We start from the raw sequence: 288,358 nt of genomic DNA on the forward strand, positions 1-288,358 counted from the left end.
GGATACAGATTCCTCTGCTGTGTGACTCTGCGGTCCAGGACAAGGACCGCTGCATAAGATCTGTAACTGCCCTCCCCCGCTACAAAGTCACGTACCCCCCCCACCCACACAGAACCTGGAAACCACCTCCCATACCGACCAGGGTGCCTACTGACTGCACTGTGTGTGTGACCTGCTGCTGATCCTGCCCCCGTGTCTGTACCCTGGTAAAGGTGACCGTCCTATGCAATTACCAACCCCCTTCCCCACCCCCCCTTCAAACACAGTCTTCTGTACAAAAACATGATGGAAACAGTAATTAACAGCAAAGTATTTTTAATAATTAACTAGACAGGGGATGAAACTGGGATTGGGGCTTGGGTGAGTCAGGAAGGGAAGGACTTCTCAAAATTTAGGGTATGACAGCTTTTGGATACTTGAGCACTCTGCTGGGGTGCAGTGACAGTTTTCACGGCCCCTGGTGCCCCTCCTTCTGGTTATTTTGGGTGGGGGGGTATGGGACTTTGTGGCAGGGGAGGGCGGTTGCAGATACACTGCAGGGGGGCTCTGTCCTCCTGCCTGCGGTCCTGCAGAACATCCACAAGGCGCCGGAGCGTGTCCGTTTGCTCCCTCATTAGTCCAAGCAGCGTTTGAGTCGCCTGCTTGTCTTCCTCACGCCACCTCTCCTCCCGTTCGCTGTGTGAGCGCTGGTACAGAGAGAGGGTCTCCCTCCACTGGCTCTGCTGGTCCGCCTCATCTCGGGAGCAGCCCATAAGTTCAGCGAACATCTTGTCCCGTGTCTTTTTCTTTCGCCGCCTAATCTTTGCCAGCCTCTGTGAGGGGGATGCTGTGGCAGGTCTGGAGACAGTCGAAGCTGTGTGATGGGAAAAAGGGAGTGAATTCCTTGCAAAGATACATTTTTGCGAACAATGAACACAGTCTAGTCTGTGTCTGTGAACAAGAGCATGCACAGCACCTATCTCGTGCGCACTCCTGCTGCAGGCAATCTGGAAAGCATAAACTCTGCCCCTGTCCCACCCCATCGCAGTGTCCCCCAACCCTTTGAATTCTGGGTTGAGATCCCAGTGCCTGATGGGGCAAATTTCATTGTCGCGGGTGGTTCTGGGTAAATGTAGTCACTCATTCCTTCCTCCGGAAAAGCAACAGCAGACAATCATTTCAAGCCCGTTTTCCCTGGATTACCCTGGCAGACGCCATAGCGTGGCAACCATGGAGCCTGTTTTGCCTTTTGTCACTGTCACCGTATGTGTACTAGATGCCGCGGACAGAGGCGATTCAGCAGCGCTACACAGCAGCATTAATTTGCTTTTGCATGACAGCAGAGATGGTTACCAGCCATATTGTACCATCTACCATGCCATTGTAAATTGGCAATGTGATGACGGTTACCAGTCGTATTGCATTATACCTTCTGCTGCTGTCATAGGTGCCCATGGCCGAGATCAGCCGGGAGCGCAAAAGACAAAACTGGGAATGACTCCCCGAGTAAATCCCTCCTTTACGGTATGTAAAAATAGAATAATTCCTGCATAGAATATGGGGCAAGTGTAGTAGAGATCCAGTGTATCAGAGAACCAGAGAGCACAGCCGCTCCGTGTCAGATTATGCAGGAATGATGAGCTGCATGGTATTCACAGGGGGTGCTTCTGCAACAACCCCACCTGTTGCTTCCCTCCTCCCCCAGCCTTCCCGGGCTACCATTGCAGTGTCCCCTGATTTGTGTGCTGAGGTAATAAAGAATGCAGGAATAAGAAACAGTGACTTGTTAGTGAAATGAAATGAGGGGAAGGCAGCCTTCAGCTGCTATGATTGTCCAGACAGGACATTAAGCAGTGTGGGGGAGAGGAGAACAGCATCCTGCTGCTATGACAGTCCAGGCAGTACAGAATCTTTTCTTTACACATGAAGGGCGGGGGCTGATGGAGCTCAGCCCCCTGTTGCTATGATGAAGACGGTTAGCAGGCCGTCTACTTATGGGCTGATGACGAGAATGGGTACCAGTCGTATTGCACTACACCATCTACCGCAAGGCTGATGATGACGACGGATATCAGTCATATTGCACCGTCAGCCACCCATGAGGCGGCGGGGGAGGATGCTACAGTACAGTGCCGCAGCATCGCGTCTACCAGCAGCATTCAGTACACATAGGGTGACATTTAAAAGAGTCAAGAGACAATTTTTTTTCCTTTTCCTTCTGGGGGTGGGGGAGGGGGTACATTGACGAGCTATGCCCTGAACCGCCGCGGACAATGTGTTTGACCGTACAGGTATTGGGAGCTCAGCCAAGAATGCAAATGCTTTTCGGAGACTGCAGGAACTGTGAGATAGCTTGCGTCCTCAGTCCCCCCTCCCTCCATGAGCATCCATTTGATTCTTTGGCTTTCCGTTACGCTTGTCACGCAGCAGCGTGCTGAGTCTCTGCTACGCCGTCTGTCTGGAGATTTTTTAAAAATACTTTGGACCAGGCGTAACATTACAGTAATTCCCCTAATTAGATGCAGGAGTGTCTGAGCGAGATCACCCTGAGGACGGTCACTGAAGGAGATAGAGAGCGCATGCTGCATGAAAGCCAGCACAAACCAGGGGCCTATGCAGCCATGCTCGGGGAGGCAATGCTCCCTGAGTACCTCATGAAAGCCTGGCGTGGAAAAGTGTGCTACCACGGAGCACCCAATAAGGCAGCTCTCCCCAGGAACCTCCTATGGAGGCTTTTCGATTACCTCCAGGAGAGCTTCGTGGAGATCTCCCAGGAGGATTTCTGTTCTATCCCCATATATATAGACCTCCTTTTCACATAGTTCAGATTCCTGTTCCATTAATAGTAAAAGTTTACATGTTTAAAGCACTTACCGACTGATCCTTCCCCTGAATCAGGGTCCGGGTTAACGCCCGGGGAGGATTGGTAGGGGATCTCCGTGAGGGTGATGAAGAGATCCTGGCTGTCGGGGAAACCAGCGTTGTAAGCGCTGTCGCCTGCCTCGTCCTCCACAAACCCTTCCTCATCTTCCCCGTCCGCGAACATCGCCGAGGAACTGGCCGTCGACACTATCCCATCGTCAGAGTCCACGGTCACTGGTGGGGCAGTGGTGGCAGGCTCCGGAGCGTCCGTTTGCCGCTTTGGTCTTGTGGTAGCCTTGTCTCAGGTCCTTGATTTTCACGTGGCACTGCGTTGCATCCCGGCTGTATCCTCTGTTTCTCATGGCTTTGGAGACCTTCTCGTAGGTCTTTGCATTCCGTTTTTTGGAGCACAGCTCCGAAAGCACAGACTCCTCGCCCCACACACCGATCAGATCCAAGACTTCCCAGTCAGTCCATGCTGGGGCCCTCTTTCTATTCTGAGATCGCATGAACTCCTCTGCTGGAGAGCTCTGCATCGTTGCCGGTGCTGCTGAGCTCGCCCCGATGTCCAACCAGGAAATGAGATTCAAACTGGCCAGGCAGGAAAAGGAATTCAAATTTTCCCGGGGCTTTTCCTGTGTGCCTCATCAGAACATCCAAGCTCGGACTGCTGTCCAGAGCGTCAACAGAGTGGTTCAGTGTGGGATAGCTCCCGGAGCTACTAAGGTCGATTTCCGTCCACACCTAGCCTAATTCGACATGGCCATGTCGAATTTAGCGCTACTCCCCTCGTCGGGGAGGAGTAAAGAAGTCGAACTAAAGAGCCCTCTATGTCGAATTAAATGGCTTCCTGGTGTGGACGGGTGCACGGTTAATTCGAGTTAACGCTGCTAAATTCGAATTAAAGTCCTAGTGTGGACCAGGCCTAAAACTCCACAACTTCAGAGGATTAGAGTCTGACTCTAGATCTACATACAAGCTTCGTGGCTTGAATCTCTCTCTAGCTTCCAGGAGACAGCTGGACTGGCAACTGGTTTAATTCTAATTTAGGGTCATGTCCTGTCATCACTTTTTGCACAAAATTCACTGTGACGTCAATGTCAAGTTATGACACATTGACACATTCAAGAATGTGCTCAATATCCATGTTAATTTATTATTTTTAAGACCTACAAGGATAGGTTGTCAAAGATGTATGTGTGACAAATTTATGCACAAAAATATCCAGTCTCTCTCTCTCCCACACCCACAAAGCATTGGGGTATTTTAAAGACAGAGCTGGCCAGATGTTTTCTAATAAAAGACTTTCTCTTAAAAAAAAAAAAGCAAAAAAAATGTGCATTTTCTGCTTTTCCATTTTTTAATTTGAAAAACATCAAAATGGAACCAAAATTTGTAGTTTACTCAAAAAATGAGGATTTAGTATGTGGAAATTTAAAAAGAAACCCCCCAAAGGTCCATTTTAAACACTTCAGAATAAAAACAATGGTGTGGGGGAAGAGGGGTTGTCCTGCTGTTGGGTTTTCTGGTAAAGATATGAGTGCACATCTTTGAAAAGCCAACCCACATCTTTTAAAGGTTGTGCTTATTTTCAGCATGGACATGTAGGGATTTTTCCAGTAACTTTTTAATAAACCCAGGCTTCCTAGCACAAGATTGTCATGGGCCTCCTGCTGATTTGTCATCAGTGCATTTATTTTAAAACAGTTTTTCAATTAACATTTTTCATTGGTCAGTTAGAAAAATTGGTTGCAGGAAAACTGGTTGCAGTCTTTAGCAAATGTTCTTAAAATATGGCATTAAAATTCCTCCAATTATGTCCTTATCAACTTAAAAAGAACCAAAGAAAACGGGTACTAAAACAAGGAGACGTTGTGTCATGAATAAAAGCTGGTAAACCGATTCCTTTTTAGACAAAGCTGAAAAGCATCTCTCTAGTTGTGGCAAGCAGCACAACAGAACCTGCTATAATCATATACAGATGATGGGAATTTGTCTAACGTTTTATGGTGAATCGTTGATGAGGCCTGCAGAAGGAAAATTTGTAGAAATAAAATCACCTTGACAGTAAAGCACTAGGGTCAAAAAGCAAAGTAAAGTCAGTGTTCTTAGCTTTAATAAAAACAGTATGATCTGTCATCAACACAGCATTTTTACACTCTTGGACAATGCACTCTGTGAGCTCCTGCTGGGTTTCATTTGATTTTCACCAAAACCAACAAAGGACAGCTTATAGCTGGTAATTCATTATGACAGCAGAAACGTTATAAAAATACACATGTTTAGACCCCTGTAAATAAATAGCCTGCACCGTGATTTGCAGTGCAATAGATCTTGGCCAGGCTAGGGAAAACATCAGTAAACTACCATGGTTTTTTTCAAACTATGAACATAAAAAGATTTTAAAATCCAATTATCTCTATTTCCTTGCACTAAATCTGCTTGCTGTTCTGTGGGATGACTGAAGGCACTGTCTCTGGGTAACAAAGTAGGCAAAAAATAAAGATCTGTTGAAAAATAGCTAACAGAACTGTATGTACATTTCAATGCAGTCTAAATACCAGTAGTGCAGGATCACAAAGTAAAACAGTATAATTAATAACTGAAAATATGGATTAAATTAGATCATCATTGATGTGGTACATTAGACAGAGTGATATACAACTCTCTCTCCAGTCCCTGATTTTGCTATGGTGTTAACGTGGTCAGGGTTAGAGACAAGCAGAAAAAGAACAAAGAAAAATAGAGACATGGGTATAAAACAAATGACATTTGAAATAAAGCATTCATTTTTAAGACTGGTGGACAACAGAGACTCTCAAGGAAAGGAAACTCATTTCCTACAAAGCTGCTGTGGCAGCTAGGCAAAAATAAGTTTCTTAAAATATATAATAACTTTACTAAAACCTTGTATGTTATGAAAGCTGTAGTTAGCTGCAAAATGATGAAAAAAGTATTAGAAGCTTTTGACCAGGTAAAGAGTTAGTTTAACTGAACACAGTAGAATACAAGTTACAGGCACTTGTGTACTTTCCTGTTGCCATTTACTTCCCAAATCAATTCTGACATATATAAAGATGAACATATAGAAATAGGGGTGAGGAAGCATGGTCAATTGGTTAGAGTACAGGGCTAGGAACACATTGGGATCTTCTCAGCTCTGCCACGGACATGCTGTTTGACTGCTGATAAGTCACTTAGCAAAGAATTTTCAGAAACACTAATTACTTAGGAGCAATGACTTTCAATGGAACGTGTGCTGAAATTACTTAAATATGCTGGAAAATCCTACCTTCAGTGTGTGAGAGCCTGAGCTCTCCCACTTGTACAATGGAGATAAAAAAAAATTTTTAACATCACAGGAGTGAGGAGACTTAATAGCCTATATTTTCCAAAGTGACTAGTGAGTTCAAGTACATTGATTTTTGAGTGCGCCAACCAAAGACACCTTATTGGGGCCTGATTTTCAGAAAGTGCTGAACACCCACCCTCTGAAAACTAGGCCCTTTTAAATTTAAATCACCAAATCGCTCTTGAAGATGAAAGTCAAGTTTTTAAAGGATCTCACACACACAAAAGATACTACAGTAATATGGTCCATGTAAATATTGAAAAGCATGCAGATCCTTATCTATACAACACGCCTGTAAGCTAGAAAAGAACTTGTTACCAATGGAGGAGTGGTATTGAGGCACAGAGACACCAAAAGACTTTGCCCAAAGTCAGACAAAAGATGTATGGTGGAACAGAGAACTGAACTCAAATCCCAGCCAGAACCTTAATCAATGGACCATAACTCCCCCCAACAGTGCAAATGTAAAATATTCTCAGATTGCATAGCAGAACAAAGTGTCATGAAAGTTTGTTTTATATCAACATCAAGAAAATCTCAAATATTCACTGCTCTACAGCAGTTACACACTGATGTATGCAGTATTATCCTCCAAAACATTTTTATTCAGATTAAACTGAAATATCCAAATTCACAGACATTGAAATGAGAGAGAGAGAGCGCATTCAGCTGTGTGTGGAACCATAAAGAGATGCCAGAGCTTTGGCAGGGAATTGGTGGGGGGGGGTAGTGTGTGAACCAGAACTATATGTCCTCATAACATGAGTTATGTTTTGGTCTCCTGAGAAAGCAGTTCTTCCTCATCAAGTTTCAAGTGCATGAGCTTCCATCCCCCTCTTGTGCATTTGCAGAAACAGACCTACCCTACAGTTTTCCTGTGGATAGTAATAGGTTTAATAATTACATAGACTGTGACACTATGAACAGGTCAACTGCCTCCCAAGCACCCACTCATGGCCTGAGGTCAGACACCCTCCCTCAGTTTCCCTCTTCAACTCACAGACTCTTAAATCAAACTACCAAATAAGCTCTTCTCTAGCTCAGCACACCCCACCCTTGGGGCTGGATTTATTAACATAAAAGTCATTCCCAAAATAAAGTTCTCAAATCTTCAGTAAGTCCATACTCCGCATCTTTCTTGACCTGCAACCCTTTTCCCTTGAAGACTCAGGGTTCCTTGATAGAACCTATAAAAGCAACAAAGAATCCTGTGGCACCTTATAGACTAACAGACGTTTTGCAGCATGAGCTTTCGTGGGTGAATACCCACTTCTTCAGATGCAAGAAGTGGGTATTCACCCATCTGAAGAAGTGGGTATTCACCCACGAAAGCTCATGCTGCAAAACGTCTGTTAGTCTATAAGGTGCCACAGGATTCTTTGTTGCTTTTACAGATCCAGACTAACACGGCTACCCCTCTGATACTTGATAGAACCTATTCACTCCCAGCAGTCTCTAAGGTTGCCTCTTGCCCTGAGCATTCCCCCTTCTGTATCTTCTTGTTGCTCTTTATAGGAGAATCATCTCCTCCATACTTAGCTCACACCTTATCCCAAGTGTGGCAGGCAGGGCCCACTGTATAGTGTTAGTGAGCTACAGGCCCCTGGCCCTTAAAGAAGTAGGCCTCTCTGTTACACCCACACTGTGAATTAACAGTGCAATTTTTCAGTAAATTTAAATATGTAATACTTGGGTAATTTCTTGGTGACTATTTTCAGTGGTATTTTGAAATCAAACTGACATTTCCAGCCTAGTGAGAATCTGAAGCCTAGTTGTATCTTCCACTCAACAAAGCTTGTTAAGCAGGAGAGGGGAAAAATGGGAAATTGTAACATAAAACCAGTTTATAAAAAGAGCGACATTCAGACTAATGTAATACACATTTGTGAAATGTGCACCTACACTGCACACACACTAAATGCATCAAGTACTGTAGCAGCAGAAAGCCCCAAAGCTAACACAGCAGCCATGTTACATTTTCATTTAGTCAAGGGTCGGGAAGTGGGGGAAGACATGAATGTGGACATCACAGGACCCTACACACTCCTGGGCCAAACTCTGATGCAAATTTCTGAACCCAAACATAGGGTAGGGTAGGGGTTGGCAATGGGCAACGCCAGCAGAGGCACCACCACAGGATCCACTGCACAGCACCACAGACCCAAAATGGCAAGAAGGGAGATAAGACTGACTGCTGATAGACATGCATCCTGTGCAGCAGCTGCACAAATTAATCTACTGGTTAGGCTGAAGATTCTGTTCTTTAGCCCGGTGCCTTTCAAACACAGCCCAAAGCCCTTTTACACGGACTTAACCCCATGCCCGGGATTCATTTCCCTTTGTAGTTTCTCATCATTTAATTTGCAACTGTAGGCTTGATAGTTTCCACTAACGTACTCTTATTTTTTAAAGTGTCTGAATTATATCTGAGATAATGTAACATTTTGCAGAAGGATTTCAAAATACAGTATCAGCTGAGAGAAGACAGAACAGTATATTACTTTGGGGGTTTTTTTTTTACGTATTCAAACAATATTCCCTTCCTCCTGCTAGAATATATAAAACATAGATCATATTTTTAAATAACTGGAGAACAAAAGGTAGAGAAAGCAGATGTCTCCTGCTCCAGTCATTTACAATGACATACTACATATTCTCTCATCTCAAGTATACGTTTAGTCTAAGATTGTGGAGAATGCACTGTCTGAAGACAGCTGCATGAAAAAACTGCTGCTATTTTTCCTTCTCTTATCTAGGCCCCCATTCTGGAGGTCTGGCTTTTCTGGGGCTTTTGCATATGTCATGAATGCAGGATTGGGCTCTTGTGCAATAGCAAAAATAAGGACCATCTAGCTACTAAAATATGCTGCTTTACTGAATTAGCAAAGAAAGTAACTCTGAAAATAAAAAAAAATCCAGGGTGAAATCCTGGCCCTGAAAAAATCAGTGGTAATTTTGCCATTTACTTCAGTGAGATCAAGATTTCACCAACTATATATAAATGCAGAAGCAAAACATGCGGGAAGAGATCTTAAATAAATCATCTCACAAATAGGAACAACTGCTTTTCTTTCAGTCCTCCTGAAAAGAAAAATGATTATGCTTTTTAGCTGTCAGAACAGAACTCAGAGGTAATTCATTAACACATATAAAACAAAATGAAAAACAGCTCCAGAGTATGACCTTTCACTTCAGCAAAAGCTGCAGCAAGTGTACTGCAGGCCAAATTAATACCCATTTTACTAGGCAAATAAATTCAAAAGAGGGAGTCAGTCAGCAGGCTCTTTATTCAGTGTGTGAGGAAACAAGACTTTTCAGTTACAAGCCGATATCATTTCTGAACAGAACCAGGAACTCAAAAGTAGCGACATATAGAAACTATAGAAATTTATTTCAAAACACTTCTTTGAAAATAAAACTTATGCTGATCATGTCACAAAGCCATTCAGTGGGGCTTTTTAACATTTATTCTATATTAGCACAACACAGTCTATGATTTTGGAATCAAGTCTCTGATTTTACTATCATCTTCCTGGTCTTTATATGCCATTGTCTTCATAGACAGTAATCCTAAAAATCAAACATATCTATAAGTACAGACAAACATGGTTAAAAAATGGTATGGTATCTTTAACTGTTGCTCAGAGAAATAACATGAGAAACTGGAAAGATACATCATAGAATCATAGAATATTAGGGTTGGAAGAAACCTCAGGAGGTCATCTAGTCCAACCCCCTGCTCAAAGTAGGACCAACACCAACTAAATCATCCCAGCCAGGGCCGTGTCAAGCCAGGCCTTAAAATCACAATCATCATTTATTCTAATTGCTTAAAAAACTAATAAAATTCCATGACAATAAAAATAACCCAACCCAGTAAGCTAAATAGGGCTCAAGTGACAGAGTATGGAGGATTTTAATTTCTACAAAACATATAATTTAATGTAATATAGTTTATTTTACCTATATGTGTTTTAAGTACAGTACATTGAACAATATCATACACAAAGAGGAAGTATATTTACTATAGAGGAGACAGTCTGCTGTAGCTCTTCAAAAGCAGATATTTTAAAGTTTACTTTCACATGGGTTTTCACTTTTTGACCTGCTCTTGACCTGGGTAATACTTGCAGACCAGTGAGTTTAAGAAGGCCTGGGATCTATTAAAAGAGTAGTAGCTTGACTTTTACTGAGTAGCATGCTGATGGTTTAAAGTAAATGTTATGGTTTGTCACAGGAACCAATTTGGTTACCGTTTGTTCTTCCTGCCCCTGCCTGCTGATATTTTCTCAAGTGTTTTTCATTCTTTAAATTCTATAAAGAAATCTGCATGCTGTTATTTTAAACTTCTGCATCTCTCTTTTTAGTAGTTCATATTTAAACACTGGGCAGTGCACGCAAAGTTTAATCTGAGTGTCATGTGGTAGAACTTGAACCCAAAGTGCACTAACATTGAGGTCATCTTTTCTGAACATTCAGTAATTATTGTGAGAAGTCAGACTTACCTGCATTTTGAAATCTGAACCAGCTACAATTCATGGAACTCATCTGCCTAAAGTAAGCAGATGACTAGTACAATACTGGATGCAAACATTTTATGCAGTAAAGATTAGTTTTAACACCTGTCTCAATTTGCACATCAATTGTTTTTGACTTATTATAGTACACACGGTATGGGTTTGTTAGAGATATGTCAATACAGTGCAAAACTGTGAAGGGCTTGCATAGATGAGAGCCAGATCCAAACCCTTGGTTTTGTCCTTCTTTAGTTTGTTGACATACTGATGGTTCTAATTAACTTAACAAGATTGTTTTTATTTATGCTATTTACTCGAAAAATACAAGCTCTAGAAGTCTTTGGGCCAAATACAGCAGGTCACATTTTAAATCCCCAAGTTAATATTCTCAGGAGGTTTTGTATATGAGAGAAGTATGGGTAAAAACAGAGGAGTGAATCAGCTTTCACCAAAGAACATAAGCTAGTGCTTGACATGTATGTAGGGAGAGATTAAAGCAAGCATTGGTTTGAGCCTCATTCTTTCCTGTAAAACATTAGGTTCAAAGATTCTCTGAGTTGTGTAAATCCTCCAACTTGTGTTTCTTTAGATGTCTCATTTTTATTTGCCTCAAAACAAAGAGCTTGTGTACCAACAATGACTTATGCCCCAAAGTGATATCGGTACTATAAGTTTATGTTCACAAAACTAATCACCTGTGTTCCCCAAACTCAGCAAAGAAGGGAATGGAGTGTCAGCTGTCAAGTGTCTTTCCTTCGGCAGCAAGAAGTTTATTGGCTTGATTCTTCAAAGAATTATGTCTTGTATTATATAAAGGGGATTTTCTATGGACTTTACTCCAATATTATTGAATCTGTCAAACAAAAGAAAAGTCTCCAGGTTTATAAAGTTTTCATATCTATATCGCACCCCTCAACTGCTGGGAAGCCAAACTGGAGAGAGTTCACTTAAGGCAGAACTACTGGATAACTAGAAGAGCTGAAAAATTTAATTATGGAAACATTAAAAATGCTGAAATGTATCGATGAAAACAGGCAATGGAGATGAGTTATATTCTGCAAATTTTTCAAAAAGAGAAGGGGATGGAATACAAAGCTGAATGAGTTAAACAATTTGGGAGCTAAAACAATGAAACAGGAAGAAGAGTGGGATTACATGCAATACAAGAGAACATAGCAGAGACATTTCTAAAGATGGTCAATGTTTTACAAGAGACAGCTACCTGAAAGCAAGTTCCTCAGAGGTACATAAATTAGCACTAGCCTCCTAATCCTTCAACCCTTCAAGGCAGTGAAGTCAATGGGAGTTTACGTATAAGACTCTGGGTCTGAGTGTAACGTTTATTCATTTCCAAGTGGTCAGGTTATTGATCAAATAATTAAAGACAGCGAGATCATCCCCTTCTGTGGCAATAATAATTTAAAAAACAACAGGGAATCCTCAAAGGGAGGAAGTCTTCATGTGGAGATTCTCCAACATCATTACATCTAGAGAGGGGCAGGGTTTGTCCCAAACCCTGAAATATGACAGAGCTGCCCCCAACTCTAACCTGATACCCCGCCCAACTAGTCCCATGCAGTTCTACACCAGTGGATTACTCCAGACTCTCCTCAGATTTGGGGGGGGAAAAGGGGGTAGAGAGGGTAACCATACAGAAAAGATAAATACAGCCCAAGGCTGTACCTGAAAAGGACTGTATTTTCTGTAAAAAGAGAGCTCCACCCACAGCTGACCCAATCCTGTCTCCAACATGCAAAGTATCCATCTCTTCCTGCAGCACAGTCTCTGGATACACAGTTGTTAGAGTCAGGAAACTAACCAATCTAGCCATTCTTACCTATGACGCTGAAACACTCAGTTGAAGTCAGCACAAAGAGGCTACAGTCAGCTTGATGGGCAAGGGAATAATTTACTGGGAGAGGTGGTCTCTAAGATTTCAGAAAAAGATATTTCTGTGAGCTGAGACTGATCCTGCAATGGAGATAGAAAAAATATATATAAAAATAGGTTGCCTTACTAGGTATCGTCCCCTGATTTCAAAGGAGTTACCCAGACATAAGACTGGAGCAATGCACTGGTCACTGAGTCCCAGTGCATTTGTATATTGGTTGTGAACCTAGGGCATGAAAACAAGTTCTTGTTCAATGCATAAAAAAGGGTCTTTTGCATAGAGATAGAGAAGTAGAAGCTGAGTAACTCCCAGTGAAACACAACCATGTTCTTTAGCTCTTGGGATTCCTGATACTCAAATTTCAAACTTAAAACTGCTAAAAGAGTGATCAATTTGTTAATAAGAGATCAGGTGGGATTATGCAGTTGTGGAAGGAGTATAATGGAAGAACAGTATTTCTTATTTTCAATAAATCAAAGCATTAACAGAGGAATGGGATAGGATTCTGCAGGTGGGAAAGGATGGAAAAGAAGATTGGAATGGGATGCTTGTTAGTTGCAGTGGGATGTTGCAGAGAGGGGAAATTAGAAATGGACTTGAGTCACAAAAGTTGGGTTTCGATCCAGATGTGCATTTCAGGCTCCCAACAGTTTGGTGGTGTTCAACATGGGGTTTGGGATCAGAACACTCTAATGCCAGGGGCCAGTCACATTGTTTGGATCTAGTTTTAAAGCATCTCTCAAGTTTAAAGGTTTTGGGGAGTTGTATTAAGCTCATCTGTATGTAAAATATTGAAGCAGCAGCAAGTCAATATAGATAAATTAAGAACTCACTCAAACCAAACATCTGTTGGAATTCTGAAAGATCTCAATACATTCATTTTATTTGTATTTTTTAGCTGGATTTGGAAATGAAAATCCTGCAAAAGAAAGTCTGCTCTCCCCTATTTCCAGACAGGACTAGAAAAAAAAATCCCAGAAATCTGGCAATAAAACTTTTCTCACAAGATATGCAGCCCAGTTATGCTGTCAAGCAGCCTGATATTGTCTGGTCCCAATGAAGTCAAGGGGAGTTTTGACATTCACTTCACTGGAGCCATATTTCACCCCAAATATTTCACTGGGGAAAATAGTATCTAGCACTTCAAGCCTACTCTCAGATGCCTGCTTCTCGATTGCATGACAGGAGTGAGACAGGACAAACCCTCAGTAGCAGGAATCGTATTAAGTTTTCCATAAGGGATGTGAGCTTGGGAAGATTTTTAAGGGAAAAGAGAGACAATTTTAAGCTCTGAATTTTAAGCTCCAGGAAAGTCCAAGTGCTAAAGAACATGGTTGAGTTTCATGGGAATTTTCCCAGTTTTTAAATCTTTATAAGCATTCAAGGGCCTTTTCTGCTTGTGGAAAAGACAACAAAACCATTTTCATGAAGGATAAGTTTTATATAGAGCTAATGCAGGGAAAACTGCCTACCCAGCAAGACTATTTTCCATAAACAATCTCAGATATAGTCAGTAGCTCATTAAAGTGGGAGCTGGTGAAGAATGAAATTAGAACAGCAGGAAATTAAAGCAAGAAAACAAAACAAAAAAACTCAGCCTTTTAAAATGAACTCAAGGAATAGGATATTTAGAGGGTAGGGAAAGCAAAGGACTTGATAGATCAAGACATTGCTAGTGGGATACAGACTGATTAACCTTTAAGTATTCATTTCAAATCCAGACAAAGTCAGTAGTGACCTCAAAGGTGTGTGTGAAATTAAAAAGTTTGTTAAGTTTCTAGTGACCAGGAGCGAAATCCTGGCTCCATTGAAATCAGTAGCAAAACTCCCAATAACTTCAATGGGGCCAGGATTTGTGGTGTGTATATATACAATCACCACAGTTAAACACAAAATCAGAGGTAGGTCTGAACGTAAGAACAGCCATACTAGGTCAGACCAATGGCCCATCTAGCCCAATATCCTGTCTTCCAACAGTGGCCAATGCCAGGTGTTTCAGAGGGAATGAACAGAACAGGCAATTGAATGATCCATACCCTGTCCTTCACTCCCAGATTCTGGCAGTCAGAGGTTTAAGGACACCCAAAGTATGGGGTTGCATCCTTGACCATTGTGGCTAATAGCCACTGATGGACCTATCCTCCATGAACTTATCTAGTTCTTTTTTGAACCCTGTTATAGTCTTGGCCTTCACAACATCCTCTGGCAAAGAGTTCCCAAGGTCAACTGTGTGCAGAAATACTTCCTTTTGTTTGTTTTAAACCTGCTGCCTATTAATTTCATTGGGTGACCCCTAGTTCTTGTGTTATGTGAAGGACTGAATAACACTTCCTTATTCACTTTCTCCACATCATTCATGATTTTACAGACTCTATCATATCCCCCCTTAGTCATCTCTTTTCCAAGCTGAACAGTCCCAGTCTTTTCAGTCTCTCCTCATATATACACTGTTCTGTACCTTTAATCATTTTTGTTGCCCTTCTCTGTACCTTTTCCAATAACTTTTTTTGAGATGTGGCAACTGCATGAAGTATTCAAGGTGTGGGTGTATCATCAGGGATTTATATAGTGGCATTATATTTTCTGTCTTACCATCTCTCTTTCATAGAATCATAGGGTTGGAAGGGACCTCAGGAGGTCATCCAGTCCAATCCCCTGCTCAAAGCAGGACCAATCCCCAGACAGATTTTTACCCCAGTTCCCTAAATGGCTCCCTCAAGGATTGAACTCACCACCCTAGGTTTAGCAGGCCAACACTCAAACCACTGAGCTATACCTTTCCTAATGGTTCCTAACATTGTTAGCTTTTTTGACTGCCGCTGCACATTGAGTGGATGTTTTCAGAGAACTATTCACAATGACTCCCACATTTCAAAAGAACCATGATCAGAACGCTTCAAGCTTTGGGACAGTTTGGATTTGGATATGAATTTCAGAGTTTAAGATGGTCTTTGAATAAAATTAGTTCCCTTGCAGGTAAGCCCAGAAAACAGGCCAAAGACTGAAAGAACATGGAGACCAAACTACCTTACTAAACTGAGAATTGGTCCCTCCAGCATAAAGATGAAGTACATTGGGAGGACAATGAAGAGAAGCTTGAATTGCTATGGGGCCATCACTTCTCCACAGCTCCAAAGCATGCACTACCATGCCCAGTCAAGGTTTATTTTTATAACAGAGGTTAACAAACAAAACACAGTGTTAACTCAGTCCTTGGTGACAGGCTTCAGGCCACCCTCCCGGGGGTCTCTGGCACTCCAGCTCCTGGCAACCTCCCAGCCTCAATCAGCTCTGCTTCCCTGAGCCCCTTACACCAGGACCCTAACACAGGTGCTAGCTCTACTCCAGTGCAGCTTCCTCCCTAGGACTTTTCCTGTTTCAGTCCTTCCTCCCAGCTGCCTACTAGCAGCCCTTTATAGGCCAGGTGTAGCCCAGCCCTCTTTAATTAGCTGGATTGGGCTCACCTGCTCCAGACCAGGGGCTCTGGGCTCAATCTATTCACAGGGACCAGCTATCCTGTGACATGCTACTACTCATGTTGCATCAGGTCTTCAGGATGGTAGGGTTTCTCTCTTTCATGAACATAACATCTTTCAGAACAAAAGATGTACGTTATTCCAGAATGCTCAGACAAGAACAGAGCAAACTATTCATAATTATATCAATGTATTTTTTACACTTTAAAGGTAGTGACAGTTTGTAAACATGACTAGAACAATGACATATAATATTATTGTAATTTTTGATACTATAAGAAATAAAAAGAATTGGATTTAAAAATGATATGCAGTGGCAGCAGGGCTATGAGTGTGCCTTAGTTGTTTACAGTAATGTCTAGAGGCCTAGGCCCCATTGTGCTAATAAGGAGACAATTCCTGCCCCAAAGAGTCTAAGAGCTAGATCCTGAAGAATCCTCCAGATGCTGGATGGTAGGCCAGTGTCAGACTGAAATAGAACTGGAGTCTCTGACTCCCAGCCAGCCCAGTGCACTAGCCATGGGCCAACACTACCTTCTATCACTTGGTACAGAATTCTTTTTTTAAAAGCTTTAGGAAAAGTAACAAAAACATTATCAGAAAACAATAGACGTTGGCTGGTATTCTGATGATGTATTTAGAAAAAGAATTTTCCCAGGAGCCTGAGAGAATCAGGCCTGCATCTCCCATTGAAATTCAATATGAGTTGAGTGCCTAATTCTCCTAGGCTCCTTCAAAAATACCAGATGTTTTTCATTGCATTATCCTTCCTCCAAAAAGTTTCTGTTGACAAAAAGGCATTTTCCAATGGAAAAACACTGTCAAAAAGTTTTTGACCAGCTCTATCCTTAAGCCCGCTGGTGGCCATGATTGTTATTTGAAACCCCGAAAATATGAAAATGGAAAGAAAAAATTCTTCTCTTTTTATGTACAGAAGTTAAAAGCTGAAGTGCTTGTTGTCATTTATATGGTGCCTTGTTTACAGCACTTGTCTTTCCTGAGAAATTAAAGACCAGTACAGAAACCAATAGGGAAAGCCAGAAAACAGAACTTCATTCCCAGCATTCCATTAAATTTGCCAGAGGAGATAACCCAGAGCCATTTGTGTGTTTCACTGCAAGATCTCACCAGTGTTCGATTGTTTCCTAGGGAAATGACAGCTTGTGGTGACTTGGTGATCAGACATAAGATCTGAGTATTAATATTTCCTTTACAATGGATGCAATAGCAGCAAGCTCTGTATCTTGAGACTTCTTAAGAGCTGTTGTACCTGCAGAGCCTGTGGGCAGTTGCTGCAGCCAGTTTTCTTCACTGTAGTTATTAGTTGTGAACATTGTTTACTGTTCTGAGCATGGTACTAGAACCACAAATTCCTGAGTTCAGCTCCCACCTCTGACACTGGCTTCCCCTATCTGGTGAAGTCACTTAATCTTTCCACCTCAGTTTCCCTTTCTGTAAAATGCATCTCTGGGGCCAGGAATTAATAATTAGTCAACAATAATGAAGTGCTTTGAAGATTAAAATTTTATACTTTTTTTAATATGAAGGAATCCTGAACCATCACTGAGCTTTGGTCGCTATTCATAATCAAGCCTCTCCTGTTGTCTTTCGGACTGATCTCAGTCAGATCATTTATCAAACTAATTGCCTCAAAGACAAGCATTCTTAGGCAATCTGTTCCCTCTCCATATTTCCCATTACAGTCAATGAAAGTTATGTGTGCAGATGAAGATAACAGATCTCTCGCTCTCTCCATTTTTTAAAAAAAAAGGACACTGAAAACACAAATATTAACATGTAGCTCAGCTTGGTTTGATTTATAAATTTGACAATATTGTGAGTAGGGAAAATAATAGAAATGTGAATGTCAAACGAATGATCATATTGTATCTTTTACATGAAAAGTTTCAGTGATGAGAAAACCCATCATCTCTACAACCAGAAACCCCTTTAGCCATGGTACCCACAAAAATACTGCTCTTGCCTCAGAGACCTCAATATAAGTATCTAGCTATCTTCTTCATCCAACTACCTAGTAAGAATAAACCTGACAATCACGATTTGAGTTGCTGGTGAACTCAACCAACAAGCAATTTCTATACATCTATCTCAAAAGAAAAAGGAAGCAGAAATATATTATTCTTGTGTGAATTTTCAAAAGAATGTAAACTTATATGCAAATTAAGCACAGCCTTTGAGCTTCTTGTAAACTACCAGCATAGCCCTCTGTCTCACTAAGTGCCATTTGAAATTGAATAGACTTGTTTGTCTGAACTTTCTGCCATGGCAGCTTACTATTCCTCAGATGTTATAATAATGAACTGGCAAGTATGTCCATATTCTACTGCCTTTTCTGGATAGAATCAAAGCTGCTTGCCTGCATTATGGAGCTGTTACATATCCACTTTATTTTTCTCAGCAAGTGTTTAGTCCTGGAAATCATGCTTGTATAACTAAACATTAACAATACAAGGTTCTGGGTTCAGGAAGCTGTGTGAGCACCTGGAGAGTTTGCTCCTTACCCTGGGCTCTGATTAGAATCAATTCTTGAGGCAAAGTTGCTCCCTAGGAACCAAGAGTTAGTGTTGGGCTGAAATTTCTGAAAGAAGGGATTGCACTTCATGCTATTTGATCACCTCTGTTCCAGGACTCATGTATATATATGTAAATAAAACAAGTTACATTTAGAATATGCCTAGACCCTACACTGATTTCTCCTTCACTGGAAAGCTGCCCTGCAAGACTCTATAGTCTGCTATATCTCTTCAGAGGAGCAGTGTTGGTATATGAAAAGGGCCGTTAGTGTCAGAAGGGTCAACAACAGTGTGTCACAGAACCTGTGCTGCTAACAGAGATTTACCTTATGCTCTCAAATTTGACCCACCACCTAAACCACAACTTTCACAAATTGTGGCCATCACTTTTGACTCCAAAACCCACAACTTTCTTACAGCCTTCTTTATACTGTAGTAAAATATTAACTAGAATGTACAAGTCAAAACTAAATGAGTCCAAATGACTAGATGGTCCTGAATTGAATTTTTTCAGAATTTTCATTTTGTGGGGAATTTTGGCTTTTTGTTCCATTTCAGAACAAAAAAATGTTGGAATTTCCCATGGAACAGAAATTCCAGTGCCCAGCCAGCTGTAGTGATAACCAGGTAGTTCTGGACAGCTACACTTCTGTTACAGTATTCCCACTGGGACAGATCACCATCTGTTGCAGTACTAAACTCAAAATAAGGTAACCGAGGGCTGTAAAGAAAGAACAACAAACACAAATTCCGCCCTCAGTTACACCTATGTAGCCCCACCACCCATCAGTGGTGTTATGCCAGAATAACAGAAGGAGGAGAATCTGGTTCCCTGTGCTTGATTCTGCTCTTATGCCTGTTTTACACTAGTGTAAATTCAGTGACTTAATGGAGTTACTAATGAACTACAATGGCATAAGTGAGAGCAGAGTCAGGTCTTCATTGTTAAATGTAAACATTAAGGGCCCGCTCCAACACTCAGTGATGTCAGTGGAAGGACTTCCATTGACTTCAGTGGGCATTACTTCAGAGCCTACATATATAGGTAAAATAAACCTTCAAAATAATACAGTATCTGCTACTAGAAGCAACTGTTTATGCTCCAAAAGAACTCAAATATTCCATTTATCAAGGTCAGTTAGCAACATTATGTCTATAATGACTATAATTAAAGAGCCGTGGTAAAGGCTAATTGGTACAAATGTGTGGTCATTCTCGTAGGAGAAACTATAGGGAGTCTCAAGTAGATCAGAACTAGCTTGTTCATTTGTTTGATGAAAAAAATCAATGTTCTGCTGCCGTGAATTAGGTGGGTTTTTTTGGTTATACTCCATCTTGCGCATGCATTTATTTCTATTGACCTGTTGCAATTATCGCTTGCAATTTAAGCCACAAATCAGAAAGACATCATGCTGATAGATTATTGTGTCTTCTCTGACCTCTCCACTATTGATAATCCTTTTAGGTGATTTTGGAATGGTGGAGCTTCTCAGATAGAAGAACTTAACTCATCTTGATATAGCTATATCATTTTGATTATGTGAAAAAGGCAGGTGGATAACATGCTTGACTTAGGGAGCTTCTTTACCTTCAGTATAGATTCAGTTTTGGATCTACCGATGAAAGACTCACTTTTGCTGCAAGAATGGAACTAATTACCATATTAATTAGAATGTAAAAAAGAAACTTTACAGAGAAGTGTATATTTATTAATGGCCTTTCTGCATGATCTTATTTATACCATGTCCAAAACCATCCAATCTCCTTCTTGTTTGTCCTCACTTTTAGTTCTTTTTTCACCCCTAAATATATTTAAGACTTACAGCTCTTTCAAGGCAGGTCCTTTATAGTTACTATCAGAGGTACTGACCATACCCTGACCAAACCAGTCCCTGGCTTTGGCAAGCTGATTAAAGTTCCATAAATGTGGGAGAGATTAAATTCTGAATTGCCGCCGAAGAATGAATGAAGTGGCGGCAGCAATTCAGAGGCAGGTCCTTCCCTCCGACAGGGACTCAGGGACCCGCCGCCGAATTGCCACCGAAGAGCCTTGAGCCGGCCCTTGCCTCAGGCGCAAAAATTCCTTGTTATGGCTCTGCACACACGGTGTGTGTCTCTGTCTACCATGCTGTCTCCCCTCCCTGCCTTGTAGAGTGTGAGGCTACATTAACAACAATAAGTTAACCCTTGAGGGCTCAGCCAACTGCTAGTTCATCATTTAGCAGTAAGACATTCCCTGGAAATATCCCACCCTCTGACTTCACCTCCTCAACCAAGCTTCACAATCATCATCTCTGTGTACCAGTATTAAATTGTTTGTTTAAAACTTATATTATGTGTGTATGTATATATATAGACTATATATAGTCTTTTGTCTGGTGAAAAATTTTTCCCTGGAACCTAACCCCCCCAATTTACATTAATTCTTATGGGGAAATTGGATTTGCTTAACATCGTTTCACTTAAAGTCACATTTTTCAGGAACATAACTACAAAGTTAAGTGAAGAGTTAAGCAGGAGCTCCATCAGCTTGCTCACAGAATCAGCCTATAAATATTCCAAGACCCTTTGATGCGTCAGCAATGGGAGCAGAGAAAGTTGTCTTCACTGGCCCTGTGCATTATAAGACCAGCTGACCACAACTGAAAAACATCTGACACTCAAAATTCACCCAAATCAGAAACCTCAACATCTTCATCTACACAGCACTTTGGTATTCTGCAGGGGAGAGTTGATAAGGTGTGGGTGATATCTGTTGAAGGGACTGAGGAGGGAGGATAAGGGATACCCACCAAAAGGACAAATCTGGCCTAAAACTGGGAGGGGATAAAGAAGGTTGTTCTGCTACAGAGGGAAATAATGGCCATACAAAAATATATGTCTAAAATAGTTAACAAGCAAGAATTGGAGAAATTATAAAAAATAGAAAAATATTGAGGGTTAACAATAATTTAGAAAGAAAATAGGCAAAGAAAATGGGAGGGTTAAGGAATCAAAATAGAAAACAAACTTTAAAAATAAAAACATCATACACAAGACTTATAAGTAAATAATACAAAATAAAATATGGGAAATAAATCAAAGGTTAAAATACCAAAAAATAAAGAACACATTAGGCAAAGGAAGAAAACAAGAAACAGTGAAAAATGTTAGTTATCCATGGGATAAAATAATGCAAAAAATGGAAATTAATTTCAGGTCAAATAATCAAATGTTGGATAGTATCCTTTTTCCCCTACACCTTTTATCTGTAAATTGTCTGAAAAGGCCCTGTGTTTTGGCATGTATGAAACACCCAGAACACTTCTGGGTCCTATGTACAGAATAGATAAGAATAATTTTCATCCCACAGCAGTGACATTGCACCAAATCAATAATTTCACAGCAGAAGATTTAAATATTGTACTATTTTTACTTACCTGTTTTGCAGCTATGATTGAAAATGGGGATATATGTAAATCATTGCCGATGTAGTGATGCATCAATAATGCCACAGAGAGACTGCTTCAACCTAATTGTAGATAGTAGGGCTGAACTAATGCAACTGAGAGAAGAATATGGCCCATTGTACTTACACTAAATAGTTATGTAACAGATCAGATGATGCAAGATCGAGCTTCAAAGTGGGAGTTGGGCTTCCTCTTCCAGTCCTGAGAGATGCAGAGCATTGCAAAGGTTTCTGGTGAATCTCCAGGGATAAGGTTCAAGCCTTGTCACTACAAATCACCCTCTGCCAAGTAATTTGTGCAGCAGCTTATAACAGCAGTTAAACAAAGGAGTCACGGGGCTATCCTCTGGGCTGAAGGCAGTCGCTACTGGGGAGAGGAGACTGGGAGATAAAAGCAAAACAAACATGCCAAAATTGAGAGGAGAAGAAAAACTCACCCTCCTTCCAATCCAGGCATAGTGGCAGAAAAAGTCCTAGGTTAGGAGCTGGTGGGTAAATACAAGAAAAGGTCCAGTGACATGTCCAGGGGACATGAGCCAGTCATGCAGATATCTATCTTCTTATTACAGTGCTTCGCAGAACAGGTGGGTTTTCAGATGTTCTTTGAAGGCAGAAGGCTAGAATTCATAGCTCTGGTACTATGTATGGGAGCAGTTTTACAAAGTTGATTTAATAGGGCAACTGCACATTGATTTACACAGGGAAGGCTATAGTCACAATGGAAATAGTAAGCACTCATCACAGATCAAATTGCTTTCACTTATAATGATATAACTCCCATTGATTTACCTGGAAGCACAGTTTGTGCCCAGATGTTTAAAATGAAAGACTGGATGCTACAGAAGGCACCAAAAACTATGGAAAGATCCTAAAATTTAGGGGAACCCACAATTATTGCACCTCTGATTTTAGATTGCTCTGCATCTTTTTCCATGTTGTAAGTAAATGATGCAGCACGTGTGACACAATATTTTAATAAATTTGGACAACTAGAGTAAAACTGTGCCCAAGTTCTGCACCCATTGCTCAGAAAAATAAAGGATTTGGCTGTGACAGACTCGCAGTGTTAAATGAGGCTGCATAGCATCATGCTCCAGATGCATTTGTCTTGTGTCCTATCCCTCCACTAAAATGGGGTTGGGATATATATTGTGCTCATCAACATTACTGCTGGAGAGTTCTGCCACAGGTACTGGGTACTACATCTCATAGCTTGCCAAAAGTACATGGATTAAGTCAGATGTTTACATACATTGTAAGCTACCACCTTAAGCATGTGAATACTAAGTGACTTCAACAGGGCCAGCTGGTCATTAGGGCCTCCTGGGCCTAAACCTCTCAAACAGTGTCACAGCAACCAGACATGTTACAGATACCATGCAGTGTGGCTAACTCTCTCTTGCCACTGAGGAACTCCTATGATGCTAGAGCTGCCTCAGTCCCAGGAAGCTGCAGTCTCGCTGGCTACCTCCCAGTGATTCCCAGCCCAACAAGCACACAGACTGTAGGTAGCAGAGGAAGGAGGCACAGAGGGAATATAGCTTTATATGGGGCTAATTCAGATTAATCCTCCAGAGCAGAGCATGGAGCTCCCTGTAGATGCTCCATGAAACCACAATCCTTTCCTGATGTGTCAGTTCCTGCTTCTCCATGGCCAACAACAAGTAGGGACAGGTAAGTTCTGAGCCTGATAGATGTCAGGTAGGAGGGGGATTGAGGCCTGAGTTCTAAGCGTACAGGATTTGCATGCGTGCTTTGGGCAGAGGGTTTTCTGAGCCTGGGGTGTCAATTACATGAGATGTCAGATCTTAGAGGAGTGATTCTGAGCTGTGGGGAAGTTATGTAGGACGAGTGGGGGTTCTCAGCTCAGGCATGGGTGGGGAGAGGGATAATGGAGTTTCTAAGCAGTTGGAGGGAGCTGAGGGGGCTTCAGGGTATTCTCAACCAGGAGGTTGGGGGTTAGGTTGACAGGGGTGAATGGCAGGGAATTGAGTCAATAGGCAAATAAGAGTGTGTGGGTGAACTGGTTGTGGGAAGGACTGGTGTTGGAGATTATAGAGGAAGACAGTAGGGTAAGACTGCAAAGGGACAGATTGGGATCGGGAGAGAATAGTGAAGGGATCACAGTGGGGTAAATACTGTTCTTTCCCACCCCACCTGTTACTTTAAATTGTCCCATTTTTCATTATGAAAGGGGAACTTGCCCAGCAACCTCCTTTTTTCCCCACCAAATCCTTCCCTATGATACTCCCTACCACCAAACCATCCCAGTGTTTCACTTTGTATATGATCCAACTGCACGTGGAGGACAGAATGTGAAAAAGTTAGAGGGGGACACCTTGCTAGCTGCAGCTCCATCACTTCTTTTTCAGCAGACCTTTGCTGGCCAATACTTAGTTATTCAACCTGAAGCTAATTTCCATTTTTTGCATTATTTTATCCCATGGATAACTAACATTTTTCATTGTTCTTGTTTTCTACCTTTGCCTAGTGTGTTTTTATTTTTTGGTATTTTAACCTTTCATTTATTTTCCATATTTTATTTTCTATTATTTACTTATAAGTCTTGTGTATGATAATTTTTATTTTTAAAGCTTGTTTTCTATTTTGATCCCTTAACCCTCCTGTTTTCTTTGCCTATTTTCTTTCTAAATTATTAACACTTGATATTTTTCTATTTTTTATAATTTCTCCAATTCTTGCTTGTCAACTATTTTAGACATATATTTTTGTGTGAGTGTGGATTGCTGCAAGTCCTCATTAGCATGATCCTATTGAAACTCCTCCACTGTTCAGGCAATAGGAAACTTTCCAGTTACTTCTGTCTTGAAAAACATTTTTGAAGCTGCCTCCAGGATACACATTCAAAGTTGAGCATCCAGGGACATCCTATGGAGTTTTGACACATCTTGGAGAACTTGTAGACCATAAAATAATGAATTACTTGACCCATGAAGTAAGCGCCTTTTCATTTGTAATGGATATAATCTTGAGTCAGCATTCTTCATGTTACCTGTTTCAGACAACAAAGTGTGAGAGAGCATCCTGGAATGGAAACAGCTCTTATTCACTCAGGTAGTTTAATTGCATGAGCAAGAGCTCACTAGTGTAATTGAGGGTTCTATAGTCTGGCCCACCAAATATCACACTAAAATATTAGCTAGGTATATTGCAATGCTAGAGGCACTGATTTGAAAACGTAAAGTCACTTGGAAAAAAATGCATTATACATAGTGCTTTTCCTGTTCATATGTATGTTTAATTTGCTGCTTGGACCCTGCATTTTTACATGAACATTGCTCATTCCTCACAAAATGCCAATCACAGTTATTTAAATCACCTTTGTTATATCAAGTAGTGAAACCTGTGTCTGATGACTAATCAAAACACATGCCAGGCATAAACATATGGTCAAATTATATGTTAACAAGCTATCTGCCAAATTAGCAGTTTTTCCTGATTGGTTTCTGTATAATTGCCGGCCAGGAATAAATGTGTTCATTATTCAAAATTGCACAGATACTATGTATGAACAGATTGCAGCCTATGGATAGTTCAGACTGTTTACTATGAACATTCATTTGCATGTTCGATATTTTTAATTTGCTATTTGAGACAGACAATTGTAAGTCACATGACATTGCTTTTGTTTCTTCATTGGATGAGCTTATTTTAACAGACGCATTCCCTTAATAATTCATTGGGGCCTGGATTCTCTAAGGAAGATGTTGGAGACCACTTTAGGAAAAGAGATAGTAGGAGACATGCAAGACTAGGAACTTTTTCCTTTCTTCTCCACAAGAAGCAGCACTATATTTGGCTATGTACATAGGCTCCCTTGTGATGGGTGAGACAGTCATGAGCCACATATAATATCTGCTAAGCAGACTTTACATTGAACTGTCTCCTGTCACTCACAAAAAATGCCTGTGTTTTATAGTCCCATTGATGAAGGGCGTATTCACCTACTTTTGATGCACTCATTTGTCTAATTGCCTTGGTGCCTGGATAAACTAGCAGCAGTGGCTTGCAAAAGGTTTTCACATGAATGGTCATTTCTACCAAGTGGTAACAGAAACTGAATCCTGCAGTATTTTCTTCCATGATTTTGAATGAGCTTATAAAATTCTACGGTCCAAATTTGGCTCCTATATGCAGCTACAGTTGTCTTTAGTTGAAGTTCTGTGCAAATATTTGTGGCCACATCTTGACTACAAAGTCCCAGAAGCTTTTTTCAAGCTAACTTGCTGTATATTAAAGACTGATTCTAGGATGCAAACTACAGACTCAATCCTGCACAAATGAAGTCAATAGAAGTTTTGCCATTGATTTTAGTGAGATTAGCATCAGGCTGTATCAATCAAACTCCCCTTTTAGTGGAACCTTTGCAATGTTACACTTGACAAGGATTTTGCAGGATACAAAGCAAAAAGCAGCAACTATCCCTTCAAAAGAAGAAACAAACATGTTAAATTCTTTTTCTGTGCTGATACATATAGTTTTATCCTAATTTAATTAACATGTTACCTTGGGGCAATGGAGCAGTTTGGAAAAAAGGTGGAAGGAAATTAAAAGGGCACCAGAGCAATCTTGGTGAATATTTCTCCAAAGGGAAAATATTAGTGACTGACAAAGGCTTATCCTCTGAGGAGAAACAAATGAATTCATTCAAGCTGGCTAAATATTTTAAAAAATTCCCATATGATAAGTAAAAAAGCTATTTTGAGGGAGAAATGAAGACAAACTCGGAGTGTTTATCACAGAGTGTTCAAACTATGGATTATTAACAAAGTGAAATGCTATTGCTCCTTTTATTTTTCATTTTTTTAATTAATGATTTTGGACACTAAATTATTTTCTCTTTAAAAGGGAGTAGAATGTGGTTTCAAAGGCATTGCATTGAAATATCACTTCAAAGTATCACTCTCTAGCTATATAGTGCAATTTATTTTTGTAGCATGTAAAAGTATCTCCGACCCATCACTGTCCATTTCACTCTATGCTGTTGATGCAAATATTAGTGTTGTGCACTGGGCCTCAGTCCAAACAGGGCAGTTTCAGATACAGATCAGGATTTCAAATTCCCACGTTCTGACCCAAAGATGTGCTTCTGTTCACTATAGAGATATAAAATTCAGAGGCAGGGTTTTGATTTGAGCTCATCCATTTATCCATAGTGGGACAGACCAACAGAAAATCTTGAGGAAGAAATTAACCCTTCTAAACAAACCCAGGCACACTGATATTTACTTAATCTCCCATCAGTACTATTGCCATGGTCATACTGTGCCATTGGCTCAACTGGTAGTGTGAGCTGTACTGACAGGTATGCTTTACTATTGCTGCTCTTGCTATCACCAATTTGGTTATCTCCTTATCCCCTAGCCTTGTTCTGTGAATGGGGGAGCAGCCCCAAATTCCAGAATGGCTCCTGTACCTTCCAGGAGAATGCTCTCAAGCAGATTCTTCTGTTCCTGATCAGCTTGGGGAGGAGAAGAAACATTTTATAATGCAGAGATTGCTTTATAAAAAAGTGCATTTGAATGATAGCTTTAAGGTTGTCTTATCTTGCCTTCTGTGCCTAGGGCTAATAGAGTTCTCCACATTTATCACACAGTGAGGAAACAGCAGTCATGGTAGGACCACAGTGCTAGCTAGCACTGACAACTGACTTCATGGTCCTTCCATGAGCGGAGTTATTTTTGTTTATTAATCTCTCTCAGCTGGCTACCTATATACACAGGGGTGGGGTGGGGGTTAACTCCATGTAAGGAACCACAAAAGACAATAGCAGGAACACTGAGATACCCCATAGAGATGGCAGAAGGGTTGGCTGAGCTGTTGGGTATGTCTACACTGCCATTAAAAACCTGCGGCTGGCCCATACCAGCTGACTTGGGCTCGCAGGGCTTGGGCTAAGGGGCTGTTTAACTGTGGTGTCGATGTTCAGGCTTGGGTTGGAGCTCAGGCTCTCGGACCCTGGGAGGTGGAAGGTCCCAGCACTCCAGCTGCAGCCCAAGCCCAAACGTCTGCATGCAATTAAACTGCCCCTTAGCACGAGTGTGAGCCCAAGTCATCTGGCATGGGCCAGCCAGGGGGGGTTTAATTGCAGTGTTGACATACAGGAACTTTCTTCCCTAATGGTAAGTGGAAGTTAACACACATGAGAGAGTCACACCCTTTCCTTAAAGGGGAGTGAGGTCGAGATAGGGAAGCAAAGTTCTCAGGGAAAGTATGCAGTATGCAAACATTATGCATTGGGAAGCTTCTATCAAGCTGGTGGAGGGTCAGGCCAATAACAGGATCTCTCTTTAGTGCTCAGGAGAGACATCCATGTTGGCAATTGGATCTGTGGTGTCTCAGAGATGTCTCTTCCCCAGACAGTTATTAGGTGCAGCACTCAAAAGCATGTGCCGCTCCTTTTCAGAGCATCAGTAAAGTGTACCCTTGCCACAGGTGTCCCCATCCACAGTGAAATTCTAGCCTGATTAGTAGGATTCCTATTACCTGGTGCTTTCTCTGCCACATCCACATTCCTCCTCACTATGCAGGGCAGGGTTTGGTCCAAACGTAAGTTACAGATCAAATCCTGAGCAGCTAGACTTAAGGATACTTCTTCCAACCCCAGTCATTGTATGCATCTTCAAATGGCTTTAATATGTCTATTTTAGTTCTACTACAGTGGGGTAAAAAGAGGACAATTACATATCTAAAATATCAATAAAAATTATAAATGGTTAAAAAGTTAAGCTAACATTGCCTTTCCCCAGGCAAAAATACATTTGGTCAGCTAAGTTATGCCTAATTTATGCATTATATGTACTTACTAGAGCTTTCTACACTCATACATATAGACTCACTAAGTCTGAGTAACAAACCAAGGCTTAATATTTTACAAAGGGAGATAAGGAATTAAATAACAGAATAATAAAGTATAGAAATTTACAAATACAATATATAACTGACAAATTGCCATGCTGCTAGTGTAATACCTATAGCTGTCAAAATATATAGTTTTTTTTTAGATTTATCTTCACTCATAGTGATTGTTAGTGCTTTTTCTTAGTTTTCAGGCTTTCTTTGTTAACAGCTAGGCTTTGAAGACTTTCACCATAAATAATTGTTACAGTTGGTAAGTGGTGATAGAAATTGTCACCAATGCCCCTTGCTAACCAAAGACAACTTAACAGGACAACTCAGTCATATTACTCCAAACTTTCTAAAATTCAAAAAGCCAGCCAAGGATAATTATACAACCAAGGAAAAATGAAACACAATACATAGTATTTTTACCACAATTGTAAGTGCTCTGTCTGATATCACTACAGCATTCAGGGGCAAATTTATAGTAGGACTTTCCTTTTTCAGACAGAGACCACAGTACTTGCATCTCTAACTACTTGCATTGTGACTGCAGCCAGGCAGTTAGAAACACAAGCACCTGGATCTGCACCCAAAATTCAATTGTGAAATGTTGGCCTTTTGTGGGGTTGGGGTGTCTCACAAGCCTTGTTGAATGAGATTGTTTTTAACTTTTGCATGTGTTATCCCAACACATGTTGATGTCACTCACTGTACTTAATTTCCACAGCATTATATTTGGACTAGAGATGGTCCAAAATATTCCCATCAACTTTTTTAATGAAACATTCATTTAATAAAAATTTCTTGTAAAAAACAGTCTACTTTTGTCCAAAAACATTAGGTTTACAGTGCAGAAATGAGCATTTTTACTTTTAGACTTGAAAACAAAACAAAACTAAAACCCTCAATTTTGTTATGAAAAAAAATGTTTCTCAACCATTTTAGGAACCCTGGTTGTGATATCCAACACCTTTGTTCTTATTTTTCTGTGTGATACTAATAGTATAGTATTAAATAGTATATTTAAGCAGAAATCCTCATTCATCTAATCTATTTATATATCTACATTCTTATATCTCTCCCTTCAACATGGTAGCTGCATAACCTATTGAAATCAATGTAACCTTCATCTTTAAAATGGATGGCAAGATAGGGACCAATGTATGGAATTAGCAGTGGGTTAGCATGATCAGATCCATGCTTTGCCAAACATAGGGTAATATGCTGCCCTTTGCTGTAAAGTGCAAAACTGATCTAAGTTAATCCATATCAAGCCATCCATTCATGGGGGGAGGGAGGAGACAATAGCAACCAACAGCATACATAACTGGAAACACCCACTGAAGATATTAATAAACTGTGGAAATTGAATTGGAGAAGATATAGAACACTCCACTACTATAAATAAAGCAGAATCTGTATGGCACATGAAAGAGTACAAGCACAATTTTCTGAGCCCATTGTGGCCTACCAGAAATCCAACACACTCCACTATGTGCAGATAGTCTTTATATGTTTAGGAATTGACACTGACCTTGCTGTTTTCCACAAAAAAAGTGCAGATCTCTCCTGACCCCAGATTAATGCTGCTCCACCTATTCTCTGCAGTAACTTATGTTTGCCCGCAGTAGCACATGTAGTATTTTGGCTTTTCTCTGACTTTGCCCACATCCTTCCTATCCACCCTCTTTAAGTTTGTGACAATTTGTGGGTGTATGAGAATGAATTGTGGCATAGCGAGTAAGTATGGCAGGTGTCTGCGTAGCATGTGGAGACAGGTTTTGTAGTAAGTTGATACTTATTTTGGTGTCAAGCTATGGGAGCATATGGCCTGTACTCATTGCTTAGTTCGTGCCAAGATCAAAATAAGGGAGGCTATGTTTTTAATGTATTGAAATAGAAATCTGCTTTGATAATGAATTGGAGCTGAATATTCCCCTCCACTTGTGTAAATGGAAGAAAAGCACAGCGAACCAGTCCAGTGAGTGCGGAAATGGGAGGAGCAATGGCTCCATGACCCGCTACCCCCAAGTCCAGGAATCACGTCGGTATACATAATGCATGACAGGGACCCTGCATTTTAGACAAAGAGGAAGCCAGGAAGCAGCTACTCCACCCAGCATGTTCCCCTCTTAACCTGGAGATGCCCATTAGCAACAGCAGTCACAGCATTAAATCCCACCCACACTAAGAGGACAGAAAGGTGGCATAGGCACAAGGACTAAAGACAAAGAACCGGTGGGAGTGCAGGTACTAACATGAGCCTGTTAACAAAAGCATGACTGAACGTGTGTTACCAGTTCATGGCACTCGTCTGATACAGTTGATGCAAAGACGGTTGAGTTTCGGCCACACTGCAGCTTGTTTTAACAACATGACAGTGTATCATCTGACTTGTGTGTGCACATCTCCCACACTGCCTACTCATGTTTGCATCCATGCATTCTGGGACAATCTAGGCAGATAGTTCTTAATGCCTTAGCAAAATACAGAGGGCCAAATTTTAAAGGCATTTAGGCACCTAACTTCCATTGATTTCAATGGGCTTTATGCACTTAGGTGCTTTTGAAAATCCCAGTTGGCTCATATCTGAATATTTAAGTGCCTAAATATTTTTTAAAATCTGGCTCAGAATTCCCAGAGCACTAGCAGTACTGGTGGCAGTGAACTCTGAGATTCATACTGCACAGAGAGATGGTAAGGAGGAGGACTGATTTCACTGGCTACACGCCCAGGCTTAGTTAGGAAGTCTTGGCTGCACAGCAGTGCCAGAAACTCATTGTGGAAGCCATGTGTCAGCCTGGCTCTCTGCAAGGAAGAACCATTGTTAGAGATCATGGTTACTGAGTATTAACTCTCTTGTGTGGGGGCATAAAACCATGTCACCAAAACCTTGGTTTACAATAGGAAACTTTGTACTAGAAATCCACACCAGTGCAACTCCATTGCTGGTGGCAATGTTGGAAGTTATAATACAAACAGGACTCAGATGTTTTTACCACTACATTGTCTAATCCTACTCTGACATTTGCTGGGGAGGACACAACCTAATGGTTATAATCAGATAACAGCTGTAGCATAGAAAGAAACTTAGGGAGCTGCATTGCAAGGGGTAGCATAACTCTGGAGAACTGAGTGTATGAGCATTGTTACCTAATGTAAATGCCCTATGATCAGCAGGATCCTTGAGCTAAGTGAGATTTCCATGTCGCTTACTTGTGTGGGAGGATTGAAAGGAAAATGGAGTTGCAAACTTACTTCCTCTGCCTCCCCACACAGGTTTAAACACAGGAGAAATATCTGGCTATTCTCTTTAAAATCCCTATTATATTCTTGCCATTCAGTCTGGTGCAAAAAATAGGACCAAATCCTCAGCTGTTGTAAATCAGTGTTGTTCCATTTAAGTCTATAATTTACACCAGCTAAGGACCTGGCTCATAATATTTCTAAGGATATATAATGTATGATTTCAGCTGTTATAAGTTCATACATAGATATTGTCCAATATTGCATCAAAAGCACAGTGGCTACTGTTAAATTACAGTAGCTCACCCCCTTTTGCAGCTTACTCCACTTGAAAATACTGACCTGAATCTTAACATACTTCATTTTAGCATAGAAAAGTTACATCTCATAAAAGAATATCAGACTTTATAAACCTGCTCAAATCCTTTGACTGAAGAGGGAATTCTCTGTTTCTGAGAAATTGATAGATTTAATGAATATATTCCTGTTATATTATGACATCTCATTTTTCTCTCTCATAAATACTTGTCAGGTTTATGATTTTCCACTCATTGGCCAGGAATTGTGTTGCACAAGCTCAGATTGTAGGTGCTCATACCAAGTTTAATTTCACTCACAAGTAGAGTTGACAAAAGATCACAGCCACTAAGCCCTGGAATTACCCTAGATATTGCCCTCTGTGCTCTGCAAATGAAATCCTACAGAAGACCCTTTGGAAAAGAAGAACATGATGGTTAACACTCAGAAATCCATTTTGCACAGGGCAGCGTTAGTACACAGAGAAGAACTGAATGACAGGCAGCTCTGCCAGTTCCTGGATGAGAAAAGTCAGATGCTTAGCATTACACACTCTCTCTTCTGTCCCTCCCTTCCATTCTCTCTCACACACTCTCTCCCCTCTCTCATGCCCTTGATTGACTACCAGGTCAGATAAGAAATTAAGGCCAGTGAAATCAGAACCAAACCGCACCTGTCCCCACTGCAGTCAGAAGAGAACTGAAATAAAGCACTTATGAAACTGCTGTGATCATAACCTTCAAAACACTGAACTCTCCCAGCTGTCTGCTTTCCCAAACCATGACTCTACAATGGGAGCATTGGCACCAGGGCCTAATAATCTATTTCTAATAGAATGTTGTCATTTTGGGAAAGGGTAAAGCAACTTCAAGTGTAAAGATCCCTATTTAGCAACAAAGTGTCTGAAAATAGACATGACGTTACTGATGTAGTTCATCAGATTAGGACTTGCTAATATAGTAATCGCTTTCCTTCTGTTTAATTTGACATAGTTGCTTTAAGGCAAAATAAATCACCAGTAAGAATTGATGAATGCCTAAATACCCAGGCAATTGACATCTCATGTGTTTACTCCAGAAACACAAGTTCTTCTTATTCATTAAGATTTATAAGTGAACTTCAGTGGGACTCCGCTCAATAAGATTTTGCTTGCACAAATTCCATTGCAGGACCAGCACCCTAAGTCTGTGCATGTTTAGACACAGAAATAATAATCAGTACTGACATATATATTTCATGGTTGTCTGTTTTCTAATTACTCGTTTTGTTACAATTTTAACATATAGTGTCTTCCTGTTAGATGTGCTGTTTTCTTTTTATTCAGAGACAGTAGATTGATGACACAGTTCTACAGATATTGTCTATTTTAAAAATCTTTTCTCCCTTGTGTTTCAGAATGTAATATGGGCTGTAGGCTTGATCCAGTGCAACTGAAATCAACAGGGCCAGGATAAGGCCGTATGTAAGAACGAAAGTGCACTATGTGAGAGTCAGTTTGCTGACATGGATAACAAATAAGCAATAGAAATTAGCATTTGGAAAGGATGAGAAAGAAATTACTAAAAGGGAAGAGTTTAAAAAGGATCATCTGAAATAAGCATCAAGGTAGCATTTGAAATACTGGGTGATCGAATGAAATTATAAATAGTGGGAGAAGTGTTCCCACCTAAGAGATCTTTATAAAGCCATATTCATGTGAAAACTTTGCTTGGAGTAGAGGAGCATGCAGACAGCTTTCATTAGTGGTGCAGATCAAGTGGCTGGTTTTATATCTCAGAAAAGGAAAACCGTCTGAGTACAATTACACTGCCATATCAGATGTTCAAAAAGTTGTTTCTGCATTCACAGTTTTTGTTGTCAGAAAGGGATGTGTCACACTTCCGCACTTTCTTGGCAATAGAAAGAGAGTCTTTCAATGCCCCAAAAGATGGAACTGCTAGCATAGAAAGTGGTTGACCATTATGAGATCTATTCCTGTCTTCATAAGAACATGTAGCTCTCACTGATATCAATAGGTATAGACATACATGGAGATTCTTGATCCCTTCATGTTGCTCTATAGTACTGATGTGTAAAAGCATAATCTTACCCCCAAAAAATCAGTTTAGATCTCCACCAGCATGATACTATAAGCAAAAAACTAGAAGTAATTCTTCCACTCTACTCCACGCTGATAAGGCCTCAGGAATTTTATGTCAAGTTCGGGGTGCCACGTTTCAGCAAAGATGTGGACAAATTGGAGCATGTCCAGAGAAGAGCAACAAAAATGATTAAAGATCTAGAAAACATGACTTATGAGGAAAGATTGAGAAAAATTGGTTTGTTTAATCTGGAAAAGAGAAGACTGAGGGGGGACATGATAAGAGTTTTGAAGTACATAAAAGGTTTTTACAAAGAGGAGGGTGAAAATTGTTCTCTTTAACCTCTGAGGATAGGACAAGAAGCAATATGCTTAAATTGCAGCAAGGAGGTTTAGATAGGACATTAGGAGAAACTTCCTAACTGTCAGGGTAATTAAGCACTGGAACAAATTGCCTAGGGAGGTTGTGGAATATCTGTCATTGGAGGTTTTTAAGAATAGGTTAGATAAACACCTGTCAGGAATGGTCTAATAATTACTTAGTCCTGCCTTGAATGCAGGGAACTGGCTTAGATGACCTACTGAGGTCCCTTCTAGTCCTAGTCATCTATGATTCTATGAAGGAAAGCTACTCATCTAGAAGAGAAACAACAAAAACAGAACTGCATATTTAGTCTTGTCCCAATGTATTTAGTATAACTACTGAACATATTACAATAAAAGGTGTCTTAGCCCACATTCTAGTGGGAAAGACTGACTATAAGGAGATCATCTTAGTGGATCATCTGTTACTATTTACATTTAATGATTATGATTTATCTTTGTATGAAGTTTTTTTTCTGTTGGTCTAGACCAGGGGTTCTCAAACTGGGGGTCGCAACCCCTCAGGGGGTCGCGAGGTTATGACATGGAGGGGGTCGTGAGCTGTCAGCCTCCACCCCAAACCCTGCTTTGTATCCAGCATTTATAATGGTGTAAATGTGTTTTTATTTATAAGGGGAGGGGTCACACTCAGAGATCTGCAATATGAAAGGAGTCACCAGTACAAAAGTTTGAGAACTACTGGTCTAGACTATAGGCTATACTGACTCAGTGCTATGTAATAATATATATTACCTGCTTAACTTCATCTGTTATAATGCCATGATTCAGAAGGAGCATGGCACTGGGATGCCTCTGTTCCGTTCCAGCCCTTGCTCTGCAACTGACTTACTGTGTGGCCTTGAGCAAATCGCTTCACCACTCAGTCTCTTAGAATAAAATCAGGATGATAATACTTCCCTTACTGGGATCCTGTGAAGATTAACTAGCAAATAGGCATTTGCTGTCCTGACGATATAAAGTACACTATAAATGCAAAGTGTTTTAACAAATCCATGGCTACCTATGATTTCATGGACGGAGCCTTGGCTGCAGAACCACAGGTCCCTATCAATTGAGCTAAAGGAGAAATCCAGTAGTTAGGAGCAAAGGACTATGACAGAAACCTGAGCCATTCAAATTCCATCCAGTAGAGGACAGTGGTACCTGTACAGATATTAGTGCATGCAACAGTATGGGCTGATCATCTGCTTCTGTGAGAAAATCTGCAGGAAGAGGTTAAAATGTAGGGAATCTTTGTGAGGTTTCTTTGTGAAATGTGAAGCTATGTAAATCCTACGAAACAGACTGTGGAATCAGCCTCCAAGTCCCCTGGGTTCAGCAGGAGGCCTGAGCTCTGCCTACATCACCCTGGAAAGGGAGGTCTATGGAAATGTAATACAGCGTCTGACTATGCTTCATTTCTGCCTAAAAACTGTCGTGGGCTGAGCGAGTAGAAGAAAGAAGGGGAAAAAGAGATGTGATGCGCATCTCCTAACTCCACCTCCAGCCCATCCACTGCATGCTTGGCTCATCCATTGCCCATTCCCTCCTCAGATGCACAGAGAGCCCTTCACAAGGTCCCAGGAAAGGGTGAAAGCTGCCACCAACATGAATTATTTCTTATTCCACACAGTAAGGAGAGATCCACGCACAGAATGCTCTCCTCCACACAGAGAACTCAAGGGCAAAACTGTGGCCATTATTATTATTATTGAGGGAACGGTTAATGGTATACTTAAAAGTATGTTTAGGGTTTGGCTCTGCCCTGTTGAACATTATGCAACTCAGATGATAACAACACTTACCCCCAGTGAGATTGGTTGATGTAACAATTTCAATCAGCATTGCGGGGATGGTGCTTAGCCAATCCAAAAATATAATCTCCCCTTTGGCGTGTGTAAATAATGACAGAGAGTTTACCCAAGTCCTTACAGAGAAATTACTACGAAGTTTGGAATACACTGTGGCTTTACTGTGATTTTTTTTAAAGTGTGGAAAAACGAAAAACAAGGAATTTGTATAAGTGTAATGCATGAGCTACTTTTGGTGGAACAGATTCCACTTTGCAAGACAAGCAATTGTACAAAATGACATGTGCAATTAAATTCAATTTCAGTGGGGTTGCTTAGCATAGCAGCTCAAACTAGGTTTGACTAAACTATATACCAAAAGCCATACTTGCTAATTAGTATGAAGAACTAGTGACGCAATCATCCAAAATGTTAGATCTTCCTTCCTTTGATGCTTAAAGAAAGGCACAGAATGAAGAAAAGCCAGATAGGGAAACAGCAAATAGTTCATTGAAGCAATGGGGAAATACATCTTATTTATTTTGCCAAGTGTCCAATTGAAATTTATCAAACCTATAGTGAGTACTGTACTCAACACAGAAAGTCATCATGTTGAAAGCACAGGATACCTATACTTTGCTTTTCATTTCAGTGAAAGTGGAATAATTAAAATAAAATATATCAGGCCAGCAAAAATATGTTAGCTAATAACTTGGTAACTAGTAGTTACTAAACAACATAACTGGGCATTTTAAAAAGCACTAAGGGCCAATGCTGCTCTCATTAGGGCCTTATTTCTACAAAAAACAACTTTATGCACAGCCACATTTACTACACAGTGAGTAAAATCAAGCATGTTCTTAATCTTCGCAGGACCAGGGCCCAAGAGAGTAGGAGTTTTCTCCCCACCTTCAGTAGGAGCAGTGCAAAATTCATAAGAAAAGCATTTCTTTTGACCCTAACTGTACACAGAATTGTATTTTTCTTTAAATCTGTCAAGTAATTTTAAACATCTCCATAACTTTATTGTCATGCAGTTAACCATAAGGTCTGTTTTGAATTTTGAATCAGAAGCAGAACAAGAAGAAGAACAAGAAGCAGGGCGGGAGATAAATCCTGAGTTTTTTCTTTATATTTTACAAATTTTATTGCATCAGTCAAAAAATGTGACTGAAACAATAAAATGTTACTCTTGCTCGTGTAATGGTATGTGTTTGAAATACAACCCATTTGCTCTTTATTCACTTCACCATCGCATTTGGCAACGCTGAAAGAAGTTTTATTTGGGAGAGGCTGTTGTAAAATATTCTTTGTTGTCTTATCGTTTATAATATTTTTTTACATTTAATCTTTCATGATAAAATATTTTTCAACTGGTGTCTGCTTCTTGGCACTTTACTACTTATTGCCACATGCCTGCCTCTGTTTCAGAACATTTTATGAAGTTGCTTGATTTGTAAAGAGCATTTTAACGGGTCTGTAATAATGGCATCTCCTGCAAGTAGGATGAAGAGAGTTCATAGCTGTAGTAATTATTCTTAATCCATTAATAATGTAAAAATATGGGAAGCCTCTATATTTAATATATTCCCAACTAGGATTGATATTTGGGGAGTTCCCAGTCTCGATGAGGCAAGTTGATATTTAAATTACCTGTTTATCCTAGTTTTGTCTTCCTCACATTTATCTAGTTGTTAATGGACACCTAAAATCTCCAAAATCTGTTTTCTTTGGCTGTGAACAATGGTCTATAAAATGCTGCTCAGTAAGGCCTTGGCTACACTTGCAAGTTATAACACATTAAATCAGCCCCAGGCACCCTAACTCCTGAGGTGTCCACACTGGCAAGACACATAGAGTGCCAGGATTCTGCGGCTGGAGCGCCCCTGGTAATCCACCTCCACGAGAAGCATAAAGCTTGCTGCACCCCAGCTGGAGTGCCGTGGTGCCAGTATGGATGCCCTGGTCTATTAATGTGCTCTGATCAGCCTCCAGAAGTGTCCCACAATGCCTGTTCTAGCCACTCTGGTCATCACTTTGAACTCTACTGCCCTGCTCTCAGGTGACCAACCATCAGACCCGCCCTTTAAATTCTCTGGGAATTTTGAAAGTCTCCTTCCTGTTTGCTCAGCAAGGCATGGAGTGCTCTCAGCGCATCTTTCCAGGTGACCATGCCTCCATACGCCAGGCGATCCCCAGTATGGAGCAATGGAGAGGTGCTGGACCTCATCAATGTTTGGGGGGAGGAAGCTGTCCAGTCCCAGATGCTCTCCAGTCATAGGAATTACGATACCTATGGGCAAATATCAAGGGCCATGATGGAAAGAGGCCATGACCGGGACGCAGTGCAGTGCAAGGTTAAAGTGAAGGACCTGCAGAATGCCTACCACAAAGCACGGGAGGCAAACCACCACTCCGGTGCTGCCCCCATGACCTGCCATTTCTACTTAGAGCTGGACGTGATGCTTGCGGGGGGGAACCCCACTTCCACTCCAAGCACCACCCTGGACACTTCAGAGTCCATAGCAGCCCAGAGTTCAACAAGGCAGGAGAAGGAAAGCAGGAGCGAGGGTGCTGAGGAGGAGGGGGGCCCAGAGCCAGAGGATGGCCCGGCATCCCTAGATGCATGCAGCCAGGAGCTGTTTTCAAGCCAGGCAGGGCCACCGGGGTGGGGGGCAAGTGGGGCAATTTGGGGCCCTCACAGGGGCCCCCACGAGAATATAGTATTCTATAGTATTGCAACTTTTTTTTATGGAAGGAGCCCCTGAAATTGCTTTGCCCCAGGCCCCCTGAATCCGCTGGGTGGCCCTGAAGCCAGGAGGAAGGTAACCAGTCACAGCAGACGGTGCTTGGGGAAGAACAAACAGCAGAGGAGGTGCCCTGTAGGTGGCTGTTATTTTGGGAAGGTAGTTGTTTGGTGTGGGCTCTCGGGGCGAGGAGGGTTGCAGAAAGAAGGCTTAGGGCTGCGTGCATGCCTAGATGAGGAATAGGGCATTGATGTGCTCTCTCACATCGCAGTAATCGGCCTCAGTGATCTCATCGAAGGTCTCATGCAGAAGCTGGGCAATCCACTTGCGCAGGTTCCTTGGCAGAGCTACTGTGCTCCTTGTCCCAGTAAGGCTAATATGTCCACGCCACTGTGCCATGAGGGGCGGAGAGACCATTGCTGCACACAGGCAAGTGGCAAAAGAGCCAGGGCAGAAGCCACATTGTAGTAGAAGACCCTCCCTTGCTTCCCAGATTACCCTCAGCAGCGAGATATCTTCCAGGATGAACTCATCCTGTGGAAAATGTGGGGACAGTGTTCAGTATAGGGGCCCTCTGCAGCTGTTGGCTTTTCCCAAGGCACAGAACTCCAGAGGACAGTATGGCCCTGAAACAATCAGTCCCTCTTGCCCCTGTGCTTACTCACCATTTTGGGGCTCCTGTGGGTTATGTGCGCTCGCTTTGGGACGAGCACTTTCTGCTATTGTGTTCACTGTACTTGTCTTTAAGTATGGCTGAATCATTGCTTTGTCTAGTGTTAACTATGCTGCCTCTGTTAAATGTTGCATTTTGGCTTTACAGATGAAACCTTGAGATCCCAGCTATCCTTGTTATCAATGGTTGAAAGACTGCAAAGAATCAGGAAACGTCCTCAAAGAACCAAAGAGAACCTGCTGCATGAAGTCATGCAGCAGTCTCTTACTGAAAACCAAAAAGTATAGAAGTGGCGGGAGACTGAAAGGAGGTTCAACCAGCAGAATGCGGCTCACTGGCACCAAAGTATGGAGTGGCTCCTAAGCATTATGGAGCAGTTAGCGGACTCGATGCAGGTGCTTATAGCACACAAGACGGAGCAGATCCATGCCCCCTCCTCCAGCCCTTGTCCCAAAACTCTTTCCCTTGTGCCCACATGTCATCGCCAACCCACTTCCTCCAACATCCAGTTTCTTATCACCACCAGCTGCCTCCAACACCTGTAGCTTCACCACCCAGCCCTCCAAACTCTGACCCTTACCCACTTCACTCAACCCCCATCATCATGCATTTTAGCCAGCCTAAAGTGCAGCACTCATTGTATGGCACTCCGCAGTTAGGGAAACCCATTTGTTCAAAGCCAGCCACAATGTCCCACATGTTGCCCAGAGTCATGTTTCTTCTGAGCAGGATGTGATTAATGGCCCTGCACACTTGCATCAACACGATTCCAATGGTCGACTTTTCCACTCCAAACTGGTTAGCAACCAATTGGTAGCTGTCTGGAGTTGCCAGCTTCCAGAGTGCAGTAGCCACCCACTTCTCCACCAGCAGGGCAGATCTCAATCTCGTGTCCTTGCGCCGCAGGGTGGGGGCGAACTCAGCACACAGCCCCATGAAAGTGGCTTTCCTCATTCCTCATCTGGCAGCTGACCATGTGAACACATGGCAGTGCTTTCCCTGCTGCAGTCTCCGAGGGCTGGTTTAACTCCCGGCGCTCTACATCTGCAAGTGTAGCCATGCCCTAAGAGTATTATATCTGTGCCCTTTAAAACCCAGCCAGGTGCTCTTCTGTGCTGATAGCAGTGCCTCTACTAATAGCTTTGGCAGTATTTTATGGCTTTTCCTTTACAATTTCATTACAGTAAATTGGCTGTTACTACTTTGCTTCACACATGCCATTAGACTATAAGACATTTACCGAAGCTGAAAATGTGCAATTCTCCCAAGCAGTATTCCCTTGCTGTTAAAAAGCAGGAAGTAAACTATTCCCGTGTAATTCAAACAAATGGATTTTTTTCCAATTCATTAATTAGTTTCCTCACCTTAATGAGAAGAGTACCATGAATCATTAAAGCTTGGAATGTTACGTCAGTAACACTGTCAAAATAAGCTTGGTAAACAGATATCTGTAGAATAATCCTGCAGAAATGTTGCTGGGTACCATAAACAATGTTGCTCTGCAATCTAGTATGTATTTATACTTAGCCCATCACCATCTTATAGGAATGCCTTGCAATCTAGACTTAAGGTTGCCAAATCTTATTTTTTTGTATGGGAAATGCCAAAAAATGGGTGTCTGGCTGCTGAGTCTTGCCCACATGCTCAGGGTTTAGCTGATCGCCATATTTGGAGTCAGGAAGGAATTTTCCCCCAGGACAGATTGGCAGAGGCCCTGGGGGTTTTTTGCCTTCCTCTGTAGCGTGGGGCATGGGTCTCTTGCTGGAGGATTCTCTGTATCTTGAAGTCTTTAAACCATGATTTGAAGACTTCAGTGGCTCAGACATAGGTTAGGGGTTTGTTACAGGAGTGAGTGGGTGAGATTCTGTGGCCTGCATTGTGCAGGAGGTTGGACTAGACGATCATAATGGTCCCTTCTGACCTTAAAGTCTATGATTCTAACAAACCACATCAGGACAGCCAGTCATAGGTCAGAATCTGTCTCACTAAAGGTTAATATAGGAAGGGATTCAGGATTGAGTCAATGGAACTATGTCAATCACCATGTTACATCAGCAAATTTCCTGTCCACTGACACAGAACCTGGCGGGGACTGTGATGGGTTGTCCACCCTATACTTGCCCTGAGGGGGATAATGGAGGCCAGATGGGCAATTACCCTGTTAAGCAGCAAACCAAGGAGATATAGGCTGGGTGGTGAGCCTTGATTAGAAAGAAGCTCACCTGAGCAGAGGTGGACTGGGCTACTGTAAACCCAGTTAGCTAGCAGCAGCAAGGGTGGCTGGGGGAAAGTTTGTGGTCACCCTCTGCTTAGTAGACAGGGAAGGGGAGAATCCAAGGAATGAGTAGGACCTGGGGGGCCTTGCCCAGAGGCAGGACATACCCCAGAACTCAGCAGGGTGGAGAAGAGAGCCTGCCTGTGGTATGCAAGGTAGGAAGCAACCAAGGGAGTAAACAGCAAGGCTGGGAACTGAACAGACGCTTGCTGCTTGTTGTAGGGTCCCTGGGCTGGAAGGTGATTTTGGTACATGGTCATATTCTGTTAAGAATGTTGCTGCAATTCAAAATGGAGCTTAGAAATTCAAGATGGCGCATCTGAAAGAAAGGGTTTGAACCCTTTCTTCATGGCATTTTCCCGCCAAAACTCTGTTTTCCTCACGGAACCTGAGGGACAGAGAATTGTCTGGAACTGGTTGGGAGCAGTGCCCGTCAGAGTGTGCCTCAGGAATGCACGCCTCAGAGCATATAAGGGACTGTTAGTGGTGACGCAGGTGCTGTCCACCATCGAGGCAGCCACGTCCAGGTTCTTTGTGCGCCATTAGATCAAGACTTTGGCTACTAACATCTGTCAAGGACTCTGATACGTACCTGACTCCTGCAATCCACCGAAGGATCCAGTGAAGACTGTGCTAGCCACTCTTTGGCAGTAGAGAGCCAGGAATCCTCCGATGTTCCAGAGATCCTGAGATGGACCATCCGTTGCCGGTGTCCTCCATCTGCAGCTAGAAGAGAGAGATTATCAAGAATTGCCTTGCAGTCTGAAAGCAAAACAGAGTAATATCTAGAGGATAAGGCTCTTCCAGCTGTATGACCACAGAGAGCATGAAGACAGTGCCTCACTTCAGATACAAGAATGGGCCAAGGATCAGACACAATTGGTCATTAAGTGGCTGAGAAAGCCTAAGAACCCTGATGAACAGAATGTCTCAGAGAGGGACGAATCCTTTTGCTGAGTAGTGTGATTTTACACTAGGATGCAGGAGCTGCTGTAAATGAACTTTAGGGGTTCGGCTGACTGCTGAAGAGAAAAACATCAGGTTGGCTTTAGTGAGAATGCTTCCCTGCCCATTCCTTTTCTGCAAGGGTTGTTGTTGTTGAATAAATATGCAGCCTTTATTCTCCAGTCAGGCACACCCATTATTTCATTATTGGTATGCCATTCAGAAAGTACATATGGGATCATGGCTGTGCACCTCTGACAGGACACAACAGATAATTTATATCAACGTCAAACTACACTCAAGCTGAAGTGACAATTTTTCTGCAAAATATGGGAATCATGGCTGATCTCCACAAACTGAACTAAAACAGTTTTTCTTTTACCCCCTAGATAAGGACCCATTCTGCAAAGATTTCTTACAGCTGGAAAAAGTAGCTTGGACTTAATTTATAAATTTAAAAAAAAATTAATGGCATACTCATTTGTTCACTGATCATCTCCATAGTGGACTAAATTTGGGCTTGCGCTTTTAGTTACACTGATGCAACCCAAAAGTCGGGTCACTAAATCCAGTATATTGAGGGGGAGGATGCTAGGGGAGGAAACAGTGCAGCACTTTCAGTTTATCATAGGAAAATCAGAATTTATTTTCTATGTGTAAAAAAAAACAGGAGTACTTGTGGCACCTTAAAGACTAACAAATTTATTTTAGCATGAGCTTTCGTGAGCTAAAGCTCACTTCTTCGGATGCATAGAATGGAACACACAGACAGGAGATATTTATACATACCATGTGTGTATACATATACATATACATATACATATATGTATACATATACATATACATATACATACTATGTGTGCGTGTCTATTTGTGTGCGTGTATGGCCACGATATCTACATAGAAAGAGTAGGTAATTTGCATAACATACGTATGTGCCTCAGTTCTCATTGGTTTTGGCAATATTTCAGAGGGAAGCCTTCAAGGCTTAACTGTTCAATCAATCAAATTTTATGATACATGCCAACTGGCTTTGCAAACAAACATACACAAACAAGTTGCAAGAATAAAATAAAAAATAAGTAAAACCTCTGATTAGACCCAAGTCAAAATACACACTGAAAAATGGTAAACTTGGCAGAAATGATCCCCAGGATATAGATGCTCATTACATGCCTAGGGTCTAATTTAAGGACAGGTTATGAATGTATCTTGCATGGATGTTTGGAGGGAGAGTCCATAAGGACCCTCAGCCCCTGTGCACTCTGCACAAGGTCCAAAGCCATTTGTGTTCTCTGTAGTCAGGAAAAGAAAGGAACTCCTCCCTCTATGCCCCCCGTGGGTATGTCTTCCCAGAGGGCTCCACTCTCCTTTGCCACAGCCAAAGAGCAGGCTGGATGTATGGCGGGGGCGGGGGGTCGTATGGAGGGATAAGTCCCTTTCTTTCCCCTGACTACAGAAAACACAATTGTGTTTGGTCTTTGTGCAGCCAACGGATGATACAGCCTGCACATACACCTTGCTCAGTGCAGAGCTTAGGGGAAGAGAGCGTAATTGGCACTAGTTGTACTGCTACAGAACCCTGTCAACTCCAATCAGAGCCTAAAGTGCTAGGCATCACACACATTTCCTGCCCCACAGATTTTAAAATCTAAATATATGGGAGGCAAAAAGCGGATACAAAAAACACAGTTGGAGGACACCAGGATAAAAGCATGGGCCACTGATCTAGGAATGTGGGCTTCTTGGAAGACAAATATTATTTCGAAGAAAAGACACATGAAACTGGAAAAAAAGCTGGCCTCCTCCAAACCAACTAAGTATCTCCACCGTATGGGCAGATTCCATCATTCATGGGAATTGCCCTTCCATCTATCCACTAAGGCCCTGATCCAGCAATGCATTTACTCATTCACTTAACTTTAAGCATGTGAATAACCCCATTGACATCAGTGGGACTAGTCACGTGCTTACAATTAAGTATATGCTTAAGAGCTTTGCTGAATCGGGGCCTAAAACTGCACCCGTCATTGCCTGACATCTGAGTCTGACACTGGGTCAGATGGAGAGACCCTTACTCAGACTGAGTAGTATCTTGCATCACAGGCTAGCTCAATAAAGTCAATGGTAAGGATTTTTCAGTCTGGCCAATAAGCTTTTCTGAATTTCTTCTTCTTTGTTTCTTTTTTTTTTTTTTAAACTAACTAAAATAAACAAGGAATGTTTTTTTCCAGTTTGAAAAAAAGAGAAAATAAGGGTCAGACTGCAATGTTCTGACCCTAGGCTGATCTTCCTGTATGTCAGTCTCTAACCCTTTCAGTTCATGATTTACCATAGTTATCAGGACTCATAAAAGAAGAGCAATCTTCCCACATTTGTCTAAAAATCATGCTGGAACAGGGAGTTCTTCATATATATTAACCCCTTAGAAACTGACATTAACAAATATATAAATTGTCCCCCAACCACATTTTACTGGAAGTATACCTTGAAAAATATCAATCTTCATAACAGTACTTCATATTGAATATCTTGATGGCAATGGATTAGTCAAAAGTTGATATTTCTGTCTCATGTGCTTCCCATTCTAGTAATGCTTCAGTTGTAAGAGGCAGGGTCAGGATTCTAGCCAGAAAACTATTTTGAACTGAACTGAATGGCAAGCAATCATTCACGGCCCATAACTCGTCCTCATCTGACAGTTGTGAAGTCACCTTGTCCTAAAAACTGACCAGTCTAGTTCAACACCTTTCCCTTATAGTTGTAAGAAAATCTCAAACATCCTTCTATGGGCTGCACAACCTCAGTTTTCCCACAGCTTCCAAGGGGTTTTCCCAAGGAGGATTGAGTTTAACAAGCCAATCTCCTTTCAACAACAGCTAATATTTTCAAATGCATTAGTCAAAGAAGCAACAGGAGTTCAGAGATAGTAACAAAAGAAGTAGGTTAATTATAATTAATATATATATATACACACATATTGTATAACTTATGCAATTTACAGCACAAAGTCTGAAGTCATTTCAAACACCTCAGAAGGGACTGTGACTGAAACATCAGAACATACTGAGGTATTCTTAAATTGCAAGTTTGAAGAGTGAGTTTGTGTTTATTCTCTTTGTTTTTAGGGAACAACATTAATGAAATAAGTAAAAAGAAATGAAGCTGACCGTCCATGCCCCAAATGGCTTACAGTTGATGTACTTTAGCCAAATGTAAATGAAGCCTCTGGAAGCTCTGATTCTTTCCTTTATTTTCAAAAGTAGGGAACAACTAACAGAGCCACACTCAGAGTTCAGATTAGGAGCGGAGCAACATTTTTCAACAGAATCTTTTTTCAAGCATTAAAAATACAGGTTCAGCAACACCAGATTTTGCCAAAAATTGTTCATTTTAAAAAAAAAATTTTAATTCAATATTTTAGAAGCAAAATAGCTCGGTGTTTCAGTTCAGAACAACTTTCTGTTTGCAAATTTCCTTCCATTTTATTTTTTTTAAAAATCAAAATATTTAAATATGCTTGAAATCTAAACAAATTATTTCATTACAGGATGAATTAAGTACTTTGTTGGCCATGAAATGAATATTTTTACACTTCAGTTTGCCAAAAATTTTGAAACTTTTCAGTTTTGGTCCAACCCAAAATTAATTTTTTATCTTTTCAAAATTGTCAGATAACTGAAACATCTGTTATTTTGCATAGCATTAGTTCAATTCAATAGCTGTCACGAATGAACATTATCTCTGTATGAGATGAACATCATCTCTGTATGGACATCATCTCATTTCCTCATCTCTGTATGTTTTCAGCTAAATAAGCTTCAATATTAGAATGGCATCCCATAGATCGATTTGATCAAAACCTGGCCTGCATGACAGTATAAAAACATAAAATCAATCAGCCAAATTAATTCATTTTTTAATTCTAGTGAGTTTCCATTCTCCACAGCCCAAACACTAAGAAAACCAAGAATATTCAAAGCATATATTCTGGCAAAAAAACTACAGTGGATCAAACTGATAAGCTTGCCGGCTGCTGTGTAATGTTTATCACAGTTTTTAAAGAATGGAACCATTCAGTACCTGTACTTCTCATCCAAATAGTGAGGAGAAATACCCAATTCTATACTATGACTCAACATTAAAAGTGAGGACCACTGCTCTGAATTGACCAGTGTACATTTGTGTTGTGATAATATCAGATCTAATAGCTTCATTACTGGATAGTAAATTGATTACATGACTTGACTTTGTAGATCATCACCTTCCCTTAGACATATGCTGGGGTGAACATCAGTATAACTATGCTGAGTTGTTATAGAGTGACTGGTAATAATATTCATACTAGGATTCAGTAACACTTTTCTCCAGTTACACCGATGTCTTGTGTGATCGACTGTCAGCAACCTTTCTTCTCTATTCTTTCTTTTTCCCCCCCCACCTATACTATATGTATGAATGTAATAATGCGTACATAATAAACAGCACTACCACATTGCATTTCTATAGTGCAGTAGAAGAGTTCAAACATTAAAAAATGGCCATATCATATATGGGAAGTATTACTAGCTTTTTCTTGCAAAGATGCAAGATTCTTGCAAAATTTCAAAGCTCCCTGTGAAATGAAATTTAAGAAAAAACTGCTTTGAGTTTATCAAAATGTTTTGTTTCAATAAAATCATATTTCACTGTGATTTTGACTTACATTTTTAATTTTCAAATTAGTGTCTAATTTTTTGTTAAAATATAAGATACAATTAAAAATATTTCAAAAAAAGTCAGATTAAAATATTCCAATAAAATCAACTTTATCAGAACACTTTGTTTCAATTTTTTTTCCCAAACAAAATTTTGATTAAATTGACACATTCTGGCAGAACATTTAGATTGCAACGAATCAATGTTTTCTGAAGCATTTAACCTTCTCTTCTTTGGACAAGACTCCAAAATGAAGGACAGATCATTTCTAGAATAAGTCCTTCCCATAGGCAGGTTACACTGACAAGGGCAGAGCTAGCTAAAAACACTGTCTCAGATGGAAGTTGGTCTGGGTAAAACCCTGGAGGAAAGAGACACTTGAGAACCCCAGGCTGTTTTCCTTACATCGGTGAAAAGTATTTGTACTCAGTAACTACATTTTGCACTAAAAGCACAGAATTCCTATGTTATATGCATCCGATGAAGTGAGCTGTAGCCCACGAAAGCTTATGCTACAATAAATTTGTTAGTCTCTAAGGTGCCACAAGTACTCCTGTTCTTTTTATGTTACATCACAAACCTGGATAGTGGATGGTCATTTACTCCTCTCTCAGCACAAGGCAGCATGACAGAGTCCTGGCACTCCTGAACAAAAACGGGGAATGGTGCTTCTGAAGTTGGGGGTAGGGAAGAGAGCAACAAACACATTTTCACTTTTGACCTAACAAGATTTTGCCATTACCGCATAAGGGCAACATTGTGTTTTAAGATCCTGTTAGTTAGCGTGCATTCTAACATGATGCATTTCCCCTGCATAGACGATCCTCAAGGAAACATTAGAATCCAGGTTTCCAGGGCTAAAAAGACTACCGGTAGTTTATGTATCAAACAATCTAGGCTTCCTTAAGACTTTTACTAGTTCAAGTCCTCTGATACAGAATTGTATTTCCCTCTCCACTTACTGTCCTATCACCTATATATGCCAAATAAAATACAGTATCTTAAGCTGCCTTCAAAAAACCCATGTCAAAACACCACGCAATAGGTGAATTTTCCTTATTTTGGCATGTGCAAATCCAAAGTGAGTCCCACAAGCCATTTAACAATAGAATACAGGGGCACCAATGGCAGAGGATGTGGAAGGAGCAGTTTGAAAGGCATCAGACATAGCAGTATCAAATTAAGCAGCTCAGAGTGGTAATATTCTTGTATTACGTTAAAAACTATTCAATTCCTACACACTCCTTACAGACAATCATTTAGTTGGTGAGCATCATCTAAAATGTTTAGCCTGGGTAGAGATTTTTCTTATATGATCAATAAAAGGAGAATCCTTCCACTCACTTGTTATTTGCAAACCACGCTCAGTTATTCAAACACAAGTTACTGGCCTCCATGCACAAATCACTCAGTGAAATTCTATGTTCTTTGTTATCTAGTTGCAGACTAATGTTTTTTTTCTGGCCTTAACAACCTAAGAGCCTCTGAATCTATGCGATGAACAAATTAACCAGATGTCAGTTCTGAGGCAGATTTTATGAAATTAAGATGGAGATAAGGAAGTCAATTTTAATAGTTTCTCACAGGAAACAAAAATCACTGAATAGAATACTGTACTATAGTGAGCTTTTGTTTGTTTTTTAAACAAAACTTAGAATGCTCAGAAATTCAAAGTTAACATTACACTGAACATCAAGAAGCATAAAAACACATAGGCCTTGGCTACACTTGAGAGTTACAGCGCAGTTGGTGGCTTTATAGCGCTGTAACTCACTCCCTGTTCACACAGGCAAAGCACATACAGTGCTGAATCTCCGTGGCTACAGCGCTGCTTGTACTCCACCTCCCTGAGAGGAATAAAGAGTATAGCGCTGCTGCTGCAGCGCTGGGGCGCCAGTGTAAACAGGGAATAATCTTAGTACGCTGTAACTGACCTCTGGAAGCTTCCCATAATCCTTTTAAGTGAAGGTCCCGCTCTCTGTTTTGTTGTGAACTCCGGGATCCTGGAGCTGCTTATCAAAAAAACAAAAACAGCTCCTGTTTGCTGTGAATGAGCAGAGGCAGGGGGGCTCCTTTTGGAACACCCACAGCTAGTGTTTGATTGAGGAGAGGGAGAGGGAGGGGGCTTGAGGATAGAAGCAGCGCGGTGGGCAGGGGTGGGGTCCGTTTCGGCACGGCTGCTTATCTGGTCTGTGGGGAAAAAAATAGCCGCTGTTTGCTTTCAGTGAGTGAGAGAAGGGTAGGGGAGAGGGTCGGAATTTGCAAGGCAGGGTGCTGACACAGTGTCGGCTCCAAAAATCCACTCTCTCTCCCCCACGCTCCCTGTCACACTCCACCCCACCCCTTTTTGAAAAGCATGTTGCAGCCACTTGAACGCTGGGATAGCTGCCCATAATGCACCGCTCCCAATGCCGCTGCAGATGCTGCAAATGTGGCCCTGACAGTGCACTGGTAGCTGTCAGTGTGGACAGACTGCAGCGCTTTCCCTACTCAGCTGTACGAAGACAGTTTAACTCCCAGCGCTGTACAGCTGCAAGTGTAGCCATACCCATAGTTGAGACAATCAAAAAGGTGGGAAAGAGATAGCCAGCTTCCCGACCCCTTCCAGACCAGCCAAGCTGTAGGAGAACCACAGCATAAAATGTAACTCCTCTGGAGGTATAGTAGGGTGTATGCTCCCCTTGCACAATGAGGAGCTCTCAGAAGTATCCTGCACCGTCATGACTGAGGGACAGAGACAAGTCACTTGGAACTGCCAGTGCTCTGCATGAGGTGACATTTGAAGACCACTCAAAAAATAGTGCAGAACAAGGCAGCCCATTTATTCAGCAGTGCTGCTTCTCTCATACCTGGTGTATATTATGTCCATGCTCTGAAATATTCTAGCTCTGGTCTGGAATAGAGCTGGGAAAATTCAACAGTAAAGCATTTGTGAATATTCTTGCACATAAAGCATGCCAATTTGTTTTGTTACTACTTGCCTGTCTCTGAAAGTATCTGTGAGTCAGCCCCTTTCCTAACCTACTCTACAAGCACCATCTATACAGTATCTAAGATCCAAAGTCACTTTTCTGAGGTTGGGCTTTTCTAACAAAGAAAGCAAATAGTCAGGTTGATCTGCCTAGGGAAGAGTTTTATAGCCTAAAGATCATCTCAAGCCTTCTGCCCAGGCTTGGCTGCCCCTACAGTTCCCCTGTGAGGGCTACTCAGCTCAAACCCTAGATCCTGTCTCCCAGACAGCCATCCCTCTCTTATATCTAGGTTTGGTCAACAAATTATCTATTTCAATAAGGCAGCAGAATGCACTTAGCTCTTTCCCAGCAGGATCAACACCTTGTAACAGGGTGAGAGGTGTTTTATGCAAATACTCCTAGCCAGTCACAAGGTCATTTTGGTTGAACAGAGAAGTGTTTACTTTGTATTAGCTAAAATTAATTGGCTGATGTAATGTACTTTTTTCACTTTAATGTTGGGTATTTGACTAGAGTTATATATTATAAATGGAAAATAATACAATACAATGAAAAAACACCTCCCAGTGAAGATCCTCCAGAATCAATATGCACCAGAATCCTCACAGTTTGTCATAAGTGAAATCGAATCTTCAACTTCAGCAGGAGGAAAAGCTCCACTTCAGAGAGCAAATGATGGTTTGCTGTGAATGTTTTTTAAATGTCATGAGAATATTTAAATTATCAGGTTTTAAAAAAAATCTTCAAATAAAATCTAAATTTTAGGCAAAAAAATACCTGAGAGGTATTGTTCATTAATAAATTATGTTATGTATAATATAATAATGATATTAATTATACTGTTCATTAATGAACAGTTACCGTTCCACATGTAATGATTTATTTTAATTTTATTTTTAGTTTAAAATAATATTCAACTTGTTTAAGCAAGTATATCCACCCAGTGTTTATCAAAATATTCAATATTTATTGTTGGTATATTTGGCTTTTCTTGTGTGGAAACAACATGTGCAAAATGATGAGGGTATAAAATGCAGTAATAGCAAATCATTACTATGGTGATAAGCATTTATTTCTTTGGCAGTATGAAGAGCTTACACTGGTATGATATGGCAAAATGATTCGGGTCACTGTTTCCTTACAATTGTAATAACATGCAGAGCTTTTCCCATGATAATTACTTTATGTTATTGCACAATAAACAAGGAATACAACATTCATCCCAACTAAGACTGGTATAGATTTAATTTATTTCTTCTTAAATTTTATTCTTCTCCCTGAAAAGTGTATTTGTTATTTCAACAATGTGATAATTTTGACACCATCCTCTGGTACTCAGGCTTAGTGGCACTCAACCTTTAATACATGGAGAGCCACTTCATTGTCAATTGACATCACAAAGAACCAGAAAAATCACAGTCTGATGTCCTGACATTTTGCACTGTAACACTTGCATTGTGGTGCATTAATACACAATGTTGCATTTAAACAACTCAAGGTCAACATGCAATGATGCAACATCAGCAGTAATATTTCCCCCTTCCTCTTCGCTGTCCTTTGACTGCAGAGATAGTTTCCTTAATGGCAACCTCAAATTCAATTAGGTAGACATCTGAGCTCTCCACAACACTCCACAAAAACTACAGTCAGTATAGAAACTCCAGCATTCCAAAAACTGCAGCCTTTGGTGCAATAAAAAAAAACCTAATAGTTTACACAATGTAACCAGGTCCCAAAAAACCCAACCCCCAATGCAAAGAGACAAGCACTTAAAAATACTCACAAGGATCTCAGTGCTGATGAAATATTGCCAGTCTGTGTAATACCTCTGAGACTGATTCTCTATTCTGTATGCAGCTTTGACACTGAGTTACTCCACTGAGTTTGGTACGATAATGTAGAACCAGAGTAACAGAGTGGAATCAGGCTCTGTCTCCATCAAGCTGCCTTTAGCTAATTACGCCTCTATCCTCCCTGTGCTTCTTTATTAGAAAACCTAAACTCAACTCAAAAGCCAGCATTTGGTCCCAGTGGCTCTTCCCACCTCCTCCTCCATTATACAGAGCCCTCACTCCTCCAACCTGTCTGCTAATGTTTTCCTTCCCATCCCAGATGCCTCCCCTCAAGCACACCCTCACACCCCAAAGGAAGAAGGTTAAAGGCACAGACCACCTTAAAAGTGCTGTCATCGTGAGATTTTGCCCTAATCCTCTTCTCCCACGGATGTTCATATTTTTGAAAGCCTTTATTTGTTAACTCCACATCTATTCCTTTTTGTTGTTGAGTTTTTAACTCAAATGTACTCCTTTAATTTTAGATCTGGCTTGCTCTTAAATGACCCCCTGCTCTCCCTTCTGGATTATGGGCTTGATCCAATTTAATTGGGAAGCTATAAATTTGCCTGAACTCTTATTCTGTTTGTAACTGCTATTGGTACAACATTTTCATGAAACCTCAAAGAGTAAATTTTATTATTATTAAAATTCTGCCAACACACATGTTGATACTAGGCAAGAAAAAAAAAAGAATATTCCTCTAATATATCTTTTCCCTCAAGCTAATAAGGAATTTGGGGCTAATCTTTAAGGGGAAAGAGACACTGTTACTATGTATGGAGGGGGATAAGGTTAGGGTGACCAGATGTCCTGATAAAATCGGGACCGTCCCGATATTTAGGTGTTTGTCCCGCGTCCCAACCGATCTTTGGTCAGGACACAATTTGTCCTGAGATTTCGTTCCGCCAGCAGCACTCACCTTATTTATTGCTGCTCCGCCAGCAGCACTCACCTTCCCCACCCCCACCCCCACCACCCCCACCACTCGCTGCTCCACCGGCAGCACTCACCTTTTGTTTTTTTTTGCTCTGCTGGTGGCCCCCCCCCATGTGTCCTGATATTTTCTCCCTCTCATCTGGTCACCCTAGATGAGGTGTGAATGCTAAGCTACCTGGTCTTCCTGGGTGAGGGAGGGAGGAAGGGCTGCCAGGACCTTGTGCTTGTGTGTGGGTCTTTTGTAACAACATTTTAGGAATCTAGGTCCTTACAGGTCTATGCAGCTATGGGAGGACCTATGCCATCGTTTGTAAGAGCAAGGGCTTCTCCTGGTGTCCTTGCACCAACTTTGCCACCCCGCCCTAGCACTGTTTTATAGTATGCTGCACACTGATTGGTTTGTTGGCTGACATTCTACCCAGAGCTAGCTGCATTTCAGTGATAGTGAATTCTCCACTTTATACTGCACTTGAGGATTTTTCCAGCTGTATTTTATTTAAAACAATAGTTTTGTGTTTTTTATGTCAAATTAACCTATAAACAAAAGCATATTTGTGGGGGAGGGGTTATTGCCCATCAATTATTTTATTCTTCCTTTGTGTGTCACTTTTACTTCTCTTTAATCCCTTCTGTCTAGCTGCCAGACAACACTTCACATTTATAAGGTGCTTTACATCTTTAAATTGCTATGCAAACATACATACATCCCGCCTTCATTCCTTCCCACAACATCTCTGTGTATTTTTGTAAAATAGGGCATTTTTCCTGGGTGGTCGGGTCACCATTATTTCAGATGCTGATATCAATACCTTTTCACAGATCAGTTATTTTGAGGTTCAATAAAAGAACAGTACAGCCTGCACCTTTTTGCCTATCAGGTTTATACCATAAACCAAATTCAAATTAGTGACAAGGTACCAATTTTTAACAGTGCGGAAGATTAATCACTGGAACAAACTACCAAGGGAAGTGATGCATTCTCCATCTCTTGATGTCTTTAAAACAAGACTAATGTCCTTATGAAAGAGATTCTTTAGCCAACCACAAGTTATGGTTTAGTCATACTCTAGTTATTGGACTTGGTACATGGGTAACTGGATGAAATGTAATGGCTTGTGATATACAAGAGGTCAGCCTAGATGGTCTAATGATCCCTTCTGCATTTAAACTATGGATATTTCTGTCAAGTTTGAAGGGAAAAAATAGAAAACATTTTAAGGGTTGACTTGAATATTTTACCTTCTCCATGCTTGCATCCCAAAATTTAATTGGTCACTTTATTTTCTTTTGTACTTACCATATATTTCCTAGATGTTCAGTCTGTTAGATCACTTGGCCATCAACATCATAGTTCCATGAAAGAAAAAAAAGAGCACTGGAAAAAGAAAAGAAAAACTCTACACTAAAGGAAACCCAAGTTCACTTAGTTCTTTTTATTACATTTCTTTTCTTATTTATGCTCTATTCTTAATATAGTAATATTCTATAGATCTTTTTCTGTGTCAGAGCATTCAATAAATGCAGTATATTCTTATATTTTAGGTGCATGGCATCAATAAACTATGCAGCATATTTAACCTTCTGACTTCTAACTAATGTTTGCAAATGACTGTCTAGCATTTCACTGAACAGGTGAGAAATACAAACTGATATGCAAGTAATGCAGGAATCTGACATTCCAATTTAGATTTTGAGACTAAAACTATGGACCAAACATGTGAAAGAAGCTATTATAGCGAATTAAAATAATCCAGGTAAGATTACCAACATTTTAAACTGTACAGCTGAAACCAGTTGTATTTTAATACCAGTTGTGTGTAGGTTTTGCTCCAGACCCTCGGTTTTTCATTCATGTAAAGATAATACAAGTAGATATATTTCCCCATTATTTTTTTTTACCAATTTCAATTTTTAAATGCTGAAATCTAATAAGATCATCTTCTCAACTCTGTTGGTATCAATAATTATATCTATTGTAGCAATGTCTGGGTTTAAGTTTCTACTTTGTCAAATACTACAGCTCAACTGCACACAGCTCTCCACATTATAAACATGTAGAGTTTTCATTATAAAGCAATATTCTGCTGTAGTGTCTCAGAATAGCAAAGTAATATTTAAGGGCCATACCCTTCCCCCAAAATATGCATGAAATTGCCATTGACATCAGCTGGAATTCAGTGTGCAGTATGGAGCCATATGAAGTTAACAGTTTCATTGTTTCTCATAAACAATGTTCTCTGTGAGGGTCAAATCCTGCCATTCTTATTCATGCAGAACTCCCATTGGCTGGGTAAGAGCTACAGGAGTTTACAGACTTACTGAGGTCTACACCATTCAAAGTTGGATTACTTTAAAACAAATTCAATCTTAGACTTTACATTAAAATTGAAGATGCCGTTATTTAAATAAAACATTAAAATGTTATGGTATTGTGCTGTGGTCCCTTATTCTTTTATACTGTTTTTATTAAAGACAGAGAAATATGAACCTAACCATATCCTTTCACTTAAAGCTAAAAAAATCTGGATTCTTTCTCTATCAGCAAATAAAGATAAGAGCAGCATGCTGAAAATGCCAATTTTACTGCATGTTTTCAGAGGTGATAATACATTTTCCACAGCAAATTCTCAAACCAAAAGAATCAATAGTAATGTAGCTTGCTTTTTCAAGGCAAAAAATATAAATTCTTTGAAAAATATTTATTACTAAGCCTGCTATGGTAATACTTGAAACTACACCACACCATTCACAACACTAACACATTTTAATTACTGCACAGTGAGAAATGAATATAAGTAGTTTACTATTGCTGTGAAAGAGCTTTGAGAAATAACATACTTGCTACTCAAAAATGCACATGAAAATGCTGAACACAAGTTGGGTAAAATGAAACAAGTATGCTTTTGTACCTATGTGGAGCTTCATATTCACCCATGAATTCCACTCGAAGGATGGAACCTAAAACTGATTGAATTCATGACATTTACAAACAAAAGCAGCTGGCTATAAGAAGTCCCTTAAAACTAATCAATTTTCCAATACATTTTATTATGGTTGTCAAGAAACCATTGATGCAGGTTTGTAGCAAGTAGATATATATATATAAAAAAAAGAAAAAAGAAAAAACCCACGATGGTAGATTCATAATCTATGCGTATTTGAAAGTCTGACCATTTCCCTTGATTAAAATAGGCATACTTCATTATGAGTATTAAGCATTGCTTTATGAGTTATGTAAAGTTTGTGATTTTTCATTTATGCTTTAGAATCTTAACCACATTGTCTCACTTATGTATAATCCATCAACCCAGGTGACAAATAGTCTTCTATATTTACACTCTAGGAATATACAAGGAGCATACTGTATTAGCAGCTGAAACTACAAACGCCACTGTCAATCAAACCAGCTGGCATAAGACCATATTTCTTGTCACCAAGAGGCTTAAAGCAAAGAATCTGTGCCTAATTCTCTTAAACCTTGCAGGTCAAAAGGTTTTAAAATTATTTTTGACACCATTTCTTTGCTTTGTCAACAGGCCTGAGTACTTTTTAGCATGTAAAGGATATCAAAAAGCTGCTCATTGGAACAATCTAATATTAGCAATTTATGGGTTTTAAGTATTCTATCCACTGTAATGCAGTTGGTATTGCTGCATACCATTTGGTAATAAAAGGCCATAACTTTTTATTACTACAACATCTCCACAGCTATAACCAGAACTCCGGAAGCCAGTCCTTACTGAGCCAAAGCTACCTCCTGTGGTAAATTTGCACCACACTGCCCTGCCAGGCCATCTTGTAGACCTTCCTGTGTTTCCTCCCACCTCATAGGTGCTGGAATTAGGGGAGCAGGGGGCGCTGCAGCACCCCCTGGCTTGAAGTGGTTTCCATTATATACAGTTTGGTTCAATGGCTCTCAGCATCCCTACTATAAAAATTGTTCCAGCACCCCTGCCCCATTTTGGCTTTTAAGGTCCCCTCAACAGGCTTCAAACCACCAAAAGCCCTTCCCCTGCATGACTGGGTAACACATGCCCTATCTGCGGTGGAAATTGCAGTACTAAACACCTCTGAAAACCAGGCCACTTTTACTGAGAAGCCTAACTGTAGGCATCCATGTTTGAAAGTTTTGGTCATTGTTATTAATATTTGTATTGCAGTAGCACCCAGATGCCCTGACCAGAAGCAGGGCCCCACTCTGCTAGGAAGTTAGAGGAAGACTCTGTCCCTCCCCAACAGAGCTAACAGTTGAAATGGGGAGGAGACAGCATGATGCAGGCAAAGAAAGAGAAGGGGTGAGAGAGAAGAGGAAAAGAAACTGAAAAAGTTGGAGGAAAAGACCAGAGCGTGAAGCAAAGACCACAGAAAGAAGAACAAAAGTAAGTGAAATACACTATAGTTATATATTTAAAAGATCATCAGAAAAAGGTTTAATTCCCAATTGTTGCACTCATACTCCAAATAAAAGCGAGGAAGCATTATCATGCAGCTAACTCACAGAAGTCAGGCCTGGAGTCTATTTCCAGCTCTGCAACAGACTCATTAATTTCCTTCAGCTCTAAAATGGGGGATAATATCTACCTAACAGGGCTGTTTGAGATTTAATTCATTCATATTCAGTGTTAGGTACTTTGAGATCTCTAATGGACGGGGCCGCAGACATGCAAAACACAGCATAATATATGAAATCACAAACAGAGGCCGATATTCTGGCACCATTGAAGTCAGTGGGACTTTTGCCATTGACTTCAATGGAGCTAGGATTTCAGACATGGCCTTTAATACTGAGGAAGGGGTGGGGTGAATCCCCTTTATCCACTGGAATTTACCCTCCTATGGAAACTACAATGCCATCCTGCCAAGAATGACATTCTCACCTGCTCTGTAAAACACTTTGACAGAGCACAGGCTTTTTGCCATTTTGTTTCACTAGATTTCCCCAAACAACAAGCATTTTAAATTTTTTTAATGGGGATGGTACCTCCAGACTCTCCACTTACAAGTTTCTTCTCCTATTTGGGATGGATCACTTGATAAATTGCCCTGTTCTGTTCATTTCCTCTGAACATCTGGTACTAGCCACTGTTGGAAGACAGGATACTGGGCTAGATGGACCATTAGTCTGCCCCAGTATGGCATTCTTTTGTGTGCAGATTGCACAAGATCACAAGCCAGGATGATAGCTATGACTAATGCAGCTCCCAGCAGTGCCCCAGGATTGGATTTTGGCCCCCATCCAAAAGTTAGTGAGTACCACTGGCTTAGACTGTATTTGATGGAATATTATCATAAGGTTATATCTATTTCCCTACCCATACTGTCTAGTGTTGTCTGCTTTTTATTTTGGTTAAGGACAAGAATACTGTGTTCAGCAACCCAAACCAAAAGTTCCTGATTAAAACAGCATATTCCATCACAACATATGCACAGGGACATAAATATGTAAATAAACATGGATTTGATAAAGATAGTCTTTTGTGTATTTCTATTCATGACAATGAACTACAAACCGTATTCATTGCAAAAGTCATAGGAGTGAACTGACATGACTTGGCCTTCCTTAACTTTACCCTAGTTAGCTCTTGCATTGGGAATACAATTATTTTAATACTGTTAGAGTCTGAATTCCTTTGACCCACTTCTTTTTTAATAGATTGATTTGTTGCAGTAAAACACAGACCACTGCATGAAGAGGAACTTCTTAGGCCTCACCATATGAGATAGGATGGTGTTAGATAAAGATGGGCCTGAACCAAATCCCTGGATCTAAGCAGCCCTGAACTTTGCAAATTTTGCAGCTTGGACCCATCTGCCAATATGGTATAAGGATAACTACTGACCCATCTCAACACCTTGCCGTCTGAGAAAAATGAATGAGGGGGTGAGGAAAGGAGAAAAACATCTCCCAAAGGGTGGGGTGGGAGGACAAAGAAGGGTAAGGGAGCGAGCGATCCCCCAATAATTACCCCACAAACAAGATCCCAAATGTTGTGAAAATGGGGACAGAGACCCTCAGTGGGAAGAGACACTGATATCCCCAGACTTGGTGAAAAGAGAACAGGAGAGGTAGAGATGGTGAGGGTGGGGAGCATTACATTATGTTGAAGCTGCAGCTTCAACAAGGCAGAGCTGAAATCTCTGGTGCACAAAAATATGCATATGCTTGCCTGGTATCTACCACATTATTAGGGATAATGGATTTGGAAATCCAATTCAGATCAGATAATTTCTGACAAATCTGAGGCTTATCCAATTTTTTTTCTAAAGCCACTGAAGTGTCCATTTTCTTCTCCGTTTCTCATCCTTCTCCGAACCAAACTAGAATTTCTCTTCCTCCTGATTTCATTCTTCTATTCAAGTGAGCCTTATCTCCCTTTCTCTGAAACTCGAAAGATCACCTGAACACTTTACTCTCTCTCTCTCCTCCACCACCTTTAGTAATGTGACAGAATGATTGTGAATGCACAGGAAATTGGGTTCTAATGTGTTCCTCTCATCATCATCATCACCACCACCAGATGACACTAAGATAGTTCTGCTTTAATAGAAGTAGCCTTTTGTAATGATTTATTGCTATTCTGTTTATGAGCCTACCGTTCTGAACAGAGAATTAAGCCAATCTAATCTAAAAGGATAACTGAACTAGAGAACATTTTCTATGCCATTTGGACGAAGGAGAAACAACATGAACCAAAAAAGAGGACAATTAAGAAGACAATGAGAATCATGCAGTTGACAATCCCTTTATTTAAGAGGGGAAGAGTGTTCAGGGCTGAGATTAAACTGAGGAAACTCCTAAACTGTTTGGAATTTGAAGAAGCAGGATTGTGTAGTGACCTGATTTGGATTCAGGGAATTAAGAGTTCCTCCTTTCTTCAGGTTCATACTACAATGGAATACATATCAGGGAAGGGAGTTTAATGTATCTGGTACATTCCAACAAAGAATATGTTGATGTGGAACTTCTAATTCTTGTTAGAGCAGGAGTGTAAGATGCATCATTCCTTGGGAACATTTGCCTTTGCTAACTAAGGATACCAAAAAGTCTTAAGCTTAAGAGAAACAGGTTACATATTGGTAACAGTAGGTTGCCATAATCATCATTCTGATCCAACACTTTCTTTGCAGGGCTCTAACTAAATATTCTTTTAAAGTCTAAGGCACTTAGCAGCTTGATGAGGCCCGAGCTATTTCAAAATGCACAGCTGCCCTTTCCCCCAGAGAAGTAGCTCCAAAACTCTCAAAGATTTGAAGGTAGCAGGCAGCACAGCAAGATTACCAGACTTGCTTAGACTCTGAGATGGATTCCAGCATAGATCGGATGTATGCTATAAGGCAGGCCTGAGAGTGGGCATTCATCCAAGCCTTTTGATTTCTGATTCATTCTGATGTTTGGTCTGAGGTTTAGACTTTTTCTTATATTTCAGAATTGATTCCTCCAGCCCCTTAAATTACCCTGGGAAAAATGTGGGATTAAATTAATGCTAGATGTTAGGATATAAAAGGCAATGAAAACAGAGTGTATTTTATACCAGGCCTGAAAAGTGGTGGAAATCTGGAGTCACAGAAGTCAGAGATATATAAGATCTATTATCTTAGATAATCTAGGTCAGTGTGTCTCAAGTGATGGGGTGGGTCACTAGGTACTAGGTTGCACACCACTGACTGAGAAATAAAGTTACCCAGAGTCCTTCAGGGCACAGAGCAGTACAGCTAGGAGTGGAAAAACACCCCAAACTCTCACTTATGCCCTGGCACATTCCCCCCAGCCTGCAACATCCCACTCCAAAGAACAGTCACAGTTTCTTGCTATGACCCAGGATTGTAGAATTTGAGTCTTGGGGGGGGAGTCTCAACATATAGCCCACAGCTGGCTTTAGGGTCGGGGTTGGGAGCGGGGGTTGAGAACCACTGAACTCCACTCCTCAATAGAAGATGGACTTTAGATTTTGGAAAAAGATTCCTGACAGCACTGGAAAGATTAAAGCACTGATGATAAAAAATAAGTTTCAGAGATGGAGAACGGTCTGTCAAAAGAATTGCCATATCTGTGTATCTAATCTGCTTTTTGCTCAACTGTTTGACCAATTGTTGATCCATTTTCACATGCACTTTAGACTCTTGTTAGCATAATCATAAATAAGAGTGTGGTGCCAAAACATTTATTTCCATAGTGAAAGAAACATTAATTGTTGCAAAAATCATCAGTTCTGTTGATGTTTACATTGTGAATAGCTGAGTTGTGGTAGAATCACTGATCATTTTTGTTATGAAAAACATTGACAGGACATTTGTATTTTGAAAGCATTTGAATTCCTCCATCTATCATTTTTAGTGTATTTGTGGTCTTTCCCTAAAGCACACTGTGTGTGTTTGCTATGAATGTGTGTGTGTAGCTTAATCACTCCTGTCAGCCAGATCATGTGCTGCGAATAAGGTTGTCTCATTAGTTTTTATTCAGGGATGATCCTCTGTGTCCATAAAGGGCGCCCTTATCTCCCCAATTCAGTCCCACCAACCTCAGAACCCTGTATCATTAACCAAATTCCTCCCAGCCAAGGACTCTAGGGAACTCCTTTTGAAGCCAATTAACACAGGTTCTTAATCATCTGGAGGTGTTGTCACTGATAAGTGTTATAAAACACTCTCTCCACTCCTTCCTCTGAAGCCTTCCCTAAAACCTGCCTGAATGTATCATCCTTAAAGCACTCCCAACTGCTGCTGCCTCAGGAGTATTTTTAAAATTACAGCAAGAGGTGCCTATGACAAATATTTAAAATCCAATAAGTCAATATCAGACAAACCCATACCATACGATATTAGATGACCACACACACACCAAATTTCCTACTTTCCTCATACATAATCCTAATATTTGCTTCTTCAATAGTTCTCCTAAAAGGGCAAAAGCCTCTGACTAGAATTAGAACCAGTCTTGCACATGGCAAAGAAAGTTACTTTCATACCGATAATCAGTGCCTGAAAAAGTCTGCAACTATGCTTTGCTGCAATATAGGGTGACCAGACACCCTATATTAAAGGGACAGTCCCATATTTAAGCCCTCCTGCAACTGTCCCGACTTTTTCTTAAAAATGGGCAAGTTATCTGGTATTTTCTGTCTCCCCCATCAGTACTGGTGGGTCCACCCCTGCTGCTGGCTGGATCCCTGCTCACCAGCCACCCGCCCTCCAGCAGTGAGTGAGAGGGTCCAATGGCCAACAATGGGGGTGGGTGTGCAAGGTGAAGATGTAACATGCAAGGCTGGCCAATTCCCTGCTGGTCCATCAGCACAACCCATGTGTCCCCTCCCCACAACATGTTGCCTCGGGAAGATGTGGCACCGGGTACCAAAAGAGGTGGGTCAGTCCCGGGGGCCCAACCAGGCATGGAGGGCAGAGAGCACTGGGCAGTGAGGGTTGGGTCAGTTGGTCACCCGCCCTGTGTGAGAGAGGTGTACGAGTGTGTGTGCGTGTGTTTCACCCCTCCCCATGTGTGGGGATGGGAGTGGGGGGGTGTCACTCCTCCCTGCGTGAACGCTAAAGCCTTAAAGATAAGACGGTAAATAAAAAGACTCCAACTACGCAGTATTTCTTTTTAACAGGGGCTTCGTCAACTTGATGTTAATTTGAATGTTTGTACTGCAGAGTTCTGATTGATTGCCATTGAACTCACTTGAATTCAAGTAATTTTACCAGGTGTTCCGTATTCAGCATAGGGAAATATGATCACTGAAAATCAGACATGGCTGTTTTATTGTCCCACATGATTTTTTCAGTCAATATATTTATTGTTTTTATAACCGGGTAAATCTTGCACCGACTATCCATGGCTGACCGAGTTTCCCTTGTCCCTCTCAAAGAATCCCAAAGTTCTCTGCTGATTGAATACAAAACGTATATAGGGATCCCACCAAACAACTGCGATGTAACCATCTTTGAGTGGAAAATGATCCATCTATGACAGCGTTTCTCAACCTTTTTGATACCAGGGACCAGCTTGACAGCTTTCTAAACTGTGTCAGGGAGATCTCAGAGACTGGCACCTGTCCACGGACCAGTAGTTGAGAAACAATGATCTAAGACACTTATTGCTGTAATAAATGCAAGCAGCTGAGAAACAAAACTATTTTATTCAAATATACCCAGACATTTTCATTTTAAAGACGTTTGACTTTTTCACCCACATAAAGCATAATTTCACCTGATTTTTTTAAAAGCTGATTAAAATAATCTGTTACTTTACATATATTGCACATATAGCTGACACACATAAAGGCCCTAACTGGGGAATTTAGCTGTGACAACTGACTGAATAGGAATCTGTGCAGAACTGCACTACCCCATGGAAGCTCAGGGAAGGATTCTACTTTGCAAAGGCACAATCCATCCAGAGCAGTCAGGTTCACAGGGAGACTATTCAGTCTGCTGCCCTCATGAGCCAGAGCAGAGAGGAGAAGAGCTATGACCTCACCACCTCCTCCTCATGGTTTATGGGGCATAGGGACTACCATTCTAAGAAGAGACTTGTGTGGGCAACACAGAAGAGAGTCATCTAAGTTATGCACCCTTGTCCCCATATACTCACATAAGAGCCTGTCACAGTCTGACCCATGTGATCCCACGTACATATGTGGTTATTCACTTAATGTACCATTTGACTTATGCACATGTAATGTAACATATTACACTATGTATGAAATATATAGTGCACAGTAAGGGACAGATTCAGATCACAGTTATACAATTGCCACAGTTTTGTATGGTATCATAATGTCATTCGAGAGGGAGGAGTGATTTTTCTACTGCTATAGTTATACTGGTACTACCCTCACTGTGGATGCAGCTCAGGGCGCCTCATATTGATATAACTTATTCCCCTTTCTGTACCATAATAAGCCATAGAGCTATAAAGCATATTGCTGCTGGTGCATTATATGATCAAGACAAGGAATTGCTGTTCCCATATTTGAAATCCACATTCAAATACATCATCAGCCAAAACCTGTCCAGAGGCCAGTTCTCAGTCACATACTTTGAATGTTCACTCCAAATTGGGCAGAGCAAGCGCATTCAGAACATAGTGGTTCTCCACATCTGTTCCCTCATCTCAAACATACGACAGTGCAGGTACTTTCCTGCTTTCATGTCTGTGTGCTTTAGAAGGGTCATTTATGACCAGAGTGTCCAACTTGTTAACAACAAGGATTAGTCCAATTTTCTTTATAAGCTTATGTTAACGTTATGCCTAGCCCAGAGTTCTCTACAGTCTCACCCATTATAGATAGCCATGGAAGCAGTAGTAGAAGCAGCTTTTATATCACCCAACAAAATTCTTTAACATCCTATCTGTTTGATGTGCAATTGATGAATTTGTGGGGTAGGGGGAAGAGAGAAGCTAAAATTCTATGTTAGAAAAGGTCTGAGAAATAGCAAAAATGAAGGGAGGAGAGAGGGAGAATGAAAGCAGCCTGGAAAATAGACACCCAATTTCCATTATCTGTACAAATGGCAGAATACGAGAGAAGGTCTGATAAACTGACATCCCTTTTATGGAAGGGTAGTAAATGAAGTTCAGCAGGGACTTGAATTTACTATAATATGCCACTTTACAGTTCGTTGACATTATAGACAGGCTCAAGCCACAATACTTGTATCCTGATCTAAACTACCTTCAAGTCAAAGTGTTCAGATGCAGGATTTTGATTCAGAAACCATCTTAAATTGTAAACTCTTTGGAGCAGGGACCATCTTTTTGTTATGTATATGTACTGTGTGTACATAGCACAATGGAGTCTTGATTTTTCACTGGCCCTTTTAAGTGCTACTGAAATACAAATCATAATTAATTATCTCTTGTAACAGTGTAATTTACCAGACATTATCGGAGTCATTCAATCCATGTACAGCAATCCATCCAGGGCCTCCCAGAGGATACAGAGGGCCTGGGGTCTTCGGCGGCGGGAGACCCCCGCTTCGGCAGTAATTCGGTGGCGGGGGATCCTTCCACTCCGGGACCCAACGCCGAAGTGCCCCGAAGACCCGCGGTGGGGGCCCCCCGCCGCCGAATTACCGCCAAAGACCTGGCTGCACTTCGGCGGCGGGTCCCGCTCCGGCGGTAATTTGCCGGCGGGGGGTCCTTCCACCCCAGAGTGGAAGGACCCCCTGCCACCAAAGACCCGGAGCAGAAGAAGCTCCAGGGGCCCAGGCCCCGCGAGAGTTTTCCGGGCCCCCTGGAATGAGTGAAGGACCCCGCTCCGCGGGCCCCAAAAAACTTTTGTGGGGGCCCCTGTGGGGCCCGGGGCCTCGGGCAAATTGCCCCACTTGCCCCCCCCCACCCCCGGGGCAGCCCTGAATCTATCTCCCACTTACATCAAATGATAGTTGCTAAACCCAAAGATTCACAGCCTCTAACCACAGAAACCAAGAACTTCGAGAACATTCTTATTTGCTCAAGCCCTTTAAATTCCTAGGCAATTTAGTAGAGCCAAGCAAAATGTTTTGGGGTGAAAGATTTTTTTTTTCTGTCAGAAAAGGCAGTTTCAGGTTGACTGAAACATTTCACAAATTTGGCAAAATATTTCAGCTGAAAGAAAAAAAGAAAAGATTTCTGAAGCATCAGAATGAACCATTTAGACATTTCCAAAATGTTTTGATTTTTCAGGCTAGACTCACAAGAGGATTTGGGTGCCATTCACAAGATAATGGTGACTGTACCCAATAACCTTTAGCCCAGTGGTTGGGACACTGAGATGAGATGTACCCTAACCACTTCAAAACCCCACTCTGGAGCAGGGACTTTAAGTCAGGTCTTCCACATCCCAGGTGAGTCCGTACTCCCCAGACCATTGAGAGCCCTCCAATCCAGACTACTCTGTCTCCTCTGTTTAGTTTATGCAAAATGGAATAACTAACTATTCATTGGAGTAAAGAGTGGATCCTTGGTGCCCTCCAGGAAAGTGTCCTTACCACTGGGCAACAGAGTCACACTCATTCTCTCCCTTTCTAGCCCAGCTTTGTACAAAGTGGAACATGGGAGATTGAGAACCCCTCCCTAAAGGATATCCTGTAGTCTGATAGGTAGGGCACTCACCTGGGAGGCGGGAAAAACACCTTCAAATCCTCTCCCTGGAGCTAGGACCTGGCCCCAAGTCTGTCACATCCCTAACCCCTGAGCTGAAGGCTGTAAGGGGGCACATCGCCACTTTCTCCTTCTCTTTTTTGTGAACTTAGCCCCTCATTTTCTTTTTGTTTTAAAATGTTCAAACAAAAATGTTTCATTTGACCAGAAATAAAACTCCGTCTTCTGATTTGCCAAAAATTTAGAAAATTCTCAGTTTTGGCTGAACCAAAAAAAAAAGAGTTTGTTGTTGGGTTCTTTTGGAGGAGGTTGTTTTGATTTTTAAATTAACAGCAAAGTGAAAAATCAATTATTCACACAGCATCTTTCAGAGAGACAGACACTATGGGTGCATGTGTTCACAATTGAGAAGTACACATACATATAAATAGTACTCTTAAGATGCTAGGGCATGAAAAATAAATTTGCAGGTGTTTGCACATGTCAAGCTATGCACACACAGAAAAGAAGCTATGTTGCAAATCAGGTCTTCATGTGATGTAAGTTGGGAAGAATTGAGAAACAAGTTTATTTCCTCTGGGCGTGTGTGTGTATGTTCATTCCTGCAGTTCTTATATTGGGGTTAAATTGATGTTACATTTTAAAACCCTCAACAAAACAGAATCAAAAGAGGACTGTGAGCAACTTCCAAAAGACTTTAAACAAGCAAGGTGAATGGGCAACCCGATGACAAATAAAGTTCAGTTTTTATAGATGTAAAGTAATATTCACTGGATGGAAAAATTAAATTACCCCTACTCCTTACAAAGTTCTAAATAAATTGTACCAACTGAGGAAAGGGACCCGGACATCATTAGTCTTTAAACCATGATTTGAGGACTTCAGTAAGGTTTGAGGTTAGGGGTCTATTTCAGGAGCAGGTGAGGTTTTGTAGCCTTCAGGAGGTCAGACTAGATTATCACAATGGTCCCTGCTGACCTTAAAGTCTATGAGTCTATAATGCATAGATTTCCTGTGCTGGTGAGTTCCACAGGATGCCATTGAGACCAAGGCTTTAGAAAGATTCAGAGGAGGATTAGACATTTACATAGATAAAGAATATCAAAAGTTATCATAATTTATTATTAGTTTTGGAAGGGATATTGAACCTCATGCTTCAGGAGTCAATCTAATCTCTAACTACTAGAGACCAGGAGGAGACCTTCATAGGAGACACATCTGCCTACTTTAGTGTTCTTGCCCCTTCCCCTGAGGCATCTGGAAAGGGTCACTGTTAGAGATGGGGTACTGGACTAGCTAGACATCAGGTCTGATCCACTGTGGCAATTATATGGTCCTAAATATATTCCCTAAACTTTTTACCTTATTTTCAACTGGTCGCCTTGAACTGTGTGGCTACTGCCACTTTCCTGTGTCCACCAAGTATATGTAGGTCCTTGTTTTATTATGTAAATGATGCTACTGGATTTTTTTACATCTTTTTCCCCTTGTTTCATAGATGATGAAGTAGAGAAATTAATAATATTTTCATTTCATCCTGCACCTATGGTCTGTTGCATTTGGGGAATTTAAAGGAGTATTAAATAGCCTAATGTTGATCTGTTCTTGAAATTACTCTATTAAATCTATACATAGAGGCAGATCCTTAATTGATGTAAATTGGCATAGCTCCATGGAGTTGGATCTGGCCCATAAGGATGAGTGGGATGTTTCCTACTCTGCCCTGAACAATTTCAACCCTAAAGAAGTGGATGGCAGCAGTGTAAACTATTACAATAACCCTCTTAGGAACCACTTTGCTACATATGGATTCTACTACCAAGGAGTCACTTGGGACAATATATAGTAATGTTTGTGGTGTGAATCCCTTGGCTTCTTATAATACTGGTATTTGCATATGATAGTACTGCATTGCCAAGCTTGGCGTATTAGTATGTGCCCTTCATTCAATGACTTCAATATTCCCAGTGTCTTCATATTTTAGTTACCACTCCAAAACAGCAACTTTTTTTAATTATTTTGTTTATATGGAGTAACATTTCAGTTACACTGATTGATGGTTGCTCAGTTGAACACTGCAGAAAACAGCTATTCACATCAATGCTAATTCATTAGCATTTAATGGAAATGTCATGCCAGTCAAATAAAAGTTGTGTCTTAAAAAGGGTTATTTTTGTTATTAGTTGAAAAGGTTTAACTAGGATCAGCATGACAATTCTGCTATATACTGACGTTGCTCTTGTTTTCCTTATAAATATGTTTCCTCATGCTTTGTGGATACTACTGCAGTGTTTGCACATTTCTTTTTCAGCCAGGTTTGATTTTTGCACCCACAAAATGAACTTCCAGTACAAATATTAATACTATTGCTTCTAACTAATATAATATTGCTATCAGCCTTTGCAGTCAGGCACTTACAGGTTCAAGTACTCAGCTTTGTACCCACAACTGAATTGAGGATGCAAATTTTGAGGGCACAAGTTGCATCCATAAAGTGAAGCACCATTTAAAAATGTACCCCATGTTGTGGAAAGAGAATCCCTTATATCCCACAATCCTACCACATGTCCCAAGCCACTGTAATATACAGAACTACAACAGGATAGCAAAGTCTATGACATACATCAAAAGGGATATACAAATGTCCTTCACAGGATTTACATTGTATATATTAAGAAGCTATGAGGATTTAACAAAATTGCTGTACTGACAACCTTAAAGCCAACTGCATATGTACTGACATTATATATGGTATGGCAAGATACCACCACAGCGAGGTTAGTTACAGAACATGCATGCCAGTGTTTTGAATAAGACATTATAAAATATGATTTATATTTACTTTTGTTGTGTATTTTACTAGGGAATAAATAACATGTCACATTTTGTTTATTCTTTTTGGCCTTCCCAGCCAAACATGCCTTTAGTCTGCAAACATTTAACATTTTTAACATCAGCATTTCACCACAGACAACATCTGAAGGTTATCCTCTTCCCTTTTCTCTAATAAATTATATAACTCAAAGCCTGATCAAAGCACTCTCTCAACTTGAACAATGTAAAGAAAGAAAATTTTAAACTGAAGTCATTTAAAATTCCTCAGTAGTGAAATGGGTTTTTCTTTCTTTTTTTTTTTAAACAGACAAAACCAAATCTTCTTTAAAGTTGCAATTAATTCTTAGTTGGGGGAGAGGGGAGAACCCATATGGAATGAAATTCTCTTGAAAAATCATGTGTTTGCATTCCAGCTGTATGATTATTCTTACCACACCAGAAACTTCTTAATTGCAATCTGCATTGCAGTGCTGAAACAGATGTAAATAAGTGCTTTTTGTAGCTATCATACTTTCGCAATAGACTACTTTGCTGTGAGCGTATGGTCAAATTAAAAAGGAAGGCTTTGAGCACCTACAGGTTAAATTGTGTTCATTACTTCCTGTTGAACATGTACAATTTGTTCAAGTTCAGTGAAAGATGGAGGTAGGATTTTCAAAAGGACTCAACACTGCCCTAATTTTGCTCCTATTGTGGTCGATGGTAAAAACAAGCACTTTTGAAAATCCCACCCTAAGTGACAGACATCTGATATAAAATGGTTCAAAGAAAAGAAATGCAAAACATGCCAACGCAATAAAGATTTTTTTTTTAAAATAGAGACTCACTGTGTTGCGCTTTTGAGTGCAATAAATATAATTAGAGTCCTGAGAGTTTGAGAAAACCCTCCTAGGAAGCAAACTTGGTTTTAAATAGAAAAAGTCTGCCAAGATTGTAAGACCATTGAGAGTTTAAGTCACTGGAGAATTTGAAAAGTTAAAGCAGCGAGAACTAATAAAAAACAAAATTTGAGCTTGAAATAAGACCGGGGAAGCAAGTGTGGCCTCATGCCATTCGTCATGGACTTGAAGGATGAGACTTATTAAGCATAGAGAATGTAATTTATTACTGGTACTATCATGGAGAATGGTGGTGGAATTGAAGAGAAGACAGCCTAGCTGCACATATCAGTCGTATATATAATGTAAAGTAGGCTTGATAACATGATGCTCAATAGGTCTGTAAGGAATAGCTAAGATGTGACCCCATCCCATCCAGTTATGTCATATGGTATCTCATTATCCATCCTCTGGTCTGTAATTCACTAATATAAAGGCTATTCCTATTTGGATTGGTTCTGTTTTGGCATGGTTCTGTTTTAAAGTAAAAGACTGTAAAGAAAAAATAAGTAGTTCTTTTCTGGATCAACCATAAATAGACATTTATAGTACCGTAAGTTTACACAACATGATACAAAAAGTGAATTGTGCCTTGCAAGATCAAAGCCTTAATATGGATCAGCCCAAAACTAAACTAAAAAACACAAAAGCAATTGCTACCGGCCATAAGGAAGTCCATAAAAAACATTAGGTTAGGAAAGTTCAGTCAATTCAGCATCATAACTGGTATGAATATTTGATTTTTAAATCTCTTCAGGCACTGGACTAGGGCTCAGGAAATCTACCTCAGGATTCCTGTCTCTGCACAGAATTTCAGTCTGACCCTGGGCAAATCATTTAATGTCTCACTTTTGGTTGCATGCCAGGACCGTCTCTTGCTATGCATCTGTACAGTACCTAGCCCAATGGTGCCCCAATCTCCATTAGAACTTCTAGGAATTACCACAATACAAATAAATTATAATCTGAAATTGAATATCTATAATCATAATGTCAAAGCATCATTTTTGAAAGAGAGATAATGTGTGCTATGGACAATTCCATTGTTAAACAAAACAAAACTCCTTTCTTTTAAGACTGTTTAACATGTAATTAATTTAGAATACTAGCCTTTTAAAATTCCCTCAATGTTTTAGGAAGGGGGTGTCTTATAGTAACTTAACTTTATTCAGTAGAACCTTGTCTCCAACAACAAACTGGAGAAGTTGGAATGTGTCTCTCTTTCCCTTTTTTAGAGATCAGAACCACTCAGCTGTGCCTTGCTTTTTCACTCTGTCCAAAACTACTCATGTGGCAACACTCTAATAAAGGGACGTGAGAGAGTGAGGTACTGTTGGTTGAAATGAATACAATACTGTATTCCCTCTACCAAAATGAGATCTAAATATAAATGGATAGAATCACAAAGAATTCATCTTTTAATAGTTTTTCCAGTTGAATCATTTCTTGTCTGGCCTTTTATTCAGTTATCACCCTCCCACTCAGTACAGTTGGGGCTGTTAAGTGCTGCTCTGATGCCCTGGGATTCGTGTTCAAGAAGAATCCTTTTCTCAATGTGATAGATAGCCTCTCAGCTTCAACTGCCAACACACCACACTCATCACTAAGTGCCAAAGGCTACATCAACATCCCCAACAACAGCGTCTTTGAGGGAGAAAAAATCGTCATCGTGTTTATGATTAAGAACATCCAGCTGTTCCACCTGGGCACTTCATTCAGGTGGACTGAAAACTGTGTTCTGAATAAGTGATGGAAATAGGTCAGTGTAAATACCTGGCATCAGTAACAGACATGGCAAGCCCTATGTTTTATTTTAAAAACCAGCACATAATATAAGCGGCAGAAAATCCTCCAAAGATGAGATAGTTTGATTTAGATAAGCATTCAGAAGTTTGAAGCTTATCCCTAGAGATCCTTCATTATGTAAAAATTCTTCCCTTGAAGTAGCTGAACTTCATTTTGCATTTGTATCTCCTCACTGATGTGCTGATGGATAATGGCCAGTTTATTAATATGTTCAATTGCAATTAAAATCATTAACATTTTGGGCTGCTACCACTGAAGTTAGGCATGTTAATAGGGCTGTAATTCTCTCTACATCTTCAATGTTATCTTCTTTGACTTCAGCGTGTTTACACCGGAGATTAATTTGGCCCCATTTTCACCTATAGAATTTACTTGATTTGTTTGAGCTCTAAGAAAAGGGAAAAGGGGAAAAAACAGAGAAATGTATTCTGTTTTTGGAAGCAGTCTTCCAGCAATGTATGACTGCCTGGTAGTAAGGGGATATGGTTTTAATTCTAACCTGGATCAGACCCTAAATATTCTGACAAGAATCAAGCAGAATTGCCAACACATTTCTTCTCTTTCAAAATATTCCACTGACTCTGTACTGGTTAGACGGTTTAGTATATTTTTTAAATGGATTTTATGTTAAAGTAAGCTAAAGTTGAAACACTTAAAAAATGTTAAAGTTATACACAAAGCTTTAACTCCTCTCCCTGTGTGTGTTTACTGTACAATACCTCCTACAACAACATGATAACATACTGTTTTTTCATTTTACTTTCCTCTCCCCATAAAAGGTACTTTGAGTGCTATCCTTAATTGTTACACGATGCATAGATGGGATGGGTGAAATCTTGGTCACACTGAAGTCAATAGAAGTTTTGTCATTGACCTCAGTGAGGTCAGGATTTCACCCCATGGTGCTAGAGGCCACAGGAAAACCTAATACATTTACCTATAATGATATACTCACAATAATAAACCCAATGCACTAGATATATTTTTCCTACATCTTCACATACACACAAGTAGCATCTTCTGCTGTGCTGTTTTGCTCTGAGCATGCCAAACTGAGCACATGAAAGCCATTTATTTAGAAGATTCACAACAAGGATGAGATGTTATCCTGCAGAGCTAGGTAACACTTGGTGCCCATTGCTACCCTCATTAAGCCAATGGCAAATCTTCCATTACCTCACTAGGAGTAGGCCCTTACTGCACATCTTACTAACTAAAAGAGACTTGAGTTGTCTGACTTACACAGGCATAAATGGCTAAACAAGATGCAAACTGTTATTCTGATGGATTAATGTTTTACACCTGCTTTGCAAAGATACGAATGACTATACTAGGTGCCAAGCAGTGGAGAATTAGGCCCAAAAGATACAGTTGATGAGGCAAGTTAGGTGAATCTGGGTGCTGTCATCGCAGAAGAATTACTTTCTATGTGCTACTGCTGTCACCACCACTGGTGGACAGCCGCACAGTAGCCCAGGACCCAAACACACAGATCTGTGATCAATATGCTCTGTAAAATGCAGTGACTAGCACTCTTATCAGAAACTAATTTAAGTTTTAATAGGCACAGGGAACAAAATACTTTCTTGCCCATTATGTTAACTGGAATGTCTTCACGGAACATTTTGCAAATTGCAATGATAAGCTTGAAGGATTTTAGTATTTAAATCTTCCCCTGAAGTGTTTGTAACCCAAACATTTCAGCATGTTGCTAGCATGTGAGAGGATGGAATTGAAATCAGCAACAGCATAAACAAGAGTCATCTAGTTAGATTTCTCCAAGCTCAATATGTACAGAGTAATCCAATTGTATAAAAATGGGGGGAGGGGGAGTAAAATAATTTTAAATTCTCACCCTTTTTATACTCTTAGATGCTACTAACACAGGTAACAAAACAATTAATTTTAAATGTGTTTTCCAAGACATTATCCTGTAAGTGCCTACCCCACCATATTAAATATTGCTACAGTTACCTAGGCCAACAGCCCCAGTCCATCTAGTGAAATGAGACCAAGGTACGCTGTTCATGGCCAGTAAGAAAGAGTAGCATGCTAATGTTATTCTAAGGGTAGCATTGTTAAATAGGCCCAATATATCTCTGGAATCAAGCTGAACCCATAATGCCAACCCATGCCCATCAATTAGCTCGACACACAGATCACTAGGAATATAACAATCTGTAACCACCATCAGTCCCTTGGATCCCACCCACCATCCTGGACTTGCATCTCCTCCATCAGGATCCATCAACCTGCTTTATGTGTTACCTTTATACCCCCTCATACCCTTTGAGGTTGGAACCACATTTCCTGTGTGTTTATACAGCACAAAGCACAGTATGGTCTTGATCCCAGTTGATGTCTTTTAAGTGTTACTATAGCAAATACAATAATAATCCCTTTCCCTAGATTATAGACTGGTTAGTTGAAGTCTTTATCTTTACAGTCTGCAAGTAGGAGACAGACCCTAGGCAAGCATCACTTTGAGCAAAGAGAGGCATGATGGTATGTCTGCCCTTGGCAGAGGTTCAGAGTGATCCAGTTGAATGAACTGAGGAAGAAAATGTGTTTATTTTGATTTATAAAACAATGGGCACTTCAACATCATTTCAAACATATGGTCTGAAAACACAATTTAAAATATCATCTCTGAACTGACTCTTAAAGAGAAAAGTTCTGGAAGCAAACTACAAATTAATAGACATCTTGTGATCAGTATTCACAGCAGAATGCCAAGCATCAGAAAGTGCATGTTTAGCTTCTGAAACAATGTTGAAACACCTGGAACAAACATTCCAGGACTGTGCAAAGTGTAATGGAGATTCTGTCTCCAGTAGGAGACACAACATGATGAGTACCATAACCTAAGATGAATGAGACATCTTCTCTGAAAAGAGACAAGTATGAGAAGAGGGAGAATGATCCTGTAAATAAACAGCGTGGGAAATCCCAACACAGGGAGACAGCTGACTGGTTAATCACCTAAAGAGCATCCATCACATCTATTAACTGACCATAGATTAAATTCATAGCCAATAGTCAGTCTCCTATGATTTGACCAGTTTCAAGTGTATTAGGTATGGTGAATTAGAGTCATGACCAGATCCGGGATGCCTTCATGCTACATCCATTGGTACATTCAGCATCACAGTCAGTCAATCTACATAAGAAGGGAATCAAATGACCTGCGGTTACCATAGTCTGACTGATTTAGATCTGGTAGTCTGACGGGAATATGGGTGCAACTGACAACACAGATTTTAGATAGAAAATGAGCAATGTTATAAAAAACCCTCATGATTTGCTGTGGGTGCTATACTTCTCTTGGCAAATTAATACACTGACTTGTTCGCCTGAGAATAAGAAAGAAAACAGATCTAAAAATGAGAGGCAGCTGACTGGTGATATGGAAGAAATCCCATTCTTGTTCCTGTGAATCCCAGGGTCACTGTGCCTTTGACAACCACAGGTAATAAATGACTATGATGCGTTTGATTCTTCAAATCCCATTTCAACTCTTACAGAGACTGAGCATAGTTGTCAAGCCTGTATCTATGGCATCTATATCTTCTGTTCCTTTGACAGGATGAGAAGACTACCATCCACCTATATACTCTTATTTGCAGAGCAGAAACAATATTGATCTGGTCTCTCTTGCACATACATGAAGCAATAGAAGACAATATTCTCCTTTTCTACACTCACAAACCAAGCAAGCCCTCAGGAGACTGCTCCCTGAGGCCTGGTCTACACTAGGACTTTAATTCGAATTTAGCAGCGTTAATTTGAAATAACCGTGCACCCATCCACACCAGGAAGCCATTTAATTCGACATAGAGGGCTCTTTAGTTCGAATTCTGTACTCCTCCTCGACGAGGGGAGTAGCGCTAAATTCGACATGGCCATGTCGAATTAGGCTAGGTGTGGACGGAAATCGACCTTAGTAGCTCCGGGAGCTATCCCACACTGCACCACTCTGTTGACACTCTGGACAGCAGTCCGAGCTCGGATGCTCTGACCAGCCACACAGGAAATGCCCCGGGAAAATTTGAATTCCTTTTCCTGTCTGGCCAGTTTGAATCTCATTTCCTGGTTGGACATCGGGGCGAGTTCAGCAGCACTGGCAGCGATGCAGAGCTCTCCAGCAGAGGAGTCCAGGCAATCTCAGAATAGAAAGAAGGCCCCAGCATGGACTGACCGGGAAGTCTTGGATCTGATTGCTGTGTGGGGCAATGAGTCTGTGCTTTCGGAGCTGCGCTCCAACAAATGGAATGAAAAGACCTACGAGAAGGTCTCCAAAGCCATGGCACTCAGAGGATACAGCCGGGATGCAATGCAGTGCCACGTGAAAGTCAAGGACCTGAGACAAGGCTACCAAAAAATCAAAGCGGCAAACGGACGCTCCGGAGCCCAGCCCCAGACATGCCGCTTCTACGAGGCACTGCATGCCATTCTCGGTGGGTCTGCCACAACCGCCCCACCAGTGTCCATGGACTCTGACGATGGGATAGTGTCGACAGCCAGTTCCTCGGGGATGTTCGCGGACGGGGAAGATGAGGAAGGGTTTGAAGAGGACGAGGCAGGCGACAGCGCTTACAATGCTGATTTCCCCGACAGCCAGGATCTCTTCATCACCCTCACGGAGATCCCCTACCAACCGTCCCCGGCCATTAACCCGGACCCTGATTCAGGAGAAGGATCAGTCGGTAAGTGATTTAAACATGTTAACATTTATTTTTTAACAAAACAGGAATACAAGCTAGGCGAAAAGAAGGTCTATATATAGGGGGACGGAACAGGCATCTTCTTCGGAGATCTCCAGGAAGCTGTCCTGGAGGTAATCGAAAAGCCTCCGCAGGAGGTTCCTGGGGAGAGCTGGCTTATTGGGTGCTCCGTGGTAGCACACTTTTCCGCGCCAGGCTCTCATCTGGTACTCCGGGACCATTGCCTTCACGAGCATGGCAGCAAAGGCCCCTGGTTTGTGCTGGCTTTCATGCAGCATGCGCTTTCTGTCTGCCTCACTGACCCTCCTCAGGGTGATCTTGCGCGCAGACTCCTGCATTTAAGTAGAGTGATTTGTGTACTATTAGTACTGGTAGTGCTTCACTGTTCCTTTGCACAACAAGAAGCATCACTTTACAGCCACGTGGTGGAGGCTGCAGAGTGGCAGCATACAGGGATCTTTCCCAGGGAAGAGCCGCGAGGGGGTGGAACAGGGGCAGAGTTTATGCTTTCAGGATTGCCTGCAGCAAGAGGACAGAGCTATACATTTACTTTTAAGCAGCCAAAAGTCTTTGGCTTACCATGCTGGCTGCTCCACGGATTCTGCTGTCCTGCCCCGCTTCTCTGATCTGCAGTGCAATACCCCAGGCAATGAAAGCGAATTCAGAAAAATCAAACTTTCCCTGAGTGAGTTCGCATGAGATAGGTGCTGTGCATGGTCTTGTTAACAGACACTGATTAGACTATGTTCCTTGTTCGCAAACATGTATCTTTGTAAGGAATTCACTCCCTTTTTCCCCATCACACAGCTGCAACTGTATCCCGACCTGCTCCAGCATGCCCCTCACAGAGGCTGGCGCAGATTAGGCGGTGCAAGAAAAGGACATGGGACGAGATGTTTGCTGAACTTATGGGCTGCTCCCGAGCCGAGGCGGACCAGCAGAGCCAGTGGAGGGAGAACCTCACTCAGCAGCAGCGCTCACACAGCGAACGGGAGGACAGATGGCGTCAGGAGGACCAGCAGGCAACTCAAACGCTGCTTGGACTAATGAGGGAGCAAACGGACACGCTCAGGCGCCTTGTCGATGTTCTGCAGGACCGCAGGCAGGAGGACATAGCCCCCCTGCACTGTATCTGCAACCGCCCTCCCCCGCCACAAAGTCCAATACCCCCCTTACCCAAAATAACCAGAAGGAGGGGCGCGAGGGGCCGTGAAAACTGTCACTGCACCCCAGCAGAGAGCTCAATTACCCAAAAGCTCTCAGTCCATACATTTTGAAAAGTCCCTACCTTTCTGGTCACCCAAGCCCAAATCCCAGTTTCATCCCCCAATTGTGTTGTTGAGTATTAAAAGTAGTTTGCTGTTAATTACTGTTTCCGCGATGTTTCTTTGCAGAAGACTTTGTGTGAAGGGGGGGGTTGTAATTGCGTAGGACATTCACCATTACCAGGGTACAGACATGGGGGCAGGATCAACAGCAGGTCACACACAGAGTGCAGTCACTAGGCACCCTGGTCAGTCTGTGAGGTGTTTTTAATGTTCTGTTCATAGGCGGCAGGTGCCCTATTTGGAGGTGGGTCTCTGTCTGCTGCCCCAGGGTCCTAGCGCCTGCCATCCACAAATGGCAAGGCAGGCTGCCCTTACCCTGCCCTTCCACCACAGCCCTGAGCCTCTACAATGCCCCAAACCCTCAGCCCCAGCCAGAGTCCTCATCCCCCTACACCTCCTCCCCCTTCCCACACACCCCTCACCCCTTACTACGCCCCCACCCCCAGCCCAGAGCCTGCACCCAAACTCCGTCCCAAACCCTGCACCCCTCACCCCTTCCTGCACACCCACCTGTAACCGTCCTCCCCCCAGAGATCGCTGTAGGAGCAGTAGCCTATCATTCCTGGAGTCTAGAAGCTGTCTCTACATCACTGCACACCCTACCCACCACAGTCTGCGTCCCTGTTTCAACCCTTTAACGCGAAGTCATTAGTAAAGACAAGGTTGTTAATTAAAAATGCTCCATTACCTTTATTTTTACACGGGTGTTGGAAGGGGGGAAAACGTGGTGAACGGGGTATGTAAGCACAGAAAAAAGTCAACAGTAAGTGAAACAGGGGCAGGTTCAGCTTCTCTGTAAAGAAACAGAACTGTCACAGGTTACCCTGCTCGCTGAGGAACCTAGCTTTCAAAGCCTCCCGGATGCACACCGCTTCCCGATGGGCTCTTCTAATTGCACGGGTGTCTGGCTGAGCATAATCAGCAGCCAGGCGATTTGCCTCAACCTCCCATCCCACCATAAAGGTCTCCCCCTTGCTCTCACAGAGATTGTGGAGTACACAGCAAGCTGCAATAGCAATGGGGATATTGGTTTCGCTGAGATCCGAGCGAGTCAGTAAGCTCCTCCATCTCCCCTTCAGACGTCCGAAAGCACACTCCACTACCATTCTGCACTTGCTCAGCCGGTAGTTGAAGAGCTCCTTGTCAGTGTCCAAGGCGCCAGTAAAGGGCTTCATGAGCCAGGGCATTAGCGGGTAGGCTGGGTCCCCGAGGATCACTGTAGGCATCTGCACATCCCCAACATTTATTTTGTAGTCCGGGAAGAAACTACCTTCCTGCAGGCGTTTAAACAGACCAGAGTTCCTGAACACACGCGCGTCATGAACCTTGCCCGGCCACCCGACGTTGATGTGGTCCACCAGTGCTTGCAGCACCATTGAAAAGTAGCCCTTTCGGTTAATATACTTGCTGGCCTGGTGGGCCGGTCCCAGGATAGGGATGTGAGTCCCATCTATAGCCCCACCGCAGTTTGGGAATCCCATCGCGGCGAAGCCATGTATGACGACCTGGACGTTTCCCAGGGTCACTACCTTTGAGAGCAGGAGCTCCACGATTGCGTTGGCAACTTGCATCACAGCTACCCCCACGGTAGATTTGCTCACGCCAAAGTGGTTCCCTACTGACTGGTAGCTGTCTGGCGTTGCAAGTTTCCACAGGGCTATGGCCACTCGCTTCTGCATAGTCAGGGCTGCTCGCATCCTGGTGTCCTTGCGCTTCAGGGCAGGGAACAGCAAGTCACACAGTTCAAGGAAAGTGCCCTTACGCATCCTGAAGTTTCGTAGCCACTGTGATTCATCCCAGACCTGCAGCACTATGCGGTCCCACCAGTCCATGCTTGTTTCCCGGGCCCAGAATCGCCGTCCCATAGCATGAACATGACCCATTGCCACCATGATCTCCACAGTGCGGCGTACCGTGCTTTGTGAGAGGTCTGAGCCACTCTCTGACTTCATGTCCTCACCGCGCTGCCGGAGCCTCCTCGCTCGATTTCTCAGCATCTGACTGTGGAAGAGGTGTTCGATAAGGTGCGAGGAGTTGACAACGGCCATAAGTGCAGCAATGATCGCAGCGGACTCCATGGTCGCACTGCAGTGCTGTGGCGTCCGCGCTGTCACTGACCAGAAAAAGTGCGTGAACTGATTTCCCGCTGGCGGGAGGGACTGTTGAATTCTGACAGTTACCCAAGACCACCCTCGACACAGTTTTCCCCCCAACATGCATTGGGGGGAAATCCTAGAATTCAAATGGGCAGCGGGGAGTGCGGGAACTGTGGGATAGCTTCCCACAGTGCACCGCTTCCAAAGTCGACGCTGGCCCCGTTAGTGTGGACTCACAAAGTCGAATTAGTGTCCTTAGTGTGGATACACAAATTCGACTTCGTAAGGTCGATTTCAAAAATTCGATTTAACTTAAATCAAACTAATCTGGTAGAGTAGACATACCCTGAGAAGCATGTGGTTCAGAGAAGCTAGCTTCAGTGTTGCTGCTTTACTTACAATGGGTGTTCTAGGGCTGTGTGTAAACAATATCACCTCTGCTCCATAAACATTCATGGATTGTGAGTGATGGTTGTGGATAAGAACAGAGCCTGAACCCCCTTGATTTTGGTGGATTTTTGGTTCTAGATAAATATGACCCAGGAAATTCTTTAGTGCCAACTGGCAGGAGGCACTAGAGAGGGTGCATAGGAGTTACAGGAATTTTCTGAGCCAGTTATGTGCATTCTAGTTCCCCAAATAATGTCACGTTAGGTATCAAATAAAAGCTGGTGTCACACTGGTCATCAATATCATTGTGAAATGCATGTATGGGCATTGTGTAAGGAGTTATGTATATACACTGAAAATTATACAGTCTGGGTCTAGGGACCAACAAAGGAGAAAAACAAGTTTCCTGTCAGACAAATGTTTATCTAGTTGGCTGTTTAATACATGTAAATTAAGTATAGTATAGTTCACAGTGGATCTCCTGTATCAGAGGGGTAGCCGTGTTAGTCTGGTTCTGTAGAAGCAGCAAAGAATCCTGTGGCACCTTATAGACTAACAGACGTTTTGCAGCATGAGCTTTCGTGGGTGAATACCCACTTCTTCGGATGCAAAACACTTGCATCCGAAGAAGTGGGTATTCACCCACGAAAGCTCATGCTGCAAAACGTCTGTTAGTCTATAAGGTGCCACAGGATTCTTTGCTGCTTCAGTGGATCTCCTATCACTAGTCTAAACTGAATGTTAATGAAAGACTGAGAATGGCAAAGCAAAATTAACAAGAAGAGAAAAACGTGCGGGGGGGGGAGAGAATCCCACTTTGAGGTGCGTAGAGGTTTGCTCTACTATAGTTAGGGGGAAAAAGAAGACATTTGAGCACCCTTCACCAAGGAAGTAAAAGGACAGCGACTTTGATTCATGAAAAAGGGGTCTCAACCAGGTTTGGCTGAAAATGCTCAAGAGAACTTTGGGTGAGTTAAACTTCTTTAGATAGGATATTAACCTCTTAATTAAGTTTAGTCTCTAGGAAGCATGTAATTATTTTGGTTTAGAAGTAACCATTTGTTTCAATATTCTTATTCACTATCACTTGAATCTCTCTTCTGGGGTAATAAACTTTTTCTTGTTTCGTTATAAAGGTGTCTAAGTGCTGTGCTGTCATGCAAAGTGGTGATCCTGAGCTGAATCCTGCAAGCTGGTGTGTACTGTTTCTTTGGGAACACTGGATTTAGTAGTTCTGTGAGTGTTCAGTGAATAAGGGGCTGGATGCCGCATAGAATTGTCCAAGGAGTCGGCGGTTAGAGTAGGCCTGTCGCTACCTATACAGGCAGCACGAGGGCCGTAGAGGCCTGGAAGACAGTACTTGTGCTGCCAGAGGCTGGTGGTATCAGGGAGCTGATCCACAATTGGCACAGACAAGACTGCTTCACGCTAAGTACATGTAGCAGTGAGATGTCTCACAACCCCAGGTACCCCAAGGACACATCACAGTGAACATTGCTGTCAGCTCGTAAAATCAAATATTTACATTTTCTCTCATTCCTCTTTGTGCTTCTCTTGAAGGACTGCTGGTGCACTTCTAAATGTACTTGATGGTACCCACATATTATTATGAGTACCACCTTAGGTCTGCATATTATAATAATTAACAATACTCACCGAGTGATAATGCATAACATTTTTAGCTGTTGAAGAATCTGCATATTAAGCATTATTCTGTCATCAAATTCTATTCAATATCCATACTTGGTTTTAAAATGTAAATATCATTTCACAAGTGACCACTGTGTAGTTCCTATGGCCAATATACTTAAGAGTATATTTATGGTGAGAAAAGCAACAGTACAGATATTTTGGTATTGCACATATCTATTCCCTCTGTCGCCTCCAAATCATAGCTACTTATTTTACTAACAAAATCAGGTTTTTAACTATGTGAGCCTTGTGCAACCACTGTATCTCTGGAAGAACAAGCTAAATTCTATAAAGCTTGATGAATTGAGAGAATTACCAACTAAAACTCTGATACCATAATCTTTAAGACTGATAACAATTAAGAATGTAGTGTGTAAAGTAGAAAAGACAGAGCGTAGTTTTCAGATACCAAAATAAATGCAAAGTACTAGCAGTTAAAAATACTTGGTTTTGCTTAATTGAAAATAATTCCTTTCAAAATATTTAAGAATGAACTTGAAATACTAAGATTCCACATTAATAGTCACTTTTCTAATTATAACCACAGTTTTTAAGGAAGAATTTGAATAAATATGGTGTTTGTCAAAGATTTTTACAATTCTGATTACCAATATCATTTTAAGTAATTTTATCATGCTATAATTATTACATTTAATATTGCGGGTTTTTAAAACTCAGCTGAGTATAAACTATTAAATATAAAAAATGTTTAATAGAAATAAATCTTCATAATCCAAACTACCCTTCTCTCTCTCTCTCATTATAGAGCCTTCCATTTCTCTGTTTGGGTAAAATTCAGTACCAGAGAGATAGTGGGCTAATCAGATTGCCTTTTCCTTTACTGAGGGCTTGATTCTGTGCTCATCTTGACTTCAGTGAGCACAAAATTGACTTCAGTGGTGCAAAATCAACCCTTAAGATAGTAATACAGTTTGTTTAGCTCACATCCCAGACATTTCTGGAAAGCATTTTTTTTCTTGGCAAATAATAATATTCTGTAGAAACAGTGTGCTCCTTTACTATAGGAGCAGAAAATCCACAAACTGATTTTGAATATTGCAACCTAAAAAGAAATAAATTTCACACTAGGAAATTAAGACAAGTGTGATAAGTAACATTTTATATCATTGTAAATTGTAATTTTATTTCATTGCAAAAGTTAGTTTTATCTAAATGGATGTTTTCACTGCATTTAAAGTGCTAAACCTTGTATGTAAACCTTTCATAAGAAAATAATATTGGTGTATGAACATTTTCAAATAGTAACTATCAAAGTGTACTATCTTGTGCTGTGAACCTTCCTATCTCACAAGCTGAAATATTAATTGTTCAGATGGGAAATCTGATACATTAAATGGTACTATGAATTAGTAGGTGGTACTCTCCTCTGTCTATATCAAATAAGTGCCCCAACATGATCAGGGGATTATTCTGGAAATGTGCTATTTTCTGAATTAAACATAAAAAAGAGATCCTGATTAGAGCTGGGCCAAGATTTTTGGACACAACACTTTTACACACAAACTGCTCATTTGTGCTGACCAAAACATTTCCGAAATTTGCTGAATTGCTTCAGTCAAAATATAATTCTGAAAAAGATGAAGCAGTTTGCTTTGACATTTTGTAAATGAAATGTTTTGCTTTGAAAACAATTTGTTTTGAATTTTACTTCAATTTTATTTTTAAAAAGAAAAAAACTCATACGAAATGTTTTGTTCAACCCAAAATGAAAATTTCAGCTTTTTTAGTTTACCAAGAAAATTGATTTTTTTTTTAATTTTGGCTGGACAGAAAATGAATTGGTTTGGTTCTGAACCTAAAAAAAAAAAAAGTAGTTATTCACACAACTCTAATCCTGATCACTTGGGTCAGTAAACTTCCTAGAGCACCTTTCACCGGACTAGGTTATTAGCGTCCCATGTCCTGACTGAAATTCAAAATATGATTAATCAAATTGTAATGTGAGGTATGGAAGCCTCTAACCAACTAGGTACATACAATTTGTGGGGGGTATAAAGGTTTGGGTTAAATGTTGTGCCCAATGGATTTCTTGAGATCAAGGGTAGACATTTATCTGAGAGGAAAAGCAAACCATTGTCACTTTGACAGTGTTGTGGGCGTGAGGGGTTTTAGTTTGCAGCTGTCTTTGGCTAACCAGAAGATTCATCTTTGGTTTTGGTGCATCATGAAGTAATTGTGTTCAAAACGTCACTTTGTAGCAGGGAGTCTATTGAATGGTTTTTAAAGGATGTTTTAAAGGATTTTTAGATTTAAGACTATTCGGAGGGCTTGATCTTGTGCCTATTCAAGTCAATGGAAAAGTTTCCAGTGACCTAAATGGTGCAGGATCAAGCCATAGCATTTAGAAAGAGTGGTTTGTTCTCGTTAGGGAAGAGAAAATAGGAGACTGAATACATTCTAATGTTATTCTACTCACAGAGGAATGGTGTACTAAGCAGTGATTTATGTATTGGTAAAGTTAACTTATCTTATTTGTTAATATTGGATGTGGTTGTGAAACAGTATAGCACTTCAGCAGTAACTACAGACAGCTACCACTTACTTAGGGTCCCTTTTGCCACCTGGACCTCCCTGTATCGGAGCTATGGGTTCTTATGTTTGGGATAATAGTGTGGGCCGTTGTCATCAGGACTGTGGCCCACTGGGAAGTGAAGTTGGGTAAAAAGGGAAGTGCTTTTTGTTGCAGGCATTATTGTTTATAATTGGTTTTATTTTAAAGGGATTTTTTATTATTGTTAAGGGTAGCAATGAGTTGGCTAATCTGTTTGAAGTGCATGTGAGTTAACTGGAGTGCGGGTGGAATAAAAAAGGAAGAGAAAGAATTTAATTCTTCTAGATAGGGGATTATGACAAACTTGTCCTATAAAGAGGGCTAATCTCAACAGGCCATGGTAACTTTTTCTAACAGAGTTTAAATACTACCAGAGATTCTAGGACAGCACCCAAAACACCTGGCTCCAGATGTAAGCTTTAGGGTAAGAGTTTCAGAACCTGATCCAACTCCTCGTGAGGCAGTTAGAACTGACCCTTCATGTTATTCTGTATAAATAAGACACCATCCTCCATCCCTCGGGCTGAGCAGTTGTTACTGCTGAGTTCAGTGGAACTGAATAGTTAATTGCTGCTCAGCATGAGAAAGAGTGGCTCTAAATCAACAGGTAACTCTTTAAACTATGTCTTAGTATTTTGGTTTTGTATTATGGCTATATTTTCTCTCTCAATTTCTCGCAATGAAGTTATGCCACGTTTAAAGCCTGCATTCCATTCCTGCTGTATAGCACTGTTGAACAGTTGCTATACTTCACCCTAAAGGTGGCTGCATTCCAGCACCAGGGGAAAAGATTCCATTACATTTGCATATCAAAACTGTGGGTTCCTTTGAGATGAAAGGCCTTACGTAAATGTAAGATATTTATCGTCCATTATTCTTTTCTCCTTCATGGGACTTGCTCAAGGGGAAGATTTATGCCAGCTGTTCCAGAGTTTGATCAATATGTTTAGGTCTTCTCCCCCACCAATCCTGTGTTGAAAGTCTCTAGTCCGCATACCATGCTTTATGCTGGCCTCTGCAAAAGCTAAAGCCAGCCAGTCTTTGATGGTTGTTTTTCTGTATATTCAGATATTGTCAGCTGTGAGTACACTGTGTGAAAAAGAGAATTTGCTTGATACAATACAAATGTTTTTTATATGAATGTATTTGTTGGTTTAATTTTACAGCTTTAGATGGTTTCTGCAAATCGTTTTTGATAATTACTTAATGTTATTTCATATGAGAGTTATTACTGCTAGAATCTGCAATACCCCCAAAACCACAGGGAAAAAATGTTTAAGCCATGAATATAGCCCATCTATTGTCCTTGCTTCAAAAGGGGTTGAGAAGGGGGAGGCCGTTTTGTCATTTTTAAGTGTTGGGAGACTCCTATAGTTTTTTAAATTACATGGTATGGTTCTTGGTTTTTTATAGTCTTGAGAATATTCTTGCTCCTAGTTTATTTTTTTTAAAAAGGGGGCACATTTTAAGGAACTAAGTAGCATGATACACATCTGACTAAGAAATAGGAAACTATGCACCAATAGCTGCTTCGACAGTCACACAGAACGATCTCTAACTTGAGGAGCACTGTGGCGTTACATATGACAAACCATGTTCTGCTAGGTTCCTAGCACTTTCAGTAGCCCTTTTAGGAGTGTTTTTGTCCTGCCCTCACTAGAAGTTAGTTTTTCAATGCCAGTGGAAGACCCGTTCCTGACAACCACTGCCAGTCAAGAATAGACAGACCTTTCCATTGGAAACTTAGTATGAACCCTTTCATTTTGTGCAGGCTAACTTGAATGAATGAAATCAGATAAGTCCTTAGGGGTATTGTACTATGGAAGAAAACCACCTGAGAGCATAGAGTTTGCACAGGGCCCTACGCCCAACTTAAACTTCACTGTAGGGGGGTCAGGAGAGCAGCCATGCAGAGATGTCCTCACACCCTCAGTGCTTGATGGCTATGCCAGCCCTACATAAGGGAGCATGGCAGGTAGCAGTGCAGATGGGATCACAAGCTCTGTTGATTCTGCATAATCACAAACACATCCAAAAGTGGCACAAAGCCTGCAGCTGCCATTCCATAGGCTAGAATAATGGTCAATTTTGCCTTTCTAGCTCCCTGCACTTCGTACCGTTAAATCCAACCATGTGCAGATGAAGCGAGCATAACTTGAAACATGAAAGCATCTAGAAAATGTGTTGCCAACTCATGATTTTATTGTGAAAAAAAATCCAATATTTGATTTTTTTCCTGAAAGACTCAGAGCTCCTGGAGTATTTACATGAGAATCTAAGCTTTCATTTTTAAAATAGTAAATTTCTAGCCCTCATACTGGTGGAGAAAAGCATGAAAATATGACCAGAGTATAACCTAAAAGCTCAAAAATCAGAAGGCAAGTAAGAAGGACCCAAAACTTACAAATATTTTTGATAATCTTGTGTTTTTGGAGGATCTGGCTCATGATTTTTGAACACGATTACATAATAAACTTGAGTTTTTGAAATCTTCCTAGGAGATTAGATTAGAAACCAGTGGGAATTTTGCCTGTGCAAGAATTGTTTTGCCTTTGCCAGGTGAACCTCATGATAGGTTCAGAAATTCTTTACAACACATCACACAAGTGTCAGACACAGATGTAACATTTTTTGTCTTTGCAATGGATGGGAGTCTGTGGAATAAGAAGTTAGATAGTCAAATGTCATGCTTTGCCTGTTATGATAAAGATTGAGTAATCCATAAATATGATAATTTAAATAAAGAGTAACAAATGTCCCTCTAAAAACTAGTATTCTCTATATATAAAATAAAGTGATGTTTTCTTACCTCAAATGGGTGCCTGGGAAGCTTAAATAAATAATGTTTGTAAATCCTTGATATCCTGCAATTTCTGAGATCCTTGTATGCAAGGATAATTTACAATTAGGGAATTCCTGGCTCCCAGTCCTGTGCTCAAACCTGATACCACTTTCTCTCTCTGGTCTGGTCTCCAGGAGCAAGTTGCACTGGTTGAGTTGGAGGTGCGATTTTAAGGCGATTTTAGTTGAACCAGTGCAATAGGCTGTGTGGACACACTTCGGTTTGACCTGAACCAAAACAGAGCTGGTCAATTAGGAATCAGTTCAAGCTAAAGTGAAAGAAAAAGACTGTCCACAAAAGGCCTTTATCCTAATTAAACTAAATTGGTTTAAAAGTTGATTTAAGTTAAACCAGTGCAACTTTCTTGTGTAGACCAGGATTAAGACACACATTTACTTTTAGTTTAGGCTGAACATATTTTCAAATAAAAGTAGCATTTAAATTTTTCACAGGCTTCAGTGTAGAAAGTTTCCTATTTCCTGAAATAGATACCTTGAAAATGTTGTGGCTGTGAAACCACACAAAACTAATTGCTGAAAAACTTGGCATGAATTTGCACACAAATGTTTTCAGTAACTTTGCCCGACTCAAGAGATTTTTATTTTAATGCTATTCCCTTAAATATGAACTTACAAAATATTTCTCAAAATAATATTTACTAAAAGGGAAAGATTGTTTAGGTTGTGCACTTGGGTTTAAAGGTTTATATACAACCAAATATTAATACAATTGCTTTCTTGAAGTTACAAAAAAATGTAAAACAGTTTGTCTGGTTTTTTAAATTTATTAGCAGTGTTTGCAGCTCAAGCATGGCGGTTTTGTGGCAGTGCATGAGAAATGGCAAGTGATATCAATTAGAAAGTTAGTCTTTGGAGAGACAAGGTGCATGAGGAAATATTTTATTGGACCAGCTTTTGGTGAAAGAGACAAGCTTTTGAGCTTACACAGAGCCCTTTTTCAGGTCTTCTTCACTGTCCAAGTGAAGTAAATAAACATGAAAAATTAGAATTTGAAAATTCTGTTTTCCTATTCTAGGGTGCTATTGGTAACATAAATAGTTACATTATTTCCTAACCAGCGTCAAAGCTACCTCATTGTCCTTCTTCACATCTCTCTTGCAATGATGCCCATAAAATATTTAATAGTTAAGCAGCTGGGGCACAGAGACCATTGGCTATCATTCTGACCAGTATTGTCTCATGGTTCCTTTGTACTCCCCATCTGTCTATGTCCATCTGTTGTCTTGCCTTACACTGTAAGCGCTTTGTGGCAGGAACAGTCTTTTTGTTCTTTCTTTGTACAGCACCTAGCACAATAGGATCCTGGTCCAGGACTGGGGTTCCTAGGAGCTATCACATTACAAATAAGGAACACCAGTAGCTTAAAAAATATTTAATGCTGAAACAGACTAAATGAAGTTTGGAAAAAAATGGATATAAAATCAGAACTGGATAGTTTTCTAAAAAGGCTGGTTGCGTTCCATGAATTTGTTCATGGAGACTTTTTTGTAAGAGCATTTTAGTTCTAAAGTCATTAAAAAGCTGTATCTTAATAAGTATCCATTTCTTAGATGGTGGCGAGACATTTCCTGTTCTTGAAATTAATAGATTCAGTCCATTTTAATACTTACAATACAAAAGTATTCCATTTAACTGGTGGATAAAGAATGTGATTTTTAATTATGTACAGAGAGAGAGCCTGGATTTAACAAAAAAATAAAATATAATCCAGTAACTGGAAATGGTAGGTGACTCGAATAGCACTTACACTTTCAATAAGCACGGTCAAATTTTCTTTGTGTAGAAATATAGGATAATTACAGTAATCATCTCTTGAGTTTAAGGAATTTACAGATCTCTTTTTTTTACAGAAACCATGAGCTGTTTGGTGGAGATTTGAAGTCTGTTAAATAAAGATGTCTACACTGCAATTAGACACCCATGGCTGACCTGTGCCAGCTGACTTGGGCTTGTGGAGTTTAGGCTGTGGGGCTGTTTCATTCCAGTGCAGAGTTCTGGGCTCAGGTTGGAGCCTGGGCTCTAGAACCTTGCGAGGTTGGAGGGTCCCAGAACTTGGGTTCCACCCCATGCCCTGAAGTCTACACAGCAATGAAACAACCCCGCAGCCCACTGGAATGGGCCAGCCACAGATGTCTAATTGCAGTGTAGACATACCCTGAGTTCTCCCAGCTCGCAACCATTAGCCCATCAGGCTCACATCCAGTAAAAACTGCTGATGCTGCTGAGATCCAGTGCCCTATCCAAGTGAAATGCAACCTTTACTGCAGTGGACACACATGTTTTCTGGGCATCCTGGGCTCTACAGTCATGGGCGTAAGAGGTTTCCTGATTGTAAAGAGGAATTTACATCTCGTGTAAGTCTAGAGTAACTGCATTAACATCAGAAGAGATACTCCAGATTTACGCAAGTGCAACTGAAATCTGACTCTCTGGCTTCACTCTTCTTAGAGGAAAAGTTACAGACTCTCATCCAGCTTGTTCAGGCTTAGATGGATATCAATGGGTATATTCCAAACATACAAGGACAAGTTATTTCTATTCCTCTTTTATCCCCACCCCACCCCCCAAAAAAGTGTTAAGGTGACTGTGCAAGCCTGAGCAGTACAAGATCTTCCTGACTGACAGCTAAATTCCAGATTTCAGCTGAGGTTGGGGGGAAGGGAGGTGACTCAGTGGTCTAGATTCCTAAAATCTATTCTCCTGTACCAATATTACAGGTTTGGATACTCTTCCAGACATGGTGCAATCAATCAATTCCTATGCTGAGCTGATTCATTACCCAGGAGACAGCAGAGAACACTAATCCTAGCCTAGACCAACTCCATTGGGCTACTGGGTCCTGCAACGAGATGAAGAGGTGAAATAAGAATCAACAACAGTCAAAAGTGGGAAGTGGAGACAGGGGTGGCTCCAGGCACCAGCGCAGCAAGTGCGTGCCTGGGGTGGCAAGCCGTGGGGCAGTGTGCCAGTCGCCATGAAGGCGGCAGTCACGCAGCCTTCGGTGGCGTTTCTTTGGGAGATCCGCCGGTCCCGTGGCTTCGGCAGCAGGCATGCCGAAGGCTCAGGCCTGGCAGATCACCCACAGAGCCACCGCTGAATCCGCCCGCAGAAACGCCACCGAAGGCTGCCTGACTGCCGTGCTTGGGGTGGCAAAAAACATAGAGCCACCCCTGAGTGGAGAGCTCTGGCACTGTGACCTCCAATGCTCAATTTTCCAAAGCACAGGGTCACAATTTGGTTTTCATCTTCTTTGGCCATCCAGCCTTTCATCTAGACTGGTCAGCCTATTGTAGAGTTGATATTGATGGCCTACTACACCTTACAAAGCTCAAAATGGAAGTAAGTAATCTAGAAATAGAAAGCTGTCACCACAGAACAGGGGTGGAAAGTACTGATTTTTAGTGGTGCTGAACACTCAAAGCTCCCATTGACTTCATGGGTAATTGTGGGTGTTCAACACTTATCAAAAGTCAAGCTTATGGGCCAAGATTTTCAAAACTACTAATGATTTTTAGTGCCTAATTTGAGAGTCCTTGAAGGGGCCGGATTTCAGCAATCGTTGCTCAGCATATCCTGAAAAATCAGACCCATTTAAGGTGTCTCAAGTTGAGCATCAAAAACAGAGGCATCTGTAGTTTCTAGTTCGTCCGGACAATCACATTCAGGTCTGATCTGGTATGGCAATTTCTACGTGCTTGTTCCGTCTGATCCCATGGTGAAACGGTCCCTTTGGTATTTCTGTGAAAGCACAGTTCTGGAAGAAGCACCAGGTGAGGCTGGCCTTTAAGGTTTCACATGGGCAAAAGAAAGAAGGAATGTTTGGGTGCCTGACAGCTCATGCATCAAATATTATTATTTGGTTCACTAAAAGATACGAAATTATCTGCCTGGGCCATTTTTTAACCCACTGATCCCTGGTGCCTCAAACATTTTTCAGTTTTTATTTGAAATATTTCTATAAACTGTAGTGAAAATGAGGCTCATGACAGGATTGTGCAGAGGGCCAAAGTTCACGTTTAAAAAATAAAATAAAATCAATGTGATCTTCTAGGTAGGATTTTGCTGCTCAGTGAGGGAGGTCAAAAGGACAACAATGATTTTTTTTAAATATCTTTTCTGCCAGCTGTAAAATGTGCCTGCCTGCCTTCTTCAGTGTGATAGCAGAATAAGAGCCTTTTAAAATAGCATGAGAACAGGAGCAGGAATATTTGAATACAAAAGCAATTAACGTAAATGAAGTTCTACTTAGCCTAACAGGTTTGAGTTGTTTTCTTGATGTTTTTAACCCAAAAGGGAGTGAGGAGGGTTCCTTTGAGCATTTAGATCTCTCCTTTACTTAAGGAAGCTTGGGTGGGAGAGAGTAAATGCTGCTTCTTTTCTATTTAGACTAGACACGATAAATCGATCCCTGCTGGATAGATTGCTGCCCACCGATCCAGCGGGTAGTGTAGACATACCCTAAGCAATGGGACTAGCGTTTGCCATGTGCTATTTTCTTCTTTCACTCTTCCTCTTCCCAGAAGAAAAATGGTGTTATATGCCTTGAAATGGAAAGTAATGAGCTTTAAGGTAATTCTTAGATCCTGCAGGAATTAATCCACAGTCTTGGATCAACCCCCCAAGAAAACTCCATCTCTTGTCTAAATGCACTTTGCCCTTACTTTAGGCCACTCCTGTGCCACAGTGGACCTGGAATGTCAATGATGTTCCTCATCTCAGAGCTTTAGATCTTTTAGGTGTCCCAGACTCAGATCACTAAGTACTTTGAAGATAAAAAGTGAGATCTTGAATTTCACATTCTATTCTACCTAGCTACCACAGTAAGCCAACGAGGGCCAAGTTTTCAAAGATGGCCTCAAAACCCATACATGGCACTTCTCACCTGCAATTATTTCTGCACACACAAGAAAAGTGTTTCTTTTTCAAACACAAGTTATTGGGATAATGCAGGAGTAACTGGATGAAATGCTATGGCCTGTACTATACAGGAGGTCAGACTAGATGATCTCATGGTCCCTTCTGTCCTTAAAATGTCTGAGTCTATGAAAGAACAAATTTGTAGGTGAAGTGACATGCAGACACCATAATGATATACCTATTTAGCTAGAAAAGTTATTTGCAGACTTAAAATTGGATAGCCTAATTAATATACATGAAAAGTTAATCCTATATTTGTGTAAAGTTATAGATGCAAAATTATAATTTTTATTTACAGTCTTCCCCCGATGAGCTCGGAGCAATGAAAAGAAATACAAGAAAGATTCTAAAGCCTAATGGAAAATGTTTTTTTAAAAAGTTATCCTCTTAGGAATTCAAAGAAAAATGATGGAGGAAGGAGGAGTAGCAGCAGCATTTAAAGAAATCAGAGGGAGGGGAAGAGAAGAAGGAACAGGTCATGAAAAAGGAACTAACATTAATGTATTTTTAGATAGTGTTGGCCAGTGGATAGGACCAGAGACTCGTTGCAAAGAGACCAGATATTCTATTCCGAGCTCTACATGGAGCCTTGGGCAAGTCACTTCCCTCTTACACGTCAACTTTCTTCTCTCTAAAATGGAGATAGTGACACCCACCTTTGGAAAGTTCTCTGAGATCTACAGATGAAAAGTATTACAGAAAAGAAATACTTTTAGATGTCATTTACAAGCAGGGAGGGAAATGCTAAGACAGATGTCAAGGAGGAAACAAGATCCACAGTGTGAGGCTCATCCCAGCAGACATGATTGCCCCCAACTTCTGATATTATGGCAAGACCACAAAAATAGGTGGGATCCAAGGACAAGATTCAAACAGGAAGTCTCAAATGCAGGCAGGGCCTACAGTACAGTGGTGAAACCAAAGTCAGCTTGCCCCTGGAGGCAGCCAATGTAAAGAATGCAAGGAAAACATAACCAGGGGAATGCCTTCCTGCACTGTTGCTAGGGCTAGTGCAGGAATGTGGGGAGATGGTTTGTCTCTCCCTATTCATGAGCTGCCAGGTGCTAGTTTGATACCTCCCTCACCCCACCATAGCCTCTATGGCACTTGCAGCATCAGGAATCATTGTGGAGGCCAGATTGCTCCAACCACTCCTGTTCCTACCCCACCTGATCAACACTCTCCCTTTTCCAGACCACCTCCAATATGCCCTGGAAAAGCCCTATGCAATGGCAACAGCAGCTCTGGCCCAATGGGATCATGCTGGCTCACCCTGACTATTGGGATTTTTTTTTTGGAGAACTGGACTCTTGTTGACATGATCCAATATTGTTCAACATTGTATTGTTTATGCGTTAAGATTTTTTTTTTTAAATCCAAGCCGTACAGGAAAGGATTCTTGTGAGTAGTCTGGGGTGGTCTAAAAAGTTATAAAAACCTAAAACTCCAAATGAGTGCAGTTTTTGTTCACTTTGTTTTGTTGGTGTCTATCCTGCTTCTTTCCTTCTGTTTTGTCTCTCTAAATTATGGCTCTAATAGCTGTTTATATTTTGCCTGCTCATCTTATACCCTCTCTTTTTTTGCCCCAAGGCAAAGAGAAGAAAACATGTCCAGTCAATGGATCTGACTTCCATCCCAGCATGCTCTGACCTTTGGTGGACTAGGTCTCCGCTTGCTGATGAGAGATGCCGGTTGAGGATTTCTCTGGTTTAACATACCCCTGACCCATATTGCTTTTGGTCTTCACCTGCTCATCTGCCACTGTCCGTTACATAGTAAAAAGGCTACTAAAAATTATGTTGTGGATAGGCAGCTGGAATGCTGTGACCATTGTTTATCATGCTGGTCATAATTGTCTCATTGTTACTTAAGTTATGTCTTATACTTGGAGCTAGGAGTGTGATTCCCAGCTCAAGGAGGCATACCTGCCCTAGCTCTGGTTGAGCGAACTTGCTAAACAAAGTGTAGCTGATGCAGCACAAACTGCTTGCTACCCCAAGTCTATACCTGGGGTCTCTACAGGTTTACATTTGTAGGTTTGCAGGGTGGCTAGCCCTCCTACCACTCACGCTGTAGTGGCTACACTATACTTCTAGTAACCTAGCTTGATCACAGCCAGGGACGGTTCCAGGCACCAGCGCAGCAAGCGCGTGCCTGGGGCGGCAAGCCGGTGGGGCGGTGTGCCGGTCGCCATGAGGGCATCAGTCAGGCAACCTTCGGTGGCATTTCTGCAGGAGGTCTGCTGGTCCCACAGCTTCAGCAGCAATTCGGCAGCGGATACACCGAAGGCACGGGACTGGCAGATCACCCGCAGAGCTGCTACAGAATCCACATAACCAGGGTGGACCTCCCACAGAAACGCCACTGAAGGCTGCCTGACTGCGGTGCTTGGAGCGGCAAAAAACATAGAGCCGCCCCTGATCACAGCTCAGTTCGGTTTAGTTTAATTCACTTTGGAAGTAAATTAAGTAAACAAAAATTAAGTCCACTTTAATTCTGAATGAGAATATCTAGACAGGGATTTAATTCACTCCTTTAATTAATTTGGATTAAATTTTATGGAGTGTCCCCATGTAGACAAGCCCAAAGTTATAGCACAGAGCAGGGGAGCACAAAGGGCAGTTTCTATTGAATGATGCTGTTTATTCCCTTGGGCATTGAGCAAAACCAGGAAGGTATGTAACTTAAAGATAGGTAGGCATGTAACACAGTGCATTGAAGAAATATAAAGTAGAAACTAGAGCCTCTTTGCCAATCAATAGGCCAATTCCTGCTGTATCACTGTACTTTTATGTGCATATTCTATGATAAATCGCCTAAACCTTTAATGTAACATCATTTTTACAAACCTAAAATGTAATTCATGTTTTTATCTAAGATGATCCATAGGAAAGAAAGTGATGGCTAATGCCATTATTTCTGATATCCATAAAATAGTTCAACTGCAAGAAGAGAAGAAATTTTGTTCCCACTAAGCTGATGGGGATCTCACTGCATAATATGAAATTATGCAGATGTAGACTTCAAGAGCAGTTTTCATGAATCATGCACACCCGTGTGAATGAATGGTCAGTCAATGGTTTGATAGGCTTCACTGCAAGTACTGTCTACTTAAGAATAATGCCATGGTATACAAGGACCTGTCAAATCACCATTAGCTACAGAAGTGATAGAAATCTATAGCTAACTATAAAATAGATAATTACACCTCTTACATGGTTTATAGATAAATTGTGAGAAAAATGGCCAGGGCTTGAGGTAGGAAATACTGTGTGCCCGTGTGTCTTAGCAAACGGCTTTCTGTCTTGTAATTAACACTGAGTTTTCCAGTTCAATGTATGTCTTTGAAAAAAGCATTCTTAAAGCCAGAAAAGTGACACCTTCTTACTCAACAGTTCTGCTCCTTGTGTTTATCCAGAGTCAGACAAGCTAATTGACAAAAGTAAAGTTCTTGCTACTTTAATTCTTATTGTTATGGTGCAGCTCTCCAGTGATCAAGATTCCTTTACAAACGAAACACACAAATTTCCAGGTGGACCAATATTGATGATCCTTTCCTACCTACCAACCTGTTATGGGCTGGGATGCAGGCAGTCTGACCTAGTAGTCAGAACAGCAGTCAGATCTAGTGGGTGGGCAGGCATCCAAGTTGGGGAACAAAACGGAGAGTTAGCACCAGAGTCAACTGCCCATTACCAGAGCCATGGGTCAAGCCAGAGTTAGAAATCAGAGGCCAGGGTTGGACCCAGGACTGGCAACTGATGGTCAGAAGTGAGACAAAAGGGCAGGAACTGGAGGAGAGGCAAGAATCAAGCATGGAGCCAGAGCCTGGTGGGAACAGGAGTAAAGGCAGAGGCAAGGCAGGAAGCAGGCAAAAGCAGAGTCCAATGCAGACACAAGAAGAAATCACCTCGGGTATGTCTACATTGCACTTAGAAACCCACAGCTGGCCCATGTCAGCTGATTCGGGCTCACAGGGCTGTTTAATTGCGATGTAGACATTCCGGCTCAGACTGCAGAAATGAATGCATATGCATAAGAAAATATAACAAAATTTAGAAATAGTTAGATTAACAAAGGGAAGCTGAAGCTGTGTAGTGTCCGGTGAGGGAGGTGACAGTGGTCAGAGCATCCTGATGAGCTGCCCACTTGTGATCATTGCTTGCTAGTGTTTTAGCTTAATAAAGCTTTGTTACCCCAATCTGCTGAGTGGTGAATTTCAGTGCAACAGACACCATGATGTTTCAGGTGGGCACCTTTGCTGATTCTGTTTTGAGCTGTGTTTCCATTTTCAGCATTTACTATACACTTTCTTTTTGGCCATGGCAGTAAAATTAAGTTTATAACCAATTTTTGTCAAAACTAGCCAATCCACTAGTTCACATGGAGTATTTGAAAAAAAATCTTTCATTATAAGAGATAGAGAAGTTCAGCAATTTAGGGTATAATGTGATGTGTCTTTTGGTATATTTTCCCCTCCCCCATTGCCCAAGCCCTGTAACTCAAAAATTGTTTGCCTCCCCACCCTTCCAAATTTTCCAAGAGACTTCCCTTCTAGCCTGAGCATCAGCACTAGGCTTTTCAGGCATAACAGATTTATTTTATACATTTCTAAACACCACCGTTTAGAAAGTATTGAAACATAGGGATTAGAATGGAACAGGTCTAAGCATGGCAACTGTCACAACTCCAAAATGGGAAACTTAACATGACAAGTGATACAGGGCTTTCCCTCATTTCCCATTGTACCCTCAGTGGTGAAGTAGCCATCTTACAGTCATCAACATATTGCAATGCTGCACGTCTCCCCCATCTATATTGCTCACTGGACCTAAAGTAATGTGATCCTTCGAATTTACCCCTTTATAGAAGGACAAGATTTTATTAAAAATATAGTCTCATTATGATGTATGTTCAGGATTGTGAAAGGCACAAATGATTAAGCAGGCTATTTGGACAATACATTGTTGAAATTACTATTCATAGGCTGTGTCCTGGATATATATACTAAACTCAAACACACATAGTCCCTTTGAAACTACTCACATGCATATAGTTACCCATATGCATAAGTTTTTCCAGGATCAGGGCCCAATTTACATGGTTCTCTCAATGTGTTAAACTCATTACAGTATGATTCTTGTCTGCGATTACACCCTGCTCTCCTGTCTTGAAGGTTTAATTTCAGTTATTATATTCAACTTCCTATTTTGCTGTATTTTGACTTTTTCCTTTGAGAAGATACTGAAGCTTAAGCTATATTTATTAGGAATTATAGTCTTGAGTTCCCTCAGCTGAGCCTGGGGCTAGCTGTCTCAGCCCTCAAGCCAGTTAATGAGCCCAGCTGGACTGCAGCAAAATCACCTGATTGGAGCCAACAGGTCTACAATTAAATTTAGCAGCAGCTGCCATCTATCCTGCTCCAGCCTCATTCCCAGCCTTGCTCCAGACCTGTCCCTGTCCCACTCCAGTTTACTCCAGCCCTGTTCCCTTGTCCAGCTTCTGCTCTGGCTCTTGGTTCCTCTTCCTGGCTCTAAGGACTAGGTGTTGACCTGTGACCCCGACCTAATCTTAGGGAAGGTTATGCAAAATTAAATTATAACTCATGTGCTAAGGAATGCTAAAATGTTTCAGAAAGTAATAAATCAAAACGATTAACACTGTAATGATGAAAGTAGGGGAAATAAAGATAATTTTTATTACAGGCTTTGCAAAAGTACAAGATCTAGATCATTAGCCTGAAGAGCTTGATGTAGGGTAATAACATCTAGCAATATGCATTTCGTAAGAAACCACAAAAGAAAAGTTTGAGCTTAAAATAATGGATTTCTAAGGGGTTTGGGGTACGTGGAACAAGGAAGCCAAACCACATTTACCTATCCAAACCACTGTGAAATGTAGCAGTTGGAACCCTTTATTATGGTCCCCCAGAATGAAAAACATGGGCTGGGGCTGAGCCCTAAATCAAAAATGGTCCCGGATGCATGGGCGATGTAAGAAAAAAGGGCATAAATAGATGGTGAGACCAACCCCTAGTGGGGACATTGGGATAGCAGAAGCCTGGATCATTGTGCCCACTTACGGTGTTTCCTTCACTTACTGTTTTTCACCTTCCTTTCTGATGGTCTCCATAAGGTTATAAAGTATGCACAATTCAGGAAACTCTTTTACTCTACTTGTCTTATTCTTACACTGATTTTTCTATTATTGCAATTATATTTGCTTGCATTTAAGTATCAAATAAAGTGTTCATATTTCTACATGTGATTCTTTAATCTCATCTCTTATAATAAATGTACATAGCTGCCTGAGAAAAAGAATCTGTTGTTAATGACTTGTGCATTTTGCACCCAAATTGATTAAAAGGCTAAAACATTCAGACCATCCATCTTGCAGCCCCTGTTAAAGTCCATGTGTGGGCCAACATGTCAAAAAAACAACCACAGGTTTACACAAGCAGCTGGCACTGCACTGCTAGCCTCATCTCTTCAGGAACATGTCCTCTAGAACATTGCTGAAGAATTAGCACCAAGAGTCAATATTTTAAAAGGGCTCTAGAGGAGATCCCGGCAATTACAGACCAGTAAGTCTAACATCAGTACCGGGCATATTAGTTGAAACAATAGTAAAGAATAAAATTGTCAGACACATAGAAGAACATAAATTGTTGGGCAAAAGTCAACATGGTTTCTGTAAAGGGAAACCATGTCTTACTAATCTATTAGAGTTCTTTGAAGGGGTCAACAAACATATGGACAAGGGGGCTCCGGTGAACATAGTGTACTTAGTTTTCCAGAAAGCCTTTGACAAGGTCCCTCTTCAAAGGCTCTTATGTAAATTAAGTTGTCATGGGATAAGACAGAAGATCCCTTCATGGATTGGTAACTGGTTAAAAGACAGGGAACAAAGGGTAGGAATAAATGGTAAATTTTCAGAATGGAGAGGGGTAACTAGTGGTGTCCCCAAGGGTCAGTCCTAGGACCAATCCTATTCAACTTATTCATAAATGATCTGGAGAAAGGGGTAAACAGTGAGGTGGCAAAGTCTGCAGATGATACTAAACTGCTCAAGACAGTTAAGACCAAAGCAGACTGTGAAGAACTTCAAAAAGATCTCACAAAATTAAGTGATTGGGCAACAAAATGGCAAATGAAATTTAATGTGGATGAATGTAAAGTAATGCCAATTGGAAAAAATAACCCAACTATACATACAATATGATAGGGGCTAATTTAGCTACAACTAATCAGGAAAGAGATCTTGGAGTCATCGTGGATAGTTCTCTGAAGACGTCCATGCAGTGTGCAGCGGCAGTCAAAAAAGCAAACAGGATGTTAGTAATCATTAAAAAAGGGAAAGAGAATAAGATGGAGAATATCTTATTGCCCTTATATAAATCCATGGTACGCCCACATCTTGAATACTGCATACAAATGTCGTCTCCTCATCTCAAAAAAGATATACTGGCATTAGAAAAGGTTAAAGAGAAGGGCAACTAAAATTATTAGGGGTTTGGAACAGGTCCCATATGAGGAAAGATTAAAGAGGCTATGACTTTTCAGCTTGGAAAAGAGAAGACTAAGGGGGGATATGATAGAGGTATATAAAATCATGAGTGGTGTGGAGAAAATGAATAAGGAGAAGTTATATACTTGTTCCCATAGTATAAGAACTAGGGGCCACCAAATGAAATTAATGGGCAGCAGGTTAAAACAAATACAAGGAAGTTCTTCAAACAGCGCACAATCAACCAACCTGTGGAACTCCTTGCCTGAGGAAGTTGTGAAGGCTAGGACTATAACAGGGTTTAAAAGAGAACTAGATAAATTCCTGGAGGTTAAGTCCAGTAATGGCTATTAGCCAGGATGGGTAAGGAATGGTGTCCCTAGCTTCCTTTTGTCAGAGGGTGGAGATGGATGGCAGAAGAGAGATCACTTGATCATTACCTGGAAGGTTCACTCCCTCTGGGGCACCTGGCATGTGCCACTGTCGGTAGACAGGATACCAGGCTGGATGGACCTTTGGTCTGACCCAGTATGGCCATTCTTATGTTCTTATGAGTCTCCTTGCACTTGATCCAACTTGTTGGCACACTGAAATACTTGAAAGGTGAAGAAAAGATACTAACATTTCTGTTCAGAAGTCAGCTGGTAATTAAACAGGTGCCATAGTAGTGGTAATCGTGTGGAAGGCTAAGTAAGTTTCCTGCAGGCTTGGTGGAAGGTGATGTGCATAGAACACTAGTCCCTCAGCTTTCCCATCCCAACGTGCAATTCTTTGCAAAACGCTCTCTGTGAACTCTGGAGGCTAGGAGGACTGCGGAGGCAGCCCCTCTCCCCGCACCCTGCTATTCTTCATGGAGGGCAAGAGAGATGTGCTGAGGGGACTAATGACCTATGGATATTTGCCTTCATTGCCTGCCAATGGGGAGTAAAGCTGGAGGTGGAGGAGGAAGGAAGAAAAAACAAAACTTCCACTGCTTCTAGGAATGGGTGGATTATTACAGATAAAATAATTGAGCCAGACTTTCACATAACATTTTAAATTAACCTTAACCAAAGCTCTATATTATTTTTGATAAAGTACTATTGTTAATTTTTAATCAGTTTCACACACTTCTTCACTCCCTGCTCTCAGAACAGATGAAACACAGGAGTGGGTGGGGGGAGGAAGGTGCCTGGGACCAAACTGGATGCAGGAAAACACTTGATCAGAAAAGCCTCTCAATATTTCCAGCCCAATTTGTTCACTCAAGGAGGCACACCTAGTTCAGATAGCTAGGACAAATACCCATGCTTTGGCTTGTTTATCTCAGTCTGAGTTTTGCCAACAATCATCACTGCCTCAGTAATATCCCACTCGTAGATAAAGTGAAACAAACACTAGGACAGAAGGTAAGCACTCTCCCAGGACTCCTGTTATAAATGATATTCATTGTTTAGGTTCAGCAGAAACTTGGGAGCCTTTATAATATGCAAGCGGACAGAGGTCATAAAAATAAACATTAATATATGCAGTTAAGATATTCAAATCCTTAAAATCACATTTACATGAACTATCACATCAGTTTTATGTTGGTATATTTGAGGGTTGATTGTGTGACTGGGCCATTTAATGCTTGGAGTTTCACTTTTTCATTAGTGTTCAGAGTTGAAAAAAAAGTTAATGTTTTATATATGAAATTCTTACCAGTTTTGCTCTCCGTAATTATATGAATATATAGCAGTCTCTGAATATACTTTCAAATAACTTTCCTACCTGTGTCAAAAGTCTTACAAGAACAAAGTTCATTATAGCAAAAAAAGAAATCAAGGAGGTTTAGATCCATCGTTTGTTTCATATTCATTTTCCATCTGGGTGTGATAATGCACTATTTTATAACCAGTCTATATTACCTTTGTTGTATCATATAGTTTAGATCATACAATTAAAATATGAACACATGGCCAGGGCACGGCTGGCACTTCATGGCTGTGCAAGGAGCCTTCTCCCCGGTATGCACCTCTACAGGGGTCAGCCACCATCCTAGTCCTCACAGTTTAGGATCATAGGGACCAAGGAATGTTAGCATTGTCAGAGGCGCCCCCACGAATCTTTCACATGGTACACACAATTGAACTGCTCTCACTTTAACTAAGTATGGCACCACTCAGGTTTGGCCTGCCAAGCCCCTCCATCGTGACACAGGGACCATCAGACCAAATTTCACTGAGTGCCATTATGACCTGGTGCTCCCAGTCACACCACCACTCACTTGGGGGTCCTCTGAAATGTGGGACCTGGGGCAAATGCTCCTCCTCAGGTGGCCCTGCCCCTGCCAATGGTGTGCACTGTGCATAACACACATGTGGGCTATGGGAGCAACTAAGCACTAATCACCCCTTGATTTTATATTTGAGGGGTATAATATGGGGCACTGCAAACACAAATTATCTCAAGTCCTCTTAAAAATAAGACTTTGTAACTACCCTTCTAGCAGCAGATTGAAACAAACAGGAGCCTGAATCCACCAACATTTTTACTCAGTTGTGACCAAAATTTTATGGTTCCCTAGAAAATAACTTCCTCCCACCTCATTTAGCAGCTTTCTGTTCCTCTTCAATCTCAAGTTTCTCCTGTTTCTCCTTTTCCCCCCTTCACGTTTCCCAAGTTTACTCCTTTTTCCTTACTCTCATGCTTTCCATCATGCACACAAATATTGGGTTCTGGCACTAATCGTAAACACACACACAGAATTATAGACTTTCAAAAAAAAGAAAGTCACACTGAAAGAATAGATGGGGAAATTTGGGGCTCACTAATCTTAGGCCCAGTCCAGTTTCCCCGACATAGTCACCACTTCCATAGATTCCAGTCTGACAGCAAAGCCAATGGGCCTATTGCCTGAATGTGAATTAAAGAATCAGAGCTCTTGACACAGTCTCAGTGAAAAAAAATCTAAGGCCTGATTCTTCTTCCACTTACACCAAGAAAATTAATGGCTTACTCCACTGAAGTCACTGGAGTTACACTGGTGTGAATCTGAGGTAGGAAAAGAATCAGAAGTCCAAATTCTACCTTCATACTTGTGTGAGAGACCACAAAGGAATCTGAGAGTGTATTTTAATTCAAATGATTTGAAAATGTATTTTAAATAAAATTATTTGAACATGTATATGTAAATGTTTGAAATAGTTCATATTCTAAGACATTAAAAATTAAATGAACAAATAAAATACTTGCAAAGAAATAAGACTTTTTATAAATGCAAGGTTAAGGCCTTTCTCTCTCTTCATAGAGTACGGGTGGGCTTTTCAAAGGTGCCCAAGGGAAACAGGCACCCAAATCCTATTTAAATTCAGTGGAATTTTGGCACCTAAATCTTTGAAAATCCCATCCTAAGCTAACTATTATAAATTATGGACCTCCAGGAACATTTATTTCACTAACTAGATATTCCTAATATGCTTGCTCTTCAACAATACACATTCACTTCTAAGCAAGTGCAAATGAATGTATCTACACCCCTATATTTATATATAAATCCATCAAGATATGTTCTCAGGTATTTAAATGCATTTTCTGTGTGCCCAGTAGGGTTGCAGAATATCAAAATTAATTCCAACTGCCCTGTTGGAAATTGAAGAACATTGTTTTATCGACATCTTTATTTAATATAAAAACGCTCTGAGAAATGTGTTTGGCAAATGATATTGCTCTTGTAGATCACACCGCTTCAGAAGCAGGACTTCTGAGGAAACACTAGATCTTGTAACAGAAATATCTTTAAATCTTCTAGATAGCCAGTCCACAGGGAAAGGTTTAAGAAAGGATCAAAGCTTGTCCTTTCAGCTTGAATTATTCCATTACAGCTGAATGTGACATAATTACAAAAGATGTTGGATGTGGAATCTCATCAGGATTATCTGACACTCATCTTTGTTGAAAAAGTCTCCCCAGCTGTTGCTCTGATAGCACAAATGTGACAGGAGTGCAGAGCACAAAAGTACTTGTAAGTGACCAATGCTTTGGGGCTAGCTTAGATTCCCTAGGCCATTTTGTGACTTTCAGTTACCACAAATATCCGTGCTGTGTAAAACAGAGTTATGGGTGGGAGAGGGAGGAGGACATATTAGATAAAGTTTTGCCATCTCTTATGAATAAGAAGTAGTTTTGTAACAAGTCCGAAAGCTCAGATGACTATTTTTAATTAGACATATATTATTAAATTAGGAGCACATATACAACTATTTGTTCCCTTTCCCTACAATGTCAACCTAATTTTGTGCCCATTTTTGGTATTTACCTGCAGTGGAATCAACAGTTTCACTTGCTGAGTTTGTTCTCATTAGGAAGGTTGAGGAGATTTACATTTCTCATAGCATTTGGCAAGTTCTGGCGATCGGTACATCTAACTTACAATTGCAAGAGATTTCTTTTTTTCCTACTGTGTTATAATTTTGTATGACAATTTTTACTTCTACAGAGGGAATTCAGTGGTAAAATATAACATCAAACATAAAATGTTGAATAATTAACCATTCTGGAGGATTTGGTAGCTGTAAAAAATACTTTTCTTTCCTTCCTTGTCATGGATTACATTTTCTTCATACATTATTAATGAAGTTAAACTACTAGTAACATGCCAAATGTGCTGCATAGGAGATTTGTGCTTAATCCAGCACAAAACAGGCCCAGTCACATAATGATAGAAAAAAAGAACAAATGTCAACAGTTTCACACTGGGACTAGATTAAGCAGACCATACTTACTGATTTCTTACACAGGGATTATCTCACTTTTAGTGCTATGAGAAGGAAGGCCACACTTCTCCTACATTATTAACACAGAACTGCACCTGAAAAAATGACAGCAGTCTCCCAGAATCTGCTTCCAGACCCAGGCCAGCTGCATTGCCATTTATTAGATACAGTCTTAAACGATCATCTGGGTATCAAACTGTATAAAAATGTTTAATAGTGACATACAAGCTATTAATGCTTTACAGCCCAACCCGGCACCCATTGATTTTAATGGGATTTGGGTCCAGACCTTATGATATTGTTTCCATGTGAACTCCAGTTTAGATCATGCTCAAATAACTGGGGTTTGCTGTTTGCCCTTCTACCAGTAAGGTCTGAAGACTTCCAGTGGCTTAGTGCTTGATCCTGCAAATAATTAAAGCATCTTCTTACGTACCCACTGAAGTCAGAACTACTTATGGAAATGAGAGATACACACCCACTACCGAGTATACAGGATTAGGTACATAGTTGGCAGGCAATTTTGTCACAACTAATATTGGTGTTCAAACAAGGATTTTTAAAATCTCCCATTTATCCATGCTATTCACTAGAGCCCCATGAGAGATAAGCATGTACTTAAGTGTATTCCTATTCAGGAGAGCTATTTATGTGTTGTCCGGAATTGGGGTTCAGATTGGTAGATTTGAGATCCTCTGTGATTCAGAATGGGTTTACATGTTCATGTGACAGAATTAGTTTACCCTATTAAATCCAAATAAAAGTGATATATATTTGTAATTTAATTGTAATTTCCCTGCTAAAACCTTGGAGCATTTACTCCCTTACCAAGGCAAAATTCACTGAAGTACAGAATAAGAATCAGAACCTTAAAAAATTAAAAGGTTCGTTCCAACAACTTCGGTAGAAAATATGAAGTGAACTAAGTCAGTGTGTAGGCCCCGCCCCTCTCCATACCCACCCCTGGCCCCAGCCATGGTGGAGGCACTCTGGGAGGAGGAACACTCTGTACACTGTCCAGAAAGGAAAAGTGGGATTTGCCATTCCCCAGGGAACAAACAAATTCACAGATCCAATGCCCAGTCCTTCAGGAAATCTATATGGAAGCCCTATGCCTCCGTACCAACTTTGGGCTTCTTGCTCCCTGCAGTGGAACCCAGTCAGCGTTACTCCATTGGAGCAGCTCTGCTCCACCTTCCTGTGAGTGTTGTATGAACCCATGTCGAAATATGGTGTCTGAGCACGGACGGGAGCCACAGAAAGTGACAGACAGGATTAATTTAGGATTCTTTGTACGGCCTCAGGATATTTTTTAATCCAGCCCTCCTCCTTCCCGGTCATGGATGTCAGACTTCCCAGAGAGGTGTCAGTGGGGTCTAGGACAGGAAGAGAAAGTACTGAGCTCCCCGGGACATTTCCTTCCACAAAGATTAGGGAATGTCCATTAAGAGAAGGGCCTTTCCTTTCAAGGCTAACAGTGCTACACTCCACCTTGGTCTTTTTAAGATTAGCAGTATAAATATAGCCAGGTATGTATGGCTTGACTTGTGTTGACACTAGGGGCTTTTGCCAGCACAGCTACATCAGTCTGGGATCCCATCTTTTCACACTCCTGACCAGCAGAAGTCTGTAGTGTAGATATGGTTTTAGACCCTAAAGCTTTCAGGGCAGGGATTGTATCTTTTCTGTGTTTGTAAAGCATCCAGCACAATGGGCTCCAATCCAAATGCAGTTCAGGGGCACTACCAAACTATAAATATTTACCAATAATAATTTGAGAACAAATTTGAGGAATATTTTTTAGGTCCTGGGAAAGGTGGCAGACCAATGGCCCTCAGCAATGGATTTCTCTATTTGCAAAAGAGGAACAACAAGGATGACTGCTGGGCAAGCTTCTACTACTCCTCCACCAACCCACCTGGAGGGATCAACCCAAAGCTTGGGAGATCAACCAATCTCCCACCATAGGCACTTCTTGCTTTCTGACTTTCTATACCACTTCCCCTCAAAAAGGCACCTATAGCCACCAGTGTTTTCAGCACCAGGTCATCTAGACCTATTCTGAGCAGGGTGTGACAACCTGGTGATTAGATGTAAGCCAGTCTACATTAGTGTGCCAGCCACTGGCAGTAGCAAAGATGGGAAATGTTAAGCGAAGAGATTTAGTATAGGCACAGCCTGTGTTGATACTGAGAACAGGATTGCCAGTTACTGGTAAATATGGGCCAAATCAGTCTTCAGACATGGTGGGCAGCCATAACCCCCAAGTCAATCAGGAGTAGTGGGAGTTTAGCGGCTCACCGAATTTTTGGCCATTGTTAGTAAGGTTGCAATGCTTACATAGCAGACCAGGTTGTTGACAATTCACACACGTTAATATAGTTGCAAAAATCTTAGCGAGAGCTCATTATCGAAGTGCAATAGGAAGATCATACTCCTGCAGCAAAAGCACTCCATATTGCCAGACCAGATTGTGCCTTTAAAAGCATAGGCCAGGCACTGGGACAGTGCAAAGCTTCAATGCCCTGGGAAAAGTTCTGGAGACTGTGCCACAGAAGTTCCTTGGCCGTACTAACCAATTGCTCCCCTCTCTGCTCAGCCCATTCTGCAGACCACTTGGAAAGGACAGAGGAAAAAGTTCCTGTGCTTCCCTGAATGCAGAGAGTGTGATGGTCCGCCATCATTTGTGCAAGATGTAAGTGGGAGAAGGCTCCTTGCCCCAGAAAAAAAACTAAAATTCTAAGAAGGCAACCCAGGAGAGTCTTTGGGCTGAGAGAGAAAACCCTGTTAATTTATACTGCAGGTAATACTTCCATACAAGTTATGGAGGCAATCCACTCCCCACTGGAGTCAATAAAAGGACACTCATTGATTCCAGTGGGCACTGGATTGGGCCCTATAAGCCCTTTTGTATTATTTTAGTCCCACTATCCAGTTAATGTATTTGTTTACATGCATCACTTAGGTTGTGTTTCTCTTTATTTTCTCTCCTGTCCCAACAAACTTTGCTTTCATTAGAGATAATGGAACTGGATGTGGTGACTTAAATTAGGATCACAGGCTGCTGAGTTGCCTTTGGGAAAAGGAGACTGAAGCCTGGATAGGGAGTAAACAGTAACACTCTGAGCCTCCAGTCAAGATTAAGAAAATTGAAATTCTTCTCCACAAACAGTGCTGAAAAGGGCATGGTCCATGCCAGTGTGGGCAGAGGGAAAGTCAGTGACTTCAGGCATGCCAAGTTTAGTTACATGGTTTCCGTTTGCATTATACAAGAATCACATACTTCTAGAATTGATGGGAGTTGCATCTAGTCCTACTGCCACCAGGCTTGACACATTTAGGTTTTCTGTTTTCTTGGAATTTGGTAAAGTTACTATCCTCTGTAGCCAGGTAAACTGAACAAGAAGATTTGAAACAGAAGAACAGGTACAGTATTTCATGAATTCTGTTTTGCTTTGTGGCACAATAAACTAATAATAAGTGAATTAGTTTTACAAATGTATGCGATGTTAGTATTCGGTAAGAGATATTTCTCCATTAGAAAACCTTGATACTCAAAATGGGTTCAAAAGGGATTAATAAATTGCTCCAGCAGGTGCTAATCAATATTGTGAATGAATAACTAATAAAAACTGTCACAAGTATGCCAAAGGGGAAATCATCCAAGAATGAAATTGGCGTAATAACACAAGTGCATTGTATCCTTCAACAAACACATGTAAAACATATTAAATAGATATCAGTTTCCAGTGCAGAAGTGTATACTCTTTCAACTGTATTAATATACTTAATTTTACAAGGCTAATACATTTTTCTAATTTTAAATGCTAAAATGTTGAATTCCAGATGCATAAACAATGTGCTTATGTGATATTTTTATCTAATGTGCACTGGATATTTGGGTTTCTTTTTTTAAAAAAAATAATGCACGCTAGATTTTAATTACTATTGTAGACAGCTTTTTGCCAGAGCTTTGAACTCTGGCAGAAAATCCCTGTAGATTTGCATAAAAAGCTGGCATCCCCTCCTATTTGCCCATTGAACTCTCATACAGTGACAGATTGGATAAGCATTGCCCATCCTGACAATTTTAATGTCTGAGAAACACGGGTTGACCAAAGCAATATTCACTTTTACAGAGCTACAATTTTAACAATAATTGTAACAATGTTATAAACTGGAATTTTTCTATGGCTATAGAAACTATATACAGTACCAATTGCCTTCGGTCTCTCCACACTTGCAAAGCTACTGATCTTCTGCAACTCTAACTTCTCTGCCAGCCTCAGCTTCTAGCTCCCGAAACGCATGATCCTTCCTTTGGCTGCCTAGTTTAGGATTCCTGAAGAAAAAGTTTGTGCCAGGCTGAGGAGCTGTTCAGGTTTCTCTATTTGAGATTAAATAGGGCCCCATCATTCCAGATTTAGGGCCTAATCTGACCCATATTGGATAGTAGAAAGACTCCCCTTGACTTCAATGGGAGTAGGATTGGACCCTTAGTTCTTTCTAAAAATAAATGGAACAAACATTTAAATAAAGTGGAGCAGGCTACCTGGACAGTATATTTCCTTTGTTCTTATACCTTCATTTATTTGACCAGCCACTCCTTGGATTGTTTGTTTTACCAACCAAAAATATGAAGTTTACTGGGGAAACTCGTTGGTGGATAATTTATCCTAGAAACCAAGGAACTAAACTGACAGCTTGTTAAAAATTTAAACCAGTTTGTGTGCGTCTCTGACACTGCAGGAAAAAGTACCCTTGCTCCTCAAACCAGCACTCATAAATGTCGCAGCATGAAGACAAATATTATAGCCAATGTTAACGTCTCAGAAAGGAAATAAAGGAGACATTGACTATCATTCAGTTGTTTACAGACCAAACACTAGGTATGATGGAATTCTAAGCACTGTCAGACATCAAAAACTTCCTAACTGTCAGGGTGGTTAAGCACTGGAATAAATTGCCTAGGGAGGTTCTGGAGTCTCCATCACTGGAGATTTTTAAGAGCAGGTTAGACAAACACCTGTCAGGGATCATCTAGATAATACTTAGCCCTGCCACAATGCATATAATGCATATGGAGTTAAAAGTTTGTTCTTCATCCCAGGCTTGATGTTACTGATTATTAAAAACAGTATTACTTTGCTTATTAGAAGGACTGATCAAAATTGCTGAAGATCCACTAGAATTTTGTAAACTTTTTTTGGCCTGTTCATTTTGCATCATTTGCAAGTGTCCTGGCCACACCAGAAGACAGACAGGAAACAATGGATGTGGTTTTATTAGGTTACAATTTCATTCATTTATAATATCTGGGAATACCTGGCAATAAATTGTACCATGCGGGGCATCTTTATTCCCTTAATCATTTCCATGTAGTAGGGAGGGCTGCCATCAGCTCCCAACTTCCCAACCTGGTCCCAGCCAGCCTGTTGCAGGGACCCTGCCATCATCCAGGGTTAAGAAAACTAGAAAAGAAAGGGGAAGTGTCAGCTCCCTGCTTTACCAGATGTTAGGAGCTCTGAATGCCTTCCCCTCGCCTTCCTTTAAGTCCCCTTCCAATCCATTTTATCCAATAACCATATCCCTTTCATAACAAGCACCTCCACTGGACCTCTGACCATTTTTTCTTTTAAACTTAGAAAGTTGCATCATTCTATCCTAACCTCCACAAACCTGCTCTGGGGAAGGCAGGAAAAAAAGAACTTCCTCAGCCAATTTGGTGGCAAGGGAACAATTCCTTCCAAGTTCCCAAGAAAAAAAGGCAAGTAGCATAATGCCCACATCAGATCATGAAGAAACCCAATCCTGTTCCAATTCCATTCATTCAAGGGTGGGTGTTGCCAATTTAATCCCAGTGAGAGAGGGTTTCTCCTGAATGCTGCAGAACATAAATACCCCTCCTCCAGTCAACTGGAAGGGCAGTGCCCCGCCATGACACACCTGGACTAGCCACTTCCTTCTCCTCCCTGCTATGCCCAGGTAAATGTTCCCTCTTCCTCCCCAGCTGCCATCAATTGCAGAGGGAGCCCTTAAAGAAGCAGCAACCCATTTTCTTCCCATCAACTGGACGAGGACCTACTGAAAACAGTTGCAGAAAGAGCACTCCTTGGAGTTCTGTCTTAAACACAGTTTCAAAAGTCATTTCTTCCTCAGATTGTCTTACTAGTAGAAGACTTCACGGCCTAAGAATTCACATAGAAGTACCAGGGCAACTACTGTGGTCGAACCCGGCACATGTCTCTGGAAAAGTCCTGCCAGAGGAAGCAGCTTTGGTTGTGTCCCTTTGGGGATAAAGCGTGGGGTATGCAGCCAGGAAATCCCATAGCCTAGTCCCTACCTGTGTCACAGATCTGCTCTGTTTCACTTCGCTCAGCTTCGCCACGTGCCTTGCCCTATGTGACTAAGCAAATCAGTGTCAAAAAGGTAAATATAAATCATATTATCAGGCTCACAGGCTGATGCCTAATAATCCTACCACAATGCCTTAACCTTTCTGTTTCTTGGGCAAAGGCAGGATTGTTTTGTTTTGTTTTTTTCAACTGTGATTTGGAGCTTTACAGGATCTAAGAGGCCTGCACCAACAGGTAGGTAGGTTATCATTGTAACAATACCCATTTTATTAATTCTGAGACAGAGGCTTAAAGCAAAGAAAGCAATTTGCCTGGGAGGTATGTGATCCAGTGGATTTAGCATTGGCCCTGTGACCCGTGTCCTGCATATGATTCCAGTACCGAGTGACCAAAAGTGAGAGTCATTTAATCTCTGGAGTTTAAATAGAGAGAATATGAAACCACATCACATGCTTAATCTATCAAACCCTGTGGCTTAGGGGGAAGCCTCTCTCCTCCAGACAGGTTTGTCACATTGTACAAGAAAATGTTTTTGACTGGGAGTGGCTTCCTCAGTCATTACAACCATCCTAATAGTGAAATATTTTGTTTGAATTTGAATAAAAATTAAATTAAAAAATAGGCAAATTTAATGAGTTATATGCGTGGAATAACTTGCCCTGCTCTAATTATAAGATTTAGGCCATGTGTTGCCCTTTTATTGTTATTCCCATTTTAGCTTCATACACTAAGGACTGGCTCTTAAAGCGAACCAGGAATGCTGGTTGCAGTGATCCAGAACTGGATAGTCCTGCACTGTTACAGTGGGTGCGTGTTTTGGGATCTTCTTTAGTCTGTCTACTGAGATAATCTATCATGCCCCGTGTATCAGACCATTTCTTTTAATGGTATGTAAAGTGAAGTGTTCCACAGAGCCCTTTGTGCCAGGCAGGATGATAATCTGTCTAGACTCAGAGAGGAAGGGAACGTATAGAGCAAAAGGAGACAACAATTACCATAAACATTGTTTGTAATTCAACCATTATAGTTGCTGTGCACATGCCTCAACTAGTCCCATAATCTTGTTGCTGTAAACATCATTCTTTGTCCTAGCCACTCCCTATGGGATCTCATGGTTATCCCCACTCATCTCACTGTGGCTAAAGTTAGCTGGCAAGCTCCTTGGTGTAGGCACTCTGGCCCCACTCCTAGGCTGACTCATGGTGTTCATGCTGGAGGACAGGGGGAAAGACTGTAAATATGGCATAAAAAACACCCTCCCTTCCCTCAGTTCTTGGCTGGCTGAGGATTGGGCTGGTTCCTGGCATAGTAATTTATACCCAGCTGTATATGGGCCCAAGGGACCATTCTGGCAGCCAGAGTAACCAGGGCATCAACATGCTCTGACCAAGCCCCCTTCACTCAGAGAATGTCCCCTACACTGGATGGGAAGCAGAGTGTTCATTTAGATATTTTAGAGCTATTCTGGTGGCCTTATGCCACCTGGAGATTCAGTCAGAAAGGAGGAATCCTCCACCAATGGGCTAAGCCAACATTACAGCTATTTCGTGCTACAGGAGCAGCACAAGGTGGCCACAGTGGGCGATCTGTCTCCTTGTCTCTCTATTAACCTTCTAAAGTGCCCTACATACTGAAAATAATAAATATGAGGCTTTTCAACCCACCAAAACATGGTATGTTTTTATCAGCAACACATGCTACAGCAAATCTAACCACAGATATGATATGTTGACACAGATATAATAACTTGCAGCAGGAGTGCAAATCTGCCTAGCCCTCCCACAGGTATCCTACAAGCTTTTCACAGCCAGATCTGCAGTCACTGGACACATATGGCAGGTGCAGGAGGATTTAGGATTTCTCCTGCATCCCTGCTGCTGCACAGAGATTTACTGGCTTTACTTCAGGCATTTAACAATCGCTACATGCTCTTTCTGGACTGGAAAAGGATAGCTGTTGGATCTTAAGCAATAAGTGTGATGCTCATTGGATCTGATTTCAAATGGGAGCTGTTTGTGCACAGCATTTTGAAAATCTGCTATTCTGGTGTCTACATTTGGATTTAAGAACCTATTTTAGACACCCTTTTTTTGCCAGTGTTGGTCATTTTACACTGATCTCAGATATATATGATGATTATACATTATGGCAACTGAAATGGTGCATTATTGTACAACTGCTGTAAATGATGGACAAAATATTTTGTTCAAGTTAAAAGTGTATAGATAGATAGATAGCAATGGAATTATGGACTTTAAAAAATTAGATATTTGCACTCTGGTTTCCCACAATAGAGTAGAACAAGATTTCCCATGAATCGCAATTTTATATAAACTGATTGACAATATCTTTTAAACTAGTCAGAATTGACACAATATGCCATAAAAGGCATAAAGAAAAATATTAAAGCATTCTTAATGCATTTATGTTTATCCAATAGACAAATAGCTCTGAATGTGAAATTCAGACAGACTAGTAAATATTACATATTACCATCGCACTTTGATTGGAACATCTCATATTGTTAAAAAACAAATCAAAAGAATATAATGGATCCAAAGCATATCTTCAGTTTTCTTAGGATAATTATTTTTCTTTTTAAACACAATGAAACAAACAAATATGTACACAAATATAATGAGCATTTTGCTCAAACAGTTACAAGTCTGGATCAATAGATTTAGTTCCCAAATTGAGATAGACTGATTCTCAGCTCAGCATCATTATGGAGAGAATTCCAGTACAGAATTATCACAGTTTTTCCTTCAGGAGTTATCACAATGAAATTTACCCAAGAACCTGCAGGCTCAGCTGGAGAGAATGTGAGCAGATTGACCTCCCTACAAATATTTTCTGCCTTAGATCCAAATATTTTGCCCACCCATACATAGTGTCTTAGAAAAAACTTTCGTATTCAGCTTAATTAGTGCCAATTTTTTTGTATTCTGGGAGATACCCACTAAAACCTTTGGGACACCAGAGAATGACACTTATTCAAAATATTGCAGCTGCTACTAGACCTTGCATTGCAATATTATGTCTTGCAAAATAATTTCCTGCATAGATGGCATACCTAAATAAATGGCAAGAAATCATCAATTTGTATCAGTCAGGAAATTAAACAAACAAAGCTAGAGTCAGACAGTTGCAGGATTACTTCAAGGACAGCTGGTGGGCTCTAGCATACCTATTACTCACTACTTGAGAAAACAGTAGGCAAATAACTTAGGCCATGAACTAAACCATCTTCACAATTCAACCACAACCTTCACAGGACCCACTCATAGATGAAAATTACATTCCATACTCTGGATAGGTAGCTTTCCTGTGCTAACACAACCCACTCTTTATCAACTGATAATTAACGACTTTGCAATGATGGTAAGTCTGTACCACTTGGCCTAGCTATTCCAAATGTGTTCTATATATTAACATTAATAACTCAGTACTTTAAATCTACATAACTACTTGAATATAATATTCATGAATAACTACCTGAACATACCTATTTACATATCCACTTATATTTCCAGTTGTAGACTTGATCTTGTCCCCATCTACATGTAAGTAATCCTCAGGGGCAGCTTTTTTCTTTGACACTTGCAGATCAAATTATTCTGAAATTTAACCACCCCCAAAATGGATCACTTACAAACAGGTGGATTTTGGACAATATCCAAAATCTAAATGGCACTGCAGTGGGAAGAAAGATGGTTTTGTGGCTAGGGGACTAAATTAGGACTCAAGAGATTTGGATTAAATTCCTATCCCAGAGACTTCCTTTGAGATCTTAGACAAATCACTTAATTGGTTTGCCTTTATTATCTATAAAATAGGGATGTTAGGATCATAAATTCAGCAGTTTGTGAGGCACTCATAATACAGTGATCGGAGCCATAGATCAATAGTTCTGATTGGTCACATACATCACATGGTATCTTTTCCGCTCAAATATAGGATTAGTGTATCTCTAATAGGGACTGATCCTGCAAACACATAAGAATGTGTGTATTTTACCCACTTGAACATTCTTCAAGTAAGATCAGGGTGAAATTCTGGCCCCACTGGTCAATGAGAGCATTGTGCCATTGACTTCAGTGAGACCAACACTTTACCCCAACTGTTTGAAGGATGATGTCCATAGTCAGGAGGAGAGTTTGAGGAAATCAGTGGAGCTCTGAGACAGAGGCTAAGCAAGAATTTTAAGAAAGTGTCCATCTTTTTACTGTCTCTCCCACACAGTCCTTCTTAGAACAGTTAGGCTGCTGTGATTTATTGACTGAGTAAGGAGTTTAGATTTAATCATTTACAAAGAGTAATTGAGAATGTACATCACAGGAAACATACCACATTTGTCAATTCAATAGATACACACACACAGAGTCAATATTAAGTGGACAATTTTTATTTACTCATGAATTTACTCTAACCACCCCCTTACAACATGTTATGTTTAATGAAAGAGCAAAAGTGCAGAGAAAGGCAAAGCAAAAGAAGGAGGGGCTAGGTGGTCTTTCATTCCTTTCTTCTCTAACTGCGGAGAAGAAATTACACAGCCTATTAAGAGTCACTGATTTCCTCCCTTCCTTATACTCCCAAGCTAACCTTTTACAAAAGGAAGATAACTCCTTCAGTCTTTGCATATCTGCTCTGCTGTTAAAAGTGGTGATCTAACCGCACTTGTTGCAATCTCCTTCCTAATTTGGCAAATGATTAATTGCTAGTGAGAACTGATGGTAATGCTGTCTTTTCAGGAGATTATGTTATCACTGCCATATTTTACACATTTTATACTGCTAAAGTCATGTGCGGTTCAACTTGTGCTTCTCTTAAATAAACAGTTAATTAATGTTCCCCACCCCCAAAATATCCTACTTACTGTACCAGTGGCCTTTCCGAACTCGCTGAGGCCACTATGACTGGCTATCCAGCAAAGCACTATTCTTAGCATGTGGTACTTTTAACATTACACATTTTAGCAGTTATTTTTTGATGTTGTGAGACTCTACTATCATGAAAGTGCTTACAATTAAGGCCCATTACTCTCTTGATCGCTCAGCCTTCTGAATACTACTCTTCTTTGATATGAAGTAGCTATACCGCAGACACACATTCCAAAGCTGTAAGTATTGTTGAATATTCAGTGCAGCTGAAACACAAGGTGGTAATGCCATTGTTCATGTGCAGGAACATCTGTATGATCAGTGCACAGCAAGCTAAGCTATATCCAGTGACAGATGTTAGCCATGTAGTTTAATGCCCTATTGGAAGGTGCTCGGACACTATGCTGATGGCATAAGCATAAGAACATATAAAAAGAGAGTAAAATCCATGTGTCCTAGGGTGGTTGCAATCCAGCAGCATGTGGAACTGCAAAGTTATACCTGATGGGCAGTCTTTGTCATCTTATTGCCCTCTGAGGATGCAACTCAGGTGGAGAGCCATGATAATGTAGGCATCATTCAAATGGGATCATACATTCATCTGCAGAGAACTACTCCAACATTACAAGCAGGCAGAGGACCTTTATCACTACAAGACATCCTAGCAACATAGATTGGATCACTAGAAGCCAGCACAACATGTAGGAGGAGACATTATTCTTCATCGGATGGAATGCTCATCCCTTAACAACTAACTGCTATCACTCGCTTCAGATGAAACATACAGACCAGCTGGCCAAGGAGTTGGATGTACTCCTCTTTCACTGGAACAGAGCCTCACTTGGGGTTTTGTAGACACTCCACCATGGCAGGTGAGCATCTCCCACTAAACACTAGTACTGTGAGGGTGTTCTTCCTGGCTGATCATGTGGAAGGATATTTCCTATGTCCTTTTCTCCATATGCACCAGCATGCAGGGTTTAGTCCATAAGGCTATTTAAAGAGATACCACATACGTATGAAAATACAATTCAAGATAATTGATTACATTTTGCTGCAGCTAATAGAAAAAGAAAAACTTTTTTTCTTTAAATTTTTTTCTTTATTTACTTTAAACACATATAGTCTACTGAGGACCATTGTGGTAGCCAGAGTGACCATGGTTGGTTGTATCACACTAGGCATGCAATGCAACTTTTGAATATAATGAGCAATTGAAGGAAGGCCAGGTCTCTGAGATTATGATATTCCATACACACAGGGCCGGTGCAAGGAAGTTTCGCGCCCTAGGCGAAACTTCCACCTTACGCCATTCCCCCACCCAGCTAACCCCGCCCCGCCGCGGCAGCTAACCCAGCCCCCCACCCAGGGAGCCCACCAGTCCCCCCGCCTGGGGAGCCCCCCCCGCACAGCAGCTACCCCCTCTCTGCAGCTAACCCCACCCGGGGAGACCCCCCACCACCACGGCAGCTAACCCCACCTGGGGAGACACCCCCACCCAAGGAAGCTAACCCTGCCCGGGCAGCCCGCCTCCATGGCAGCTAGCCCTGCCTGGGGCGACTCCCCCCCGCCCCCCGTGTCAGCTAGCCCCGCCCAGGGAGCCCGCCCCAGCTCACCTCCACTCCACCTCCTCTGCTGAGCATGCCGGCGCCGCTCTAAGTCTCCTCCCCTCCCAGACTTGCGGCGCCGATTAGAGGAGACTTAGAACGGGGGCTCTGTGCTCAGCGGAGGAGGCAGAGTGGAGATGATCTGGGGTGGGGAGCGGTTCCCCTGTGTGCCCCCCCATTACTGCAGGTGGCCCTCCCCCCACCCCCCCACCCCAGCTCACTTCCACTACACCTCCGCGCCTGAGCGGGCTTTTAGGCGCCCCCAACCACTAGGCAGCTGCCTAGTTTGCCTAAATGGTTGCACCAGCCCTGCATACACAGTCAAACCACTTAATGCTCAGGATTGGTGCTGACAGTGCATATGGAATATCTCTAGTATGGAATCCCTCTGCCTGTAAGATGGTCTATGTTGTTATGATCCTTGGCCTGGTCTACACTAGGACTTTAATTCGAATTTAGCAGCGTTAATTCGAATTAACCGTGCACCCGTCCACACCAGGAAGCCATTTAGTTCGACCTAGATGGCTCTTTAGTTCGAATTCGGTACTCCACCCCGACGAGGGGAGTAGTGCTAAATTCGACATGGCTATGTCGAATTAGGCTAGGTGTGGATGCAAATCGAACTTACTAGCTCCGGGAGCTATCCCACAGTGCACCACTGTGTTGACGCTCTGGACAGCAGTCCAAGCTTGGATTCTCTGACCAGCCACACAGGAAACGACCCGGGAAAATTTGAATTCCTTTTCCTGTCTGGGCACTTTGAATCTCATGTCCTGGTTGGACATCGGGGCGAGCTCAGCAGCACCTGCAACGATGCAGAGCTCTCCAGCAGAGGAGTCCATGCAATCCTAGAATAGAAAGAGGTCCCCAGCATGGACAGACCGGGAAGTCCTGGATCTGATCGCTGTGTGGGGCGATGAGTCTGTGCTTTCGGAGCTGTGCTCCAACAAACGGAATGCAAAGACCTACGAGAAGGTCTCCAAAGCCATGGCACTCTGAGGATACAGCCGGGATACAACGCAGTGCCGCGTGAAAATCAAGGACCTGAGACAAGGCTACCAAAAAGTCAGAGCGGCAAACGGACGCTCCGGAGCACAGCCCCAGACCTGCCGCTTCTACGAGGCACTGCATGCCATTCTCGGTGGGTCTGCCACCACTGCCCCACCAGTGACCGTGGACTCTGAGTATGGGATAGTGTCGAGGGGCAGTTCCTCGGCGATGTTCGCCGATGGGGAAGATGAGGAAGGGTTTGTGGAGGACGATGCAGGCGACAGCGCTTACAATACCGCTTTCCCCGACAGCCAGGATCTCTTCATCACCCTCACAGAGATCCCCTACCAACCCTCCCCGGCCGTTAACCCGGACTCAGAATCAGGGGAAGGATCAGTCGGTAAGTGCTATAAACATGGAAACATTTATTTTTTAAAAAACAGGAATAAAAAATATGTAAAAACTATATGAAACCTTTTGCTTAAAAAACTATATAAAGAGAAGGTCCACACAGATAGGGATGGAACAGAAATCTTCCTGGGACAGTTCCACGAAGCTCTCGGAGAGCAGCTCGAAAAGTCTCTGCAGGAGGTTCCTGGGGAGAGGTGCCTTATTTGGTGCTCCGTGGAAGCACACTCTTCCGCGCCAGGCCATCCTAATGTACAGCGGAATCATTGCCTCCACCAGCATTGCAGCGTACGGTCCTGGTCTGTGCAGGGATTCGAGCAGCATCCGCTCGCTCTCTCTCCGAGTGACCCGCCTCAGGCTAATCTCGTTCGGCGACTGCTGCATCTAATTAGGGCAATTAGTGTACTGTTACTATTGTGAATGCTTGACTTTTACTTTGCATAGCAATGACCTTCGCTTAACAGCCACGTGTTGGAGGCCGCAGAGGAAAAGCATACAGTGATCTTTCCCGGGCACAGCCGCGAGGGGCTGGAACAGGGTCAGACTTTATGCTTTACAGATTGCCTTCAGCGGGAGGGCACAGCTATCCATTAACTGTTAAGCAGCCTATAGTGTAGTGCTTACCAGGCCTGGCTGCTACACGGATTCAGCTGTACCGCCCCGCTTGTCCGATCTCCTGTGCAAGACCGCAGCCAATGAAAGTGTATTCCGAAATCTCGAACTTGTCCTGAGAGCTCATGAGACTAGGTGCCCTGTATGGTCTTGTTCACAGAAACTGACTAGACTGTGTTCAGTGTTCGCAAACATGTATCTTTTCAAGGAAATCACTTCCTTTTTCCCCATCACGCAGCTGCGGCTCTTTCACGAATTGCCCCGGCATCCCCCTCACAGAGGCTGGCGCAGATTAGGCGGTGAAAGAAAAAGACTAGGGACGACATGTTCTCGGAACTGATGGCTTGCTCCAGAGCCGAGGCGGCCAAGCAGAGACAGTGGAGGGAGACTCTATGTCAGCAGCAGCGCTCACACAGCGAACGGGAGGACAGGTGGCGGCAGGAAGACCAGCAGGCGACTCAAACGCTGCTTGGGCTAATGAGGGAACAAACGGACATGCTCCGGCGCCTTGTAGATGTTCTGCAGGACCGCAGGCAGGAGCAGAGAGCCCCCCTGAACTGTATCTGCAACCGCCTTCCCCCGCCACAAAGTCCTGTCCCCCCCTCACCCAAAATCACAAGAAGGAGGGGCGCTAGGGGCCGTGAAAACTGTCACTCCACCCCAGCAGAGCGCTCATGTACCAAACAGCTCTCATTCCCTAAAGTGTGAGAAGTGCTTCCCTTCCAGGATCACCCAGTCCCAAATCCAAGTTTCATCCCCCCACTATGTAGTTGAGTATTAAAAGTAGTTTGTTGTTATTCACTGTTTCCGTCACGTTTTCCTTGTCAGAAGACTGTGTGTGAAGGGGGGGGGAGGGGTTTTTTAATTGCATAGGACAGCCTCCATTACCAGGGTACAGACTTGGGGGCAGGATCAACAGCAGGACACACACAGACTGCAGTCACTAGGCACTAGGGTCATTCTGGGAGGTGAATGCTGCCCCGGGTCAGTATGTGAGGTGTATGCTGCCCCAGGGTCCTAGCGCCTGACATCCACAAATGGCAAGGCAGGCTGCCCTTACCATGCCCTTCCCCCCTAGCCACGAGCCTCTCCGATGCCCTGAGCCCCAGCAAGAGCCCTCATCCACGGACACATACTCACCCTTCCCACACACCCCTCACCCCTTCCTACGCCCAACCCCCAGTCCAGAGCCTGCATCCAAACTCCGTCCCAAAGATGGCACCCCTCACCCCTTCCTGCAAACCCACCCCTTCCTGCACACCCACCTGCAACCGTCCTCCCCCCAGAGACCGCTGTAGGAGCAGGAGCCTGTCATTCCTCTAGTGTAGAAGCGGTCTGGACATGAGTGCACACCGTACCCACCACAGTTCGCGTCCATGTTTCAACCCTTGAACAGGAATTCATAATTAAAGAAAACTTTATTAATAATCAGTGTTCCATTAAAGTTATTTTAAAACGTGTGTTGGAAGGGGGGAAACCCGGAGAACGGGGTATGTAACCGCAGATCGAAGTCAACAGTCACTGAAACAGGCTCAGGTTCAGCTTCTCTGTAAATCAACTGGAGAGTCATAGGTTACCCTGCTCTCCGAGGAACCTATCTTTCAAAGCCTCCCGGATGCACAGCACTTCCCGCTGGGATCTTCTATCGGCACGGGTGTCTGGCTGAGCGTAATCAGCAGCCAGGCGATTGGCCTCAACCTCCCATCCAGCCATAAAGGTCTCACCCTTGCTCTCACAGAGATTGTGGAGCACACAGCAAGCAGCAATAACAACGGGGGTATTTTTTTCGCTGAGGTCCGAGCGAGTCAGTAAGCTCCGCCATCTCCCCTTGAGACGTCCGAAAGCACACTCCACCACCATTCTGCACTTGCTCAGCCGGTAGTTGAAGAGTTCCTTCTCACTGTCCAAGGCGCCTGTATAGGGCTTCATGAGCCAGGGCATTAGCGGGTAGGCTGGGTCCCCGAGGATCACTGTAGGCATCTGCACATCCCCAAACGTTATTTTGTGGTCCGGGAAGAAACTACCTGCCTGGAGGCGTTTAAACAGACCAGAGTTCCTGAACACACGCGCGTCATGAACCTTGCCCGGCCACCCCACGTAGATGTTGGTAAAACGTCCCCTATGGTCCACCAGTGCTTGCAGCACCATAGAAAAGTAGCCCTTTCGGTTAATGTACTCGCTGGCCTGGTGGGCCGGTCCCAGGATAGGGATGTGAGTCCCATCTATAGCCCCACCGCAGTTTGGGAATCCCATCGCGCCGAAGCCATCTATGATGACCTGGACGTTTCCCCAGGGTCACTACCTTTGAGAACAGTTGCTCAACGATTGCGTGGGCTACTTGAATCACAGCAACCCCCACGGTAGATTTGCCCACGCCAAAGTGGTTCGCTACTGACCGGTAGCTGTCTGGCGTTGCAAGTTTCCAGAGGGCTATGGCGACTCGCTTCTGCACAGTCAGGGCTGCTCGCATCCGGGTGTCCTGGCGCTTCAGGGCAGGGGACAGCAAGTCACAGAGTTCAAGGAAAGTGCCCTTACGCATCCTGAAGTTTCGCAGCCACTGTGATTCATCCCAGACCTGCAGCACTATGCGGTCCCACCAGTCCGTGCTTGTTTCCCGGGCCCAGAATCGCCGTTCCACATCATGAACTTGACCCATTGCCACCATGATCTCCACTGCGCAGCGTACCCTGCTTTGTGAGAGGTCTGCGCCACTCTGTGACTTCCTGTCCTCACCGCGCTGACGGAGCCTCCTCGCCCGATTTCTCAGCAGCTGACTGTGGAAGAGGTGGACGATAAGGTGCGAGGAGTTGACAACGGCCATAAGTGCAGCGATGATCGCAGCGGGCTCCATGCTCGCAGTGCTGTGGCGTCCGAGCTGTAACCGACCAGAGAAGGGCGCGAACAGATTTCCCGCCGGCGCTTTCACGGAGAGAGGGCGGGAGTGACGGTTCAATGATGACAGTTACCCAAAACCACCCTCGACACATTTTTCCCCCCAGCATGCATTGGGGGGAAATCCCAGGATTCCAATGGGCAGCGGGGAGTGCGGGAACTGTCGGATAGCTTCCCACAGTGCACCGCTTCCAAAGTCGACACTGGCCCCGTTACTGTGGACTCACACAGTCGAACTAGTGTATTTAGTGTGGATACACAACTTCGACTTCATAAGGTCGATTCCACAAATTCAAATTAAGTTGATTCGAAATAGTCTTGTAGTGTAGACGTACCCCTTGTTACAAGACTCAGTTTTAAGCTGTCCCAAATGCATGGCTTGAATACTTTCCATCTTAAATATTTAGAATTGTTATTCCACATACCATTTTTATATAAAAATTTAGTTTGAGATATTTTTAAATATATAGCTTTTGACAACTCTATTGTAAGAGTAAAAAGAGCATTTTAGTAATAGTGTTTTTGAATATTGGAATGTAAATCTCTCAGCTTCTTGTCTTATGAAATAAGTCTTTTTGTGTGCATAAAATACAGTTCAACGTTAAGTATTTTCTACAAAACTGAGGACAAATCCCAGTGTAATCTTTATACAAAGTTATTTTAGATGTCTAATGCCTGTAAAATTATAGCTGTGCTTTGTCCTAAAGTTGAGAGTCTTTCAACATTTCCATTATAAACCCAGTTTTTCATGAGTTTATAACTCAGCCATAAAAATTTGATTTAGTATGAATCTTGGTGTAAAAACTTCAGTCTGAAATATATCTATAAACTGTGCCTATAGAGACAAGTATATTTTCAGCTGGGATGAGGCTCAGCCTCCGGTTTGTGGGTGCAAGTTTCACCCACAGAATTTGCACTTGTATTTTTACACTAGTAAACTGAATTGTACATGAAAATCTGATCAGTTGCACCTTTAGCTATGTGATTTGCAAGTCCAAGTCAAGCAGTTAGGGGTGTGCCCATTTAGATTTTGTCTTCAATTTAACTGGTGGCACAAAAACGCAGTCATCTTTTTTTTTTTTAAAACAATGGAAAAATCAGCACCCTCAAAAGAGTGCCAACCTTTCTGAAGATTTATTCAATTGAAATTTCAGAGATCTCGAGAGTTATTTTAAGGTAAAAATAATAGCAATGGTTTGAACACTTTACTAGGTTCTTCTAATTAAAAAAACCTGATTTTAAAAATTAAAATCCGATATGGGAGGTGAATGGCTTGGGAGATCAATAAATATATATAGATCTTTTCACCACTCTCTCCCCTCCAGTCCAGGTGTCAGTAGCAAGTAAAAGTTGCAATGATTTGAAAGGAGTAGACAGTTTCAAGAACTAAAGATGGAAAGTTCATAGCCTTATCAGGGTCTCTGCTGCTCTGTGTTGCTCCCAAGGAAGGATTAATTGATGAGCAGCCACCCTTGTGAGGGCTTCATGCTGCTCTCAGGCAAAGGAATATGGTAAATTGTTGCATGGCCAGATCTGATCCTAGAACTCTACTGAATGCCATGTGACTCTGGCATGAGCCAAGGGACAGGCTGGATTGTTATTTTAGCCAACTATGCACGTGTGCTACTGCTTGCAGCTCACAGCTGCTGAATTAGGCAGTGGGCAGAGGGAACAGGCAGACAAATGGGCAGGCATCTTTAAAGTAAAGGGTACAAGCTGCAGCCACTGGATTCAAATTTCAAACACCTCAAAACTCAGGTGTAGTCAAATTCAGGATTTTGGTTTAGGCACATCTCTGCTTTCATTGCTCCCTGCAATCAATCAATCAATAAAATAGCCCTTCTTAGTGGTGCAACACCTTTCCAGCATGGCAGCCTTTAACTTGGTTGCCATTAGGCATTGATGAAGGCTGCCACTCTCTCTGTAAGTTCACTGGGAGAGAGATGTATGGGATGTGATAGTGCACGGGTAGGCAACCTATGGCACGCGTGCCGAAGGTGACACGTGAGCTGATTTTCAGTGGCACTCACACTGCCTGGCCCCTGGCCACTGGTCCCGGCGGGCTCTGCATTTTAATTTGATTTTAAATGAAGCTTCTTAATCATTTTAAAAACCTTATTTACTTTACATACAACAATAGTTTAGTTATATACTATAGACTTATAGAAAGAGACCTTCTAAAAACATTAAAATGTATTACTAGCACACAAAACCTTAAATTAGAGTGAATAAATGAAGACTCAGCACAGCACTTCCAAAAGGCTGCCAACCCCTGTGATAGAGCCTGCTATCTAGAGAACTGGTTTCAGACAAATTCAGCTTTCTGGTCTCTTCTGATGTCTGTGAAACACAGTACAAGTTGCCAGCTAGAGTTTTTGTATTGCAAGAAGTTACCATCACCATTGTGCTTAGGTTCTATACAAACACTGTCTGTCACTTACAGTCTAATTTAAAGAGACAAGAGGCAACAAATAAGTGTAAAGTCCAGTAGGAGGAGAGGAGGCAGGACAAGGGCAATAGTCATAAGATTACACAGGCACAGCATGACGGGCTGCACAACTTGAACAGTCAAATCATATTAAAACAAACAACAATCTTTGTTGCCAGAAAACTGCTCCTTTCTATTTAACTTCTGCCACATTTTTGTCCTTTTTTAGACCCCCACCTATTTCTGTATTTTTAAGAACCCATTTCTATTATTTTCATGGGTTTTGTTTGGGGGGAAGGAGGGAAAAGGGGGTTTGATGGGGAGAGAAACACGGATCAAAATTCTTTTCTATGTGCCAAATGCAAGTCACTAGCAAGGTATTCTTTCCATTATCTTCAGGGCCAGGCCCTTGTCAGCAACATTTCCCCCAAGCAATCAGATGTGATGCTATTCTTCCTCCCCTGCTGTGCCTGCTGGGAGTCTTCCATACACTGGGGTGTACTGGGGACATTGCCATTTGGCTCATGTCCTACTCTTTGTGACTTGCAAAGGCATTTTAATAAAATGTACAGACTCTCTACCACTCACATCTGACATTTGGATCTCTACCTTGTTCGTAACAATAGACAGGCACCTACCAAGCCAGGAATTCTTAATCCCTTTCTGAATTTGGGATTCTGTCAAACAAGTTATCAAAGGGAGGAGGGGATCAATATTTTAACAGGTCAGTACAGATTTTGGCAGATCCAAACCAAACCCAGATGATGGGTGGCTTGGGGATTGTCTAAAGTCAGTCAAAGAACCAAGTTTGATTTTGTTCTTTAAAAACTAACTTGTACTTAGCATCAGATTGTAACCTGATGATTAATGCATTGGTTTCCTCTAGATTTCTTTTGCGGTTTTCCCCTTCATGCCATTGCTTTTTTAAATTCCTTTATTCGTTATGTTATTTATATCGCTTACTTAATGTCATTTCTCATGTTGCAGTGAGAAAGAAATGGCCAAGACCTCTGTAGCATCACCTAAATTTCATGTTAATTATTAGTCGCTTTAAAAATATAAGATGAATTGATAGTCTACATTTCTGATATTTTGTACAATGTTTTTAAAATTATAATACCTTCACACTGAATGTTGCGATGATACATTGCGAGATAGTGTCAGTTAACCTGCCAGGTGATCTTGGGAGTGAAGGATCCATACGTTTAAAGGATATGTTTTAATCACATATTGTAATTGTGAATATGAATGCATATTCACATTTTATCTATATTACAGTCTCATTAAAATCTAGTAATAAAGGGTTTCTGAAGCCATTGTTATCTAATAAATCAAAGACCTAGTTATAAGATACACTTACAGAGACGCTATAGGGTGTTCTTATCAGATAGAGAAAATCATTAGTATAACACCTAGAGATCTCAGCAGGGATCAGAGTGTCAACATTCTATGCATTAGATAAATAGTAAGAAACTGTAAGCTCTCTGGGGCAGGGACTATCTGTATAAACAGATAGAAACTTACAATCTATAAGACAAAGGATAAAGGGTATTTAGTCCATACAGAGAGTATTTTAAAGGGTTCATAAAGAGGATGCCAAATATGGAATTGTTTGGAAATTCTGTTATCATATTTACAGGTTGAATTGTAATGGTATTGTTTTCAGCAGGAAAATAATGCAGACTTTACAGAGCATCTACATACATATATCTGTATATTTATATGATTAATCATAGCAGTCTAATGTGTCTAATCATAAGGCTAAATTCTTCATTCTGATTCAGCACTTATTCTAAGCACAGAACTTTTATTGATGTCAGTGGATGTTGCACACATGGTACAAGAACAAAATACATAACAGAGATCTGCTGTGTGGATTAGAGAAGAATTTTAACCATGATCTTTCATGAGTGAGGTGTGGAGGTTTTTGTTTTTTCTTTTTTTAAAATAGCATAATACAATAGATAACACTGGGGTGGAAGGAAAGAGGAAATACATATTCAGATAGGGCTGGATTGTGCAACTCTCACCTTGCACTGACTTACTCAAGCAAGTAGTCCCGTTGTGTCACACAAATAAGTGCTATTCATTTGGGAGCAACAGTTTCACAACAGTGCCCATAACGCTTCTGACTTAAAACTCATGAACATAAGGAACATCAGTTAAGAAACTTCAGACATTAACTTTTGTAGAGCAATGGCTAAACACACAATTCTATACAGCGCGTGATCCATTGACTTCAATGGGAGTTTTGCCCAAATAAGGACAAAAAAGTTTGGGTCCTGTGTATGCTGCTGTGCAAAAGCACAGTAGGGTGAAGTAAGGATACAAACGGAGTCTTAAGCAGGGCTAGAGTCATGCTGGAACATTCTGGAGCGCCATTTTGGCACTTCTTTTGGGAGCTAAAATGGCGTTCTGGTGCTATCACTCACCTGAAATACCTCAGAAGCATGTTCCGGCACTTCTTTATTTAGGGCTGGCACGCTGTTCTTCAGTTATATTCAAAAAAGCAAAGAATTGAATCTGAGACCCCTGCCTTTATGAAGAGGCAGTAGCTTTTCCATAGTTAAAGGTTGTCACTGCCTTTCAATTATAAAAGGAAACCACGATAAGTGTCTTTAGGCCTCGTCTGTTCAGAACATGTCTAATCAATATAGTGCTTTAAATGATTTTGGGAAATGGTAGACTATCTAAACTATGGTTCCCAATCTCAATACAGGAGTCACTGGGTGAAATTCTGTGGCCTCTGATTTGCAGGAGGTCAGACTTGATGATCTAATTATCCCTTCTGGCCTTAAATGCTATTAATCTAATTGTGCTAACACCAATTCAAGTGAAGGGAAGTTAACATCCTATGGGGATGACAAAATAGAAGAGAAGAAAAGAAGGAAAAAGAGGGAGAAGAAGAAGTTCGAAAAGAGGAGAAAAAATTAAATTGAGGAAAGAGAGGGAGATGAGAACAAATGAGGATATGAGAAATGGTAAATAAGATATTCACTTATAGATACCATGAAGATAGAGGTCTTAAAAATATTGAAACTATACAATTTTATGGTATCTGCCTTGGAGGCTGGTATATGTGGGTATGCCAGCTCTGAGTCTAATGACCTGCAGAATATGCAGCTTTTGGTTGCAACTCTTGAGGGTCTTATTTTACTTAAATAACTTCTTTAAAAAAAAAATTAACTCATTTCAGCCAATGGGAGCTTGATCTGAGTGAGGAATAAGTGAGTAGGGAGCTCAGGACTTGGCCTACAGTGAGCAGGTAGAATGATTGCCTTTGTTATACCATTTTTCAGTTCATTCATTGGTAGACTAAGTCTTTCAGTAGCCAATTGTCATTTACCATATGTTTGTACAGAATTTACAATGGGACTCAGACCCAGTTGCCTCTAGGAGCTGCTGCTATATAAATGCATAAAAATAATTATAGGGAAAAAGTAGCCTTCACAATCAGTGTCTAAGAGTAAGATATTCTTACTGAAGAGCAATGAGTGACATATGTACGGATTTATAAAACTATCCATTTGGATAACACTATTCCCCCAACAGTGTTTCTGGCTGTACGTAGGGTAGTGCAATGGGGTAGAGTTAAGATTGTTTGGAGTATCTTAATTGTGTATTCCCACACTCTACTAACTGAAACATACATTTAAGTGGGTTTGTTTTTTGGGGATATTGTTTTATTTTTTGGTCTGGGTGAGAGGTTTTTTGAGGGGGGGGAGTTAGGTTTTATTTTAAGTAAAAACTCCAGTCTTTTAATATTTTCCCTTAAATTGTCAGTGTATCAATAACTTTAGTTTAAAAATTGTCTGGGAATTGGTTCAGTGCTTTTGTGGTTTAGCAATATATCAAAAACATACATTTGTTATGGACTGTAACATCAGTTGTCCTTCATTTTGTACAGGCCTTGTACCTACCACAAAACCTCAAAATAAATAGAGAATAAAAAATATTTCATGCTTTGACAGGCATTTGCATAAAGCATGTCTATTAATTCTAAACCTTGATTTTGTTTTTAGGATTAAAAGGTGGAGGGGGAATTTATTTCTATTATTGTATATTACTGTAGATTTGTATATATTATATTTACCTAATTATTATTTACAGTAAATAAGCTTGGATATTATATCTGAGAAGTGTTCATCCTTATCCAAGTAAGAAGAGGAGGTTCAAAATAGTTTAGTTTGAAGGCCCTCACACACACACGCGCCCGTTCTCCAACTGGTATGTAATTTAGTTTACTTATGTCGCTGTGTTACATTAAGGGCATATACACCACTCTATAAAATAATGCCAAGAATAAACCAAACTAAGATGAAGGTTGAGAGTAACAAGAGATTAAACTGCAAAGTCAGGCCAAAATTTCCTTTCTAAATTGCAATAAGATTGCTGGGTGATGAGAACAAATTTAACTTCTGCAATCATAAAGAGATTTTCCAGTAAAGCTACAGTAATTTAATTAGAAAAATATTCCCAGTACTCATGGCCATGAAATCTTTTTGGCTAAAAGACTGAATGCAAGAACAACAGGAAAGTGATTACTGATATGTTTGATTTGTAGCCAGATTAAAAAGGTACTGCTCTGCATTTTGGTATAAGGTGCAACATGCAGCACCCATTTTATATTCAAATCTGGACCCCTAGACTAACATAACTGCAAACCATTATTCTCAGTCAGAGCACAAACCCATTTTAAACAGATGTATTCAACATCTAGTGTATTACATGCCAATCTGTTTATCATTAAAATGAAAAATCAATATGTCTGATTCATATATAAACAGAGGTTGACTGTTCTAGCAGTCATTGAGGATGACATAATTATAGAATAATAATTTACAAAGTACAAATCACATTTCCTGCAAACAGTGGCAATATAAACTTTTCATAACACCACCCACTACAGTGCCACTTGTAGCCAAAAAGTTAAGTCCACGAATGCTAACAAACACCTACATCACTGAACAGATCACTAAATAATGATTGTTAAATGTACTTTTCATGTTTGGGTGTGGCTCAGTGTTCAGCTAACGAAAGAACATGCAACTTTATATGTTACTGGGCAGCATCCAGGTTTTTATTTAAAACAGGAATGCTGCAAATAATAACTTCAAAAAATGTTACATGGTTTCTCTTCTGGACCATTAATTTTTTCAGTCAGATTGAACTATCATTTAAGTGGATCCTGATGCTAAAACTTGGATTCCACATTAAAAGCTTGAAACTGAAGCATATAGAATAATTTGTTATGCTGAGCTATTCATCCCAAGATGTCAAGAGAAAATAAACCAGTCTCAAAATAAAATTAGCCTACCTTCTGTGATGACATCAAATTAATAATACAAAGAAATAAACCTGTGTGTTTGCCAAGAAACAAAACCATTAGCATTTCAGTACTAAATAACTGTCTTCTAATTCATGTTTAATTTAAATACAAAATGACCTCGGACTGCTGTCCAGCAGAAATGTAGCACTCATGGGGCCTGACTATAAGGACTGCACAAGAAAGCCAAGATTTTCAAAATCAATTAGCAATTTTAGGTGTCCAACTTCAAACACCACAAAGAGGCCTGATTTCCAAAGACTGAGCACTCTGCACTTTCCAAAGATCAGGTCCCTTTCAAGATGTCTCAAGTTGTGCACCTAAAATTACTAGCAGTTTCTGAAGTTCTTGGCGGACATGTCCACAATTTGGCAATCATAAGAGAATTTCACTTCTAAGGAAAGGATATTTTCTTATTTTCTGATGTTGAAATCACCCTGCTAAACTTCTGCTTTCATCTCCCAATTCACAAAAAGTCTCAGAACCACAGCTACAATGCACCACCTCTGAAGCCTTAATTAGTACCTTGTGGATTTGCTTTGCATTGTGTGAGGTAAAGTTCAGAACAATGTCATTAGGCCATGTCCTCCTCATTTACCCCTGTGAAACCTCACTAAAGCCAATGACACCCACATAATAAAGAGAGGTTATTCAATGTTTATTAGCAGTAATAATTTTTCAGAACAACAGTAGAGTTTCTTAATAGAAAATAAATGCAAAAAAGAGAGAATGAGGATGCTGAAAGCCTCCTGGTTACCCTTGCTGGTACAGCTTGCAGTTTTTGAGGGACCCAAGAGACCATTGAAATTAATTTTTACAGGCAATGTATCAGGAACCATACAAGATAAAGACTAACACTGTACATGTTGGAAGCCTGGAAATCCCTCTTGAGAATCCCAGTACAATAGTTCTTTCTAGTCTTGGTCAGGTCATCTGTAAAACCAGCAGAAGTGGGGGAGGGATTCACATCATTCTGATTACCCTCTTGCTTTCCTCTCTCTCAATTACTTCAAATTCAGTCTGATTGTAGCGGCCTTCATATAAAAACTTTAGAACCAATGCTGTGTTCTACCAAAAGCTTGTAATTCTACCTGGCAAATAGTATAGAGCAGTGTTTCCCAAACTTGAGATGCCACTTGTGTAGGGAAAGCCCCTGGCGGGCCGGGCCGGTTACCTGCCACATCCGCAGGTCCGGCCGATCGCAACTCCCACTGGCCGTGGTTCACTGCTCCAGGCCAATGGGAGCTGCTGGAAGCGGTGGGGGTGAGGGACATACTGGCCACTGCTTCCAGCAGCTCCCATTGGCCTGGAGCAGCGAACCACGGCCACTGGGAGCCGCGATCGGCCGAACCTGCGGACGTGGCAGATAAACAAACCAGCCCGGCCCGCTAGGCACTTTCCCTACTCAAGCAGCGTCCCAAGTTTGGGAAACACTGGTATAGAGCATTAATTTCTAGTTTTAGCAATTCATATTGAGAATATTGGCTGTTAAAAATCATTCTGGAACGGAAAGAAAATGTAGAATTGGAGAGGAAAGCAAGCGTTATCAATCATCTGATTTTAATGTACAGGTGGTATAATTCATTAGTCCCTCTCCTCCATGTTTTTTATGTTATTGAAGCCAATACGAGCTACGAGTGCTCAGCATCTTTGAAAAAAAAATCACATCACTTATTTAGGTGCCAAAACATGGATTTAAATTGCCAAAAGTTAGGCACCTACATTTGAAAATTTTGGCTATAATTCCTATTTTGCACAGCATTTCATGTGGAAGACTAAAAGATGGACTTATTGCTACTTTTCATTCCTTCCTGTCATGTCACAGGTTACATATAGAACTGGAGAAGAAGAATATATTTCAATATCTGCATAACAGGTGATCTTAACAAACCTACCTCAAAAGATGCAGCAGCCTTCAGATACCCAATTGATATTCTAGCCCACACTTCAAACAAGAAGATTTTCAACTGTATGTGTTAAATTAGCACAATCCGTTTCTTTTATTCCAGCAAGAATATGCAGACATACTTTAGCGTCAAAAACATTTGTAAAATACTTAAAATTGAGTAAGTAAAATACTCAAAAGTATACCTCTAATAAATATTAGAGAGCAATTATTTAAAATTCCTAGCTAAAGGGAAGATTTTTTTTAATCTAAATGCTATCCTAGTATTATAACTTAAAATTCAATTATATGCTAAAATTGAGATTTACATTGCATAGAAACAATATTTCCTCACACTAGCGCAAAAACTAAAATGCTTTAGCCTCAAAGGAAGAAGAGATATGGGAGGAACTTAACTAAGATATTTAAGAGAAGGGCATAATGTGACTTTATGAGGATGACATACCACATTAAATTTCCAGTTTCTCGCTTTTGTCATAAACACAGGCTCTGATTCACCACCACTTTGTATACTGTGTAGTCATTTACACTTGGGCCAATGCTATTAAATCAGAATGGTAGCATTTTGCAGCCACTTTGCACTTCGTTTTTACAATTTTAGGGCCCCTCGTGCTAAAGGTACAAAAAGATTATTCAGCTGTACTCTACTTTGTTATTTTTATGGTGGATACTGAAGGGGTTTGGGGGTTTGTTTTTTTTAAAAATCCACATTGTAAACTCAGGTCTGTCTTCCCTTGAAGACCCTGTGGCAACTGGAGATCTATGAAATGATCACATTTCAAGAGACAGGGGACTGATAGCTGAGCAATGGAGACCTTATTTTCAGATGCTTATGACTGCCACACTTTCACAATTTAGACTACAATTTTCAATGCCACATGCCAACCTCGGGTTAAATTTTTCTGGAAAGCTTCAGCTGAAACAATTGAGCTATTTCTCAGAATGAGGTAAGGGTAACGTTTGTTTTGCCCAAGCTAAAAAATTGTTTTAACTATTTCACTGAGAAGCTCTAGTGCCTCCATGCTTTGGAACAGAGACTCGAAACATGGTATTGGGATCACCCAAGTATCAGGGATGTGCCTTTTTTATTCCCTGTGAAAATTCACCTAAACTTGGCCTAGTTATAAGCATCAAAAGGACTTGGAAGGGATCTCACTTTGAGAAAGAGACTTATTATGAGCAGAAACTGAGCATGGGAAAACTACAACCCCAGATTATAGTCTTTCAAAAAGTTATTAGCATATGAAAAAAAAAAAGAGGTTTATAATTGAAATTATTTCTCAGCCCTAACTATGGGACACATTAGCATGTACCCAAAAACCTGCAGTACTAGAATAAGTCCTTCATAGACATTCTAGCCTATTAGACAATTAAGTAATTAGAGTCAAAAAAGAAAATCCTGCATTAAGTATCTGATAGACTAGGAGTGCCCTTTCAAAACATAGTAGGTCATTTTTAAGGCAGACTATCATCATGCCCATCTGAATTATCTTTTAACACCAGAAGTAATTGCATTGCATGACGGGATTCTTATTTTATTTTTACTTTGTTTTGTTCTCAAAAATCAACATGTATGGCCTGATCCTGCAACATTCCATTGGAGCAAAGACGGGTGAGAGACATGAAGACTGAGCAAATATACGTCTTTTTCACTGGAGATCAAAAGCCTTCTGTGCTGTATTTCCATCACAAAACAAACGGTTGTGCTATGTAAACCTCTAACACGAACAGCCATTCATAAATGGACAAAAAACTCACTACTTGTAATCAGAGGTGTGTTAAGATGGTTTTAAATGTTCACTGAAGTAGAGCGGTAATTTTGTGAATACTGATAAAGCATGATGCCTGATATCAGCTATTTTAACACAGGCTTCAGTAGTTACTTCATAACTTGACAATCCAGTGGTCACAAAAGTCTAAATTCACCAGAGGCAGGTAGGCACATGAGTTCAACATGTGGGTATCGCTGGATGGGGTAGTCTGAGGTGGGTGTCTCAGTCTCTCCTGTTGAAGCTGTTCCACTTTTTATGAAATGCTTCAACACTCATTGGGCCAGAGAGAGTGCCAGATTGACTCTATAGATCAGTAGCTAGGGACTCCTCTAGAAGGTGAGAGACTCAGGTTCACGTTCTGTTGGAAAAGGAAGAATTTGAATCCTGGTATCACACTTCCTGCATGAGTGCTCTCACCACTGCACTATTGCATCAAAGAACAGAAACTCTTCCTCCTTGCTTTAGCTTTTTGCAAGAGGGTTCCTGGCCGTGAATCCCAAGTGGAGAGAGGTGCTTCTCTCTGCCCAAGTTAGGGGCCTAACTACCTTTGAGGGGTGGGACCTAAACTCCACTCCTTTCCTTGGCATTTCCAGCTGGCTACCATAAGCAGCTTCCCACTTTACAGAAGCTGGCATACTAATTCCTCTTTTAGGTGGCTAACTTACCCCATGCATTGTATAGGAAGCATGGGTGCCTAATTCAGGATGGTGAATTCCACTGGGTAGCTAGGTGCTTAAAGGTTAGGCATCACTCAAGCCTACCTTGTGTATCCAGCCCAAATATCCATGGCCCTTTGTGACATATCAGGGTACAATCCAGACTAACGAATAGCTGTGTCACCCCTGGCTCTGTAACTTGGAGTGCCCTTTACAACGCTTTGCTGCTGTAGCTTCCAATCTGAACTGCTCACAAATCGACGCCTGCATGTAAATTATTTCCAACTTTGTGTGCGCAGCAGCCAGCGAGCTACACCTTGGCTCTTACAAGCCTTGAAGACTACCAAAGGGTGACTCCACCACACTCCCAGACCCAGATTTTTCCCACAAATATATGTCCTGTACTGCCCAGCCTTCTCCCAGACAGTAAGAATATATTAAATCAGTTATTTCTTTAAGGAATAATATGCACACAACTCCAAATGGAGTTAGACAACTTGAACACACTGGATTAGATAAAACAATAAAACAACTTTAAAAATCTCTCTTTGTAGCTAATAAGTGATTATTAATAGTGAGGCATAAGAGTCAGAAATGGTTACGACAAAAATACAAGGTAAAATGCTTAGTGGTGCCTAACTTAAACTAGATTCAAAGCAAAATTTCCTCACCGCATGCTTTCAGCAGCCTTACTGGCCAAACTCTTTAGGTCAGGACCCCTCCCCCAGAGTCCAACAGTTGCTTCCTTTCTCTCTTTGTGTGCAGTAAATGCAATGGGGAGAGAGAGAGGGTGCCTTGGAGCGTTTCTCCCTCCTTTTATAGTTTCAGTCCCCTTTTGAAAAACATTTCCAGCTGAGACCCAAGAGACAAAGGGCACGTCTTCACTGGCAACGTTAAAGCACTGCAGCGGCAGCGCTTTAACGTGGCTTGTGTAGTCGCGGCATAGCGCTGGGAGAGAGCTCTCCCAGTGCTCTAAAAAAACCCCACCTCCATGAGGGGAATAGCTCCCAGTGCTGGTGCACTGTCTACACTGGCACATTACAGCACTGAAACTTGTAGTGCTCAGGGGGGGTGTTAATTCACACCCGAGCGAGAAAGTTGCAGCGCTGTAAAGTGCCAGTGTAGACAAGCCCAAAGAGTCTATGTGAAAGGACATTTCCTGCTGGGTTTTTTCCCACCTGTTTGAATTTCCTTTTTCTTCCCTTCCTGCTTGATGACTCTGTTTACTGCTTAAATGCAAATTAAGCAGAGCACACATTCCTTCCCTTGATAAGGACAAACCTGACTTCTGCCTGGGCAAGACTGCAGGATTTGGAACATGTATTAATAACATCATAGAGGGGAATCTTATAACTTCACATACAACATTGACATACATATTTCACCAGGACAATACTGCCCAGAAAAAGTATAAGATTTCAAATGATACCTTAAAAGGCATGCTCTGTACAAAGATTATTACAATAGTATGTAGGGGGTGAATACAGAGGTCTGTTCCATCACACTCCTATATTTCTCCTGCTGTGAGAAAGAGAAGAAAGTAAAATGGGGTATGTGAGCATATTTGTTCTCAGGAACCAGAAAGGGGGAAAAGATAAACCATAGTCAGCAATATTTACCAGCTGGCAGAGAGAGACATAGCCACCAGTTGCAAAATGGCCACTTTAGCTCTCTGCCAAATGTAGAAGGCCAGGCTCCCTTCCCCCAAAAAGGTATGTTCGGAAAAATGTTTCTTTAAGCAGGAAACACCGGAAGGAGGTGGTCACTAGCCTCAACACAGTCCGGGGCTGGGGGGGGGGGATGATGTGTTTCTGTGTGTTGTCACTATGACTCATCATGAGAAAAGCCACAAAAGCATTAGAAGGGGGAAGGAATAAGGGTCACAGCCAATGGAAAATGAGTTCAGCTATTATACTGATGAGTGCAGTATAAAAGCTGATTCTGTAGACAAATAGATACATTCTCCACCACAGCCTAGAGTAAACTGTTTTCATCAGGGATGTATGGCTCAGGGATGGGTGATTGGAGGAGCAACAATTGCTTTATTTGGCATGGTACTCTCTCAAGCTGTTGTCAATAAGGAGTTAATTCTGCTCTGAGTGGCACAAACTCCCACCCAGAGAAAGAGTATAAAATTAGCATGATTAATGGCAGTATAGTTCTTTTGGGAACCCTGCTTCTCAGAAAGAAGTGAGTAATGAAAAGCACTGTAGAAGAGAATCCCTCTCATGGGGTTGAAGCTTTCATTTCCCCATGATCCTTAGAGGTATCAAACCCTGCCTTCTCCATGATTTCCATGAAACTCTGTCCCCTAGTTGAAGCATGCACTGAGAACTCCAAGAGTAAAATCTCTACCTTAGGTTTGACCTTAGGTCTGTATCTGGCCATGGAAATTTAAAGCCATCTCAATATCCATTCCTACTACAGTGTGTTTGTCTTTTAAGTTTCATCTCATTTTGGTAGGATTCTTTCCCCCCCACACACACACTTTTTCTAACCCATTAAATCGTTTCAACTTGATACTGTATTTTATTACACCACATTCAATTTCTAAATGCTTTATAATAGATAGTCCAAGCAAGCCAAAAATACTGCTTTATCAGATTGCCACCATGTCATTGAGAGCTGTTTTATCTAGCATATTACATTAAACCTGACATAAATATGAACAGCAGATCACTTCATAAATTCAGTCAGAATAAATATTTTCTAAAGTCATTTAGTATTTTCTCTGATGCATGATGCCAAAACTGATTCATGTAAAAGTAGCAAAATGTGCAAAGCAGTATTCAACTGGTGAAGTAAATTTACCATTAGGGTTCCAAGTGAAACATACTTTTTAAAAACACTGTATAATAGAAAGCCAGCTCTTTGACATGGTATATTATAGTAAGTAAGAGAGCTTGGCTAAGCTCCCAGACAAAGAACAAACTATTGGATGCTATTGAATTTTCCCTCAAATGAGTGCTCTCCCAAATTGTCACTTAATGTTTTAACCTTTTCAAAGTACCTTTAAAAGAGCTGGGCAAGGGAGGGGGGAATTACAGCACCCCCCATCTTCTCACTTCAGTGTCATCAGTTTTTAAAATAATCTACATAGCTTGGTCCAAATTCTGCTCCCCTCAGTCAAACAAGTAGTCCCATAGAACTCAACAGAATACTCACATTAAGGCAAGCAGAATTCTATCTGTTACACTGTTGATATCAATAAGATGAACAAGATATGTCCTTTTGACCCAGATCCACAAAGAGACAGAAGCATTGTGGTGCTGAGCAGTTGCAGCACCTAACTTTTTAAGTGCTAAGAAAATCACAGGAACAAGGCTGGAATCCCCAAAGCCTGAGTTAGCACAGAGGCTGCTATACAATGCATGGGAGAGACAGGCCCCTCAATCCACAAAGCCAGCATGCCAGGTGAGAAGCCACTAAAGGTAGCCAATGAGAGACACCAACCAAAGGGGTGTGTGCTAAGCCCTGCCCCACTCACAGAGATAGAGGCCTAAGCCTGAGCTGCAGAGAAGCACTTATCTCTGCTTGCAATCCACAAACTGGGGGAAGATAGACATTCAGCCACTCTAACTTGCATGTGGGGCCCAATTTGGTAGGTGTGCTCAGAAGCCACCTAACTCACAAAACAGCTGGAGGAGGAGAACTTTTAGCCTAGTGATTAGGATACTTGCCCCTGGTGTAAAACTCCCCTCTTCAAGTCCCTCTTCCTCCTAAGGGGGAATAGGGGATCTTAACAGGGATCTGCCACCTCTCAGGTGAGTACCCTGAGCACTGGGATATCCTGAAGTGGGTTTCCTTCAATCTCTCCTATTAAAGTTGTTCTACTTTAATTAAGTAATTGAATATTAACTGGGCCAGAGAAAGTAGTAAAATGACTATAGGTTAACACTTGCTCAAATCTTTTCTCCCCCTCAGGAGGATGGGGGACTTGAACTAGGAGTGGTGACTGGCATCCTGAGTGAGTGCTCTATTGACTAGGCTAAAATTACAGGGGAGAGTCTCCTCTTTCCTCACTCACCTCTTAGCTGTTTTGTATGAGCTTGCCTGAGGGTCCAATTGGTGGCCCTTGAGCACACCTACCAGATCAGGCCCCCGCATGCAACTCTAAGGCAGTCAAATGCCTGTCTTCCCTAGTTTGTGAATCACACTCAAGCTTAGGCAAGAGATAGGCTTCCAGCTGCCTGCAATGAGGCTGCAGCATGCATGCCCAGAGGCAAAAACTTAGGCACCTACAGGGTTAGGTAGAAGCTGAGTGGGAGTTTTCTGGCTCCCAATGGTGCCTAAAAACAGGACTTAGGGGCTAAGTAGCTTGGTGGATCACACCCTTTGTAATTATGTGTGACTACCATGAAGGCATTGTTGGAAAACTCTTATTTTGACTCATTGCCATACTGAGAATCTTGCCAAATGAGCCCACAGTGGGATCCTAGAGTTCTAAATGATTTGGTAGTACAAATAATAATAACAATAATAATTAATAAAATTAGCAGTTGGTCCTTTAATAAAATCTCACCGTCTATTGTAACCATAGTTAAATCACTTCTCTGAATCAAGAGAAAGTATCCGAGATGTTAGAAGTGGGTCATTGACTCCTTTCCAATCAATTGAGGACTTTAGGAATCTCATACACAGTAAAGGACTTGTTTTCATAGTGACAGGTGTCCAGAATTAAACAGCCATTCCAGTTTTAAGCTAGTAGATATCTTCACCCCTCAATTCAACCCATTCTTAAGACACCAGGAGCCTTGCTTTTCTGCAGACAGGCTCCTTTCACTCTTTCCTATTCAGACCATTTATAATCCTTCCCTGAGCAAGAGTATGGGACAGTTGTCCTGAGGTTAACCCCTTGTTCACAGAAAGCCAGGTAAGTGCTCTTTCATCTTGTCAGAAATAAGATTTCCAGAAATCAGTTGTTTATCCAATTTCTCTTATGGACTAGAGAGTAGGTAGATTATTGACCACACTAAATCATGAACAGGAGAGAATTGTCCTTAAAATTATATTTTGAATTTTAGCTTCTAATTCCCCTTTTATATTCCTCACATGTGTTATGTTTCCATATCTATAGACAGAGTTCACAATGTTCATCAATTCTTTTAAAAAAATATGGATTGAGACATGTATTTATCAAGATAATTTAAAGGATTAGGGGATTTTATTAACATTAATAACATTTCCATCTATGTGATCTAATACAAAAAAGACACAAGGAAAACAACCTCATGCAGCAGTGAGTAAGCTAATCAACCGCAATGGTTGAAAAGGAATTTTTCCCTCCATGTCAGTGTATGGCACAACTGACCAATGGCCAGATTGTCCTCTTCCATTAAAAAAAAAGGCAGGGGGAACTGGGGCAAGAAAAGTTCATGAGATTCTCCTCAAATCTTTCCTTCAAAGGGGCTGCCTATCCCCCCCCCCCACACACACACACACCCATGAGTAGGAAGTGCTGCCCTGGAATTCACAGATCTACTGAATGCACAGGATCTCAGGAGATCCACCAGAGAGACAAAGCCCATCTGCATGCACGCTCTGTACTTCTGCACTGACTCCCCAACCCCAGCACCTTGGAAACATGGATTCAATGGAGACTCTTCACACCTGCTAACATTCTTAGCACCCCATCTCCTCATCACAGGAGGGATTCCCCCCAAAATTAAAGTAGCTGTAGGCATGAACTTTTCTACAGATTCTCCATAAATTGGTCGGGGGATGGTTAGTTTCTGTTGATAACAAAAAGCTCCCACTGTACTTTAGAGTAATGGTTCAAAAGGCAGCTTTGTTATTGCAGTGATCTGAGTGATCACTGTAAACTACTGTAGAATATTTCATAAAGACTCGCACTGGGATTTTTTTTTTGAGTCAGGAAAAAGTATCTCCCATTTAATAAATGTATTCCTTATAGAGGACCCTATTTTCCCCTCATTTGCCAGGGTTCAACTCCACTTTCTATGGGAGTTGCACTTATGAAACCAAGTGGAGAATTGAGTCAAGAGATGGAAAGAATTTTCCCTACCCTGAATCATTGTTCACAACAGCCATAAACTAGTGGCAACTTTACGGTCTTCAGAATTCAGATGGTCTAAGAGGCAGAAAGGAGAGAGATGTGCCCCCACAAGGAATACTGTGAAGGCAGTAGCTAAAACTTGTTACCCAGCCAGATCCACCCTTCCCAATGGCAGCAGAGGAGAGTAGGTCAGCAAAGACCTAGAAAAAATGTAACTGCTCATAAAATTTCCTGAGGCACCTTCTGTCTTAAATAATGAGTCTGAGCCAATCATAGAAGCCAGAGATCTCCTCCAGTCAGGAGCTTTCTGGGTCATGCCTCTGGTGAGCTAGGGTCCACTAGACCAACCTCTTTGTTGGTACCAGCAAGCTGCCAGGTAGTGTCTGCAGGCTGGGGACCCACAGACCCTCACACAGCCTAGAGCTGGAAAACTTGAGATAATTAACTACAGTGATGCAAAGAGGACTGAAAAATACTGCAAGTTCATCAATGCTTTATAGAGAAGTATCACTGATTTAAAAACAAAGTGTTGGAGAACTGGAAGTCAATACAGAGTGTAATGCAGATGAGATGTGATCAGACACTTCAGAGAAGTCATAGCCAGGAGTCTGGCTGGTAGGGTTTGGCTCTGCAGAAATGTGTAAAATATATTCATAGGGAAAGACAGTTACGGACAGCAGGGAAATTGCCCAGCCTGTTTACAATGAAACCATGAATTGATGAATCAGCACTGGTAAGAGAGGCCTGGCAAAGTTTCTAAGATGCTAAAAAGCTGAACAAGGGATGTTGAAATTCTCAGCAAAAGCAAGATTACCACCCAGATTCTGCACAGCTACAGCTAACAAGAGAATGGAGAGACTCAAACTGCAAAAGGTAGTCTCTGACAGGCCCACTAACTACACAGGCTCATGAGAGGTAGGTACCAACCCAATTTCTCTCCATACTCAGCTGAACTGCCGTGCTGACACCAAAATAAATACTACCCTCTCAGGGTCAAAGGAACAAGACCTAGATCTGAGAATAGCTTGCTTTACAGTTAAAAGAGAGCAATTAGATGATGGTTATTTATCCACACTACCAAGATGAAAAACAATACTCATAAAAGGAAGATCCAGGTTTTTGTGTGTGTTTTAATCTACCAAGTGAGACAAAGGTATATTGTTTCCCTTTAGTCAAAAGTGATGCTGCCATTTTTCAATTTTGTCTCCTTCAGTGTACTGAAACTGATGTAAAAGAGATATCATTTGCATTCTAGCGTGCTGGCTTTGATAATAGATTTTCCATGTTGATTTTTCTGTACGAATTTTCCTTTTTGTCTCTGTTCAAACTGTATATATCTAATTTTGATGATATTCAAACAAAGCTGTCAGTTAAAGTGGCGGGTTTGAAGTTCTGATACAATGTAACACACAGCTCCCCCTGTTCTCTCTCCCCTCCTCCTCCTTATTTACAATTTGACATAGAATGTGTTTGTTTGAAATGTTTAAATGTACATTTCCTCTCATGTATTCTGAAATCCAGACAGAGAGAGCAGAGCACTAGCAATCATCAGCGATTCCATTACAGTGAAAGAAAGAAAGAAAGAAAGAAAGAAAGAAAGAAAGAAAGAAAAGCTTTATTTTCACTAGGTTAAAAACGTTTTCACATTTACTGTCCTTTGCAGAAATTCTGGCTTGTTTTTATTTTATTAGAAGTGTCACAAGATCTAGAGGTGTCAGAAGGTTAGTGATATACACGCCAAAGATCAGACTGATCGATAAACAGGCCTACTAGTGGAGAGAAAATTTAATATGAAATTGCGCATGTGGTAATGGGAGCGAGAGACAAAAGAGTTTCTGAATAATTAAAAAAGTTCAGAATAAGCAAACTCTGTTGCTGTCAAAGTGTTTTTTTTCCCCCAAGCAGTTGATGTGGTAATTAAGAATTTGGTGAGAGCCCGGTCAGGTCACCTCGTTCCTGAGATCAGAGCCCCATCAGAAATTCTTTCAAGTGTCCTTCTGCGTCGCCAAAGATGACAACAGCAAATCAATAAGTGCTTGAAATGAAAGGGGTTGTTGGCCAGCCCCCGAGGCTACAGATTTTCACACCGCCAGCCTGTTTCTGAACTTCTAGCATTCCTTTGCACTGTCTCTCATAAGAAGAGAGACCTTTTATTCCTATTCTCATGCGAAGGTAAGTGCTCAGTTAGCATATCTATTACATTATGGTCTCCACATGCTTTGCTTTGCTTCTCTGCTCCTGGCTGCGGCTTGGGCTTTCTTTCTAGGAAGGTGAAAGTATAACGCAGTCTCTGCTAATGGCATCCTGGTTAAAGAGCTGCTGCTGTACTTTCTCCAGTGAAAACTACAGATAGCTCGCTCTGGATATTAGAAATACTAGAACAAACTGGGCAATGTTTGCACTTCCTCTTCTTTTCTCTTTTTTTTTTTTTCAAGAATTAATAGAAGAGGGGTAAGAGCTCAAAGCATAGAAAAATAAATACAGGAATCATCGTGTGAAGCTTAGATTACTTTGTGTTAACAGAGATTGCTCTGCACTGATTCACACTGCCATCCTTACCCCTAATGCGCCCTGATTTAACAATCTTTCTAACGACCAACATCCTCAGGACGTTTTAATTAGGTAATTCATTAGGGAGTCAATACAGACATTTATATATTCTTTTAGCTCAAGTGGTTAAGCACTAATTTCGCAATGATTATAAACCACTGGAATATGCAAGGCATAGTCGTTTTAATTTATATGCAAATCAATTGGTCCGTTTGAAATGCTTACTTTTTTTTTTTAACAATTATTGTATTGTAGCATCGGGATCAACGGCCTGAATGAACAATTTAGAAACAAGATCTGGATAGGAAAGAAAATTTCGAGCAGCCAACAAATCAATAATGTTTGAGGCTGTTAAACACAGCTAGCCATTGGTATTTACATACTCGCTTGTTGTCAGATAGGGAGCGGGCGGGGGGAGGCTGGGAGGGGGACGGTTGCTTGCTTGCGAGGGTTGAGATCATAATCCAAGAGAGAAGAAAGTAGATGGTGGTGAAGAGCCCTATCACCACACTTTCTAAAATAATAATCCTGTGCCTCTCTCGTTGGTGGGGATTGGCGCGGGGCACAGAACGTTTGCCTTGGGTATTCCTCGCTGTTTGATCATGGGTTGGGTTGGTTTTCCCTGGCCGTGGGAGAAGCGCTATCAGTTTGACAGTACCAAAGCATCTTCATTCCAGTTTTGGTTTGTCCAACAGCTGATTTCAAGAAGTAAAATACTACCACTAGGAACCCTCGAATACTTTTTAACCAACATGCCCTCACTCCTCGCTATGCCAGGTGACTGGAAATGGATCCTATTAATAATAATGTATTAAAACGGCTTTTTCTGCATGTTGGAAGATGAGTAAATTTAGGCGTTTTTCAAATCATTGCAAAGGGAAAATGTGTGTCTGTGGGACTGTTGTGAGGTTAGAGGCGTTACCGGTCCGGAATTATGGAGTAATCCGAGCCAAAAGGTGTTTATGTAAAACTGTGCCAGTCTTGAAATGCAGAATTAGGATCATGTCAGACTCCTGCTACAAAACTGCAGTAGCCCAAGTATTCAAAACTGGTCCCGCGAATGGTGAAATGCTGCTCATAGCTACCGTTCGTCCGATTGTTTCTTTAAGTTGTTGACATTGTCTGGGGTAAATTGGAATACAAATAAAATCACCACGGCCTTTCCCTATTCCAGAATTCTAATATTACATTTACTGCCTTGGCAGAAAGGAAAAAAATATGGAAATGCGTGTATTAAGTCAGCTCCACAGTTTCCAGACACCCTGGAACCCCTATTCCACAGCAGCATGTCTAATGTATTCCCTGGTGATTCTGGGCATTAATTAGTTGTTTAATAGGAGTATGACTAAAAATGTAAAAGAAGGATTAGGAGCGTGAAACGTATGTCCAGCTCCTTCCACACACTCGAGGAGGGAATGAAAATCACCCTGTATCTTATGTTTCTCTAGGAGCCATTTGCATTTCCCACCAGCTGCTCACTTCAGCTGTACCGATTCTGGGCCAGTATAAGTGCCCAGCTCAACTCCTGATCCCGCTGCAGCCCCGACGTGGGGGTAGCAACAGCACAGGGCCAGGCGAGAGCCCAGACAGAAACGGGACAGCTTCAGCAAGCGGCTGCTGCTTTAAAACCTCTGAACCAGGAAAGTGGGGGGACTTGCGCAAGCACAGCTGTGTATGTCTCTCTGTACAGAGTTCTCTCGCGCATTCTTCGGAGGCTTCAAAGCAAACCCAGTCACAACACTGGGTATTTATTTACCTTCGTTATTATATCCAGTACCCATATGAATTAAGACACACAAATACGCACTTATTTCACCGAAAAAATACGACTTGAAGGTTGTGAGGACCGATCCGAATCTTTTTCATCGACTGCACAATTTTAGATGAACTCTGGTGGATTTTCCTCTCTTCTGTTTCTTCTTCAGATTGGTTGAGAAACTTGTATTAACTTAGCATACCAGTCCCAAGGACAGAAATCCAGAGTGCCAAGAACAGATTATTTTTTTAAAGAAAACTCATACACATGCATTTTGATTTCTTTCAAGTAAATCAATTTGTTTGCGGCGTGTTTAAATGGACAACACTTAGCGTTTAAATATATTTTCTACTCGCGTCATAAATTCTTGATGATGTTAGAATGCAGTTCAGTTTCTTTAGCAGCTAAAGAGGATAACCCTTTCCATAAAATTACTTTGTCAGCTCTTGCCATTTTCAGAGTAATTTGCTTTCATCCTCAAAAATTACTACCACATTTACTACTAACTAAAACTAATTCAAAACATGAAATACTTCAAGAAAATTCACACAAACGTATTATATGAATCGTCAGAAGTAATGAAAACAAATATGTCTATTTTTCAAGTAGTGCAGCTATATACGGGAAGTCACTAAAAATATTCAGCAGGAAAGTAAATCATTTGTCTGGTTTAACTATATACTTTCCGCGTCGTGCTTTTTTAAAAAATACAGAGAATTTAATAAAATCGAATTTCAGTGGATGGTGATACAAACTCAACTTAATGTTTTGGATATTAGATTGTTTCCTTAAACGATGTATTACGAATATCAAACGTTGGACGGAGAATTCAAATAACGTCAGTTGTTTCTCATAAATATATATATGTACGTGTGGGTGCAAAAAAACCTAGGGATTTAAAAAATATCGCACACGATGTTTGTTTGTAATCACCTTTCACACCCAGTAGTAAATTTGTCCAATTTGTATAGCACTTTACTAGCGAGCCTATACAAATAAATCGCGATAAAGTTTACAAATACCTATGTTCTTTCCTAATGACAAACAAAACATTGCGTTTAAATGGTCAGGCAGTTGTTCGTGCCCTCTATCTATAGCTTCCTACAGTAGCACACGTTTTCAGAAGCAAATGTAAATATCTAGATAAGCACAATATTGCGGGGGTAATACCGTTCTTGCAGAACCCTTAACCTCGTCATTTTAAAAAATGAGTTATCAGCGACCCTGTGTGAACTTGTTGGGTGCATCTACAGCAGAGGAAATTCTAGACTTAAATGAGCTTCTGAGTCTTGTACATCGCAATCCCTTCATTAAAACTGGCCAGTGCCTCCCCTTCCCAGCTGCACACTGGGATCCGCAATGTGTTTTCAGTCTGGTCCGAGTTGACTTTGAACTAGTGGAACAGTCCTGAGCGGGAGCAAAATGACCTGGCCGTTTGCGCAGACTTCACCAGCGCTGCGTTTCCCATCCCATCTCTCTCTCTGGAGCAAGCACACACAGACCACTCGCTCTCTCTCCCTCTGTTACCTCGGTTTTCTTCTTTAGCTCTAACTATTCTTATTCCTTGGCTTGTTTCTTCTCCCCCTTTCCCTGTTTTTCTTTTCTTTTTCCCACTCCCCCAAACGCACTGACACACACACACACACACACACACACTTTGAGTTTTTTTTTCTCATGATTTCTATTACTCTTCATCCTTTCCTGCCTCGTCATTCCCATTTTCGCGCGGGTGTGTCTGACATACAAAGGCTAATAGAGCATAGAGGTAACGTAGATCCTACTCTGAATTGCCCTGCCTTCACTCCGGTTTCTCATTCGGTGTCTGCCTCTATTCCCCAGCCTGACTCTATTTGCTTATCTCCCGGCTTCCCGCTCCTCTTGTCTGTGTGTCCCCCTGCCTGGCTCGCTCTTTGCAGCTTGTATCCCGCCCGCAGCTCCCCTCGGTGTAGCGCTGTCTCTGCCGCCCCTTCCCCGGCTCCGCTGCCCCCTGCGCTCCCCCTCGGCTCCGCGCCTGGGTGCAGTGAGTTTGGTGGAATCTCTGCTGACGTCACGTCGCTCCCAGTGCAGAGAGGGGGCGAGCGCGAGGGAGCCGGAGAGTGAAAGAAAGAGCGAGTCAGACGGGGGGAGATCTCCGATCCCACAGCGAATACACTCGTGTCCCGTCCCCCCCCACCACCCCTGTCCACGGAACCCTGCGCTCTTCTTTGGATCCTTTATTACTTCGGCCCCCGCGCCGCCGGCGCTGCAGTCAAGCCAGCCCCCAGGATTTGCTCGGTCTCCAGGAGGAGAAGAAAGAATAACGGGGTGGAAAGCTCAACTAGTAGCCGGTAAGTGGAGGCCCATCCTTCCCTGGGATGTGAGATAATGCGAGTCCGAGAATTGGTTCCACTGCGCGGGGATCCTCCCGGTCGGTGATTTGTGTGACTCTCTCTGATGTCTCTTTTCGCGAGCGAGGGCCGTTCCGGGCAGACGTGAGTCGAGCCGTTCTGGGGACTTTGCGCTGTTTTTCAGTCATGGCAATAATGATCTATGGGGGCAGTTCAATGGCAATAGAGAAGATCGTGAGTTGTCTCGGAAAACGGTGCAGCTCCCTGAACCCTCCTCTACCTACTTCACGTTAATACATCTGGAGGGATTGGCGTTCCAGAGATAAAAGGAGTCAAGTCACTGAGGGTGGGTTTTTTTTTTAAAGGCATCTAATGTTTTGCCTAGGAAAAAAAATCCAGCTATTAAATGAGGCCTTGAGAATACTACCTGCAAGCCAGGCCCTTTTGCAGAAGAGACTTTAATTATTTATATCAGCTCAGATTGGTCACAATTTTAAAATTGTGTCTTTCTAATAATGCTTTTAAATTAGTGCGTTTTGTTAATTTATTTTACTGTTATTTAGATTATTAATTGTACGTTGTTTGTGGAGGGAAAATATTGTCTCGATTACATTCCTCACAGTGCTTTTTTCCTTCTCCTCCTCCAAAATAAAATGAAAATGTTGTGGATCGCTTCCTCTCTAACTATGCGTACCTTAATTTCTTTCCTAAACGCAGCATTCCAGAACATTTTTTTTTAATTAAGTACATCATTTACTGTAAGGAAACTTAAATCAAGTTAGGGAAAGAAGTCACCTAAAGCTTTAAGAGTTTTACCTAGTTTCAGACAATTGCATATCTGGGAAGTAAACGAGGAGCACAAAGGAATTGCATATGCTTTACATGAGAAAGTGGAATGTGTGTACCGATAAATGAATAGCCTTACGTATAACCTTCAAGAAATATTAATACAATAGAAATAATCTAAATCGTTATCCTGTGTTTACTAGATTGTAAATAGCAAGGCTTGTTTGTATTTCCCGTACAAGGAAACATCCTTTATTTACTCAAGTAACCCTTACGCACGAGAGCAGTCACTGGGACTAACTACGGATTACTCAAGTGAATAAAGATTACAGGATTAGGTCTTAAATTAAGCACCGATTTCGTTTATGAACCACCTACAATAACACCTACCATATTGCAAAAACTACTTACTCCAAATTATGGCCGGTAGTTCTGTGATATTAAAATGTTTTGCATATGATTTGCAAGATATTTGCCAGGGCCTCAGATTAATTTGTTTCTAAAATAACACCAATGTGTAAAATTTACCTGATATTGCTTATTATTAATCCAGGTCAGCTATAATTTAAGTGCTCGGAGCAGATTGTTAATTAACTGAATTTCCCCAGCAATCCAAGAAAAAGAAAATACTGCAACAGTCTATGAGTTTGCTATTTGTTTTCATTTATAAAAATAATTAAATAGTTTGAAAGTGACAAAGTGGATAGGAGAAAATAAAATAAAAACCATAGGGGAGAGCATAGCCACTGCTAAATGATTCAGCATTGCCATTTCTGTAGTCAACGGAAAATTGCCTCTTCTTTTATGCCCATTCCCCTGTTGAGATTTCTTATAAAAATTAAAAGAGAGAAAATTAAAATCAGCGGTGTAATTGGGATTTGAGCGGCTGAAGCCAGGAGAGTAATAATCCTGTCTAACAAAATATATTCATCCCAGGACAGCAGCATTTGAGGGGAGAGAAAAACTTCCCATTCGAAAAAAAAAAAAGACGTTGTGCATCTCAATTTGTTAGATAAATTAGCCATCAAGGAAAGCGAAGAGGCAAGGCAACTGAATTTGTCATGCAAGGCTTGTCTTGACAGAGCCGGTTTAAGGACCATCAGAGAGGAATTAAGGTTTTCTTAATTGCCTTCCCTAAAAATTTAGCCACAGTTCATGTACTAGGCCCAGCTATTGGAAGGAGCATGTAATACAGATCAGAACTCTTCCTAAATCCGTCTTTGGCTTTGAATATCAATTCCTGCATCATAATAAGAAATGTCAGAAATGTCCTGAGAAACATACCTTGACCATTTTTTTTATTTTTATTTTTTAAGTCTCATTTCCCAGGAGAAAATCCGTGTTATTTACAGAGCTGCAAACTGCATTGGAAAATGTGAACGTTAGTTGGTTCAGCCATACTCATGTAGATTATTAATTATTATTTATTTAATCAAAAATGTTTGTAAACGCCAGTCTGCGGCATTTTAGGTACTAGCTAATAATACACCCAGTTCAGACAATAAAAAAAGAAGAAGAAGAAGGAACGAAAGAAAAGATTACCGAAATGATGATGACATGCAAATTTCCCCAGAAATTATCATAAGTAAACATTTGAAGCCTGGACTAATAAAATCCCATCTGTGTTACTTCATATCGAGTTAGTAGAGAGCTGTGATAATGAATTTTGTAATATCTCACGAACAGACATCTCAATCAGGCACTAATCCTGTGATTTTACTGCAGAATCACTAAATCTGGAGCAGCCAAACTGCTGCTCTTTGGCACAGGGATAGCGAAGGCGCACCTCCAGCCGCGACCAGCAAGTGCTCCCAGGCTGGAGATCCTAAACTGTCACAGACCGGGTTCCCGTTGCCTGGCCAGCTAGATTAGAAAGAGGACGCTCATGGCTCGCATTGTCAGGTTTCCCCAGGATAGGGAAGCAGCACGTGTAATCAGCAGCGTATCCTTAATGAATACAAATGATTTTCTCTGTAGGATACACTTCTGCAATCTGCTTGTGCTTCTGTTTTACCTGCTCTTAACTACAACTACTCCATTGGTGCTTGGTTTACTGTTTGAACCTCGCTGAAGAGAGAGCAGAGCACAATGGAGTATGAGGGTTTCCTACACCAAAGGAGGCCGTGGTAGCCTTTAGAACGTAATACAGAGAAAGAGACAATGAAATGAAATAGAGCCTAGCGCAGGGCTGTATTACCCGCTAGTAACTTTACATTATTTTAAAGTAGATGATTATTTGAAAGTGCGAAGCCCCTTTTGTGCTTCTTATAGGAAAGCTAAATCTGCTGCATCAAATGTTACCGTCTAATTTACACTCAGTTTGTGCATGACATGTATTCCATCCTCTGAGCAAATTATGAACCAACAAACTACAGGGTTAAAATGTGCTAAGGAAAAGTTTGGTTGCAACGTTTTAAAATAGATAAGTGTTTACAAAAGTCCGTTCGCCATTCACAAATAAATTACACGACTCTTTAAAGGGAGTAAAGGCAGAAATGTTTGATCGCCTGGATCATTGTGATCATTGTGACTGCCCTTTAATACCAGTGTGTCCCTTTCTGAGTGAAAAATAAGTGAACTTGATTCTGATTTTTTTTTAATTTATTTTGTAAAAACCTTTACGAAAATATGTTAGCAACATGTTTCACAATGACTACAGCACGGCTCCTTTGAGGTTTGATTTTTCTTAAGCATTTTTTAAATAAAATCCAATACATTTGATGTTTTACAGATAACGGGTGATGGAGTCCAACTGTCGTAAGCTAGTATCGGCTTGTGTTCAATTAGGTAAGGACAATATTTCCGATCGCGTCATATGAACATATTCTTTATGTAGGCAGAAGAGTGGTTTGTTCGAATGTAAATGTTTGTGTATTATCCGTATGAGAGAGAGAAAGGGAGAGAGAGAGAGAGCACGTATATTTTTATAATCACATATTACATTTACAAATACTGATGTGCAGATTGATCAAATATTATTTTCTATCTATGCAGAGAGCTGATACTTTAATAGTCAACAAAACTGAAGATAAATGTTTTCTGGACTTTTAAAGTATTTGTACTGCGGTGAAATTCACGCGGACTGTAATGTTCACAGTGGTGGTGCTTTGGCAGAGTTCTACGTTTGACAGCCTCTCCTCTCTGTCTCTCTCCCTCTCGTCCTCTCTCCAGTAGGGGTGCAGCCCTCTACGGTTGAATGTCTTTTCTCCAAAGACTCTGATATTAAAAAGGGGGAATTCAGTGACTCTCCAGAGGGCAGGAAAGAGGCAACCAGCAGCAAGCTTTTCGGGAGGCAGCATCCCAGCGCCAACGGTAAGCGAGAGCCCCCCAGGGCGCCTCCCGTCAGTCCCACTCACCTTCCTATCACTCACCCTATCACTCGTGAGTGAGAGAAGAGGGAGAGAGACTCCAACAGGTTGGATGCTTAATTGTTCCCTCTTTGTTTATTCCTTTTTTTTTAAACTAAAAGCCAAAGGGCTTGTCTCAGGTGTGCAGTGACTTGTCCTGATTGGAGTCTAGTGAAAAGTGTGTTGGTTGTTATTTGGAGAGGGGACATGCAGAGGAAGTTTCCCAGACGCCTTTCACATCCTCCACGCTCTCTCTCCCTCTCTCTCTCGAGCTCTTGTTTGGGAAGGTAGGCCGGTCCTGAGCTAAAACGTGGTCCAACAGCGACCTCTGCTGCTGCACATCTGCGCCACTGCACCGAGAAGTAACAAACGGGGGGAACTGGACAATGCTGCCCTCTTGCCAAAAAGTTAACTGGGTCCAGGTTTTTTGCTGTGGGGCGTGCAACTCAATTAAAAATGGATATTCTTCGCGAGGTATTTTCCCCGTGCAAAGAGCAGAGTGCACGTTGTGAATAACAACTTTCAGGGCCAGCTCGTGCGCTATTTGTGTGTGTGTGTGTGTGTGTGTGTGTGCGCGCGCGTGCTAAGGCAACACTTCCCACGGAGTTCGAAAGGGGGAGGGAAGAGGGGTTGCCTGAGTAAGGAGTGCAGGCAGGAGCTGTCGAGTGGACTGTCGGGATGGATCAGCCTCCTTTTGATGCGACCCTTTCATACGCTTTCATTGCACATTTTTGCTGTGCTTTAAAATGTTCTCTTTGTGTACCTAATCGGAAGTGTTTGCGTCAGCATCTTTTAAAATTAAAGTTCCCAATAAAAATTGTTGCTAAAAGTTCAGAATAAGAACCATTTTTGGTAACTATCTTCCACTGTAGGAGGATCTCCCCACCCCCTTTTTGATTCAAGTTTTAGTGGCTCTAATATGTGACTACAAAATGTAATAAAGAAAAACATCAATGGAAACATATTACAAAGAAGAAAACAAGCTCGCTATTTCAAGTTCCTATTTAATCCAAGAGGAGCATAATTTTGTTTAAATAAAATACTGTATATTAAAGTGAATAAATAGTACAGGAAACTGGACTGAACTCATAATGTAAGTATTCCTGGTCTTGTGGTTAAACACTTACTTGTAAGAATATAGTATTCACCCTATTTGGCTAAATAGCTTAATATTGCTCAGATAACATCCAGTGGTTTGCAATTGTTCGTTCCCCCATCCCCCGTTTGGAAGTTTTAATCACTGTTTGAGAGCTCCTTATAAAAATAAATGATTAGACGAGAGGATAGTTAAACATCAAGATTAGAGACAATTCCAAACCCTAAAGTATTATGACCCAATAATTTGTCATCCCGAAAAAATACATGATATTAAAATGTGCACAAATAAGGTTTATCAAAGTTTTGCACTTTTTCATCCACACGTAATAGCTGTTAAGTAATGTGGAGAGGAAGGATGACATTGGTTTATATATGGTTTGAGAATAACAAAGGCCTTTTTACCCTTCACCTTTTTTTTCTCCATGAACAGGTGGTCTTAATCAAAGACTATAGCACGAGCTAATGGGAAAGTGGGGACCTTTCTGCTATAATAAATTTATGAGTCCTTACAAGCCAGTTTTATTCTTCTAAGTATTTATAAAAATAATATCCACATATGCGCTATGACATGGTCGCTTTTACTTCCCTTGCTGAGAAACAAATGGTTATTTTCTTAACCATTAATTATGAGTCGGGATTATTGTATTACATGTAAAATTTCCTGCCTAGTGCAATATCGACAAGTCTATTTTTTACCCTTCAGACTGAGGGGGAAATTGCTATCCAAACATATTTAATACCATTAATTAAAATATGTGTTGAAGTAATGCTGAAAACCTTGAGTGTGTTGGCAATTTTCTGGAATTTTTAAATGGTAATATTTCGTGGAATTTGTTCTACATAGAGCTATGTGTAAATACAGACCGTTATATTAATACCTAATGAATAATTATAACTCCCGAAATGTCCTCAGTTGTTAGGATGATTTATTTGAAAGTAATACAAACAGTATATTTCTTTATTTAGCTAAATTATTTTATTTTCGTTTTCTGTTTTAAATCTTTTATTCCACCTTGTTTTTGTATCGCCTGGTTAGAAGGAAATGCAGCGACTTCATCTTGTATGTCATTTACTTCTAACAAATCTTTCCCCTTCTGTCAAGGCTTTTAAATTGCTGTATTAGGAAGTCAGGTATCAGAGACACGAAACAATTATTCTTTAGGAGCATATCCTGCCATAGTTTCTTTTGTACAATTACTGTTGAAGTCACTATGACTTTGGAGAAAAAAGATATGTAAGAGGGGGAAATCATAGGAAGAGAGCCTACAAAATACAAATGATTGTTGAGTTTCTGCAAGTGCTGAACATTTCCATAGCTCAGCAGAAAATAAAGGCTTTATTAGAATAAATGGGAATGTACGCAGTCATATTAATATCTGTAAGAATATTTTCTTACTACAAATAATTTCAAATGCAAATATTCTAATCTTATATTTAGCCATAACATGGAATATAGGGAAAGTATTTCTTAGTGTCAAACCACATAAAACTATTAAAACTGTGTAGTGCGAGGAGGGCTCAGGAGGGACGCAGACAGCCACAAACATTACATTTTATAAGTACTGTTTATTATGATTTTATTTTAATTTCTGTGCGGTGCCCTGGCCTTTTTGATAGGGCATGCTGAGTATATGCAATTATTATTTATCTTTTTATAGATTCCACTTTAGAAATCATGTTATGTAATTAATAACCCAGTCATTGAATAGCAGGCTCATAATATATAATGTTAAAATAACATATTGCGTTATTCCATCGCTCTCAACATCGCAAATTGATTATTTAAACTTGTTTAACTAATTATTTGCGGCTGAATATTCAATAATTTAACCTCACTTTTAGAAGCTCCCCCACTCATTCATCTTTACGTACATATTCCCCTGCAAAGTTAGGTACACCACTGTTTAAAGAAGATATTTATCACTAATTTTTGCACAAGTTAAAAGCTAACTATGCAAGCTTGGTAGCCCTCTGTCGCCCCTCCACTCATAGTCTAGTTTCTTATAGGAACCCAATATCAACAGTTATCCTAATGTAGGTGTGTGAGTGGATGGCTAATAGATGGATGGATGGATATTCAACCGGATCCCAGCCTAACTGAAAATCTCTGTATCCTATTAGTTCAGCGAGATACAAATTTCAGGGGCACTGCCAGTGCAGATAGTGTGGAAAAGCCACATGAGACCACCAAAATGTCACCGTAGCTAAGTGAGCATGCCAGGAAGTACAGTGGGTTGCTTGAACAGTGTCAGTACCAAAATGTAATTTAGGATGGCAACCGTGTCCAAAAAGGGGTAGAGAAACCATTGGCATTTGGCTTCCTAACAACAGCTTGGCCAGTTAGAGGGAATCAGAGAAAATAACCTTCAGAAGAAGGAAAAAGGGAACCCTGAGGAAGAAAGGCCTGAGTAAGATCAGAGAAAAGCATCTGGCCTGGGAAAGAAAGAGAGTCCTAAACCAGCAAAGGAAGGCCTAGGACTAAGAGAGAGACTGGGAGCTGACCAGTGAAGGTGGGAGCCTTTGAAGGAAGAGAAATGAGGTTTCCAGTTTCTAAATCAGCAACACACTCTGGTCATACACTACATTTCAGTGTTTCCGCAATTCACTAGGACTGAGTCTCTCTCCAGGGGCAATGCGATTGTAGCAGCTCCTACCCCAAATTTAAGTTTCCCTTCAAATAGTCTCTGCAAAATGAGAATTAAAAGTTACTTATTGTTCCTTTGATTTTTTTTCCGTCGTCGTCTGACAATAATAGATGCAGCAGTTGTTAGACTGACCCCAGGGAAAACTAAATGTATAACGAAAGCTTATTCGTGAGGAGGAATATACTAATGGAACAATCTGATGTCTTCTTAATCCTATGTAAAAAGCTTTGTCGTCTTCCTAATATTGACTGAATGGGTAATTAATGGCTCTTCATCTAGGAGAATACCCGGTAATCCAAGATAGGCGAAAGACAACAAGCCAAAGGTAAAAGACAACAGGACTAGCTGGAGACTCTACATAAGAACTAATTTATCCATTTAGGAGAGTATTACGTCTAGCAACAATGATCTTATAGTAGATGAAGGCAAAAGTGGGAAAATAAATACCTGCAGTATGTCTTGCAAACACAGCAGTATCCAGCTAAGCAGGTCAGCTGAGCTCCTGTTTCAAGATTTCGCTCTCTCTTTCCCTCTCTCTTTCTCTCATTCAGAGCTCAGTTTAAATCTGTGCAGAATTTGTAGCCCCCGCCTAACGGTTACAAATGACCAGGAAACATAGGATTTACCATAATGGATCAAACCACTGATCGGATATCTACTCCGGTATCCTGTCCTGACAGTGGCCAGCACTGGCTCTTTCAGTGGAAAGTGCCAGGAACCCCGCAGAAGGAAATCTGCCCACAATCAAAGGTGCTGGGGTTTTGTTTCGTTTCTTCGTGTGTTTCCCCCCTTCCGAAATCCCCATTGCACAGAGGCTGTGAGGATCTGGAATTTAAAGAGAACCAAAGATTCTACCAGAATTAAAAAATAAAACAACTCCTGACATTTTAATTTAAACCTTTAGCAGTAATGTATTACTCGGGTTCCTACAATTAGGTGCGGGGGGGGGGGGTTGGTCAGCTGACAGCTTTTAAAATATTATTTCGCTAGGGAAATAAAAACTTCATCTCAGATTAAAGGTGAGTATTTTTTGGATTTATCTGATTTATGGTCACCATGACAACTAATGCCGAATGTTAGCTACCCTCATGGCTGGGGCAGGGGGAGGACAGGGGACGAAGCAATGGTGGAGTTTTAATCACAGTGTTGTAAATAAGTGACTGTAGTCTTCCCTTCTGACTATACCTGAATATGTCTCTATTCCTACTTCCCCCCACTCCAACCCTCCGCTACACACATGTTCAGGTAGAAATGGATCTAAGATAGCCCATTAGGTTCCGGGAGATGCTTCATAACTGGGACCAGCAATGATTCCATTCAAATACTTTAGGAAGGTTCTTAACACAAGGGGACCCATTTGATCTATTATCTAGAACCCAGATCGGAGAAGGAGTTAGAGCCAGTTAGAGCCACTAGAGCAAAGGAACCCAAAGGGAGTCCAGGGTTTTGTCAAAAGAATCTTGACAGAGCTGAGGTTTTTTCTTCCATCAGCGCCTAATATTCTAACAACCAAGGGATTCTGCAAACTATAAATCGCCTAATCCTTCAACTCAGAATTTCAAATGTGCAACAGTCACTAAAACTGCGTGCTGTGCACTATATAGAAAAGCATGGTTTTGCAGTCACTTACATGTGTAATTATTCTTGACATACTAATAGAAACAGGAAAGAGCTGACAATAAAGACGTCAAAGCAGGGTAGAGTAGGGTAATGTAGGGTGGGGTGTTCTTTGATTAATTAAGAATTTGGACCAGAATGTGGGAAAGGAGAGAGACACTAAAGAGACAGACATACCAAGTTTCCAATTTATAATCTTTTTAAAATGCCTATTAAAAAGGAGCGTGGTTGGCCACGCATCCTCATATTCTTCCATTGTTAAAGTCCATAGCAGAGTAGCTGTTGAGAACTGACCGTTTCGTTTCCTTCTAAGCTAAAGAACAATCCCTAGGATTCTGTTGCAGGGCTTTTCCAAATGGGGTTGAACACTAAAATAAGACTAAAATCTAACACTAAATAAGACTAAAATGCATAATCGGTTGCTTAATACAGTGACAAAACAGCATGGCTCTATGTCAGACCCCCAAAATCCTCCAAACCATTTGTCTGGACGAGAGAAAAGGAAACCGAATTCAATCTCTTATCAGAGAACATTAAATCCCATTGCTCACTACGAGTTACACCGTGCATTTGCGCATGTGGAGTCTTGTGTACAAAATTGACCAACGTTAAGCTTTATGACAGAGGCAAAAAATCATAATGATTTATGACCAAACAAGTTAGAATTCAACAGAGCATCCCATTACAGAGCAAGCCACAAAGTGCATAATAAGTGCCTTGCAGTTTCCAAACCATACATATGTCTTTTCGCTAAATCCCAGGATTCAAGGAAAGGTTTGCATTTCTAAACTAAAAAGCCCCGTCTTCAAAAATATAAATGAAGAATAGCTCTTCCCCCTCAACACACACACACTTTGCCCATACTCCACGTATAAAAGTGGAAGCCCTAGATAAAAATAGGAGCCTTGTAATCTTTCTCCTCCAACCCCTCTCCCAGATCGCTTCTGTTCTTTAACCAGAGAGAGATTTATTCCTTTACAAATTGTGTCAAGGTAATAACGGTCTCGTGCTTCTCTAATTTTCCCCGTTATTTGCAATATAATCCTGAAATACAGAATTAGAAAATAACAATTGTTATATTAGTTTTGTCCACCCACCCATCTCCCGGACTCCCTTTAAAATACTGCTCCGATAGAACTTACTTTGCTGAAGTTCTGAACCTCCAAATCTAACGCGCAGGAATGTCCCAACCTTGCGTTTAAAATAATGACACTAGGAGGCATTGGTTTCGTCTAATGGAGTCCTTTCATTAACAAGGGCTTCGGGGATTCATTGAGTACAGGACCACAGTAATTCAGCGAGGATAAGAAGAAACTGGAATATGATTAGTAAACAAATTGTGCAGAATGGAGCTGGATTCATATTGACTTAGTTATAGGTCATCTACTGCCGGTGCAAAGGGAGGAAATATTTACTTTGCACATATACTTTATGATCTTGGGGGAATTAGAGGAAATTCAATAAGAAAACGGCTAGAATCATTTTAAACCCCCTATTTAAAAGACTTAAGCAAATTAGAGTCTTATCAGATTAAAATCCACTACAAATGTAAGAGCATTGTCTCCATCGAAACGCTGTGGGGTCTGAGGAAAGAGATTCTTTGCCAAATCTCAGGGATAAAACACGTCATTTAAACACCAGATAATGAGCAGAATGTAAATTAATTTAACCTTCTTTACCAACAGGCTGCTAAAGTAATATGTATAATTTAGCGATAAGTAAGACTGCAAGAGATAATACTGAGAGAAAGAGCATCAGCTAATAAGAATGACCTGTCAAAAAATGAATAAAAGAAAGGGAAGCTTGGAAGTTGTGTTGGCTTAAGAAAGGTCACGACTGTGGGAAACTCCCAGACGTCTAGAATTGTGAAGAGTAATTATAAGTATAGGAACAATCTCAGTAAATTGCACATACATCTTCAGTGTCTGGACTAGGTCGTGCCATTAAGCGGAACTCTTCTAATCAATGGGGTGCTACTTAACCCCCCCTGGCACTGCTATGGCCCACTCCCGAGCCTACTGTAAATATTTGGAATACGGTGTTTTCTTGCAAATAGATTGAAAGGAGACAAACGGATAGGTTCAAATATATTTGCCTTTTGCTTTATCTGCGGGACAAGCCCATCTTCTGATTGAAGAATCTTCCAGTCATGTGGCCAACATGGAAGGACACACAATCTCCACACTGTGAGATTTCCTGAAGAACTCCCCATGTTTCTAGTATCTCACACCAACAAATATTGCAGTAATATAGCAGGACACGGAAACAAAATCAGAATGTAGGAGGGAGATTAGCTCTTGGTTGGTGCTCTGAGACGCAGCCTATGGCAGGGTTTTGTACTGCCGCCCATCACCGTAATATCTCGGCGTTAGCGGTGTCTGATTCATCGTAGTCACATTGTTGCTCTAGATTTCTCCGTTCTCTTTCCTTTGGATAATTTTGGTTTGACTTAGTAATTTGTCCACGACGACAGGAAAGAAAATGGTCTCTAAAAATAAAAGGAATTTAGAAAATGTCCCTGGGATCAGTTGTTTGAAATCTCCTTGAAATGGTGGGTGGCTATATATTGCATACAAATGAGATTTTCTTGTTTTTATTTTCTTTGAAATTGTAACAAGAAAATAAATGAGATAGTAAAAGAAAAGTGAGAAATGTCAAGGTTTACAAATATAGTGTAAGGATCAGCTAGAGAGAATCTCGTTCATTGCTTTCCGATGAAATTTAAAAGATTGGTATAATTCGAAAACTACCAATTTTTCGGCAAAAAAATCTATTAGTCAAACTAGTATAACGCTGTATAATTTATTATCTATTTGATTGATTAGCGGCCATTTAGACTTGCGTGGTATTTTTAGTGTTGTCGTTTCTATTCAACAAATCTGTAAAACGAGACTATAGTACTAAACACTTGCTAGGATCATGCGTAAAAGAGTGATTTCTCTTTGACAGGCTAGGTTTTGTTTGTTTGTAAATCGGATTTATAAGCTGTCATTTGTCTTGCTCGCAATTATAGAAAAGCTTTTTAAGACTAGGGTAATATCCATGATAGTTTGGGTTGAAATTTTAAGATCAGTTCGGTTTTATTTGTTTCTTCTTCTTTCCTTCAGCAGCCTGCTTTTCAGGGTAGAAATGTCTCAAGCCAGCATCGTATGTTGTTTCTCCATATCACTGCGGAACGTTAATAAATGTTATTTCTAAACACGTGTGGGTATATATAGACATACTCCCCAACACACACATATGCCTTCACCCCCGTTTGGAATCACCTCCTTTAAATACCCAAGCTCTTGCCATTTGGGCACGGCAGGTTTCACAATCCCCTGGTCCCGCAGAGTGAATTACTTAGCCCAGCCCTGCTTCTCTGATAGGTCGCGGTTATTATAGTCTGCCTTCCGCCTAGCGCTTCCTGATTGGTCCGGAGCGACATCATTCCTGCCCTGAGCAGCGGGTCCCGGGCGGGGGAGGAGGGAGGGAAGGGGTCGGGTGACATCACTGCCCGGGGAAGGCCTCCTCTGGTTTTAAGATGTTGGGCAAACAGGGAAGCGGCTGAGCTGATCGGGTCCATTGCTCGCCTGGGTGCTGTGTGTAGATGTGTGCACAAGAGAGAGTGGCTGCGCTGGGGAGGGCGGCTGCTGCTGCTGCTGCTGCTGCTGCTGCCTTGGATATAATATCATCTACCTGCCCCTGTCACTCTGACACTGACTGACTGACACTGTCATCGCCTTAGCGTGTCAGGCAGGAGACTTGGTTCCTATGGTTATTCATTATTATTAGGAATATTATTATTATTATAGGGTCGAATTTTCCTTTTTTTTATCATCTTTTTTTTTCCTCTTCCTGCTGCCTTCACGCCACAAAGAAAACCCCGTGCGCCTCTGTGTATATTTTCCTTGAGACTTTAGCTAAGGCTGGCTGGACTTGCACGTTAGACTTCCTAGGGCTCTTTCAGTAGAAAGGGTAACAAGTTGCTTCTCGGACGCCGTCCACCGCTGCTGCTTTTCTGTCTCCCGCTGGACCAGGGAGCCATACAGGGAGTTGAGCCTGCACCTTCTGCAACGCTGCGCCTTGGAGAGTGGGGTGCAGTGTGTATATATCTATAGATATAGAAATATATCGCTATACATATATATACACACACAGAGAGAGAGAGTCACACACACACACACACAGAGAGAGGGGACTATTTGGCTTTCTTTTGCCGATGAACTTCATGAAAGATCCGTTAAGCCTGGAGCGCCTGGGAGCCGGGAATAAGCTGTGCTCCACTCCACCTTCCTCCTCCTCCTCCTCCTCTTCATCCTCTTGCCACCATCACCAGTCGGCCCTGGTCATGGCTTCAGCTGTAGCGGCGGGGCAGTCTCGCTCTGCCCTGGACGCCTCCAAACACCGGCTGGAGGTGCACACCATCTCGGACACCTCCAGCCCCGAGGCCGCAGGTAAGAGAGTCCATTCGGGGTTGCGGCTGCACCCACCCATCCTGCTGCCTCCCCCCGCTTACAAAATCCCCCCTGGTAACTTCTGCATCGCCCTGTCCCCCAGCTCGGTCTCGCTGCTGATCCCCCCTCCTCCGCAGTCTCTGCTTATTTTCTCTTGAGTGAAGGAAGGTGAACTGGAACCGCGCTGAGGTTCCTCTGAGCGTCTCTCCTGGCAGCAGAGCCCGGCTGATTGCCTTCGGTCTGTGTGTTCATTGGGAGCATAGGGAAAACCCTCCCCCCGTATAATGAATTGCTTCTGCAGGGACTCTCCGGCGGGTTTGCATTGGGACTCACTGTGGCTCCCATTTGGCTGCGGATTGCCCCAGCATCCAGCTGCGGAGAAAGGGAGAGAGACTCCTCGGCGCCCTTTAACCAGGGAGTTGTGGGGACAGAGGGTCCAGAAGGCGAGAGCAAGGGTATTCAACCGGACAATTATTTAGTCAGAGCCTCAGTGAACCTTAATGCGCGAGATACAATACGTGTAGGGACTATCATTTACTTGGTATTTGGAAGTGTATTTGAATCAAGGTCTGATGATAACTATATTGTCTCCATGAAATACTAGGGGCGTGTTTATTATAAATACATATGTACAGAGAAGGTAACGCTATGTATCTGGATACAGAACTATGTGCATACAGATAAATATTATATCTGCATCTTCTATCTGTATTTATATAATCTGTAGATAGAGTCTCTCACTATAACTTATAGAAACGGATAAATCGATCTATGCGGCAGAGAGTGTGTGTGGGGGGGGTGTATATACACACCTAATTATCTTAGCTGTAAATACACAGGTTAAAAAATTTCAATCAAGCGAGCCTTCTCTCTGTAGGGAAATAATTGCCACCTTTCTCGTAGCATTAAGGAGCAGCCTTTTGAACGCTGGGTGCCCTTCTTTTCCAGAGAAAGAGAAAAGCCAGCAGAGTAAAAATGAGGATGCCGGGGTTGAGGATCCCTCCAAGAAAAAGAGGCAACGGCGGCAGAGGACTCATTTCACCAGCCAGCAGCTGCAAGAACTAGAGGCCACTTTCCAGAGGAATCGCTACCCGGACATGTCCACCCGGGAAGAGATCGCCGTCTGGACCAACCTCACCGAAGCCAGAGTCAGGGTAGGTACAGACGCCGAAAGCCCGATGCTGCCTGGAGGTGGGGGAAGCGTTAGACCGACTGCAGCTGCTTTCGATTTCGGTTTGCGTTCCAAACTTCAGAGCCTTTGCATAAAAGCATCAGGGAGCGAGACATTTATGTCAAGGCGAGACAGATTATGATCTCCCTCCTTGGAATATGGTGCATTGCACGTTTCGCCCTTACTGTGCAATGTGTTCTCTTCCTTTTGATCGAAATGCTAATGAAAACATTAGCCAAGAAAGCAACTTGAAACAGGCTTCAACCTGTGCTGCCTCTAATGAGAAAAAGATACAACGTACACAAGGGCTTTTATTTCCTCATAGGCATTCGGGGCATGCCCTTCCTTGCATTTTCTCTTTCTTTTGGTTTCATAACTACCCAAGCGCTTTCCCCCTTCCCCCCACTTAGATTTATGGTACTATCACAGTGCTAAAAATTATCAGGATTATGGGCCATATCCTGATCCTATGCAATCCCATTACTGCCAGGCCCTTGCTCAAAAATAGACCAAAAATGAATCTAGAGATCCTTGCTATTGTCAGATATAACCCATGGTTCATTTATTGCTCTACTGGTATAAAGATTCTATAAAAATACAGTAAACAGAAAAAACCTGTTTTATTTCTGGAAAAAGTCTATTTAGTCTTAAATGCTTTAGAATTAGATTAGACCTATAAAATAAATGAATAAGGGCCTCTGTTTTCAATTAGGAACTAACTTCATCTACAGAAATTTAGACGTAAAATCTATTTTAATTAAAAATAGGCAAGTTGTAGACTTCAGACTGAACTGAATAGTGGAAATATACAGTGAGTAATTAAGAAGTATAAAAAGGGAGAGGAAAAAAATCAGGCTATATGTGTTGTTGGTTAATTCAAGCAGAACAGGATTGCAAACTGTTTGAATCTGTCTGGTCTCATTGTTATTTTAAAAAGTAGTCTCCTTCATATAGGCTGTTTCTTATTGAAAACAGTCACTTTGCATTCTTTGTCTATCGTTGGTAGACTCCTGGGTAAAATGTCGGATTATAAAACGTTAAGGTAATTTTAGCAGCCACTTCACACTCTATATTTTTATTCATGAGCTGCAATATAACTGATGGATGTTTTGTGAAGATAGCTGGAGAAACATTTGCTGCTTTACGTTGACAATATTTTTTGAATGTGAGTGGGGTATGATATTGGTTTATAGCTGCGTGTAAGCAGTGTCAAGGATTAATTGTACAGTTAGAGATTTGTAATGTAAAACAACGTTTGTGTAAACAAAGAGGAGCCAGGGAAGGCCTCTAGTACACAAAATAACTTTGCAGGAGGCTGGCTGACAAATCAGACACCAAGATGTGGATTGGAAAGATTTGCAGAAAGGCACACGTTTTAGCCATTGTCTGGAGCGAGGGACCTTAGATCTCATTTAGCACGTTGTTAAAAGGCAAACTTTGCCAAAAAGCAGGAGGACACGTTTGTTTATAAGTGTTTGGGGGTTCTTGAAGATTAGCGCACGGGGAGTTTGCAATTTAAACAAGCTGCTGAGATTTATTAGTATTTTCCCTCTATCTGTAATCGGAAATATAATTTTTCTCCCCTGGCAAAACTCTGCAGGTTTTCTACGCGTTTTGCATTCGATTTGCAGTTTTGATGGGTTTTTTTTCACCGCGTAATGTCTCCCGTTTTGTAACATGACAGGGAGCAAATGTTGTAAACGCGGTGTCTTTTGTGACGGGAATGTGTGTTTCGGAATCACAAAAGAAAAACTAATTTGCAAAATGTGTGCTCTAAAACAAATATTTTCTGTGATGATCTGCAGCTACCACAGTCTGAATGTGATAGAACAAAAAATCGCTAAAGTATGCGCTGCGGTTCCCGGAGAGCTTCTCCGGCGATTTTGCGAACTTCAGGGAGTTGTAGATTTGAGTAACCATTTTAAATACAAACGTCTGTTAATAGTGAAAAATGCAGTCCCGTTTTACACTGGTCAAGTCTCGTCAGAGGAACGCGTGATATCTTTTGTATTACCTTCACCGTTAGCAAAATGCTGTGATTTTAGTTTTTGCATAACTAAACCGCGCCTGACCTATTTATTTATTTATTTATTTATTTTAAAGGTTTGGTTCAAGAACCGCAGAGCCAAATGGAGAAAGAGAGAAAGAAACCAGCAGGCTGAGCTTTGCAAAAACGGCTTTGGTCCACAATTTAACGGTCTAATGCAACCCTACGATGATATGTACCCCGGCTATTCTTACAACAACTGGGCAGCCAAAGGCCTGACCTCGGCCTCCCTTTCCACCAAAAGTTTTCCTTTCTTCAACTCTATGAATGTCAACCCCCTGTCTTCTCAGAGCATGTTCTCCCCTCCAAATTCCATCTCCTCCATGAGTATGTCTTCCAGTATGGTGCCCTCTGCAGTCACCGGGGTCCCCGGTTCCAGCCTCAACAGCCTGAATAACTTGAACAACTTGAGCAATCCCTCTCTGAATTCTGCCGTGCCCACGCCAGCCTGTCCTTATGCTCCTCCAACACCTCCTTATGTTTATAGGGACACATGTAACTCTAGCTTGGCTAGTCTGAGACTTAAAGCCAAGCAGCACTCCAGCTTTGGATACGCCAGTGTTCAGAACCCAGCTTCCAACCTGAGCGCCTGCCAATACGCTGTGGACAGACCCGTGTGAGATATTAAAGTATAAAATACTGAATGGGAATCCCTCCCCCTTCCCACAAAGACTGAGAATTATACTAGAAAGTAATGGGCACTATAGAGAAAGAGAAAGAATGGAAGGAAGGAAGGAAGGAAGAAGAGAGAGAGAAAATGAAACCACTGAAATAAGATAGTCCCTTTGTTTTCAAAGGACCTCCTGCAGATTCTGACATCTTTCACTAAGAGTATTTCCAACAGTTACAAGAACATATATATATATGTATATATACACATATATATACATATATATATGTGGACAAATGTTTGACTGGATATGATATGACATTTTAATGTTACTATAAGCTTGTTATTTTTTAAGTTTAGCATTGTTAACATAAAAATGACTGAAAGGATGTATATATATGGAAATGTCAAATTAATTTTATAAAAGCAGTTGTTAGTAATATCACAACAGTGTTTTTAAAGGTTAGGCTTTAAAATAAAGCATGTTACACAGAAGCGATTAGGATTTTTCGCTTGCGAGCAAGGGAATGTATATACTAAATGCGACACTGTATGTTTCTAACATATTATTATAAAAAAACATTGTGTGAATATCAGTTTTAGAATAGTATCTCTGGTGGATGCAATGATGTTTCTGAAATTGCAATGTAAAACATGCCCTGTGTATAACATTTCGTACAATATTATTGTTTTACTTTTCAGCAAACATGAAAAATGTGTTTTATTTCATGGGAGTAAAATATACAGCATACAGTTTTGTCTGGAATTTTTTTTATGAACTAACTGCATAGTGGTAACTACTTCACGCTGATTGACCAATAGATGACACTGGATCCCCTTCTCTGGAAACACGGTGCAGTAATTTTTACTGTAATACGTATAAATTACAGTTATTTCCCCACAAAAAATCCTTACACTAAAGTTACATGCTAAATAAACTCTGGCCTTGGAACGATTGACTTCTGCAGAGTAGACAGGATTCCATTATTCCCATGAATAGCTCATCAGAATATGGATTATTTGAGATTGCTGGACTCAAGCATTTCTAACGAAAAACAAAGTTGCTGCATCCATGTATACAGTGAATGGCTCACGCTGTGAAGGAAGCTTTTATTAAATACTAAAAAATTTTTTGCAAACACCTCCTATTCAAATCCCACAGTCACCTTTTATCTTAAGCAGAGAGATCTTTCATGTAATATTCCATTTCTATTTCCAAATTCTTTTCAGACATTAGCAGAAGCAAAGACCACTCCAAATAACCGCAACCTCTGAGAGCCCAAGAGGTTGAGAGGTTAGCCTGAAGTTTCCTGAGCCTTGTACTGCAATATGTAGTTGAGAGAAAAGGTCGTGCTCTCTGTGTTTTGTTTTAAATAATATTGACCCATTAATTCTAAACCTGCTTGTTCGTGAAATTATACAGGATTATAGTTTGCCATCTCCAGGACAATGAAGTAAATCAAGATGAATTACAGTTCGGCCCTCCCATCCGATGACATCTGAACGGGGAATGAATGTGTGCGAATGTTCAGAGCCTTGTGGGGAACAGGGAGAGGGAAGAAGGGAGGCTGAGAGGGAACCTTTTTTTTTATGGAGCTTTTGATTTAAAAAAAATCAAGAATTAATTAAAATATCAAACGCTGAACAAACTGCAAAAAAAAAAAATCGCCGGCTTGCTGTGTAGGGGGGGGGGGATAAACAGGCTGGATGGGACCTGAGACGGGAAGGTCCTCGAGTGCCTGTCCCTGGAGAAGCTGAACCTGTGTGTGTGTGTGTGTGTGTGTGTGTGTGTGTTTCTTTGCGGCTGGGTGTGTTTTAGCTGCTGTAACTTTACCTATAGGCCGAGCAGACACTGCGCCTTTGTTCTGCACGGAATCGCTGCCACTTAAAAAGAGATCTCAGATAATGCCCCTGCTTTATGATCGGCGCTCGCTGCACATTAACTTCTCTTTCTTTATTTTCGGAGGAGTCGCGGCCAGACCTGCAGGCAGGGATCACGCGGCGGAGGGAGAGCAAACAAAAAGCCCTTTGGACAACGGGTCACCTTCCCCTTGTATTCCTTGGCGGTGGGTGAGAGGCAGGGGCAGCCAGACGGATTTGTTCAGTCTGCCGCGTCCTGACAGTTCAACGGGCCTGGGGAGGAGTTGGTGCCAGCGGCTGGGGGGTGGGTGGGGGGGGGAAGCCGGGGGGAATGGGATTCTGCTAATAGTGGCCCCCACCCCCAAGCAGGATAAGGGCGCTTAGTGTGGCTTGGGCAGCGTTGGGCGGGAGGGAAGGCAGGGCCACTTCTCGCTGTTTAGCCCTAGTGTAAATTAATTAAGCCCGAATCAATGGATCCCCGGGCGAAGGTTCCTAAAATGGGAGGCTGGGGTGGGCAGGAGGCCGTTTCCCCACCATCGTGGGACTGGCCAGGGCAGCTCCCGGGACAGAGCCGGGGGAGCAGATGGCGCCTCTTTGGAGCCCAGAAGCAGACGGGCCGCTCCGGACCCCAACTTTCCCCCTTTCCTCCCCAGGCCAAACCGGTTCCAATCGATTTGCTGCGCCATGTCAACACTTAACTGCTGGTGAGTGCGAGGGGGGAGTTGTTGGGTCCCTCCCCGTCCCAGTTCCATGATTTCGGGGTTAGTTGCGTGTTAAAGTGCTAGAAACCCAACCCTCTTAAACGGCTGGGTCGCACTGGAGCTCATAGTTTCCAGTGTAAGTGTTAAAACATGGCGAGTTCTGAGCCATCCTTATCTGCCTTTACTTTCTTCCACCCTCGCTCCATGGGACAGTCGCATGTTATTAGAAATCCCCGAGAAGAATGCTGAAATATTTACCCCCTCTCTGGCTTCTTCCTACCACTATTTCCCTTCGGTGGCTGTAGTTATTACATTATTCCTTTGCTTTTTGTAAAACCACTCACAAAATATTGGATCTGAGCTTTCACTATGCTAGTTAAATTGTTAAAAACGATGAAGAATCAGCGTGCCCACTCACGCAGGACATAAATCACCCCTAGTGTATTCTGAATTTCTCCTCCTCCCCCTCCCAGTTGAAACCTGGAGGCTCATCATTTCTCTGCGCCACTTGACCAAAGATATAATGTTTTGATTAGGTCGTAAATCAAAATGTTTTTGGCTTCCCTTCTCCTTGTCAGCGATGGAAGTTTGAACATGAAAAAAATAATAATAATGGAGAGAAGTGGGGGGAAAACCCAGAGTCTTAAAATTCCAGTTCTTAACCAAAGATAATAAAGTAACTATCTGATGTGTGGCTGCTCTTTTGAGGACTCTAACCCATAGCGCTAATGGCTGCCCCAAAGCACTCTGAGTGTGAACAAACAATGCTGTCTGGGTCCCAATCCACATCTCAATCCACAATGGGATGGGAGTCCTAATCCCTCCCCCACTTCCCGCAAAAGCAGGGATTCACTCTGCAGTCTACCCAGCCCTTCACTCCACTTCTCGTGTGCGGATTAGGAGGGGGAGAAGTGTGGCCTGTAATCAGATCTGGTGTTTTGAAACATTTATGAATATAGACTCGCTATTGATTGACTTCAGAAATGGCAAGGCGCGTTAATCTAAACACACAACGTAAGTAAAGTCACTGAGTGGGAATATACCTGAATAAAAGCGAAAGATTTCGAGTATTTCTCTGTGGTTATGGGTTTAGATGTTGTGAAACGTTGTCCCACGCGTCTGGCGATGATAGTTTAACTGAACCCAATCCCAAAATGTGAATGTAATTCAAAATGCAATTTTATGCCACAGCGGGTTAGCTGGAGGCACTTTTTATGAAAGTACCTTAATTTAAAAAAAATGTATATTTTAAACCAAGAAAAATAATGACCCAATCCATTTGTATCCAAAGTCTCTTTAAGAAATAGCCACCGCTTAAGAAATAGCCACCGCTTTATTTCCCTTTGTTTGATGATTACAGGATCTCCCTCCTTCCTCCATTTCTACCTTTGTAACTCAGTGGATAAAATGTGCGTCTATTTTACTTTTGCATACATAATTTACACTCTTCTTTTATTCGTAGTATGCTGTGCATTTTATTTAAATATTGATTTTGGATTGCTTAATGGGTTAAATAAAACAAGAAAGAAGGAAAACCACATAATTAAATCCAAATTTGTTCATTATAAGAAACAAACAAACACGCGATACTACCACCAAAAGCGTCGTTAGCATTTCAGGGGGGAAATTACTCTTTAGAAGATAGGTGACATTTGAGATTAAATTTACTCAGCACAGGAATGTCTAAGAGAAGCTTTGCAGTTTTATACAGGGGGATATAAAATGGGTACGTTACGTGTTTGAAATATGGAGGGCAATGTTGCTTTATTTTAAACACTTTTACATAAACTCACCTCAAACTTTCCTTAAATAAATGGAAGGGGAAAACAATAAAGTTGTTAGGTGTTAGTGACGAAGAATATAAACTCCAAATTGCTTTAAAGTATATTCATTGTAATAATGTGGTACATATAATTTGCGTGTATAATTCAAAGCAATTACTTGTTAGTGTGTGTGTGTGTGTGTGTGTGTGTGTGTGTCAGACAAACTAACAAAAGCAAAAACATTCAGAGTTCAAACTGAAACTGTCCTTAATCCTCCCCACAGTGTTTTTCTAGGCATCTCTGCAGTTCTCTAGTGTGCAGGCTTATTTTACATATCACACTCTCAATAATACCTAAGCAGTTTAAGGGCATATAATTTACCTTGCTAAATGCCTACTTTGGTACGCATATTATGCATGTGTAAGTCTGAATATTACGCATCCAATAGACCGTAACAGTCAATAATCCATAAACTACGAAGGATTTACGCCTTCAGAGCTCCATAAAATGCTGGACTAATTGATTGCTAAACCTTAGTTTTCTAAATCAAAACATTTTGAATGAATTTATCCAAATATCTCCAGCCGCCACTCTCTTTCATTTGTTTATTTGCTTCACACCCCTATCATTTAATAGTGGCATGGTCATTTTTTTAAAGAAGAAAAGGACTTTAGGATGGAGATTTTGTATCATATGAACCAAGTTCCACCTCAGATGACTGTGGATACTTAGCCGAGTCGCAAACCCTTGAGTAACAGCCAACGGATGGCACAATCACAGCAATACTTCCAATCTGTGTGGCTCACTGACTTGCATTTTCAATGCGCACTATGTATTGCCTGGGGTACTTCTGTTACGTAGGAAATCTGATGTCGCAAATCGAATTCTCTATATGATCGCAGTTTCTCCTTTGCACGACTGGTAAACCATCCTGCGTACAAGACCCTCATTACACCAAAAAGAAGCAGTAACTTTGAGTTTTGCATTTTAATTTTTTTAAATTATTATTATGTTGAGTTCTACCCCCAAACTGATCTGTTCTTGTGGACTCTGCGCGCTCTGTGTCAACATAAAAATTAGCGGGTAGCTTGATCGTTTTCTCACTCAGGGTGTCCTCGCTTGTGTGCAAATACCAAGCGTTGGTACAGGTCGCTTTACTATTGCAGACATTTGACAAAATATGAGAACTATTGACGGGTTTATATCATTAAGTCACTAACAAAGACTGGGTTAGCCGATTGGAGGCGGCCTGCCCTGAGGCACAAAGCAATCTTATGTAAATAAAGCTGCGATCTTATTTACTGAAATCACATGGGGGGGGGGCGTGAGGTGATCTGTGATCTAATTGAGACGTGTTACCTACCGGGATTAAATCACGTGCATTTACAAAAATAACATGATCTAAAACCACAGTATGAGAGGGCAGCTGAGGGGCTTTATCAGATAAGAGCCCTGTTTATCTGCGTCTTTACGAAATAAACGCCCTGAAATGTTTGAGCTGAATTTGGCTACAGCCGGAGCTGGCTTTGCTGTTCAGTGTCTTGTTAGCCACTCCGAGCTTCTGATGCGATGTCGATTTTCTTCCTATATTAGAGCTCGCTGAGGTGTAAGGCGTGCAGATTGGATAATGGACATTTCTGACCCCTATCCGAAGGAAACGCCACACGCTGTGCGTTAAAGTACACAACAGCTCAGCCAGTTTACCTGACAACACTGGATTAGAATCCTGAGCAGTTCCATCAGAGGGGTAGCGCCAAACAGACCTTATTGCTTCGGTGCAGAGATTCCTTTAGCCTCAACCTTATGACCGGACGGCCTCCCTGCCACTCGCACTATCTAATGGCGTATTTAAAAAGCACAGGGACATAGCTAGGTGGAACATGTGGACTATTAGCCTGTGTGCGCGCGCATAGACAGAAAGGTCGAAATATATGGGCCAGGTTCTGCGCTAATAACAGCACTGTAAATCCGGAGTGACTCCAGTGCAGTGAAGACGGAAGTCAATGGAGTTACTCCAGATTTACATTGATGTAACTGAAATCAGAATTATGTGCATGCATAATATTATATGTAGGATGTGTTGGGTATACGCCACCCTATATAGATCATGTATTCTATAAAACAGAAATAAAGTATATATTATAGACAGAAATATATATTATATATGCATATCCATTTTGGAAAAAGGTACCAAAACTCCCTTTGTAATTGCACAGAGATAATGTATATTATATTATAGCTATATTTTTTAGCTCTTGCAAAGCGCTATGCGCAATGAACACCCGTAGGATACACTCGCGAAGTCCAGTTGCTGTGTTGTACTCTATGGCTGCTGTCCTGGCATTCATTGCCAGCGCATAGCTTTCCTCCGCATCTTCCACTGCTCTGCAGGGAAATCAGAGAGACCCCCCCCCACACACACACCATCGGAGCCCTCTTCAATCTTCCCCACAGATTCCAGGAAGGAACCTGCAACAGCCCAGGGTGGTGAACAAATGAACAATGCAGGGAGATGACAGCAAGCAAGCAACCCGTGCGGTTTTTTTCCCCTCCGCACGGTCTGTTTAGATCTGGCCTTTATAAACTTTTGCATTATTGTCTGGCGATCATAAAATTGCACAGAAAAGCTGCAGCGAATAAAAAGAGGCTTAGACGGATAAAAATTAGTCCTACCTACATTTAATCACTTCCTGAGCCCTGTGTTTGTGTCTAATGCAAAGTCTCACACACAGACTGCCCAAACCCAACCCTGTTGAACATTAACAGACTGCAGCTATACTGCGGTGTAAAATGTAACATATAAAAATGAATCATCTATCAGATTCTTGTAAAACGTCCCTGTAAAGTGAATCTATAAATCCTGGTATGCACTTAATCCTTTAGACTTGACTTCTTCTCTTTCTACAACATATTTGCGCTCCCCTCCCGAAAAAACAAGAACCCCTGCTTCTATTCAATGACTAGGGAAGGTCATTTTTTTTCAAATACCACAATAACTTTGTTTTCCCCAAGGTGGGCTTTGAAATAATCTCACTCCAAGGAGGTGAGCGGCTTCCATTCGGCTCCAAAGCAACATAACATAACAGATCGTGACAGAAAAATGACTTCGATGGAAGGTTTTCCCCCTAGGCAGTGGTGCTGGAACTAGGGGTGCTGGGGGTGCAGCCGCACGCTCTGGCATGCAGTAGTAATAACAAACACCAAATACATGGTTTCCAGCACCGCTGCCCCAGGTATAAACTTGGGGATATTTAGGCCGGAGAAGGGTAAAGTATATGGATTCCCGGAGCACACAGGCAGAGGGGAGAGGCTGGAAGAGAAAGGAAACGCTGCCTGCTTAGGGTGCCGTCTGAAGAAGAATAACGCGAGTCCACTCGGCCTTGAGGCGCAGGTGGGCGAGACTGGAGCCAGGGGGGTTCTTGCTTCTCTGGTGCCTGCGCGGGAAATGCACGCAAAGCTCGCCGGCAACTGTGTCTCGCCATGCCAGGGGCCCTTGCCTGTCGCCGCCCCGAGAACAAGGGTTGAGCTGTCAAACGTGCGCGGGGCTGCAAGACGCCAGAGGCGATTCTGTCGGCGAGCCCCGCATCAGCTCGTGGCGGAGCAGAGCGCAGCGCAGCGCAGCGCCGGCGCGGGGGCCGGGAGACGGCGCGGGAGGCGCAGGACTCGGGGCCGGCCGCCCGAGAGGTCAGCGGGCTGCAGAGGGCAGGGCGCGGCGCAGGGCTCCGTGCCGCTCGCACGTGGCCTGGCGGCCGCTGGGTCAGCGCTGCCTTTTCCCTTCGGAGCGCCGGGACCCGTGCGGGGACACACCGCCAACTACCCGCAGCCAGAGCCTCCCACCGCCAGGCGGGACTCGGCTACTGCTGCTCCTTGTTCCACGTGCAACCCGAGCCCAAGTTCTGGGGCGAAACGGGACCTTCCCCGGGATGCAGCTTGTCCAGCAGGGTGCTGGAAAATCTAGGTCCTGCCTTTCACGGGGAGGGTGCAGCGGGAGCCTGTGTCTTTGTTTAGCACCTCCAGGTCCATGCTTGGCCGCTGGGCTGCTGAGCCGCGCGCTGGGGGGGCAGCCCCCCGCCCAGCGCTTTGTAGCAATCTGCTGGCTGCCTCTCTCCGTGTATAAACACACCACCTAGGTATGGCCCATTTGCTGCACCCGCGGTTGGTTATTAGGCGGGTCAATAAGCCAGGCCGCAGGCTGATAACCACACATAAGTCATTAGCAGACACCCGAGTTACATCATCAGAAGCAAAACAGGCTCCCGTGTGATCCACACTCTTTGCCGAGAGGCAGCGTCTCTCCGTAGCTAAGAAAGAAGCAAGGCTCCTGTTATAGGATTTTATTTTGACCCTCTCCCTTGTTTTTGTTTTAAAAAAGCAACCAGACCCTTTCAAGCTTCTTATATCCCATGCTGCCATGACATAGACACATGACATCAACAGGAGTAAATCATAGGGGTGTAATACTGTCCCCATTACATGCATGACAATACTCCCATTGATTTCAGTGAGGTGAAGATTTTACTCATAGTGTCCAACATTTTCAAGAGTTCTGTCCTTTAAAAAAAGGACTCCTAGCAGTTTTTGCCTCCGTCTGTTTCAGTTGTTCCTCTCTAGGAATTCCACAATGACCTTATTCTCCCAAGACTTGTCTACTCACTCTTGCTAAAGTCCAGCACTACTGGTTGCATCACTTTTGGGATCCCTAGTGTACACGGGCCACTGTTTTAAGCACTGATTGGAATCAACAAGGGACCGAAAAATTTGGTGGCTCCCTCTGTGCTTGAACTCCCAATCTTGCTAAGGCTGATGGAGCTAGATCAGTGTTAGTAAAGGGAAAGCATTGCAAAAGGTGCCTGCGTAGACCAGGCTTTTGACTCTAGGAGCAGTGTAGCTGTGTTTTGGGGGCTTGCCTCTTTTTTGTTTTCAGTTTTAATGGATACCTGAAGAAATATTTACATATGCTCAGTCATACAGAACTCAGCATGTCTCATGCATATGAATATATGTATTATTTTATACAGATTTAAAAAATCCTATTCAAACAATTGCACTATGTGACATCCTCAGTGTATATATATATAAGAATCAATAGTGTGAATATTTTAAATCCAGGATCAAATGAACAAGTCCATGGACTTGTGTGTAAATGCAAAGAAATAAAACTATTTACAAATAGGTCCTGACTGAGCAAAGTTCTTGTCATGTGCATAATTTTAAGTACATGAGTAGTCACATTGACTTAAATGTCACTACTCGAATGCTTAAAGTTACATATATGCTTGAGTGCTTCACTGGACTGGGGCCATATATAAAGCAAGTTAATATAAAAGGTCACATATATGCAAACAGATATATTCCTATGCTATGTATATTCACATATGTTTATAAGAAAATAATTACAATGTATATTTCAAACCCCTTAGCAGTCCTGTGTTTTATGTGTGTGTATGGTTATTATATAAACATATCTCCCTACCCCCATTAAGGGCCCAGTTTCATCTCTACAGGGCAATACTCATGTGGAAACCAGGAAACACCATAAAGAGTCCCTTGTAGAGTTTCTTCTTTTTTTCAATCAGAGTAGGGTGCTCCCTCCTGTCCCCCGTGGAAGAAAGCAAGGGTCTGATCCTCAAATCCAGCAAATGTTGGAGCTCTACCAGGGGCACAGGGTGATCCATGCAGATGCTCTGAGACACCATATCAAAGTTGCATTCCCAGCAGCTCTCCACTACTACCTGATATTGAGACATCATTGGCAACCCTCTAGCAGGGCACCTGGTGGCTTTCTCCTGGACTTCTTTTAATGGGCGCTCCCCAGCATAGGGGCAGAAGAGGTGGGACATGAAAGGTAATACAACAACAGGTTGCTGGAAGACTTTATGGACACTGGAGAGCTAGCGGAATTATGACATCGTGACCTCCAAAAGGACTAAAAGATGATCATATAGGGTTTGTCTACACTAGAGTTGTTTACACTAGTGCAGCCAACTACACCTATGCAACCTTCCCCCGCCCCCCCAGTACTGACATGCTTTTTGAAGAGAAGGAACTTTTAGATAAAGGGTTTGGAGTTTTGTTTTTATTAACGTCTTTTTAACTCCAATGTCTAATGAACACTTCAGAGACAGTAGGTCTCACAGATACAATGCTGTTGTCCCTTTAATTAATCTGTGAGAGCTCACAACACACATCTCTGAAGATCCCCAAGGAGTTTTCCAGAAAGCCCGTCTTGGCATTTCTAAGGTAAAAAATAAGCAGACTGCTCTGCTTTATTTTTTAAATGATTCAGGGCTTCTTCATATAGCATAACAAAGCCAGTAAAGACATAAGTGCACACACCCATTCTTTCTAAAGTTCTTTGAAGGACTCTTTTAAGGCTGCACTCTTATCACAGAAGACAAGGTTTCCATGACTTGACTTTGTTTTTAATTCCCTGCCTGATCTTTGACATTTAGGATTTTTGCATGTAGTTAGGAGGATCCAATGTTAAGAAAGGAACCAGTTTATTTGCCAGTACTGAGAGCTGCCGATACAAAACCTATGCCACATTGAAGGCTGTGACTTGGATCCTTGCACTGGATGCTTGTTTGGAGACCTATTAAAGTCAATGAAGCCCTGCAAGGATGCAAGGGTTTGTACTAGCAGACCTGATTGCAAGATCAGAGCCTAGGAGCGCAGGAACTCTCACCATTAGGTCTAGTAGTCTCTCTTCCCTGGGTCTGTTTTCGGGGGTGTGAGGGGTGGGAGACAATCATAAAGTAGCATTCCTCCCACTGCCTCTGCTGAGTCTGAAGGCAGAATTGTACCTCTTCTGCCCATCTTCCTGCACTGCTGTTTCTGTGGGCTGGACTCTCTGGTACCTGAATAGTAGTTTAACTTGTTTTACTGCAAATTAGAATATATTTTGATTAAAATAACATGGCCTCTGGCTTTTGGCAATATCTGTTATACATTCATGACTTTAGCCTTCCCCCATCTCCTGACCAGAATGGGACTTTTCATATCATTTATCATGACAAATCTCTGGCCCTAATTACCTTGGATACATTTGCTTCATAGCTTACATCCAGTTGGCACAAAAATCACACCCAATACATAACTTTGGTATTCGCTCCCCTGACAGAAATTCCTGCAACAAGCCTCATTCATCTAAGAGACAACTTTAATAATCACACTAGAAAGTTAAAAATAAGGCACATGAAACAATAGTGCTCTAATATGAGTTACAATTAATCTGATTCCAACTATTCAGTTAATGTACTGTATTACAAATAGGAAAAGGTTATACAGTGATAAAACACACACTATGGATTTTACTCATACCAAAATTCAGTCAAGCTTTATTCTTTTTGCTCTATTTTGATGTTACCAGGCACCCCCATTCTACTCATGTACTTGTGACTTGTGGTTGGGCCAAGAGGTCAGAGACTTTAGCATGGAGTTACTGGCAACAAATCTGACAAATATTCTTAGTTTGATGCAATTAGGGATGATAGAACCATTCTTGCATGTCAGTAGCTATCACCCAATAAGTAGAGGCAAGAGAACGTAAGAGAGAGTTTTCATAGCAAAAGGCCTTTTTAAATTCACACAGACCATGCAGCTGAGGGGCAGGCTCACCTTTCCCTTCAACCTATTTACAGAAACAGTGATAACTGAAAATGACTGTTGTTAGCTAATACCTATATGTTAGGCATAGGGCATACCATATTAATACTGTATTATTCCCAGCTCACGGTAAGTTACATTAACCAAATTATGTTGTCTTTCCCACAATTTTGCCCACTTTTCTCCTTTATCTCGAGAGAGAGATATCCCACAAAACTCTGCAAAGCTAAATGTACTTTTTGGCATTAATGAATATAAAACCTGTTTAAAGAAATATATATTTGTTCTATATCCTAGTACAGGTACCTTCCCAGGCAACTGGTTTGAAATGTATTATCCCAAACAGAGATAAGGAAAGGTAGAGAACAATTTAAGGAACTGGTAAGAACTGGTGAGTTGGATCTTAAGTGATGAATAAAGTGCTTTCTAATTTATAAGCAACTGTGCTATACATATAAGTAGTTCCAAGAACACTTTCTGTGTAAAGTGAACATGCTGCAAGATAGGAATTGCTTCCTGGAAAAGATTGTGTTCATACTATCCTACATTGTCTTAGACAATAAAATTGGCTTTATTTGGTCTCTTAAACATGTTTTATAACAAACCACAAGTGTAGCCAATCAATTGGCTATGCTGTTAGCAACACTGTCAATGAACGAATAAATGATCTTTTAAATAAAAGAGAAAATAGTGTTTCTCTCCTAAGCCCTTCTTATCTGTCATATTGACTCAGTGGCAGCTGAGGGCACGCAGCATCTCATAGGCCTGGGCACATCACTAATAGCACAGATTCAGCTGTCTCCTTTTAGTTGTATCAAGATGTGCGGAATCTTCATATTCTGTTTCTTCCCTTTGCATAATAAAAGGCTTTTAATATAAAGATGAAGCTTAGTTTTAGCAACACTGTTAATGGTCACATCATAGGTCACATAATATGGGCCAGATCCTGCATTATTTGCTCTCTCAGACTCCTGCTGATGTCAGTGGCAGTTTTGAGCATGTCAATAATGCAGCCTAAGCCCCAAATGTGTATTTGATACCCTACACCTACATTATTACAGGACCAGTTTATCCCCGGTGTTTTTTTCTGTAGATGGGGTGAAAAGAGCAGAAACATGTTCATTTGTGCCCTGATTCAGCAAAACACATGAGCATATTTAACTTCAACTTGAAGTCAATGCATTTTAAGCACATACTCAATTACTTTTCTGAATCAGGGCTTTGGCTAAAATTCTGTTGTTGGAAGGAGGGGCCTAGCTAAAAAGGTTCATCTCCCACCCTCAGTTTCACAGCAGCTCATAGGTGTGGTCGTTGTGAGTACAGAACTCCACAGTTTGTAGGGGGGGAGCCTGGCTGGGTAGGGAAGGAGAATGGCTCACAAGAGATGTGAACCCCTGCCATATTTGCAAAGACAGCCCCACCTCAGACAATGCTATCTGTTATCTACTCTCACTGAGGGCCCTCAGCTGCATTGTGACCAGTGTGTTTCTATTGGCTGGGGGATGGAGAAAGTAGGATTTGAGGAGCCTGTGCCATTCAGCTTAGCTTTGTTAGGACTCTTTGTGCACAGCTGCAGACGGAGCTCAGAGGTGAGAAGGGATGGGTCTGGAGAGTAGATCCATGATTATGCTGATTCACTGATCATGTACATCTGCATAAGGGGCTTGTGATGAGGTTTACAAACCCTGTCCCCACCTGGAAGGGTTACTGTGCTGCTGTGACCCCAATCAGCCTTGCCTGCTGCTCCTGGAGTGGGTGGCAGGCCAAAAGTGAGTGTCTAAATGGGAAGATGCTACTCATTAGGCTCCTGCTTGGAGAGAAGTAAAGACCAGTAACCATTATGTGATGAGAGATGTTGGGCTGGGACTTAGCAGTGTCCTGACTGACTCTCCCTGACAGATAAGGTAGGCCTCAACATGGAACTACTTGGAAGTAACTGGGGACCTACTGAAGATTCTTACCCCAGGCCCTAGCAGTGGGGTTTCTCACCTGAAGGGTCAGGAGAGTGACAAAGAGCTGAGCCTAGAGGGTGGATGGATTAATAACCATAAAGAGCCTAAGAACTAAGTCCAGCTGTGACAAAGAATCCTTTCTTTTGTATTTGTTTGGGCTGTGACTTTGGACTTTGCTACCCTGGAAGAGGATTGAAGTTTTGTAGTGATCCATCTGGAGGGGGATGACTTGCTTACAGGGCTGTAGGAGAACAGGTAATAATTGGAGATATACCAATCTCCTAGAACTGGAAGGGACCTTGAAAGGTCATTGAGTCTAGCCCCCTGCCTTCACTAGCAGGACCAATTTTTGCCCCAGATCCCTAAGTGGCCCCCTTGAGAATTGAACTCACAACCCTGGGTTTAGCAGGCCAATGCTCAAACCACTGAGCTATCCCTCCCCCAACTTGAGCATAGGTGACTGCACCAATAGCTGTGGCGTGGCTCTTCTACTCTGTGATTTGGCAGGGAGAGGAGTACTTACTTCTAAGCCCTGTAGGATCCTTTACCTCAAGCGTAGCTATTTCAGCTTGTTGTGTGGAGGAACACTTGCTGAATAGTATGATGCCTTGCCCAAAGTGTGATCCTGTAATGAAAGACCCATTTGATGTAGTGCGTAGCTGGGACAGAACTTAAGTTGTTGTAGGAAGCATAACTCTGAAGTCCATTGTTTTGGTGCAAATACCATTTTTAGTATTTAACCATATGACCACTATCAATAAAGCGTAGTTTATCATAGGGCTAAACGTCCCTTTTCTTAAAAAAAGTTCCAAGTTAAGTAAATATGCAAAATTCTAACAGACAATTGTAGAGAGAACTACAATGGAAAGTGCATCATTGCCATGGAGGAATTGTATTATCAACAGTTATACATTTGTATCCATCCTGGTATCCAACTAGCTTTATCGTTTATTATTACTATTCCTCTTACTACCTACACACTTATAAATGTGCACACGCACACACAGAAATGGCTCTGCTATGGGGACAGAGACTCTGTCCACTGAGTTTTACCATTGACTTCAGTGGGTGCAGGATTAGGACCTAAGTGCATTCTGGTAAGGCTATTGTACATAACATTGTAAGGCCTGTTGTAGGAGACAGGAAGCTAACCCTGGAATAAATTCTGCCCTCATCTGTGCATGCAGACTCCCATGGAAGCCAATGAGAATTGTGCATAAATCATATGGGGGGGGTAGAATTTGCCAACAAGACAGTAAATATCAAATGAAGCAAGTCTGATAATATGCTTGCTTGTTTGAATGAATCCTGATCATCATCAATGCAGTGGCTTTCTAAAGAGAGAAGTCTGCTTTATCTATCAGGAGACAACCTCTTTGACTACTGTAAACATAGACTGCAACCAAATAAGTGAAAATTGTATAAAATCACTAACAGCAGTAATTGATATAATGGGAAAACAAGATTGCAGCATCAGGCACTTTCAGATGAGTAGCCATCTAAGGACTTTACTAATCAAGCCTAACTCTTCTTGGCTTTAAAATGAGATGAGACGATGAAATCAGCTGTCTAATCCTGGCTCTGGAAGCCTGTTGGAGCAAACCATTGGTGCCTACGGATTACTAGCCATCTCTTGAGTGAATTCCTATCTATCTAGAAGCATTTTTGTAGCTGCTGGGCGTCTTAGATTCCACCCCCTGGACTTTTGGGAGAGCTGGCAGGGGCTAGAGAAAATGTATTTTCTCTTCCCCCTTCTGATTGCTCTGAGGAGATCTACTTTTGATGGGCCTATCATTTCTGTGGCATGGAGTCATTGATGAGGAGCTCTATCTTAGTGTGTGTTGTCTCTTTTGGACTTGCCAAACTGTCAGTCTTCCACAGAGTTCTTCCCCCTCTAAAATAAGGAGAGAGAGTGTGAATGCATCATTCCCAAGGGACCTGGGGTTGGAGTCTGATTACTTTGGTAGCAAGACTGGAATGGTTCATCTTCTGTACTTCTGAAATTGGCTACTAACTTAGGTGCCAAGATAGTTGAGTGTACAGGGACTCTAGACCAGGATGCAGAAGTCCTGAGTTCATGATCCTAGATCAGCCACAGATGTCCTGCATGAAGTAGGGCAAGTCAACTAATCTACTCTCTGTTCCCCCTCTGTAGAATTCAGATAATACTTTATTTCCTCAGAGAGGTATTGGGAGATAATGATGGTGAGGTGATCTTCACCACTGTAGTATTTCAGTATCTGGAGAGACAAAAACATCTGCATCCTTTTCCCCCCCTGTCTTTAGGCACCCAAGTTTGAAAACATTGCCATAGTGCACACGTTCAGAATGTTTGCTTTTTCAGCATGCATAAACTTTGCTGTTTCAAACCCAAATTTCTTCACCAAGGCTAAGCCTACAGTCCTCACTCAGCATTATAAACATGACATGTTAAATCAAAGCCAGCTTTTAAATATGGGGGTAAAAGCAGCTGAAAATTTCCTTAGCAGCTGAAAACTTGTTTGATGTCCAGAAAATTTTAACTAACTACCCAACAACCATGAAATATCTCTGACAAGAGAATAATGAAACTGCTAAGTAACTGTAGATGGTCACTTCATTCTAAATGCCTATCTCAACCACAACTACAGCATTATTATTGAGACACTCTAATACATAGAGACAGATTTATGTTAATTAATTCATCTCACTCATTATCTAAAACATTGAGTATAGCATAACTCCCCTTGAAATGCTAGATTTATTTGGACAAGTGTGTGCTGATTGCATTACATGTAAGTAGCAGAGTGAAGCAGGCCAGTTGGCCCAAATAAATGTAAATAGGGTAACTCATAGTTTAAAGAAAGTAATGCCATGTGTGACTTATACTTCATCCGTTTGTCAAATGATGTTGGCTAGGTTAGAAATTTTCATTAATGTTTTAGTTTCCACAGGGAAACCATCATAGTAATTTAGAGGACCTTCTTAAGCAACTGCCACAGTGGCAGAGGTGCCAACTTTTCACTTTCCCAGTGGGTGGTCTGCTGCAAAATTCCCCAAAGGCTAAAGCTCCAGAACTGGTTTGGGCATCCCTTTAAATTGAAGTGTTTCAAATATTTTTATATGTAATCTAAGATGCTTCCAAGAAATATAGGTTCATATTTAACTTTCACAGTTTGGGGATTTTTTTCCATCAAAAAAATCTTAAGGGGCAATCAGCACATTCCATATTCAACAACCACATAATCCCACCCTCCCCTCCTTGATCCTACTGCCACATAGCAGAGTCTCCTTGGATTCCAATCTCTTCTCCTCTCATTTGTTTTTCTTTTATGTGGAAGTTGCCAGAGGCCAGACTTTGCCATCATTATTCACAATGAACAGAACCTATCTCCATGATCAGTGCCATTGATTTCTTTTGGACTACTTGCATAGCAAAGGTACTAGTACTACTCAACATGAGTAAGGATGGCAGAATCAGGTCCTAGGTTAACTTTAAACACAGTATTACAAATACTAAGGGTTCTATTCTGCTTATTCTGTGTGCACAGGTTCCTGATCAATATCAATGGGAGTTCAGACAGAAATAATGACCTACATATCAGTTGCACATGTTGGTGTAACATGAAAAATGTGTTCCTTTTGGCGTGTTTTTTTTTCTCTTTCTTTTTATATAACCTTCAGAGACCTATGGAAAGAAAGGCGTGCCAAACATCTAAGTCACACAGCAAATGCATGTTCTAAGTTCTGTTTGCAGATAAATTCTGGGGAGGTATGCTGCTAAGCAGAATTATGGGGTTGTGCACGGAAGATCTATGTACATCTGACTTATTCATGTGCATACCTAATTATCATAGTTAGCCAATCAATGATCTATGCTCTTCTATGTTGGAAAAACTATGGAAAGCTGTAGATCTCTGCTTCAGAACAGAAACGACCAGTCTGCGTTGAATTCCTCAGTAGTTCTCCTCACAGAATGGCCTGGGGATTCAGCCCCTCAAGCCTATAGAACTTAGGGAGCTGCTAGAAAACAGAGCCATCTGGTCTTACCTCCTTGAAAGAGAATCCCCCAAATGCTGGCTGCCTGCACAATGCTCTCTGGGCAGGGTGTCTATATTGCTGAGGAAGGAGGTGAATGAGTAATTGCAGACTCTGTTTGCAATAACTTATGCTCTTTGCCCTGTGGCCTTCGGGTTTGTATATGGAGAATGTGCCTCACTTTCAAAGTGCAAATTTGGAGTCCTTTTATGAGACTTACCTTCAGAAATCCTCTGTTCAAAACCTTCATCATCAGGGATGGTGCTGGTGATGCAGCACCAGAATTGTTTTTACAACTTCTAAGCTGTAATAGCAGGTCTGGAGGAGCTACAGTGGTGCTCCATGGTGGGAGCTTGACCACTACAGAAAACCTCTGTTCAAGTCCTGTTTATTTTTTATTATTATTGGTGTGGTAATTGTGCCTAAAGGGCCTGATAGAAGCTGGTTCCCCATTGTGCTAAGCAATCTACAAACACAAGGTCAGAGAGCCCTACCTGGAATAGTGCATAGTCTAACCAGGCAAGACTGATTGTTGGAGGGGAAACAGAGTCATAGAGAGAAAGTGACTTGCCCAAGGTGACACAGAAGGTCAGTGGCAGACCTAGGACTAGCCCTCAGTTCTCCTAGCTGCTGCCCTATGAGGCCTTTGTAAAGGGCTCTAGGATCTGATCTTTAGAAATGTGTATGCTACATTATAAAAATGACAAACTACATGTAATACCCTGATTCAGCTAATAGAATGAACATTCTGATATTAGGGGCCAATTCTGCAGAACTACTGATTTGAATGGGACTACTTCTGTGATGAAAGTTTGCTGGACTGGGCCCTTGTTTTAAATATATTTGTTTAAATAATCATAACTATTATGAAGTCCATGTTTTTGCACTCGGAAAGGGATGGTTCATGAACATAATCTTGGTATAACAGGGAAGAAAGAACTCACTTTTTGAAAGTTTGTGTGTATATAGAGTAACATTTTGTCACAGCTGCTACATTTTGAAAGAGGAAAAACCTGAGAGAACCATTAACTCTATGGCACATCAGCAATCTGAGATATCTTTGTCCTCTGCTAAATGATTAGCTCAAAGCAATGCCTATTCTTGCATTTCCATCCCAAGCAAATCCTACAGACAAACACTCTAATAGCTATTATAAAATAAAGAATCCTTCATACATAACAATTTTACAACAGTGGAAAATCACTCATCTTTATTGCCCACAAGAACAATGTTTATTTTTCATTCATTTTTTAAAATGTTTTTATGGCAACATTTACCAAACAGTTGAAAGTAGTAGTGGAAGAGGGCGTAAATCAGAGGAGAAAAGGAGTCAGGATACCTGAATTCTATTCTTGCTCTACCACTTATTTCCTTTATGATCTTAGGCATGAGGTTTAACAGCTCTGGGCCTCAGCTTACCCATGTGTAAAATGGCTATAATTCTTAACTCTCAGAGGAATGGATTCCCCCCCCCCCAACTGCCATTAAAATCACATTGGGAGGGGCTCATGGGAAGGAATCTCCTTAAGATGACCTTACTATGTGGTTCCACTGTGGGGCTTTTCCCCATCTATGATGCAGAATTAGACTCTGGGGCATTCCTACAAACCTGGAGAATGCCAAGGGATCCATAAAAAGCACAGTGCCATCTACCTGGGGACCTGTGCCTCCACAGTTGTGTGGTCCCTGCAAGGCTCTTGCCCTTCCTTAACAACACAGCTCGATTGGAACTGCACTCCCGGGGCCTCTCCTGATCATGGCTGCCCAGGTACTCTCTACAAATAAGTTCCTAGGTGTCTTGAATTGCACACCCAAAATTAGTGGAAACTTTTGACCTTAATCTCTTTCTGCCTCAGTTCTCCATCTTGTAATGAGGCTACTACTCCCTCCATTGACAAGGGTGTTGAGAAAATAAATCAATTTCATCTTTGTGAAATACTCAGATATGGTCGTGATAAGCACTGCAGTGTGCAGTAAAGGAGGTCTAAGGCCATGAACTGAATAGTGAGGATAATGAGCAATTATTCAATATTTTGCTTTAAGTGAGCTCCATCCATTGTTGGCACTGAATGAGGCAGGGGTCCTGTAGGAAAAAAGTAGTAATTAAAAACTATATCTTAATGCATATGCATAAGGGGGCTGAATTAAGATTGAACAGGCAACTTTAATTCTGGAATTTCCTAACTTTGTGAGTGTTTGACTTCGTAACAATGTTCTTTTAACATAGTTGTTTTCATGTAATATATATGGGCTTTGAGAGCCCTGTTGATTTATGAAGTACCAACAGTGTGGTCGGCATCTCATAAGAAAATATAGTTGCTGATCAAAAGAGTTGATATTTAAGTTCAAATTAGAACTGGTCAAAATAAATTTCATTTTTCTTCAATTTTTGTAATGAAATTTTCATTCCACAGGTTTTGGAAACAAAGGATTTGTTTATTCAGCATTTTTATGTGATTTTAAAAAATCCTAAACCAAAATCTCCCAGTTCTTATGTTTTCTCCCTTCTTATCCTTCCCCTCCCCCCCCCGTGCTTTCCCCATTTCTCCTTATTCATTCATTTACCCACCAATTTTGCCACTGAAAAGAGGAGGAGAAAACGCAAAAAATCTTGGAAAAAATTGATTTTTTTCCTCATTTCTTCAAAAAATTCCTGAAAATGTTGAAAAACACTTTTCAAATTTATTAAAAAGCCACTTTTTAATATAAAAGACTTTCAAACAAATTTTTGACCAGCTCTTGTTCAGCTTCAGACGTGAGTACTACAAGCTGTACCAAACAGAGCTGTAGGTCACGCAAAAATATAGCAATGGTTATTTAAAAAAAAAAAGGCTTTGTAGAGGTAGTGTGATTGAAGGAGCAGAGGTAGCTTGCTTGATCCATGAGAAGGGACATGATAAATAAAGTACAACCCCACTTAGGTGAACTGTTTCTGGATATCCAAAATATCCAGGTGAGCAGGAGAGATGTTGAATAAGTGCTGCACAGCAAATGTAACTAAGATTCAGATGAGATGGACTTCCAGATACATGGGGGTTTTATAGTATAACATGTTTCAAATGAATACATTTAAGAAGGCACAAGTGTGTTAGCTTGGGCACTTGACTTATTTTTAAACACTTATCTAGTCAGCCTGCTGAGTTTTCAGACATGAGCTCAGACAAAATTCTTAAGCCCTGTACTTTATAACTGCAAAATGGCTGTCTTTCTTGCGAAACATATTCATTAGGCCTTGCCTACACACAACAGTAGTACTGCCTTAACTACACTGTGAAAGTGGTACAACCTCTCTAATGTGGATGCAGTTGTATTAGGATAGCTAATTTATCTACTGGAAGAGGAATAACTTGTATTGTTAAGTGTCTTTATACAGGGATCACTGCATCCACACTGGGGGTTGTGCTAGTATAACTATTTCAGGAAAAGTATTATACCCCTGACCAACATCGTTATACACTTACAAAAACTGCGTGCAGCCCAAGCTGAAGTGGTCTATGGGTCTTTGTCCTTTTTTAATCCAGTGGGATTAATGCGTGCAAACTGCGAACACATTCGGCCAAGGACAAAGGGCTCTCTAAACAGCCCTCTGCTCACACCGTCTGAATCCTTCAGACCTACACTATAGGCTTCCTATAAATACAAGCTGGTTGTGCAAACTAGATGCATTTTTATATGGTGAATGTGAAAGATATTTTTTATGTATACTTTTGAAGGGATGAGGTATAGCCACTTTTCTTTATGGCCTATGATTTTATAAATACATTATCTGGATATACTGAACATCTTAAAGCAACTGAAAGGAGGATTCTATTAGCTTTTGTATAATCTCTAGGATGCAGGGAGGCACTTCTAAAAGCTCTAACTGACAGGTTTTAACAGGATGGGAGAGGGGAGGTAAAGCTGTACTGTAAGCTCTTTGGGCCAGGGACTGTCTTCTTGGTCTGTTGTATAGCACCTAGCATGATGGCACCCAGGTATACGATGGGGGATCCTAGTCATTACTTCAATAATAACCACAATTGAAATGCTAACATTACTTTGCCAACGCTGTATCTTATACTAAATACAAAACTAGATCGGATCAAGTTTCCCAGTTGGATTTGAACTGACAGAAATTTGGAATCGGGCTGTTTCTGTTCTCTCAGGTTCCCTTGTTGTGCCACAGTACTGAAGCAGCTAACGTACCGTGCATGCTGTTCTATGTGCTAGCATTTAGGGCCTGTTCCAAATCTCATTCAAGTCAAGGGGATTCTTTCCATTGACTTCCGTGTGCTTTGGGTCAAGCCCATAGATAATACAAGAGTTGATGCCACAAAAATCCCTACAATAGATAGAAAGATGTACATAAGACAGGCTGGTACAGCACGGGCAGTTGAAAGTGACCTGAAGAGGAAAGATTGGGTTTGTTCCCTTTTTTTGATTCTTAATGATGCACAGAGAGCACCTGAGAGGGGTTTTTATATTTTTTTAAAAAATCTCCCTTACTATTTAGTGTTCTCCTTCTTGCTGGCTGTATTTCTTGGAGCAACCCAGTGATATGGAGCGGGAGCTCTCTCAGCACTTAACTGAAGGAGGAAATGTTTTGAATTTGTAACCAGACCCTGATTCGGCAAGGTACTTAGTTATGTGCTTAACTATAAGCACACAAATAATTCCACTGAAATCAATAGCACAACTCGTGTATTTTAAGTTACGCTTGTGCTTGATTATCTTGCTCAAATGGGGGCTCCAAAGGGCTTTTCTTCCAACTATTTGTTCAGCAAATGAATAAGGCGGGTGTTTACAAAAAGTCTGATGTGGTCTGAATAAAAATTACATCCCCTCTCAATTTACTAGGTTTCAGTTCCTTGGTCTCTGTTGTCACAAACCTAGTAATTGTCCAGCCTCCATAGAGTCATCCAGGAAAAATTGGGTAGCCAATACCTCAACTTCATATATAAAATACAAACAATCTCAGGACTTCTTTGTATACAACAGGCAGCAGAGAGCACAAATCCATTCTCTCCCCCTTTGCAGGTTACCTTTAAGAACAGAGTGGATGCCTTAAATCTGCATGCCCTTGGGTTTGCCGCACATTTAAAATTCTTCCATAGTAGCAAAGAAAAGACCTTCACTCCAATCGGTAACAGCGTTAACCATTGCCCTGCTGTGCTCTTCTTCTTTCCTTTCAGATGATTATATTTCAGTCTACGTCCACCTGTGATTAATGGCACCAAGTCCCAAGACACTGACACCACAGCTATGTATCTGTGAAGTACAATTTCCTGGATCTGACACAGTATATTGAAGAAGCCCAGAAACAAGAAACATTATAGCCATTCATACAATCAGTGTAATACCTTCTGAGGAGTAATAGGCATTTTGTACCAGCCCATCCTGTGGAGATGTAATATCAAAAAGTTCAATAACAACATTAAAAAGCTCTGATTTCTGTTCATACAGAGTATGCAGGCAACAACAAAACCAACATCTGCTATGACTACTACCAACAATTATAAGTTAGCTCTTCTAAAATACCGCATACTCTGAAGAGATTATGATGTTAATATGTGTATAAAACACTAACTTTTCTGGGCTCTGATCCTGCAAGCTGTTGCACATGGGTGGGGCCACATGGAGTCCCACTGACATCAGTGGGGCTCTGTGCGAATGTAAGGGTCTGCCTGTATTGGTTAGATTGCAGGACTGGGGCCTTGCAGCCTTATTCAGACCCCATTGAAATAAATGGAAAGACTCCCTTTGACTTCAGTGGGCTTTGGCTCAGGCCTTTAATGAGCAGATAACCTGACAATTTCAGTTCTTTAAAGAGCCTGGTACACAATAATAATATTTGTAAGGCATTAGCACCTAGAGGCCTCGGTCTAGATCAGGACCCCACTGTGCCAGGTGCTGTACAAAAGCAGAACAAAATATCATTGTATGTCTCTTTGAATAAAAGTTTCCATGTACTGTTTTGACTCATAATAGTTTTAAAAGACACTTTTTTTTAAATTTTGAAAAGTAAATAAGCAACTCTTCTTTTGAGCTGGGACCTTACGTATCAAGGGGCAGCCCCAAATGAATGTTTACTGTTGAGTCATAAACTCTTACCATTAAATAGAGAGTTTATAATGAAAATGTTGACAGACCCTGAGCTCTGGTATCACTTCTAAGCATCCTGCCTGATACATCTTGGAATTTATTTCCATTTACAGCCTAAATGGGAAGAAAAAACAAATAATGTGTGGGTGTGTGTATGCACATGTGTGCACTTGTGCACATAAATCTGTGTTTTAAATAAAGATCAAACTTCCTGTCAAGTTTCAGCAGAGTGACTTTTTGCAGCAGTTTAGGAGTTTCTAATGGAAATAAGAACACATCTATGAACTGCATAAGTCTTAACAGGCCAGGAACACACACAATAATTTTCTTATATTTTGTGAGTTCCTTTTCTATTTATAAGCAATTGTTTTAAAAGTTCTGAAATCTTTCAGACTAATGCTGCATTCACTGAGAGATTCCCTGTGTGCTGTTTGTCTTCCCCTAAGATGCATGTTTGCCTTAGAAAGGTCTTCTGATGCTTGTCTCATCAGTCCTCTTGCTAAGTGTTGAGCTAAAACTGATTAATATTTCAAAATAAATTGCTCCCTCTAGTGAGATTACAACAGTACTGATGTCCGGCAGCCATGACTAAATTGCTTGTGTTTTGCTATATGAGCTGATTACATATTTTACTTGTTGTGGACACAATCCTGCACACCTTATTCAGACAAAACTCACCATGATTTCAATAAGAGTTTTCCTCAAGCAAGAAGTGTTTTTATACATTTAAGATCATGCTATTTACAAAGGCTTATTCCTCTCACCTCATCTCAATACATTAGGGCTTGTTTGAAACACCACTAAAACCTTCCCTTAAATAACATGTCAATTAATTAGCAGACCTTTGAAGAACCATAATAGCTCAGACAGTGCTAAAGGCTTTGCTATGGATAAACTTCACAGTAGATACAAACAGCACAGTCATTAATATCCACTTTATTTCTTTTATCGCAGAGAAAAGTTAAAAAAAATGTTTAGTTAGAATCTGATCAAATTTAACAAAACATATGGTCTATACTTCCCATTCCTTTCTCTGCCCTTAATTTTTTTAAAATAGAAAACTAATCTAGAATAATTATTTAAAAAAAGCCCGTGCAAGACATTAAATTAACCAGAACTACAACAACAACAAAATCAATTAGGTTTAGGTTCTTACTCCATACTCACCATAGTGATATAAGAGTGTCTTCAGAATTAGGACACTTAACAAGGCAACTAATATCTATTATAATTTTAATAGCGTGTTGCCCTTTTGGTTAGGCAGCACTAATCTGGAAATTCTCAGCAGCAGCTCTTAAATGCAAGGATGAGGGTGCTAGGCCTTTTGTCTGCCAATTCTTGTAAATGAATAATTAGCAGTATTGTTGGGCATAGAGTTGGGCATACAGTCAGTTATGGGTGATATATAATCCCTTTCTCGTGCCACCCTAACATAAGAGGCTACCTAGAGAGAGCCCCCTGAATGGGTGTCTCTTTGCTAAAAGAACATGCAGATAACTCCCAGAGCTCCAGACTGTAAGGTGCAGGACTTCACCAGGGAAGGACAATAATTACAAACTCACTGGCAGTGATAACACCTCCCCCTCCTTCTTAATAGATCAGCTGCTCCATGACTCTGGGTTCTGAAGGCTCTTCTTGCTTTCTAATTTAGGGCTTGAATGTGCACCATTTAAGTGAATGTTGAGCAGAATCAGACCCTTAGACTTCTCCCTGGCTAAAGCTGGCATTTTTCTCCTTGATTTCACTTTCTTTCTGCTGCTCCAGCCAGCCAGCACTGACCATTCTCAGCATGCAGGAGGAGGAGGGCATGTCTTTGTGAAGGTATTTAGGTGGTGTTCTGCTTAGCACTGTAAGGCCTGAATCCCATTTTTCCAAAAGTGACCCAAGCCTCAGGTGTGGACTGTGGAAAAGGGAGTCTGCTCCTCTGAGGAAGAGAGGACCAGGAAAAGGGGAACTAAGAAGGGGATTTGGGGATGTGGAGAGGCAGCAATAAAGAGCCCAATAAGGGAAGTGGACCTAGGGTAGATAGTGGGAAAGGAGAGGGGGAAGGCAGAGAGGAGCCAGGAGAAGAAGGGAGTTAGAGAGACATGGATCCAGGGGGTGGGGAAGACAAAAGGGGACATTTGGAACAAGAGAAAATTCTATTTACATGTGTTTCTGGCTGGATAAACCTGATTTTTTTTCTCTTTTTGTGGGTTGAATGGCTCATCAAGAGCAACTCGAATGATTTCACTGGGGCAAGGTCTCCCTCCTGTGTCACTCTCCACACCAGATGACACAGATGTGATGGCAGTTGTGAAGCCGCACCTCCAAAGACAATATGTGAAGAGCTGAAAATCAAAACTACCACCCTGTATTTTATCTGAAGGTTAGTGAGCATCATTGTAACTGTCTTTCTGCACGTGTTAAAATCCTAGCTTCAGATGAGAGTGCTGAACAAGCTCTGCTCACCCTCTAACGTCTTACACAATATATGCATGATTCAATGATCATCTTATGTCAACCTTACTGCAGCTGGGCTAAAACTGACACCAGAAACTGTTGCTCCTTCCCTCCCCCGAGTTATTACCAGTCAGATCCATGGATGTCAGGAGTAGGATAGTGCAACATAAAGGGGTTTCCCCAAATGGACTGTGGTCTGCTAAAAGCAGCAAAGAGTCCTGTGGCACCTTATAGACTAACAGACGTTTTGGAGCATGAGCTTCTGATACTTGTGGTCTGCTAGTGTACCTCAAAGCTCCATTTAAACACTAATTGTAAAATTACAATGGTATCATTAGAGTTTAAGTTATGCCTGGATCCCATATCAGCTTATGCATGTGCTTAACGTTGCTTATGTGAGTAGTCCTTTTAAGCAAATCATGTGTGTGTTTGCAGGATAGAGGCCATGGTTAGCAATGGGCTGAATTGCCTTCCTACCTGATTGGGCACTGCAGGCAAAGTAGACACTCCTCTGCCTATCTTCTCCTTGTTTTTGGATCAAACCGGGGGTTAGGTGAGGACACCTGCAGCAAGGCAGCGGTATGTATGCCCAGAGGCAGAAACATAGGCCTCTAGGGAGCTTTTATTATGAACATTTAGTTGTTTGAGTGTGGTTAGGCACCTACAGGGTTTGGCAGCAGCCAAGCAGGAGTTTTGTGGCTCACAGTGAAGCCTAAAACTGGGACTGAAGTGCCTAAGTACCTTTGAGGATATGAGTCTTAGATGCTGTTTATAAAACCCACAAAGCAGATACGTCTAGGACATTTTTTATCCTAAACATTTGAAGAAATATTAATACATAAACACAGGCAGTGCTAGCAAAGCCAAATATAATTAACTGTAATGACTTCTACCTGTCACTAGAGGCTGCTCTTAATACACAATGATGAAACATTAATAGGCGACAGTTCATTCTGCTTTTTTCAGCACAAATATAGATTACTTAAAATTTACTGAACATATTCTGATAAGAAGTTAGCAAAGCTTATTTGTATTTCCAAGATGCACTTATGTGGTTATCTCTACTTATTTCCATTCCTCAGATCAGATCCATTCAGTCTCTGTTGTAACTCTTAACTCCGATGGGACTATCAGTATCATAGGAAGTGATCCCATTTTCCAGACTAACATGCACACTTTTCTATAAGGCTCAAAATAAAATGGATCCTAATGTTCAAAATGCTGTGTAAGTGGTGGCTTCTCTGTTTTATCAGTAGCTGGGTGATATTTCCTCTAATTTACGGTGGGCAACGCATATCTACAATCTGTAACAATAAACTGCATTTCTGTTACTGAAAACTTAAATATACCAGTCATTTTTGCCATCGCCTTCTTCCATGTCACCCCCTGTTCCTGGAATCCTTTCCAAAATCTATTCAGTCCTCCACTCTTAACATTTTGCAAGGAACGCCAGAGGATCACTTCTGTAGCATTGTTGACAAAAAAAAGGGTGTGTTTATTTTTCAACTGTGACTATTTAAGGTGGTTGCTGCTTATCTCTTCCCCCTGGTGATCTGATTTTTGAGTTAACTAGCCTTTCCTCTAGTTATAGTGTCAGGTTATGTTAGATGTTTCACTTTTATTTTACTTCAGTCCCACTGCAAAGTCATGTTGTTGTCTCTGTGTTTCACCCCTGTGTCTATGAGGATGCACAAAGGCATAGCCTCAGCTCCCTGCATTAAGCCTGGCTTTCCCCTGTGGGACCCTGTGCCTGCAGCCTGCAGAGGGACTCCCTCTGCTGCCTTCTCTTGTGTGCAGCCAGAAGTTTTCTTCAGTTTCCCACAGCTGATCCCCCCCAATCACACATCCCCCCTCTCCAGCATACTGTCACCATCACTCATTTGACTTAAAATGAGTTAATAATTTTAAGCACAGATCTGCACCTCTTGCAATTTACACCAGAACAAATGATTAATCTTAATGTCTGCAAGAAAAGGACACTCACACAATATGCAGCCACCTGCAGCTTCTGGGTCTTGTGCTCTCCAGCCCATCCAAGCCTACTGAGAACATATAACTCACATGTTCCAGAGTCCTGGGGCACTACAGTTGGGGTCAGACCTGCCCATTGACAGAACATAACTTCTTTCTATCCTGGGAGGCTGCTTCACTGGGCTCTACGGTTCCCTGAGTAAAGTGTGAGAGCAGCTGCCAGCATGAAATACAGGAGAGGAACTCTGCAGACACACTCGCCTTGCTTTGCGTGATGCCCATCCTGGAGGAAACTATTTGGATGACCATCAAACTCCTCTGTGCAAGTGGTAGAGTGGCTTCTAGTCCATGGGGGTGTTTCCTGGCTGCAGGTGACTGTAATATACATAGGTGTAGCATGCCTTCCACATTGACTTACAACTCCTCACAAGTAGAGCGGTGTAAATTTTTTTTCCAAACAGCCCCCTTTTGGAGGGGGCGGGGAAGAAGATTCAGCAACACCAAAACATTTTGTGAATTTGTGTTTATTTTTGCCAAATGATTTCAGTCAAAGCACTTTCAAATTCAGAAAAAATCAAAACATTTCATTTCAAGACACTTGCAAAAGTTTCACTTTTTTTTTTAACGCTGAATGGCTTTTTGTTCAGAAATTTCCTTTACTTTTATTTGAAAATACTTTCAAAAAGGAAAAATGCTCAACATTAAAATGCAACGTTTTGTTTGACCCTGAACAACTATTTTTGACTTTTTGATTCACTAAATATTTTTTTTAATTGTTTTCAGTTTGAGCTGAAATTTTGCTTTTTTGGGGCAGGGGGGGTGGGGGAATTGCCAGCAAACAGAAAAATTGTTATTCACCCAGCTCTCCTTAGGTGTGTTAAGGAGAATTCTGCTGTGCCCTGTAAATCCTGTTGTGGGGATGTGATCACTTTTTTCACAGCCCTGAGACCAGTGGACCTTTTCTTGTCTGTCCTGAGCCTGAGATGGTCCCCAGTGTTATGTAGACCCGTTGTAATACCAACTAGCCATAAACTGCTGTCAGGGGAATCTCTGTCTCTGGCATCCATCTGTAAAGAAATGTGTGGTCAGTTAAGAAGGCAAAAGTGATGGAGGGCAGTTTTCTGGGGGGTGAGGCATTATCGGCAGCAGTTTGTAGGTGCTACCTGTACACAGCAGTGCTGCCCTTTTGGTATTTCATGGTGGGCATATTTTGCAAGCCACCCCCGTCTCCCCTGCAACTTTGGGGCTAGAAACTAGAACTTCAGTGATGGTTACAGCTTCTTGTGTGTTTTTTTTTACTTTGTTTTTAAAATGAGGTACATTTCAGATACTTTTTTTTATTTTATTTTTAAAATAAATTAGACTGCAGTAACCCAGAGAGACTTATCTCCAGACCACTTCCCACTAAGTCTCAGACACATCAACAGCAGTGTGCTCCTGTGGCTGCTTCAGTGCTATTTTTTGGGGTGGGGGAGGGGGAATGTTTTTACACTTGTATCCTATTTTTTATACCATTTTTTTTTACCTCTTGGGACAGTTTCTTATCTTATGTGTGTGGATGTAAATCTGGAGTAACTCCAGTGGGGAATGTAAAGTGGGGCCCTGTTATACTGTTTCCCAATTAAAATATAACCTTAGCTTGGTTAATGTTTTCATAACCCAAAATACACAATGGCTTTAAAGCCAAGACATGAACTGAGGGTGAGAGCTTGGTCCCTGTATAGTTAACTGGAATTTTGCCATTGATTTCAATAGGGGCAGATTTAATCATTAGTACCTCTTTCCAATATATCTAGTACAGCCTGTTGATATTTTTACCAATCACTGGTTAGCTTCTCCCATTTCACCCAGGGGCCAATGAGCTGTTACTGTACCGTTAGAAGACACAATATTCTAGGATAGTGGCAATTGCCAGTTAAGTTTTCATTCATGACCTATTTTAACGTTGGGATCCTCTACTGGTGCGGTTTTTAACTGCTTTGCAGTCCACTTCTCCAGTGCTGCTTCTGTTGTTTCAGCATCTGACTCAAGAACACTTACACAGCTGCAACACCAAAAGTGGTGCAGAGGTGCTATTCATTTCTTGTTCTCTTCTTCAGAGTAATATTTCCAATTGGCCCTTCAGCAGCAAGAGAAAGCATCTTCATATGCCTATAATTTCTGCAGCCTTCTGAAGTGCCTGAAGTGTTCTCATTCTGTGAGCACTCGCATCTGTGTTTAATATGAAAATTTCTCAGGCAAGAATAGGGCAACATTGAAACAGTCCCAAGTGCCTGTTTTAACTCCGCAAATGCCAAAGTACACTGTGGTGATTACTCTAGGCATTTCTCTTACTCACTGTATGCAATAGCTTTTCCTCTATTGGCAACCCAGAAAATGAACCTGGCGTAATAGGAACAGCAGAGTCCTAAAAAGCTTCATAGAGCTAAAAAGCCAGCCAGTTCTGCACTCCTTCACTTTATCAGTGGAAATTCCTTCCTCGCTGATCAAATGGGCAAGGGAAAATTATCTCTTTTTAAAACAGCTCACATTTCTTTGGGTTCGGTTTCAAATTGTCATTCTTAACCTTATCGCAGACTATTTATAAATGCACTAGTTCCTGACCAAAAGATTTAGCATGTACCAGATTTGTTATCCATGTATGACAAACAGTCTGAAAGAGGTGCATGCCACAGAGTACATTCTCCATGAGCCGTTTAAAGGTTCCAAGAGCATTGCATAATCTAAAGGACATTACTTGAAATTGCCAGAGCCTTTATCCTGCTGTAAAAGCAGCCTTCTTCCTGGGTTTTTGGATCCATTTCCACCTTTGTAGAGCCAATTAAGATCAACATGGAAACCATTGATCCTATTACAGCACTAAATGTATCTGTTTCTGACCAAGGACAGAAATCCTCTGTGACTGTAACAGAGCAGTTGGTCCTTGAAAATGAAATTGGGCTCAGCGCTCCTTTTCCAGTCCAGGTGTGCCCTAGTCTGGTGTAATGAGCAGAGCTGGTCTGCCCTTGAGCATTATAAATGGGAGTTCAGAAGGGACAGTTCAGAACTCCAGAGTCGTCGAAGAGAGCTTAGAGGGCGAGCTTAGAAAGGGCGAGCCCCCCCCCCCCGCACTGATAATAAAGAGAGCTCAGAGGAAGGGCAGAGCTGAACTCGGAGCTTCAGGGAGGGGTCCCACTGAAGGGCAGGGTGGTGAGAAGTCCCTAGTTGAGCAGTGGAGCCACAACAAGCTGGTGAAAGCAGAAGCTAGGAAGGCAGTCTGCAGGGGACTCTCCAACTTCTCCAGGCTGGAGCGCTAAGCATGGCCAGAGATAACTGGAGAGGTCTGAAGGCTCAGAGCAGCAGAGGGAGATACCTGCTGGCTCTCTGAGCTGGTGGGCAAGAGAAGGCTGAAAGCTGGGGAATGGATAGGGCTGAGCCCTCTGATGTCTCCAGGCAATAACTGGAACCATACTTGGGAAGGAAATAAGGCAGAGAAACACTCTAGTGAGAGGAGCTGGCTTAGGCAGGGTGAGAGAGGCCAGAAGGAGCTGAGCTGGAGCCTGGTGAGAGACGCTGGAGCCGTACTTGGGATTGGACGGTTGGGGACGAATGTACTGTTTGGACTGCTCTGGGGACGGGGGATTTTGGGTAATAAATTAAAACCACAAAAAGGGCTTTTTAAATACTCTGAAGGGTGCAGTGAGTTTATCTGAGGAATCGAGAAGGAAACTGAGGCAAAGGACCACTTGCTGGGCTGCCATGGGGGGGCTCCCAGTGACTGTTTAATTTTCTATCATCCACACAAAATCTGGTATCAATCATCTTTTTTCCCAACCAGAAAGTATGGCTGATGCTAGAGGTTCAATGATCTTTTCCTGACATTTCATTACTCGTCCGTAAAACTCTTCTCTGTCAGAAAATGAGAGTCAGTGAGGTACTTGCTTGAAAAACGTGCTTCTCCTAGTGTCTATCTTGGTGTATTTACTAATGCAATAAAACTCTTTATTTTGGTTGATTGAGGGAATAAATTCAACCAGAAACACTTGTCAAACCTTTCTGCTGCTGCTGCTGCTGCTAACAGTGTCCACTAGTGCACTGGCTCAAATCTAGTTAGAACTTTAGAAACTCATCTTCTCCCCTCTCTTCCTACTAGATGAGGAATTTCACATTTTCTCATTATTGTTTTATTAATTAAAACATAAAAATCTGTATTTTTTTCAGACCGATTTCACAAACTAACTAGAAAGCCTGTCTTGAAACTAATAGAGCTGAACCATCTTGTAAAAATACTTCTCTTCTCTTTTTGATAGGTGTGAATGTAACCCATTGCTCAGTATATGAAATGGGTATCACTCTATGGCTGATCCACAGAGGATATGGATCTATTGCAATTCTCAGCTTGAGAGGTTGTCCCTTTCACTCATGCTTTTCACGGTAGAGGTCTCTGGTTCAGTCCCAGATGAGACCTCACTTATGTGATAGCTGATACACAAGCAGGGGCGGCTCTACAAATTTGGCCGCCCCAAGCAATCATGCCCGGGAGGCGCCCCCGAGCCGCGGGAGCAGCGGACCTCCCGCGGGCATGACTGCGGAGGGTCCGCTGGTCGCGCGGCTCGGCTGGACCTCCCGCAGCTGCGGGCGGTTCGCAGGTCCGGCGGCTCCGGTTGAGCTGCCGCAGGCATGCCTGCGGGAGGTCCAGCCGAGTCGCGGGACCAGCGAACCGTCCGCAGTCATGCCTGCGGGAGGTCCACTGGAGCCGCCGGCCGAGCGTCCCCTCCGCAGTCATGCCTGCGGCAGGTCCACTGCTCCCGGGGCTCCGGTGGACCTCCCGCAGGCATGACTGCGGCAGGTCCGCCGGCCCAGCCTGCCGCCCCCCCGGGAAAGGGCCGCCCCAGGCGGGTGCTTGCCCCGCTGGGCTCTGGAGCCGGCCCTGTACACAAGGGATTGAACTGAGTACCTCCAAAGCTAAAAGAACAAAGTGGAGCTCAGCTCTTAAGGTGAGAGCTGTAATAGATCTCTATCTCTTTTGGCTCAGGTACAGAGGGGAATACATAGTATGTATTGGCCAGATAGAATCAAAAACATTTGGCTAAAAATAGGTAGTGTGACTCTGAGGGGGGAAAACAGCCTGTGCCAGTGAGTATTACTATGTATTCTATATTGCAGGGTGCGAACATAAAATCAGCCCACAGGAGAAGAGCCACCATATTTATTTGCTTTATTCACCATATTGATTTGCTTTATTCAATCATACAAATCTTTAAAGGTACAAACAAAAGATGATGGGGTCTAAGAGGCATGTGATATGTACTTGTCCAGACCAGGGCTCAATAGAAATATAGAATCATAGAATATTAGGGTTGGAAGAAATCTCAGGAGGTCATCTAGTCCAAACCCCTGCTCAAAGCAGGACCGAAACCAACTAAAGCACCCCAGCCAAGGCTTTGTCAAGCCGGGCCTTAAAAACCTCTAAGGATGGAGATTCCACCACAATATGAAATAGTTCTTCATATTGGGGGGGGAAAGTGAAAGATTTTCTTCAGGGTCTGTGCATATTTTGGTTCTGTACAATTGCCTCACTTTCATTGCTGGGCAAAGGCGAGAGCACTGAAGAAGTCGCTTGGCTCTTTGCCATGTTCCCATCACAATTGGAAGCATATAACAGCAGTGGGTTGTAACCATTGTAGGATAAAATCCTTAAATGTTTATTTGCGGAATGCTGGCTGACACTTTCCTTTCACGTAGCAATTGACTAGCGATCACTAGAATTCTCTGACCTCAATAGAAGCTACCTGCACATCCTAGGGTGAATTTGGCCTGAAACATGTGTAAGGGGTCAATAGAGCATGAGGAAGCATCAGTTCTGATTCTCAAATCTCTGAAAGTGAAGAAACTTCTTATTCTTTCACAGCTGGATCCAGATTCACAGTTGTTCTGCATCCCCTTTTTGCACCCACTAAGGTAGAACAAATGGGCTGGAGGGGTGGCATAAGGCAGGAGTAGCCGCACAGGAGCCTCGTGTACCTAGGATATTTCTCTATTCCTGGTGCACAGCCAGCTCTGTGCCATCTCTTCAGCAGCCTCACACACCCTCCCGCCTGCTGAGGGACATTCCAGGGCAAAAGGAGGTGTGCTTTTACTCCCATTGATTCTGCATTCCTGCAGTGGCCCATTGAAATAGTGGATAAGTTTGGCCAACTCTCAGTTCTACTCAGTAGCCTGCACTGGGAGGCAAACTGGCCCCCAGTTGTTCCTGGATAGAGGATGCACAATCTGTTTTCCCCATGTTCCTGGGCCAGCCCTAGCTCCAGCACAGGGATGAATTTGCCCCTCCTAAGGCTGGAGGTCTCAAAGTGATTGTCCTATCTGAAATTCTTAAGAAGCAGTGGTTGATGTTTTTTCAAAAAGGCAGAGGTGGCCAGTCTTTTATTTCCTAGTTAAGAGTGAGTTTCGTAGTTCTTGTTTGTTTTTGCTCTTCTTATGGAAAGAGAGGTAACAGGTACCCATTTCCTTGTCTAAAATATACAGTGACGTCTATCCCTGGCACTGGTTACACAGTGGTTCCCAAATTGAGGTTCATGAACCCCTGGGGGTTTGTGAAATGTTACAGGGGGTTCTTGGGGGGAAAAAATTCCCTAATGGCAGACAGAGCTGTCCCTAGGAACCCTGGGCAGCACGGGGCCAGCAGCCCGGAGCCCCTAGACTTCCAAGAGCTAAGCAGATCAAAGCAAGCATATCTATCACACTGAGGAGATTTAAACTTCAAGACTCCTTATAAGAAATAGAAAGGGAGGTGGATATTTTTTGCTGTTTTTAAAATTAAATAGGCAGCTAGTACTGGTTTTAAAATTATTAAGAAGAACAAGTTTAAGCTTTGCTGTAACGTGCGTTGTTTGCCTGGACTGCTCAAGACCTGAATGCTTGTGTAGGAGGAACTCTTCGAGTTGGCTTAAATACCTTCATGCTGTTTCACATCTGATACTCCTTGATGAAACATAGGAGCCTTGTCTTATAACAGGCTTATTCAAAGTGATACAAGCTACGAAAGTGAGATCTTGGAAGAGTGTTGCCATTTTCATAACATAATAAAAATACTGTAATAATTAATACTAAATAGTGTGTAATAAGCATGTCACAAAAACAAATTTTATATTTCCAAGATCACTGCTTTAATAATTTATACTCAGGTGAAGGAGAAAATCCCTGGAAATATTCATTCTTAAGAGGGGGTTCACATGACTTGACATTTTAGTGAAAGGGGTTCACAGGTTGTTAAAGTTTGGGAGCCACTGCTTTGACAGGATTTAGAGAGAAAAACAAAATATAAAAATTACAGAATCCCAAATAATAAACTTAAACAGTAGGTTGGTAATATTGATCCCTTGAATACCAATAGTTACACTTTTAAAGAATCAATCAAGAAACAAAATTAACTGACATTTCTTTAGTACTAGTACTTTAGTACGCAAAGCTAAATCCCACATGATGTCTTTTACAAGTATAAATATCTAAAATGATTTTAAAACAAGTTCAGATTACTACTTAATTCCCTTGAAATAGACCACCTGTAAAATACAGTTGGAAGGGTATCCCTGAGTGTTTTAAATACTCTTAAATGGGTTTCTTTCTACATAAACAAAGGGGTACATTTTTCAAACCAGAAGGTGGGAGGTACAAACAGAGCCCAATCCTGCAATTGCTTATAACATGAGGAACTTTACTCTTACAGGTAGTCTTGTTTATCTTGCATGAGTAAAGTTATTCAAGTGCATAAGTGTTTGTAGGATTCAGAGACAGCATTTGTAAATGGATTCCCAAATCTTCATGGAAGAAACAGTAAGTGCATAAAATTAAGACAATATGTTTTTAATTCTTTGCAACTTTGAAGTAAAACATTAGGTTGTTAGCCATGCTTCTATCTCTCCCTTGTTTTGTTTTAGCCATTCAATATTGTTCTTTACTGTTTCAAGAGCCTGTTTCCTGGGTGCTTCTCCTGCTCCAGCATTAGGGTATTTTTCAAAGAAATTTTCCATCTTGAAAAGAGAAAATGAAAATGAATTCACAGGCAGCAAGTATTTCTGTTGTATTTAACATCAAGTAATTTTTATAAGGCCTGATTGTATGTTCTTGAAATCAGGGAAAGTTTTACTTGAGAAAGGACTTCAGGATTGGACTGGTAGTACTTGAATAATTATTTTATAGCATTCAAAATTGTGTCAGGCATCTTAGAGAATAAAAGGGCAAGTTTCCTGCCAAGGAAGATATTTTATAACTTAGTGGCTTAAAATGACTCTAGGCATCATCTCCATACCTGCCAAAGCTGAAGGTCAGTGTTGAATGTTTGGGTTATTGATACTATTCGACCAAGATTTCTATCATTGATAGTGTATCTGAAAAAAACAAATAGTAGTTGATATAAAAATAATATTGCTTTTTTTGGAGTGTTTGTTCCTTTATTGTTAAACTATTTTAGTTCTTAATCTTTTAGCATCACGAAATAGATGTTGCCCCAGATTTTGAGATGTTACCAGAAATATTTGAAAAAGCATATTGTATGATTTTTGTACTAGTCTGTAGTTTAGCTATACCTGGCGAGATCTCTGATGTAAACATATTCAAAGAATGGTGTCTTCTGCCTGGAATCAAGCCAACCCTTGAGAGAAATTTCCATTACAACGCCCTCTCATGTCTCTGTCCCTCTGTGGAGCTAAAATTGTGTACGCCCAGAGGACCTCTGTAAATCGGCAGCCTTATTGTGATTCTATGCCCTCATGTGACTTTCAATTAGATTCCCTTTCTAATGTCCTACTCTAGTAGTAGGAGTGAAAGAGCACCTCAGGAATCAGTGTGAATAGACAGGAGCAAAGCTGGAAGCTGATTTCATTGTTACTACAAGAGGGTATAAGAAAATTACAAGACCCCTCATTGTAGATTGTTGTGAATAAAGAGAATATTCTGTATTAGGCCAGATTGGGAATTGACTGCTGCAGAGTCTATAGAAGAACATTCCCATAACTCTGTGGAACTTGCTACAGTTCTCTCTTGGCGTTGGCTGCTAATGATCATTTAGGGATAGAAATATACCTTATAGAATAAGTCTTAACTGCTTTATCTACATCTTTTTATTCCTCAAATTCATATTACAATTCTTTACCACACAGATATATGGTTCATAAAGCCCAAACCATAATATAGCACACCTCTAGGAAACTGTCCTGTATTTTCTCTCTCCTTTTCCTAGAAAAATACTTGGCTTTTTATGAGTAAATATTAAAGCAAAAAGCTTCCTGACTGATTCTTCTGGTGCTGTCACAACTTAGTGTGGGAGAGATCACAATTCACTAAGGGTGACAATCAATATGCCTGCAGAAAACCAGAGTGGGCAGTGTCTATGTGGGTGAAATGACTGGAAATTCTTTTTTGGAGGGACAGTGGGGGATGCAAAATCTACCTAGGGCATTGGGCTACAATGCATTTTCTCTGTAGCTGTTGTTCAAGCCTATTGGTTGTCCCAGCAAGTGCAGCCCTTTCACACCACTTGCATGGGTGTTAATCACTGAATCCATGGAATTATTGCTAGCCTCTGCAACAGTTTCTGATGAGCTGGTGTGCCGGCTCCCTCTGAAGTTTGGTTAGTTAGTCCACCAGGAGCTTAAGTAGTGTGGAGGGCCTTATACAGCCTTTAGTCTGCAAGGAGCCGAGTGTTGTGAAAGCTGTGGCAGATTAGGGTGCTCAGTATCTCTCAGGATCAAATGTTAATGGCTGGAGTCTCAGAAAAGCTGGTTTCCCATAAACCAATGGGATTATTCACATGCTAAAAACCTGCCTGACTTTAAAGTAACTTGCTGAACTAAGGCCTTAAATGTGCTTCCTATGTTATGCAGTGTTTCAAAGATCTGACAGCTAGATACTTTGTCCAAAAGAGAGGCAGGTAACTAACAATCAAACTGCATTGTGCTACTTAGCTCTCAGAAAGTTTTGATTCAGACTGGAACTTTAGTATAGGATTTTCAAGTTGGCAGAAACTAATTTTTTTTCACCACAGGCTGCAATAATATTTAAAACATTTTCAGCTCTCTCTGTCCAAAGAAGTTGCTTCTTAGCCATTTGCTTCCACGGAAATAGGTAAACCCAAAGATATTTGCAAGTTTTGCTTCACATTAAGAGAAACGGATTGATGTGTTTCTGCACCTAATGGTGACTGTGTGGAGAGACTAAAGTGAGGTGAGATAAGAAAATAAAGAGCAGGAGACTTGGAATTAAGTGTAAAACATTCAAAGGATGTTAACATACCTGCTGACTAAGTATTCCCAGTTGAGCCGTATCCAGTCCCAAGCCATGGTTTTGCCATAGCTGTTATAGGAGATGTATCTCAGGACAGTGAACACATCCTGACTTTTAATAAGACTGGTGTTGTAAATATATTTTAGATAGCTAGGAGAAACCAGATGGGAAACAATTAAACAGACTTTTTAAAATCTTTCATTAAAGACTGTGAAAAGTGAGTTGTAAAGAAACTATTCAAGTTGTTGAGACTAACCTAAACCATCTGCAGAAATATTTGTATTTTACTATGGAAAATCTAACACTAGAGGCTTATTTTTTTTTCTAGATCATTTTAGGATGAAATAGGCTGGTCTAAAATGTGATTACCTATTAAGGATAAGATTTTTTTTCAAAAGCAACAGGCATGTAGACATTGCCAGTGTTTCCTTTTTTTTTAAAGGTGCCTGGGCTCAAGTAATAACAATGGCATCTTCCACATATCATGACCTTGTATGCACCATATTTGCAAGGTCATGCCTGGCACACATGCCAACCAGAAGAGATGCTGGAGCTGAGCCCCAGCATAAAGTAAGTCCCGGGCATCTCACTGAAAATTAGCAGGGTTTACTACCCAGATCCTTGACGATATTGAGGCATCTACTTCCCATTGATTTCCTAGTTCACTTGAAAATTTTACCCTAAATCTGTCCGTTTTCTATCCCAGTGAGTGAGGTCAAAGTTCCTTTGTGTAATAGGATGAAATCTTGTGAACTATAGAAGGTCTATAATGCGGTAGGTCAGGGGTGTGACCAATAGGTCCATAAAATGGGTGGACTCACTGTCACATAGACACGTTTAAGGACAATATTAGGAAGCTATTCCTAGCTGCAATGTACAAGAGCAGCTACTGTAACTTGGGGCTGAGGGTTCTGTTCTTCAGCTCCATAAACAAGTGGCTGAGTGCACAGCCAGCTTTCTCAGTGGTGTGTGTTCTTTTTTTTCCCCTTTATTTCACTAAAAAAGTTGGTTCTGAGAAGGGCCAAATTCCACCTGTGAGTGCACCTACAGTGCAGATTTCTTGTTGTTGTTTTTTTTTGCTCTGTAGATTTGGGTTTGTCTGACTAATCCATGTTTTAGTCATAGAAGCGATGACTGTGTAGGGTTAGTTACGAAATTACCTTAAATGATGTGCACCTGTGACGTTATACACAATGCTAACCTCGGTCACCACATATCCACATTACTGTTACCTTCATCCCCACTCTTCCAGTTCTTCCTACTGTTAATTATGCTCATTTGTTTAATCTTGTCCTCAGTTGTAAACTCCTTGAGGCAGGGACTGTCATTTTATGTGCTAGGACAATAGTGCCCAGATCCCAACTGGGACCTTGGAGGATACTGCCCTGATAGAAGTAGTAATCATTAGGGTAGTTCTATGCCTGCAAGAGATGAAGAGCTATAAAAACCATCACCTGAGCATATTCTTTCAAGCAAGGGAACTATCACTTTGCCTAGTTACTGGCAGTATAATCTCAGGGAGGACTACTCAAGAGTGACAGCATTTGACAATCTGCTGTGTTCTATATCATACTTTATATATGCCAAAAATGGTAATGTGGGTGGGTGTATGGGGGAAGGAAAATAACTCTTTCAGCATATTTTCAGCAACCTGTCCAAAAGGGTGATGTTCTTCACTGATGCCAGACCATAGAGCAACTTTTCTTTTTCTTGAGCTAATGAAGTACTTTGGTATTTCTGAAACATATAGTTCCATGATGTATCATTGCCGGAGTTCTGCATCCCATAGCGATATACCAAGAGCCGGAGATTTACAGGTGGACTAAGAAACATAAAGAAATATATTATGGTTGCCACCTTTTTTTGAGTTACATTATAATACCATACACAGTACTTTTAACTGAATGCAAAAACCATGAATATTCACCTTGCTCCATTTAACCAGGAATAAAATAAGCTAGATGCATTGTTCAGAGCATCCTGGTCATCCATGCTGCATGCAAATCCTAAAACATCTGCACGAAGAAGCCTTTAAAAAAAAAGAGAGAGAGGGAGATTTTCCTAGTGTTCTACAATCTGAGTCTATATATAATATTAATGTACACAATAAATTCTTAACCTCATCACATGGCTTCCAGTTTCTTCATCGTTCCAACCCAGCTTACTTGCAATGGGTTTAACCAGACTGCGAAAGTATGCCTGAAATAAAGAGGTTTTCTGATTACCCTTATGGGTTTCACGATGTAACAAGGTTTTCATCTTCATAGTTTGCCTTTTTAAAAATTCCAGTAACAACATACCCCCGAAAAAAAACTTTCAGCAAAATCACCTTGTCATGAAAGGATGTAAACATCATACTGCACCTTTGCTTTGCACTGTTATGATGCACTGACACAACATGAAGATGTCCCATCAGCCTCTAGCCTTGTCTACACTATGATAACATAACCACCAGTGTAAATTAGGACACACTCTGCTCAACTTGGTTCCTTGACATAATGCTAACTACAGTTTGTGCTTATCTGTGCTGACCACTGAAGTATGTTCAACCCCCGGTCAGATATCATGATTGCTGACAACCTCACTGAGACACGGTTACCTTTCATGGTGTAGGTAAGGCATCAGAAGTTTTGCTATCTTGAACAATCCTGCTTGTAATACACAAGACAGCCCTGGCACAAAAACAACTGTACAGTGAACAATCAAAATATGTGGCAACCGTAACTGAGAATACTCCAATTTTATTTCCAGTATATAGTCCCAGACTGTGGATCTGTATAATTCATGGCCCTATATAAATCAGCTCGCAAAATATATGTTGAGTATAATCAATAATATACATCTTTTAATGTTGAAATTATACTAAAACAGCTTCAGCAACTTTGAAAGTCACTCAGCCTTCAATACTATCATTGTTATAGCCCTGAACTGTAGGATTAATAGATTATAAGCAAGACTTTCATTGGTTGCATCACCTTAAACCTGGGGTAGAGCTCTATATCATCTCCAAGCATGTCTCTGAGGTAAGATACAGCTGATATAACTCTATGCCAAGGTAAATAGTCTTCTTCATTTTGTAGATATTTTGTTAGATTCAGTGGAACATCATAATTCAAAAGTTCAGCCCTAAAGAAGGAAGAGAGACAATTGACACAACCTTACACATCCTGCCTCATTTGTGACTAGAACACATAGAGAAGCCTAATGTCCTAGGTGTTAATTGTAACCATGTTCCATGGCTGCGTCATTCTTGTGAGAAGCTCTTTTCAGAAGGAATTCATTGTATGCAATTTTAAAACTTGCTTGTATATTTTGGAAACGGTCTAGTTTTTTTGAGGACAATGATGTATTGGTCCCATTGTACAATCTGTAGGAAGCAGAGGGACTTTCCTCAGGAGCATGTGCCTCTCTAGAAGCAAATCCGTTCAAATCCAAATTTCAGAAGAGTCAAGTTAGACATCAGCCTTCTACTTTTTTCAGTGTCTGTTTGCCTTAGTTTAATTTCTTCTTCCCTCTCCATCAATCACTTTCCCTTCTCTCTCTGTGTCCTCTAAATCACTTATCATTTCTTCCTCAATTGTGTACTACACCCAGTCTACCTCTTCTCTGATAGGAAGAGAGAAGGACGGAGTGGGCCCCCAAACAAGCAGTGTCCTCTTTTCCAGTTTCTGTGAACATAGTTGGGAGAAGTTTTCTTGTCTCTCTCTTCTCCCCACTGCCATGCTGACATGGGATAGGGCTGATTAGGGCTTCTGGAGAGCCAACCAACTGATCTCCTCTAGGAAGGAACAGGGGCAACGTTTCCTCTCTCCTCCCCAAACAGTAGGAGGTGGGGGCCGCTGTGGCTTTCTTATTCCTTTCCTCCCTGGGATGTGCTATATGATGGAACAGGCACTCGCGAGGATTCAACTCGCTTGTCTGGTCTAAAAATAGACTAGGCAGAGCAAGCACACCACCATTCAGCATGGTGCTCTTGGGAGAGCAGCGATTGTTCAGTTCATGAGGGGGGAGACAATCAGACAAATTCATTTCTGGTTGACCAGATTGATGCTTCAGATTTTTTTTTTCAGTCAAAACAATTTGGCAAATTCAGGTGAACTGAAACATTTTGTGAATTCAGGTTGAATCTATTCCCTCCCCACCCCCCTGGAAAAAATTTCTGTGAAAAAATAATTTCACTCAGCTTTAGTGATAACCTGATTGACTTCATAGCCTATTCTGGAGAACCGTCTCTCCCTCCCTATTATATGGTGAAACTGTCCAGGCCTGTATAAAAGTTTGCTTCTGTACACCTGCTTTTAATGTAGACTCTCGATTTTTTTCCCCCACTCCTGCACTTGCGTGTATTGGAGATTTTATGTTATGATGGGACAGCTGAAAATCACACACTTTTTTAATCATGTTGCAGTCATGGAAGTGTTGTAAATTTTATCCACAATGCTGTGGGGCATATGTCCTAGCAGCACAATGGATACATAGCTCATCTAAGGATTAGTTTTCTCTGCTAAAAGTATTTGGCTACAGATTTATCAATTTACAGTAAAATGCAGAAAATCTGCTGAATATATTCCCAATATGTGTTACTAGAGGAGGTTGTTTCAAATCAGAAAGTAATTACAATAATACCTAGGGCTAACAGTGCTTTTCATCAGTAAAATCTCAACATACTTTAAAAAAAGTCAGTAGCATTATCTACATATTGCAGCTGGAGAAACTGAGGCATAGAGTGGTTAAAATCACTTGCCCAAGGTTAATCAGAAGCCTAGTGGCAGAGCCAGGAATACAGACTGGCTTGCAAATCTTTTTATGACACAGAAATAAACACTGAAGATCTAAACATGGGAAAATAATTTTAATATTGGGGAGGAAAATCCAATGAGTTCAGTGGGACTGCTTTTGTAACTGTTCACCAGTGGGAGTAAGGGATTCATACTCTGGCTGTAAATTTGTATTTGCACAAGCAATGGGTATCTAGTGGTCTGATCGCATGACTGAGAGCCAGAAAGCCATAAATTCTAATACCACCAATTCACTGTTTGGTCTTTGGCAAATCCCTTAACACTTGTGAATCTGTTTTCTTATCTGCAAAATGGGGATGTTAATCCTTACCCACTTTAAAGGGTTGTTGTGAAGATTAGCTAGTATTTGTAATGCAGAATATTAGTGACATAGAATATTTGGTAATGTGAGTCTCACAGAAGGGACAAACTAGCTCTAAATATCTAACTTATAAGATTTCATGATTATTAAACATACATGTTGTGGGGTTTTTTTTTGGTATTGTACATGGTATTGAACGTGAAGGGTTTGATTTTTAAACAAATGAGGTGTACAATTTCTGCACACACTTGCTGTGACTGTGTGTGCAATTCAGTCATGTGGGAACAAATGATCATAAATAATCCCTTGCATGCACAATTGCAATAACTACAAGTAAATTGAATGCAAAATTGTGCATATATTTTGCTTATGCAATTGCATTCTTAATGGGTTTAGTAACCAGGCCCAAACCATCTTTATTTTCCTGACTTTTTATGGAACTCTGTTATCAACAGTCCTTCCAGTTCTCACAGCGTTTATCTCTTTTTATACACAGCTACTCAACTGCACTCCCACAAGAGCCCTTCACTTCATCCCAAGGCAACAGGAATTGTCTGTATTGTGTGATAGCAGCAATTAAAGTGCTAAAGAGATTATTATAGCACCGTGCTCTTTAAAAGGGCTCAGATAATATACTTGGGAAAAAGTTATGGAACATACAGAGGAGGCACTTCCCAAAGAAAGTTCTGAAGGCTTATTATGATTAGATGTCACGTACAAGAGCAGAGCAGCTCTGAAGGAGCTCTCATTACCATTCTAGGGCAATCAACATTGTGTAGTTACTTGCTTTTATTCACCAAATAAACCTGGAAAAGGTACATGTAGTTGTGTGACCGAAAAAGAAGTTACGCCTCGTTAACTGTCCTAATTCAAGCTTCAGAAAGAAATCTGGTGGATTTTGGGATATCTGTGGAGACATATACACAGAGGGACACACCCTCTGTGACTCTCCTTAGACACTTGGTCTCTTCTGGGGACATGGCTTCATCTGGAACACTTCTGTCATTGCCTTGCCATCCACACCAGGCTCAAAACACCAAGAGTTCTGCAGGCAGAGATAGGAGATAAATCCTTCTCCCATTGAAGCGAATGGCAAAACTCCCATTAACTACAGTGATTCAGGATCAGACCCTAATACTGGACAGGTAAGGCCAACTCTAACTGATATCAATAAGAGCTGTACACACATTTGAATTTGCTCCTTATGGAGGAAAATGTAAGAGAAGAAAAGGCTACCAAAGACAAACCAAGGCCTAATTCTGTCTGTAGTTATAATAAAATAATAGTTTAAAAATTCTCATTCTTACCATCCAAACCAAGAGAGTGCCAATCTAATAACCAGTGTGAAGACATGAAAGCTATTTTGAAATGTCTGTCAGAGGGATGGGCAAACTTTTTGGCCCGAATCTGGGTGTGGAAATTGTATGGTGGGCCATGAATGCTCATGAAATTGGGGTTGGGGTATAGGAGGGGGTGAGGGCTCTGGCTGTGGGTGCGGGCTCTGGGGTGGGGCTGGGGATGTGGGATTTGGGGCGTAGGAGGGTGCTCCAGGCTGGGACCAAGGGGTTCGGAGGGCCAGAGAGGGATCAGGGCTGGGGTTGGGGCCTGGGGGTGGCGGTGAGGGCTCTGGCTGGGGTGCGGGCTCTGGGGAGGAGCCAGAAATGAGGAGTTCAGGGTGTGGGAAGAAGCTCCAGGTTGGGGCAAGGGGTTGAGGTGCGGGGGGTGTGCTCTGGGCTGGGATCAAGGGGTTCGGGGGGGGATCAGGGCTGGGGCAGGGGATTGGGGCACAGGAGGGGCTCAGGGATGCAGGCTCTGGGCAGCACTTAACTCAAGCAGCTCCCGGATGCAGCGGCATGTCTCCCCTCTGGCTCCTATGTGGAGGCGTGGCCAACAGAAGCTGCTGGGGCAGTGGCAGTACACGGAGCCCCCGGCTGCCTCTAAACGTAGGAGCCGGAGAGGGGACATGCCGCGGCTTCCCTGAGCCATGCGGAGCGGCCCCTAACCCCACTCCCCGGCTGGAGTGTGGGAGCAGGGCAAACCCCAGACCCTGCTCCCCAGCAGGAGCTCAAGGGCCGGATTAAGTCGGCTGGTGGGCAGGATGTGGCCTGCGGGCCGTAGTTTGCCCACCCCTGGTCTATTATGTGCTAGTTTCATTATAAAACCTACCTTGCCAAAGAAAACACATCATCCAGAAGCCCGGCACGATCAGCAGAAGAAAAAGACTGCACGAGGGGAGGAAGAAAAAGAGAACAAAAAGATGTTTTATATTTTGTAGAAGAAACAATTGTCAGTAGATCCCAGAAACCAACCAGTTTACAACCAAATCCAATTAATTTCATCAGACTCACCGTATGGTTGATGACCAATAAGCTGCTTATGTTGTTCCAAGTTTGTGTTTCATAATTTACACGATAAAATCCAATGTGGTCTGGATTTATTTTCAGTAAAGAATCAGGGTTGCTGGGTGTTATAGTAATTCCTGTGGTTGTAAACAAATACTAATGAAAAATGTATGTGCATATAAATACATGACTGGGGGGGGGCAGCGTGCTCATGGGAAATGCATTCAATCCAAAAGTCATGTTCGATTTTTAACCCATATCCACAAAGGACCCGAAGCTTAATTCTAGGTTGGTTGCTCTAAAATGGCAGAGAGTAAAGATATTGATGCAGCTGTTAGCTTAGAATAGGAAATAACTGTGGTAACAGTGTGAAACCTGTAGGCAAATGTTAATTATTAAATGGAGACGACTGTACTTAGAATAAGCATAAAGGAAATTATTCTTTTTGCAGTAAACACTTAATCACAAAAATATTCCTATTAATATTTATTCCAAAAGCTTCTATCAGTTCTCAGTGTTATGGTTTTGTATTAATCTGATTTTATATTTTACCTATTTATCCTCTGCATGTTTTTCCATTTTTTGTCCATGCATCTCTTTTCCCTTCCTCTTTCTTTGACTCAGTTCCTATAACTACAGATTAATTAAATCACAAAATAAACCAAGCCCTTACTCAAATCTTGAGGTTCGTGGAAACTCAGAATGAAGCCTAACCCTTGAGGAGGATGATCCATTCTCAAAAGTTAAATTTCTCCCACTGTGCTCAGCAGTTTTGAAAGTTCACTTAGTGCCTGTTCCAGTGTCTGAAGCAGAAGCCTTTTACTTCAATGCGTATTCACTCAGCCTTTAGTAAATAGTATTTCTGACTATGGATGAACCGTGCAAGGTATTTCAAAAGACTGTTCTAATTCATTGGGACAACTCTTAGCCTCCTGTGTTGTGATGGGGGGCGTGGTGAGAGAAAATTAATTCATGCAATTTTCTGTTATGCATCATAACATAATGGGTAGGTTTAATTTTCATCCTAGACTCTGAATGCAAGTAAATTAAACACAAACTTTAAAGTAATTAAAAAAAACCCTAAACTAAACTATTTTGCTAAATACAAAAAGAGAATAGAAGAGCTAGTGATATACTTTTGAATGTTGAAATTTTGTTGAGCAGTAGAATTTTTTTTTGAATTTTGGTGAAAAAATCCAAAACTGTCATGGACATCTCCTTGGGTTTTTTTGAGCAGAAAATAGCTTCAGCCAACTCCAAAATAACAGGGTATTGCAGCTCCCTCCACCTAAACTAAGCGAGTCCAGACTGCCACCTATCACTGCAAGAGATGTATTTATCAGCATCCCGATCCAGCTTCTTCCTTAGGTTGAGATTCAGGAAAGCACATACTTAAGTCCTATTGCTATCAATGGGACAGCATGCTTAGAAAAGCACCTACACATGTGCTTAGCTATGAGTAGGGATGGATTTAAGCATATCTTAAATGTCTGAATATGCAGGCCTCGCACATACACACGCTATCAATAAAATTAAATGGAAATCTTTGTTTTAATGTGCCCAAAATTCCTCTAAACCAAATGATCAATTTTATAATAGGCCGAGTGTCATATTGTGTGAATAAATAAGAATAGATTTTAATTATGGGGCTTAATTAGCATAATCCTGCTTATGGGAGGGGCTTATTCTCATTCCAGGGAAGGACCTTAACTCCTTTATTCTCAAGCAGTGTGTTTCAAGCACTGAAGAGCATAAAAGTTCATTACTTTTCAGTTCTTACTAAGGATATTTTTAAAGCTTTGCGTGATTGTCACATTGAGCCTACTGTTATTCTTAAATGAAACATTACTGAAGTTTACCTGCAGATTCTGACTTATTGTAGAATGTAACATCTGCTTCGGTCCCAGCACGCCATTTCACTGGGATATTCCATGTGTAACTGAAATGATTTTAAATGAAAAAAATAAACAACTTTTGAAAGAGAACCTAAAATAACACATTTAAAACATTTTATCAATTATTATTATGATTAATAAATACATGTACTGTGGCACCTATGGACTCCAGCTTTATTGTGCTAGGCACTGCGTAAACTTACTTCTTCATAGTCAATTTATGAATATGTACGTACTTGTGTATCTATATCTAGATATCCACTAATATATGACTAAATACCATAGATAACAAATTTTGGTCTTTTACCAACAGCGTGATTATTTAAATATAATAACTTTTTAGTATATCTTCATGGCAAAAGTAGTTTATAAAAATCTTGGATACAGGCAAGGTAAAATAGATACTTGGTTATTTTTACTGGGCAAACGCTGCATAATTATGACAATATTCTATTTCTAAGTTAAAATAAAAGGTTTCAAGTACCTGATAGCATTCCTTTTTTCAATATGGATAATAGCAGTAGTTAGTCCCTAAAACTATGAAATATATATAATTTCTGCCATGACTCTGGCAGACTGAGCACAGGACTGGGAGCTATGAACTACTGAGTTTTTGTCCAAACTCTGGCATTGACTGTGTGTGGTATTAAGCAAGTAACTTATGTCTTGATTTAGTAAGGTATTTAGTCACATGCCAAACTTTAGCCAGATGAGTAGTTCCATTGACCAAGCCATTTTTCGGAAATCCATGGAAGGAGTCACATGCTTGAAGTTAGTATGTGCATAAATACCTTTCTGAATGAGGGCCTTAATGTCTCTGTGCCTCGGTTTCCCCATCTATAAAATGGGAATGATATTTACCTAATATCAGAGGTGTGTCGTGTGGACTAGCTAAGTTCTGTACCATTATATATGTAAATATGTTTATTGTAATTATACACAGTTGGAAATATAGTCTTGTCAAGTAGTATTTCTGTATCATATCGTGCTAATCTAGTAGATCGTAAGGCATTTAATTGATTATATGTGGACGGGTGACCTTAGCATTAATGTAGAGGTTTACACGTTCAAAGTTTTGTACAGACATTAACTAATTAACCTTCACAACACCCCATTGTGATAAATTGCTAAGGATTACTATGCCTGTTCTACAAATAAGGAAAACTGAAATAGAAAGTGATTCTTTGAGGGCTATACAACAAATCTGTGTCGGAGGCAGAATTAGAATTCAGGATGTCTTGATTGTTCCAATCATGTGTTTCTTCTCTTAGACCATATTGATTCCTCCCTCCCTCACTGAGTGCCAGATTGTGATATACCTTTACCCACATTGAGTAGTATCTTACTCCTTGATAAGTCTCATTGAAATCAATGGGAGCAGTTGGGAAGTAAGGTACTGTATAATGCAAGGGTATCAATATCCAGCCCAGAGATGTTTTTCTATCATCTTAGATACCATGGCAACAAACACTATACAAAAACTTGTCATTCTTCTGACTTTACTGCATTAGAACCCAGAATCAAAGGAACGACAACTTCATTCTAGCAAGTAAGAAAATGAAGGAAGTCATATCTCTTTGCTACCTACCGGGAGAAAGGTCAGCTCTTGTTTTATATTTTTAAATAAAAATATTTTAACAGATTTGTACATTTCTAACTTTTATTAGCTGTCTTTTGGAGAATTATTGCCATGGAGTTTAAAAGGGTTATTGCTTGGCCAAAAGCCTGGCTGTTGCATTTCTCCAGGAGAAAGCCGATAAAAGAGTTTTTAATATTTGTTTTGTAAATGCACTTAGTGGAGTGATTTTCCTTTAGTGTTTTTAGATGTTCCTGAGATCATGTACATAAACACTTCTCTTGGGCATTAAGTACAACGTCCATATCCTATTGAGGATGTGTTCCTGACATGCTATATTGCAGCCACATACTTGCCTAGCAGCACTATTTAAAAAACAGGAGTTCTTGAAGTTGTATTTCTCTTTTGAGTGTTAATATCCAGGACAGGACTTTGTCAGGACAGGGGCACTGTAGCCATCTAGGGAGACCATCCCCGCAGGCTTCAGAGAACAAAACTTTTATTAGACTCTCTGTTTCACAGCTTAGTCACAACCCCAGACCCGGAGCTGAGCTGTCACAGTTCCACTGGGGGACGCAAAGCCCCAGTAGTCTCCTCTCTCACATCAGTGCTGGCTGGGGGAGGGAGTACAGTTTTCCAGTGTGCTTGGATCCTTTGCAAGGGATAAAACCTATTCCAATGAAGATATCAGGGTTTTATTTTATAATAATTATTATAAGTGCATGTTATCCCTAAGCACTTGATAAAACTGTACTTATCATGGGCCTGGTCTACACTGGGAAGGGGTGTCGATGTAAGATACGCAACTTCAGCTACAAGAATAGCATAGCTGAAGTTGACGTATCTTATTTCAACTTACCTCCCATCCTCACAGCGCGGGATCGATGGCCGTGGCTCCCCCGTCGACTCCGCTTCCGCCTCTCTCCCTGGTGGAGTTCCGGAGTCGACGGGAAGCGCGTTCGGGGATCGATCCGGCGGGTAGTGTTGACGTACCCTAGAACTAATCCCCCCCCCCCCCCGCTGAGATGCAACTGCTCCAGTCATTCTTGAAACAGTTCACAATGTACATGGCTGATTAGGGCAGGACTTGCTTTAGGATTTACATTAAAAGTATGATGAACACCAAGAACCTGGTGCTCTAATTCCTTTGATTATCTAAGGAAAGCCGGGCTGCTGGATTCACCCCCTTCTGAGCATAATGCAATGAGCCAACTTTGTGAACAGTAAGGAGCTGTTAATTGAATACCATCTTCCATATGGCACAGAGGTAGAATGTGCAAAAATGATTTTTTTTTCTTGGTTCAAGTCTGCAAATTTTTTTTTTCAGTTCAAATCCAGACCAGGTCTCTAGAGACCAGAAGTGGTTTTTCTGGCTGACGGCTCTTTGATCTGTGTGAAATTAGTTGGTGGCCAATGTCCAAGCCCCAGTGGTGCCTACTTCACAAAACCACCACCACAGTTGACACTGTTTGGCAGCCTTGTTGCCTTTTCTGCTTGAGACTGCCAAGAATTGTATGGACATGGGGACAAAACTACTCTTTTTTGCCTTTACTGATGGTGCTCTGGGGGTTATTGTTGAGACACACTTGCTGGGCAGCATGGGGAAGGCTGCATTGTTCTGTCCATGGTTGTACCTGTTTTGGTGGCTAAAGTCTCCAGGGCTGTAAATAGGGCATCTTCCACCATCATGAAATTCACTCAGAAATGTTGAAAAAATATCCATATATAACTGAAACTGCTGTGATCTTCGTTATTCCCAGTCCTCCATACCATTTATCCTCCCTTCCTCTTCTTCCTTTTGGATTTAGACATTTGGTGTTCTACCCTGAGACACACAGAGCTGATGCAGTAGTTGTCCTGGGTGTGGGGAGTTATTATACAGCATCCTGTTACTTTTTTTTGTAATTTACTGGTTGTTGGGTTTCCCCTGAGACCTCTTCCACTTGGTCTCCCAAGAACTCAGTTCACTTCCAGTCTTGTCTGTTACTCAGGTTAATTTATCTGGCATAAGATAAAGTTATGCAGAGTTGATTAGACTCGAGCATCGGGGTGGGTGGAGTGTACCACACATCCAAACTTACACCACCTACCTCTTCCTTTAGACATTACATTTACTGTACATTGCATTACATGTTTTGGGAGGTAACTGTAAATTCAAGGTAGGGAGAAGTGTGTGTGTGTGAGAGAGAGAAAATGAATCCATATGAGCATATCTATCTACAGCATCTCTCTGCTGTTTGTCTACAGGACAGGCATATACAGTAAAACCTTACCCTAGTGCAGAGGTCGGTTCAGAAGAATTTGCTGAGGGGTCCAACAGAAAGCGTCTCTGTGTGACCTTCGAATTAGCTTCCACATTCAATACAGGGTATCCCATCTGCCTGGTCCAGGTGTCCATCACTTCCTTCACTGGCTTACCACTTGCCTAAGAATAACAGCAGATGGTCACACTGAGAAAGCTAAATCAGACTGAAGAGGGAATAAAACTCTCATGCTGAGTGGCTGGGAGACCAGAAAGGGAACAGGTTTCCCTCATTAATGTTAGGGCTTTGTTCCTAACAATTCAGCAAATAAGAGAGCAAGACTGGCTCAGAAATATTTTATTTGTTAAACCCTTTCATGGTGCATGTAACAGAAGAAAAGTAATGAGCTGTCAACGGAGATATTTTAAATACTCTTAAAGCAAACAGGGTTAAACTAGGTCAGGGTTCAGGCAGTAGGAGGGGCAAAGAATATTCCCTGCCCTTGTGGCTTGCTCCTCTCTGCACACTTCAAGCTCAAACGATTTTCCTCTTCTGCTGCCTTCTGAGGAGGGAGTAGAACACAGGAAGGACTAGATGAGATTCTAGCACTATTGGCAAATCTCCTCTGTAGCAGAATTCCCAAACTATGGTCTGCAAGCCAGTCCTTCCAGGTGCTCTGAAGAGTGCTGAGCTGCTGGCTCCGTCCTCCAGACAACTTCAGGTAGGTGCCGGTAGAAGGAAGGAGGAGCAGCCAGCACTAGGGACTGCTGGTGGAGCTGCCCCCTCCTTTCCTCTTTACCCACAAACCAGGGCCGGCTCCAGACCCCAGCGCGCGCTTGGGGCGGCCTTTTACCGGGAGGGCGGCAGGCAGCTCTGGCAGACCTTCCGCAGTCATGCCTGCGGATGCTCCACCGGAGCCGCGGGACCAGCGGACCCTCCACAGGCATGTCTGCAAGATGTCCCCCGGAGCCGCGGGACCAGCGATGGGCAGCGCGCCCCCTGAGGTGTGCCGCCATGCTTGGGGCAGCCAAATTCCTAGAGCCGCCCCTGCCACAAACTCAAGTGCAGCTGCCTCTCAGACTGAGGCCATGGGACTTAACCAGTGCCCCTCCAACCCACCATGTGCTGGATGGAAAGGAGCCAGGTTTAAGGTGTTCTCCAGGGCCAGAAGGTACTGCGAGCAGCAGAGAGGGAGAAGAGAACAAGGAGAGAGCCAGGCTGGGCAAGCAAGAGCCTGGGACTAGGGAGAGGGCAGGATGAGACACTAATACAGAACTTGGGCAAAATGGCTGTCAGGAACCTGGTTGGGGAGGGGGAGAGGAAGGCATATGGTGTCCAAGTAAGGAGCTGGGAACTTGGGGAAGCAGAAGACAGTTGGGCCTCAGGAGGCAACTGGGGAGCAGGGTGGGAGGAAAGAGCCAGAACCTGGGGAGAAGGAAGGAACCAAGGTCTGGTGGGAAATGAGGGAGCAGTAGGGATCCAGGGTCATTAAACTGGCAGTCAGACTAAGTGCTTAGATCAGTGGTTCTTAACCAGGGGTATACGTGCCCTTGGGAGTATGCAGAGGTCTTCCAGGGGGAACATCCATTCATATTTGCCTAGTTTTACAACAGGTTACATAAAAAGCACTAGCGAAATCAGTACAAACTAAAATTTCATACAAACAATGACTTGTTTTTACTGCTCTATACACTGAAATGTAAATACAATATTTATATTCCAATTGATTTATAATTATATGGTAAAAACGAGAAGGTAAGCCATTTTTCAGTAATAGTCTGCTGTGATACTTTTGTATTTTTAGGTCTGATTTTTGTAAGCAAGCAGTTTTTAAGTGAGATGAAAGACACATCAGACTCCTGAAAAGGGTACAGCAGTCTGGAAAGGCTGAGAGCCACTGGCTTAGATACTGTTCTGATGAGTGCTGTAGAAAACCCTACTATAGAAAGAATCATGTTAGGGGAGTGAGTGAGTGTGTGTACGTACATTTAAGTGAGACTGATGTGGGCAGATGGATAGGTTGGAAGGGTTGAAATTTCTTGTGTATGTGGATTGCTTTGCTTTGTCAGTTCCCCCTCACTTGCTTCCAGTTCCAACCCACACCTAAGCAGTTTTCCCATGCAAAAAATGAGTATTGTATTTATTAGAGGGATGAGTTTGCTGGGCTGGGGGAGGCTGCCTGGGATATGAGCTCTCTACTAACAAGGTTCACAATATGAAAAAGTTTGGGAAACCCTGCTCTGTAGGACGAGTACAGAAACCTTTAATAGCAAGGGTGTTAATTGTTACAGGCCATACGTTTGCCAGGGATTGCCAGAAATCATCTGTCTTTGCGTTCTGGAACTGGTATTGCTTTAGGTACGCCTAGGAAAAAAGAGAAGAAAATGTTTTAAATATTTGCATGTCGTTCCTCACCTGTCAAAACAATGCACATATTGTAATGTTATCTGTAGTACTAATATGCGGAATACCTTCCTAAGAGTGGTGTTATTCTTAACCAGCAAAGGCTTTGAGAGATATGTACATTTGTTTATTTCACTGCTTTCTGCACAGAAGAAAAGTAGAAACACTTTCCAAATGCAGGGTCCACAGGTTGTTCTAAAAAGGAGATCTCAGAGTATGTCTACGCTACCCGCCAGATCAGCGGGCAGCATTCGATCTAGCGAAGATCGATTTGATCGCGTCTAGTGTAGATGCGATAAATTGACCCCCGAGCCCTCTCCTGTCAACTCCTGTACTCCACCGCCATGAGAGGCGCAGGCAGAGCCAATGGGGAAGTGGCAGCAGTTGACTCACCACAGTGAAGAGACCACGATAAGTCGATCTAAGTACGTTGACTTCAGCTATGTTATTCACATAGCTGCAGTTGCGTAACTTATATAGATTCCACCCCACCCCCCCACCAGTGTAGACCAGAGATATCCCAACTCCTCCCTGTATAAGTGCAGGTTGGGAGCCATTGCTCCCACACTTCTGCCTTTGGGAAAGCCAGAAACATTGAGAAATTATTGCACAGTGAATTATAAGTGTCAAAAAATTAGTCCATATGACTTACAAACACCATTGCCTAGTAAAAATTTGGGGGGGTATGAAAGAGCTTAATGTCAGCCAGGATGAAGTGTGATTTTAATTTATACACTGTCCATAAGAGAACCAGCTTCTTCTTCCTTCTGGAAGCTAAGTTGGGTCCATTGTTTTTACAAAAAATTATTAATTTATATGTCTCAATTTAAAAACAAACTGAATCTGCAAAAACACAGCTGCTCATTGATGAGACATTTGAAAGGGTAGAATAAAGTTTCCCCATCATCCCAGTTGTGTGTGCCTTCAATAAATCAAATGGAACCATATTAATCCAAAAACGTTTCAGTACTTCCCAAAGGACAGGCCTATTCTTAAGACAGGGAGTTGGTATTTTCCAACATGATACATTAATGTGCAATGTATTAATCCTTGGAGAGGGCCTTAGACTTTGTTGTTTACTTGAGTGGACAAAATGTAGTTGTACTGTACATTTCTGCCTTATTAAATAGGTCACAAAAAGAGTTATATTAGGGGTGTCTAAAAGCAGAAATCAAAGTTGAACTACGATAATTTGGATAATTGCATTCTGTGATCAAAATCTTCTTAAAGGCTTAACTGATAACTAATAATTAGCTATTTAATGATTTCTGTTATGCTTAAATATTGAATGCTAGAACATGCTATCTCCCAGTACCGAGACTGTGACACGTCAAGCAGTATGTGATATTTTCTTTCCTAGCCTGCCTACAGAATGTTAGGTAGGTGGTGCTGTTTGTTTCAATCTCAGCCACAGCTAGTTCTGTGCTTTTATAGGGATGTGGGTAAGCAGGAAGTATTTATCATGGCAGCTTGTGCCTATAATGTGGAGTGTGACTGAATATTCCTGTCTTGTGGGACTGTCCTTGCTGATTGTACGGAAATGTTTTTGCTGTGGTTTCAATATAATCAGTCAGCTGGCCAGCGAGGATGTTCTCCCAGCCCCTCCGTATCTAGCTTGGGAGCAGTGATGAGAGCATGAGTGTAAACCGGGCTCAGGCATCTCGATCACCATATTCTGAAGATTCACTTTGAGGACTAGCTCAATGGTGAGAGATTTCTTGAAAAATGCCAGTGTAGCAACTCAGAGATCTTTGTGGGGGAGGGGAGGTGGTTGTTTTTGTGGGGCAGGGGAAAGTTTGGCATGGGTGGGTGGGGATAAGAACATATTTAATAATCCAGGAAACAAAGGCAACATGGTTAATTATTTAAAGATTTCAGAGCACAGCAGTTATGTTCTCTGTTTTTGGAGAAGAGTCCAAGTTCTGCAATTTTCTCTTTTGTGTGTATGGTATTTGGCATGTATCCTAACCATGTATCCTAGCCTCTTGGTAGGGTTAAAGTAAAACAGCCCCCCCCCCCCCCCCCGGGCCAATTAGCACCATGCATCTGGATTGACAGATGTGGAATAACTCTGGTTTCAGGCTCTGGCTTCCCTAATTGCTCTGAAAGAGGAGTTTTGTCTGTAGTGGCCTCAGGACCAGCTTCAAGTTTTTGCAGGTGCCAAGTGAATCAAGATTTGTAAAGCTTTCAGGTAGATTTCTGTAAACAGCATAGCACAACTGAATGGTCTGGAGGTACTTGATGTTAGGAAGATGCAGGAGTGCTTTGGTAGCTGGGTGACTAGGATCTAGTTAACACAGATAAGAGCATGGGGATAGAGTGTTAAGGAGGAATCAGGAGGGTATTGTTAGATATCATGTGCCTAGGGTGATCACTGGCTGGCCTTCAAACACACATACAACCCTGCAGTTCAAATTCCAACTCATTGTGAGAATTAATTTCCATTTAACATTGCTACCCATTCCCATTGCAAAGGGTTCCATAACTTCTGTATCATTACCAAACTGTACCATTATGCTGGGAATTCATGTAACCTAGCTTTTATTGTCTATACAGCTTTTTCAGATGTGGTTGAAGGAGATAGTGTATCTACATCCTGCAAAAAATGAAATTTAGATTAATTGGACTAAATGTTAGTATAGAAATGTTGTTAGGAATGAATGTTTTAGTACATAAATAGTTATCTGAAATTGTAATGAGAACACAGAAAGCGAACGTATCACATTCACTCTTCTGAGTAAAATCTTTCCCTTTCCCACGTGTGGTTTATTTTTGTTTCTGGCATGTTTTACTGTAGTACAGACCTGACATCCTTTTTGAAAATTTGCTGGTGTCATCCAATCTTGAAGCATTCTGAGAATTGATGCTCCCTACATACAAAAAGAAAGGGAATAAGGTCATTTCACACCTTTTAAAAACTAGATTCTCATTACTTTAAAAGACTTTACTAGAGTGAATATTCCATCTAGCAAAAACAGAAGTAATCTATATGGATAAAAAATTAGTTCCTTATTTCTGCAGAGCATTCTCTCTCTCACTCCTGCCATGATTCCAGATCCTGTTGTGAGACTTCAACTAAGAAATTAGGAGCTTTTAAAATGCTGTAAATCTGCAGTTTTAGATTGTACAATGACTCTACTCAAGGCTTAAATTATGCTGGGATGCTGACTTGGCATAAAAATACCAGCATCTGAAGCAAGTTGACAAGCTCTGTGACACTTACTCCTGGGGGGCCAGAAGGAGACAGTGTGATAGGGGCCTTGGGAAAGGAAGAGGGTGGGGGAAGACACCAAGGTAGAAGAAGAGAAATAAAAATGGACAGAGGAAATAATAGACAGGTGGAAGTAAGGTGACCAGATAGCAACTGTGAAAAAACGGGACGCGGTGGGGAGTAATAGGCACCTATAAAAGAAAAAGACCCAAAAAATGGGACTGTCCCTTTAAAAACGGGACATCTGGTCACCCTAGGTGGAAGAGATAAAATGGGATTGCCACAAAAAGAAGGAAAGGAAAATAAGCAAAACCCAACCTACAACTTCAAGGTTAGTAAATTTTATTTTCCTGGCAGAAAAAAAGGATAGCTGAAAAAATGTTTTGAACTGTTTAAAAAAAACAAAACAAAACTCACTGTCCCATGAGATTAGGCACTTATGTCAGTCCTCAGTAAACCTTGACTCCATTCTTTATATTACTAGGGATGACAATTTGGACACATCAGTGTGTCACTGGAGTGGTTGTTAACATTGAGTAGACTTATGCAGTAGTTAGGACTTGTCTACACTAAGACTTGGTGTGCAGCAAGCCGGGGTATGAATATACACTGCACTAGCCTGCTGCACGTTGACTGGCCACGTGGATGTGCTACCATACACTAAAAGTTCCATAGCATGCTTTGATGTAGAGCAGTGGTTTCAAACAGCAATAGACAAACCCTTAATTTGGAGACTTTCTTTTCCAATTTATTATCGCAGTTCTCAAACTGGCCAGCAGGTGTCTCTTTTCCAATGCAAAAACAGCTTTGTTATAAAAATTGGAGAGGTTGACAAGCTTCAGAACTGATTAATTATACAGACTATAAGGTCACTTTTATAAACAATGTAGAACTCTGTTTCTGATCCTCACAACACTCCTGATTGCCTTTTGTTATCCCCTTGAGGTTGTGATGATGGAGAAGAAGAACACAAGTTATATAAACCCAGTTGTTTGCACAACTTCTCTTATTTGGGCCAGATCTTAATTTGGTGTAAATTGGAATAGCTCAGCTGAAGTCAATAAATTGACACTGATTTATACCAGCTGAGTAGCTTGCCCTATTTTATTTTTTGTAAACATACTTGCTACGAGCATATTCTTATAACAGCTTTCCTGTGCCAGAGATATTGTGAGGTTACATGTGTGTAAATTTGGAAGTTTTGGTGCCTATAGTTTGTTATCACAGGGTTCCAAAATGCTGAAACTCTCAAGACTACTTCAAAAAGAGCTTATTTAAAATATTTCCTCTGGAAAAAAATGATCAATATTAGAGCTAAAATATTATGGAAAATTCAATTGTTATCTGAAGACAATGCATTAAACTGTTAAATTAAACTGTGAGAGAGAGATGGAGTGTAATAATTCAAGTGCAAATCTCAAAACAACTTTAACTGTGGAGTCACTAATACCAGCTCTATTATATGGTCAAACTGTCTTTTACCTAATGGAGAGACAAGTGGGTGAGGTAATATCTTTTATTGGACCAACTTCTGTTGGTGAGAGAGACAAGCTTTTGAGCTTCCACAGAGCTCTTCTTCAGGAGCCAGGGATATAATTTATCTTGAATCTGAGTACCACCATTTTGTGGATTTAACTTGGACTATTCTTATTGTCTGTAGGTAAATCTCTGATAAGATTAGTTTGCTTCCTTTCAAGTAACACTCAAAATAATGAAGAAAGCCTCTTATGAAAGTGAGTGACAGTTGACAACTCACCATTTGGAACTCAATGTCCATTTAATCAGAACACATAAATATGACCTGAAGAAGAGCTTTGTGGAAGCTCAAAAGCTTTTGTGTCTCACCACAGTCGCTGACTTTTGGTTTTTGCCAGTGGGCGCTCCTCTCCGCACCCTCTCCCGCATGCGAGTGGGGATGGGGACTTGGGGCGGAGCAGGCGGCGGGGCCATGGTCCTGGCACTGGGGCACACGAAAGATTAATCTGCAGGTGCGGAGCACTCCCTATTTTTTGGGGGGGGTGATGCTTGAGCCCCAGTGCACCCACAGAGTCAGAGCCTATCTCTCTCACCAACAGGAGTTGGTCCAGTAAAAGATATTACCTCACCCACCTTGTCTCTCTGATACCCTGGAACTGACACGGCTACAGCAACACTGCATTTTACCTAACTTGACTTTTCTACCTATGTTGTGCCCTATCAATCAGATCCTGACCAGGTATGTAATTACAGAATGTGCTGTGATGGCTCCATAGACCCTAAAAAATTCATTGCATCTTTAGACTGTATAAACATTTTTACACATTCTGATTAAGTTGACGTTGAGTTCCAAATTGCATGTTCATTGTCAACTGTCATAGAATTTCATAAGAGGTTTTCTTAGTTTTAATATTTAAAATATATCCCCATTATATATATATCAAACATTTCAGGTGTCTGCAGAATAGTGGTTTATCTTAAAATATTCAGTTTTGTGGCAACTGTGTAAGCACAAAGGGGAGGGTGAATTAAAGATGGGAGTTTTCTATCCAGTTTCTTTTGCAGTATAGTACCATCTGGGTACCTTTTAAAACTTGTAGAAAACAAGAAGGTGTCTCTTACTGCATTGGTGAAACTTAAATCAGCTTTAGATCCAGAGTGTCTGATTTTACTCTACATATCTTGGCTATTATTGGTTTGACCAGGGCTGCTAGAATGGCAATTTACCTAATGGTTTATGGTTTGGCTACTGGACATTTATGATGCAATAAATACTGACTTACAGGTCTGTCTCATCTTACGCGGGGGTTCCGTTCCACGGTTAGCGCGTAAAGCGAAAACCGCATATAGTCAAAATTACATTGAGTTCAATGGCAGGCGAAATCGCCTGTACTACAGGTACAGTATTAAAATTGTTATTTTTCTCTTTTTTTTTTTTGGTTTTTGCCGACCGCGTAAAGCTGAAATCGCGCATGTTAAATGCGCGTAAGATGCGACAGACCTGTATATTGTTGGGTACAGGTGCTAACAATTGGGGAGGGGGGAGACTGTAAAAGAAATAGCCTACTCAGGTGTAGGGCTAGCTAATAACTTAATTGGCCTCTCAGAGTTGGTAAGACAACTCCCACCTTTTCATGCTCTGTGTGTGTGTATATATATCTCCTCACCATATGTTCCATTCTATGCGTCCGAAGAAGTGGGCTGTAGCCCACGAAAGCTTATGCTCAAATAAATTTGTTAGTCTCTAAGGTGCCACAAGTACTCCTGTTCTTTTTGCAGCTACAGACTAACATGGCTGCGACTCTGAAACCTAATAAAAAGAGAGACCTAACACTCAAGAGGATTTTGTTCTAGACATAGCTGAGGCTAAAATCAGTGAAAGATACATTTTTGCTTAGCATAGGCTGGATGTAATGTTAACGTTAGAATTTCTACATACAGGGTTCTGAAGGAAAGATACAAAAGCACAATCTATAGTTTGTTCACTAAGGATTTAAGGAATTCAACTCAAAATCTTAAGCCTACTAAATTTTTTGTGAAATCAGATTTTCGAATGTGATTAATCATGGGGAATCTCTGAATTCTTTAACTGCTCTCTTGGAGTGTAGTGTGCAATGGAGAATTTGAATGATTAGAGGAAACCTTATCTATACCATCAAATAGGAAAGAGCTGTAGAGTTGTACAAGAAGTTGTTAACCTAAACAGTTTAAGTATACTAAAAACAGTAAATGGCAGGAATAATTTGCAGTAACAAGCCACTGGGTCAAATCCTTGACTTCCTCCTACAAGTACTCCCACTAAAAGCAGTGGTCTTATCTAAAAAGTTCCCTACTGTCATTAACACTGTTTCAGCAACATTAGGTACCCTAGCTTAGATGGGCGGCTGGCTGCTGCCATTCTTACCACCACTAGGTCGATTAGCTGCTCACGCTAGGGTAATTCCATCACTGACAATGGGAACTGTAGGGTGGACAAGGTTCCAGAGGCTGCTAACATTTTAATCCCCACATTTCTACATGTGGTGTGAGCAGATTTAGATGGCACAGTGGTCAGAACACTGATGTCTGCCTGGAGGCATGGCTAAATTATTGTTCTCGCAGTTGCTGTAACCTGAAACAGTGTTAGTAAGAACAATGAGAAGTTCTTGTGACACCTTAGAGACTAACAAATTTATTTGGGCATAAGCTTTCATGGGCTATAACCCACTTCATCAGATGCATGGAGTGAAAAATACAGTAAGCAGGTATAAATGTATGGCCCATGAAAAGATGTGAGTTGCCTTACCAATGCGAGGGGGGGTGTCAGTGCTAATGAGGCCAATTCAATCAGGGTGGATGTGGCCCATTCCCAACAGTTGACAAGAAGGTGTGAGTATCAACAGAGGGAAAATTATTTTTTGTGGTGACCCACCCACTCCCAGTCTTTATTCAGGCCTAATTTGATGGTGTCAAGTTTGCAAATTAATTCCAGTTCTGCAGTTTCTCGTTGAAATTTGTTTTTGACTATTTTTTTTTTTGGTTGGAGAATGGCCACTTTTAAGTCAGTTATTGAGTCTCCAGGGAGATTGAAGTGCTCTCCTACAGACCTTGGGAGACAGGCCAGTCCTTGCTTACAGACAGCCCCCCAACCTGAAGCAAATACTCACCAACAACTACACACCACACAACAGAAACACTAACCCAGGAACCCATCCCTGCAACAAACCCCATTGCCAACTCTGTCCGCATATCTATTCAAGGGACACCATCATAGGACCTAACCACAACAGCCACGCCATTAGGGGCTTGTTCACCTGCACATCTACCAATGTGATATGCCATCATGTGCCATTAATGCCCTTCTGCCATGTACACTGGCCAAACCAGACAGTCTATGCAAAAGAATAAATGGAAACAAATCAGACATCAAGAATTGTAACATTCGAAAACCAGTAGGAGAGCACTTCAATCTCCCTGGACACTCAATTATAGACTGAAAAGTGGCCATTCTTCAACAAAAAAAACCTTCAAAAACAGACTCCAACGAGAAACTGCAGAACCGGAATTAATTTGCAAACTTGGCACCATCAAATTAGGCCTGAATAAAGACTGGGAGTGGGTGGGTCACCACAAAAAATAATTTCCCCTCTGTTGATACTCACACCTTCTTGTCAACTATTGGGAATGGGCCACATCCACCATGATTGAATTGGCCTTGTTAGCACTGACCCCCCCACTTGGTAAGGCAACTCTCATCTTTTCATGTGCTGTATATTTATACCTGCTTACTGTATTTTTCACTCCATGCATCTGATGAAGTGGGTTTTAGCTGACAAAAGCTTATGCCCAAATAAATTCTTTAGTCTCTAAGGTGCTACAAGGACTCCTCATTGTTTTTGCTGATGTAGACTAACATGGCTGCCCCTCCGAAACCTGTCACAGTATTAGTAAGAGTGGGGAACTTTTCAGAAAAAGGCTAGTGCAGACACAGGCTGATTGTCTGTCTGTGGTCTTCTTAAACCCCCTTTGTCATAGTTAAGATTATAATGTGAGGCCTCTCCTACCTTGCTGTATGATATGCCATCAAATACGGATGTTATTTCAGCTGGAGATGACACATTGACCACAATAGGGTGAGAAGACAACAAGGAGTCGTCCTTCATCACAGGCAGCACGTCGTCAATTAACACCTGATCAAGCTGGTAAACAGAAACAAAACCAGGACTGTAATTCTTACTCAAAGAACAAATAGTTTATAACTTTAAATAGAAGCTTCAGATCTGCCTTTGGTACATGGGGATGTGGATGGAGGAGGCATGAAGAATGAAATTTCACCTCTTCTACAGAACGACTTGTGCAATAGCATTATATTTCTAAGATGGGGACTTTTTCCCCTCTGTTATGATAAATTACCTCTTACAGAATCCTGTTTGAACATGTGCGTCTCACAACACAAAAAGCTCAGACTATTACCAATTTCAGCTTTGAGACATAGCACAGATGGCTATATAGACAGAGGCAGCTCTAGGTATTTTGCCACCCCAAGCACAGCAGGCAGGCTGCCTTCGGCAGCTTACCTGCGGGAGGTCCCCAGTCCCGGGGGTTCCGCGGCACGCCTGCGGGAGGTCCCACAAAGCCGCGGGACCAGCGGACCCTCCACAGGCAAACCGCCGAAGGCAACCTGCCTGCCGCCCTCGCGGCGACCGGCAGAGCGCCCTCTGTGACTTGCTGCCCCAGGCACACGCTTGGCGTGCTGGTGCCTGGAGCTACCCCTCTATATGGAGGTCAGGTTGAGGAGTGCATAGGATTTCTTCAGGAACTGTCCCTGTTTGTTTGTTCCCCCCCCCCATTTTCCTTTGTCAGATCCAGTATCCTGTGATCCATATTCGCTTAATTCCTGATTAATAGATGAGTGAGACTAAAGTTTTACATAACTTTCTGTTATACCATTCACTGGTATACAGCTCTATGGCTTAGTTATATACTGTGTCTAGATTTAAAAAGGGGCTACATAACTTCATGATCAATAACAACACGTAGTTATGTATGTTAAAGTAAGAATAATGGAATTTCATACTTCAGGTTGTAAAGAGATTAATCCAGGGCAAGAAAAGATCCCTCCCCTCCCGCCCCCACGTACAGCACAGCATTGCACAAATGAATATTGTTTTTTGGCTTTGCTTTGAAGTATCAGATATGCTCTGGTCACTGCTAAAGTAAATGTGCCAGTGATCAGTATTTTGCTATAAAGGATTTAATGTAATAAAAATTTAACAAACTAAAGTCCCCTCTCTATATACAAATAAAAGTAGGAATGTATATGGTAGGTAGAATTAATCATATTAATTTGGGAGATATGGGCCACCGCATCTGTTTTTGGCAGACAACAAAAGCACCTAATTCAGAGAAGCAGTTATTAATCCACAGTGTGTAAAATAAGCACCTGCTTTCCTTTTTTTGTGTAACACTGACAGACCCTGGTCATTGGCGGGTAGGATCGAACCTGGGATCCCTGGAGCTTAGTGCATGAGCCAAAAGCCAACTGTCTGTTAGTTAAGGCTGCAGAGCAAACTCATTAATCTCCCTCTAAGTCTCAGTGCCACTAGATGGGACAGAACACCACACCCAGGAGGTGTGCGGGTTATATACTTGTAACTCCGACAGACCCCAGTCATCGTGGTGCGAGATCGAACCTGGGACCTCTGGAGCGCTAGTGCATGAGCCTCTATCGCATGAGTTAAAAGTCAACTGGCTGCTAGTTAAGGCTGTAGAGCAAACTCATTAATATCTCTCTGTCTCTTTTGTGGTCTCAGTGCCACTAGATGGGAAGAATACCACACCCAGGAGGTGTGTGGGTTTCACTTGCAGAATCATAAAGCGAACTAATTAGTTCAGCTTCACTGTTAGCAATGTTGGGAGCTTTAGGATAGTCAGGCCACCTGCAGTCACTGCTGTTTTAAGCATTATTTTGATTAGACCTGCTCTGAGCATGGTTCTAAGTCACAGTGCTTAAAACACTTGCAGGAGCTGGATCTAGAGAACTTATTTCCCCCAACTGAACCAAAGCTGTAGAGAAAGGTTTGGATCTGAATAAATTCACCCTAAACCCGCATTTACCAATCCACCAGACTTCAAAGGGATTCACATTCCAGGTTGGATGGTGTTTCTGTAACCCCTCCCCAGTTCCAAACACACACACACTCTATTCACCTCTTCTGAATCAATAAATGGAGACTCTCCATCTCCATTTTTCAGGAGTAGGACTTATAGCCACTTTGCAAAATCTCCATGACCAGGCACATAATCCACTTATGATTCTTTACTATGATGATAAACTAATATTTTACTCATCAAAACATTAGTCTCCTCAGGTGAGCAGAACTTTGCAAGTTTTATAGACTAGTTTCAGACCAAAACCTAGTTAGCAGGACAATTTAGAAACCCAGCTAGTCCTTTCACAGTCCAACCAATAGAGATCTGTGGTATACAACCACACAAGTCAATTTGTTCAGGTATCTCCTTTAACTGTATATCTGTGTGCCACAATAATTAAGTGTACGTGCATCCAAAATAGAAAACATAGTGTAGAAATAATTACCATTTGCCAACTAGTTTCTGCAGCATTTACTCCCAGGAACTCAAAGTAACTGGCAAATCCTTCATTTAGCCACAAGTCGTCCCACCAGTCCATGGTCACAATGTTTCCAAACCACTATAATTGTAAGCATTAAATATGAAGTGTTAGCCACCATAATAAGTGTATATTATAGTTTTGCAAATCTTCATGCAGTACCTCCATTTGTTTACATTCTTCCTGTTGCCAGGAAGAAGAATTTGTCATAAAGCTAGGTTTTTAATGGGAATTCAGATGATGACTCACATTAATCATTTGTATTATGAAATTACATATAACAGCGGTGATTTGGTACTGATTCATATCCCACTGGAAGTATTTTTAGTTTCTTTCTCTTGATTTGATTTACCTTTATATAGACTAAATTTTCAAGCAGCTTCCAGAGTTTAGTTGCATCCGTTTGCAAGCTTAAATCACATATCTGCACATGTGAATGATGTGGGTGGGTGGATGTGAGAGAGATGATGTTGCAGGCAGATTTTTCAAAGGCTGGCTGAAAACCTGGTCCTAAGCATCTAATTTTCTGAGAAGAGACCATTTGCAATAATTCCAGTACTGTAAAACTCTAACAGCAGAATTGCCTTTGTGCACTTATTTTAAAGTAAGGTTTAAACTTACTTAGAAGACCTGGAACCAAATGTATGGCTGATTATTTTCATAAATGAGGTACGGATACTGTGCGCTTCTAGTGCTTTAAAAACATTAAACATTTAATAAAATCTACCTGGTGAACGAGCTCATGGGCAATCACAGCTGCCACTCTCTGTTTGTTGGATGAAGCAGATTCTTTGGGATCGTAAAGTAGGTTTGTTTCTCTGTAAGTGATCAGACCCCAGTTTTCCATAGCACCAGTACCAAAATCTGGAATAGCTATTTTATCTATATGGAAAGAAAGATAGCTGGGTAAACACTGTGTTCTCTAAGATTCTTAAGTGATATTTCCTTTTTAGGTAGGAAGATATTCATCTGCTTATTCACAACATAAGATAATAACTTGTTTTGTTGCCCACCATTTGACAGTCTTCTATATTCCTTACTGCGATGACAGAGTGAACCCCAGGATCTCTGTTCCTATGTGTAGGATGCTCAGTGATACATGGGGTAGACCCTCAATTGACTGTAGATTGTCATAGCCGCATTGACTTTAATGTAGCTCTGACAGTTTACACTAGTCAAAGATCTGTCCCCAGATAAAGTGCTGTTCAAACTATGGAAATACACATGTGATCCAACACTTAAATTTGGCTCCAGAAATTAGTATTTTCTAGGGATATGCTGTAGGCAATAAAGCATCTGAAACTGTCTGTAGCATAATGAGGCATGTCATTGTTTGTCACTCTCTTGAATAACAAATATTTGTTGACTTATTAACTGAAGCTAATCCCCCATATGGTGAAGAACATTTGCTTCTCATTCAAACTGTGGAGTCACTTCTTCATGTTCCATAATCAGTACAAGTTAAAATGAGAATTATGGACTCGCAGATGACAGAACAAGAAGCAATGGTCTCCAGTTGCAATAAGGGAGGTCTAGGTTGGATATTAGGAAAAACTATTTCACTAGGAGAGTGGTGAAGCACTGGAATGCGTTACCTAGGGAGATGGTGGAATCTCCATCCTTATAAGTTTTTAAGGCCTGGCTTGACAAAGCCCTGGCTGAGATGATTTAGTTGGGGTTGGTTCTGCTTTGAGCAGGGGGTTGGACTAGATGACCTCCTGAGGTCCCTTCCAACCCTAATCTTCCATGATTCTATGATTGGCCATACCCTTATCCTCGCAGAACAGAATGCAAGGGTAAAATAAAAATCAATTCAAAATTGGACAGAAAGCCTTACACACATCTCTAATTGCAAGTGTTTATTCTAGCCAGCATGGTGACTGGTCATAGCTGTCAACTTGGCAAGGTCTGCGGGACACATTATACAATCTGTCAAAAGATCCAAAATGAGGAACACAAGAAAAATAGTGATGCCAGAAGCTTTGATGCGATAGTAAATTAATTTATTTAAAATAATAATTTTGTTAAAACCCTCTTTGATTCATTATTTCTGATTTAATCAATTTATAATAATGAAGGGACAATGTCATAAAGATATGAAGGAAAGATGGACTTTTGGTTTTGAACTGGAGAATTGAGCTGTTTGTCTCCTACAGCTTGGCACTTTGAGGAGCACAATATAAAATCTATAAGCTGGTCTACATTACAAATATTATTAATTCAGGGGACAGAATTCCACTTTGCAAAGTAGATGGGACCTTATCAACGTTCTTTAACTGAGCATCAGAAACATGCACTTGGTTATAGATAGTTAAGATCCAGTTTAAATGAATCCACAATTGGAGCCAGCTTGTAGCCAGGTAAAGGGACAACTGTGTTGTAGCTAGGTCTCCTGACTTACTTGTAATTTTTGTGTAGATGGACATTTATAGCAACTCAGTTGATATTTAGGGGTGAGGACAAGAGGAAGATCAAAACTTTCAGAGAATTTAGCATGTTAATTGCTTTACATGGATAATCCATTAGACAATGCAAAGAATCCTGTGGCACCTTATAGACTAACAGACGTTTTGCAGCATGAGCTTTCGTGGGTGAATACCCACTTCTTCAGATGCAAGACATCTGAAGAAGTGGGTATTCACCCACGAAAGCTCATGCTGCAAAACGTCTGTTAGTCTATAAGGTGCCACAGGATTCTTTGCTGCTTCTACAGAACCAGACTAACACGGCTACCCCTCTGATACTTGACACCATTAGACAATGCATAGCATGATTATTTAAAAAAAAAAAATTCCTCTGGCTACCTTAACATTTTTTTAACATGTCCATTCTTTTGAGTTAAGTTTATAAACCTTAATAAACTATACCTTTGGATTTTATAGAAGAGGATACTTCTATAGCTTTTTCACAGCTCTAATTGTATCCCCAATTAGTTCAAATTTCACAATTCAGATCCAGATTTCAAACATCCAAATTTAGGGATGCTCAGTTCCAATGTTTTGCTCTGGGACCTTAAAATATAAGGGCTACAGGCAAAATTTGGTTCAGTATCAAGGTTGGTTTTGTTTGAATCTGGGCTCTTCATTCAACCCATCTATAGAAAATAACTTATAGTCGTGGATCCAAACTCCACCTTGGTGGAAATGGATACACAGAAATTGGAGCAAGTCACATGACTTACATAATTTATGTCACTGGTAACTCTGGTTGAGAAGTTTCCTTGGGAGCTGAACCAGTTTATCTCAAGCTGCATCTGGCTGTATTTAGCCCATATTGTTTCTCTGTTGATGTCACCAACATTTCTCGTTATTTAAAATTGGACACTCTAAAATAGCAGTGTTTAGTGCCAGTGTTTTGGATTCAAGCTGCCAGAATGAAGGGAGGAGAATGTCCTAATTGGGTCTGAGCCTCTCATCTTGACATACAAGAGAGTCTTGAACTATAAAGTCTTAATCTCAGCAGATTTCTGCATAGCTAGAAGCAAAATTTCTATATTCTCACTCTCCCATGAAATAACAATGACTCGGAGCAGAAAACAAAACTCTGATAGTAAATTAAGAGAATGAAGAATATAAATGGTAGTAATCACCTAATTTTGGAAGAGAGTAGTTCATATCAAAATACTGTTCAAAGTAGTCAAATACAACTTTAGTAACACTTGCTGCATATTCTGCTGTGTGTATTTGCTGTGGCTGTGCATATATCCTGAGCTGTAAAACAAAGTGGAGAAATACAATTAGAGCAGATCCCAGTTGGACAAAACAAATCAAATTATATTTAGCACTGAGGCATCGTTTAGCAAAGAGAAGGATAATATGGCTGACTTTTCTTCTCTGGAAGATTAAACCTAACACTAAAACCCTTGTCTAAACCACTTATATGATGAGGCTTATGAAATGTCAATTTTATATATAGATTAAATCCATGTGTAACCACCCCAGATCTATGCACGATTCATCCATGAAACATTATGAGCTTATTTTCTTCATTCCTCCCAGCCACTCTCACTCCATCATTTCCGTTTTTTGTCCAGTCTTAGATTACAAGCTCTTTGGGTGGGAATTCTGTCTTTACTTGTTTTGTAAGGTACCATTCGCATCTACGGGGTTATACTGTATAAGTAAAAAATAACACTAAGGGACAAACCAAGGCTATATTTTGCTAACCCACATTTCTGCCTGATCCTCTGCTTTCAACAAATTCTATCTGGACTTTTGTTAATTAGGATTTGACCTTTGACCTCATTTCCCAATAATTAGTGGAAGCCACCACATCAAATTTGAATAGATTTAGGAAACTTATTTGTTGGAAGACCAGCTATGCTTTTCAGTGTTTTGAAGGGATAGCTTCCCCAAATTAACACTCTTAAGCTTTGCCACTGTTACTGATAGACTCCTTCTAAGAAACAATAGTCATGCATGCTCTCCTAAGACTAGTGCATGAGACAAGAAGGGCTGCAACCCGCTATCAGCAAAACAGCTCAACTGACCATATAAACATACAAAGAAAACCAGCTGGAAAAAAGGGTGGTTTTTTTCCCTCTAGTCGTCTGGTATCTTAGAGTTTCCTTGTAACAAGAGTAGGTACACAATTATATTCCACAATTCTCTGCTATAGAAGTGCACCGTACAGGGAAGAGGAGGTAGGGAACACCTTCATCACACAGACCTACCAGTGCAGGATTGCAACCTAGCATTTCAGGGCATTGGATCAAGGAGCTGGCACATCCTGGGCCCAGGAGGGTATAGTCATAGAATCATAGAATCTCAGGGTTGGAAGGGACCTCAGGAGGTCATCTAGTCCAACCCCCTGCTCAAAGCAGGACCAAACCCAACTAAATCATCCCAGCCAGGGCTTTGTCAAGCCTGACCTTAAAAACCTCTAAGGAAGGAGATTCCACTACCTCCCTAGGTAACCCATTCCAGTTCTTCACCACCCTACTAGTGAAAAAGTTTTTCCTAATATCCAGTCAAATGGTTATACTTCTGGAGCCAACAGAGGAGATGACGGAGACAGACTGACAGATGCAGAGGGAACTGATAGACATACACTCGCTGCTGTGGTCGCTTTATTGTTCTGGCAGCAAAAGCTTTGCACTTGGGGATGGAGAGGGTGGGAGGGAGGAGAGTACAGAGTCCCCAGAACTTTTAAAGGGAAGGACATCACACAGTCATTGGTCTCTCTATATGTTTCATTTAGTGGATAGATATTGTTCCTTTTTGAAGCAATAGTAAAGTGTGCTCTGCTGTATGTTTCCTTCACTTTCCTCCCCAGATCTGGTTACCCTTAGCATTCCAGTTCTGCACTGGCAGGGCAGTTTCTCAACTTTTCATGGTTCAGGTAAGTGTAGGAAATTGCCTTTAATAGAAGGGTTGCAGACTAAACTCTGTCTGACTATTAACATTAATATTATAAAAATAGACTGGCAGTGGAGTAAGGTAGGAATAGGCCTGTATGATAGCTGCTAAGCCATCTGCAAAGTATCATGCTTAGAGCTTGGCTTGCGAGAGTGATATTTTAATAGAAAATTCCAAAGCTGGTATGAGGAGGATAGGCTCTTGCTTTTATGAGGTAATATGCATGTTCTGTGATATTTCTTACTTGGATTTGTTTATTCTAACCTGCAAACTACAGACTAGTCAATTACCTCTGTAGTATGTTTGGCTATGAAGGTGTATGCATGCACATTTTAAATCCATAATTATAATTTTTAATGAAGAGGAGAAAAGTGATATGCCAAGTGCTGATTTTTCATGCTTCCACTATCTGTGATCAGGAACTGCTGCTGCCGCATGGTAATTCATTTTGTATTACTATTTAGCAATGGAATATCCCCCAGGCTTAAGAGACCAAGGACCTTTTCCTTCAAAAATGTACAATTAGAGCTGGATGGGCATTTTTTGGCGAAACAGTTTTTTTTCAGAAAATGCCAATTTGTCAAAATCAAAACTTTTCTGAGAAAAGTATTTGTGCTGACAAAGCTTTCATCTGGAAGGTTTCTCGGGTCCAGGATGGAATTTATGTTCAAAAGGAAAAGAGAGAGAATCCAGAATAGGCCGTAATCCAGGGGTGAGGACACTCACCTGGGATGTGGAAAATCTAGCTTCAAATTCCTGCTCTGAATCAGGCAGGGATTTGAACCTGGGTCTTCCATATCCCAAGGGTGTGCCCTGACCATTGGGTTTATTGGTTATTCTGGTGTCTGCCCCTCACTCTTTTGCACTCTCACACACATACCATAAATTCCTGGATCCAAGAAACCTTCCAGATGAAAGTTTAGTCAAAAATGATAGGTGTCCACAAAAACGTTCACTTTAATGAATCCGAATCTTCTCATGGAAAAAATGTTCCCTTGAAAAAAATCCTGACCGAGTCTAGGCTTTGAACTGGACAAAGGAGTTGGCCTGTGGTGAGGAGCCATGGTTGGCAGTTGATAGCTTAATTGCTTTGTACTGAAGCCTTTCTTCAAGGAAAAGTGGTGAGGAAGATAACTGAAAGGAAAAAAAAAACAGCTTCTAAAATTTAATTGGGCTTTCATCAGGACCATGGGATTTCCACGAGGGTTGGTTTGCAATTACTGTTTGCAACTTTCCCTTCAGTAATCTCTTTACTCAGTTTAGGGTGCTTTATTCCCCTAGCTGATCCATACTCGAAAATCTCTTGCACCTGTCAGAACCTACTTTTATGTTTGATTTGTGTAATCTCCCTTTATGAAACTCAAAACATAGATTTAACATCTGATGTGAAGTAGTAATCGATTCCTTATGATCATTTAAAGCTGCAGGCATTTTATTCATTCTCTCTTCCACCCTTATCTCTGCCAGATCAACAACTCAGAAGGGATCCCAAAAGAGTTTTAAGAGCTTTTATTGTATATTGTGAGACTTCTGTGTAATTGCATTGTTTTGTTTTGATAAAAAGCAATATATTGTCTATATATCAATATATAAAGCAATATATCACTAACTTATGCTGCTATGGAGTTTGTAGAGCTGGTCAAATGATTTATTGCCAATAATTAATCCAGTGAGCACTGGCATTTTCTTTTGAATAAATTATTTGTCAGTCGATTTGTCCCATTGTTTAACTACCAGTGCTGATCATTATGGTAAGGCTTGGTCTACATTTCAAAGTTTTTCCAGCATAACTATTTTGGTTAAGGGTGTTCCTAACTGAAATAGTTATACTGGTGAAAGGCCTAGGGTGGGCAAAATGATATTGGTAAAAAGGTGCGTTACATTTGTATAATTTATTCTGCCTCCAGAACTGAAATAAGCTATACTGGTATTAGCACTTTTTTTTACCAGTATAATTGCTTCCACATTAAGGGGGCGCTGCTGCTTTAGCTACATCTAAGCAGCAAAACTTTCTAGTGTAGCCAAACCTTTAGGCATTTTTATTGACTAATGTAAATAAAACGTGTAAGAACTATAGCCCAAACTAGATGGGGATTCTTCATGCAAACTCTGTTCTGGTATTAACATCCTTCCCCCCATACACACACTTTAAAGCGCTATATAAGAGTGAGGTATGTATTTGTAACTTGTAGATATTCACTTTTATTCACAAAAGCTACAGTCATACCATAACTTTGCTTTAATATTCCCTTTTGAAACAACAAAGGTCAGTCCCTAACTCACAACCTAGAGTGTGGTAGCTGAACGTAGAATGGGAGGGCTTTTGTATATACTAAACAACGACTTTGTGTGCGGTTGCAGCACTCCACTTTTTTCCCTGAATACATTTTGCAAAAGACCCATGCAAATTCTGATCATGTAGATGATTAAGCTCTAGAGAGAGTGTGTCTAGGCTAGATAAACATAGTCCTGACACTGAAAACAAGTGGAGCAGCCTATCTGAGAACTACAGTAGCACCTTGCTCTAAAGGTTTGGAGTCACAGTTTATGGCTTAGATTTGCAACTAAACAAACACAATTTTTTTTAAAAATCAAGGATACTGCATCACATCGCAAAATGTATTCTGGTCACGTATTTAGACAAATGCGCAAAGATGTACAAATACGTAAAGTTTTAGAGTAAGGAGACCTCAGCACAGCGCTGTGCTATTAGATCTTTGCTAAGAAGTGGGGTGAGATTCTGGGATTTTTGTGAAAACCCTATAACTTAGGAAGGGATTGAGTGCAGATTGGGACACTTGAGGCAAAGTACTGACATAGTGAGTCAATGGCAGTATTGAGAATATAATCCAGAAATCTGGATTCCCAGTCATTAGACAGTATTGTCTCTAGAACAGTAATAAAATAGCCCGAGCAAATGGTTAAAACATCCTTACTGCAAAAGTGTGTTGTCTGATTCTTAGAAGAGTAAGAAGGGAACTAGCAACAGCACCACACTGGAAGAATTTTTTTGTGTCTCATTGAAAAACTTGGACAAATAACTAGTTAACAGGGGTTGAACATTCCAGATTATGTTCAGGCTCAATAAGAGGTTGAGTGAAAGGCTAAATCATGGGTGGGGTTTCACGTCAGATTCAACAACTCTGGTAAAACCTTGTGAACTCATCCCACAAGATTTTGAATAGTAAAAATCTCATGAGTAGAGCCATTCTTATAAGATTTTTGGCTGAATCCAAACCAGAATTGGAAAACAGACTCCTTACTCTTTTGGATACAATATGGAACCAAAATTATAGGAGCCCGTTCAGATTTGTGGATTCAAATCCAAACATACTCAGTTCAGAAGACCTGAGGTTTCAGCCCTTCAGGGCAGGGACTGTCTCTTTTTAACATGTGTCTGCATCACTCCTACTCTGACTGGGGCATATAGGCACTATTGTAATATAATTAATAACTGTATACAATACATTTTTATATAACAATGCATTGCTATGACTCAAGTTTTTCAATGTTGTTGATTAATAAGCAAGAGAGACATGAGGTCCACATAGACTCATAGCGTTTAAGGCCAGAAGGGACTATTTTGATCATCTAGTTTGACTTCCTGCAGAACACAGGCCATAAGAATGAGAAGATTAAGCAATACAATATGAAAAGCTGATTTATGTTTTTTAAAACTCGCATCTGGAATGTGTTCAGAATGAAAATTGGACTTACAGGAATTCCACTGGCAGACGTTCTTTCTACCCATTCAAACTGGTGCACAGCAAAGCACACCAAATATGTGCTCATTGGGACAGATTTCTGAAAAGTTGTCCTGTTCCAGCCATCACCCACTTGAACTGTTTGCTGAAGAAGGAGAAAAATAATTCTTACCTTGTGAAACTGCAAACATGTGCATAAAAGAGTAAAACATTCAGCTATAGGAACATAGAGCTATAGGAATGACGAATTGTCTCTCTGGCTTTACACAGCTCATGGGATGGGAACATGCAAAGAGATTTTTTTCTTAAAGGTGGAATGCATATGATGGGGCTTTGTTTTTATGCACTAATAATGAGTTTTATTATTTCTAGATGTTTGCATTAAGAAATCAAACCGTGCATGTCTGTGCTTATATACTCTTGTTAAGATGAGCTTTTCAATATGCTTGAGTCCCATTTAATGTATTTTCTAGCTAGCCTTCTTGAAATGGCTCCATAAAACCAAAATGTTGAAGAAATTAAAGATGGGAGCAAATTATGCCCTCCTTTAAACCTGCACAACTTTCCTGAAGCTAGTGAGGTAGTACAGATGTAACTGAGGGCAGAATTTAGCCCACTGAATCCAATCCAGTGTCAGTAGTAATTAGTGCTATAAACCTTGGTGGGTTTGCTTTGCAAGGGGTTGTTCAGACACCCTTTTGTTCTTAGAGCTGGCCAGATTTTTGGTTTGTTAATCCATTGCAAGCCAGTCCTGATATTTAGCAAATGTACTTGGTATTCTTAAATATTTGCTGAATCGTTTGGACAAATTACTTCAACTGTTCATTATTTGTTACTTGTCATGTGGTGTGTATATATATCTCTGGTTGGATGACTCTCTATAAAAGTAAAAAAAGCCAATGGCAAATAATAGATACTATACCTATAGTAGAAATACAATAAACTTCCTTTACATGAATAACAGATGTTTTGATACCACAAGCAAGAGTGAAACAAATTAAAGTAAATTATTTATATAGTCACAAATCTGTTTTTTCCCATTATTCGAGCAGCTCTGTTCTGATATCTCTTGTCCCCAATATCCCTTTGAGTTTTTAAGACTGTGGAGGGGCGAATACCCCCTAATCTCAAAGAAACATTCAAATGAAATCAGCATCTCCCCTGTTCTTTCAAAAGTAAATTTCACACAATTTCAGTGCAAAATAATTGATCAATCAAATCCTTTTGTAGACCCTTGCTTCAGTATTTTATGCTTTGAACATCTTTCCAAAATATGTTAACTGTGCTTCTACTTTTAACTTACTCAAATTGCTCCTAGAAACTCCATCAGCATTTCCTACAAAAATGAAGTAGTCTATGAAAAACATCAGTAAGTTTCTAAGCTATGTCTACACTCAGGAAAAAAGGGTGTATTTTTAGCATATAAAAACACAAGAGAGACCATACTGGATCAGACCATGGTCCACTTTTCCCAGTTGCCTGTGTCTGACAGTAGACCATACCAGAGTTTCAGGGAGAGTGTACAGAACAGGGCAGTTAGGGGTGGATCACTCCATATCTTCCACTCCTGGCTTCTGGTAGTCAGAAGTTTAGGGTCACCCCAAAGCATGCAGTTGTGTCCCTGTCCATTCTGGTTAATAGCCATTGTTGGACCTATCCTCCGTGAACTTATCTAGTTCTTTTCTGAACCCAGTTATACTTTTGGCCATCAAAACATCCTATGGCAACAGAATTCCACAGGTTAGTTGTGTATGTATGAAAAAATACTTCCTCTTGTTTGTATAAAATCTGCCACCTATTAATTTTATCAGGTGACCCCTGGTTTTTGTATTGTGGGAAAGAGTAAATAACAGTCTCTATTCACTTTTTTCACATCATTCATGATTTTATAGACTGCTGTCATAACCCCACTTAGTTGTCTTTTTTCTCAGATGAACATTCCTAATCGTTTTAGTCTCTCCTCACAAATAAGTAGTCCAAACCCTTGCTCATCTTTGTTGCCCTTCTCTGAACCTTTTCCAGTTCCACTATATCCTTTTTGAGATAGGGCTACCAGAACTGGACACAGTATTCAAAGTGTGGGTGCACCATGGATTTATATAGTGGCATTATGATATTTTCTGCCTTAATTTCTATCTCTTAGTTCTTAACGTTCTGTTAGCCTTTTTGACTGCTGCTGCACACTGAGTAGAAGTTTTCTGAGAACTATCCATGGTGATTCCAAGATTTTTCTTGACTGATAATAGCTAATTTAGAACCCATCATTAAATATGTGTATTACTTTGCACTTATCAACACTGAATTTGGTCCTGCTTTGAGCGGGGGATTGAACTAGATGACCTCCTGAGGTCCCTTCCAACCCTGATATTCTATGAATTTCATCTGCCGTTTTGTTGCCCAGTCACCATTTCTGGGAAATCCCTCTGTAGCTCTTTGTCAGCTCTGTGTAAGCTCGAAAGCTTTCTGTCTCACCAACAGCAGTTGGTCCAATAAAAGATATTATTCTTCCCACTTTGTGTCTTGAATATCCTGGTACCAACACGGCTACAACACCACTGTGTATCATTTATATATATCCAGTAAGGGAGGCAAGTCTACAATACTTGTGCATGTGGAAACCCCGGGATAGGCAGCTAACGAGAAAATGTGATTCTCTCCTGCACTGGGTTTGGCATTGTGTGTTGTGTTGTTCTACTGTTGAACCTTGGTGGCCAGCAATACACAACTAGGAATGATAACTAAACAACCAGTCCTATTTTATATAAATCTTATTTAACCTTAAGCTGTATAGCTTCTGAGAAAACAAATGATCTGTTAACACTCAAGGGTGTTTTGATTTGAATTACTCTTACATTTGTTTTACAGAATCATTCTACTTATGTAGTACATTTGTGAAATACATACCTCTACGGGCATGTTTGCGAGTGCTTTGAATGGTTCTTTATGGATGATTGATATGTTGTAAGTTGCCTTTTTGTTGGGCTCATCAAAGCAAGGAAACGACTTCCGTGCATCTGTTGGCTCATGATCGGTAGCTGCTATGCTCCTTTAAAATAAACAAAAAGATTGTTGCATTGTCCTACGCCTTCACGATAGCCATTCTTTGTTATTTCCATGTGTGAACATAATTGTTTGTTAGTACTGCAAACTGTAGTAGAACCAGCAAAAGTTGTATTGTCAGTGGTCTTTTTATAAAGATACAACTTAAATATTTATAACCCCCCAAATATACTTCGGCTTCTAGAAGTCACGACCAGTAGGTGTTTGAACAATAAACAGGTAAAACTGCTAATCACAAATGGAGGATGTGCTTAAATATTTTTTAAGCGCAGGAAAAGTAAAACACAAGCGGTTCCTCCCCTAGTAAGGGGAAAATCCTGCTCATCCTACCAATGTGAGTAATCCCATTGACTTCGTATTAGTAAACATTAGTAATGTCCTCAACTAAAAGAAAACTAAGGCCCTGATCTAGCGATGAGCTCTGAATGAACGGACTGCTCTGCCCATAGGAAGCACCACTGATTGGGTCTTCCTGGAGCTCATTACAGGATCAGGACCTGAGCTTCTCTTGGAAAGACATCTTCAAAAGTTTCTGAGTGATGGTTTAACCCCACCCCAACAAAATACTGAAGCTGCCTGCACAGTACTTTCTTGTTCTAGGCATTTATCACTTAGAGGTTACCCTGTACATCTGCCTGCCAGTGCTGCTAAACTTTACTGACTCCAGCAATGAATTGTGCATTGACATGAAATGTTTGAAATAGGGTGGAACACCTAATGACAAATCAGTGCAAGTGCGTTTGCGGGTTTTAGCCTCGAAGTGAAGTGGGCTCACTTAGATAGAAATAACTAAGGGAATTGTTGCAAAATGGGATCATTTAGAAAATGTTGCCAAGGTTTTTATGAAACATCCTCCTACATGAAATCAAGTTTTCCCCTATCAGCATGCTGTTCAGGGATGGAACATGCTCTCTGTTCTGATTGATGGGGGAACGCATCTCCGATATCTCTTCAATTAATTTGGAATCCGGTACATTTTCGGACAGCATTTCTACAGCTGCTCAAGCTACATTAGGGTAAGGTGTGGATTTTTTGTTCTTTCCAAAAAAAAGTAATTAAAAATACTCATAATAAATTATAGATCTTTACCACCATCACAAGTTTACTTGACGACCAATTTTTCAATGTTTCTGTTGCCTTTGGCTTTCCCCTGTGATGGTTAAATACTAAACTGGTCATTAAGAACCTGGAGTAGCAGCAAGGTTCATGCAGAAGTCTGAGGAGGTAATACATCTCGATTTTTTTAATATTCATATTCATTTGGACACTCACTCAAATGCCTTGAATTCATGGTCTTGGAGGAAGAAGTGTAATGAACATCACCGTATTTAAACCTCTCAAAATAGCTTAGACTTAATGGAGTTTCTTCTGCTTTGTAAGTTGTCCCGTTCTCCTCTTTTTAGGGTTTGGAAGATATTTCACAGCCAAGTTAACTTCAATCCCCTGGACAATGTTTTACAGCTGTTGCTTTAAAAAACTGTATATATTTGGACACTCTTCTATCCATGTTCCTCAAGAACCTTTTCACTGATTTATAAGGTGATAAACCATATATCCTCATGCATTTGTGGTGGGCAGAAACACCAGTGATGCAATGTCTCAATGCCACAATTCCTGGGGGTTGATTCAGAGACCTCTAGACTAGGCCATGCTCCTGTGCAGACAAGTGGCAATTAAAGAAAAAATGAAACATTGTATAACTTGGTTTTAAGATAAAAACCCTCTTTTTTTTATAAGGTGGAGTCTGCCCCTGCAATTTCTGTTGATCTCTAGGTTTTTAAAACATGAACCAGAAGTGACAAAGTTGTAAATATACCAGGAATATTAAGAGATCTGTCTGTTACCACATGCAGCTGTTGTTCCCAAAATAAAACATTGCTACATTTAGAGAGATGATAAATTACCATTTTTTGCCAAGCATATACAGATTTTCATTAGTGAGAGAGAGAGAGAGAGAATTTTTTGTCTCCCTCAGTTAAGTAATGGATTTTCATACTCTTTTTGCAAACATAGATTCATCACTTTCTCAGGGAAATTTTGGCACTTTAATAAGGATACATAGTCCTGGCAAAATGTCTTTTCTGCCTGCCACAACTGCCTTGGCTTCCTTTTAAATAGAGAAAATTCAAGCAGAGAATGGAAAACGATTTCACATCTGTGCAACCAACAAAACCGGTAATACCAGCTTCCTTATCAGCTGGAGATGTGCTCAAACTAGCACCATTTGAGCCCCCCTCCACAGCCACACAGTGCTTCACTCCAGTGGTTTGAATAAAGGGGAACTCAGATCTGAACCAGATTTTAGTTATGCAAAGCCAAGACACAGCTGCCTTGCCCATCTGTATCCTCAGTAATACCAGAAGAAAAGAAACTGGAGTTATTTCACATCTCTTGATGGCAGCTGAGGACAAAAAAAATCTGTCATGCTCCAGGCTGATGCTTATTTGGCACTTTTATAGGCCTCATTATCCTCACATCTGAGCACCTCACATTCTGTTTGTTGTATTTATCCTCACCATGACCCTGTGAGGTAGGGAAGCACTAGTATCCCCATTTCACAGATGAAGCGCAGAGAAGCTGATTGTCCAGTGTCATAGTGGAACTCTGTGACAAAGAGGAGCATTAAACCCCAGTTTCCCAAGTCCCAGGCTAGTCCCCAAACCACTGACTCATCCTTCCTCTGGGACCTAACATTGTCCTCCGGTGAATGTATAAAACCAGAGGTGGATCCAAGGGACAGTGAAGTCTGGACCCGTGCCCAGTGTATAAAGAAAAGGGGCTGCAGCAATGCTTAAGCAATCCTTTGCCCGGGCAGAAGCAGCTCTCCAGTGGGCTTTTTTCACTCCACCTCCTCCTCCCTGCCATTCTTCCTCTTCTCCATCAGCAGCCAGGTCCCACAGCTTCTGAGGCTGTTCAGGAGGAAAGCTAATTGCCAGCTGGCTCAGTCCTCTCCCAGGTCCCTCCCCCTCCTCAGAATATAGGCTGGGCTGGTAGCACTGCCTATTGTTAATGCCGCCCAATTCTTCCCATGATAAGACTGTTTTCACATGCTTCTAACATTGCCAAACTTTTATCATTTGGGCTAAAATCTCCCACACCAGGCATCTACCTCAGGCTGACGTTTGCTGAGGGGGGAGGGATAGCTCAGTGGTTTGAGCATTGGCCTTCTAAACCTAGGGTTGTGAGTTCAATCCTTGAGGGGGCCACTTATGGATCTGGGGCAAAAATTGGTCCTGCTGGTGAAGGCAGGGAGCTGGACTTGATGACCTTTCAAGGTCCCTTCCAGCTCTAGGAGACTGGTATATCTCCAATTATTATTATTATTATTGAAAAATTTCAATCAAAATAGTTTAGTTGCTTGCTTCTGAGAACAAGGCGAGGGGAAAATAAATTGGCTGCCCATGTTAAACAATTCTGGTGCTTTTTCCTTCGTGAATCTCTAGTGCCCGCATGCTCTGGAGGAGGCATTTGAAATTTTGGTAGGGGGTGGGTGACCTTTGTGTCCCATGAAAATCTGCCCAAATTTGGTCAAGTTTATAAGCCTTTGAAATATCACAGTTTGCATATGTTCCATAGTGGCTTGTTAGAGTTTGGCCTCTAAATTCACTGAAGATTTCATTTGCATTGGGCATGCTGTAGCCTAGGGCTGAGTAGAACTTTCCCTGTAATTACAGCTCTGGGCTACTGAGGCCCACGTGGAGGCTGGGTACCTGAACTTAGAGTAGGAAGCCTGTTTTTCATGTGCTCTCAATGCCCACCCAAACCCTTGACCCCACCCACCCCCGGGCACAGTTGACATGGAAGAGGAAGCAGCCTGATTTGAATGCAGAGGGAACAAGAGCTGGACCTGAGGGGAAATCTGGGGATTATATTGGGCCAAGGAATCTTTTGTGGGGAGACTGGGACTGTAGGCTGATGGCCAGGGGAGAGGAGAAAGAAACTGGGAGTTGGGTGGGTAGACAGGGACTGGCTGGGCAAGAAGAATGGTACTAGGAGCCAAGGAGGGAAGTGTGTGTGTGGAGGGGGAGGAAAACTGATATCAGATGGAGAGCTGGGGAGGACTGGGACTGGCAAGCAGTGAAGCTGGTGGGAGAAAGTCAGGGTGAGGGAAGGCAGATCTGACTAGAAACCAAGATGGGGGGAGGGAAGGGACGATGACTGGGTCAAGGAGAAAGGGAGATATGAGTGGAGGGACATGGAGCTTGAACTAGGAGCCCAGGAAGGGAGACTGGGACTGAGAGCTAATGGGGATGGAGAAAGTGGAGGGAGAAAAATGGATTAGATGGGGAACCAGAAGGGGGAAATGGGGAATTGTTGGGTGAGGAGACTGGGACTGTGCATGCTGTGAGGAAGACTGGGACGAGGAGTGCAAAGAGAAACTAGGACTGGCTTGGCGAGGCGACTGGGACTGAATAGGTGAGGAGAATGAGATTGGTACAAGGGGCCATGGAGAGGGGGTGAGACAGCACTGGGACAGGGACAAATTGAAGAGGACAGGAGAGAAGAAATCTAGCTAGGAGAGATAAACAAAAGACGGTTTGCCCACTTGAGCATGCTCCCCTCCAGAGCCTGGAATGAAACTCAAGATCCGTGAGCCTCACCATTCCTCTGCCATCAGCAAATATCTGTGAAAGCCAGTGGTAAAATGTCTCTCATCCCCTTCTAGTGCTGGTCCACATAAAGGAGGACAATCTACTACTTCTTTCAGTTATTCTGTTAGCCTAAGTGGCAGACATCTGTGTGGTGGATCTAAAGCTTCCAACCCTGCTGATGAAACATGCGAGTGCCAATATGATTCCACATGTTGGAATTTCTGTTCGCTTGCTTTTCAGTTTGCTTTTTTGAAAAGTTAGGAGATTAAACACACAACGCTACATTAAAGAAATATTATTAAGGTTGCAAAGTCAAGTACTCAAAAGTTAGGAAATGCCAGAATTAAGATTGTCTGTGCAACCTTAATTCAGATGTCTTGTTTATATGCATTATGATCGTCATAAATTACAAACTCAGATACTATTTTTTCCAGAGGACCTTTGTCTCATTCAGAACACAGAACAGATCCATTTGGGGAATGAACCAGGGTTGTGTAATGAAGCAGATTTGTCCGTAGGATCCCTGCCTGATTTATTGCTGATGTTGGAAGGTGTGTAATGATTGAGGCAGGGAGATTGTAAGAAGAGAATGGATGGTCTCGTGGTTAGGGCATGCTGTCCTAAAGAACTGGAATGTATCCCTTCCTCTTCCACAGAGTTCCTGGTCATGCTGGGAAAATCAGTTAAAGCAAACTTTTCACAGGTGGTCAATAATGGGGCTTCACTTGAAACCCTGGTATCTAATTTGCAAAAGTGCTGAGAACTCCCAGCTGCAGCTGAGGTCACTGGGAGCTGTGCTTAAATATATAACATGCTATGTAATGCTACATATTCTGCAAAAAAATCAGATACTGGTATCATCTCAAAATAGTAGGTACTTTTGACCTTAATTTCTATGTGCCTCAGTTCCTCATCTGTAAAATGGGAATAGCAACATCCCTTTGTTTACAGGGGTGTTGTGAAGGTAAACTCATTAATGTTTGTGAAGCACATGGATACAATAATAAGTACCATAGAAACACCCAGGAGGAAATTTAATAATTCAATCTCCAGAGCAGGGTTTGAATAGTGTCCAGTAAATAACACCTGGAATGATGAGAAGATAACAAAATAATGAATAACTGCTCATTAATTGAGCACCATTCCCACCGTCTACTGAATGAGACCGTGGTCCTGTGGAAAACTAGTACACAATGCTGTAATTAAAGACTGTATCATAGTGTATACAAACAAGGGCCAGAATTAAAGTTACGCAGGCATCTTTAGTTTAGGCATTTCCTAACATGTTAGTGTTTGACTTTGCACCTTAATAATGTCCTTTTAACAGAGTCTCTAATATCCATACACACACACATCCCCTTCCCACCGTTTGCTACACACACTTGCTATGAAGACAGGATGCCTCCTGCTTCCACCTTTGAGCTGCTGTTCCACCTTTCCCTCTTACTTCTGAAACTGAGGCCTGGTGGCTGAGAGAGGGGTGGGATGAAAGATGAGCTTGTGGTTAAGACCCTGAACTGGGCTTTAGGAAATTGGGGGTTCTGTCCCTGATTCGCTGACAGATTTCTTTGTGTTATCTTGGGCAAGTCATCTCTCTCTCTCCCCTTCCATAAACTAGAAATAACAACTTCCTACTTTATAGGGGTGTTGTGAGACCAAATGTGTTAATGATTATGAGGCTGTTAGATGCTAGGGCCATAAGTACCTTATCTAGATTGATAACAGAGGAGCTGCATAGGGATGGTAGTGAGGGAATAGAGCTGAAGAGCCAACTGGGGGCTCAGATGCTCCCCATATGGCTTTCTCTTAGATCAAATTGCTGCTGCATCCCATTTGTATACATATGGGGAGGGGACCCAGTTGCCCTTTGCTCTTCTCTCTGCCCTTGCATCCTCCCTTACCAGTGCCTGCCTCTGCTTTTGCTCATGGTATTGCCAGTCAGCAGCAGAGTGAAGCTGACATAACTCTTGCCTGTTGCACCACCAGGTTCTACATAAAGGTCTGTCGCATCTTAGGCGCATTTAACATGCGCAATTTCAGCTTTACGCGGTCGGCAAAAATGAGGGGAAAAAAAAGAGAAAAACAACAATTTAAATATTGTTTCTATAGTGCGGGCGATTCTGCCCGCCATTACACTCAATGTAATTTTGACTATACGCAGGGGCGGCTCTAGGCATTTTGCCGCCCCAAGCACAGCAGGCAGGCTGCCTTTGGCGGCTTGCCTGCGGGAGGTCCGCCGAAGCCGCGGGACCAGTGGGCCCCTCCGCAGGCAAGCCGCCGATGCCTGCCGCCTTCGCGGCAACCGGCAGAGCGCCCCCAGTGGCTTGCCACCCCAAGGACACGCTTGGCGTGCTGGTACCTGGAGCCGCCCCTGACTATACGCAATTTTCGCTTTACGCGCTAACTGCAGAACGTAACCCCAGAGTAAGATGAGACAGACCTGTAGCAACAATGAAAACTGATTAGAATTGTTAATTTCACTCTGCTGCTATTCAGGAAAGCTAGAGGTATTCCAATAGCCTGTCTGCTGATTCCAGGTTACTGTCTAAGTCTCAGGACTGGAAATGTCACTTTTAAATCATAAATGTAGCAAAAAGTGATGGTTTTAGTGCCCGTCTCCTAACACATACTCACCAGGGAAAGTTTGCCACTTAGCACTGGCTAGCAGATTTTTCAAACCCTGCCTTTGAAGTAGTGGAGATCTGAGGCAGGGAAAGGGTTAATTGAACCATCAAAAGCACATACATTTGGGTTCTTTAATTGGGGCTAAACCTTTGCAACATTTTAATAATCATTGATCTGATTACAAGGAGCAGAAATATGTCAAATCATAGATATCCTCCAAATTTCAAACCTGCCCACGTGTAATTTAAACCAGCTGGGGAAGGAAAAGTGGAGCTCTGATTCTGACATTCCTTTTGCTTACAACATCAAAGCGGTTATGTCAAGAAAGCTGCCACAATGCTAGTTAGTTGGCATTTCACTGAACGGTTCTTACTTTGGGGAGTGATAGAAAACAACATACAAGGCTGCATGTTATGTACCAGACTACACACGTCAAGCAACAAATAGGACTCAGTCCCCGCATACAACTCCCAGATGTGAGTTTGCAAAGATCAGGGATAGACTATGGCCAATAGAGTTTCAAAATGTTTTTCAGAATAAAAACTCAAACCCACATTTCCTTATAAGCTGCCACCCAGAGACTGCTTTGGCATTCTTAATACTGTACCTTTCTGAGGGAAGCAGGAAAATTAAAAGAGAGCCCAGAAATGTATGTAATTTGGTGACAGAGAGAAGGCGAGAGAGGGAGAGAGCAGGTCTGAGCAAGTAGAAGTAGATGTGCAAGTCAAAGTTTAAAAAAAATGGGTTTACTTGGTCACTCCATTCTCTGTGTAGGTGGTTCTATAAAATCCAACGAGGGAGCCATTCAGCCAGCCTTGGAACTTCAGGGTTAGTAGATAGTTGTCATTTGCAGTAGTGGCAGAGAGCATCTCTTTTGCCTCCATCACCACATATTCGTGTTGTTCATATTCAAAACACTCGATCAGTGCAATCTGCTCCCCCGAGGATTTCTGGAGCATGGGCATCTCTGTGATCTTGGTCTCTCGGAGGTGAAGCCACAAGTACTTGGTAGGTTTACTCAACTTGATGGAGATATTGACTGTCCCTGTGTAGATATCTTCATCCATCATAGGCTTCATTTCCAACTCATAGTGTTCTGGGTTAATGTAAGTGGGTAGCCTGAAATCTGTCCATTCTCCCGTTGCATCATTTTTGGGAGGGCAGTGGCTTGCCTCCACTGTCCCAGGAGTAGTGGTTGCTGGCTGTTCTGTGCCTCCGGAAGGTTGGCAAGGCTCAGGTCTGCTTAATCCCACGCCAAGTCCCACAGCTAAACCTACCGCAGCCACTACTGCACAGATGATGGCCACATGCTTTTTCTTCATGCAATACCTCTTGGACTTCTTATCCTCAAAATCCATTCTCTGCATCTTTGCTCCCCTGTCTTCTTTCAGAGCTAAACATTAACCTTAAAAAGGCTTATTAAGCACCTCCGCGCTGCTTGTTTTTAGTAAGCCCAGCAGATTCAGTTTGTATTTTAATGGTGTAGTTATAGCCTTTTTGTCTCTCCCACCTCTCCTTCCACTATGCACTCAATTAATTAAAGGTAGCACTCATCTGAACCAGAGGAAAAGTGGCTGATCTAGAGGAGTGCAGCTGTGAAGAAAGACAGAGGAAACTGGCACAGAACACTGTTACTACTCTACTCTCCTTATAAGCAGTTCAACCCCACCCCCTACTCCTCCTGCTCTGCTCTGAGTTAAATATAAAACAGCACTATGTTAATCAGCAGTTAGGAGATTATATGCCAAAGCGCTGTCAGCAGCTTTCAGAAAGTTCACAGATAGTGGTGTAACTTCTAGGAAGCCTCAACTTTTGCCACTACCTCTAATTTTTAATACCGTTGTTGTTGTTGTTTTGTTTTGACAACCAATGATTTCCTTGAACTTCCACCACAGTTTTTGTGCAATAAAATTTCCAAGGTTTTAAAAAAAATCTTTGTAATTTGTCAGTTTTTCCCCCTCAGTTATAGAGTCATTGTTTTACTGCGTGGTTATAGGCAAAAGAATTGGCAATAAAATTATATATCTTCACTTTTGTTTCAAGCCTTAAAACTTTGCTCTTTTCACACATACAGGACCAATTTTCCAAGAGATCTTTTAGAACTGCACATACGAACAGGTAGCCAGGGATGTATTTACTTCCTTAGCCAATGCAATTAGTGTTTTGTGTTGTATGAGCCATTTGAGACACTTCTAAAAATGTGGTTCACAATATGATTTAGACACTAGACAACCTTCATTTCCATAACCAAATATCAGGTAACATGAATCAAGTAGAACCTGATCCTGCAAGGGCAATTTTTGAGAGTAAGGTCTACTTCTGTGAGTAAGGATTCCAGTCTCAGGTTCAATTTATAATCTATCAAAGTAGATTAGAATTGAACACTGAAATCTCCAATTTGTTTTAGGCTCATAGTGGAGGGATTTAAAGGGTGGAAGAGAAGCATTCCGTTTTCAGCTGCTGTGACTCCCCTGATTTTCACTTGGTCCAGAGGCAGAACTTGTGTCCCCTGTGTTTACTTATTTCAGTATGACAGCGTCTGTATTCAGAATAAGGTGCATCAGTTTGGCTTCATGACTCCTCTTTAAATTGATGAGGAGTTGTATGGCTTAACTCTTGCTTGTTACATTGGATACACTTCAGTGTTTTTTAAGAGAATTGGATACAATTTCACCTGGATGCCTAGCCCTCGGGCCTAAATGCAGTTGTTACATGCTCCGAAAGATATACACACAGTGCTGTGCAAGGGGTTCTTCTGGGGTAATCTTTCCTCACCCTATTTAGAGATGGCTCTGACCACAACTTTACAAGTCACTTTTGTCTACTTGCTTTCAAATGTCACCAACCTCAGACTCAAGCTTGTGTGAGATTCCTAGCCACAAGATCAACAAAACCGGCTGGTGTTGAAGTAACTTAATATCTTGTGTCCAAATCTAAGATTTCAAATAGAAGCCAAAGAAAGAGAAGGTTTGTGTGTTGGAGAGCTCCAAGTTATCTCTTACTCAGATGTTTTCAGACGGTTCTAAAGGAATGAAACCAATGTAATAATCAAGTGTAAAACTGGAATCTGTTTTGCATTATGTCTCGTTCTCTCTTTTTTTTTCCTTTTCTTTTTTGTCTCTTGATCAAAATTAGACACGATTTGGGAAAACAGTGCCTTTGAATGAACTTGGTCAGAGAATAAGCTCTCATTATAGGGGCCAACATTGCAGATCATCGTGGTCTTAACATTTACAATTTACTTTCTCTTTTTGTTCTGGTTTAAAGATACATGGAGAGAGAGCAGATATAAAATAAGATGCCTTGAAACAGAGTGGCTTGTTAAACACTTATAAAGTGAGAGGTTAAATGTGTTTCACTTTTTCTTTGCTTCTTTAGCCAAAAAGAGGTGTTATGATTTCAGCCTACTTTGAGTGTTTTTTTTTATTTCAAGGTAAAAAGTGCTATTAGTAGAACTTATTGAAGATGTAGCAGAGAGGATTAGTTATTGTAATTATGAGAAGACTTGCAGATTTCTCAATGGGAAGTAAAAGTGTGAGTATTTGTACCTTTACAGGGAAGGGTGAGGGGAAAGCATATCTGGGTGAGGTGGTTCCAAAAACTGATATTTGTGCTAAGTCTTGAAAACAACAGCAGCAGCAAACACCGTAAAAAACAAACAAATGAACAATGGCATATTTATTAACATGGCACATAGCATAGATCATTATTTTCTATAAAGCAAATACGGTAAAGCTGTTACACTCAATTATGCTTGAGCACTGCTATGTCACTGATCATCTCTTTACTGAAAAGTGAGTGTCAGGTGGTGTTATGGCCCAATATGGGTGTAAATTGTTTTGATGGTAGGATTTAGGGCTTCTGGGCAGGCCTATCCCTCCCATACCAAAAATAAGCTTTGTGCCTTGTTGACATCTGAGGGGAAAAACTATGCTAGAAATAGCAGAAGATGGCACCAGGAGGCAGCTAGACTGCTGAGCTAGCCAGTGACAAATAACCAGATGCCTCTCCATCCATCTGAGGCAGAGAGGGGTATTACAGGGTGACCTCTGGCTGCTGTGAATGAAGTAGTGTGCTGCTTCACACATTGCACAGACAACCTATGCAACTCATTCCCAAATCCCAGGGGATGTTGTAAAAGCCCAAGGTATAACTGAGTTAAAAGAGGAATGAGATACATTTGAGGATAGGTCCATCAAAGGCTATTGGCCAAGATAGTCAGGGATGCAACCCCATGATCTGAATGTCCCAAAACCTCTGACTGCCAAATGCTGGGACTAGAGGACAGGGATGGATCACTCAAAATTGACCTGTTCTGTTCATTCCCTCTGAAGCATATAGTACTGGCCGCTGTCGGAGGAGAGAATGCTGGGATAGACTGTTGATCTGACCCAATATGGCCATTCGTATGTTCTAAGATTTATTTTTTATTTCACCTTAATTTGGGATTCAATCTACATTGGGATTTAATCTACACTGAGAAGCAGTGCAATAGCCCCAGCACTAGTAAGCCACCCCGCCCCTCCAACTGCCCCAATGTGGCAGGGCGGAATGTCACAATGCTCTAGTGTTGGTATTGGGTGACATACATAGGTGAGGGCCTGCCTTGTGCTGCATACAGTCATCATGCTACTGCTAAGGGCTAGTTTCTGTGTATGGGTGGTAGGGCTGTTCCATCTGTATTCAGTGCTGCTCTCATGATACTACAATGAATATAAACACTTGCAAATGTTTATTGATGTCCACGGGTTTCAGAACTGTTGATCACATTTTGCCCACCGCTTCTAATTATATTTAAAAATTCAAAAAGAAATGAATTGTGATGAGTAGCTGAGCTATAATGCTGGTCAAATCTGGCTGGAGAGGCCTGCTGAGCTTATTCAATATGAAAAGAAGTACGTCCATAAAATACTTAATTGAAGCTGACAATAAGCAAGAGCTGTTCTGGGAAACGTCAAAGACACGGAAATAAAGTGTAAAAAAAGAAAAGTGTATGGCTAACCATAACAGACACAAACCTAGTGAGCCAAATTCATATCTGGCATAACTCCACTGAACTCACTGGAGTCGTGCCAGGGATCTATTTGGCTTTCTGTTCCTAAAATGTAAGAGCACCAAGGAATCATAGAAGCAGCAGAGTCAAGGAGCCCAACATTTTTACTCTTTTGTTATTCCTCAGATTCCTGTATGTTCTCTGTGCTGTCTCTATAATGAGATTTGGGGGTATCTCACAGTGAATTACCGGTAAATCCTTGAACATCTATCAGGTTGAGTTTGGTCCCTAGTCTCTGAATCACTATTAGAGAGCTTTGGTTACAAGAGGAAGATCCTAAGTAGCTGTTGTAGTGAGTACTTTTTGGTAGACTTTCAGTTGCAAGATTCTTCTACATGTTTGTACCTGTGGCACTCTGCAGGAAAGACTCCTTAACTTGAAAAATGTGAAACTGATTGTAGTGATCACTGGAGACCCAAATGAATTATACTGGAAATAATTCCTGTCACACCCATATTTCTTATGGAATTAGTGATTGACCTTGTCTTCATCTCAGGCTTTGAACACTCTCACGTGATCGCTAATCACCTAGAAATGCTTAGGCCTTAAAAGTTATTGTTATACAGTTAGCCCTGTTTCATTTGAGATCTTTTCTATTATAATTTTTAGTTTATAAATTATGCCCTCTTGAATTTGTGTGCTTTGGAAGTGCAAAGCCTTTGGAGTGAATTGATTTAATTAAAGACATTCAGGATTTCTTCAACTGCACTTGTGTTTCCTGAGTAAAATCTTTGAAAGTTGACCTCATCTATCTGTGGTTTGTTTGTTTTTTTTACTGCACTGCCTCAGGAGCATTCTGCTCTTTTCTAAAGTAGATTGACCAGTTCTGGATAAGAGTGCACTAGATGAGATAAAATATTATACCTTCCTTCTGCAGCAATAATACCACCTCTTTTCTGAATTCAGTTTTGTGTTTATCAGCCAAGTCAGTGATGAATTTTGATTTTATTCTTCACTGAAGATGTACACTGAGGTAAAGCCTTGAGGGAATTTCTGCACTAGGAAATATATAGCTTTACCCTTTGGTAGAGGATTTCTTCATTTGATTCCTTGCTTCAGACTTCTTGCTTAAACTTTTATGCACAATGAAGTGAATGCCATCTATTAGCCTATTTATGTAAACGATGCAAGTCCTGTTGTACTGTCGGAGAAAAACTTAGTTCTCACTTTTTGGTTGGGTGCAGCAAAGTCAGATACTTTATTTCTCAAGCAATTGCATAGAGGGAGAGAGTGCGCTAGGACACAGGGTTTCCCCCTCCTAGGCAGGTCTCTCTACAGGTAAACAATTACAGCAAGCATTTATACTTTTTGTTACAGACAATAATAAGCAACAGCTGCATTTTGTTTGTATATAGGTCATCTTGATATCTTATTTTTCTCACTTCTATTTAGACGCTAGTCTACATTCCTCATTATCGACACAAGGTCGCAACAACTTCTCACACAGTTCTTTCCCACTTGCCTCACACAATCCTCACTTCTACAAATCTTGCGTTATTAGGGTTACAGCCAGCCTGACTCTTGCTCACAGAGGTGACTGTTTGCATTGAAATCCCTGTCAGTTCTTGCTCTACTTCCACAGTACTAATTTCCATTGTTTATGTTTTGCAGCTGCCTTCAATCTGATATTAACTTTTGACTTAAAGATCTTGCTTAGAGTTCTTTCATTCAACTCATTAATGAATAATACAAAGCTGGGTTCAAAACTCATTCTTTTCCAGCTTTAAGAGGTTCCATTTATATATACCATATATACGTGATCATAAGCCGGTTCGTTTATAAGCCGCCCCCCCCCCAAGATGGATAAGTTAAAATGGAAATTTTTTTATGACCTGTTTATAAGCCGACTCTAAAATTCAGTAAACTTTGGCTCCCGGGCCATCAGGATAAGCCGCTGGGGGGCTGAGATGGTTTGTTTACCTCGAGTGTCCGCAGGCATGGAGGTAAATCTAAGTAAACAAAGTGTCCCGGCACGCCAGCTGCTTACCCTGACGGGCCGGGACAGCAACTGGTGGGGAAATTTTTGGTGGGGGAGAAGCTGGGAGTCAGGGGAGTAACCCCTGTGACCATCCCCCACATGACCCAACCCCTAGCCTGGGACCTCCACACACTCCTCATCCCATCCCTTCCCACCTTATCTGGGGAGGGCCAGGGGAGGATGTCTCTGGCCTGGCTGGAGCTGCTCCAGCAGGCTGGGCAGCGTGGCCACAGCCTGCTCTGGCAGGCCAGACCAGGCGGCGTGGCTGCAGCATGTTCCAGTGGGCTGGGCCGGGTGGCACGGCCGCAGCGTGCTCCAGCACCCAGGCAGTGCAGTCACAGCCTGCTCTGGGGGGTGGGGCCGAGTGGCATGGCTGCAGCCTGCCAGCCCTGGAGCTGCAGCTGCTTCGGAGGCTGAGAGGAGAGCAGCATGGCCTGAAGCGGAGAGACTCTGGCCCTGCCTCTTCCCTTCTGGCTCTGCTGGCTGTGCTGCCTCTTCTTGCTCCCTCTGTTGGGGGGAGGGGCTGTGTCCCACCTCTCCCTCTCTATACCCGTTCATAAGCCGACCTCCTTCTCTGGTGCTTCCCTTTTTTACTAAAAAAATTTGGTTTATGAACGAGTATATACGGTAGTTACATTTTATTTCCTGTCTCTTCAAAAATGGTCACTACAGTAAATCAACTGTTTTTATAGTTAACGACTCCACACTTTGGACAGTTACTTCGGATATGGAACTTTAATTACTTCAGTTTTTAAGAATGTGCCCAAAAGGAGCTCTGGTGCATCTACAAAATGTAAATAAAACATATGCAATTTTTTTTTTCTGAAACCCATCCACGCTGGGATTTTCCCACCATCCAATACAACTTGTTCAGCCCACTTTCCAAGGCAGAAGTCTGGGAGAAATGATGAGCTTTTCAGAATGACTAAAGGTCAACAAATTTGGACTCTGTTGGGCCAATAGGAGAAGCAGGTTCCTGAGTTGTGAAGCCTTGAGTGAAAGTGCCCAATTCAACTTGTATAGGCCTCTAGGGGTCACGTGAGATACTTCCCCTACACTCCAACTCACCATGTCCTTGAGGCTAGAGTGGTGGGTCAGTGTCTTAGGAAGACCTCTCTCCCTACATGGAGACAGCACCCTCTTCTAATCCCCTCCTTAACATCCCAATGAGTATAACTCAACTGTGGATTATCACTTCCACTGGGTTGGATACATCTCAAACTCCCTGCCACAGGCTTCAGGCCTTAGAAAGGGACAACAGGAAAAACTAAAACTCCTAAAGGCCCTTCACCCTCATGGAATTAAAGCAAAACACTTTCTCCTGCACAGCCCACCAGATCTCTCTCCTCCACTGAGCTAGAAAGGAACTGAACCCTCAAACTCTACCACTGAGATCAATTCTTTAAAAGGGAGCAACAAAATAACCAAACAAACTTCCTCAGCTAGATGTATCCCTGCACAACACAGCTTTCCTTCCTCACCACAATGACACAACCCTCTTCCTCATCCCTATCAACCCTTCATCCAATGCTTTCCCTCCAACAGCTTACCTCGCATAAAAAGGAATTACTTTCTGAAAGGCATACAAAGATGTATACTCGGGGCATGTTTACACTGCAACTAGACACCCACGACTGGCACATGCCCACTGATTTCGGCTTGGGCTAAGGGGCTGTTTAATTGCAGTGTAGCCATTTGGGTTTAGGCTGGAGCCAGAGCTCTAGGACCATCCTATGCCGCTGGGAGTGCTTCTTGGTTTGCAGCTGCTCCTGGAGTCCTTGGGAATTAAGCTCCCTTTTCGATCTGTGTTGAACTAGAATATAGTAAACTTTCTCTCCAGGTAGATCTTTCTATAGTTATCCATGGCCATGTAGCATGCAAACTGGATAACTGCAATGTGCTATGTAAGATGCTACAGATGAGGATCTCTCAGACCCTTCAGCTAGTGCAGAATGTGGCTTTGCACTTATTTGTTCGGGGAGTTAGCCAGAGGGGATATACAGTGTTTGCTCTCCAGAGGTTACATTGACTTCCTGTTTACTCCCATTGCAATTGAAGGCATTGATTTTGATCAATATAGTTTGCACCCTTGATTACCTGAGAGACCACCTCCATCCTTGTGCACCTCTGTGACATGTAATAGGCATTTATGCTGACAGTCCCTAGATCTAACTATCTGGGTATCATAGGCAAGGCGTTCTCTATGTAGGGGCGGTCTAGAAGTCACTCCCCATATTGATCAGTCATAACCTGAGCCCACTGATCTTTGCATGGAGTAAGGCTTGTCTATTCATGCGGCTTTCACGTTTGGAAGAGTGATAATTGAGATGACCCATATAAGGTGTGAGGAGAACTTAACATAGGGAAATAGATTCAGTTAGTGTAATGACCCAACCATTCCCAGTCTCTGTTTAAACCTAAATTAATTGTATCTAATTTGCATATTAATTCAAGTTCAGCAGTCTCTCTTTGGAGTCTGTTTTTGAAGTATTTTTTGTTGCAAAATTGCCACCTTCAAGTCTGTCACTGAGTGGTTAGAGAGGTTGAAGTGTTCTCCCACTGGTTTTTTAATGTTATGATTCCTGATGTCAGATTTGTGGCCATTTATTCTTTTGCACAGAGACTGTCCGGTTTGGCCAATGTACATGGCAGAGGGGCATTGCTGGCACATGATGACATATATCACATTGGTAGATGTGCAGGTGAACGAGCCCCTGATGGCGTGGCTGATGTGATTAGGTCCTATGATGGTGTCACTTGAATAGATATGTGGACAGAGCTGGCATCGGGCTTTGTTGCAAGGATAGGTTCCTGGGTTAGTGTTTATGTTGTATGGTGTGTGGTTGCTGGTGAGTATTTGCTTCAGGTTGGGAGGCTGTCTGTAAGCGAGGACTGGCCTGTCTCCCAAGATCTGTGAGAGTGAGGGATCATCTTTCAGGATAGGTTGTAGATCTTTGATGATGCGCTGGAGAGGTTTTAGTTGGGGGCTGTAGGTGATGGCTAGTGGTGTTCTGTTATTTTCTTTGTTGGGCCTGTCCTGTAGTAGGTGGCTTCTGGGTACTCTTCTGGCTCTGTCAATCTGTTTTTTCACTTCAGCAGGTGGATATTGTAGTTTTAAGAATGCTTGATAGAGATTTTGTAGGAGTTTATCTCTGAGGGATTGGAGCAAATATGGTTGTATCTTAGAGCTTGGCTGTAGACAATGGATCGTGCGGTGTGTCCTGGATGGAAGCTGGAGGCATGTAGGTAAGTATAGCGGTCAGTGGGTTTCCGGTATAGGGTGGTGTTTATATGACCATTGCTTATTAGCACAGTAGTGTCTAGGAAATGGACCGCTTGTGTGGATTGGTCTAGGCTGAGGTTGATGGTGGAATGGAAATTGTTAAAATCATGGTGGAATTCCTCGAGGGCTTCTTTTCCATGGGTCCAGATGATGAAGATTTCATCAATGTAGCACAAATAGAGTAGGGGCGTTAGGGAACGAGAGCTAAGGAAGCGTTGTTCCAAGTCAGCCATAAAAATGCTGGCATACTGTGCGGCCATGCGGGTACCCATAGCAGTGCCACTGACTTGAAGGTATATATTGTCCCCAAATGTGACATAGTTGTGGGTGAGGACAAAGTTCAGCCAGCAGCTTTGCCATGATATTATCGGGGATACTATTCCTGATGGCTTGTAATCCATCTTTGTGTGGAATGTTGGTGTAGAGGGCTTCTACATCCATAGTGTCCAGGATGGTGTTTTCTGGAAGATCACCGATGGATTGTTGAATTAATATGCAAATTAGATACAATTAACTTAGGTTTAAACAGAGACTGGAAATGGTTGGGTCATTCCACTAATTGAATCTATTTCCCTATGTTAAGTTCTCCTCACACCTTCTATGGGTCATCTCAATTATCACTTCAAAGGTTATTTTTCTCCTGCTGACCATAGCTCATCTCAATTGATTGGACTCTTCCAGTACGCGTACTTCCACTTTTCATGTTCTCTGTATGTATAAATATCTCATGTCTGTGTGTTCCATTCTATGCATCTGAAGAAGTGAGCTGTAGCCCACGAAAGTTTATGCTGAAATAAATTTGTTAGTCTCTAAGGTGCCACAAGTACTCCTGTTTTGTTTTGTTTTTCAGATACAGACTAACATGGCTGCTACTCTGAAACATATTTCAGCTCATTTCCAAGTCTGTTATCTCCTGCATTGGCCTCTGTTTTCCTTTATTGGTCAGAATTGTAAAGCTGAAAAAATAAGAAACAAAGCACACACAAAAAAATTCAGAGGCAGAAACAATGCCACTTGACTATTATACAGCAAATCAGTGATATTATATAAACTGAATCGTCATTATTTTAAGGCATTTAACAATGAGTTTAGAGGTTGGGGGAGGAAAAAGGTGTAGAATTCACAATACAATATGGAGACAGGATGAGCTGTGTATTTTAAAGTTTCCCCACACTGCCCCATCAGTATGACTGGCTTGGCAGAATTCAATTTTTATTTTTTTATAATTTAAACAGATAATATGAATGTTTAATTTTTAAGAATTTTGTTTTTTATTGATTTTAAGATTTCACAATATTAAAAAAAATTCAGGGGGTTCAGACTATAGTGGGGATTAGACAATGATTACTTAATGACAGTAAACAATGAGATTAAAAAAACTTAAAGCTTTATAACCATCAAAACACAAACTGTCATTATCACATGTCAAGATATATAAAACATCCTTAAATCAAACTCTATTTGTTCTCAAGCAGCATTTTTCTTGCTTTGCCTAGCTATAAATTTCTGTTGTTATTGATGGAAATATTTTTTCATTGGTTTGTGTGTGTATGGCAAATTCTATGTTTACTGACATTTACTGATAAAAATCTAATCTTTCCAAGTGTTAGCTGTATTTAGGGTAGACTGCCCCTAAGGGCTGATAGGAGAGAACAAGTTTTATGCATCTTCCATCCTTGTCCACTCCATTGAGACTACCAGTGAGCATGCCAGCCACGGTGATTGCGTTTTGTAATGTGGACACCTTTTCAGTAGGAAATGGGCTGAGGCAACCAACTTCTTTCATGTAGGCCAAACTGCCATCTAATGGTATAATGGAATATATAGAACCCAGCACGATGAAAGCAAAAAAGGGGCTAATACAGACACAAGGAGAGGCAGGAAGTGGAGCAGATTAGTTGGAGGTGTTTTTGAAAAAGACAATGTGATGCTTGTGGTGAAGCAAGCTGTCCTTGAGGGAAATGCTGATCTATTTGTGACCATCCAGGCTGGAAGAGGTTGGTATACACAACAGAAGATAAAAAGAAATAAACCCACACTGGTCATCCTTATCCAGAAAGGCTGAAGTGTGTTATCTGAAGGGACATGACTGCTGGTTTAGATGGCCAGCTGCCGTACTAGAAGAGGACTAGAGTTTGTGTTCTACTAGAACATCCTGTAGAAAAAGGGAACCATGGAGGAGATTTTGCAACTCTTGGTGCAACAGCAGGTAGCAGCACAAGAAAAGTGTGCTGTGAGGACCAGCAAAAACAGACACACAGCATTATGCTCCAGATGTTGCAGGCCCAGCCAAAGAGCAGAAGATGCAGACAGCAGCATAGCAAGAGCACAAACTGATTAACCTGGTAATCACCCCCAACAACAACTGGAAAAGCTAACCCAGGCCATAGGACTGAACCTAATTCACCAGCAGAGGCTGAAAACTACCAATGAAATATTTACTCCTAGGCCCCTTTTAAACCAAGATGGAACCAAAGGATGGCCCAAAGATCTTCTTGGAAATGTTGAAACATGTAACCATTATGCCAGTGGGCTACTTGGCTGGCACTGGTCTTATCCGATGAAGAGCAAGCTGCTTGTAGTGGCACAGTCAGACAGATGGCCTGGTCTTACTACTAGGTGAAGACAACTCTCTTGGGTAGTTTGAAAATAAATGGGGAGAAGAATTGCTGCTGGTCCTGTGAAGAGAGGTTACAGGTCCTTTTGGGATAAGACTTGGGGCTCCAGCATAAAGACTCGGGAATTTTTGCTAAGGGAGGCTAAAACCAGAAATCAGCTTGGCAACACAGATGGCAATCTGGTTAGCATCAACCTTCTAAGGTCTGGGAAAATGAGCAAAGGCTTACTGATCTCCCCACATTACTACAAACCTTAGTTGAAACCCAAAGCAGCCTTTCACTAGGGGAAAGAATATGTAGGAGATTTGAATGAGCAACAAAAGCAAGCCTTCCACTTGATAGTAGAGTTGGCCCAATCAGGACAGACTAATCTAAGGTTTGACTGAATTTTACCAGTGTTCCAAACTAATATTAAGCACACAGTAACTTTCTAGCATGCCTCTGGGTCATTTAATGACATTACATTTTTCCAAACCTCAGGAATGTGGTGGGTATTTTTTAAATAAGTTAGTAAATGAGCCAATCTACTTTTTGCCATGCTTCACCACCAATTCCCTCAACAATTTAGGCTCCACAATACTGTAGGCAGAATTACTCCACAATCTTTCAACACGAACAGCAAAGACTCCATCTTGTCGTTATTTAAATAGATGGAATTCCACAGCAACCCTCTTTATATACAGTAGAACCTCATAATTACAAACACCAGCGTTCCGAACTGACTGGTCAATGACACAGCTCATTTGGAACTGGAAGCATGCAATCAGGCAGCAGCAGAGACCAAAAAAAAAAAAAAAAGCAAATACTGTGTTAAAAGTAAACTACTAAAAATATAAAGAAAGTTTTTAAAAAATTGACAAGATAAGGAAACTTTCTGTGCTTGTTTTGTTTAAATTAAGATAGTTAAAGCCAGCAATTTTCTTCTGCATAGTAAAGTTTCAAAGCTTTATTAAGTCAATGCTCAGCTGTAAACTTTTGAAAGAACAACCATAATGTTTTCTTCACAGTTACATCTTTGGAGAGTTACAACCTCCATTCCCAAGGTGTTCATAACTCTGAGGTTCTACTGTAATGAGAATGTGGAAGTGGCCCACTAAGAACTTTGTGTGGTGTTTGTTCCATGTGCTTTAGCAAATTTAAGCTCTTCTAATCTCATAATACAGTTTTGTCCTGTGTACACTTGTTAATCCCTCGTCTTCCTTGGACCTGCCAGGGTTTAATCAGCCAGAACAGTGGCAGGTCAAGGTGTAAAAATGTCATGTGTTGCCAGAGTTCTGGGGCAGAGGGATGTCAGTTTCCCCTTCTCTGCTACTGAAAGGCAAGAAGCACTCTAAAAAGAAGCTAAAAGATATAATTTGGTAGTGATGTGTTTATGCAGTCACATGCTTGTATATACTGCCTGGCTACATTGTAATATTACTTTTATCATCAGAATGCTTCCAAACCTTTAGTAAACCTCAATACCATGTATGACGGGTTTGGTCACAGGGACCCCTTGGAACTGTCACCTGATATGCTGAGATTACCTCTTTTCCCTGCCAGCTTGGGACTCCAGAACCCTGTCTTGTTGACCCAGACATGCTAGCCTGCTGCAGCACATACCCAGGTCTGGTCCATGCACCCAGACTTGCAGGCTTTAACCAAAAACTGCTCAGCAGGTCACCTATCTCCAGCACCCAGACACCCAGTTCCCAATGGGATCCAAACCCCAAATAAATCCTTTTTGCTCTGTATAAAGCTTATACAGGGTAAACTCAAATTGTCCGCCCTCTAGAACACTGATAGAGATGCACAGCTGTTTGCTCCCCCAGGTATTACTCATTTACTCTGGGTTTATCAATAAACAAAAGTGATTTTATTAAGTATAAAAAGTAGGATGTAAGTGGTTTCAAGTAATAACAGACAGAGCAAAGTAAGTTACTAAGCAAAATAAAACAAAACACACAAGTCTAAGCCTACTGCATTAAGAAACTGATTACAGATACTATCTCACCCTCAGAGATGTTCCAATAAGCTTCTTTCACAGACTAGACTCCTACCTAGTCTAGGTCCAATCCTTTCCCCTGGTACAGTCCTTGTTAGTTCCAGCAGACATATTAGGTGGAAACTAGGGGTTTTCTCATGACTGTAAACCCTTTGTTTTGTTCCACCCCCATTTATAGTTTTGGCACAAGACGGGAATCCTTTGTGTCTCTGGGTTCCCCCCCTTCCTTCTAAATGGAAAAGCACCAGGTTTAAGATGGATTCCAGTTCAGGTGACATGATCACATATCACTGCAAGGCCTCATTCTTCATTACCCACAGGCTGGCCCACAGGTACACAGGCAGGCTTGCAGGTAAACAAACCCATTCACAGTTCGTTGATTCTGAAGCACTCTTTATGGCTTCCACTTAATACGTTTGCATCAGTAATACAAGTCTATATCTTATTCTCCTAACTCCAGACATAGAAATAATACATGCAAACAAATGGGATGAACACACTCAGTAGATCATAAGCTTTGTAATGATACCTTATAAGAGACCTTTTGCATAAAGCATATTCCAGTTACATCATATTTACACTCAGAAACATATTTTTATAAAGCATGTGGAGTGCAACGTCACACCATGAGCTTGGTATTATCCCATTTCAGAGACTGGGAAGCTGGAGCCAAAGAGGTTAAGTGATTTGCCCAAGGCACAATGGTAATAAATTTCAGAACCATGAGGCTTTGTATGTAGTTAAAGAATTAAAGTATTTGGGCTTCCGCTTTTGAGTATCAGTTAAGAAAAATGGCCAGAATGTGGTGTCATAGTGGAAGAGGGAGGGAGCTGCTGGAAGCTGGATATGCTAGTATCTTTAGTTCTGTGTTACTTGGGCATCTGGTCCTTCGGGGCAAAATGCGCGCACACACACACACACACACAAATGACCCGTAGTGTGAATAGCAACCTATAATTCCATCAAATCCTAATGAATATTTAGTATAAGTGGAAGTGGTTTTATGGAGTAAAAATATTCCACATAAGGAAGAGACCATGTTTATCCAAATACTGTAAAAGCACCATTATTTAAAATTCCTGGAGACCAAAACAGCTAACCATGTTAGTCAACTCAGGAGCTCTCATCCTTTTAAGCCAGAATAAACACATTGGAGGGGAAGGCTAGCTCAGTGGTTTGAGCATTGGCCTGCTAAACCCAGGGTTGTGAGTTCAATCCTCAAGGAGGCCACTTAGGGATCTGGGGCAAAAATTGATCCTGCTAGTGAAGGCAGGGGGCTGGACTTGATGACCTTTCAAGGTCCCTTCCAGTTCTAGGAGATTGGTATATCTCCAATTATTACCTTTATTACACTAAATTATGGTGATCTTGCTAGTAGCATAGACAGAGAGGTGATGCTACCCCAGCATCGTTCTTGATAATACCTGGCCCATTCATGTTTTCAGAATGTCCTATTACAATGAGGGCAACTTGTGTGATCACATGCCTTTAATTGGAAATTGAGGAACACATGACACCAGTGTTGAATAAGATCAGCAACACCGCCAAAGAAGGCAAACTGCTGGCCACTCTCAGTAGTCTGGAAGGTGCTCAGAAAGCTACCACTCAACATGAATGAACCTGCAAACTACTTCCATCTATATTCCTTAGTTGAGGTTATTGAGGAGGTTATAGCAAAGCAACTCCAAGAGTACCTGCCCTTCACCAACATCCTTGGTTGCTAATATATCATATTTGTGTATCTTAGGATGTTTTGAACTGCTGCACATCAATGTAGTCTCTGAAAGCCTTCCTCCCAAAAGGAATTGGCAATAGTGAAGTTCCTGGTGGATTTTGTGGACTCTCTGGCTCGTCTCTATTTTTGGGCTTATCAAAAGTTCTGTTGGAGGAAGGACTTTTGTGACATGTTGATATGACTGTCATTCCAGTTATGGTGGAACAACTTTATCAATGGAAGGCTTTCAAGCATTTTTTAAAGGTAGTCAAACTGAATTCATCTCTCCTCTGGAAGTTCTTTCCGTAGGTAGACTTCCTTGACTGATAATATTTTATCCCTGGACTCTCATGCTTCATTCATTTTTTCTGGTCTCCATTGTTCCAGAGAAGTGCCACTATCTTGGTGATTTATAGGTTAAAATGTAATCTCCAATGTAGCTTGGATCTGAGCCATTAATTGCTTTGAATGTTGAGACCAAAATCTTAAACCTGGCAATAGAAACGGGAGGAGAGTCAGTGGGGATACTACACATAGATTTCTCCTGGATAACTGGAGCCTTAGAAGTGCCTAATAGAATAGAAGATGCTGTGTGAAGCACACACACAGCTTCATATTTTTAGCTTATATGCAGCACTTTAGGTTGCCGTTTTCCTGAATATAAAGGAACAAACTGAAATAAAATACAATATTTGCTAAAGACAAGACTATGGAAAAATAAACATAAAGCAAAAGTTAAAAGATGCAAATCTTAAGGACAATCAGAGTAACCTTTTATCTTTTGAAAAAGCTTTGGAGGAAAGTTACATCCATAATGTCCAACATCAAATGTAACTGAAGATCCTTGGACTTCGAAAATAAGTCAAATAGTGTCTTGATCTAGACCCAATTTGAAGTCTGAATCCTTTGTGGAAGTATGTCCGCTTATTTTGCCCAATAGCTTCTCCACGGATGTCGATTCCCAAATGAGAGAGAGGATTTTATGCACCAATTACTTTTAATTTTCCAGGATCACTGCCTTTGTTCTCTCCATAGGGGCTTGAACACCGGTAGTTAATGGATAAGATTAGCTAACATGCTGTCCTGAAACAAGCAAACACAAAGTTCAAAAGGCTAGTTGAAACCCATACCAGTATAGAAATGTATCAGAGGGGTAGCCGTGTTAGTCTGGATCTGTAAAAGCAGCAAAGAGTCCTATGGCACCTTATAGACTAACAGACGTATTGGAGCATGAGCTTTCGTGGGTGAATACCCACTTCGTCGGATGCATGTAGTGGAAATTTCAAGGGGCAGGTATATATATGCAAGCAAGAAGAAGGCTAGAGATAACAAGGTTAGTTCAATCAGGGAGGATGAGGCCCTCTTCTAGCAGTTGAGGTGTGAAAACCAAGGGAGGAGAAACTGCTTTTGTAGTTGGCAAGCCATTCACAGTCTTTGTTTAATCCTGAGCTGATGGTGTCAAATTTGCAGATGAACTGAAGCTCAGCAGTTTCTCTTTGAAGTCTGGTCCTGAAGTTTTTTTGCTGCAGGATGGCTACCTTTAAATCTGCTATTGTGTGTCCAAGGAGATTGAAGTGTTCTCCTACAGGTTTTTGTATATTGCCATTCCTAATATCTGATTTGTGTCCATTTATCCTTTTCCATAGGGACTGTCCAGTTTGGCCAATGCACATAGCAGAGGGGCATTGGTGGCATATGATGGCGTATATTACATTGGTGGACGTGCAGGTGAATGAACCGGTGTTGGTGTGGCTGATCTGGTTAGGTCCTGTGATGGTGTCACTGGTGTAGATATGTGGGCAGAGTAGGCATCGAGGTTTGTTGCATGGATTGGTTCCTGAGTTAGAGTTACTATGGTGCGGTGTGCAGTTACTGGTGAGAATATGCTTCAGGTTGGCAGGTTGTCTGTGGGCGAGGACTGGCCTGCCACCCAAGGTCTGTGAAAGTCAGAGATCATTGTCCAGGATGGGTTGTAAATCCCTGATGATGCGTTGGAGGGGTTTTAGCTGGGGACTGTATGTGATGGCCAGTGGAGTTCTGTTGGTTTCTTTCTTGGGTTTGTCTTGCAGTAGGAGGCTTCTGGGTACACGTCTGTACCCAGTATAGAAATGGGTGACTGGCAACACCTGACAGTACTGGTCAGTTGCTAATCAGTGAGGGTTTGGGAAGTCAACTGTCAGAGCGGTGGTGGTATACATTTGCCAGGCCATCAATATTGTAATCTGGTGGTTGCCATAACCAAAGTCCTTGAAACTATAGCAGGATTTCTGAGGATAGGGTTTCTGAAGTGCGGATGGGTCACCGACGCAGCACCCATCCCAGTATTTTGCCCACCAAAAGGGGCCAGTGAATATGTGAACCGAAAAGGTTACTATTCGCTCATTCGCTGAGGCTTTAGTGGACCACAGGGCTCAGTTCTTGAACACAATGTTGAACACACTGGAAAGATCTGGGATGCTAGGGTGCTCAGGAGAGTGGGATTACACGGGGGGGCGGGAGAAAGGACTCTGTTTTCTAGAAACAACAAGGTTCTGTACAGTACTGTCCTCACAGTTTTTTGGGGAAACCCAGCATACCCACTCTTTAATGTGGCTCATGAAGCCACACCCCAACATCATAAACCCCCACACAAGCAACCACTCACCCCCACCCCTTTAGTGTGGCTACCATTTGTAAGGGGCAGGAAAGACAGGGTTTGGGGAAGAGGGGTGGTGTTGGGTCTTTGCACAATTAGGTACAATTGTTGCAATCAGGCATAGTACAGAAAAAGGTGTTTGTGCAAGCTTCTCCCCATTGTCCTGTGACAAATGTTACTTCAAACATTTCAAATTTAGGTGCCTGAAGATAAGCCCCTAGATGCATATTTAGGCATGCAAATAAATGACTTTCAAAGTGCCTAAATGTGGATTTGGTTTTATAACCTCCCTGCAAGATTATCTGGCAAATCTTATATTTATTAGGCGGCAGTGTCTTGTGCCCTTGGTAGCCGACCAATAATGCAATGTTCTATCTCAGACTGGATCTAGATTTGATCAAGATTTCAGGCAGAACTGCAGTGACATTTTAACCAACAAAGCAGTTCTTTCTCTACTTGGCTGATGTTTGGATTACTGCCACTGCCACCTTCAGCTGTATGTCTGTGTTCTGCACTGTGCCAACTCTGACTCTGCATTACGGCAGTTAGACTTAGGAAGCTTTCACTCTGGATCAGACTCTCTCCTGGAGTACACTGATAAAGTGCTGCAGAGGGGAAAGGATGTTTCCATAGGTCACGCACATGAGCCACTGCAGTACAGAAGTAGATTCCCCTCTGTGTTCCATTAATCACTTTTATCAGATAACTTTAAGTGCAAGGCTCAGTAGGAGGGGCTGATATATCTAGCACTGTCATTCCACAAGGAAATGAAATTCAGCAATGTACTGCAAATAGCAGAAACCATGAGTCCCAGCACAGAGCAGATCACCAGCCATAAGAAAGATGAGTGTGACTTTTTTAGTGGTGCCATTAGAGCAGGTTCAGCTTTATATTTCTGCTGCTTGTGATGAGCTGAGTGGGACATTCTGCATCCCTGTTACCAGCTAGACTCATCTACCACCTGGAAAGTAGCTTTATTCTGTTAGCTTATCGTGTCTACTGTATTCAGTGCCTTTCCTATCATTCTAAATATGACTGCAGTCGCCTCAAAGATCTTCCATCACTTTCTGTGACGCAATCAGAAGTAAAGAGCAAATATCCACCTAAAGAAATTCCCAGCTTTGGAGAGAGGGAAGTGGAATCCTTTTACAAATCCTCTTCACGGTATTTTACTGTATAAATGTTCAGCCTTGGTGGTATTACAAAATCATTGAAATTAGGGTTGGAAAATACTTTTATTATGATAAGGTCAAATAAGCCATTTCACCCTAGGGACGCAGACTAGTAAATACACCATAAATCTCGCACTAATTTTCAATGTCTCAGCGATGGGCTTTTTCCTCACTTGCCTTGCTTGTCTAATCAGCAATCTAACAGAATTCACTGTCAGGTTGTTTTTTTCCTGCTGTCAACATTATTTTTCCTTTTCCTTAATTTCAACCCGTTAAATCGACCGGATCAGTCTCTTATCTTCAAACCTACTGTTCACTTAAAACGAACAGCTAAACAAAACAACCAAACAGATAAATGCCTTTTTGGGAATGGAGCAGTTGCAAGTTGTGCAGGTCAGGCTATCTCCTTGCTGATGCTGCTAAAAATGACTGCACCTGACAACCTGTGGTACAGGTGTGAGGACTCTGATGCCTAGAAATTACAAAAATAGAAAGTGATTTTTCTGACCATTCAGTTTCATTCCAGTGGAATATTAGAATCAGTTATGGTTGTGACACAGTATGGATAAAAATACACTCTTCAGAAAGATTTGTTTTCTTCCATTCCATAAGGGGAAAACTAGGTCTTTTTTGTGTATACACCCAAATTATAAATAACACTTGCCTTTCACCTCCCTGGGCTGCCAATCATTATCCATGGTTTTCATTCAATGTCTGGTTACCTGCAGTAGTTATTACTTAGACAGTGGCTAGGAAGATACAGAGGGCTCTGGAGAAAGGGATTCAAATAAACGTGTACCGGCCTTGGAAACAATGACAATAGACACAGAAAAATGGAGAATTTGATGCATTTTTCTAATTCAGCCTGCTAATGCCTTGTGCATCTAAAAATGTTTATTTTATAACAGCAACAGAAATTTGATGTATTTTTGGAAAATTGATGTATTTTTAGCAAAAAAGTCTATTGTTCATACATTTGTGAACATTTATGATTAATTACAATCTGACAAAGATGACCAATGGAACAGTCAAAAGAAAAACAAACCCTTCTGATGAATATGTGGCGGTCTGAGCTACTCCCACTAAATTAAGTGGCAAAAACTTCCATTGACATATAAATAGGAGCTCTAGCTGGCCAAACATATGTATTATTTCTGCACGATTGTTTCTAACCCCTAAAGCATCTAGTTTCTTGGTGAATGACTGGCAGCTTTGAGGGATTGGGTCCAGGGATAAGGGAAGTAGAAAGATGGGTCAGAACTCTTTCTTGGAATGAATTCTATCCTTTCCATATCCCTGCTAATGGAAACCCTCACTGATTTCCCCAGACTTACTGTCCCCTTGCAACATGCTGACCTTGTCAGGGCAGAGCAGAGAGCTCGTGGTTATAGAATTGGAGAGGAGACTGGCAAAGATATGAAGTGGGCAGCAGTGGTGAGCGAGGCAGGTGGGAATAGGGAGGAAAACAGCAGTAGGGCAGTGGCATGAGCTAGAGCTCCGCTATAGAGTCTATGGGAGGGGAAGGAGGCTGAGAAAGGGCCCCATTTCTTCTCGAGAAAGGGGGAGGAATAGCAGGTGGGTGAGGAGTATAAGGCAATCAGGTGAAGAGTTAGTAATAACACTTCCTATCTAATTCAGCCAAATGTCTAGTCTGATACTGAGAGATGGTCAGGAGACTGACTGCCATCAGTGGCAACACCTGCACATTGTGCCCTGACAGTCAAAGCAAAATCATAGAAAACCCTCCAAGTGGGCCTTTTATTTCTAAAAAACAAATTTATTTTAAATGGCAACAGAAGGCTTGGCAGGAATATTTTGTAAAGATTAATGACACCTGAAACAATTAAGTTACTCCAGACTTACATCAGTTTAGATGAGAGCAGAGTTTGGTTCAGTGTCTCTTAGGACACCAACGCCACCTGGAATATCATTTATCTCTAGCAAACTTCCATTATCTTGACTGCTCCTGCAAAAGTAGACCATCCCCTGGGTGGAAACCTGGCCTCACTGAACTCAGTGGGAAAACCCCATTGATTTCAACGAGGACAGGATTTCACCCCATCCATTTTATATATGGCTGTGTTCAAGTGTTACAGTCTCTGTTCTCATGAGAATATGCTCCAGCTGTCATACTCTGTGGTGTTTCCATCACAGTTCCCCTTATCTACATAACAGGAACAGGTGTGCAAACTGAAATTATTTCCTAGTGACTTGACACAATACCCCTTTATGGGGTGTAGTGTACACAAGCCTGAGCAGCCAGCCAGCTCTGCTGACTAGAGTTTGGTAGGCGGTGAGCTGTCTATTCCCTACCCAATTCTCACCCAGATAAATTGTCTGGTGTGCTGCCCCTTTGTTCCCTTGAGCTCCCCAAGTTGTAATGCGTGCACCTGAAAAGGGCCACCCAAAGGGAAAGGTGAGGGTCAGGAATCCATACGTCATCCTACCTTGTGCACTTGCCTAATAGCTAGCCATCATCTTCCTGTATATTTGTAGAGAGAAAAGCATATTAAATGTATGTGGCAACAATTTTATACTTAGTTTGCTATTGGGTATTAATAATTAATTCAATAAGTTTTATTTTTGGTACAATACTAAAATTAAAGAGTCTCTTGTATCCTTAACAAGTTAATTGTTTACACATGATTCACCAGTAACATTTCAAAACAAATTACAGGAGTTGCTTTCTTCACTATCTGGACTCTTACATGTTAGTGGACTTTACTCTTTCATCAGCTGTTATTTTAATTGTTGACCAAAAGATTACAGAAAAATATCATCAACATTCTTGGGACTTGCACATATGCTGCAACTAGAATAACTATATAAATTCTGATAAGGAGGATGAAATAGATTTTATTACCATTGCGCAAGTTGTGGGAATGGTATGTCTCTGATGTATTGGGCGTGGGCGATTAACCTTTTAATGAATAAGAAATGGACCCAGAAACACCCAAACTAAACCTTCAGATCCAAACACCACAACCTTTGGAAAATGGGAGATTTGATACAATCATGAATGGTGTGGAGAAAGTGAATGAGGAAGAGTTATGTACACCTTCACATAAGACAAGAACCAGGGGTCGCCCAATGAAATTAATAAGCAGCAGATTTAAAACAAACAAAAGGAAGTGTTTCTTCAAATAACACACGGTCAACCTGTGGAACTCATTGCCAGGGGATGCTGTGAAGGCCAAAAGCTTCAAAAAAGAATTAGATAAATTAATGGAGCATAGATCCATCAATGGGTATTTGCCAACATGGTCAGGGATGCAACCCCATGCTCTGGGTATAACTACCCTCTGATTGCCAGAAGCTGGGAGTGAATGACGGGATGGATCACTCAATAATTGCCCTGTTCTACTCATTCCCTGTGAAGCACCTGGTATTGGCCACTGTCAGAAGACAGGATACTGGGCTAGATGGACCATTGGTCTGACCCAGTATGGCTGTTCTTATGTTCTTAGTAAAAGTTTGGATTCATATCCAAGCATGAACTTACTTTTACCAACTTTTAAGAAACTACTTAAGGGTAGCCTTAGAGTACTGCTTCTGATTGGAGGGAATTATTGAAAATATTCCTTCAATGTTGGAAGCTATCTTGGATTCAAAATTTGACCCCCTAGAGAAAGCTACTAGGATTTTTGTATGGCAACAGAATAAATATATGGCATGTTTCAGTTTGGAATAAGAAATAGGTTAATTCTGATGTCAGGAAAAGCAGCTGAGTTTTTTCCAAGGTTAAGGGAGCCATATGTTTCCTGACTCCAAATCAGTTTATCAAAATTCTTCTCTTAAAAGTAAATGTTCTAAATGAGTTGCAGAAATGGCATTTTTTAGTTTCCTGCAAAATTACAAAGAGCCTTGAAACGGGGGATGGAAGTGCATAGTCTCCGATTATAATAGTGTCAAGCAGTTTTTGAATCTTCAGTTATTAAATGAGGAAAAAAGAATAGACGGTAATCTGGAAAGTGCTGAGTGGGTGAATGGAGGTGATGGTTAAAAACAAGATGATCAACAATCAAAAAGTGTGCTTAGTTAGCAGCAAGCACGAAGTTAGTTAAGAGGTAAATTCCTTAGGCAGTTCATAGAGGGAATGTTAATAGTACCCTACACAAATCCTTACTTGAGAGGTGTTAAATAAGAGAAGAGGAAAGCACCAACTGTAAGGAAAAGCGACTGGGATCTAGAATGGCTACTGAAGGAACAGGGCCTGTGTGATGTATAGGATAGACACTGATCCTATACATATATAAAATAGTCAGGATTTATAGGACTGCATACTCTCAAAGCACTGTAATACATAACATAATTAATCCCCACAACACCACTGTGAAATATGGACATGTTATCCCCATTTTAAAGATGAAGAAACTGATGCTATGACATGCCCAAGGCCATACTTATCAGATCTGGGATAAGAATTCAGGAGTTCCTACCTCATCGCCCTGTGCCACCTCTATGCTGTTTGAAGACCCAAGGGATATGTACAACTTGTCTACTGCCATCGCTAGAAAATAAAATGGAAAGGAGGGAGGAGCTGCATGAGTACAAGGACTAAAAAAGAAGGGCTGCTGACGGTGGAGCTGAGATGGATTGTCTGGGAACACAAGCTTCCTGCTATCAAAGGATCTAGCAGTGGCTGCATTCCGAGAGGCATTGACCTCCCTCAGGCACAATACCCCAGAGTGCATTATACCCTTACCACACCTTCACAAGCACAATAGTGCTTTTTACTGACCACCCGATCAGTGGTGATTTAAAAAAATGTTTCATGGGGAAGATTGAGCTTCCTGTGTGCTCCCCAGTCTTCCTAGGACATTTAGAGACCTAGATTTGCAAGGGACTGGGGAGGAAATACACTTATGCTGCCCAGCTGAGTTTCTGATGAACACACTTGTGGACTTTACATAGTAGAACTGCATCCTCCTGCCTGGGCAGGGGTCACTTTCATTAAATCCAACATGCAAGTTGCTATAGGGTGAGGGCAAGCGGTCCACTAAGCACCTGCAACCTTTACTCACCTCAGTGGTCCTAGATGTGTAAAGCAGGGGAAGAGAATCTCCTGAGGCCAGATTGTCCCTGACGAGCACTGGGGGCAGCATAAAGCTGCCCTACCCTACTCCTACTAACTAGGAACATGATCTCTTCCAGAGCTTCTGGGTATAGAGGGGAGCGTACCCACTCCACCACATTTGAAGGCGTGCAGCATGCTCCCTCCTACATCTAGATCTGGCCTGGCCAGGGCACAAGGTGAGCCATGAACTCCCCTACTGCCTGCTCTCTTCGCTATGAGTTGTAGGAGGGAGCAGTCACAGTGCTCTGGGGAGTACGAGGACTGTGGTTGTACTTGGCTGCTACACAAGGGCTGTGAGGAGGGTGTCTTTTTTACACCCTAAGCCTCCGCCGCCTCCTTCCTTGTCACTAACACAGCAGCTGAATAGAATCTGGCCTTTGATTAATTAAATTATCTGGTATTTATTTTGTGTAAAGCAGAGCTGTAATTAGTCACCATTGTAAGTGGGAAAACAAGTTAATAGCCAGTTTCATTCATGTATAATGAAAAGAATGAATGTGTTTGCCACTGCAGTATAGCTCCTACAAAAGGTCTTAATTTCTCAGATTATTTGTTTCTCTTACCATTGGAGATCCCCTAAATAAAATGTAACATTTCCAGCAACTTTAGACGTCCTTAATTCTCCAGACTCTCCCGCTTCCCATTTCAGCAATCCAAATGAATAGTTAAATCTCCCTTTCTCCCTATTTCAGGCTTTCCACTTCCTTTGTGTTTTGGGTTACGCCTTGAGTCTGTGCGGCCAAGGTTTACACAAACCTTTCCATTAAAGTTGTTTACGCTTCTCTCTTCTGATGCTGCTTCTTTTCTTGGCCGACCTTTTTTTTTTTTTTTTTTTATAACTGGAATAATCACTTTCTGGAATGTCCTATGGAAGTTGTCAAACAACTTATTAGTCATTTAAATTTCAATATCTGTACACTTCTAGAACTAAAGGAAAAAGTATTGGAGGCTAAATTCTGAAGCCCTTAGTTTGCGCCTGATGCAAAGCCTATTGAAGTCACTGGGAGATTTTCCATTGACTTTGGGGGACTTTGGTTCAGGATGTTACTTGGTCACAGTAACACCAATGGGAGCTTTTGCCTGAGCAAGGATTTGGCCCTGTGTAACTGCAAGGCTCATAACAAGGTGCCTGCTTTACAGCCCTAGAGGACAAAGTGCTCTGTTTCTCTCTCTGAGGTACAGTCTAAGCAATGATACTAAAAGCTCCTCCCTGCTTTTACACCAGTATGTCTCATCCCTGACCTAGAGGGCATGTCTAGGGGTGAGAGAGAGTAGTTCAGTTTCCCTGCTCACTTAAGGTGAGATTGTGGTTGGCTTCAGTACACAAGAGTGGAAAGTGCAAAAATGGGCCTTACCCTTTTTATATTCCCTCAGTAGGAGCCAGACAAAATTGCAGTCCTCACGTCTTTCTGAGCACAAAGGTTATTCAGGGCTCATTTCCTCACATTTGCTAACCTCTCCAGAAGAAAGAGGAAGGGTGGGAAGGACCATCAGTGGAACAGGATAACCACAAAGGGGAGCTCAGGACCTGCACTCTCGAAGTCCCAGAAGGCATTGCCTACAATACCCACTGGATCATCCTGGCTCCACTCAAATCTGTGACTTGTTGGCCCAATCTGGCCCAAAGTGAGAAATCTGTCCCATTGCAAAAGCCCACCTAAGGTCTCTGGTACCATCAATGTCTTGGGCTTCTGTTGTGCCGTGGGCCATGTGTTGATATTCTACACAGAGTGGATTTAACCCTTAATACTTGGCATCTGTGCTGAAACTGCCTACCAGACTGCCAGTCAGTGCCAATTGTGCAGGTAGTTTTTAATGCTTTTCTGTTGGGAAGTAGAGGGCACCGACTCTTTACACATACACTGTTCATTTTTATTTTTAAATGGAATTTCCCCCAGCTGCCAGCTTTTTAATTATGAGGTGTTAAATCCCTTTCCCAGGATTAACTGCCATCCTTCAAAGCAGCGTAAGCTATTTTTGCACTGCCAATCTGTGTAAATCACAGTGGCCATAAAAAAACCCAGCAGAGCCCTGATTTGATCAAATAGGCACCTACATTGCATCGATTTGATTATGGTTAAAAACCAAACGTTTGACTCCAGCGCCGGCATCTGGAAATGCTCAGATGCAAATGGCTGGATAGTTTTACCTTTGTAGTAAATACAGTGGGGCAGACCCTGCTCCCTGCCCCATCTTCTTTATGACACTCCAGCGGCACAAAACGAATGGCAGACAGGGTGAAACGGCCAGTCTGAGGTTCTGTATGCAGAGGGGAATCCCGGGGTGGTGTAAAGCCAGCATAATCAGCTCTTTGCTACCTGCTTCCAGCCTGGCTAATGCAGGGGGCAATCAGAGGGTGTGTCCAGAAATAACTGTGCCCTGTGGCTAGGCTCACTTGTGCTAGGGTCCAAAGTGGCCTCCTGCTACTTCCAGGATGGGGGTTGGGGGAAATCACAGGAAACCCCCTATGTAATCTCCCCTCCTTTGATTTAGCGAGAGCTGCTTAGATAAACCTGAGGATCTGGCCCTTTGTGTTTGAAAGCCTGTTTGTAATGGTAGCCACCCTGATTTCTAGCTAAATGTTTATTTTAAGATATAAGTCTCCATATTCAGTGGGGACCATTTTAAATAGTCTATATTTGCCACATATACTGCACAGTAGTATGTCTGAGATACCACAGTTAATTCTCTATTCAAGTATAGGGAAATAGCTATGCTAACTCACATACTAACTATTGGCAAAGTTCTGTCTTAATGACCTCAACAGCAAGACTATAAAGCCATTTGCACTTGATCCTTTACAGATATTATTTACAGTTGAATTTGGGAAAACTATGCAGTTGCAAAGTACTGTCCAATCTTGTGTCTAAAGCAATGGGCTGAAATTTGGGAGGTCTGAATTCTATTCTCAACTCTGCCAGAGATTTCCTGCGTGATCTTTGATAAATAATTTAACTTCTCTTTGCCTCAATCTCATACTTCTGCTCAGTGCTGTGAAAAATCTCAGAGAGAAGGTATTGTGGCTTCATCCAATTCCCATGAGAGTCTGTCCATTGACTTTATTATGAGTTAGATTGGGCCTCATACACGTGTGAATGGGTAATTTGATGCTTTGCCATGTTACAGCTTGTTTGCCACATTGATATGGTCACTGGCTCATGATCATGTAACTCGTGCCACTTTTTGTAACAAATGCATGCAGCCAAACACGTGATATATGCAAGCTCTCATGGGCAGTAAAAAATCTTTTTGTTTCACTTAGGCACTTGTTAGCCTTTGTGTGCAAAGACCATTTATGTTTTCTTAAGCTGCTGGGCTAATTTACTTGCTAGCTCCCTCTCTTCATGATGCACTTAATGTAAAAGGTTATAAATGAGTCACCAAAACCAACTATCCATATTATCAGAACTATGCTGAGGAAAGAGGATTTTAAAGGGGATGGCCCAAATGCATCCAAATGAACGTGAATGCCAGCACAATGATGTTTTACTGATTCAGACTTTGAACATAATTCCCCTATATTTATGTAACTCCTGAACTTTAGTTGGCCTCAAAGATACTGCGGTGCTCCACAGACAGTGATTTTTAAGTTCTGTTTTACTTACATTTTTATATTTTATTATTTAGAAAAATCATTTCATTGTGCACATAGCTAGTGTGGATCACCAAATCTACTATCGACAGGGTGAAAGGGCCAGCTTTCTGCTCTGGCCCCAGAACCCTAGCTGGCAGGAAATCCCACCCCTGCTGCCATCTGTCTTCTGATTGGAGGAGGAGGACTTGATTTAAGAAGGGACTACAGAGGCTGCAAGGATAGAGCAGGCTGAGAGATTTTTGAGCTCAGGGCTGGGGGACAGGCCGGGGCCTTTCTGCATGGCCAGTAGAAGGCTTTCATCAAATGGCATGCAAGAATCTGCCAGAACCCAAAAGGAAGAAGATACTATGATCAGTGAAAAGCAACAAAGAGTCCTGTGGCACCTTAAAGACTAACAGATGTATTGGACCATAAGCTTTCGTGGGTGAATACCCACTTCGATTTATGCTCCAATATATCTGATAGTCTTTAAGGTGTCACAGGACTCTTTGTTGCTTTTTACAGATCCAGACTAACACGGCTACCCCTCTGATACTATGATCAGTGACTGATGTTGGGGGGCATCTGGGCTTTTTTTCACTGATGAAAGTGACTGCTTCTGATAAAACGGATTGATTGTTACTAATAATGGTCTTGCAATGATTTCTGGTGAATCCCTGCCTCCCTAAAAGGCTGCAGGAGGAGCCTCCACCGCAAGGCAAGGAACCTTGGAACATGCTACACAAGAAGGGAGTCCCCTTGCACTAGTGTCTGTAACTATATGGCCCTATTAAACATTGCCCTCCCTCCTACATTGCATCCCATTGTTTTTTAAACCCTCTTGTCTCTTAATTCCATAGTAAACCCTTGCAGGTGGGGACTGTCTTTTGTTATGTGTTTGTACAGCACCTAGTGAAATGGGTCCCTGATCTTGATTAGGTTCTTTGGTTGCTATTGCAATACAAATAGCAACCATATAGAAAGACTTTATGTACATCTTGCATATTAAATATTACCTATTGCAATTTTAAATGAATTGCTTCCACTCATAAAACTAATTAGTATTTTATAGTGCAATTTACATTGGAAAATTGTAATGTGTGCAATATTTCTCACACTTCTCTTGTGCAGTGATAGCTTTCATATTAGTGCTTCAGAAAAAAGAATGTCATTATCCTGTTCAAATTGTGTGTCTTAATAAACTATCTGACCATTTTTAATTGCTACATTTGTACTAAAGATCAACAGAATTGCTGACAGTGCAAGTTATTTTCTTATATAAGCATCTGAAAATTGGTAGCCATTTTTAATGGATGTTTAGTGTTCCAGACAATTCAAAAAAGAATTGGTCATTACATCCCTAGCTGCAACAGTGAGACTATATAGAGAATGATAGGGCAGGATGAGACAGAGATTTGAAATGTCAGCAGCAAATTATAGGAGTGATGAAGTCAGCTGGCATGGAAATAATAATTAACAGGATCACTGCTGTAAAGATTATCCTATCTTCTTGATATAGCTCTTCTCCCCTCTAATAAGAGGATCTTTAACCATGGTGAAAGATAGTTCACAGTTGAATAGAACCTTGCCTAAGAACATTTTCTCTGTAATCTTCTCCCTTTATTGTTTAACCCACTTCCTTTTCCTGCTCTCTCTTTGGCCTCTGAGAACTGGCCTCAGGTGTGTTAAAGGGTCTGAGAATATGTTTTGTGTTCTTGGGGCCCTTTAACAGACGCTGTTGTCTACATTTCCAGTGGTGTCTTGCAGAAGGCTGTGACACCTTCCCAAATTCGTATCTTTCAGGCTGGGCCTCCTCTTCACCTTTAAAGATCTCAGCACAGAGGTTACTAACTCTAGCAGCCTTTCTGCTTCTGGGCTTTTGCTTTCAGTCATCTCCAGTTTCATGTGCTTTGTGGACTGTGTCCCCACAGAGTGAATTGGGACCCAGTTAACAGTCTTGTGGGCCTCACAGTGGGGTCATCAGTGGTGTGGTGGATACTTGAGCCCTCTGAAGTGTTGTGGAACTAGGGACTAATAGCCCACTATCACCGAGAGACAGGCAACTGGGCAATCATGGGAGAGGGATGGCGTCACAACCATGTTGGTCTCATGTGAGAGAAAGGAGTCCTTGTTCAAAGAGGTCCAACTTGAAAAATAATTAAGGTATTTTATCTGGAGGAGGCTCACATGAGCCCCTTGTTTCCAAGTCTGGGCTTTGGGCCCTATAAAGGAGTTCCTGGCCTGTAGCGCCCCCTGCTGACCTAGTGCTGCAGGCACTCCCATCCTCAGTTTCCCTTCTCTCAGAGCCCCTGAAGAACTCTACACAGCTCAAAAGAATGGAAGACAAAATTCCTCTGCTAGAGTTCCCAAAACAATCTAGAACTAAAGTCTCTCCCCTTGGCTTACAGGGATTGTACAGCCTCCTCCTTGAGGCCTGTGGTCTCCAAAGTCCCTCTCAGTTAGGAGCCCTGAGGGCCTTTTATCAAGTGTAGGTGGTTGTTATCCAATTAACTGCCTAGACAGACTCATTCCCCTTAAATTAGCTCATCACAGGTAGTCTGGGCCTAGACTCCCCTTAAAGGGGCCAGTGACCCTGTGAGGGGGAGAATCTCAGCTTTCATTTTAAAAACAGAGTCGTTAGCCTTTGCTGTCATGGTAATTGCCTTAAAAATGTAAACTTATATAAATCTGTTACTAAGACTGAAAGTCATACTCCTCTGGGCTCCACATCTGCAGCAGGAAGCATGTGGGGGAACCTAAATTTCATCCCACCTATACACATTCCTCACTACACTCTTTATGTGACATAAGTAGAGTTGGGTGGGAACCAATGTTCCCATCCCATATGAATTTTCAAGAGTCCAAAAATTTTTCTTGTCTAAAAGTTTTGCAAGCAAAAAAATTCCCCAAAAATTCAGATCACGTCAATCTATACGTTTCGTTTCAATAATTTTGATTTTTTGACTCTTTCTTTGTTACATTTTTACACATTTTACTATAAATTAACTTAAATTTCTAAATGAAAAGTTGTTTGACCCAAAATCTGGAACTTTGTCTTTTAAAAATTTCAAAATGGGATGTTTCAACAATTTTGAACCTCTGTCTCAGCATTTTTCAAAATAGGAAATTAATCAAAACGGACCATTTCCCAGACCAGTTTCGGTTACAATGAATCAGCATTTTCCAACAAAATGTTTTGATGAAAAATTTCTCACCAGCTCTTGATATTAGTCAACCTTGCAGTGTCTCTCAAAATCATCTCCCTGACCTTTCCCTAAACCTTTAGTCTGACTCTGTATACTGTGAGTGATAAACCTGGCCAGAAATTGGTTATAATTGTGGGAACGGTTCCAAAAATTGTCTTGTAACACACCCCAAAATACAGAAGATGACAGTGCTTATGTAATTGTTCAGCTCTTTGAGTGCCCACACTGTTGCTGTGGCTATGGCAACTGCTGTCTACAACCACACATGCTTCTAGGTGATGTACCCTGTAGACCCTGTAAACTACATGTACTTGGGACATTGCCTCAAAACATAGGTGGGAATAGGAGAAGGGCAAAAAGTTGCCTGAAAAAATGAAAATGTCAACAGTTGAGATAGCAAATTTTTGAGAGAGCCCTTTGTTAAAATTTTGGCAGCACTTCACTTGTCTAATATTCAGTTTGGTTGAGGGGTTGAGCAATGTTTCTGTTCAGTTTTTATGTCTGCCAAACTGGTTCACCAGTCGCTAATCTGATGTCAGTCTGGATGGAGGGGCAGCTTTCCCAATAATTATGACATATTAGTCATTAATGATGTGACTGCTGCTACAATCACAGTAAATCTACAGACGACAGAGTATCAAGTCCTAAATAGTTCAGAAGAGCTAACCATCTCAAATTGGTAGACGCACTAATAAATCTGTTGCATCCCTCCCACACTCAGGCTGCAGTATACCCATAACCTTTCACTGAAGACTCACCATTACATATGAAAGTAAATCTCTTGAAGTTAATGGAAAGACTCTTAATTTACATCAGTGTAAGATGGATCAGAATCTGTCTGAATGTGATCACTAACACAGTACGTGCACTTGCAGAGCCTGCTAGTACTATTAGAAATGTCCCCAAGAAATTGCAAATTGCATGTATATTCTAAAAAGGCATTCAACATAGCATATACTAGCACTGGCATAAACTGGTGCTCTATGTGGTATATCCTGGGCCAGGGGCAGCTCTAGACATTTCGCTGCCCCAAGCAGGGCGGCATGCCGCAGGGGGCGCTCTGCCGGTCGCCGGTCCCGCGGCTCCGGTGGACCTCCCGCAGGCGTGGGACCAGTGGACCCTCTGCAGGGACGCCTGCGGAAGGTCCACCGGAGCCGCTTGCTGCCCTCCCGGCGACCGGCAGAGCGCCCCCCGCGGCTTGCTGCCCCAAGCACGCGCTTGGCGTGCTGGGGCCTGGAGCCGCCCCTGATCCTGGCATAGGCATATATTGGTACTCTGTGAGGCAGTGGCTGTGCAGCCATGGCCCAGGAAGCAGATAATCTTTAAAATGGCAGAGTTTCTTGCCTACTGTACCAGCAGTCACAATTACCATAGAAGTGTCTGGTTTTTTTCCTCACTACTCAGGCAGAATAAGGTCATTGTGGATATTTTATGGTCAGCGCATCTCTAATCTTATGTACCTTGCTATTATAATCACAACATTAATATTCATGTGAGAATACTTAAGAAATCAGCCTCCTTTGGTATTGTATGGGATTTGCATAATTATCACTGCAATTTTTGACAGATTTAAACTGTCAAGTCTGTTTACACTGCAGTGGAAAAGTATTTACTGAGCCATACAAATGTTACATTTGCATCTGTAACAAGAAAATGTATGTTGCTTCAGTTTGCTAATGATAAAAATTATACATCTGGTTATGAAAATGTCAGAATTGGCCTTCCCACGTCCTATTAGTATATAATATAGGGACACACTTGTTTTCCCCCAGGAATTTCAGTCAAGTGTAAGATCTTGTTGTCTAGGAAATTGTTGAGAAATGCCAGAATTTATATGAATTATTAAAGAAAACCCTAGGCCGCTGAGCCATCCACTTACCATAGTTACAGAGTCATTTGGTTGACAAAGTAACAAACATGGCAGTGGCCTAAGGCTTAAGATTAAAACAACAAAACAAATGAAACATTTCCCCCCCCCCCCCGCATTCTTTAAAGGATCAAATGCTTGAGCTTCCTGGGAGGTACGAGTATCCTCAGCTTCCCAATGAAATCTATGAGTGATGAAGGGACTGAAGGGACTCAGCACCTTGCAAGAGCTGGCAGTAAAATAACTGGGTCCTCTTTCATTAACAGACTGCAGGGTTAAGAAGGCACATCCTGTCCTAGTTTTGTGACTTGTAATAAGAAGCAGCAGTACTGCCGACCCCAAATGCTGAAAGATCATGAGTCAGGCCTCCCCAAAATTATGATTGGCTTAAAAATCATGCAAGTTTTCAAAACAATAAACACTGGGTTCTTTTTATTTGCTTTTGACTTCTGAGTATTTAAGGTGCACGTAGGTCATATTTTCAAGCTTTTCTCTGCAACCACACAGGTTAGAAACGTACCTTTTTTTAAAATGAAAGGTGAGATTCTTGTCTCCAGGAGTTGAGGCGTTAAGTAAAATATCAAATGTCATGAGACCTGAAATAAAATCATGAATGGCGACAGTGAGGTCACAGGAAAGAACCCCCTCACCCTTCTGAAGACCTCCTGAATATCCTGTTCAATCACAGAGGTCCCAGTCCTGAAGTCTTTGCTCTGACAAAGCTCCCATTGCTTTCAATCTACCTATAGGAGTTTTACATGAGTAGGTCACAGGTTTTGTCACAGCTACCTCAAACTAACTACCCTACTAACAGTGGAGGTTCAATAGGGTATTCTCACTGGCTCTCTTTTTGGTATAAAGCTACTTTAAACATCAATGTGCTTCCTCTAGTTGTCTGTGTAGGTTCTCACATCATACCAATCACCATGATCTCAGTGAGCCCCCTCATTTCACTTTACTTTACCATTGTCATGCTGACTATTCTTCGTTATTTTTCTCCCATTCCTAATGGCGCAGCCCCAATTCTCCACAAAGGAATTCAAAGAATCTGAACAAATAACTGGATGAACAAGAATTGTTTTTAAAAGTTAAATTCAAATAAGCCTGAAATTGCATTTTGACTGCGAACACTTACTGAGTTCTTTTCTTTCCATAACTCTTCCCCTTAATAACTGCAGCATTACTTCATTTCAACCATTAATAGTCTGGGTTTCATCTTTGTTTGTGAGTTCTCTATACAGGAACCGATTAAACTTGTTTTTGGATGTTCTATTATCGGCGGAACATTGCCAGAATATGTTCCTTTCTTTCTTGGGCTGATATGAAGACATTAGTCAATGATTTTATCACATAAAGACTAGACTACAATCAAATCATTTACGGATTATACAAAATGCAGCAAAGGGACTCCTCTTTCATGTTAAGACATTTCTCATTTGCTGAGATGTGAGCACTGGTACTAGTAGCCCATTGCACTGATTCTTTAAAAATGTTGCTTCTGAAATGTAATAGTCTTTACAGTGTAGGTCTTGTCTGCCTTTGATATGTTCTGTAGTGACTTTGTTTTGAGATCTTCTGGGTTTGGAGGCCTGAGGTCCATTTAAATCAGATTTCTGTTGATCCAGGCCTCAAAATCCATCTCTAGCCCTCCTTCCCAGACACAGCTCGGGGACTGCTGCGGTGGGGGAGAGAGGGCACATCCATTGCATTAGAAAGGTAAGACTACTGATATTAAAATATGAGTTGTGTGCTTTTATTTATAGAGCAAAAACCCGTTAATTATTATTAAGGTTTTTTTATATAGCGTTTTTACACAAAGCACTTTACAATAGTTAGCTAATGGTAAACACAACATTTGGAAAGATCATTAAGTGGTCCGCCGAGACCCTCAGCAATTTTCAAGTGGTCCGTGAAAAAAAAAGTTTGAGAACCACTGATCTAAATATTTCAAATCATTTTTCTTTTCAGTTTGTACAATGAAAACCATATGTACATAGTGCCATTCATATAAACATCCCAGAGCCCTTTGAAGAAGTAATATACATTATGCTAGAATAACTGGGCTGATTATACACAAGTTTAAAAGAAATTTGAATTTTGAATACAACAGTAAATTTATCCAGTGTAATCTTCAAAAGAAACCCTCACGTAGGAGATATGTGGTTAGATGTGTCTGTGATTTGGAGGTGAACTAAGCAATCCCAAGACAGAAGACTATTCTAATGTTTCACAAATAATGCAACAGCAGAGAGCTTCTAAAAAAAACTCTCCAAATTCCTTTAGGTGAAGCACATTTTAATCCAGGTTCTCAAAGTAAAGGTAGGATTGCCAAACACACAGGAAACTCTCTAGGAAATTTAAGTAGTACAATTTAATTGCCCGTACCCCCTAGCTCAAAGGTTTCCATGTCTTTCTAACCAGTCCCAAGAATAAACCTTCAGCCCTTGGAGTAAAATTCCTGCTAGGCAGATTCCTCTGAGGAATGGCTTTCCAATGAGCTCGCAAAGTGAGGTTTGTATAATTGCAGGCAGCGCCCAAAAAGCCCATAGAGGTGAACTAAATTCCTTTATTACTTTACCCCAGTTAGGCCCAGCAAGAACCTTTATTCAAGGGCATCCAACTGCTTTTTCAGTTCCCCTGACTCATAGGTGGCTACTCTGCCACAATTTCCCAACATCCATCACTTCACAATGAATTCTACCAGCAGCTTGTGAACCAAGAGCAGCAGAACAAATTGTATGACAGGAAAATAAAATATGATGAGCCTTGCGTGGTGGACCATGAAATGCCTTGAATGTTAACAATGGAATCTTTGTTAGAATGGGAAGCTAATGTTATCACCTGAGTACAGATGAAATATGACTGAGCCAGAGTTTAGATGTATGTAGAACATTTTTTCAAGCTATAGGGTGATAGCTTCTGAGTTTAGGAACTAGCCTTGTTTGAACAGGTTGCTATTGATGTATAGTACCAGCTGGAGGACCTGAGAACAGAATTGCCATGGTCCATTTTTTAAAACACTATACTCAATATCCCTAAAGACTGCTTTATTCTTAAAGTCAAATCTTGAAGTTCTTACTCAGGAAAACCTCTTATTGATTTTACCTGTAGAATTTAGGATTAATGGCTTTGTATTAAGTTTAGCCACAAATACACAAAAAAATGGCCAGGCTGGGTGAAAGAGAAAGTAAAGCGCTGGTTTGGTTTGACTGGCCAGTACTGGTGATTCTAGGCTCTAGGAAACTGAAATTGCTCACCCACCCACAGAGGAGAAAATTATGAGATTACAATAAAGTTATAATTTAATGTCTCATGCTTTAAATATGCTTTGTCTACAACTCAACTACAGCTTTTGGGTACCTTTGGTGTCAGAGCCAGCCAGTCAGGTGCATTCTGGGGTCTCAAGGAGAGCTGGAGCTGGCTAGAATGACTCTGTGGTGCCCAAAGAGAGAAAGAGGGTGAGTTTTCAGAATAGTTTGTGCTCTTCTTAGCTTTGCTACTTGTTGTATTCTTCACACAATTGTATGGTTAAGTCATTCCCTTGCCCAAGAAGAATTGTAAATCACTATTAAATTTTCACTGGTTACACAAATTTGAGAACGTGTGCAGAATCACTCAGACCTTTGCAGTGCAGTGGTCATAGAAACAGAGCTGTGGCATAGTGTTGCAACTACATAAGCTTTTTGAATTAAAATGTGCAGTATTCTGTTCAGTTTTTAATTTTTTTGGAATAAATATTCTGAATCCGATGATGAGTTTAGAATGACACCATTTGAACTATGCAACTATGTTGTAGCCATGTTGGTCCCAGGATATTAGAGAGACAAGGTGAACTAATAAACTGAAGGTAGTTGGGTACTGAGTATACACTTTTGCATAAGAGTTAAGAGCAGGGCACAAAGAGAA

General features: G+C 41.4%; 2 protein-coding genes and 2 long non-coding RNA genes across 5 annotated transcripts; 2 read left to right on the forward strand and 2 right to left on the reverse strand.

Moving 5' to 3' along the window:
* Positions 1-11,411: 11,411 nt before the first annotated feature.
* LOC123371463 lies at positions 11,412-138,375 on the reverse strand. Its single transcript, XR_006579803.1, has 5 exons — positions 138,202-138,375; positions 55,078-55,155; positions 42,987-43,120; positions 12,548-12,681; positions 11,412-11,563 (listed from the first exon to the last, which is right to left on the reverse strand). It is a non-coding gene; the product is annotated as an uncharacterized LOC123371463 (long non-coding RNA).
* Positions 138,376-142,983: 4,608 nt separating this feature from the next.
* On the forward strand, positions 142,984-145,389 carry LOC123371465. Its single transcript, XR_006579804.1, has 3 exons — positions 142,984-143,224; positions 143,858-143,973; positions 145,051-145,389. It is a non-coding gene; the product is annotated as an uncharacterized LOC123371465 (long non-coding RNA).
* Positions 145,390-151,212: 5,823 nt separating this feature from the next.
* PITX2 (paired like homeodomain 2) lies at positions 151,213-165,593 on the forward strand. 2 transcript variants are annotated; one of them, XM_045019124.1, is made up of 4 exons: positions 151,213-151,258; positions 151,646-151,783; positions 162,563-162,768; positions 164,889-165,593. In XM_045019124.1, exons 1-4 carry the CDS (start codon positions 151,213-151,215, stop codon positions 165,450-165,452), a joined length of 954 nt encoding a protein of 317 aa, XP_044875059.1. In that variant the 3' UTR covers positions 165,453-165,593. The 2 variants fall into 2 exon arrangements, with proteins under 2 accessions (XP_044875059.1, XP_044875058.1); XM_045019123.1 differs by lacking the exons at positions 151,213-151,258; positions 151,646-151,783 and adding an exon at positions 161,380-161,614.
* A 35,451-nt stretch (positions 165,594-201,044) lies between these two features.
* On the reverse strand, positions 201,045-251,806 carry LOC123371381 (glutamyl aminopeptidase). The gene is made up of 20 exons (XM_045018953.1): positions 251,042-251,806; positions 242,919-243,060; positions 240,028-240,159; positions 234,543-234,663; positions 231,681-231,835; positions 230,921-231,034; positions 228,387-228,521; positions 222,461-222,526; positions 219,552-219,617; positions 217,284-217,435; positions 213,399-213,478; positions 211,546-211,676; positions 211,364-211,419; positions 207,073-207,223; positions 206,217-206,296; positions 206,025-206,126; positions 205,749-205,919; positions 204,107-204,247; positions 202,125-202,203; positions 201,045-201,846 (listed from the first exon to the last, which is right to left on the reverse strand). The coding sequence occupies exons 1-20, from the start codon at positions 251,656-251,658 to the stop codon at positions 201,709-201,711; spliced, it is 2,829 nt and encodes a 942-aa protein (XP_044874888.1). The 5' UTR covers positions 251,659-251,806; the 3' UTR covers positions 201,045-201,708.
* Between the last annotated feature and the right edge of the window lie 36,552 nt (positions 251,807-288,358).

This window comes from Mauremys mutica, chromosome 5 (assembly GCF_020497125.1).
Source record: "Mauremys mutica isolate MM-2020 ecotype Southern chromosome 5, ASM2049712v1, whole genome shotgun sequence".
In the NCBI taxonomy this organism is placed as follows: Eukaryota; Metazoa; Chordata; order Testudines; family Geoemydidae; genus Mauremys; species Mauremys mutica.

Bases quoted from the DNA above. Each gene is read 5' to 3' on its own strand.
- PITX2 (XM_045019123.1), top strand. From the start codon at position 161,380: ATGAACTTCATGAAAGATCCGTTAAGCCTGGAGCGCCTGGGAGCCGGG. The intron at 161,615-162,562 runs GTAAGAGAGTCC...CTTCTTTTCCAG, and splicing joins CTCCAGCCCCGAGGCCGCAG to AGAAAGAGAAAAGCCAGCAG. The intron at 162,769-164,888 runs GTAGGTACAGAC...TTTATTTTAAAG, and splicing joins TCACCGAAGCCAGAGTCAGG to GTTTGGTTCAAGAACCGCAG.
- LOC123371381 (XM_045018953.1), bottom strand. From the start codon at position 251,658: ATGCAGAGAATGGATTTTGAGGATAAGAAGTCCAAGAGGTATTGCATG. The intron at 231,035-231,680 runs GTAGATTTTATT...TTACAATTATAG, and splicing joins CCCATGAGCTCGTTCACCAG to TGGTTTGGAAACATTGTGAC. The intron at 211,677-213,398 runs GTAAACTTCAGT...TTACAACCACAG, and splicing joins CAATAAGTCAGAATCTGCAG to GAATTACTATAACACCCAGC.